The 288,358-nt window shown below is 39.8% G+C and overlaps 1 protein-coding gene across 4 annotated transcripts; it reads right to left on the bottom strand.

The window, feature by feature from the left end:
• Positions 1-68,158: 68,158 nt before the first annotated feature.
• PPP3CA (protein phosphatase 3 catalytic subunit alpha) lies at positions 68,159-238,588 on the bottom strand. Of its 4 annotated transcripts, XM_062493819.1 has the most exons (16): positions 238,311-238,588; positions 169,347-169,547; positions 117,068-117,192; positions 108,405-108,516; positions 107,114-107,259; positions 105,001-105,140; positions 98,642-98,719; positions 96,720-96,814; positions 88,528-88,653; positions 85,856-85,930; positions 84,758-84,763; positions 80,602-80,619; positions 78,260-78,344; positions 74,364-74,461; positions 71,676-71,705; positions 68,159-68,477 (listed from the first exon to the last, which is right to left on the bottom strand). In XM_062493819.1, the coding sequence occupies exons 1-16, from the start codon at positions 238,366-238,368 to the stop codon at positions 68,284-68,286; spliced, it is 1,587 nt and encodes a 528-aa protein (XP_062349803.1). In that variant the 5' UTR covers positions 238,369-238,588; the 3' UTR covers positions 68,159-68,283. The 4 variants fall into 4 exon arrangements, with proteins under 4 accessions (XP_062349803.1, XP_062349801.1, XP_062349800.1 ...); XM_062493817.1 differs by lacking the exons at positions 80,602-80,619; positions 84,758-84,763; XM_062493816.1 differs by lacking the exons at positions 71,676-71,705; positions 80,602-80,619; positions 84,758-84,763.
• Positions 238,589-288,358: the final 49,770 nt, after the last annotated feature.

Below are 288,358 nucleotides of genomic sequence, written 5' to 3'. Positions count from 1 at the left end.
TTCCATATTTAAATGGAAATGTTTATGGCAATTGTCACAGGTGGACCAGCACCTGAATAAATCTAGAATGCGTAGTCTCAGATTGGACAGTGAAGCTGTTATTTGTTAAACTAGAAGTGTGTTACCTTCCCTTTTCTTTCTTTCTCATTCTTTACTCAAGCAAAGCTAGTGGGAGTTTTGCCCAGGCTGAGAACTGAGTTGAGTGTTAAGTCAGTTAAGCACTCCTTTGTTTCAAGTTTTATCAAATTAATAAAAATCTTAATCCTATATTGATAAGGATTTTACACTGCATACACACACAGATATGTGTAAAAATTACAAGTCATTTTGTCACAGTTCACCTTTCATAAAAATTCAGACCAAAAAACTATGACAGTTAGAATTTTCAGGTGGCCAGCCCTCAAACTGGTGGAATTAGTTAGGATAATGTGAAAATTACCTCTCATTCAGGTCAGTCACCCTGAGACTGGTGCTAAATGTACCCCACATCCAAATAAGGAATGAAGTTTCTGGAAGGGATTCCTGCCACAGAGGGGTAGCATCTCTGCCCACTGATTTCACAAGAGGTCTGGTCAGGGCCTAAGTCAAATGAGGAGAAAAGTGGTCTTGTGTACTTTTGAAACTCTCTTTTGCTTTCGGACATCGGGGTACAGAGGTTCAGATGGGTGAATAGGTGGACGACAAACAATGATCTGTATTTCCATATTTACTTAGGAATGCTGTACTTGGCAGTGCACGTTTCCAGTGGCGGAAATCTCACTTCCTGATGTAAATATAATATTTGGCAGCAGCTAACATATAGTCCCCGAAGAAAACCCTGCCACAGCTTGAACCCAGTGTGCAAGGGACTTCAGTGTTCAGACAAACTGCCTAAGCTCTTTTTTTTGACAAATCTTACACCAAAATGTTCAATATAGAAGAGAGAAGGCTTAGGCACACAACCTAAACAGGCTTCAGACTGTTGTTCCAAAAAAACACTGAACAGCAACTATTGGAAAATTTTCTTTGAATATGAATGAATTGCAATAATCCCTGGATAACTGCAGGTCTTTGGTTATTTTGTGGCGTAAATATCTTCCTTGTGTAATACTGCCCAGTAGATTAAAAATCAAATGAAGTACAAGCCTGTGCCTACATTATCTAAAGCTCCAGGATCCCAAGAATCAGCATCTTGCACAGCATCACACGTGCAGAGCTTCATTAAGGAATATCAAGGTCATATTTTACTCTGCTTCCTTCATACATACAAGAGAAGGATTTTGGTACCACAAAAAAATAAACAACAAAAAAACACCAACTCCCTATTATACTTCAAAAGTACAAAGTTTCCTTGAGAAAAATAATGAATTCTAATTTGGTTTTGAAGGAAGTAATCTTTTTTCTTGGTGGATCTGATAAGAGCAGCATCCCACAATTACCTAATCTGAAGGTCATGTCACATTCAAATAACTAACCCATCCACACAGTGGATGGAAACTCTCTTATCACCACCCATCATGACAACTGTCAGCAAAAGAAAAGCAATGCTGCTCCCCGCCTTCCTGGTACACCCCAAATTGTCTGGATGATAAAGATAATTCCAAAGAACAAACAAACAAAAATCTGTAATGTGTGGATATACCAGTAAACTTTCAGAGAGAAGACAGAAGTCAAGAGGAAAAGGATCTTAAGTAATAACCACATGTTTGCAGCTGCAGGAATTCAGCTGTGCTCAGTTCAGGCAAGCAAGAGGGGAGGATGGTGTAGATCTGAGAAGCCAACACACCACACTGTGAGATGTGTCAGCAAAGCCTGGTCCTCCGGGAGCTTGAGCAACTCCTCCCTCTCCTTTTCCCCCACTCTCAAAACTCTCTCATTTTCCCTATTCCGACCCCTCCCCACGTGCTCCCAGCAGATATCCCTCGCACCAGCACCGCCTTCTGCCCGGGCACCTCTCCTCAGCCCAGCTTCGAAACACACGGGGAAGGCAAAGCACAGCTCAGCGGTGTCAATTTCCCTTGGCACAGGCACCACCTGGGCATCTCCCTCCTCTCCCCAGTTTTCATTTAATTCTTCAGGACTTCACGTCTCTGAGGCCTCTGCTCTCGCTGCCAGGCGTGGTTGACTCTATCCCAAGCACTGTGGGGTGCAGAGGGCTCTGTGGGAGCCGGCATTCCACCGGCCAGTGCCTGCAGCCTCTCCTCGGGAAACAAAACCACAAAACAGCCACATTGTCACTGAGAATCTCTCATTGAGTATGCCGCTTGTTAATAAATACCGACAGCGCTGCAGCACTCCTCAGCAGCGGCGGAGTTGGGAATAACCAGACGTGCCCAGGCCTCGCTGCCTGCCCAGCTGTCCCGGGAGCCAGAGGCTGTCCCTGTCCCTGTCCCTGTGCTGCCAGGGGATGGAAGAAGGGGCAGTGGCCACCCCGGGGGTGTCACACGATGGCTCCCACACTGCAGGTGATGGGTGCTGCTCCCGGCTCCTCATGGAAGCTCCGACGGGAAGAGTGCTACCCTCAAGAAGATCCCTGCCACTTCCCCGGCCCTCACCAGGTGGCACTAGCATCCAGCCGGGAATCCAGCCGGGAATCCAGCCGGGAATCCAGCCGGGAATCCAGCCGGGAATCCAGCCGGGAATCCAGCCGGGCTGCTTTTGCTTGCCCCGGCGGGCGGCCGGCGCTGGGCACTGAGCCCCACGATGAAGCCTTCCGAAGAAAATGTAATATGAAAAAAACCCAAAGCAAAATGAAACCCCTTGAAATGCCCTGCCTATACTTGAAAATCCTATTATTTTTTTTTTTCCTAACTACATGTTGCCTCCTCCCTCGTAGTGCGAAGAGAGCCAAAACCAGCAGCTGTGGTGACCAAACTCTGATTCCGGGCTTCATTTCCCGTGAACCTACTGCTCTTAGCTCCCTATTGCTTAACTATTCTTACACTGCTAGTTTGATGCAAAAGGAAGGGCAAGACTTGATTCAGTCAAACCCAAGCAGTGTAATTGTTAATTGAATCAACTGAACTAATTAAACTTTTTTGGTGGAATTAAAGAAATGGAAAAGCAAGTGAGAAAGAAAAATCTCCCTTAACATTGCTGTGCTGAAGTGTGCACCTGAAATCGTGGATATGTTTTTCTCCTGTGAGTTTTTGCAGGATTAAAAACAGTGTAGTCCCCAGATCTTTTGTCTTTGCACTTGAAAACCTGACAAGGAAATAGCAAATGAGAAATATAACTTTTCATGGTTAATACTTATGTAAACAGCAAGTGCTTGCCACACAAGCTGCAGCAGGGGGACTTTGTGCAGGGGCCCACTAAGAGACATGTCCAAGGCTGGACTTGGAAATGTGCTAGAAAGCCGCTTTTCTTTCCATTATAGCAAAGTCTGCACGCAAAGTAAAGGGAGGAACATAGATAGAAAATGAATTTTTAAAAAAATCACTTGATTGTCCCTTAAGTCCTTCTGCCAGACTGCTCACGGATCTGAGGAACCTGAGCCTAGCACCATGAGCAAAGTCCTGGGGAGGAAAGGACCGGAGATGCTTCCCCTCAGTGAGGATCCAAGTGGCTTCATCTCCACTGAGAGCTGCTGGTGCTCCCCAGCCTTCTTTGTTATCAAACCTCATGTATCAAAGCACAGTGGTTTACATTTAAGTGGTATCTTTACACACAAAGGCCTCCACAGGCCTACAGTCTTTGTATCTAAATTACATCACCTCCTGCTGCAATTCAGACAGATATATTTGATATGCAAAATAGCTGTAGTCTAATTAAAAGCACTGCAGCTAGATTGCTCTTCATGCCACACTTGGATCCAAACAAGACTTTATCCTGTATATTTTATGACTTAAACAGCAGTTGTATAGAAGGACAACCACATCATCAGGACACAAATGCAAGGCTAAAAGGAAGAACATAATATCATCATCATCACATTAATAATAGTCTAATAATAATAAATGATACAATCTTTATGACTTTGTAATTAATTATAAAGCCCCGTTTTGAATGAGATCACTACAGTGTTATCACAGTTATGTCCTAATAAGAATTAAAGGTTCTGCTAAGATTTTGAATATCTTCCCTTTGTTGTCAAAGAAATTCTGGAATTACATTTGACATCCCATTTCATCTACTTGGAATATATATCCCACAATCTGGTTAATTTTGTATTCTTCTCTTGGAAGATCTTCATTAAGGTTCTACTATGAGAAATTACTTTTTACATTAAATAATGACTATACAATTGCAGTTTCTAAGAAATTCAGAATGTAGAAGAGGAAGAAATAAAGAAACGTTTATAGTGACTGAACACAACCAATATTTCTTTTGAAATGAGCTTTTAGACTTTTGTCTTTAGACTTTGTGCTTTGAGAAATAGGGTAGGTTTCACATATGATGAAGCTCATGCTAATAGATTGACTGAGGTAATTGCAAGGAAGAATTAAGAACTAATTACTGCCTCATAAATATTTTTTTCTTCAAAAAGAACCCATATCTTAGCATTATGACCTGCCCCTGAAGGTGAGTGTAACTCACGTTCTCCTTAACAGATCCCTTGGGGTGGATTTAGACTGAAACAACACTGAATGATCAATGATCATAAATATATATATGTAGGGTTTATTTTAGAACAATTTGGTTGCAATGGAAAGTGGGTATGTAGCTCTTTTGGTTATTATCTGTAGGAATACAGCAATACAAAAGTATAAAAACAATATGAAAATGTGTAAAAAAGAAAAAAAAAAGAGGAAAGAAAGAGAGAGAGAGGATAAGAGGAGAAAGATGTGCACCACACATGGATGCTGCGATGTGCTGTTGATCAAGGTGATGGTTGCAGTCCTGATTTATCAGGGGTGGGGATGAAAGGCCCCAGGAAGGAGTCTGTGGGCACTTCAGGGATCTTTGATGGTTTATGACCCCTTCTAAGACACAACAGCTTCCTCACAGGTACACCTACGTGAGCCAATTACTTGCCTCCACAAATGGCTGATTGTTTTGAGTCATTAACCATTATTAACATTTCAGTCTCTCATGCAGAGTGAAGCAGGAACATTAGAAAAGATCTTCCTTTCAATGCAATTTACTCATAGTGTCTATTAGGGAAAACAAAGTTACCCAATTTTTTTTTCCTCAAAAAAAATTTTGCAGACAATGCAACGGTTTCTTAAGACTTCAATATCATTTGTATGAAGACTATCATACAATGTGTATATGCTCATACATGAATCAGGAAATAATCTGGTATTTCACAGTTTACAGATAACTATAAACTATTGTTTATGTTGTTTATGTTATGTTTATGTCATGTTTATATTATAAACACTGTTTGTTTCCAGAGTTTTCCTGTCTTATACTTTATATACATTCTTTATTACTTCTAAAATTTATGGAAGCTCTTCTTATGTCTACACACTTGAACAGACCACAGAAAATTTAATACCAGCTCTCTGAGAGCACAGTGTAAAACTGAAGCCAGGTCCAGCCACTTCTGTAAAGAGCCCCATAGAACATATATACGAACAGAGTGAACAGAGGTATCTGAAATATATTTGAATTAATAACAATCTTCACAGGTGAGCAGAGGAGAGAGGGAAATAGAAGGAGACAAGACTGCAGTCCAAGGCACACTTAATAAACTGAGATGTTGGAAGAGCACTGTTAGGAATGCAGGAGAAACTAAAGCAGCTAAAGTTTCTCTAGTGAGCTTTGAGACACTCAGTGCAGCAGCCCACTACTATCACAGGCCATCTGCTCTTCACAAAGTCAGGAGCCATTCAAGGCAGATGAATATTATGTTGAACTACTGAAAAATATCTAATTTGGATGGATAGGAAAAGATTTGTGGCTGCTCCTTTTAAGGGCAGGACCACAGAAGAAACAGAATTTTGCATAAAGCTAAGATTTTCCTCTATTTGCAGCTTCTGTGAAAAGGCTTTCCCCATTTTAATTTGTCAGTGTACTAGCTAAATAAATATGTGGGTAATGGCAGTCCCTGTAATACTGGGGACATGCCGGAAAATATTTTTTTTTTTTTTCAAAAAACACTCAATGGAACAAAAATACACAACTCACAGTTAAGAGGTCACAGAGTTCAGTCACATTTGACCAACTTACTGAATGCTGATTCAAGCCTGCTGAAGACAATTTGTTGAAGTCCAGTCTGATAGTGATGCAGAATCAATGCCATATAAGAGCACTTTTCAAGTGAATTTGTTGGTAGTCAAAAATTTTCCATTCTGAGTGCAGCCTGGTCACCAACATTTTCACAAAACTTCGTGGCCATTACACCTGATGGTCTAAGCTCCATTTAAACTAACAGGGACTCAAGTGCTTTGAAAGCCCATGTTCAACTTCTGTCACCCAAAAGCCACAAAGAGTGCTGCCTTTGACAGCACTGGGAGCTCTCTGAAGCAGAGCAATGGTGTGAGTATGGCTTTCAGGAGCCGCTGCAAATTGCTGTTCTACAACAGGCAGAAGAAAATGTGAGCTTAACAACCCCCTACCTATTGATCTTTCTGAAAAGAAGTAGTCACCAGTGCCACAAAGATTGCAGAAGCCAGTGTGTCTACCAAAGAGAGTGGCTCCTGTGCTCAGCCTAAAGCTGGACAATGCTGAAGAAAACTTTATTCTGATTTTTAACCATCCCCATGAATGACCCTTGGATATGAACTACATAAAAGAGCTGGATAAAGAAAATAAGCACTTGACATAAATGTAAAAGAAAAAGGAAAAACTCTCCTCTGTTTTTCCTTTCCTGTTCCGTTCATTTCTTGATGTTGTTACTTCACTGTGTCCCGGTAGTCATTGTCCCTGTGCCACAGCCCTATTTTAATATGCAGCTTGTTGGCCTTTCACAGAGCTCCTGATTTTCACAATCAGCCTTCAAATTTTACCCAGCAAATCCCTCTTCCTTGCACAATCTCCTTTGTCATCTTTGCTATCTTTTCTCCATCTCTTCACATCAAACAGACTGTTTCCCAAACCTCCCACTCCAGGTTGCCTGGTGTATTGTACTGGTGCTGTGCTTTGTTTGCAGTCTGTTACCTCGCTGCAGTCAACACCCCAGCCCAGAGAAGGCATCACTACCTAGAAGAGAGCTAGGTATATTTCAGCTCTGGTGAAGGTTGCCAGGCTCCCAGTTCTGCTCTATTTCCCATTTTCTAGTTGTACCTCTGTACATAACCAAGAGGTACCTCCTACATTGCACTCTCAGCTCAGTGGACCAGTTTGTGGGGAGAGGATCCACACCCTGTAGAGCTCTAAGTTGGGGGAAACCCACAGGACTCATCTATCAGGAGCAAATCTTTAAGCAGTGCAGTCTTGAGAACTAAGTCTGCTGAATGCAAGTGTGTTCTTTATCTGCTTGTGCTTTAAGGGCTTAATGTTACTATTTTTTTTTTTTTATTTTGGCCAAGTGTGCTTGTTTTGCCATATGTTCAGCAAACAGCCTTTTCACCTAACAGCTACCACCATACCAAATCTCAAAGCAAAGAAATTGCAGTGATCTTTTAATATAGAATTAAATATTGCCCCTCGCCCCCTCACTTGGCTTTGATCTGGAAAAAAGTTACACCACTTTTTTTTTTATCTTATATTTCACAGGTGCAGGCCTGTGGCTTCCCAGCATGGTCAGTCTCATCCTAAATGGTTAATGCTTGGCTAAAGTGTAAGCATCTAAAAACAGGATATTACAGCAGAAAACCAGATAAATGCAGTAACAGTAGGAGGTGCAAGGCCCTTCCTAGCTGTCCTCTCTTCTCAGCCCATCAAAATATCTCAGTGCATTCATGTCTAGTTAAAACACTGCACAAATGAATCAACAAATTTAATGCAGATGTCTGACTTGTGGCAACTTTTGTTTGTGACTACCAGTGCTACAAAAGTTGACACAGACGTTCAGAACGGTGGTGGAAACGGTGCTTCTCAAAGGCTTTCTCAACGCCACAGAAACAGCACTTCTCTCCCTTCCCCCAAAACAGGGAAAGGCCATGATGGTACTGAGTGACTCCAGGCATGACTTCCCACTTATATTTTTCTGGCCAGCTGGTGGGTTCACCTTCTCTGTGCCCTGCAAGGTGGAAGGTAAACACACATCCCAAAAGGGGACCAAACAAGGAGTGAGATGATAAGAAGTGACAATTTCTGCCTTCATCCCCTTCCACATCATTCATTTGTGAATGGAGGAGGAGGAGGAGACCACATCTGCCACTGGTCTGTGCAGATGGCCCTGCCTGTGTGAGCAGATTCACACCCAAAATGAAACAGCCCAATATTTGCACAGTTCTGGAATCAGGGACACAGTAGCTTTAACTCAAAAAAGTTCAAATTCTCTGTTCCCTCTGTACAGTGATGCATAAAGGAAAGTGAAGGGGATTGTGTTACTCCCTGACTCCTTTCCTACCTTGAAAGAGGCAGTCTTATTTTCAGCCTTGACATCTTTCTGGATAGCAGGTTGTTTACTTGCATGTGTTTAGAGCCAGAGACTCCTATGGTGGCATAGGAACTGCCGGGATGGCAGTGGATGGGAAAATACAAATGCCATACCAGAACTAAACCTTTTTCCAGAATTTTTTTTTATTTTATGTGGCTCAAGTCATGTTGGCTTTTGCTATTCAAATCTATTTGTGTGTTTATTATGTCACCAGAATAAAGGGAGAAAATTTGTCATTCTGTAGAAATTTAAACTTTCCATGAGAACTCCTGAAGTTCCTCTGTTTATTAGATTTCCATTTAACGTTGTGTTCTGTTTTGTTTTAATGCAGATGTGCCTGGAGCTATAAAGTTGATCTGCTTTTCCATTGCATTTAGCTGCCTCTTTGCCGAAACTCAACATGTCCTGAATCATGCACACTTCTTCCCTGCTTTAAAAGAAGGAATCCATTTTTCCCAGAAGAGTCATGAAAAGAGGGGAACCACTATGATATGCCACATTTCTTCCTGAAAGGGGAAGTAGCAGAGAAGGGAAGAAGGAAAATCGCTGATGTAGGATGTGTTCATCCTATTAGCCTAGCAACAAAACACACTGGAAGGCAACAGTGCTTTCGGCATTAAACACACTGAAAGTCCTTATGTCAACAAAACAAAAATGCATTTTTGATGGGGAAATTTCACCTTCACTTGATGTAGGCAATTTTGCCAGTGCCACCACTAGGGAAATAAATCCGGCAATATCCATTTTATGTGAATGTCTATTTACCATAACAAGATAGATTTGTTCTGGAAAATTTTTTGTCAATATATCCTTTGTTAGGCATTACTTTCATCTCCTAGCAACAGTGTGGGGAAATCCATCAGAGACATGGAATTTAACTGCAAAATAGGATGGCTCACTGTAGTTTGTATGCTTTTGGAAACCTGCACTGGCATGCAGATACTCTTGTGCACTTACACTGTTTATGTCCATTGACAGACTGATAAATCAAACTAGAGCATCGAAACTGGGAAAAAAAAAATAGAGAACAAAACAGAATAAACCCCCCACTCTTTCTTGCATTAAAAACAAATTTACCAAGGCACATGAAATACTGAAATAACTGGTCTACCTCTTGCTCTTGGGAAAATTCTTTCACACCCATACAAATTGCCCACACTTCGTGGGACACTGGATACATACACACACACACACACCATATTTAAATTTTTGTGATGACACTTAAGATGTTTAAATGTCATCAAAACCAAGTTTTTTCAACTCCAGAGATTTGTGGGGTAATTTTCCTAAAGGTACAACAGGAATAATAAACCTCTTGCAAGCAACACAGTCACTAGGCAAACACGTACTGAAGATGGTAATACTCCTGAGGTGCCTGTGCATTTCAGGGCATGTACCAAACTCTGCTTTTCTTTTTCTTCCAGAGGGAACCTGTGTTCCATTTCAAGGAAGTTAAGGGTGAGCTAAAATGCTTTAAAAAGTCTCTAAGGGATCTCTTGCAGTTGAGCTCTGCAATACCCCTTTGATCTGCATGTCATCCTGCTGGCTGTTTTTCAGGGTTGGATTTGTCCCTCAGGCTGGTCCCAGGAGGTGGCTTCGCGCCTGCAGTGGAACTGACATTGTTGCAGTTCAGCCTCTGCAAGCACGGAAAAGAAAGGGATGGTACTGCAGCCTTGTGGCTTGTCTGGGGCATAAGAAAATGGGAATTCCCTGTCTGTCTCAGCCTGGACACATCTAGAGCCTTGCAGCTGATGAAGCTCAGCCATGTCTCAGGACTCTCCTTGAGGGTGTGAACATCTTGGCTTCATTGGCTACTGGGCTCCAGAAACACACAGGCTGCAAGAGCATGTCTAGGGTGTGGAAATACTTTGCAGAAGGGACATTGCCAGAGACTTGGGGAGAATAACTGAGAGGATTTCCTTTGCTCCCTAGTTCCCTGAGCACATTATCACATATGGAAGCCACATTAGTAAGGGTGGCACATCCTAGTGATCCCACGAGACAGCACTGTCTGAACCAGTCTGTCACCTACAAGTTCTTATAGACACAATTCAAAGCCCAGTGAAGATTCCTGAAGTCTTTGTGGGTTTATACCTATACTCCATGAGAAAACTGATTTTATAAGTAAATTGCACAGTTTAATCTCCTACACTAGCACAACAGCAATGTGTTATTTGCCAACCAGATAAGGGGATTATTTCTGTGGCGTCTACCACATCTTCATGAAGGGGACACAACAGTAGGAAATCACCTTTATATGTGCATAATGTCCCACAGATTGGAAATCTTCCAACATACATTGTAGAAGGTTTTTTTTTAATAAAAGAAGATGTGGCCCAGAGGTACAGTCAAACATTCTGAGGGACTGAGGAAATGTGCTGTTCTCAGAGATTCTTATTAGTTCAGCTGGGGAGAGAGGAGGCAGCTAAGGGGACACCTCCATGTGACTGAGTCAGCCTGAGACTATTCCTAGGAGGACATTAACAGCATCACCAGATCAAAAGGACTTTAACAATGCCTTATAGATGTGCAAGGGCTGTAGGGGAGGGTTAGCTGGCAACAAGGCAAGTAAATAGCTCCCAATACAAAACCAGTGATTCAGACATCTGCTGAACTCTGAAAAGGCAGCCGGGGAGGCAGGTGGGGGAGAAAAACAATTTTCGCAAAAGTCTGTGTTTCCAAGGGAAAAATAGCCCCCAATTATTGGGAATTGCTGCTGCATAGGGGAAATCTGAGCAGTGACCCAAACTCCCTTGTGCCCATCTCTGGAATGAAAATACTTTTGCTGCAAGGAAAATGTCAAGACCTCTTTTCACACTGCCTGACCCTCAAACATTGGTAGAAGACACAAGAACCATCCCAAGTAAGCCTTCTGCTTCAAAAAGACATTTATATTGTTGTTTCTGACTTGGGCTTAATGATTTCAGTCAATGTGAATTTATTTCCATCTAAGCTGTGTTTGTTCTCGAACTTTTTGCTATTGACTCGCACACATGTTCAGCATACAGAGCAAACACTGGTGTGAAACAACATCATACACAATGAGTCATCTGTGCTCTGGTCCACAGCCATCCCACAGAGAGCTGGGGCTGTCAGTAACTCTGTCAATTACAAACATAGCTACAAACACTCAGAACCAGACAGTTATCTTGTATAACACCTTATGGAGACTCTGCCTTAAGCACACAGGAGCCATGTTAAAGTATTTTTGGAAGAGCAAGAATAGAAAGATAGATTATTTGGCAAGGAAGAAGGTTTTGGATAAGTCCTGTCTACACTGATGCATCTGAGGAAGATCATTTTAAAAATAATTATAAATTAACCTTTGACTTACAGAAGAACTTGTCCTGGTTTCTATGGTGATGTGCATCTATCATCAAGTGTTAGCTTCAAGTGTACAGAAAAAATACATTTACTCATCCTGGGAAATAGCACTAAATAAATTAACAGTGCTAACTCTAGGTATCCTGATGACACAGACAGGTGAAAAGGGGAAGAAAGGGGTGGAGAGTGGCACAGGAAGGCAGAGAACTGCAGAGAAGATGACAGAAAAGAAGGGAAAGGGAGCTGGGGGTATGACCTATAGTTACGGTTTTATAACATGGGGGAGAGCAGTAGAGGAGGTGAAGAAGGACAGAGAAGGGCAAAAAAGGGATGAGAGCAGTGTGTAGAGATAGGCAGTGACCAAGGGGCCAAAAGGCGTGTAAAGGGGAGAAAGAAGGGCAATAAAATCAAAGAATGTCAAAAAAGAGCAGAACAGGGCAGCGCTGGGGTGAGTGCTTCAGAGAAGAGCAAAGAAGGGCAAAAGATTGTCAAAGAAGAGTGTAAAAGGAAGAGAAGAATGGCAGAAAAGCAGAGAAGAGTGGAGATGGGCAGAAGTTAAAGAAGGGCAGATAAAACAACAGAAGTGAAGAGAAAGTCAGAGTTCAAAGAATGTCAGAGAAGGCCAGAAAGAACTGGGCAGATGGAACAGAACAGTAGAGAAGAGGGGTGGAGATGAAGGAGGAAGAAGGACAAAGGATAAGGAAAAAAGAGGTCAGAGAAGGCTGAAGAAGGGCAGAAACAGGAGGCAGACAGAGAAAGGGAGAAGAAAAATAAGAAAGACAGAGAAGAAGGGCAGACGAGAATGAAGGGCAGAAGAAATGGACAGAGACAGATGGGCAGAGAGAGGTGAATGGGGACTGAGAAAGAGAAGGGCAAAGGAGAAAGGTGAAGAATGACTCAAAGTGAAGAACTCTCTAAGATTGTAAAGTCACTATATCAATATTGGTGCTAAGGATGTACTAAGGAAATGCATTCTGTGATTGATCAGAGTTGCTTATGATAAACAGAGTGAGCCTAATCTCCCTCAATAATATAAACACACATACCTATATCTAAATATATCCGTGCATTTTTCAATCTGAATGGGAAATGTGGGAGTTTTGCTCTCAACTTTCCTAACCCCATTCCTTCTGATCTGGGAACAGAGAATTCAAATTCTACTCAGCCCTGTCACTGCAAACAATTTCCAAACCATCTGCTATCTAATAAAACAACTCGTCTAGACAAACCCCAAGCCAGGCAACAAATCTGATACTGTACTTGAAGTCATCTAAGTATTAACAACCTGCCATTGCTAACCTGTCAAACTTCTTCACTGGGAAAAAAAATCTCACATTTACCATCTCAGGCAGAAGGACTGGAAATGGGGAATATTTTTTCCATCATTAGATACAGGAAAGCTGCTTAGAAGATGGGATGGAATCCATTCAGCCCAGCCTGAGCACCATTTACACCCATGCAGTCCACGCCTGTGGAAGCAGTGAGCAGTGGAGAGAGGTGGGTGCTTTCCAAAGGACCCATCTGGAGCTCCCGAAGCAGGTTTGGACATAGTCACATAGCTGGGGGCCCATCAGTCTTGCCAACACCAGTAAGATGGCGAGCCCACTGTATTCAGGATTTGCTAAGAAACTGCTTTTGATTTTCTACGTCTGAGAGAGTGGAAACAGATCCCAGGTTCACTGAACTCAGACTCACTTGTAAGAATTAGATTAAAAACATTGTCCATCTCCAATGACATCAAAAATAAGCTTTGTGTTGTGTGAGCTGAGATGTTATCTTTCCTGTTCCTGTTGTATATTTTTTTCTCTGAGTTGATTTGAAAAGGAAGTTCTCATCTTGATGACAGAGCTCTTAAATACTCAGAAGCACTGACCAAAGCTAACTCCAGTTTCTGAGCATTTCACTGTGCAATTCAGAACTAAAGTCAGAGGGCGGCAGTCTTTCCAGGGAAGGGCCACAGGGGCAAGAGATATGTTGAGTTCCAGCTGCTTCAGAGAAGAGGTTTTGAAACGCCTTTCTTTTCTTTGTCAGGAAACCAGGGAAATCAAGTTATGGAAGTATGTAAGCTGTTAAAAGGCTTTTCTGAATCTTATTCTGTTCAGAAAGAGTTAGTCAGGAGATAAAAACGGCAAGAAATAAAAAGTATAGTGCTATTGCACTTAGACGTGGGTTACTTGTCTGGAAGCTCTTATTCCCTAGTCTTTATATCAGTTTAGTCCAATAGAGCTACAACCAGAAAGAAAATATCTCCAGTAGGGTTTGATCCAACAGCTTCTTTGAGGCTTCTATCACTCCAGCTGACCAGCAAGAGAAATTAAATTATTAGTAATTAGGCGTCTATTTTCAGTGAGAACTTTTGCCTAGTCTACAATGACCTGCAAGGTCTCCTGCAGGATGCCATCTCACCTCTGGAACAGTGTTTATCCAAAGTTTTACTCAAACGTGCAAGTCCAAAACGCTCTCTCACATGATGGCTGTGAAGGCAACGAGGGAGGGTTTGTGAGAGGGAGAAGTTGGGCAAATCTTTTTTGGGTGCATTTGGGCTGAGCAGTGCCAAATCCCACAGTATGCCCAGAAAGTGCCTGGCAATTTCGATGAGCAACCTATCCCAAAAAGTGTCCTGGTACCAGGTGGGTGAGTTTTTCACACAAGAGAGCAAGGAGGGATATACTGAGTAGGGACTGGTGCTCTCTAATATAGGAGCAGTGAGGCATGCTCAGAAACACACTTGGGTCCTTCCAGTGTCAAACAGTGACAAAGAATGATTGTTTATTCAAGGTGCAGACCATCAACTTCACTACCCTGAGGAATCTGTGACCTTCATTCTAGGTACTGAGCTGAGTTTGAGCTGCAGCTGTTTCCAGTGAAATTGAGCTTGGTTTTGAGAAAAATCATGGTGAACTGGTAGACACAAATTAGGAAGAGAGAAACATATTTGGACAAGTGTAGTGAAGTGAGGAGTTATCACCCTGAGTTATCATTCTAATGGGGTGATAAGAGAAAATTTATGATCCCCAGGGGTTAAAGAAGGAATCAGACAGCTGTACCTACCAGCACCATCTCCTCTGCAGTAGGCATGGATGTGTTAAAATTATGAAGGATTTAGTCATTGGACGTTCTGAGATTCTTTCATGATATAATATTGCTGCTCATTGAACCAGGACAGGCACTGGGAAATGGAAAAAAAAAAAGAGCTAGTAATTAAGTCTTGCTGGGTTTGGTAACTGGAATTAGAATGAAACAATTGACTGTTTGGAAATGGATTCTGCAGCAGCTGGATGACAAATTGCAGGACATCCATGTCACCTTTAGCAGCACGGGCAACACTTAAAAACCTATTTAAATTCTAAGAATTATACCTACATTGATTAGGAATTACAGTCAATTTAGCAGTTTCCTTGTAGTAAAGTGGAAGTAGGCTGTTAATCTAAACTGTGGTAAGTGTTATAAACACATCCAATTTTGATCGAACTGTTACTGATGTAAACATATCATTATAATGAAATTTAAGTAGCAGCAAGAACTGTGGTACAAAGTTCTGGTCAGATCTCAGTGATACAAAACAATAGATAAAAGTGCAAAAATTATCGATCTTCTGTGACTAATAGGCTGCTTAATACAGGGAGAAGGACTTACACAGCAAAGAACTGAAGATTACAAAAAAATTAATAGCAAACCAGAAGTGCTGCTTCAGTGCATGGTTGAAATATCACAAGATGTTGGAAAAGCTCATTTACAAATTAATATTCCTTTCACATTTATGAAGTATGAGAATCTAGGGTACTATATCTGGTATTGGTACATAGAACATGGTAATGACACAAATTAGACATAACTATACTGTGAGGGTTCACTTATATCTGAATATAAAGTAAGAATGTAATTCTGTTTAGAGAGAGCAAAAAATATGTTTTTTCTTTCCTTTTTCACTTAACACCATAAATCATGTGTTTATGTCCTTCTATTTTTCCATTTATAAATTGGAGCTAATATTGCTGTGACATTTAAAAGGGGTGTTCTGAGAAAAGAGTCATAAAAATAACAGAGAATTCAGCCATTGGAGCACTGATTACCATTTTAATTATGTATTTTTTCTCATTACATAGGATGGAAACACTCACTGTTTATTTTCCATCTGTGAAAGCTATGTCCAGTTCAAATTCAGATTTCTGCCATAAGGATAACTCGGGGAGAAATGCTTCCAGCCTCTAAATCCAGCAAGTGAGAGGTGAGGGGACCCATACCCATTTGTAAAAACTGATAAATGCTCTCCCAGGTTTCATAATACCAGGTATGACCCAGCTGCAAGTCACTCAGCCACAGCAAGACAATAACTGTGCTCAGAGGAAGCCTTTAAAGGCTTCCAAAAGAAACCTGCTCTGAGATGAAAGAGAAAATTATTACGGTAATCAACTCTGCTAAGAGAAAAGGAAAGCTGTTTCTCTTTGGGAAAATTTCCAGTGTTGAAGAAAGGGGAAGGAGGAGGGGGGAGAAAGCAAGGAGGGAAGATAAGGTCTCACACGTTCAATTGATTGTTCACATCTAACAAAAATAGCCCCAGCCTGTTCCCATTGTCCTGCAGCTGCTGGCTTCATCACACTCATTGTGCATTTCCTCATGGCTGAGCAGTGCAGTTGCCCAGTTTCCTCTCCTTCATTTCCTAACAAAATCTGTGATGAACTGTAGGAAAAGCCAGCAGCCTTTCAAGTTTCTCTAGGTCCGTCCAGAAACCCAGGCTACTGTCTTAGAGCAAGGCAAAGCAATTTCAGACAAGTCACAGTGCAGGTACCCAGATCCTGTCCTGAATTAAAGTCCCATCACTTGCATATTTTTAATTTTTATTTCATTCCTGGGGTACATTTGCATTTATGTCGACTTCAAGTTTGCTCATAAAGTGACAGGAGAAGCTTCTGGTATTCGAGGCCAAAACATCACAGGAAAAGAATGTGCATAAGGATGTGAACATTGTGTTTAAAAGGTCTCCCTTCCCCCTACATATTTAACAGCCAGTGTTAACTAATTTAATTCTCCAAGGAGTCATTCCTGTATATGGAAATAGGTTTCAGATATAAAGCAAGGTGCTCCTCCTCATTCCTTCAGCAGTCTTGGAGCCATTTAAACTGAAGTATCAAATTCACCTGGTATGGCCAGATTGGTCACAAACCTGCTCATTCCTTGTGGAAATAAGCTATAGAAATCAAATTATCATTCCCAAGAAAGGCATTTTTTGTGCATATAGAAATTAAACATCAAAGCATCATAATGGAATACCATAAGATTGAAAGGTTGAAATCCTTCATACAAATATTTTGGAGTCTATTAAACCCTCTTTAACTGAATTTCTCTCTGCCTTTCATTCTAGCCCCAGGAAAAGAAAGAACATTTTCTATAAAGAATTTACAGAGACAAGTATTTTGCATCTATACCCTCCTTCCGGCATGGATACTAAATGCAAGCTCATTTTCACACCATGTGACACTTCTTTTTTCTTTAAGAAATGTTTTCTTCATTGAGGGATTTCACTTAAGCAGAAATAACATCAGATGTTTCAGACAAAACCATCTTTCACAGAACCATAGAATGATTTGGGTTGGAAGAAACTTTAAAGACCATCCAGTTTCCACACCCCTGCCATGGGCAGGGACACCTTCCACTAGAATAGGCTGCTCAAAGCCCTATCCTACCTGGCCGTGAAATGTTTCCATGGATGGGGCACCTACAACTGCTCTGGGAAATCTGCACCAGTGCCTCACCACCCTTGCAGTAAAGAATTTCTCCCTAATGTGTAATCTATACCTACTCTCTCAGTTTGAATCCATTCCCCTTGTCCTGTCACTAAATGCCCTTGTGAGAAGTCCTTCTCAAGCTTTCCTGTAGGCCCCCTGAAAGGACGCCATAAGGTCACCCCAGACTCTTCCCTTTTTCAAGCTTTCAGACAGTGCTTTGTTGTTATTCTTTACTATTTGTCAATACCTTAAATGTTCTGGATTAAATCAACTTGAACAAAATCCTGTGGGTGAAACAGAATTAATTTCTGGTGAGACGTGCTGGATAAAAGGTCCAGACAGCTATAGACCAATCTCAAGGCTATTGTGAAGCTCTCTGCACTGATGTTTCATCAAGAAATGTCCCTTCAAGTGCAAATTTCTGACACCCAGGTGCAGGTGAGCCTTGCACACAGCTGAAGGAAAGGAGCTGTTTGGGAATAATTGCCAAAAAAGAAGAGCACCTGTGAAAGTACCCTCAACAAAAAATATTTTTCCATCCTCACTCCTCCCCTGGGAATCTGTACACTTCCCGGATGAGAGACTTGTTAGCCCTGGAAATCCAGCCAAACAGATAAGGTACACTTCGATTCACCTTATTTGCTGCCAGATCTTCAGTCTCAAAAACACTCACTACTCAACAATCCTTAATCCAAGTGTCAGCCTTCTCCTCTTTCCTCTGCTCAAATATTTTGCATCGCTTGGAGCAAGGAAAACCTTTGTAGGCAATTTCAGAGCAGCTCACAGACCTTGCTGCAGACCTTTCCTGCTCACATTCAACCCTTGAAACATTTATTTGGACTCTTAAATAGGGACTTAATGACACATCAAGCCTATAAGAAGAACTGAGAGGGTGAATAAATGCTCTTCTGTGTTTCAAATTTCAAAAGAAGGGATAATATAATGACTAGTCTGTGAATTATCCATGACTGCAGGCAACACCTCACACAAAGCTCATTCAAGAACCTGAAACCCACAAACTAATCAGGGTCTTAAAATTGCTCATAAGGCTCCTTTCAGAGCCTCTTTTTACAGTAGTTTGACCTAAATTCTCCAATAGTCACCAAAAAACCCCCATTTGACTGGACAGAACATAAAATAAGCTCACTTCAAATGCTGCTACTAATGCTCTGGCATGGATTTTAACAGCTTTTCTAATACTTTAGTTCAACATCAGAGCAATGGAATCACTCTGCCTGGATGAAGTCCCTTGAATTCGTGTTCCAAAGGAAAGATGAAATTAGGAAAAAGAAGAAAAAACATTAATTAGATAACAACAGGGAAAAAAAACCACAACAAAGCAGTTACCATATCTACCTCATTGTTGGGGGTTTGTTCAAACTAGGACACTCATCAACTTTATGTTTTTTTGAACATGCAATACTTCATTAACTTGAACTAAGACCACTAGAGATCAATTAATATTGATTAAACATGAGAAAAAAGAGAGATGATATTAAATAAATGTCAGGTTGATTCCTACAGCCTAAAAAGTGAACTGTGCTGACTGGGCAAGGCATTTTCTTCTGAGTTTGTCTAAGCCTGGTTAGAGGAGGAAGCAAATTTGTTCAATAAACAATCCCTGTTGATCTGGGAGATGTAGATATAAGAGCAAAGAACAGGTGTGTAAATGGATAGGGACTGTGGCTATGTCTTGATGTGCACAGAGAAATACCATCCAGAGAAGTAATCCAGTATGATCTCCTTCTAATCACTTCTTTCTTGGATATTTCTTGGACTAAATTATACATTTGTTGTACCTAAAAAACTCTAAACCCTTACAGATATTTTTTATTACTTTGGAAACTGTTTAGTGAGGAGCTGGTGATACAATCAGAGACAACCACCACTAGAAAAACTAAATCAATCATTGTTTTATTAGTTTTATTGGCTCCTTCATACTAACACACAGAGCTAAAATGGGAAAACGGAGCTGCTTGCTCCCTGGCCTGAGGAAATTTGCACCTCAAGTTGGATATGCTGTCTAATGAGAGGAACTGGGCTTTATATCCCACCAAAACCAGTCATGTCAACTATTTAAAAATATTGAGTCCTCCAACAGAGCACAATTTATTTAGTTTTCCTGCTACATCTTACTCCTCGGGCATGCCAGGGTAAGCCTTCAGAGGGCTGTGCTTGAGATGCCCAGCTAACTCTGCCTGAGCTGAGCCAAGAACTTGAAGCAAGCCTTTTGCAAGGAGAGGTTCACATCTGGGCGTGTGCACAGCTGCTGTATTTTAGCACCTTGTGCTTATGCTTATGCTTCCATCAGGCTTAGGAAACTAAATAAGGAATGAGTTTTGAGGAAGACATCCCTTCTTCATACTTACAGCTTTGCAATTACAAAACTCTTTGGAGATCACCAATTTGGCTTTAAAACTTCTTAGGCTGACAGGAGATTTGAATGACACACTTTTAGTATATCCAAAATGCCTTCAAGCAAGAGTTACCACAAGCCCTTTTCATCTTTTCCAAGACAAGAAAAGGCCTCTCTGCTTTCTGACAGACTCGGGGTGAGGGGGAAAGCTGCATCCTCAGGAGAGGCATAAAGCTGCTGTTGTTCCTGCCAGTCCTGAGAAGACACCATGGAAGCAAGAGTGATAATAGATATTAACAAACATTTGTTTTTCCCAAGGACTACTCTGTGCAGTGTTACTGTAATATTTTCAGTCAGAACCAAAACTCAGGCATGCTGACATCTGATTGTTCACTTCTTACTTTAATTCTTCAATTTGTTCCTTTCCTTGCTCACATATATGAGAGTTTTAAAGTAGTTTTGTGATTTTTAAACAGGATGCCTCCTGATATCTTACAGAATATCACCATCCATGGATCAAAGTCTGAGGAACACCCTGAGCAGGACTGCCTACTCTGTTTATTCATACCAAGATGAAAAGCACTTCCCCTGTCCCAGATATCTAAGAATCATGCACTGCAGTGCCTGGAGGCATTCAGGATAGTTTGCGCTCTAGCTCTAAAACCATCCTGGAAGAGTTTTCAGCCCAAAAGCCATGCCAGTATTACTTTTGCCACTCCCAGGAGCACCAGAATTTAGGCATATTTTGGAAGGAATAAGTATGTCTGACTGGATAACAGCGATGATGTTTCGAAATACTATAAAAGCATTAGGGAAACCTTCTACTGATACTCTCCTTGCCAGCAGCTACTCATTTTTGCACATCCTATGACAACTCATAAAACTCCTGCACTGCCATTTTGAGACTGAGCTGTGAATTTTGGCTAGAAACACTCTGTCTCCTATTCTTCTGCAGGTGGCTAAATAAAGCTAAAACACACATGTATGTCTTTTTTGAAGATTTACACAACTGTAGTCATACTTGCATCAACAGAGGGGCTCTACCCGCCAATTTTCTGTTTGGGTCTGCTGCAGATCCCTGCAATTATCAATGCCACCTCCTGGTAGAGAAACATATTGAGATCCAGCCACTCAAGAATGGTAGGATTAAGAAACACAAAATATCCCAACTGTCTCTTCCTGCTTAATATTTGTGGCTCTTTCCAGCCTTTTATAAACAGCTATGGATTCTACCTACAGGCAATCAAAAAGTTAAATACTTTTGTAGCTATATGTATTGAATGAAAGGGCAGGGGAGCTGTCAAAGGCAAGAGGTTACCATGATTTTACTTTCCAGGATATCCATAACAAAGTTGAACCCAAAAATTCTGTGCTCATCAAACCAGCTGAATGTGAACAAGAGAAAGCTTGTGAGTTTTAAGTTTTATTCAGAAATTTCTGCATTCATTTCAAGACTGAGGAAATAATTCTTGCGGCATCTATGGACCTTGGATACAAAATCTGTGATTTTGACTGAAGATTTGAAACCTGGGGGAACTTCATGTCCCCACATCTTAGGTATAGAATTTCCACTGATTTATCCAGGCAAATGAAAGTGAGAGAGGCAAGACTACAGGTTAGGACACAGATGCTGGGAGGAGGCAGCGGAACAGGACTCTACTTAGAGCTTTGCTAATTTACTTTCTAAAAATGACCAAGATGTGCCTTTTCTTACCACAGCAAAACAGATGTTTTCCTTAGCTCCTATCTACTTCAGTAATTCTCAAGCAAACCACCTTCAGCATTATTTCTCAGAGCCCCCATGGGACAGGTCACACTTTTACCAGCCTATTTACAAGAAATCAACTCCCAGAAATGCAGGTGAAGGGGGAACGTATATCCAATGAAAGCAAACATTCCCAAAAGCTGAAACACAGGATCTGTTTTTTCAGCGATACTTCCCATCCCTTTCCCATCTGTCTCGCTCAGAGCCTCAGAGCAAGGAAAATCTCAGTCTCAGGTCTGAAAAAGCAGCAGTCCCCTGCGCCCCCAGTACTAAATACATTTTTGCTGTTGCTGGGGTACCAAAAAGGCCTAGAAGGCAGCAGAGCAGGCAGCCTCTCACTCCAGGAGAGGGCAGTGAAATACGGTTTAACTTGTCCAGGAAAGGGCAAATGCACCAGGAACTGCTCAGCAGCGCCTGTTTAGTCAACCCAAACGCTGACCTTGGAGGCACAAACAAAAGGCAAATTCAACAGGAGGAGTCGTGAGTGGATTTTCATGTGTTGCAAGGTCCGGAAATTGATTTGGGTCACTATTTCCTAGGAAAAAAATTATGCAACCCCTTGTTCACTCCCTGTCCACAGAGAGGAAAAAATGTCATTAGGAAGCAGTGTTTTCTTGTGCTAAGGTTAATAGGTCTCATTTGTTCTGCCAGTGTGGAGGGAGGCAGAACCAATGGAAGAACTTGTAATTCTCTTTTCTAATTAAGATAATGTGCCACACCAACCCTCAATCATACTTTTGGATGCTCCAGTGTCCATGACACATCTTGGAGAGACCACAGCTGTGATTAAACATTTTTGATAACCCATAAATATAACATTAGTTGCCTCAGTTAGGTTTCTGATAACATCATTCATTTCAGATCATTCAATTAGCGTAGACAAAAGGGCTCTTTTCAGGAGACATAATGTCATTGTCTCTGGAAAGGAACGTACTTCCCAATCACTGTTTATCACTCTGTAATTACAGTGCTGTAAGCAGCCATGCTCTATATTACAAGGAGTCCTTTTTGTGCCCAAGGATCCAACAGTTCTTTGTTTTAATTTATTTTCCTCTTAAATACCTCCTGCTATTTAAGCAATAATTCCCTGTAAATCAATTGTTAGCAGCAGTTAATGACTGGTTGGTTAATTAATAGCTGAAAGCAAATCTGAGGGTGTTTGCCACTCTAAAAAACCAGCAGACATTAACTGTGGGGTTATTGCTCACGTACCCTATAATCAAGGACTTCCCACAGCCTATGTATCATTTTAAGAAGGGACTGTCTGGGTTGCAATAGGTGGTGGCATTAGGGGTGTCTATGTTCTGCTGGAGAGCTGCATTAAGATGTTCTTAATGCAACAGCCTGCTCTGCTGCTCTCTCCAAGGGACAGATTCTCAGATAACCTTTTTCACAACATTGTCAATTAATATTTATATAAGTCTGTTTTGTCTCATCTTCCACGGAATAAGGTCTGGAATGATGCTGCCATGGAGAAGGAAGGAGAGTCTAAAGCAGGCACTAATTGATGCTCACAAAGAGGAGTAATGGACCAGCTGGCTTATTATGAACTAAAATACTGCAGTATCTTTAATACAGAGGATGGTAATGGGGAATAAATGTTGACATTTTCATGGTGAGCAATGCAAGACCATCAAATCAAACAATTTCTGGCATATAGTCAAAGCAACATTTAAATGGAAACTTGAGAGATAAGAACATTTTTACATAATTTTTTCGGAGTAGAAATGTGCAGCTGTAGGAGAAACTGCATGGTGTGAGTTCCCCACACTGACACAAAGGCAGGAGTTCCCAGCGGGGACTGTCTGACTTGTCCTAAGGATAAGAAAAATAGCAGGAGCGAGGAGCATCCTTGCATGACTGCACCAGCCCTTCTCACCTTGACATTAACTGGTCAATCTAGACAATTTCTACTTGCTGTCCTCTCCACAACCAAAGAGAACAATTGCTCGCTGTTCCACTGACAGCCCCCACCTCTATACTGGACATCTGCTGCCAAGTTACTGTCAGCCTTCCCTTTTCTAAAGTGAACAAACTCCATTCCCTTGGCTTCTCTTCAGTTTGTGCTTTTCAGTGCCCTATGTTCTGTCTGACTTACCTGGATATTTTTGTCCTTCTCTTCATCTGCAGGGAAAAGAAGCACCTGGTTGCAGTACTGCAGTGAAGAGAGGAAAATAAATATTGGTTGTATCTCGAGGATGATGATCCTGAACCATAACCCAGAGCATTTAATTCATTATTCCCTTCAAGTCTTCTACAAATACACTGCTGCCTGCTTATTGCCCCACCTTTCACCCACCCTTACGTATCTACATCACTCTTTTCCCAACGACAGAACTTTGTATTGCTTCTGAAGGAATTTAATTTAAATATTTGGGAGTAGTTTCTCCAGTCTGTGATGATAATTCCAAATTCAGATCTTGACCTCCTACAACTTCAATCATCTCCTAATTGTGACATCCACAGACTGACTTTGTTTGCTTGTTGTTCAGTTGTCTATAAATAAACTACTTAACTGAGTACAAAGAAACTGCTGAATGACCTTCCTGAAATACCTTCCCTGACAGTGATCCAGTGATAGCTGCTGCTGAGAAGCTGTTTTTCAACAGGCTCTGCACCTATCCCACTGTAATTATATCTATACCATATTCTTTAGTCTGTCATATATGTCAAGAAGTGTTACTAAAAATCAAGCACCAGTGCATTTGCTGCTTCCTCTTTATTCATAGACATGCTACTGTGACAAAGAAGGAAATTAGATTGATTTGACATCAAACATTCTTGGCAAGCCTGTTTTTCTGTATCAGCTGGCTACTTCAAAATTGATTGTTTAATGATTTGTTCCGGAATCTTTCAAGGACTTAAGTTAGATTGACAGGTCTGTAATTCCCTGGGTCCTCCTTTTCCCTCTCTATAAAATATAATACACTATGTTTGCCCTTCTCTTGTCTTCAGGGACCTCCTCTCTCCTCTGTGAGTTCTTAAAGATAATCACTAATGGCTCAGCAATTGCTTCAGACAGCACCTTTAAGTACTCTGGGGTGAATTTCATCAGGCCCTGCTGACTGGAGTACATTCATCTTATCTAAAATATTCTTTAATCTATTCTACTCCTCTTCCAGTCTGTATTTCTGCCCCCTTGTAAAAAGTAAGTTTAAACAACTGGTTGTATACCCTGATGACTGATACACTTCATAATTCAAAGCAACTGAACATTCATCAGTACATTTTAATTTTTTAATATTTACCAAGCTTTATATTTCCGTTCTCCACATTACAAATTCTAAAAACCCAAACTCATCAAAGCCTATTCACTCTCAAGGAGAGATTCATGGCTAAGGATGGAGCAGAAAGAGGATACATGACTAAAACACTGTGTTTTGTCACACAGAACTTCAGCATTCACTGACAGACCTATGCTGATTGCAACAACAGGTTCCCATTTCTGCCCAAGCTGTTCCTAAAATAGAACTGGCACCTTCATATCTGAGAGTGCACCTGCAGCAGTGAGCTGACATTCAATTCAATCCTTTGAATTGGTGAAACTGCTAGGCCTGTTGTTGTCCAGATTTGCTCTAAATTAAAAATATTAAGGCTGTGTGCTGTTTGGGGTTTTTTATATTAAACATGAAAATCTGACAAAAGTAGGGTGGGTTTTCCATGTAAGTACTGGGTGGAGTTCTACTTCCTGTGGTCTGTCAGACACCTGATTCTCTAGTACTCAATGGGAAAATAATTCAGGTTTCCACCTGTGATAGCCATGCAGAACAATCTTTATTGCTGTCTTTAATAAAATGTTCGTTTGTCCACCTCTCCCCTCAGTAGTTCACTATCATTAGAGACCTGAGTGACAGTGTTTGCATATCAAGGCTCTCTCTAAAGCAGGGCATTTGTACAGTCAACACTCTCAGGTTTGTTTTCACTAGCAGTTCAAGGGCTTTCTGCCCTTGAATAAAGGATAAAGGATATTTCATAGGAGAAATTAACTTTTTAGAGGTCTGGAGGCTTAAGTCCCATCCCATTCTTTACAAGTCAAGATGACAGCAAAAAGTCAGCTTTGAAATGATGAGCACTGGGCTCAAGTGAATTTGCTGACGAGCCAGTCATCAAAGGAGGAGGAGGAGGAGAAAACTGGAAAATCACTGAAGACATTCATTTGACCTCTTCACATGGCTGAGTCTTGCAATGCACATTTTCTATTTGACCCAGCAAAGCCTGGATGACCAGGCAGCTTTCTTTTTATGTCTTGAAACCCTGATCAAACTCTCATTTGAGAACTTACCTCCACTGCCCCTGATCCATGTGATTCATCTGCAAACATCCTCTTTACCTGATGCTGCATGTGAAGACTGACTGTGTGAAGGTACCAGCTGGGAGAGGGTACAGGGTTGCTCACTTCTTTACTTTCTCTGTGTCTAGAGGAATACAAGAGATTTGACCTGAAGCACTTATATTTCTTAGTTTTACATTAGTGTGGTTAGGACTTTAAACTCAGGGCTCACCTGTGCCGAAGTCTGAATGTAAATGTATCACTACCAGCATCTGCTGTTTCCAAAACAAGGCAGCCATAAAAAAATCTAGCATAAAGTTTGTGATGGCTCAGAATAAACACTTTCATTTGAAGAGATCTGTCTCTGGGAATGCATATTTGGAGGAAATAGGTAAAACAAAAACTTAATCCTGCTTCCACTTCCTACTTAATCTTTCCTTTACAGAAAGAACAACCCTGATATTTGAGATAAGAGCTGGTTTGAGAATTTTCTATCAAAAACTTTTCATAAAAAAAAAGCATTACAAGTCAAAACTGACGCTTTTTGCAGTATCATATTGGTTTTGACAAAACTCACTGGCAAGACTGCTCAAATCTAGAACAGAAATTATATGACATTCAAGAAGGGGAGAGGCAAACCACAGAGGTGGCAATTTCCAGTTGGAAGGGCATTCACCCAAGACACAGGATACTCACCCATTTCCACTTCTAATTATCCACATCCTGTAATCCTGTATAAATACTATCCTGATGTTCTGTCATTAGACCTACCTTCTGACAGAAGAAGATTTTACAAACCCCCACAAACAGACCAGTTCACTGCCTCTTAAATAAAAGTAGATTCAAAATTCTCATGTCTGGGATATTGTCTTATGGAAAACAACTTTTGAGCCATGTTTGAAAGAATTAACTGACAGATACAACTTTCCAATAATGCCTCAGACTTCTTTTCTCATTTCCTCTTTGGAAACAGTACTGTTGGGTTCCTCAGCCAGGACAGCTGGCTGGAGTCTGTTCTCTGCTACTTGTGTGGAATGAGGATCATGTTCATCTCTGTTTTCTGAGTTTGGAAAAATCACATAAAGGGAGTAATTTTCTTCTCATGAATCTTCTATACCTTATCTGATATAAAAACATAAATGCTGCTAAAATTGCCCTTTTCTCTGAGCTTTATTGCCATCCTCCTTTCTTAACCCATCCTCATTCTTTCCACTATTTTTTCAGATATTGTCTTTTGAAGGACCCTTAGCAGTCTAAAAATGTTCAGTTTTTTTAGATTGAAGAATCTGTCCAACCTACACTCAGGTTATTATCTTGAATTTTGCATTTTTATAATATATTTGCATTTTCATGCCTAATTTTAAACTCCTACTTGTAATTTTGACTTTTGTAATAAAATCCCCTTCATAACTCATCGAGTGAGAAGACAATAAGCAATAGTCTCCACTGCCATCTTCCTCAAAGTTCAGTAACTCAGCAGGCCAGATTCAGTAGCAAACTTTGAGTTCTGAATTTTCCAGTTCTCCAAGCACTGGAGGAGCCAAGCCTATAAATCAGTTTAAGAATCACTTGATAATGACCTATCAAAGATTGGCAGGTTGGTTGTTGGTTGACAGGTCAGCCTTAACCAAATGTTGAGTAAGTTTAGAAGTATTCATGAACTTTTCCCCTTGTCTAGAATGGCACAAAACCTTTGAATCGAGGTTTTCACAGTAAGTATCAGTAGCAAAATAAAATAAACCTCACCAGAATGAGAAACTTCACCCTGTTTATTAATATTTTCAGAGAGCAACATAATTTTTGAGGAATTAGTTGTGGGGCTTTGCTCCCTCCTGAGACTCGCTAGACAGGCTCCTTATCTTCTCTGTGTGAATTTGCTCATCAGCTGAAGAAGGTTGCCACACTTCTTGTCCTTAGGAACAGTAAATTTTCCACTAGAATAAATTCCCTAATACTGCATGAAGGATTCAGAACTTCCCACTGAGCAGCTCAATAAAAGATTTTTTAAAAAGGAAGGGATACACTGTTATTTTAACTGGGACGAAGAAAATATAGCTCTTGGATCAATCTGCTGTCCATGGCATCCAATTATTTGTTTCCATTGCCCATTGCACAAAAGGGAGTGGGGGGAAGAAAAGAAAAACAAACAAACAAAAAAAAAAAGAGTAAAAAGAAAACTAGCTACATTGATTGCTGGCTGGGGTTTCGTTTTGGGCTTCCCCTGTGACTGCAGCATCAGCAGGAATGGTTATTTAGTCATGAATGTGCTGCACAGCAAGTAACTGAATTGCTCCATGTGAGAAGCATGGCCTTTTTCTTGGTCTCTCAGTTGTGTGAGGAGGAAATCCAGCTCCCCTTAATCACAGCCTGCCACCATAGAGGACACATAACTCACTGCTACAGCCTTTCTTATATGGTTCCCCAAAATGAAAAGAGCCTGTAGATCTTGGCTGTGGGGTATTGGAAATTAGTATTATCCAAAATAAAATTCTAAGATCAACTTCATACTGCTTTTTAAGCTTTTCTTGAAACCAGGACATTTTTAACTGTATCTTGGTAAAACTCCACCTCTATCTATAATGGGTTTCTGATTATGAAAGCCTTATTATAAGATGATCATGTATTTAAGCTGCAGTTATGCTTAGCTTCCCCTTGTGACAGAAGCCCTACAATAGAGGGATAGGGCCCTTTCTTGTGCAGTAATTATACAAACACATATTTAAAAAAATGCAATATAATAAGTCATTGGGAGGGAAAGAAAAGTTCTGGGTCAAGCTAGAAGAAAACATTAGAGCAGATCAGAAAGCCAAAGTTAACTTGTACCCTGGTTCCTGTTTTCAGCTAGAAAATGGCACTAAAAAAAATCTCTACGCATTTAAAGATACAGTAAAAAACTCCCCAAAAGTGAATTTGCTGTTATTTGTAGCAAACATACTTCACTTATCCACTGATACAGAAAAACAGTGATTGTCAGAACCTAGTGTCCCAAACTAATCATCAGTGATTAGAGTGCACCTGGGCAAAAATCTGAAATTAGATTTTGTTTCTATGCCACAAACGTGACATTTCAGCCAGTGCTAATCCTACAGCAAATGAAAGCTTGAATTTGCATTTTCTTTTCTATAAAACCAAAACTCTTCCTTTGTAAAAGTTTGATTGTGGAAGAGTTACATTTCAATGTGAAATTCCTAATAAATAATACTTACAAACAAATGACAGGACTGCAATTAGACTAACAGGGGCTACTCAGCTATTAAAATATCCAGTAACAGATTAAAATTTTTCATAATCAGAGCAGTAATATCAAGTGCAAGAGGGTTAAATAGATGGCAAACTGCAGAGTGAGGTGGCACTATCTCCTAGTCCCTTACACAGCCCCTTCAATAAAATGTTTCATTTTTTGGTGGGTTTTTTTTGGCCATTCCCTTGAAATACTCATGCTCCTTAAACCCTCCCCGATATCCTCAGTGACATCCCACTCCCTGGTTCCTCTTACAAAAGACCTCACAGCTGGCATGCTGAGGCTAAGTAACACCATCATCTTTTCTAAGGTAGCCTCCACCCTGCAGTGTGAAGCAGTAATTTTCCACTTTATGAGCTGCGCACAGTGCATTGCCTACAGCAGCTTGTTTAAACACCCTGTCCCTGGGAAGAGAGATGATCAGAGGGTAACTCCTTGTGCTGCACCACCAGTTCCTTCTCCTCCTCCTCACTTGGCTGAGAGGAGCCAAGGGACCCCCAGAGAGAAACAGGGAGGCTCCACTACAGGCACAGCACCACAGTGCCTTAGCACCACATTGTCCTCCAAACTGAAAGGAGAATAAATACAAGCAGCACAACACATCTCAATTTTCACTGCTGGTAGTGACAATTTTACTCAATTTTAGACAGCTATCAAGTAATCAGAACTAATTAAGCAGCAGAAGGAAGGGCTCTGCCAGGATCCAATAAAGCAGTGGGCACTGGAGTGCTTCAGGGAGTCACTGCAAATCTCCCTCTTATCATCACCCCCCCAGGTCCTCCACCACTGCCATCAGAGAGCATCTCTGAGCAGCTCCAGAACACCAGGAAACCAGCACCCTCTGCCACTCCTACCACCAGGCTTCAGAAACAGCTGTCAGTCCAGCCTGTCTCCATGGGATGTTTCCACACACATGCCTGCCTGTCTTTATCTGCTTTGAAGAACCTAATAAGGAAGCTTGAAATTGCTGTTAACTCCCAGAAAGCCCCACTCACACCTTTAACTGAGAGCAGGGCTTGCACTTGGTCAGCACTCACAGTCCCCACTGTGTTCCACCAGCTGAGGTGGACACGGTGGGTTGAAATTTTCCAATGGAAGGCCAAAGGCAATTTCTCCTTTAGACATCCTAAGGAAAGGAGTAGCCTTGGAGACACTTCACTCCACGTTTGCACTTCTCCAAATATTACTGTCTGCTTCCAAAGGCTTTGGTCTCAAAGGTCATCTCATTTGCAACCTTCCTGTTGTAGGGATTGGCTATTGCTGGCCATATTAAGGAGGGTACTTTTATTATCCCACTGTGGCCAGAGATTGACTTCCAATCCCCAGTTCAGTGTTTTGCACACTGTGCAAGCCACGAGGGTATTTACAAATGCAAACTTCCAAGGATGTCTTTAGGGCACAAATTAGAACAACTCTGGTGAAATCTCTGACCTCAGCTGTGTTTTACTGCTGCCATTAAGCTGTCATAGAGGGGCTGTAACCTGCAGTGATTCCATACATAACTGCACACACAAGGCAAATTGTTAATGGCTCATTCCTAAATCCTGATGGTCGAGCAGTAACGAGGCTTTGGACACAGCCTTTGTGAATTTAGTCAAGCACAAACCTTCTCTTTACAACACTAATAAATAACTATTACCCTTTGGGACTGGACTGAAAGCACTGAAATGGAAAAATATCCTGACAGGCTAGAAAGGGACACCTAAAGAAAAGTGAGTTTTAGCTCTAGGTGGTCATTCCTCATGGCGGTGGTGCCTTGCCTGATGCAGGGCAATCCTAGCCCACAGTAACTCTGAAAATAGATTTAGCCAGATAATGGTCAAATTTATACTGAAAGGCATGGAAAATACTTCTTCTGTTGCATGAAGAACATGAAAACAGCCTTTAATTATGGAACATTACAAAACTATACTGATCCAAGACCCTAATTATTTTTTTTCTCCAACAGTTATTTGCCTCCTCCTACATGAAACACCCCCACCTCTCGGCAGCTCCTACTTCAAGCTCTTTGCAACATCTCAAAAAATTCAAATGCCTGCTCTTAGAGGAAAATAGTTTCTAATTAAACATAGAATGTGGGTGTGAATGAAGCTGGGCCCACTCCTTGCCTTGCTGAAGTCAACAGAAAAATGTTTTTCTTTTTTACCGTGAGTGTCAGCAAAGACAGGGGTGATGGGTCATTGGTTCCAGGCACAATCTTGAGGAAGCACAGGGTCACAGGTACCAATAACTAATGTGGCTTTTCCATAGGTCTGGTAAAAGAGCCTGAAGTTTCCTAAATTTCAGACTTAGGGTGCAGTCTTGTCTGGAAACGTGTACGTGTGTGCACATAGAGATTGGAGCATGCCCAGTGGGCAACAGTAAGACATGAAGATGGAGTGCTCATGTAAACATTAGCTACTTATGGGTCCACTCCAGGTGCGAACATCAGAGAAGATCATCTTACAAACCTTCCTCTGCACCACATCAGAGCATGATTTTTTGAGTTTCGAACCAAAATTAAGTATTTAGGAAATGTTACTTGCCCTTTTCATGGCAAAATGAGGTATTCTGCAGACTGAAAATCTATTTACGTTATTTTCAAATATATACTTTTATCGATCTGAGGTCTAAGTTTCAAAGAAAATATTCAAGTTAATATTTTATCTCTTTCTATTATAATTAATCCACAGAAACATCCAAAAACTAAAAGAAAGTGTTGGACAAACAAATCTTGCCAACATCACAACACAATACAGAAAGGCAAAGACAGACTATGGTTGCTACTCATCTACATGGCAATCCCATCAGGACAGAGTAGGTGTAGATGGTGTTCAAGCTCCTGATGATTTGGTCTCCACTTCCTCAGTTCCTCCCTAATTCTTCCTCCACACCCCTTCCTCAGCTCTCTGCTGCTTGAGCAGCACAGCAGCATTTTGAGCAGTGTGGTTGTGGCTTAGGTTTGGTAGTGACTCCACAGAACATACCACCTGGAAAACTGGCAGGGAGAAGATAAGAAGCTGAAAGTTTTTCCTGGCACCAGTAGGACCCCTGTAGTTTGTTTGAGATAATTTAGCTTACAACAGCACAATGGATCCTGGCGGTGTTAGAAGAGGGGTTCTGCCTCTGCTCCAGATAACACTGTGTGCAAGAAAAGCTGAGTGTACTGATGGATTGTAGCACCTTATATTCCATTTAAATTCTCAGTTATGAACACTCCAGTTATTTTTGCAACAGTAGCTGATAAAGTTAAGGCCTATGTGAAGTAGGAAGAAATGAGAAATTGATTTTATTTCAGTAACACAAAATTACCCTTTGCTTGTAGAGCTACTCAGACTCTCAGGGAAAAATAAAAAAAAAAAAAATCAGCAGCTGATCTCGAGAGGTCCATCCAGTCCTATATGCTCATCAAATTTCATATTCCTGCAGCTAACAATATGCTTTCCTTCAGAGCTTAGCTTGTCTGGAGATGGGAAGGAGAGATCTGTTTTTCTCATTTTGATGAGGCTAGCACTTTTCAAAGTTCACCTATGCATAATCTTGGCAGGGAGACGTGCATCTAGCTGATTTAGAAGACACATTTGTGTCAAAATCCATCTCTCGATTTTCACTGAAGTGCTTCAATATGCTATGGTACTTCACAAGATTGAAATAAATGCATTTCATAGCTCTCATCTCCCCCAGCTCTTACCTTCCCTATAACTGCATTTCCATTTCCATTCTTTTTTAGCAGAAATACCTGAGGCTGCTTTTGTTTTTCTTAACACCAGATTCAAACTCAGGGTGATTTGAAGACTTCTCTCTTGGACTTGTTTCCCCACAAGTCATAGCTCAACAGCATGGCAGCATCTCTTCTCCTGCATGAGAGTGGCTCCAGGGCTTTTCAGGTGCAGTTTCCCAGCAGAAGAGAGCAATGCCAAGACAATCCTTTCATATATTAATAATGATTCCTCCTCCACCACCACCACCGCCCCCCCCCAAACCTAAACATGTCACAATGTCACTCTGATTTAGGGCTCAGATGGGCTTTTGGGGGAAAAAATAAAAGTGTTTTCCCTTGTCTGTAACAGACACCATGTCAAGGTTTTTGAATTTTCACCGATATATTTATACCCTTTAAAAAATTTGGCAAAATACTGTTCACCTTCAGGAATACCCTCAAATTGTGGCTCCAGCTGTTTCAACTTCCTACTCAGCCTCTTGAAGGGGTGATTAAAGCCAAAGTCTGAAAGATTTAGATGCAAGGCCTCAATGTATTCCCACTCTTAGCTGCATCCCAGCAAGCGTTATTTTTCATGCAGAGGAGGCAGAAGACCAAGCTGTGTGACCACCCTTTAGCCACCCTGGTTCACAGTTTTACTGTGATGCAGAGCAGTGATCAGTGGTTTCACACGGTGTTTTCAGTGTCTGTAACATCAGAACATTTTCTTCCCTCACCCCTGGGAGAGGAGCACAGTAGGGGCAGAGAAACAGAAGGTGCTGAAGGGAAATCTGCTACAGGTTCTGGTAAAACCTTGGGCAGAAAGCACAAGCCCTGAACTGCAGGTTCTTATTCTACTAAACACAGAAACCCTTCTCCTTTCTGTCCCCTGTGCAGCATGAGGGGTCATCCAGAAGGAGTGAGTGTTGGGGGAAAAGCATCCTCCAGCCTCAGGTTCTCAGCAGCCACCAGTGTGGATGTCAGTGAAATGAGCCCCATTACCTACACTCAGGTGGCATTTCACACTGACTGCTTAAACACCACAGTGTGGAATGTTAATGACTTTCACAATTCTTGTTAGAGTAAGCTGATGCAAGGATGCAAGTGGAATACAGTATTTTTTTTCACCTGAAGAATATTTTTTTTCTGTATGTAAGGGTGAGCCTTTACATACAGCACAGAAATGTTGTAATGTTATATAGAAAGGGACAAAGACACTGATAGCAAAGGACTTAAGTTTTTCTATGTTAACTGAGCAGCATTATTCCTCAAACTTATTTAAAACTGAACCAGTTCCACCTGGCTTAAAGAATGCACCAATACTATGCTTCTGTATCATGACAGGAAAGATTTGCTGCACCCCTGGGATGGTAGCTGGACTCCTACAGATGTCATGCAGGAAAGCAGAATAATGAGCATAATGGGACAAGCAAGAGAGAGAAGTAGTACAGAGGATTCTCCAATCCTTGCTGTTCTTTAAACCTAAATTTGAATTTTACTCATGTAAAAGCATGGAACAGATCTTGTTTCATCTTGGATTGCTGTGACCTTGTCACAGCAGAATGCCTGGCTTTGTCCATTTGCTGTGTTCCATCAGTAAAGGACATAATGACTATCAGAAATCCTAGGGGATCGAGCTTGGGGGTCTGGAGGTTGAAATATCGGAATAATCTTGCCAGTTCAAGAATTTCAAATAATGCCTAGAGCTGCTGAATTCTTATTCATCTTAAACTTCAAGGGGATGACTACTGGCTTGCCATGCTAACACCAGCCTTGTAAGGTTACAGGCACACTGCATGGAAAACAGCTCCTCATCCCATTCCCCATATGTCTGAGCTGCTCCCAACCTGAGAAACAATTTGTCATGCTGATCTGAGGAGAAATTTGCCCTGAGCACAGAAGATATTACTTTGTCCTTCAGTAGAAGAAAATTCTTTCGTTTCTGAAGACAGCTGCATTTCCTCAAAAAATATGGAGATCTGGGGTTGGAATGTTTCAGAGCATGAGTAATACAGATCTCCCATGCAATAGCATCCAGTCCCCCCAGGAGGTTTCGAAGAGCACAGGCTTTCTGTCAATGCTAGACCATAAAAAACCACACAATGTGTTTCTGAAGAACATGAGGTTTCTTTGGCCCTGCAGTGAATTTAATGTGGAAAGGCCTAGGGAAAGGAAAAAAAATTACTAAATGGGGGAAGTTTGTCAGCTGTGAGAGTTCTACCTGCAGATGCTTGAGTGACCCTCAGATGAGATGGATTTCCTGTAAGAAAAGAAGGGCATGGAGGCAGAGAGACCATAAGGAACCATCAGAGGAACAGGGGTTAGTTCCTGTCTGTGCTCCAGCATCCCAAGAAATCACAAGGACATCTTTCACCAGGATGCAGTACTATGTCTCATTATTTCTTACTCTAGCAGAAAGTTTTGGCATATGACTAAAATGATTGATGATATACAGTGCTCAAGATTTTGGTCTGATAAAAAAGCCAAAATGATACAGGGGTGATTTGATCTAAAGTATCATAAAACAGAAACAGCCCACATTCATTGCCCTGTACACAAAGCACCTTTTTTCACTGCCCCAATTTTTCCAGAGGATGCAGCACACATGTATGCCTTGTCACACACATATGTCTTGACTCAACCTGTTCATAGGTTTTCCACTGAAATGGTGCAAAGGAATGAAATTCAATTCTGACATAGGGTCTCTTTTGGCATTAGTCCTTCCCAGTTGGTAACTTCCTGCTCTCACTTTTCCTCTCTCTATGGGGGAAAAATAGCCCAAACAATCTACACAGAAGTTTAGCTGTTGAGTGAAATTTCACAGCTTTTTATGGGTTTCACAGAATGACTCAAAGAGCCTATTAATTTGCTTTTCAGATTTTGTAGGTTTAAAAAAGAAATGTCTAGCAAGTCCTAAAATCCTTCTACAGAGCCCCGGCTGGTTATGTTCCTCTTGAAGGCAAGTCTTTCTGTTCCTTTCCTCAGCTGGAAACCCACCACCTCCACCATCTTAATTTAGATTTTACTTCTAACAGACCAATATGAGTTACACTACAGCTTCCTCAAGGGCCTGCATGCTGGTCCCCATGACAAGCAGCACAGAGTGAAATCTCCAGGACCCAGGGAGAGTGAGGGATGAGCTCTATGCCACACTGGATGGAGATGTGCTCTCTCCCTTGCACAGACCCCTTAGACCTCTCAATTTCCTTGGTTCAAGCTCAGGACCAGCACAGCTTTATTTTAACTTAGACTTCCCTGTTAAAACTAGACTAAGCAAACACAGAAGGTTCATCCAGTCCTGGAATTAACTTAATTCTACATTGGTGAGAGAAGGTGGGGGGGAGGGGGGGGGGAACAGTCTGTGAGTCTCTGAAAAATGCTGTTTAAATGCAACTTGGCAACAAATCATCATGGAGCATCTCTTGCCAAACATGATCTGGTGCTTGCAACTTCCACTGAATTTCATTCCTATTGTAGGTGAACTTGGGGTAAGTGACAGGGGAAGGACATTAATACATTAGGGGCTGAGAGAAAGCTGTTTTTCAAGTGAGACAGGAGCAATGAGTGTTTTGAACCCCTCATACTTCAGTAAAATCCAGTTTTCTGTCACAAATGTCTCACTGAAGAAAGAATGAACTTGGCAGTCAGAACCTGGGATGCTAAGTAGCATCTATAAAATGCCTAGGAGATTAATGCTTTCTGTGCCCCTGCTGCTTGCAAATGTACTCCTCAGTCTGCAGCAGGAGCAAACATTAGCCACTGGTGCAAGGCTTTGTACTCAGAGGGCTTTGCAGGGGATCCAAATTGCAGCTTACAGTTCCCTGCAAAGGCTGAAGAAAATGGTGTGAATTCCCACGCTCAGTAATGTGTGCCTTTAAACATTTCATAAAAGTAGGGACCTCTGCTGAGACAACAGCTCACAAACGCAGGCTCAGCCTTCAGCTGATATAAGCTCTGGCCAGTAAATTTCTGTGTTTAATCCTTGGAGAGTCCCCTGTGTCATGCCTGCTGGCAAGCTCCAGTTGGCTCTGACTGAGACCCACAGGGTAGACAGAGGGAGTCCATGTGATGGGTTACAAGCATGGGTTTTTTGAGATGGGATGGCAATCTGTATTTTCTGACCAAATTTGTCCTGCCAAATAACATGATGATAATAACAGCCCTCTTTAAGGATAAAGGCAAATCCCAGCACTGAGATTGGTGGGATCTCTAAATTCTTTGCAGCTTAATCACGGCAAAGCAGTCAACCATGAGGTTAGCTCTTAAGGGGTATGTGACAAATGTGCTGGCCTTGAAATACAGCAAACCTACAGCTATTTTTTATTTCCTGGCTGTTCTACAGGCAAGAGGCCATGGTGTCAGCAGCATCTTACTGCTGCCTCCACTCCTCAAATCTGACACCCTGAAAGCACTAATGGAAAGACTCCCATTGCCCCCTCACTCCCCATCCCCACCACTGAGGGCAGTTCCTTAAGTCAGAGCCTTCTTGAACTGAAATATTTCATTAGCTTTGGCTGAATTGGATATAGCTAAGCCCTCAGACTGTGTCCAGAAGTAATATGCATTTTACCTCCTGCCCAGTTTACCACCATAAACAAATTAAGAGATATACTTTAAGCATGCCATAAACCACTCCTAGCTTAAATTTATGCAGTCTTAATAGCATTGCATTCACAATAATCTTCCAAGTGAGATAGACACAGTTAGAAAATAAGGCTTTTGCTTTCCTGGAAACAAAATATATTCTTTTGTCACTACTAAATAATGAGAACATTAGTTCAAAACATCAGGAAACATTTCATTGGACTAGGAGAAGGATTTAATAAAAGAATATGTAATGGCAATTCTTTTCTATCCAGGGAAGAACCACCTGGGTGAAGCTATGCCACACCAGACACCAGCATGTGGCCCTAGCTGTCACTTCTGCCTTCCCATCCCAGGAATGGGTGCCATGTACAAGCACAAAAGCCTGTCTCTTAAAATAGGGTCGGTGACCTGAATGCAGGAGCCACTGGAGCTTAAAGCTTTGTTTTATTAATCAGTTTTCATGCATTTACTTGAGGATTAGCATAGGCTGCCAGCTTTATCAGCATTAATTTCGAGTACCTTGAGGTATTGAGGACAGAGCTGTCTGCTGCTCATACAGTGTCAGCACACCACCCCTGCTCCAGATTAAGAAATCATTAGGACAAAGGGAACACTTCAGATACACACTGCTTGCTACAGCTCTACACTGTGTCACAGCAGAAGGGAAAGGGAACATCCCAGAGGCAGCACTTGAATAATATATTATTATTATTTTTTGCAGCCCGAGGATGGCTGGGGCTGTGAGGCTGAACGAGCAGCAAGCCCTGTGTGCTGCTGTCCCCCCAAAACAAATCTGATGCCTCCACAAGAGAGCACAACTTTACAACAGCATGGAGGCCCCAGAGCTCAGTACCTGAAGCATCTTTAAAGCACAACACTAAAAGAATAGGACATGAGATACAGCCTCTAGACCGTGGTACAGAGGCTCAGCAGCCACGTCTGCAGCTCATTTCACTGCAGCTCACCCCCCCTTCTAGCTGCCTAAATACCTCTTGCCAAAGCCAGTGCAGCAGGCCTGGAGGGGCAATCACTCCCCTTCTATCCTATCTGCACTTTCAGTGGATCTTCTGTCATAGCAAAGGTTTCTGTGCTACAGAAATCCACATGGATGCCAGGAACCATCTTGGGGGTGGAAGGTACTGTGGCACAGTTTGCTTACTGCCTCAACTAATCAGCTGCAGCTTAACAACACAGCAATTAACACCTCCCTAGATGAGCAATTAATTGTTTCTGCTTCAGATGGACACCTAGACACACATGCACTAGAAGTGCAGAATATCTCCAGCCATTATCTTAATCCAAGGGCCCTGAATCAGGGATGACCACCACCTACACTGGCAAACATCTTCTGACCAGACCCAGATAACAAAAGTCAGGTGTTAGTAAAAAACCTGTAACAAACCTCTGACACTATTTAAGCAGCTCACACACCTGTGGAGTGAGTGAGCAACTACCTAGTCTTCATCTAAAGTACCTGTCTGGCATGGGCCAGAAATATAGTCTGGGGTCTTCAAGCAGAACGACTGGGAACTGTGATCAGGTCAGAGGGACATCTGGGAGTGACTGAGCATCCACAGAGGCCTCTTCTTGCCAGAGCATATGGCAGACCTGGAAGAGCAACTGTACTCCTGTGTTTGTCTACAGTACACTTACAATTTCCTCTGGGATGCAATTATGAGATGAGAACAAATTAAATTCAGAGATAGGCGCACCAACTGCACAGCACTATTGACATCCTACCATAAAATAAAAAGACACAAATCTCTAGAAAGTCGCACCAAGAAGATGTAATGAAACAGCAGCTATGGTTTGTCCAAACCAAGTCTCTTTAGACTCAAGCCTTACTTGATCCAAGAGGTTGTTTTGCCAGCACTGAATAAAATAATTAAGGGCTGCCTTGGGTGAAAAACACAGTCCCAAAACCACCAGATTTCTACCTCAGGCATCTGCATAGTTTGGGATCTCTCCTACAACAGCTGTGCTCCCCACTCATCTCTGCCAGGTGCTGCAGCCCTCTCAGATCAGTAGCCTCTTACCATACCTCAGTTACAATCAGCTGCATCTCTTAGTTCCTTTGGATAGAAAGAGGTGAAAGAGGACCTACCTGATCCCCTGCACTGTCACACTGGAGGCAGCAATCACAGCATGCAAGGGACAGCAGCTTCAGCCAGTACCACAGCAGCTGGAAAAAAACATGAGATAAAGTTATAAACAAGGAAATATTTTCCCAATGTGAGGTACCTTCTTGTCTGGTCACACCCAGGGCCAGCATATTTGGGCTGTCTACTTCTTAGGAACTTTGTGTGAGATGGTGTCATGCTTTTGTTCCACTTGTAGATTTTGGCATGTGTCAGGGAAATTACTTCTGGACTCATGATTGTGACTTTGTGCTGATCATACAGGTGAGGAAAAATCTACTGATTTACTGCTTGGGTATAAGACAAAAGCTCCCTTGAAAAAATAGCTTGTGACCTATGGAAAGAGTACGTCATGCAGTCAGTGGTGGTCAGCCTGCTCCCTTGCAGGAGGGGGCTGCTACCATAAGGAATGAACCAGCAGGTATTTACCAGTGTTCTGTACATGCAGGTGGGACTGTAGACATCCCCTTCATCAGTGCCTGAACAATAAATGAGGAGTCACACAAAGACACTCAAGTTCTCCAGGAGCAACTGTTGTGGAGATGTACAGAGCACTAAGGCACAAACCCTCTGGGCCACCTAAGGAAGCCGGTTGTGGTATTGAAAAACAGCTGGCCAACAAACCAGGTACTGCACGGGGCTGGGACCCAAATTAATACAGTTTCTGAATTGCAGTTGGCTCCACTTTCATTAGCTCAGGACACAGGCCTGTGTGCCACCCCCAAGCACATCACCATGCCCTGGGACAGTCACCATCGACTGTGGTGCAGTGACAGTGGCTGCTGCACAGCAGCAAATAAAGCCTTCTCAGGGACAAGCTTCCCATTAATCGTTTCTTTGAAACAATCAATCAATCCCCCCTTCTGTCTAGGAAGGCTGTCATGAAATCCAGACAGAGAATAAGATGATTGCTCTCATGCCACCTCGTGTGACTCACCAGAGAGAAAGGAGCACAGCAGTACAGGGAGGATAATTACTCTTTTGTGAGTTGGTGCTGGTTTCAGTGTATTTAAGTGTTGTTTAAGTGTCTAGTTCTTGGCCATTGTATTCAATCTTATTTTTATTAAGGTCTTAAAATTTTTACAACATGGAGAAGTTTGTACCTCAATGGGAGCTTTCAGAAAAAAGTGAAAAATACAGCCATAAAAGACAGAAGTACAGGTTGCTCCCTGGAATTTACCTGTAGTGCTCTTCTCTTGCCTCATTAATTTTATAAGCATTCAGGTTTGCTAGAAATCATGGTAATTTATACTAAATCTGTAAAGCAAGCAAGCTAATAGACAAACATGCTGAAACCACTCTTCCACCATGCACATTGCTGCAGAGAGAAACTGGGTGCTTGAGGGAGGGACAGCTGTCAAGGCCACTACAGCTGTGCTATTTCCCTGGCAAACATCTCACTGGACATGTACCAAGGGGACCTGTGGGTAGGGACATGGCTACAAAAATCCTGTGGTCAGGAACACCACCACCCAGAGTCTGGGATGTCTGCCAGCCCATGGATCCAGGTGTGCAATATCCTGTCTCGGCCATACTTTCTTCCTTCTGTAGTTCCCCCCCCCCCCTTCTTGTTCAAGTGGCTCAAGTCTGAGGAAAGAAAAAGGTCAGCCTGTTTTGCTTTGTGGGCTATATTTCTCTGGGATGTTGCTCCTAAAAGAGCACAGCTGCATTGCTGCCAGGCAAACACGTCCATCCACCAGGGCTCAAGTTTGCTCTCTATGGGTGGCCAGACTATATTCTCTAAAAAACATCCAAAAAACACACTAACCTCACAAAAAAATTTACCAACAGGCATGTAAGCACTTCCACATTCTCTGCTTGCTCGTTCGGCATAAACAGCAGAATTTTATTTTTCTCTCTGCCATATGCATTTTTAACCAGCTGTATATCATTCCTGTTTTAGAAGACATTGCATGGGAAAAAAGAGGGTGCAAAGAGAATTTGCTTTTTATTGATGGAGAAATACATTATCAGATGTGGTTGATAGGGCTAGCAACCCCATCAAGAAGGACATTTCAAGATTTTGCAGATTTGTTTTCATATTTCCTTTGACCAAATAGGTCACGAAAGTTGATACTAATGAAGTCCATCCAGACCACTATCCACTATTTCCTGGGAAGGACAGCAATGAATGTTAGGAAATAAGAAAGAGCATACCTTTAGGAAACCCTATGAGTTCAGCTCCCTCATAGGTAGGTTGCTGTTCATGTTACTGTTTGCTTCCAATGGGCAGTCAATTCCATACTGCTTCTAAGCAGGAAAAGTAGATTTCAGAAAGAAAATTGTTCAGCATTATTGAACTCAGACCTCCTCCCTCTCCCCCTCAACACCTTTTTACAAGAAAAGAGCTCATCTAGCAGGGTTTTTACCTTTCTTAGCTAGAGGACACAGGTGGGCTCCTCTGCACCACAGGCCAGGAGCACTGGGTAGCAGAGAAAAGACTTGCAAAGAACTATCAGGACATTACAAACCAGTTTTACTGAGTTTCACTCTGCATTACTCTCTATTAATTTCTCTATTTTTAAAAGCAGGAAAAGATAACAATTCCATAATTACTTTGGAAGGGTCTTAATGAAGTAATGTATTTGTTAAGCACTGGAGGATCTTTGAATATTGTGAGTGCTTTTGTGGCTTTACTTTGTTCTGCGGTGGTCGTTCAGAAAAATACTGAGAAGAAGGGCAGAATTTGAAAGTGACTATTTCCACAGACCTCAGCATCCCCCAAACACGCTTGTCTGAGCCAGTTCTGAGATAGTTAATATTTGCCAGGTGCTGAAATGCTCAGACACATTTCTCCCCAAGGTATTTAGAACTGCAATCTGTGGAGGCACATGAAGGGACATACTAGGAAACACATTAGAGTTCTACCTGCGATCTTGTGATATTTTTTCCCCTTAACGTTTTTGCACAATTTCAAACCAATGATTAACTTTCCATTAGGCAAACCAGGGCTGTAAATGACCGGGGGAGCTTGCTAGACGTGCTCTTGCACTCCTGGTTTGGGCTGAGCTGGTTCATGCGCTGCTCCGGCGCTGACGCGTGGTGCGAGCGCACAGCCCAGGAAGCGTGCTGCTAGTGCAGGTAAAAGCCAGGAGAAACTTCAGCTGCAGAGAGCCTGAAGACTCTTTAGGCCCTTTTACCTCCACAGCAACTGATCAACCAGGCTGGGCAGGGCTGGAGTCAGCTGCCTGTGCACAAGCCTCCCTGAGGTGCAGGATACTCAGGTGACATTCCGCTGGGTCCCTTCAAGACAAGCAAGAACAAGGATCCTCAGTGGGAGGAGGGGGAACTTCTGCAAAACAATCTTTCCAATACAACCAGGAAAACACCCCATATAAAACAACAGCAACCACATTAAAAAACATCAGCCAGGAAGATAAGAGCTATTGAGGATCTGGAGATGGTGGTGGCTATGGCAGATTACCGTGGGTGGGAGTGGGGGGAAGCCTGCCAGGGCAGCAGGACACAGAGCCACTGCTGTGACATGGTAGGTAGGAGGTAACGCAGGTCAGAAGAGCAGAAAGCAACTGCATGGCTTTCAGCCCCTGTTGATGCTGACTGTGGTGGTCTTGGAGCCCCCAGGATGCTGACCACGGAGGGGTGACACACACGGTGTGTCACCAGCACGCCATGGTTTGCTCACCAGCTGAGCTCAGCTCTCAGCAGTTGCTAAAATATGGGGAGCAGCACTATGCATGGAGAAAGCTCGGTGTTTTTCCATTTGTGTTCAGTCATGCTGGAGCTCAGTTTCTGTGTTAGGCCCCTTCATACAATGGGTGGTACACCAACAAAATTGCTCACAGGAGAAAATTCTACTAGGTGAGGGTAAGAGTGGCAGAATGAGGTTCTTAACAATCCTGATAGAGGCTGTAAGCAGTCTAAAGAAAAGCCTAATTCAGATGCCTCGGTATGCAGCCTTTTTGATTACACCCACAAACCACCCACAACCTCCAAATTGCTATTCTTTAGAAACACCCTGCAGCAATTTCTGGTTTCCAATATACAGCAGTGCTCTAGGCTTAGCTGCTGGATTTGTGCATGCACATGCAAAAATAACTAATGGAGAGCTTGATCAGACAGCAGGACCTTTTCTCAAATGACACATTTTAGTAATAAAGGAAATGTATTCTGTTATCCTGCTAGCATGGAATAATGAAACCATAGCTTTCCCTTCCCAGCTTTTTTCCCTTCCTCTCCTTTGAGTCTTGCAAAGCAGAAATGATTCTTGGCCGTAGGCTGCAGCAGCCCACAGGAGCTTTAAGAATAGTGTCAGAAACCCACAAAGCCACGCTGTTAACTGGGGACTGGGTCACTGGTGACACTTCAGAGAACCCTGCTCTCATTCTAAAGAAGCAAGGTCCCCAGCAGGTGCCAAAGCCTGACATTTTCCTGCAGAGGGAGGAGGGTCCCATGCTGCTGAGATGTTAGTTTGGCAGTTTTGTCAAGCACACCGTGGTCTGGGAGATCAAACCCTTCTTCCTGCAGGTCCTGCCCATAATCTCTGCCCATCCACAGCTCTGGGAGGTGCACCAGTCACAAGGACCAGTGAACACGTTGTTTCCATGTTTTCTTTTTAAGATGTGTGCTGCTATTGAAATCCCTGTCTTCACCCTGCTGCCTGTATTGCCTAGCTGCTGTAGCTCTCAAAGCAGAAGGCTAAAGGAAAACAAGATGGGGTTGATGTTTAGGCTGCCTTGTGAATTTCTGTTTTGTTTCTTGGGCAGCTGGGGTTTCATTTTAATTGCAATCTCAACCTAAGGCACAGGACAGAGGGAAATTGAAGGGGAAAAAGAAAACTTCAACTTATTTTCTTCCCTTTCTTGCTACTAAGTGTTGTTTAAGAACAAAAGTCTTCCCAGAGACCTTCTGTAATCTTAAATAAATCTAAAAGGGACAAGAAAATAAAAGTTATGCTCCTGCTGACACTCCTGGATTTTAAACACATTTAAAAAATATTTCAGTGTTCTTCTCATGTTCTTATTAATTTCAGACCTCCATATTACCTCTTGCAACCACCATCTACACACAGACCTAACAAGGCAGAAAAGTCCAGAATCTCCAAAACCTCCAGAGATATCAGAGGTAGAGAAGCATTGCTAGGAGGGAGCTGGCTTCTGCTGTCATGTCAGAAGCAACTGGGGGGGTATAACTACACATTTATTGGCCTTTTCATCAAAGGAAACTGGTAGCATGAAATGCTACCTATAATACATACCTATAATTCTATCCTATAATACAAACTCATCAGTACAAGAGGACAGGAAGCTCATCAGCTCCATCAACTTAAGCTAACTCTCAAATGAAGCTCCCTCCAAGGCTGCCCCCCAGCCTTCTGCCTCCTTGGTTTCCAGCTCTTCTAAAAGAGCCTCTCCTGCCAGCCCCGTGGCAGGAGAAAATCCCATCCATCCTCTCTCAGAGAGTTTTCCCAGTGCAACTCACGCCTACATGTATAACTCATTTTCTTCCTTGCTAATGATTCTATAAGCTATCTCAGAGGCCAGCTGCCAGAAGCTGATGTCTCTGCAAAGTGAGAACTGTTTGGAGCATGCAGGAAGGTACTGTGTTCTCCTAGCAACCAAAGTTGAAAAATAATGTAATCATATCCAAGATAATGTGATAAAAGATTATATGATGCTTGTATTGGGTTGTTATGGCAACTGAAATAAGCTTAAATGCGTGTATCCAGCATTTCAAACAAATAATGTAATAGTCTGCAAAATTACCTTCCTAATTAACCTAATTCAGTTTGCCATCATCTCCATTCATATTTGCCTACTACAGGGCTGTTGTGAAACCTTATTTTCATAGAATCATAGAATAGTTTGGGTTGACAGGGACCTTAAAGATCATCCAATTCCAGCCCCTTTGCTATGGGCAGTGACACCTTTCACTGGACAAGGTTGCTCAGAGCTCCATCCAGCCTGGCTTGAACACTGCCAGGGATGGGGCATCCACAGCTTCCCTGAGCAGCCTGTACCAGTGCCCCACCACACTCACAGTAAAGAATTTTTCTCTTATGCCTGATCTTAACTTACTTTCTTCTAGTTTGAATCCTTTGCCTTTGTCCTGTCAGTACAGGTTCCTGTAAAAGACCCCCTTCACCTTTCTTGTGATCTGTCCAACCTCTCACCCACCAGCACCCCAAGTCATTCTCAGCAGGGCTGATCTCAGTCTGTTCGTCCCCAGCCTGTGTTGGTACCAGAGGTTGCTCTGACCCAGGTGCAGCACCTCACACTTGGTCTTGTTAAACCTCATGAGATTTCCATGGGTGCACTTCTCCAGCTTGTCCATGTCCCTCTGGATGGCATCCCATCCTTCAGGTGTGTCAGCAACACCACTCAGCCTGGTGTCATCTGCAGATATGCTGAGGGTGCACTTAATCCCCCTGTCTATGCCATTAATGAAGTTATTAAATTACACTGGTCCCAGTACAGACACCTGACTGATATCCACTGACCACTCAGAGCCATGGATCATTACCCTCTGGATGTGACCATCCAACCACTTTCGTATCCATCTAACACATCAAATCCCACTCTCTCCAATTTAGAGAGAAGGATATTCGTGGGGGACTCTGTCAAAGGCTTTACGGAAGTCCAGATAAATTACATCCATGACCCTTCCCTTGTCTGCTGATGCAGCCACTCCATCATGGAAGGCCACGGGGTTGGTCAGGCAGGACTTTCCCTTGGTGAAGCTGTGTTGGCTGTCCAAAATCACCTCCCTGCTTTCCACGTGCTTTAGCACACCTTCTAGAAGGATCTGTTCCCTGATCTCTCCTGACACAGAGGTGAAGCTGACAGGCCAGTAGTTCCCAGGCTCCTCTTTTCTACCCTTTTTAAAGATGGGTACAAGGTTTCCCTTTTTCCAGCCACCTGGGACTTCACCTGACTTCCATGACTCTTCAGATATCATGGAGAGTGACTCGGTAACTACATCAGCCAATTCTCTCAGGACTCTGGGATTCATTTCACTGGATCCCATAGACTAAAGCACATTCAGGTTCCTCAGGGTGTTACAAGGAAGATCTTTACTCACCATGGGAAGGACTTTGCTCCCTAGTCCCCCATCCTGCTGTCCATCCACTTGAGAGGTGTGGGAAGAGAGGTTGACATTGAAGACTGAGGCAAAAAGTTCTTGTGTGCCTTAGCCTTCTCCTCATCCATTGTTACCATTTTTCCAGCATAGCTTACACTTGGTAGGAGGGGGGAAGCACTTCACCTTCTCTGACCATTTTCAAGGCCTTTATCTTGCTTCTGCCCAACCCCGTTTTTATTTTGTTTGCAACCTTCTTCTTTTTTGATCCTGCTGATGTAAAATTTATTTCATCCCTGCACGTTTGAGTCAACAGCTATTTGCATTTCAGTGCATCATCTAACACGGTCTCATCTTATTTTCCTTTCCAAAGAACTTTGTTGCTTAGGAAAATGTTGTCCTAAGGTGGCAGGATTTACTTAACTCCTCCACCTCCCTGTATCTTGATGAATAACCAAAACAGAACTTCTAAGAAGTGAAAATACCCAGCTAAAGCCCAAGTGAAGATGACCCACCATCTCAGCCATGCTGACAGCGTCCAGGAAAAGAAAGAAATCCAAGAGAGGGCACACTGCAGCCTCACCCATGCTTTTGGCATCCTCTCCTCAATATCAGTTTCCCCTACCAAAATAGTAACCAATTCCTCAAGAAAAATCAATTGCCTTGCTCCAAAATTTCCATTCCTTATCACAAGATACACTTTAAAAAAACATTTTCCATGTCTTTTGATTCCTTCCCTTTGAGCCTTTATAAAAGTCTAATTTCCATAGAGTGCTGTTCTGAAATCAACCCATCTTCTGTAATAGTCCCAGTGGGCTGATGTGGGGAGATAATTGTTTTCTGGATCAGGGTTTTAGTCTATGGTTCATTTCTGAGCTGTGATTTTTAAAGAGATTCTAAAAGATACAATATTTAAACTGATACCTCTGTCAGAATTTTGCTTTATTTTTGCATTTTCTCTCTTTCTCACTTCCCCATCCTTGCTGCACATGGGGACAGTGGTGATGGGTGGGGGCTGGGTCCTGCACCACAGCTGTGGGCAGGAGGGTACAAATCACCCTGCAAACCCACTGAGCTGTGCCCTCCACAGGCTGCTCCTGCTGAAGATGCCAAGGCAGCTCACCTGGAGGCGGCTGCGCAGGTGAAGGTGCCCCCACCCCGAACCCAGTGCAGAGGAAGGTGGTTAATGATCTTTTCCCTCTGTTCTTCTATTTCCTGCCTTCGTGCTGACAGCACAACCTGCACTCCAGGTGGTTGTCCTGCACTTGGTTCTTCCTAACCTGCTAACCACTCACCTGAAGCAGCACTAACGTACCAGCGAAAGCTCTGCCACTTTTAACACCTCAAAGGAAGAAAAGTCCCCATAACAAAACAAAACAGCAGTAAAGAAGTTGGAAAGAAGGAAATGGGGGTGATGAATAACCTCAGCTGCCCCTGCAGAAGTGTATCAGAGGGGCACCACCTGCCTGGGCAGCGCTGTGCCCTCCTGCCAGGAGAGCCAGCCACACACCCACACAGAACCCGCTCTCCGCGCCCGCCTTCCCGTCTGCTGGAATATCTGCCGTGGTCCCCCTGCACTTCATGGGCTGCCTCCGGGCTCTTCCCCATGTGATTGCAGTATCAGCCAAACGCAGATAACCGAGCACAGCAGGTGCTGTGTGGAAACCGGTGTTGGCAATGGGATAAGCCTAAAAGCATCAGAGCCATTTGCCACGTAAGCCTGACATACTGCTTGGTTTTTAGCCCTTCCAGCAGGTTAATTTCTAGGCTGCAGAAAATTCCCCAGAGGGCATATGTAAAAGGAGAGAAACAAACCCTTTGAAAATATAATTTATCTAGATTTTATTTCTCTTTTACACAACGATGAAAACAAGAAAGATAACATCCTTTCTGAAAAGGCACATGTAGCTCTTTGGATGCACTAAAATTGCTTTTGTGAAATAGTAACATCAGGGCTTTTAAAATAGTATGTTCTATAACCAAATTACAGTAGCATCCAGTGTAATATTCCTTAAATTTACTGATATCTTCCCAACCTCCAGTTCTTGGGGTTGGGAACTAGATTAATTTGATACTGCACTAAGACCCAGGGAAATGCCTGAGTGAACCTTGTGTGGATCATATGTTTCACACCAACTGCACCATCCTTCTGCACTTGCAATTGCTACCAATTAACCCTGGGCTGCAATACCTTTCCTCCATCTGAGCATGATCCAAAAAGCCACCCCACTAAATTCAATAGGAGCAGCCAACACATTATGGGAACTCTGAAAGACATAAAGTATATTGCAAGGTAGGCATTGTACCACACACAGGTGCCTGTTTCGAAGCCACAAACCAGGAGCTCTAATTCCCTGAGCACATGCCAAAGGACACTTACAGTATATGCGGCAGAATAACATTTTCTCATTTTATAACTTAAGTGTCTCCAAACAGTTAGGGTTAGGATTCATATTTATTAGTAATTTGCCTAAAAGGGGATACCTGGACATTAATTAAATCTTTTAACTGGTCTGTTTTGCAGACAAGAAAAACATCAAAAATCAGCCTATAAATGAACACTAAAGTGAAAAGAAAGGAAAAATATCTGTAATTTTTGCCCCCTTAGAGCTCACAAACTTCATTTGAAACTCCAACACCTCTGATCACTTGATAATAATCCTAGTGGTGATATGAAAGGGTTGGAGGAGTTTCACACAAAATGATCTTGCTTTAGCTGCTTATTTTTGTGAGGCTCTTTGCGTGGCTTCATCAGAATGAGTTATGCCAACTTTATGAGACTGGATCATTTACAAAGCTCATACAAAAGATGTATTCAGAGAGCGTTTTGTGCTCCACTTGATAAGCATTAATTGTATGCAAAATGGCATACAGCAACTAATCACACCTCTTTCTTGTGAGATAGTTCTGGCCATTTGGGTAGGAAGCCCATATTTTTTGATATTTCTAAGCTAGCCTTACAAGCATTTTTAAGCTCTTCCTTTAAGAAATGAGCAATGTAAAATTTGTCCAATTGTTACAAATTAATAAAAGATGCAAATCTAGTCATCTGCATGAAGAAAATGGGAAGGTAGGAGAGGCTGTTTCTAATCCAAATCCCCACGCTGACTCCCTCTGCAGCAGCAAGGAAATTATTTTCTCTGCTCTCAGCCCCAGTTTTCCCCCTCAAGCGCTAGTGCTAATTATACCTGCCTCACTGAGGTTTTGTAACAAACAGCCTGCGTGTGAAAACTACTTTGATGCAAGCAAGTGCCAAGTTTTAGTAATAAACATATGGTGAATGACATTTTGCCTGGATTTATGCACTGGAAGAGTTTATTTAAATCAGATTTGGAAACCGATAGCGAGTCAGAGAAACCTGCACCGTTTCTCCATCAATAAAAAAATGTTTGCTTGTATCCTTTGCTCTGAATGCATGGAAGCCTGGCTCTGTGCCAGGCATCAGACAGACGGTGTGCTTGGAGTTTTTGCCCTTATTTTCCTTTTTTTTTTGGAGCTCATCGTCCATGAGCATGTCTTCCAATGCTTAGTTTAAGGGCAGAGGGGGAAGGTGGGAAGGTGGTGGGACCATCCAGGGCAGTGTTCCAGCACCTGTGACCCTTGCACAGGGAGAATCACAGAATCACTCGGTTGGAAGAGACCTCCAAGATCATAAAGTCCAACCCATGCCCTAACACCTCAACTAAACCATTGCACCACGTGCCACATCCAGTCTTTTTCTAACACATCCAGAGATGGTGACTCCATCACCTCCCCAGGAAGATCATTCCAGTACATTCCAAAACCCTTTTCCTAATATCCAACCTGTATTTCCCTTGGCACAGCTTAAGACTGTGTCCTCTTGTTCTGTCGGTTGCTGCCTGGAGAAAGAGACCAACCCCCACCTGACTAAAGCCACCTTCCAGGAAGTTGTAAAGAGTGATAAGGTCATCCCTGAGTCTCCTTTTCTCCAGGCTAAACAACCCCAGCTCCCTCAGTCATTCCTGACAGGGTTTGTGTTCCAAGCCCCTCACCAGCCTGGATGCCCTCCCCTGGATGCACTCAAGCATCTCAACATCGTTCCAATTTTATAGCCAAAGTGCATGTGGAGAGGAAGATGGACTGAATCTAGATCCAGCCATTCCTAAAAGCAGGCAGAGATGGAAATATGCTTTTTAAAAACTTTCTCCAATAACCAGGCTACTCTAGCCAGAAACACCCTAAAAGAAAACCTGGTGTCTGTAATCCTGAACTTCAAACTACAGTACAAATTACATTTGTGCACTGAAAGACTCTATCTTAAAAGGGTATCCACTGACTTGGACAATTTACAGACTTAAATTATTTACAATTGCCTCTTTGTTAAAGTAGGAGAAGGAAGGGAGAAGACTGAATCCTGACAAAGCTGCAGTGACCCTGGGCAAAACCATGGGCACAATGAGGTTTTCAGCTAAGAGCTCAACCCCAAAATGCTTTGTTTCAATGCTTTGTTTGCAAGCTTCCTAAAAGGGGAACTGCTTTTCTTTCATTCTCTGCTCTGGAAACTCGTTTTTCATTTTCCAATTATCTGAGCCAGGCTGACTTTGTGGCTGCGATCTCAGCCCTGTCAGGGTCCAGTTGCCTTCCTGAGGCTGGGAGTGCCCTGCCCTGGGCAAGCAGCCTCCCACAGCTGCAACCCCCTGTGAACACTTTCCTGATGGCTTCACAGGCACACCAGGAATGCTCAGCAGAAATTGCTTTCATTCTTTAGTTAATATTTAATGCAAAATTTTCATCTTGAAGGAGAAAGACCTTTTGGTTCAGAGGCAAATCTGAAATGATTTTCATATTAAGGCTCTCAATTACTCCTTCTCAAATAAGTGTTTCCATATGGAGAATTGTATGACAAGTGGGATAGAGTGGTTTCTGCTTCCTTCAGCTGCAGTTGCTGGTAATTTTTGTTGCACACGATGGATTCCTTCACTTCAGACCCAAATTAACTTTCCAAGATATGTGCATCTTCTCCTCTCCCTCTCCCCAGTCTTAAATTACAAGTCCCACAGTCCCCCTGGGGACTGAGAAAATGAGGGTATAAAAATGTTTAATTTTTCTAATAGTTTTAATTACCATGCATTTTTAAAGCCCTGTGATTTCTCACGTCACTGTGGGATAGCTGTTCTAATTTGAGTGGTGACAATGTACGTGGGTATGGAATTAAATTTAAATCTTCCATGGTTACTAACAGCTGTCGTAACCGCCCTGCACAGGATAACCCTGATGCTTTGCTCTGGGGCCTCCCTTTCCATGGCCATTTTCCAATTTTAAGATTTAAAAGGAATCTTAGTGCCTGAATCTCACCAGTTCTTCTAGCCAGGCTCTGGAAACCACAGTCACTTACATATCAACCCTGGGACTTCATCTGGGCATGGGACTGCTCTTGAGAAAATGAGACATCAGAGCACCCAACTGAGCCACACTGTGGGCCTTTTTTGACATTTTTCCTCTGTTCCTACATCTTCAGTCCTGTTATCCGAGGTTTGAGACACACAGGCATGAGAGATGGGTTTTTAGTTACTCAGGATGGGCATGTCCTGGACAACAGTTCTACCAGACAGCGAAGGGGAAATAAACCACCAGCAGTATTCATCACAGGGGCCCTTCTCTGGGTTTTGTAAGTCTCAGACAAGGAAGGGGTTTAGGGCAGCTTGTCACTACCCAGTGTGGCAAAATCTGAAAGCCCCAGTGACTGCAGAAGAGATCTGATGGCACCAAGGGTCTGGGTGGTAGAAGTAGAAAAATCTGCCTTAAGGAAGGTCATGCTGGCAAAACAGCCTCATTCCTCACAGCCTAAAAACACTTGGAGGAACAAGATAACCAACAGCTTTCCTTCAGTAAACACAACAACCACACTGCCTTACCTCCTTTTTTGGTCTGATCTTAGCATTTATGAATGCACCCAAGCATACAGGAGCAGTTGGGATCATCCCAAAGCACAGACCAGGGAGAGCCACCTGCAGCATGCAGGCTGGGCTTTTGGGCAGGCAGCTGAATAGCCTGTCTATGCACACAAGATTAACATGCAAAACTAAAAGCCAAACAAAAGTGACAAAATAACAGCATAAATTACTATGTAATATGAACATATTAATAAATTACAGGGATAATGATTTTTAAATTATCACTTCATAGCTGATGTATTTCTGCACGTCATAATCTATATGAATTATGCTGCTTTACAGATGTTACCTTTTATAATTCCCATTGCAAAATGAAATGCTGATCCAGATGACACAGCTGGTTAACATGAGTACTGTATTTTCAGATTTCCAAGAAAACTGTCAGGATGACTTGAAAAAAAACATTTGGTTTATTATTTATAAGAAATTATAGCTTTCCAATGCCAGCTAATTCACTTAAGATGCTATACCAATGCGCTAGGTTCAGCTGAGCAAGGGATTTCCAGCTTTGCACAATTATGGCTTTGGCAGCTAATACTGCTTGCAGCAGGGTTTTTTCCCCTTTGGTTTTTGGGCTTTTTTCTCCTTGCTAGTTGACTAAATCCCTGAGTTTCTTCATATGCCCTAGAATATAAATCTGCCATTTTCAAGGCAAATTGGTTTTATTTTAAATCACGTTATTTTGCTTTTGAAGGTAAACCACTGATTATTTAACTGCTTGGAAATTCTCAGATCATACTTCTAGCTGTGTGTCTGTCCTGCATGTTGAAAGCTGTGGGACCAGAAAATCAGTGATAGGAGGATGAGGATGAGAGGTGAGGGGAGATGTTGGGGTTTACAGTGCATGTGCCTCCATGGAAACTCTTCAAAGCAGGTCCTCTAGTGGCACAGTTGAGATGAGGGCAACTCCAATGGGAAAAAGCAGGGCCTGGAACTCTAAATACAGAATTTTTTTCTATCAGACACTGCAGAAGGGTGAGCCTTGAGTGCATTTTTAGTACCTAATGCAGGACAAGTCATCAGTAACAACATTAATGACCATAAGCAATTGTAGTTTCAGCCCTCAAAGATTTTATTATGTGGAAAGAATAACTGTACATGTCAAAGGTTGGAGAGATTTGGACTCTTTGCTCTTTCATTGAAAAATACAAACACTGACTTCCATTTCTCTCCTCCAACATCTTTGATCTCTGAAAAGACAAAGGTTGATGGAGGGGAAATAATCTAATACCACCCAGTGCTCTGTGTTCTGAAGGTAAAAAAAGAGAGAAATACCTCAGTTTTCAAAACCAAAATGAGGGTTTTTTTTTTTCTCACTTCATATTTCATTCATTACATCTCATGGGGCATGAGAGGCACTGGGACCAGTCAGGTACCAGCTCCCAGGCTGCCTCCAGAGCTGGTACAGAGGCAGAAATGGAAATGAGCATCACCAGCACATCCCTAAGGAGTATAGGTTTTGCACAGCTCCTTGCCAAAGAAACGGACTGCTTCTACAAGAACTGCCAGGCATGGGGGAAAGGTGTGTGGAAGAAGCTCCATTATCCCCAGAATTCTCGTGAGTGCTGTGCTCCCTGATAGAGGGAAGAGAGCAGATGCTTCCCACAGAAAGTGCCTTAGGAATGCATTCTTCCCATATTCACCAGCTACTTGTGCCAATGTGGCCTTGTGCAAATCAACCAAAAGCCCCTGGATCCCTCCCAAAACCTGAAGCAAAGCAAAAGAACCTCACCCAAGGAGGAAAAAAAATAGCAGCTGGCCACTGCACAACTGCTCTGAACCATGTCAAGGTGATGGGCTCAGGGAGATGATGCAGAGAGCTCAGCCAAACTTGCAAGACAGAGCACTGGGCAGGGAAAACACTCATCATCCCCATTTTGAGAACAGCTCGCCTGATTTTCCACTGGCCTGAGGCAGCCTGCTGAGGGACCTGCAGCCAGAAAGAAGAGTGAATAAAAACAGTCACGGATGACTTGCCACAGGGAGCCTAAACTGACTGAATTGTGGATCTGATAAGGTGCCAGAAAGCTTTATTAATTAATTGACTGGCAGTGGGAACCATGCAGGCAGCAGCAGCCCCTACCTGCATCCACTGACAGCTCCCTCTTGCCAGCCCCACCAGCCAAGACAACAGGATTTTGTGGGGAAGCAAGCAAAAGGAGCATCCTGGGGATGCATGCGCCCAGCACTGCTTCCTCCCTCGCTCCTCATGATCCTGTTACCAAGGCTTGAGTCCCTGCCCAGAGGCAGCACAGGTGCTTTCACATTTGTTTTTAATGAAGGATACAGCTGTGCAGTCCAACAACACATGGAGGCAAGGACAGCCTGGAAGTTTAAACATAAGCTCTTGAGATATGCTTGCCATAAAAGCAAACATCCGTGCCAGCAAGCACAGTGTGCAGCACACAGTGCTTCCCTGGGCGTACCCCAGCACTCCCCAGCAGCCACCTGTCCCACCCTGCAAACCAGCCCCTAAAACCTCCTTCTGCACCTGCAGGACTGGGGCAGATGCACCACCCTGGCCATGTAGATACGCCCAAACAAGACCCTGACACTGACACATTTTGCCTTGTCTCAGCAGTGCAAAGGATGGAGACCAAACGTTGCCACCAGCCCAACCCTGAGCCAGTCAGACTGAAAAATTGCTGCCAGTAACTTGCAATCTCCCTGGAATACAACTGTGGGCTTTGCAAAGAGTGGGACTCATATTCATATTCATTACAGTGATGGGACTTTTAATTTATTTATTTCTCTTTGCCTCTCTCCTCCGTGTCCAAACAGCCCTGGGTTGTAATTAGGAGTGTGCTGCTTACCCACTGCTTTCCCAAAAGTGCAGAGAAAATCCAGAACACGGTGGGTAGGGAAACACATGTGGGATTAAATACCAACATAAATCATTCCAAGGGTGTAGGACCAGGAACAATTTTATTTTTCACATTTCACTCACTATTTAAAAAGTGCAACCACCTCCAACCTCCAAAAGACACCTCCTCGCCTCCATTGAGAAATGGAAACAAGGGTGATGTGTGATTTCCATCCTTCAGACTCCCTCCCTGATTCCCACCAAATTCTTCTCTGCCCCCTTGGATGCTAACAGCTACAGCTCAGCCCCAGCCCCATGTGGCCCACACTTGGCCAAGTGCCTTGGACCAGCCTGGAGAGCAGACCCAGCACAGAAGCCACCACTCCTGTACTGGGGCACCTGCTGAGGGTGGATGACACTGATGGCCTTCATACCACCTCAGTAATTCCTGTTGCTGACCTCTCCTTGTGTATATGTTTTTTTAATCTGCAAAACTGGTGTGCTTGGCCCCCTTTTCCTCTCTCTGCTTTTCTGGCAAGCAGCTGTCCTTGCAGGGCCGTCTCACAGGCTTCCTCCCTCCCTCGCTGCCTTTGCTTCTAGGTTTGTTATGTATCAGCTGCAATGGCTTCTGGAATTTTTGCAGCATCGTATTTCTCACTCCTTGCCCTTCTCCTCCCAATGCCTCATACCTCAAGAACGAGTTATTTGTCATTTTTCAGGAAAATCTGTCTTAGAAAGGTTTTGAAGAAGCTGGGAAGCTCTGGGAGACAGCTCAAGCAGGAGCTGTAACCTCTGATGTGTTCCCTTCTCTTCCTTTGCATGCCGAGAGGCACAGGGGGATCCTCACCTTGCACCTTTCCCCTATATGCTCCAGCTCCATCTCATCCCACGCGCATCTCCCACAGCTTGCAGAGATGAGCGCGTGGCTCCTGCTGCCTTGCTGGCTCCAAAACCCGAGCACAGTTTTTTTGTCAGTGAGGGCTGGACCCCTGTATCCTGCCCCACACTGTGGGGAGCCTTGCACTGAAATCTGTCGGGAGGGGAGCCCAGAAGCTGCTCGGGCTGTCGCAGGGAGCTGGGAGCACTGCGGATTCGTGTCCCACTGCTCCAACAACCCCCAGCACAGCGTGAGAGCTGTGCAGATGGGCAGACAGCACAGAAAAGCTCCCACCTCCAGCGAGCAAACGCCACCCCCGTGCCTGGGAGAGGCTGCCGGCGTGTGAACCTCCTGCCTCTCCTCGGTGGGACACTGCGGAGCTGAGCGGAGCAGAGCCAGAGGGACACACGGACGGCCAGCCTCCAGCTCCGCGCACACTGCTGCATTACACACCACAGCTCTCCGCGGGAAAGCCGCAGGAAAAGGTCTGGCAAACACAGGTTTCCTTAGCCTGTAATAGTCCCATGCCCGAGTCTTACTAGATTCGTACAGCAAACCCAAGAGGGTGTCTGGGGCTGCTGCGTGTAATTACAAGGCTGATGATTGTATCCGTGTAATCTCGCCCTCCCTCCTCGTGCAGCCCGGTACGGACAGGCACGGGAATAGCTACGTAGCTACCGTGCCACACCGAGGAGTGAAAAGGCTGCAAGTCCCCCCTGCTCTTGTAAGATAAATCTATTGCAGCCTCTTACCAGCTGCAGCACAGGCTCCCCGGGCCAGTCTGCATCTTCTGGGGAGCATGCGGGGACCTGCGGAAGATAAAAATCAGCAACCCAAAACTGACACCACCGCCACCAGAGAAACCAGAGGGGCTTGGTTCACTCACCAGTGCAAGCACTTTCCCTGTGGTGAGCCACACCAGCAGGTTTCTGGTGTTGGCAGGGACTCTGCACGCACCTCAGCTGTTACCACCCACGAGATTTTGGGCATCGGGGGCCATATTTAGTAAGACCCACTGTCACCATGGCAACCAGTTTCGCTTAAACGTAGGGATGCAGAGGCCCGGATGCTCCGAACCTCACATGGCAGGGGGTGATGGCACTGCCAGCTCCTCACTGGGAGCTGCTGCTCCCCGTGCAGCAGGGCCAGGCGGTGCCCAGAAATAGCCTGGCCTCTCTGAGAGTTTTTGCTGGATGTTCGAATGATCTGCTGGTCATGAAAAAGGAAAAAAGAGAAAGGAATTACAGTTCTTTTCCCCAGGAGGTGCAATTCAGTTCAGGGAAGGTTCCATAAGGACCCCCTTGAAGAATATACCTTGCAAGCCTTTGTTGTTCTGAGCTACACTCTGTGAAACTGCAGGGCCAGGAGAAGGCTGTGGAAGACATCAGGCAGCCACCAACCACCCTGCACATCACTAAGGATGGTGGCAGCTTTTGAGGAGAACAAGGTCCTCACCAAAGGCTAGGAAGTCTGGGTGATCAAAAGGAATTATTAAGGTTGGAAAAGAGCTCTAACACCATCTAACCCCTAAAGCACATCCCTAAGTGCCACATCCACATGGCTTTTGAACCCTTCTAGGGATGGTGATTTCCAAGGCATTGCATCCCTCAGTTCTCGGCAGCCACTATGGATGTATTTGCTGTGATCCACTGATGGAGCAGGAGCCTGCCTGTAACCAGGCATGTCCATCCTACAACTGACACCCCAAAGACTTCAGTACCCAATCCAGTCACAAAACCCCAGAGTTTTATTCCAGTGATGTACAAATGCTCACGCAAGCATGACTTAATTTAATTTTCAGTGCTCAGCAGAATGCATTTTTTTTGTTGCATCTCAGCTGTGTTGCAGAGATAAATGATGTGTTTAGTCTTTTGACAATTTTGCTAAAGCTTCATTCCCAGCTGATCTCTTTCAAATTATGTATATTTCAGGGGTTTTTATCCTTAATTAATCTTTGTTATAAAAAGAAAAATAGGAGTTTTGGAAAAAATACATTTTCTGCTATTAACATCGCATTTTCTCTCATTTCTCTTGTATTTCCTTCCATTCCCTGAGCCTTTGCCTTTCATTACCCTTGCAAACAGGCAATCCCTGAGACCTCTCCAGTACATGTGATACTACAGGAGACTGGAAATATTTCAGAGACAGGAAATAATGACAGTTATTCCATTAGATACAAAGATATTCCTCTACAAGCTTCACTAAAAAAAAGCATCGCACCATTAACAATATTACCCAAAACTCCCTTCCAGCTCTAAGTAGCCCAGATATCCCTTTGTCCTGCTGCTCTGCACTGTACTGCTCTCTTCTCCTGAGAACACTCTGGCAGTTGCTGAACTGCACAGAAATATTTTTGCCTTAACACATGTGCTCTCATCATCCTGATGTGAATCCCAGTGACTGACTGGGCAGCCCCCGAGCTCCCACAGGCTCAGGTTTCCTCCAAACATGTGCAGTGTGGTCTGAGCAGGCAAGCTTCTGACCTGGCTGCTGGCTTTGGCTTGTCTGCAGCACATCCTCACCTTATGGGGTCATCTCTGGCCTCCTGCTTCACCTAAAGGAAATGCAGTTAAAGGCAGGCAAGGCTGCCAGGCCAGCAACAGTAGGAAAAGTAACAATAATGTTCCCCACACATACACTTTTCAGCCCTAAAGTGCTGTTTGCTGGGCTGTGCTCTGATTCCTGAGAAATTCTGGCTTAGTGAGCTGCAGTTATTCCTCCCAGCCTCAGTCCCCTTGAACCAGGTGCTGTGGGGATGGGCTGCAGGTGTTCTTGGTGCTGGTGCTATTGCCACACAGGCTGAGAGGCTTTAAGCCATCACTGGGTCATCTCTGTGCTTCAGCTTTCCCAGGGAGGGACTAGAAAGTCCCTCGGTCTTTCCAGGAAAGGGCAGTGAAGAAACCCAGAGGAAGGGCCAGATTACACCTGCAGACACAGCAAGGGGGGCAAAAAGGCAGACATGGCAATATCCCACTTTTACATCTTGTCTCTTGGTAACTGTGTGATACTGAGATAATCTAAATGCTGAAAAAATATCATATTCTTTCCCCAAAATACCCATGCTAGGTAACATACACACACACACACATCTACAGATATACACAGCACACAGCAGAGCCTGTGCTGATGCTGCATGCACACTCCTGATGAAGCTGTGAGGAGCCAGGAGTAGTTTTGCTGCACTACATACAAATGTGAACTTGGGTTACCTGTGTTAAAAAACAATAATAAAAGCACAATCCACAGGTAGTGGATTGGTAATGGTAGTGGTGAAGTATTTCCTTTGATAGTTTTACTTAAATCTTCGTACTCTAGGACTCACACGGGAACAAAGATGCCAACGAACACTCCAGCAAGAAATTCCAGGCATTGCAGAGCAACTGTCTATTCTGTAACTAGTGCATAGATATCTTTATCTTAGTGGCTATCCATATCTTAATAGAATAATCACTGTAGATCATGGCATCATAGAATGGCCTGGGTTGGAAGGGAACTCAGTAGTTCCAATCCCCCCTGCCATGGATAGGGAAGGTTGAAATTAGATTCCACTAGATGTCATAGCATATATTCTCAGCCATTATAGAAGACCACCCCAGAGGTGCTCATTCACAAGGATGAACCCCTTGAGTTTCAGACAATCCACATGATTGATGGCTTTGGTGGTTTTAAATAGAAAACACATAATTTAGGAGCTGCCAGCTGAGCCACAGTGGGAACCGTGGCTGGGAAGCTGGTGAATCAGGACCACGAGTACTGATGTGGTTCCCCCCATTCCCCATTAGGAAGCTGCAGACACACATCCCCAGGGAGCCTGGGCCAGGGCATACATGCCTGCTTTTATACTCCTTTGGGTGTAAAGCTCTTGGTCCCCACAGATGCAGTTTGCTTTACTTGGTGGGCTGGATGGCATCTCCTGGTGCAGACTCCTCCAGGAGCTGTTCCCTGGCAGTGAGCTCCCCCCAAGCCCCCTGGCAGCAGCAGCAGCAGCAGCAGCAGCAGGGCTTTCTGGGGACGGGAATCCCTGCACCCTCCCAAAGCCTGCATGAGTCATCGAGCTGTTAGAGATGGAAGGTTATTTCTGGATTTAACTTTCTGGACTGAGGGAAACACTGCGGTGTCAGCACCCAGCTGTGCTTTTAGGAGGTGCGTTGTTTGGCAAGTCTTGCAAATCTATTTCCATATGCAAGCACACGCATGAATCACTTCTTGCAAGAAAAAACTGTAGGGGTGAAAAAGCCAAGACAAACTTTGCTGGGGGATAGTGAAGGCACAACCTTTATTTTTTTTTCTTCTCTGAAACTAAAATAGGCACACAGAGGCAGAAAAGGCTAGAAGCCCACTTTCTCCCCCTACCCAGAGCTGATCCCTCTGCTTGTTTTCCCTACCAGCTCCTCAGCAAGGATCAGTACTATTACCCACTGATGCCAACCTACTTCTGCAGCAACATCAGCACTCTGCACAATGTATCTATAAGCTTGTTACCAATGTTATTTCCCCATCTGCTAAGAGAAAAATTCTTATTCTCCCGTCCAGTCACCGTTTCCCCACAAATACCAGTGTTTTCCTAGCACCACCTATTCCCAAGGAACAGTCCTGACTCTGTTAATAGGAACAAAAAGCTTGAGCCCAGCACGCAGTCAGTGGCAGCGCCCCAGGGCATCTGGGAAAAGGAACCAGGGGCAAAATGGTGGCTGTGATAAAGCAAAAGAACAAGGGACAGAAAAGAAGACAAGGGGGGAAGAAAATAAGGAAAAGGAAGAGAAACATGTGGAAGAACTTCCCTCCAGCAACGATCCCTCCTAGGAATCCTGATGCCCCTCAGTAATCCTAGTCTCCCAAGGAAAGTTCTAAGTGGATGGAGAGGCAGATGCAAAAAAAGGGAACCATGAAAACAACTTACAATGTCACGAGCATTTCTTGCTTTGCTAAATTTCTGCCTGCTACATCTGAGGAACCTTTTTAGTAACCATAACTTCCTCTCCAACATCGACAATTGTCATCTTCCCTCCATCTGGTTCCTTTCTGCTTCAGCTTTTATGTACGTGTTCCTAACATGCATAATTTGTGTCTGTTTGCCACACAGTACTGCAGCAAACAGCCCCTCACACACATTGTGGTCAGTAGTTCCTTCAAAATTTCAATCCTTGCATATGATTACACTCAGACAAATCATCCTGTGGTTGCTCCTGATTTATATAAATTTCTGTACTTACATATTCGCCAAGCATATTTTCAAAACATACCACCCATTCAGAGGGCAGTTAAAGCCGTTCAGAGGGCAGTTAAAGAGCATTGCTATTTGACGAGCAAGCAAATGTGGTATTTTCTGTTGTGACTAGGAAAGAAAATTTTGCAATTTCCTGGAATAAGGGCTTTCAGCTCTTAACTTGCTTCTGTCTCGACTCCTGTATTCCTTGTTTCCATACTCTAAATCTCATTCTTGGCTTTCCCTCCACAGTCCTTTAGCAAATACTTTAGACATCTCCCTTATCCTCATTGCATCATTTCCCACTTACTTAACCTTGCTTTTTCTATTCAAGCGTCTAAAAAGTTTTCTGCTGCTTTTCAACCATGATCGGCAAAGATAACTTAGCTGGACTCATGCTGGTTTTCACTGTATTCCTAGATTTGACTGGCCATGTCCAGCTTACTTGGCTAACAGGTCATTTTTCCATTCCTTGTTAGCTTTTTATTTTTCTCTGAGATGTTAGTTGCAAGCCCTACCTTACAAGGCTAGTTGAGATTTAAGGTCCTTGTAATTCCTGCCCTCTCATCCTGCAGAGAGCCCAGGCTTTAGCCAGTCATCCCAGCTGACTTCACGGCAACTCCCTTGTACAAGGTCCAAACTCCCTAGTAATAGGCATCCTTGCACTAAGGCTGAACTGATATAACTCTTCAGCATGTAATAAATGCATCACTCTATTCCACAATCTGCGTTTCTTCCTCTGCCAGGGCTCCGAATCCCAATTTGTTCCTTATCGCAGGTCTGCCCTCTGAAACTACTTCTCATGCCATTGCCTGCTTTCCTTTCCGACACGACTGCCTTCAGGTCAGTGCCTGAACTCCACTATAATCTTTAAGTGCATCTAGTCTAAGGTGAATTTTATCAGCCTAGTTTCTGTCATGGCCTACCTAAAGCCCTGGGAGCTTGGTACAGCTTCCTTATCTCACCATCTCAGACTAGTGCAGCATTGTTGCCACTGTCTCTTCTCCCAGCTACCTTGAAAAAGGAGTGAAATAAATATCCCAACCCCTCCTCCCAGTTCCACTACTCATTCCTTTCCTTTCTCTGACACTCTGATCCATGGATGTGGGGCCTTCTCAGTCCCTCAGCTCTGCAGCTTTATTTAAGCTCAGCCAGTGTCAGACCCATATTCCCTTCAGGGTGCTCTTTCTTTTCAGAAAAATGCAGTCTGAGTACAAAGCTTATTAAATATGTACTGAAAACAATAAACCACTAAGTGACAAATAAACAAATTAACCCCTCCTCAGGCAACCCTGTCAGGTTACTTCTCCCTCCCCAGGGAGGCACAAGACCTCTCATTTAGGTGATGTCCAGATACTGTGCAGATCTGCACCACAATAATGATTTTATACATACCACATGCTTCGGCCACTTGCTTGCTGAATGCAAGAAGGGACTATTCCCCTCTGTAAAAATTTGGTGAGATTTTTTTTCATGACTGCTTCACCTTCTGAAGGATCAGTAGTAGGTAGGACACAGTAGCAGACGAAGAGTGAAGAGGGTCCTCCCTCTTGCAATTGATACTTACTGGATAATCTGGCAATGAGATTTATTTTTATTATTAACTATTATTAAATAATTATTAATAATATTTTTATTATTCCAGTCTTTCACTGTACTCTCAAGTCTGGCAAGGCATTCATTTTCTCTTATCTTTTTGGATCTGTACCTTAGTACATCGCAGCTCTGCACTTGCAATGTCCCTCTGCATCTTCCACTTTCTGAGGCACGGCTCCCATCTCTTCAACTTGCAATGTCAGAAATGTCTTCCCTTGTCTTAAATTACTGGCATATATTGTAGAAATTTAGTGGCACGTGCAGGCAACCAGATCGAGTCTTTTCCTCCCCTCACTCTCCACTGGTGAGACACACCTGGAAAGCTGTATCCAGGTCTGAGCTCCCCAGCACAAGACAGACATGGACTTAATGGAGTGAGGTCAAAAAAGGACCAAAAACATGATTAAGGGACTGGCAGACCTGAAGAGATGGAGAGAGCTGAGACTGCTCAGCCTGGAGAAAAGGCATATAAGTACTTGGCGGGGCAGTAAAAGGAAAGAGCCACGCTCTTCTTGGTGAGGGCTGGGAACAGGACAAAAGCCTTTGGACACAAACTGAAATACAGCAAAATTTTAAATGAAAGGAAAAGTCTCTTCTACTCTAAGAGCTCTCAAGCACTGCCACAGCTTGCCCAGAGAGGTTGCAGAGTCTTCATCCCTGCAGATAGTCAAGACCTGACTGTACATGGCCCCAGTTAACTGCTCCAGCTGATCCTGTGTGAGGAGCTGATCTCAGCGCTGTAATGTAACAGCAGTTTTGTTCTATGCCAGATTCCTCTGACACAGAACACTGAAAAATTAGCCCAGGTCGCAGTGTTCAACTGCTTATTCAAAGCAAAAGAAGACTATAAAATAGCCAAATATTGAGAGCAATGGGCTTGCTCAATCACAGCATGGTCATCAGCATCAACTGCCTCAAGAATGCAAAAGCTAAAATATGAAACAACCACCTCTTGCTCAAGTCTTGCTGCTCTAAGAATTGCCTAACTGGGTGTCCAGACCCAAATTTCCAGCAAACAACTGTGCCAGGCTTTGCCCAAAAGGGAAGAGGGGCCGTGGGAAATCCCAGAGCAACTAATGATGGCTACAAGTGGAGCTTCACAAAGGAGCAGACACTGTCACCATGCCTTCAGGCTTCCCACTGGCAGCTAAATCAGTCCTTCAGCACATTCTTTGCCAAGATACTTTACCTAAAACAAGCTTCTGACAGGGATGAAAGAGCCAAGGCAGCCCTTACCTTTGCAATCATTGGCAGAATACTGCCCAGAGCACACAGCTATCTGTCAGCCTGATGAAACCTGGTGTCACATGTAAAACTGAAACTGCTCTCGAGTTATTTAAAAATATATTTAAAAAAATTCAGGGCCTCACAAAACTTTTATTTTATAAAGCTTAGCAGGCCTGATACTGCAAAATCAGCTCAGCAAGACACAAAACCCAACCCCTATGTCTAGCTCCATCATCTCTTTTTACTGACATGAAAGTGCCCACAAGTATGAATATTTACATATGAAAATGTGAATGTAGATATATTTTTTCCTAAATCATTGAAGACCAAGAAATCTCATCCTTTTACATGCCCAAAATGGCCGCTTCTAAGGGGATTAAACATCAGAAAGCAAACTGAAAACTATTTTTTCAAATGGTTGTTTTGGTGCTTGTGGTTTTTCAGCATTTGGAATAGCCGATTCTCACATCCCTCTCTTAGTCAAAGAAGTGGGAAGACTCATCAATCTGACTAATCTGAGCAACAGTATCTTGAAAAAAAAAAAAAAAAGGAAAACTGATTTCTAAGGATTAAAATCGTAAATTCAGCTTGCACCCAAAAAATGTCCCCAAAATTTTCATTATTTTACACTCTGAATGCCACTTCACTAAAAACTAAAGCTAGGGAAGAGAGATATCAGGACTCCTCTAGAGGCCTTAGAAGGGAAAAATGCTGAAAGAATTCCCAGCTGCGCCCAACTGTTGGCAACACTGGCACAAGCTTAAGCAGGGTTAAATCTACTGCAGTTCTGGAGGAAAACCCAGACAAAAACTGAATGTTGTCTTCTGCAAAAAATATACACCAAGACCTAATGCACTTCATATTTAATAGCTGTTGAAAAGCAAAATTATGCTAGTGCATGAAATAGTATCAAATACCATCTCACACAGCAAGATTGAAGTTGTTAAAAAACACAGGAAATCTCTCAAGTAAGCACCAATGATGGTTTTGGCATTAAGGTGGGGTATTTGGTAAGAAGGAAGAAATCTGTACTGGGAGACACAGTCCAGTACATGACACATCACTCTTGAGGTCACAGAATCCAAAACTTAGCCTTCAGTGACAGCAGGGTTTTTCTTCAAATTCATCCATAGTTTCTTCTGCATTAGGAAACTGGAGGGAAGCTGGAAGAGACTGGATACCCTGAAATGAGACAAGCTTTGGAAGTTGTTTTTGGTCCTTCCAGGAACATTTGAGTATAGCTTAGACTATATCCCTTGAGCCATCCAGAAACTGTCCTACGTCCCCAGTAGGATGGCAGAGCTTGCTTCAGGAGGGAGCCAGGCTATCCTACCTGGATACACAGGACACTGCTATTTTTCATGCTCCAGGCAATTTTCATTCTTCTGAGATGCAAATAAGAGTTTCAAAATCTCCTTTGTGACCAGACACTTTGTACATTCCCTAGTGGATCACTCATCCTGAGCTGACTTGCTTACCTAACTCTTCAGCAACTACAACAGACATTTCCAGTCCCACCTCTGATTTGTAGCACAGATCTTTTGGGTAAGATCTACCTAGAGGCCTACACACAGTCGCTGCTGAGCAGAAAAGCCCCTTTCTTACTGTCAGATTGGCTGGTGGAACTGCCAGGGCCCAAGTGAAATGCAAGCAGACAGCAGCCACTGCTGCACTGCCCAGCAGTGCTGCTGTGTGCGGCACAGGGCGTCTCCACAGAAGAACTTACCTCAGGTGACCTGTGGTGTTCTGTTAGCACAGGGCTCAGTGGGCACGCAAACTGTCACCATTCCCTTCTTGCACACACCGTGCCCGTGAACCAGAGGGACAAACAGCTCCACCCAGCAAATGAACGCATGTGTCTGTGCTGCACCTCTACACAATCTGAAATGAAAAATTACATCTGAAGCAGTCCCAGATATTATGAAACCTCTTTATTTTTGCCACCTGTCACGTTTCATCAAAATTAGCAAGAGCTAAAGCGGGAAAAACATATAAGAAAGCAGGCACTGAGCCTGCATTTAATAGTGGTACCTGAAAGAAGGACTAAGGCGATACCCACATCACTGCAGCATTTGGCATCATCTGTCAGTTCTTCGCAGGATGATGGACTTGGGAAGGATGGTGAGCACAGTTAGGGAGAAAGTGAGAAGACAGAACTTTGACAGTTCTTCTCTGACTAAAAGAGAGAGCATTTGAAATAAAACTGTAATAACTGTAAATGATACTTGTTGACCTTCTCAAACACTCCAGATAAGGGGAAAGCACACAAGAGCACACTTGTTTTCTTGTGCACTCCACTTGTGGGTTACATCCTACTCATTTTCGTGAAAACCCAATGTTCCAACCAGACCTTGGGGGAAGTCTGCAGAGATTCAGTAGCCTAGAACAGCTAGGTAATACACGGGTTTATTTCTTAGTTAAGAACTGACCTTGACTCATGAAACAAGTCACTCATGTCTTACACCAGCAGTCTTTTTCTGTCCAAAGCAAAAGAGAGCAAGAAGTACATGTGCCTCATGCCTGTGTGCTTCTGCCACTAAGACAGCAAGAAAGTGAAGAATACTTAAGTTCATGCACATTTTTATTGAGTAGTAATATAAAATGCTTCTTTCATTGTTACAAGTGCATGCTTTGATTGCCAACATTTCGAAGTCAAATTACAAAGGCAAGGCTGTAGGCTGTAGTGAATTACTTGGGCACTTATACAATTGTTAAAAAATATCAATGGACTGTTTGTTTTGTTTCCTTTTCTTTTTTAGAATGAACCAGTTGAAACCCGTAACTGATATACAAAGGGAAAAAAGTGAAAAAATTACACATTTTGTGGCACATGACAAAACAGAACAAAATGACTAAACCATTATGACATTAACAGTTATCATGCATTTAGAATTTCACATGTAACTACAAACTTATTTAAATTTCACAAGGTTTGCTAAACATGCTACCCATCTATATGTGCACTGACAAGCTTATGTTAAAAACTTTAAGAATACTCTCCCCTTAGATTTTTCAAAGCTTTTTTTGATTACAAAATTTCAAAGGCATTAAGCATTTTCTTTTTAGAGAATATAAAGTACGCCAGTATACATACATTTCCAGTATAAGTCAGACCACTAAGCGCATTACAGTCCCATACAGGCCTATACAGCCATTTTTTCTTAAAAAACATGCATAGGCAGATTTTTACAGAATATAGATGCTTTTCACTGCACTTAATATGGTGTCTTGTTCACTATACTTAAAAATGCACCACTCATAAATATTTAAATTCAGCAAGCCACAACCAAGACTTGTTTTACCAAAAAAACCCCAGAAAACCTCCCAAACCAAACCCCCCTAAATATAAACAGCAAAAAAAGATAAATGTTATAATTCCAGTTTTTTTTTTTTTAACAAAGAAAAAGACAATTGCTGCCAAATTAGTAAGGTAAGTGTTATATTTAAAGAAGGGCATTGAAGCACACTAAAGAAACCTGAAACCTGAGGTAAGCATAATCTGTACAAAATTAAACTGTCGCTCTCGCTCGCTCTCTCTCACTCTCTCTCTCTTTTTTTTTTTTGGCATTTTAAACAAATTTCCAACTTTTTTTTTTCTTTTTTTCTCTATATTTTTAAAGAGTGCCTAATTTATTTCATAGCCATTGTCTGACAAGAGTAGCAAAACATTATCAATAAATAGTCCTTATTTAGTTTGTACATTTTTTTAAAAATGTTTCGATGTTGTAGATGTTGAGTGCTGCAACTGTAAACGTACAATAGTTAGTAAGAAATTAAACAAAGTTTTCATGTCCAGTAACATAATAAAAGGCCTTTCAGTAACATAGCTAGACGTTCCCAATGTAGTAGGAAAACATGTTCATTCCCCTAGCTTTGCAATATATACCAGCATGAGCTTTCATTTTTCTACAAGCATTTAAAGGCATATCCAAAGGAGGTGTCTCTCTCCCACCCGCCCTCCCACCAAATTAAAGTTGACGATCTCTTTGTTGATGATTTTTGTAAACTGAATCCAACACCTGGCCCCCAGAGCAAGTAAGCTATCATCAGAGGCAAGAACATCCCACTGCTGACGTGCAGCAACCCCATCGCGCCCTGCAGCTCAACCCCCCTCCCGGACAGTGGTCACTGGATATTGCTGCTATTACTGCCGTTGCTGTCCGTGCCATTAGTCTCTGTGGAGATTGCCTTGTTGATGGAGTTAAGGTTGGCATCAGATGGCACGTCTCTGCGCGGAGGCATTCGCTCATTAATTCGATCTAAGCCTTTGGCCTCTTCGAAGCTAGTGATCTTATGCTGGGGTGAAAATCCTTTGATAGCTAAATAAAGGATTATTGAAAAATAAAATTAGCAAGACAAAACTCTCAGCAGCTTCTTCCCCAATTTAGCAACAAGTGTGAGAATCCTTCTTTGGGAAGGAGGCAATGAGAAGATCTGACACCACCACCAACTCCTTACCACACTCAGAAAGAGCTGGGGGCTCACCACTACCATCCCTTCCAACACAACTGGTGCTTTCAACATGATCAGCTTCCAGTATTTTGTTGTCCACTGGGGTTCAGCTTAGAACACCAAGATGGTGACATGAAACTACAGTTTGCACTTTGGAACCATGCTGAGGGCACAGCCCTGAGCTGGCGAGTTGACATTTGCTGTCATCATTTACAGCCTTAAGGACACCGTGCCTTGCCCTAATGCCCTTCATTAGGCACAACTCCCATTTGACCTTCAAAGATCATGCAAAAAGTGCTGGCTACTTCCAGATGATGACATAGTGAGGGCACTTAGTGGGATATGCATTAAAAGCTAAGGAAGATCTGGGGTGACCCTACAACAAGTTGCCTTCTGTTCTCAACACATGTGAGCTGCTTGTTGATTACTTGGGGCAATTATGCTCCCTGATACAACCCTTGGCTTCTAGAAAGCAGCTTGAGTCAAACGGCAGGAACGCTGTGCAACACAGATTCAGAGACATTGTCATTTTGGAACAGCTACATTGGTTAGCTTAGGAAATGCACTGACAAAAGACCAAAGTTCCAACTGATCCTGAGGATTTTTGATCTGCCTTTTAGCAGAGACATTGGTGAGGAGGCCACACCAACATCAGAAGGAAGCCAAAGGCTGAGGAATGTATTCACAGACTGTGATTTTTATTTAATTTTATTCTCTCTCTAATTGAAGTGTTGAACATCTTTAGATTAAAAGCAAAAGAGAAAAAAAGCACTGTAGCCAAAAAGCAGGTCACAGCTCTGTAGATAATTTGCCACAGCCTTCTGTGTGTTTTTTCTCTTATCTGTACCAAATCAATGCACTGCACTTCCAGAACTGGAACTTCTGCTAGGCCTCTATCATAACATGCCATAGAGCAGAAATGGTGTGTTAGTACCAGGAAACTGCAAACTCCCTGGGGCAAAAACAGTAGGGGAGTTTCAGAGATCTAATTCAGTATTCCTTCTCCCTTTTCCTCTTTTTACCCCCAAGTACTCTCTTTCCAATATGCAGTCCTGATTCTGGACAAGCTGATAACTTCTGTTAAAAAAAAAATCTAACACACCCAAAACCCCAGAACATCCCTGGTACCAAGCTACCACTCCTTGTATTTAGGGGGGAGCAAGAAAAGGCATTTTCATGCTGGTTGTGCCAACCTTTACTGTGAAAATTTGCAGATCCTGTTTGCCTCAGGATTTAGTTATTTAGCCAGTTTCTCAAATATTACATTGGAACTTTGTGAAGTGCATGGTTTTCAACATGTATTATACTTCAACTCAGAAAAACAACATAATGGTGATGAGTCAAGTGAGCAGGGACGGAGCAGTGAAAACAGAACAGGTCATACAGTGAGTTTTCTTAAGGTTGTCTTTTTTAAAAAAAAATTATCTTCTACCACAAAATGAAGATGTCTAACAAGCACCCATGCCAATCCCTTAAAGCAATAGTTTAATGGATGGCTGCACTGAAGCGGAAGCAGTTGCCTTGTTCTGGAGCTTGCTAGCAGCACAGCCCAGCTGGTGTTACTGGGCCCTGAAGGACAACTGGTAAAGGGTGAAACTTCTGCTCCATCAGAAGCTTCACCTGTGTTGTAGAGCAGTAGTTGTGACTATGGTGACAACATCTAACTAGCAAGGACAGCAAATCAAGAATTAACTTGAGGGGTGCATATTGCTGGCATGGGGCACATTAAGGGATTGTATTTCCAGTAGACACATGATTGTCTGTAACACTAAAGAAGGTGCTCTGCTGTAGTTGCTGGTCAGACAATGAGAATTAGCAGGTTACATTGAGAGTCTATTAAAACACAACACATAGTCACAGAAAATCACAGAAAACAGCCAAACTGTCAACAAGAATGCACACTGCAGATTAGAGATTGCTGATAGGAATAGATAATTCCAACATAAATAGCAGCTTACTCACTGCTATTTAGAAAGCAGTTGTATTTTCTCTTACTTGTTTTTTCTGTAATTTTATTCACTGCTTTACAAAATTCAAAAACAAATTCAACTGGCCGAAAGGGCACATCTTACCGAAGGACAACAATCACCAGATTTTGTTTTTAAATTAACTAAAAAAAAAATACCCACAGAAAATTTGAGAGGGGCAAGAACAAAATACAACTGAAGAATTTTGTTTTAAAGGGGAATTCTGAAAATTCTTCTTCCAAAACTTCATAATACTGAACAAACATTGTACATCTGCATTGCAATACATGGTTACTTTGATTTTAACTGAAGTGTTAAAAATTATTAAGGGTTAAATTAGAGGTCTGTCAACAAAACATCAGTTTTCAATACTGAACATTCAGAAATCTTCTAAGGCAGCTAGTCACTTTATATGCAGCTAAAATGGTGCCTGTGTTAATGGTTTCTCTAATGTAAATATTCAGCGTGTAAACTGCCACAACCAAAAGAAGCAGACATCTTGCAGACAAATGTCTCATGTTGTTTTACTTTTAAAGGGAAACAGAAACATGCTGTACTATAACAAAAGACTAAATTTTTTTTTTTATTAGTGACCTAAAAGAAAGGAAACAAACTGAAGCATAAATAAAGAAAAAAGGGAAAAGAAACAACAACAAAAGGAGAGAATATATAAAAATCTATGTGTTTTCCTTGACCAGAAATTGCTGAGGATAGTTTGAGCCAGCCTCCAGTGCACAGCTTTAGAGCTTTGTGTCACAAAGCATTTACGAGCTGCTGCCAAAGTTATGTCCCGTGAAATCCAAGTTCCCTGATCTCCTCCTGTGACATTACTCAGTGCTTAACTCAACATACAGCAGCTCCAACATGTTTGTAACTTACAGAAAGAATAAAACCTCAACAGCAGCAACAGAAAGAAAAACAAAACAAAAAAACAAAACAAAACACTTTCCCCTTTAAAGCAATTACATTTTGGTTAATACCGAGCCACGATTGTTAGCCCAACACCCACACAATCTGTACAAGCTACAGCAAAATGAATACACCCAGCAGAGCCCTTATCTGTTGTGGCACCAACAGAAAGGGGACTGGCCAATTTACCTTCATCAGCCTCAATAGCCTCAACAGTAGCTGAAGAGAAGAAAGGGGTAGCAAAACGAATGAGAAAAAATGAGCAGAGGATTTCAACTCCAAGAACAAGTCAGTGAATAGCAAAGGAGCTACAACACTAATGTTACTGTAAGTGCTGGATTTTGGCAAAACAGACACACAGAGAAATGTTTACACAAAAACAGTAATTTGCAGATTGAATTAAGCTAGAGTTTGTTTTAAAGTAGAAGTTTCACAAACAAAACGCTGTTAAAGACACATTTAAGAAATTTTCTTTTGACTCAAAAGAACTACAAAACATAAATGTCCTCCATATTGCACATCTGACCTGAAAAGGTCATTATATAATTGTCCCAGCTCTCAGTAAGAGCAGTTTGACTTGCCCTGACAAAAGAGAACACAAAATGGCATAAAGCCATTGCACAAAATTCATACAATTTACAACATCGGCCTGAAAAGTACTGATGCCAGTACACGGCAAAGGAATTCCATATACAACTTCACAAAATTATTTTTTTTCTCTCCTGACTAAAAGAAACATCCCCACAGTATGGGATGCTCAGAAAGCTTTGCCTGTGCTCGCAACTTTGCCCAGTCTGCTCCATCCGTAAACCTTATTTTTGTCAACCCACTCCCTGAAATGCAACATTTTGCTAATATTTTATTTAGATCAATGGATGTAGATGTAAGATTGTATGTTGGACCTCCAAAGTTGCAAAGTCTGGTCAGAGTGCAGACGTTGTAACCGGAGATTACTGCAATGTTATGAATACCATGTTACCACTGTTGTGAAATCATTAATTGTTCTTAAATACATAATTTCATTTGAATTTTAGCCATCAGCTTTGGTATGCTTTTTTTTATATAGTCAGAGATTTAGAAGCTGATGCAAATTATTAAATGCAACCCAACATAGCGAATATTTAAAAATAAATTTTTATTTTCTCTGAATTTCTCTGGTTTAGAGAATAGCTCAAGAAGTCAAGTTTTTAGGAAGTCCTATCTTCTTTTTCGTCTTGCTTTCCCCTATGTAAAACCCAAACTTTTATCTTCCAGTTAGGAAATTAAATATGGATTAAGTTATATTCTGAAATATCTATACTATTATCTTGTTGCATGGGGAAATGAGAGGATTTAACCCTCATGCACCAAGTTAAGCCTATGCCTCTCAAGCAGCAAAGCAAGAGAGATGGCCAAAAAACAAGGAACAAAACCAATGCAAACTTAAAAGAAAAAAAAACATGATAACTAGGATGAGAAATTGAAATGAATAACTAGATCCAAACCAGCACTGACACATTAGAAAAAATGATGACTAAAATGTATACTTCCACAACAGAACATACCACTCATATTTTCTGTTAATACATATGGCAATATGTGTGCTTAACAGAAACTATATGAAGTTCAGAGTATTTGGTGAATGGGTACTACGTGTTAACTAATGCAGAAGCTTGTGTATAGTAATGTTTTACTGAGCCAGAATACTGCAGTATGAGGAGATTTTCCTTTTAGCCATTTTAACAAGAACATTTGGCAATTTTCTTAAATTAATTTCTATTCCTAATATTTTGCCAGGGCAAAAATAGCAGTTTCCTTGGACCAAATTCTCTAACAAATGTAAAGCAACTGTGTGGTGAAAAGCCTAGGTGATGAAGACCACAAACCCATTAAGAAAGGCCTCCTGTGAAATCATAATGCAGCATTTTCAAAGCAGAACGTTACTATGTCCATAACACACAAGTCATCAACAAGGAAAAAGAGAAGGGGAAAAAGAGGTTTACCACCATATACCTGAACCTTCTAGATAAAAGAGATAGTAAAGGGAAAAATGTAGAGAAAGAATGCTCCAGGAAGGGAACAGGAAAACAAGAGGCTGAGACTGTGTCTAGGTTATAAAGCATTTCTATTTCTTACATCTACTACCAACAGAACCTCAATACATGAGAGACCTTTATGTGTGCCTGCAATATACTTTACAGCAGTACACACAGAAAAAAAAAAATAAGGAGAGCTTCCAGTAACAAATTAAACACTTCACACTCGTTATTCCAAAAGGAAGCAAAGGCAGCCCTACTATAGACTTACCAATCTCCTATAATAAGACGCACTTGGTGTAAAACTCACAATCTGTATTGTGTTTGAGTACAAGGCAAACATGGTGTTTTTAAGAGCCTCCCTTCACTTGGGTTTAAATCAGACTGGAATTGTTCTCATGTTGTCACCTAAAATTTCTAGGAAAGAAAATCTAATTCTAGAGCTATTTTCCATTGGTGGTTCTCTATGAGGAAGAACAAATCAGATAAAGTAAGAGTTTCAGTGTCATAAGCTAAGTTGAACCTTCAGTATGCCATGTATCTGCTCTTAAGAAAAACCCCAAAAGATGCTCCAAACTATGGAAAGAGTGCGCTGCAATACAATCCTGAGCTACCATTCTGAAGATTTGATTTCTCTGCCCCATTTTCTCTGAAAATTGATAATATGCAGTAAGTCTTGAGAAGTGGCCTTACATGAACTGCTCACAAATGCTCCAGCACAAAAAACTGCCTGTTTTTTTTTTTTTCTGTCCTCTGAGCTTTTCTTTTCCCTGAGACAGCTGCGGTTACTTTTCTTAGGTTCTGCAGTTGAAAACCAATTGTTTTATTACACAGGACAAGACACACAGGCAAACAGGCTTACCGCTTTGCAGTGTTTGTTTTCCTCCAGAGAGCACACCACTGGGCAGCATTCCTGTTGGAGTCAAACCTTTCAGCGTCAGCACACTCTCACTCTCTTCTCTGCAAAAGTTAAAAAATAAATGAAAAATAAAACCACCAAAAATAAGTTAACGTATTTTTTAAGAACACAGGATATGTTTAAGACATCTTAAGCTACACATGCCCTTCAATAATTTCATCATCTCTAATCTCCTTGCCAAGATACACTGAATTTGGTGATAACATCAGCACCAGTGAAGTCCCCTTCACTGCTGTGTATGTTGTTAAGCTGTGCATCACACAATAAGCAACTCCTATTGTATTTACCATTATAACCTGCTCCTATGGAACAGTATGTCTGTAAAGCCAAATCTGAGAGGAGGAGGACCAGAAGGATCAGATATTGCCAACAATGCATTTAGGCATCTTACACTGTGTGGTCCAATATAAACTTAAACTGTTAGTTTGCTCTTGTCTACACTAGCAGGCAGGTGCATCATTTATTGATGATCTCCAGCCACCTAAAGAAAGGCAGCTAAAAGCTCATTAAAATTAATAAGCACTTTCATCCTTGCTAGCACTGTCCTTAATAATTTTGTATGCTAAAAATAATATGGATTCAAGAAAATTGCATTAGGAAACCGAAATATGCTTTGCTGGTCTCCAAAATACATAGAGTTTTTAAATACATGGCAAGGGAAATACAACAGCTCTATCCAGAGAAGACTTTAAGTAAAGCTTTCTACAAGGACTGTAATGCTGCCTGTGATGACATACTTTCTCAGCAGCAAAACTGACCCCAATTCCTTAAGAGAAACCTATTTGGAAGTGCTTTACTTTGAAGTATATAATGACATTATGCTGCAGGAAGCAAATACAAAGAGAGAATTTAGCTCCACATTCACTTGAGGATAATGTGGTTTTGTCTATAAAATTGTCTCTCAGCAATTCTACTGCTTACAATTTTCTTTGGACCTACATGCCTGAATGACTCAGGTATTTTAAACAACTCTTCTTTACCTACTACATATACTCTTCAAGTTCTATTTTTAGTTTGAAAATAATTCTTCTTGAACTCACTTTTCACTATATAATAGTCAAAATCAAATTGTGACCATTTTGCTTGCAAGCTTCCCAAGCAATTAGAACTAATGCAAGAGCAAAATATTTTCAGAATTCACACAGTATTTTTATCATCATCAGTTACACAGCAAAGCTTTTGCTTTCTCTCAATTATTCAGTGCATTATAAACCTTTTTTTTTTACTTAAACTGCAATGGCACTTTTAGCTTCACCCTCATGGGTTAAGTTTACTAACTGTATCTTTATTAATCTTTAAACTGCACATGTACAAAGTCTCTGTTACAAATATCAAGATGTTTTAGCCTTCAGTGTTCCTTAATTTCTGTTTGATGTCACTTATTTCTATTTCAAAAAAGGATAATAGATTAAGTATTTTATTTACCTCTCTCCAGTCTAGATATACCAAAAGAAAAGTCAGACTTGAGAAATACAGTTGGAGAGAAGCAATGACAAAGGAATCATGAAGTCTTCAATTTAGCTAAAGCCAATCCTTCTACACTATCTATTCTCATCAAAGGTAATTTATAACATTTGAAACTCAATACAATACTATTTTGATATCTAATGTTTTACAATAAAATGGCTGAACATTAGTGTTTAGCATTATATTCAAGTTACTTCCTCGAGGAAAGGGACAAAGAAGAGATGACCAAGTCCTTTGCAGATGGTCAGATTAGGTGCTAATCGTTCAGAAAGCTTTTCAAGAATTAGTGAAATAAACTTCGTAAAACACAATGACTCAAACAGGAACTTTGAGGGTTTCCAGAACAAGTTGGTATATAGTTAGATGATAGATGATGGCGTGGCTGCAGTCTTCTTAGGGTTACACACAACTACCTGACACTTGTGCTTACATGGATTATGCCGACAAGACAGAAAAAATAGCCCAGGCTTTTCTACAGGAATAGTGTTTGCAAGATTACCTTGTGAAATTTTTGCTGTCCAGCAGCCTGTCACCTAGCTGAGGAGAATCAGAATTTCTCAGAAAAAGAGAAAGGTATTCCCAGTGGTGGCTGGGATGAAATGTTACTCATCCTCCTGGAAGACTGGTCACAAAACCATGCGTTGCAGGTACCTGTTTATTTACTGAATATGCCTTGGTTGACAGGGAGGATGTGCTGTATTTGCTGGTTAAAGCTAAGGGAGAACAAATCTATTTTTCATCTTCAGTCTTTCCTGCAAAGCTTCCAGGACCATCAAAAGTCAAGAACTGTAAAAGGCTGTGCTGGTTCTGGCTGAGGCAGATTTAAGATATGAGGCTCATGCATGTCATTGTACACAGAGCACATGCAGGAATTACTCTGTATCCCTCTTCTATCCTTGAAACCCGGGAAAAGCTTCTGCCCTACAGACCCCCTTGAAAAAGTCTGACACATGGCTGATGTCAATCATCTCTGAGTTCTAAACCCCCAAATACATCAGCTGATCATCCAATTTCAGACTGTTCTGCTTACTGAAGTTCTCAATTATTGTGAATTAATCCTTTATTTAAAAAGCTGGTTCACAATGGAATACAGTCAATCCAGAAGCTGTGGTTCAAGGTTATGGGAGAAAGCTAAGTTTCCCAAACTTTGTTTGGTCAACTATCATTAGAAAAAAATAATTGTGCTGTTTTATGAAGATGGTAGCAGCCACCTCTCCAGGCTCTTTGCCAGACTTGGTACAGAGGAGCAGGTGGAAACATTTGATTGCTCCCCCATCTTGTTCAGGGAAAAAAAGGCATGATGCCAACCTCTTTTTTTTTTTTTTTTTTTTTTTAATGGACACCACTTTGAAGTAGATCATGCATCACCAGTAAGTCACTTGTAAAACTTTGGGAACCCCAGGTACAAGGCTCTCCATCTAAGTTTGCTATTTAAAGCTGTGCCGCTGTAATCTGCAAGGTGTGGTTGAGCTGCTGTGCCCATGCAAAGCCCTACAGAGAACCTGCCCACTCTGGCATGCTGCATTCCAAGCAAACAAGTTGGACAGTTTCCACCAAAATTAAATAGTATATAAATATTTTATTTATTCTTCTTACATCTATCATGTAATCATTACAGTAAATGTTTTAGAACTCCCTTGATTTTTTCACTAAGCATAACAGCCATCAACTGACTACAGCAGACCAACACACAGCTTCCTGAGGAAAAGAAATCACTCTGCTGAAAGGGAGGGAGAACTGTGTTTTCTATATTTAGACTTCTGCATAGTACAGCATGTTTTCTTTTCTGCTTAGAGACATCAAATGTAGAGTTCTAAACATTGGGTAGCAATTAGTTACTCATGTTCATGTGTTTGGGGGAGTACAGCCCAAAGGAACAAGCTGCTGTTGCCTGCACAAGCATTTCCTGGATTTCTAGGTAAATGACCCTGATGCTTTCATTTTTAGTCATTGTTACTCATGGCTGTAGCAACATCTGTGGGTGACAAAGTGTGACAGCTGACTTCTTTTTTAATGAGGGGTGATGTATAACATACCGTTTCCCCACATTTAACACTTGCCTCACAGTGGCTAGAAGTTAATTAGTACACCTGGTCAGCAAAAGTCTTTAAAAATAGTAATTGGAATCTTTTTTTGCTGATGTCTTTTGTTCATCTGGTTGTATTCAGCAGAAGCTCTGAGGAAGACTATTCAGAGTCAAAATAAATAACAGCATTGTATAAATAAAACAATCTCTAAAAGGCTGCAGTAGAACTCAGTTGGGCAGTATACTAAAATAGCAAATTTGCTGTTTGATTAACAGTTGAGTGCTCTAAGTAACCATTCAAAGACATCCTTCAACACTAAAGAACTAAAACAGCATAAAACCTTACCTTAACACTGAGAAAACTCTAGCCATTTTTCCTATTGCTCTTATCTTGTTCCTTATAACCTCCTTTCGAGCAGCAGCTGTTGCTCCTATGGAAAAGACATTAAAAACAATTATAGGGATTTGTAAACAATTCATCACTAAATACTCTCAACACTAAATATAAGAAACATCATATTAATTCTACAGTTTGCCAAACTAAACCATATTTGTAGTGAAAATTGAAAACACTATTTTTCTCATTCCTAGTTAAAAATTATTTAAAAGATAATAAAACCTAAGGGCAGAGTCCTGGAAACAAGCATGGGATGGTAGAGATGGTGGTGGCTGGCAGTGACTAAGAGAATTCCACAGAAAAACCTTCCTTCTAATCACTGCTATGGCCTGCTCAAAATTACAATTGCTTTGAAATTTGAGAACTCCCACAACACTCTGCCTTAAGAAAAAAGTGTAGTGCAACACAGACTACAGTTTGGCTGAGTTTGAGGTGTACTTGTTACTTGGATGCGTGCAAGAGAGAACCACCTGAATGGAAAAAGCAAACAGTACTTATTACAAAGGATCCCCCACATCCCCAAGAAAATGTTCTGATATACTCAGAAAACCAGTTTCATTATCAAAATCACAACCACATAGATCACAAAGGATTTCTCCTAAAGGTTTCTGAAGGACAGCTAACCTTGACATGTGGGTATGGCTGTCTGACAACTCCTGCCTATTCAGACACCACTACACACCACAGTAACATTTCTTCGTTACTCCAGAATTTGAGCGCAAAAATGAAAATTCCTCTTTTTAAATCCTAGCAAATTGATCAGTTCTGTAGAGCCAATCAAGGAAGCTAAATCAGCAGAAAGGGGCAAAAATGAGGAGGACATTAGTGAAGAATATGCTTTGATGAAACTGGACAAGTGGTGATGGAATCAGAACTAGTATCAGCATGCAACAATCCAACACCTCACAACATCACACACCATCTTTCCTGCCCTGAAAAACTGTTATGACAGGTGCTCGAGGTCATGGAATTTATTACTTCAATGGACTTTCTTAGGAATAGCCCGGTAACTAAGGGGAATGATATGTGTGTTTATCTACCAAAACCAGGAAAGGTGATGGTGTATTGGAAAATGCAGCATCTGATATGATGTAATATCAGGATACTGTCCTGGTTTTGGGAGGAATAAAGTTAGCTTTCTCCTTAAAAGATAATCAGAAATCAATACTTTCAAATCTCCCACATATAAAGATAAAAATATAAAGCAAATAATAAAACATATAAAGATAAAAAAGATATGAACACTTGAGCATAAATGTCTAATTCCAGACAGGAATTCCATAAGGAGCGGGAGAAACAGCTGTAATTCAGCTGTGACTGAATTAATGTAATATACTTTTAACAGCTTAACAAAAAATTTAAATAAAACAGCACCAATTCAGCTGGGTACTCTTGGAATAGAAGGTGGCACCTTCCTGCCTCAGTACTATGATCTCACAGACTGTACTCTCAAGATAGACAAGATATGGTTTTCAGCCCTTCCTATCCTTAAAACACTTCAGCATAATTTGTCTTCCTTTGTTCCCCCAAGCATCATAATCCCTACTTGTTTATTACAAGTCCACGCTGTTATAAAGATATTCAAAAAGTTGAACAGCAATGAAGAATACAGTTTAGAATATTTGAGAACTGAAAACGGGAAATATAATTTATGACTGAAGTGAAATACAATGTCCTAAACTTAAATACAAAATAAGTATAGGAAAAAAACCCTTCCATAATCATAAAACACAACAGGCTCAAAGGGAATATTTTGTATCTCACTGATACATATTAAAGTTACTAAAAAAAATATGCTTAAACGATTTTGGCCTCCACTGAATTTCCTAATGGAACAAATCTGTGAAAATGACATGTTTATTAAATATTAGTAGTAATTTTATTTATCCTCTCTGGTTTTATTAAAATAATTTCCTAAATAATGAAGTTGATATTCACAATGCTTTATTGCTCTGTTAGTTTTGACTAAATATCACTAACCTCACAGTATGTGGATTTCTTAACTACTTATACATAAATTTTAGACTCACATTCCAAGTGTGTCTAGTTTAATATTTTGAAATTCACTGTTACTGCAAATCCTGATGAATTACTTGAGCTAAACTTTAGCACTCTGCTATCTGAAAGTTAATGGGTCAAAACATGAGAACTGGCTATAGATAAAAGGGTTAATTTTAGCCCTTGCAAACATTGCCTGATATCCTCTGAAGATTTTAACTTCCTTTCTTAGAATCACAGACTCATTTAGGATGGCAAATATCTTGAAAAGATCTTCCAATATCTAAACAAACCCTTTTTGAATGAAGGAACTTAAAAAAAATGTTTAAAACTCAAGTGCAAAAATCATTTGGGGGGTAAAATAAAAGCTCTGAATCTTACTTCAGTAATTTACAAGTTCTACTGGATTTCAGATTGGTATCTGAAACACAGTCTGCAAGCTGGATATGAAGGATTTATATGAAATGTAATTTAAACATTCAGATTAAGCAGCACAACAAGGAAAAACAAAGACTATAAATGCTGACAACACTCTCAGATGTAGGATTGAACAGATTTAAAACAGTGCTGAATAAAAAAGTCAACACCAAATGTCTCACTGGTATCCTAATATATATTGTGTAGCTAATCATTAGGAAAATTAATAAAACGTAAGCCTTCCAACTTATTGAATACCTTTCTTCTGTGCATAAATGGGATCTTCTTATGAATTCCAAAGAGGGGGAAAGAAAAAGATCAGTGATGTTTGTAGAATGAAAACAGAAAATAATACAAAACATTTGACAACATCAATGGAAATGTAATGTTTAAGTAGTCTGAAAAACAGAAAAGAAACAAATTAAGCAGAGAACATCCAAAAAGAAAGAAACAGATTGAAAATGAAAGGGGAAAAGCAACCAACCAAAAAAAACACCCAAACCTTTTCACCTTAAAGCCTTGTTAGTAGGTTTTTCACAAAATCAACATGCAAGCAGGAGACCAGCAGTGGTGTCACCATCTCTCACAGACTTTCTCCTACATTATTGCTGCTGCTTTGATAAGGCTTAATCACTTCTCAAAAACAGCCCCACCCTGGCCATGTGGGGTGTGCCTGTGTGATGATGCCTCTTTTGTTAAAAGGGTCAAACAAATTCCTCCAGTTTATTTACACCTGGTATCTCACAGAGTATCTTACTGTCACAGCCATGTCTGCTGCTCCTACCAGCATCTGTGCTACCCACTGCACACCTGTGTTTGTTCAAAGCTCCAGCAGCCCTCAGTGAGCAAATTCAAATGCCACCACCATGCAAGGTACTGCATTTTAAAATCAGCTGTTTGAGGGCAAGACTAGTGCAGCACTTGGTGCCCAGGCACAACTGCACCAGGGCACATGTTCTGGGGACACTGATCATCTAGTGCATGCTGCTAGGTTGGTCCAGAGGCAGAGGACACAGACATGCCATAATACTGCTCACAGGAAAAATGCTTTGGGAATGGGAACAACCACATCTGGCCAAACCACAGAGAGAAAAATAAATACAAAGATCATGTAAAAATGACATTCTGACATGAGCTCACAGAAATTAAGCATGCACTGTAGTCCATCCTTGCTGGTTTGCAGGAACAACAAATACAAACCACTGGGAAAATGGCTCCATTTCTCTCCCAGCTAAAAATCAAATTATTGGCAAGCTAAGAAACGCTCATCAGGCAGTAGTACTAAGGGATTTGTAAGTAACAGACCTAAGGACAAGGTTCTTGCTTTTGCTCTATCACTCTCTGTTAGTTGCTGCTGAGCTGGCCCCAGGCACAGTTTACTGTACTGAGGAGAGGTGGCAAATGTCACATACTACTACTGTTCAGAGCAGAACCAGGTTATGATTGGCAGGAGACCTTTGACTTGGGAATTCTCTTTAGGCTGGAACTACAGCACTGCACTGGGAAACTGTTTTCCAGTGCAGGCATAAATACAGTAGCTAATGGCTCTGACAGTGGCTTTATTGTGAGAAGGCTGAGAGCTACAATGTTGAAGGCAATACAACAAATAATGCAGGTAATTTAGGAGTGTCTTCATGCTAAATCCTAAGGACGCATACAAAGCAAGCAGTGCATTTGTGTCAAACTGTTTATTGCATTATTGTACCCTTTTAATTAGCAGTTTAGTTTATTCAATCAAATGCATGAGGCCAGAAATGTTGCTAATTAAAACAAAACAGAACTCTGACTGGATGCTGGCTAGGTAGAGGTATTTGCAGCTCCTGTTGCTAAGTGATATGTTTGATGCACAAACATACAGCACATGAACTAACATTTGCCCAAGACATTTTTTTCTGGATCAGATTATACTGCAACCACCACAGCAAGCAGGAAAGAGAAAGTACAGCAAGAGGAAACTATCAGAGATAAGGAAACTTGACCTATCATGTTCTCTCATTTTTAAAGTGAGTGAAACCAAAAGGCCAATACAGGCCAGCAGGGACATATGGGATAAAGGGCATTACGGTATTCAGGCTTTTTTCACAGTAAGCTTACACAGAAACTGCCTACAACAAATTGATCAGATCCCCAGGATGTGTTTCCTTAGGGGGGAAAAAACAGTGAGGGGGCAGGGAATAAAAAAAGGAATACATGCTGTTGAGCATCCTGCTCATGGCTGGATGCAACATACATGACTCAGAACTAAAAATAATAATAAATAAAAAAGGGCTCACAAGAACACCATGCAGTGAAGTCAGGCAATACTGATGGGGCTTTGTTTTGAAGGCAGGAATGAGAGGGGAAGACAGAAGGCAAGAAAGTGTAAAAGAAGGTAACGAATGATCAGTGCAAACCATAGTGATGGACCATTCTCACTACATGTAGGAACCCAGGTCAGGGCATGTTCAAACTGCAAGGAGAGAAAGGAAATCAGCAGCGAGCCCTGAAAACTATTGATGATCTAAAAATACAGTTGATCTTTATATCTTTATATCTTTCATTCCATAAAACAAAATGCATCTGGTGTTACAGATATCGGGCATTTCCTTCTATGGGAAATACTGCTAAAAAATTGTCAGCAGGTACACAGGACTAGTCCTCCAAGGAAGCTGGACAGAAATTCCTGAAGCGGAACAATGGAAATGTTGAGCCACTACAAGACTGTCAGTAGACAGTCCTTACAGAAACAGTTTTGATTGAGTTGGTAATCATTCTAGTCTGTTTCACTGAGGACACAAATGAAACAACTCATTTTGTACCTCTCTCCCTCAAAGCACAAGGCTTTTAGGGAAAAAAAAAAAAAAAAAGAGAAGGAACTCAACTTGAGAGGAAACAGGATTTTTGTTTGCTGTACAGCTAAGAAATCAGAACCCACTAAGAAATCATTACAGATGTCAGCTTCTATTTAAATTTATATCAACCTCAAATTTACTTCTATGTCTGAACCCATCAATCTCTTCCATATGTACAACGCCCATGAGCCTAACATGTACAGTGGGCTGTAGGTAAAAGTGTGAGCCCACAGCAAGCTGCAGCACCAGTGCCACAGAGCCCATTTTACAGCTCTAAGGGGATTGATTACCTGAGAAAGTAGACATGAACATATGCCAACTCTGGTTTTTAGCTACACATGCTAAAGACAATTGCATTTCTAATATCTTCCTTACTATAATGTTTAACACAGAGAAATCATTCATACAGAAAAAACTGAGAGCAGGTTTAGGTAACACTATTAGTGTTACAGTAGTAAGAATGGTTTAGTTATTCCTCAGCTGGAAACTTTACTGCTGTTAGATATTATGCACTACACACGCATGCGAGCCCAGAGGACTTCAGCCTGTCTGCCTGCTTAGACACCTGCAATGCTGCAAACTCCAAGCCTGGAGCAGTGCCATGGCAAAACAGCCAGGGAGGTGGGATGGGGGTTCACTCTCCTCTCACAAAAAATACAGTGGATACAGAGACCTCCTACAGCTAGAGAGGGCTGCTGTTCCCCAAGACCCCTAACACCTCCCTATTTCTGATTCTGCTTTTGAAAACGTGCTCCTGAACGCTAACTTAGAGATGGGAATGATGACACTCCAAAGTTTTAGTAGAGTATAGGCATTGGTGATCTATGCCCAATGGAAGCTTACAGCACAACTTTAAAAGAAAGCATTAGGCCAAGGCTGAATTAATTAAAAAATCTTTCCCATGAAGTCTTTGCTTTGGCATTGCAATCAGTGGGATTTCAGCCTGCGCTTAAGAGCTTTCTTGAACCAAGGATTTTAAGCACATGGTTTGCTGCTAGTGTACTTAATTTGACATGTTTTTTACTCATTGTAGCCTCCATACAGTTTCACACACTACTTTAATTACAGAGTAGTGGCTTATTTAAATTTCATGAGAAAAAAACGGGCACAATATTCCAACAGGTGTTGTCTCCTCTTCACTGATTACCGGTTTCAATAATTCAGCCTTTGTCCCAAGACCTGCAAAATAATTTTGCACGACCATACTCTGTGGCCGATACAGAATAGGTAATTCCATCTGGTTTTTCAGAATAAAATCAAAGTACTATCATCCATACCAGTCTTCTCCATCACAAAGGAAACATTTTGCAAAACCTGTGATCTAGCTTCCTGTTCCAAAGATTAAAAATAAATACTTTGAAAGAGAATCTTAATTATCAATTACAGCTTCATTAAATATTTGTCTTACTTGAACATTCTCCATCCTCCTTGTTCATTCATTCTGCCTAAAAACATGTTGAGACTATTCAGTAGTGCTAGATTTTTCTAGCTAGGTTCTTCTTTATTAAAATTATTTTTTAGTATTTTTTTTTCTTTTCATAGATTCTTTTATTAGATAGATTATCTATTATTACTTTCCACAGATCTTTTTAAACACTGAAAGCATTCAGGTTGTCAGGGATGCATGGGATTTTTTTCAGCTTTTCTCAGTTTTGGAGAGTCGCCAACATTTTTCTTTGCACAGCCAAACAAAAAATTATGTCTAAAATAAACTGAGTTTTAAGAATCTACAAATTATAAGATGCAATGTACCATTTACAGTAAACCACAAGGTACAAGGCAATGAATCATCATATAAACTTCAAACCAAAGGATAACAGAACTGTCCACTTCTCTCTTAGCAGAAATATCAGGTTAAAACATTTTCTGTGTTTACATGCATGTTCTATTGCTCTTTAAAACCTTTTAGCCACTCAAGTGCATCAAAAGAAGTGACTAAAGAAATACCTTAAGTTCAAGTCTTCCAAAATCACAGTACCAACATTTTGGGAAGGAGCTCTGCAGGAAGCTTTCTTCATTGCAGGAATAATATTTCACTGATATAATTAATCTCACTATGAGAATACCTGTGATCTTTTGCATGAAATCATCTGACCCCTTCATGACAACACAACCCAGATTTCATGGAGGGAAATGCTTTCTGAAGCATATGGCAAGAAAATCCATTGGAGTCTAACACAACAGTTGTTTTCAGCAGCACAGAACTCAACTGGGACTCAGAAGATTATTTCACAGTTAGTAAAAAAGCTTTTAAAGTAATTTCAAGGCAAACAATCTCAACCAAGGTAGAGGCTCTTACCATCAAATCCATCTTCCTCTGTTCCCAGTTCATCATCTGAGCAGATATTCAGCACGTTTACCAGCATCTCTGTCACTAAAATGGAAAACAAGTGCAAAATGTTGATATTAAGCTTCCCTGGTCTGTCAGAGAGCCAACTCTAGCTGTAGCAGTGTCAATGAAAATTCAGTGCAATAACCGCATCCACTTTTTAAACAACAGGACCTTTAGTAATAGAAGCTGAAAGTGTCCTGTGCAGCTAATAAAAATACAAGTTTCCACAAATATTTTTCAAAATACAATGAACACAACAAATCTGCTAATGATCTCCCTTTTTCCAACTGTCAGTGATGTAGGCAACATTTGTTTTATCCCCCTCAACACATTTTCTGTCTTTCATTCAACTAGGATAACAAACTGACCCCTCTCCTCTCGCTCCTAAATTGCAATAGGATTTGATTTCCCTGCCCAGAGAATGGGAACCACATTCCAGTGGAAGAAGGTACAACAAGAGAGATCATAGAGTATTTCTTTATTTATCCAGGTTTTGGACAATACTTCCAGTTCAAGAGAACATTAACCTTTGTAAGATGTCTTTGGTGTCCCTTGAATTCCAGGACAAAAGACCAGACAGTGCACATTCCTTAGATGTGGAACTATTCTATATTCAGTAGATACATTGTTATTGGAGAATTCAGACTATATTCAGCTTGCTTACTTTGCAACTTGGGCATGAAAGAGTCAGCCACAGGCTGTCCCTACCCTGGTCTCATTTCTTGCCAGAGACAACTGTGAGACACTAGAGCAAAGAGTGAGAACAGTAGAAAAAACAATCCCAGCTAAGAATCAAAACCAAGAAAATGCAACTTAGAGAACAAAAAAGCCAAGGTTATGAGGTAAAATGTGAAGCAATTAGCAGATTAAGAAAAACTTTACTACACCTACATGTAGTAAGCAACATTAAAAGTGTTACCAGGCTTGTCTAGCCTTGTGCAAGTCACACAGGATGAAACTTTTAAATTTTTTAGTCAAGTGGTTATTAAAACCCTCTTCTGTGACTACTATGAAGGCTTGGAAAATTAGAAGGGTGGGACAAAGCTACATTTTTTCCTACTTTAGTGAAGGATTTAATATTTTCCTCTGACAGTATTAGTGGAAAGACTTTCCACATAAACAACAACCAGTGAAGCTAACAGCTTCCTACCTTGGTTGGCCTTTGAAGAAAAAAAAAATCTATATAAAAAAAAGGAAATTAATAACAAGTTGTGTAGAACACCAACTCTTAAATCCTTAAATATTGCTTTGCATAGAAAGGAAAAGACTGATATAACTTCTTTGGGCTCTAAAATTTCCAAGAAATTGGTGAGACCACTGGAAGACAGGAAGGATAAAAATATACCCCCAAGACATAAGAATGAGGAACACCATGAGCTCAGAACCTCAACAATGCATCCTCCAGCTCCACCTGAGCAGGCTGCTGATGGGAAACCTCTGAAAAAGTGACCTTACAGAACATCTTACAGTAATGCAATGTGTGTGTAGAACACGCCCAACCTAAAAACAGCCTGGCTGAGTTTATGGCTAAAGAAAATGGAAGTGTTTTATCTGCTTCACAGAAGTTTGCTACACACGTCAATGAGGATTATGTAATGCTTCCATTAGTGCAAACAGCTGCCTATTCTTTGTTAATCCCTGTTACATTGTCTATCTGCTTTGTTCACAGAGACCTCGGGCATCTCATCAGCAGGTTTCCTCAAACAAAAGAGTAGCTCAAAACAAAGCTGGTCATGACTGCAGGTACAAGACACAGCTGGCTGTATTTCCAGTTGCCTGTTAAGAGAGAACTGTTATCCAAGCAGCTTTTAAGAGTTTATTAGAATTTTCTGGCAGTAATTGCTGTTGCAGCAATACACTATAATGCATGGATGAAGGCAAGCTTCATCTTGGGCAATGAATAAATGACTTGGGGTTTAGGCAGTTTGTATTCTGTATTCATTTAATATGCTAGACCAAAGTATTTCCATGCCTTTTGTGTGCTTGCCATTCATAGCATGAAGCTGAACTTAGGCACCATCAAGAGCATCAGGTTTCAATAAAATATCATGTGTGTTCTTTAGACTCTTCTTGCCAGCTATGAGGCACCACATGGCCTGTGCAGAGAAGGGGCTGAGGAGGAGGTTTTCTTCCTACTGGCATCCCTCTACTCTCTCCAGAAACAGTTAGCCAGACTGGGTCTTAATATCACCAGTTCTGTGCTTGCCAGTGAAAAAGCAACACACCCATAAAAGGTAATCTGAGTAAAGATGTGACCCCATGTAGTGAAGTCTGCTGAGATCCCCACCCAGCAGTAAGCAATATCCAAGGGAATGTTCAAGAGCTTATAACAGAAAAACAAATCAGAATTTTGTTTAGTGAATACACCTCTGGCCTGCAATGCCATAAAATCTATTTCTGCAGCAGAAAGATAATGGCATCATCAACTGAAAGAGTGGAAATTGTAAAAAAACATGAGAAGTGTGATTAACCGCTGGTAATTGCTTGCTTCTCTCAGGTCCATTTCTAAACCTTTGTCCTCAAAAGCAAGACATCTGTCTTCCAATTATTCTTGCCCTTTAAAATAAATGAGGCCACATGCACAGTGACTAAGAAACAATTCTGCAGTTTTTATGAACAAAACCGATTTACATACATACCCTTCTCACCAACAAATGGCAAGGACCAGGTAAACACATCCATGAAGTTTGGAAGCCAGTATGGATGAGGGGAGCAGTTGAACTGCCTGATATTCATAACATTGTTCTCGTATTTCAATACTGCAGCTAGAAGGGAGAAAGAAAAGAAATAAGAGACATGAGCCATGTGTGTGACTGGCTACCAGACCAGGAACACTGACAGCATGCACAGCCCACGGAGCTGCTCACCAGTGGCACCACCTGAACTCTAGTTACAGTAGGATAAAAGCCTAACTGAAGTGGAAATCCATTTTCAGTCTGAAAGCAGTGTCAACAGCTTTCCCTGCCACTAAGATGGGTTGCTAAATGAATTAATATCCCTGAGTAGTCAAGAATGTGAGCTCTGGGATCTGCCACCAGTGAGGAATGAAGCAGAGCATTCAGAACTCCCCATTCCTCACAGTTATCTGAGCTCCTCACAGCCATGCTTTGGAGATAACAGAAAAAAGCATTAATGAATCAGAGTCGAAACACTGCTCTTCTGATGGACATTTTCAACATATTTCATTCACAGTATCATACAAGAGATGACACTTGCTTCTCACATTATGCGAACCCCAGGCATGCAAGACTGTACTCTCTAAAATATGAATCAATACTAACACAATTTGTCTTGCACCATTTAATATTCTCATCATTCTTATCAACACACAAACACACAGACTATGTCTGTTCACAGGCAGAAATATAGATAATTATGCCACACCCACTTTTTCAAGCACTGCACCAAGTTCAGTATTAACTTTTGTTAATGGACATCAGGCTCATATCTGAAATGGTAATCCAAATAGGTAATTTTGAGATTACCACCAAAGTGACTTAAAGACATGAAACTCTTTAAACACTGCAGTCACAGGAGACTGCATGCAGGATATTTAATCAACACAAGCAACAAAAACAGTCAACACAAGAAGAAGGTGTATCATTCTGTGCTTTCCCCTTTCCTCCAGCCTTCCCATTTCTGGCTCCCCAGGGACGAATATAGTTCCAGGACTGGTTATCACTTAATAGCCAGCCATAAAGTTGCACAACTGCAACGTGAGACAGCATTGTAGGAAATGCAGTGATGGCTGAAGGGACTGAATGAATAATTTCTTCTGATTATTTCTCTCTTTTCACTGACTGCATGTCAATCAGAGAAGAAACCTTTTTTACGCACCAGGCTGTTGCTTCACAAATATTTAATAGATGGATGTTAAATGTCTTCCATTTTGTGGTCAATGCCAGAGTCCAGAGTGACCTGGGAGTTTCTGAAACCTACTCACTGACAGACACAGAAAACAGCTTGCTGGCAATAATTTGAACTTTTGCCAGGCAGACAACCTCCATTAAATAAACCACATCTGACTCTTGCCTATCCCACTCTGACAACTGGCAGTCATTCTGCTGCTCAGTAGAAGAAAAAATGGCTTAATACTGCTATTAGCAAAAAATGAGAAAACTAGTGTCAATGCTCTGAATATTTCCAACAGTTTTTGGCTGAAATCACATGCAGCAAATCGAAATTCATTCTTCTTCTTATTACAGTGACACAATTGCATAACAAAAAAAAAATAGTTTGCGGCGTTACTGAAAAAATGAGCCAAAACCACACAAAAAGGACTGCTTAATGGTTGTAAAGATTCATTTAGAAGGACTAAACCTTCAAATCCATCATCTTAGTGAGCTGAGGTAGTTCGCTTTCCCACTACTCTTCAATTTATCTATTAAGTCGATTTCTAAGTTCTGTGAAATTTGAATAAAAAATCATCTTTATGTGCCTTAAAAAGCATCTTATGGCCTCTGAAAAAGCCTGAACCTTATGCAGAACATTTATAAAACATAAAATTAAACAGTAACGGCTTTAGTTGGGTTTTTTCTTTGAAATGAAGATAATTTAAGATTACTACAATAAAAATATCCTCATAACATCTTATTAATTTATATACCTGAATACCTTACAAAAGAAAGTTCTGATAATACTATTTTAAAAAAAAAATTCTCCTCTGTAAATGACCTGTACATCTCCTCAACAAATTACTTCAAAATAACTTTACACAATAAAGCAGGGTAGTAACAGAGAAGCCTTCTAAAAAAAAATTCCGCTTAAAGAATAAAATAAAGTAAGGTAGTTACCTGTATCACAAATACTTTTTTGGCATTTTAAATTAAAAATCTGTAATTTACAGGCACAATGCACACAAAATATTTTTATTAGGTAAGTAATGAAGGTATTTAACATGAAGCAAATGAGCTTTTGCTATGATTGTACAGTACTGATTACTACTCAGTAGTCAGAGGAGGAAAACTTCCCCTGGATCAAGTAGAAAATGCTTCTCAGATAACAGCAGGAGTTTCCCTTTGCTTATCTGCCCCTGTGCTTTCTTTTGGTGATAGATTTATTTTTCCTGTCTGTTGGCTCAGAAAAGACTGGGGGCTTCATTCCTTAGTCCACACTAGCTTGATGCCTAAGAAGCTGAAGGAGAACCAGCAGCCCTGAAAGAATACACAGCTTTTGAAGGTCACAAGAGTGGAGGTCACACAGCTGCTGATAGAAAAGACAGAAGTGGGATGGGTTCCTCTGGTTATGAAACCTTAAGAGAGGAAAACATTACTCTCTCCAACATCTCCTCATTATTCCAGGCTTCAACCTCAATATTTTTCTTTCCAAACACATACTAAGACAGATGCTAGCAGACCAAGCCACCGGCCATTATCATGTATAATCACCAAACAGAGCAAGAATCTTATTTTATTATTCTTAACACACACATACATTTTAACCTAATCTTAATACTTGCTGTTGTAAGTAAGTTTTAAAAGTTAATGTTTTGTGAAGAGGTGGAGATAGCCCAAATGACATTACACTTCTTTCCAATGCTAGTAAACTGAGATACTGGATGCTGAAAATCAAGAGTGAAATGAAACACTACTGCAGTGGGCAAAGGGCATTGGTACTGTTTAGCTTGAAGCATTTAACATAGGTTACCCCTAAGGCTGGAAATATGGGCGTTGAAAACTATGCAGGTAAGAAACCTCCTTCCTTTGGCTAAAAAGGAAGACAGCCCTTCTAATCTTTTCAGGGTCAAATACAGCAGCTAGTGCTGTACCTCCTTGGTCTCTCTCAGTTAAAGATGAGCCTGGAACAACTGTATCACATCTGTCAGATGTGAGTGGATGGCTCAGACACTCTGGCATCCCAAATGGTGCTTGAAAAGATTATATATTTGGAGATAGGTCAAGGCCTGAAGCAAAGTGAACAACATTAAACTGTGTGACAGATAGTTCTGAATTTCTCAAAGATATTACATATCATGCTCCACAATCTGCCAAATCATTTTTCAGTGTAACTTAATTGATAACATTTCCACCAGAAAAAAATAATCAGAGGGAAAAAAATAATGAGCTTGGTGGAAATACTAGCCCAGAATATTTTTAGATTAATAACCTAAAAAAAAATTATTTTTAGCAAACAATTTAACTAATTTTCTTGTAATTTTCTTTCAGAAAACTCATCCTGCATTTAGAAAATGAATCAGAGAAAAATCCCTGAAATTCTTCACACCTAAGAAAGAATTTCAATTTATGATTTAATGCCAAATTAACTTCAGCATTAACTGTGCAACTGGGAACAGTGCCTTCTCAAGAAGAGTTGCTAAGTAACCCATTTTCTGCCCAAGTCAGGTCAGAGAAAAGGGTTAGTAAAATGCTCAATGCTTTTAAATATTATCAAAGGAGAAAAATTATTTACTATACAAGGTAATGGTCTAAATAATCCAGTACAGAAGTGAAGATAATTGTAGGTGGAAACATCTTTCCTTACAAAATTTTGAAGATTTTGATTTTACATGTGCAACTGCATGTTGCAAAGAAAGAGTGGAGTAACATTCAAGATTTTATCAACAGACTGCAAAAATCGTATTTGGCAAACTTCTCTGCATCAGCAATGAGATGGCCTAGATACCCTGACAACTCTTCTTCAAAAGCTTTTGTTTCTGTGACAAGATCTCATCACAGCAGCAGAAATAAGGCATTAAAGAAAACTGACAGGGCAAACAGAGGTCACATCTCTCTTCTTCCCCTCAAAGTGCTAATATTTCTCACAGATCATACTTGTCTTCTAGGTATATTACTCTCTCTTTTTCCAGGTGAAAATAATTTTCCCATTACATCCATCTGGATCAGGTACATTTCTTCATTAGCATCCATGGCATACTTCACGCTGGTACTTTACACACACTTCACTGACATATTACTTATGATACATTAACAGGCATACCGATTTATAGATGTCTTTTATTTTTCCACTATCCCAAACTCTCCTGCATACTGACTTTCTTTTCCTGCTTTTCCTTTCAGTAACAACACATGTACGTTGCAGCATGTTGCAAGAAACTTCATGCTGGGGATTTTTTTGATAACTTTGGATTCTTCGATTGTTCTCTCTCCCCTACAAAACCTAGTCTTTTAAAAGTGCTCAAAAGATAATAGTCTGTCTTTAAACAGCAAGTTAAAATTGCTCACTCAGCCAAAAAGCACACAGTTACTGAAGTGATAGCCAGACATTAAAATGCCAGTATCACCAATGTTTTCTGTAGAATCTTTCACTTGATTTTTTTTTTTTTGGAGGTATGCATAAATAGCATTACAAGCCCTAATTAAGGCATTAAAAATACTGAATGCAGGAATGAAAGTTTAGACACAATACAAGGCCAGATCATACCACAAGGTAATTTTTGGCACCCTCTTAGTCTGCTGCTATTGAGAATTTCTCCTAGTTATGGGCACCCTGGAACCCAGGGATAAATCTGTACTTAAACAACCTTCTCAGCGTTTCTTGATCAGCACAGGTGATCTCTGAGGCCCTGAAGTCACTGGTAGCTACCACAACCAAATTAACATTTATTTTCTTGCATAAGCTTTCTCTCCAGAAGCAGCAGTCTTAGAAGAATCACCAATGCACTGGTATTTCTTGTAATGAGTATTAATAATAATTGTAAAGAATCCTTATCCCTTTTAATAAAATAAATGAATGCAGAAATGTTTGAGAAAGCTATGAAGAGACACTGAACAGTAGCTCAAACTTGCCAAAAACTATATAAAAATTCCTTCCCTTTGCCAGTACTCTCCAGTATAATGAATATGGAAGGAATTAGTAACAGTAATGGAGAAGGACAATAATGCAAAAGGGAGGACATAAGCCTCCCAATATCGAGGCAGTTTCTGAGTCTCTGAATCACCCCCTGAAAGCACCTCTCTCTGTCTCCATTAACTACAGAGGGAAACCCCGACAGGAGCCTCCTAATTGAAAAACCTCACTTTGGCACCCAAAGCTCTGTGTGTGTGGCCTGGGGCTGTAACAGCACCCGCAGCCACATGGTGCATGAGTAACACAGGCAGCCTGCATGAGGCAACAGCCAGGAACCAAAGGGATACAAAAAACTCCCTTCGGTGCCAGAATCCCGCAGCACAAAGCCACAAGAGGTTCCCATGGTGGGTCAGCACTGTGAGACAGCCCATGCAGAGGCTCCATGGTAGCATTATTAACAGCAGATAAGTTGAACATGGCCTTGTTATCTTCAGCCACTCCTGTCAAGCCTTCTTTTGCACTGAGATCGTTGTCTCCCTACTGCTCTTTGAGGACACATCTGTTCCCATGGCTGCTCTCCAGCAGGGACTGAAGAAGCCCCTGGATAAAGCTGGCAAACAGGTCTACTCCTGAAGTGCTTTGAAGCAGCTCAAGAAACTACATCTGCCTTAATGGGTGTCAGAACTATCACCCTGGGGTAGAAAATAAGCATTCTTAGCCTCTTGCAGCTTTTTACAAAATGTATTTATCTTAAACAATACTGCATTTAAAAATGACCCATTTCAGGTCAGTGGGATCTGGAGCCTCTCAGGAATTTATTCAGGGTGACTTGTTGGCTGACAATCAGAGGAACACTGAGAATGCATACCAGACAAAGAAGGTGCTTACTAGTAGAAGAGTAACTCCTTTTCCAAGGATTGACAGTAACCAAACCTCCAGATGACCTGTAAAAATCAATCAGGTTCTGCACCAGTGCACAATCAGTCAGCTAGAGCAACTTCCATGACAACACCTATTAACGGAATGACTTCCTTTTTTATCCTGAAGTCAGTCAGAAACTGTGCTCTCAAGTTAATTCATTTGCTGCAAACCAAAGAAGCCAAAAGGTAGCCATGTTTCGGACTCATTCTATATGATAATGGGCTTTTAAACTTGAAGAGGGAAGCAAGCACCCAGAGACTATCCAGATAAAGATGTATGAGCAATGCAGCATAAAAAACTATGCATGATATACTTTAAATACCAAGAGCCAGCACAATCGTCACATAAAATAATGCGTCAAAACTTCTAATGAGAGAGAAAGGAAGCAGATAAACTTAGTGGAGATCCATTACAAAGCTGCTAAAGGTCAGCCTCTGAATTTACAACAAGTTATATATTAAGGAGTGGCACATGGGTGCTGATGTTGCATCAGTGCTATTTGCCTGAGCTCACTGAGCAGGTATCGCTGGCAGGGCCCATCAACTCCAGCTGTGGCCACAGATGACCAGCACCTCTCAGCAAACTGTGTACAGCTTTCCATCAAAATAGGCTTTCCAACACATGTAAGACATGCCTGTCACAGTGGAGCATGCTGGAACAATGGAAATTGCCCTCTCTTTGGAAATGGAGATAATAGAGGGGCACTTCCCTTTACTACCCAAAGTCTGTGGTTTCAAATTCAAGGTTTTGAACATTGCTTTCCATTTAACATTAGCCTTCAAGACAAAGTTTCACATAATTCACCAGGGCCCTCATTGCACAGAACTGCTTCCATGCCTAAGAAATAAACACTTTCTACCACATTCCTTGTACTGACTTTTGATCACTAAGTCTTCGACCCAAAGCAGCCAAACAGGAGAATAAACACATCTCTCCACCAGTGCAATGATCCTACCAGGAAAATGAACACATTCCTTACATCATCCTGCACTTCTTAGGTTGCTAGCAGAACCCCTACATCATTAATTTTTTACAAAAGTAGCTACTGAGAGTTCTGCTTGATGGTTTTGCAGAATAACCTATTAATTTTTCCACAAGTTAGCAGGCATGTTGAGAAATCTGGGGTATACAAACCCCATTATCTACCAGTGAAGCGTTTCCTTCCCTCGCATACAGTTCATGGCACAAAAGCTTACATATTATAAATTTTGTAACACAAAATGATGCCTGAAGAAGCTTTCTTTTTCAAGTTTAAAAGTAAGTATTGCTTGCTTCCTCTGCAAACAAACATCCAGATTAAAAGTACCCCTTCACAAGAGAAATGGATCTCTTTGCAAGGGAGCAACTTTCAAGAATATAATTGAGAAATAATTATTTCACTATGTTCACAGAGGAACACAATTTTATTAATTATGGGGACTAGAAGAAAGTACACAATACTGCTCACTTCAAGATACAGGAGGACAGGTTTATTAGAAAACATTATTTTTAGAAACATGTCTTTTTTTCCAGTTCATTAGAGATTTCTCAGAATGCGATAAATGAATAAATTCAGAGAAGCTGCAAAGACTTGCATGCAGTGGAGCCTTTATACGGTGACCAGTGACTCTTACTTCTGTAGTAACCTTTTTTTTTTTGGCTATTTATATTTAATTTTCTACATTTCAGTGGTCAAGGATTAAAAAACCTGCAACATAAAGGAACTCAGATATCCATCCTATGCTTTATCCACTCATGATCTGTAAAAGTGTAACTGGTGGGACAGTTAACAGATACTAACTCCAATAATTTTACTGGAAAGAAGCAAGGAACAGATAATTAATTATAAGGAACACTGGGCCCTAAACATTTCGCCCAGAGCATTTCTTAATCTACTTCTCTTAGTTAATAGAGCTGTTTTAAGTTTTGCTTCCCATGTAACATTTACTTAATAACTTGCAGTCAAAATACAGAAATATCCTAAGGCATATTAAAATACACAGTTATGTTCAGAGGCATACATCTGCCTGCAACGTATTTAATTAGGTTTGTATTATACACTAAGTGGAATGGGCTTGAACTAATAAAAAGAGGAAGAAAATGAGCATGAACTGATAAATAAAGGAATGAAAAGACACCAAATTATTTGAGTAAATAGAAGCATTAACAGGAATTAAATTCTTACCTTTGTTATTGTATACATCTAGATAGTTTGGTGCTGAAAAAATTGTGATTAGCGAAGGGAAGCCTGTTGTTTGGCTTTTCCTGTACATACGATACCTAAGAAGAAAGAGAAGACACCAATTACTACCCAGTGCTGAATGTATATTTGTCACTGACCACATACAGTGCAAAAAACACCATGTGCATTAGTGCTCTGGCTGTTAACAAATGCCAAGACTCAAAACCACGCACATGAGCTATTTAAAAGCCACAGGAAAGAAGTATTTCCTGCACTTTCTCACTATAACCATTCGATATGACCAGGGACCCATGCTTGGAAGTTGTGTCTCTGAAATTCAGTGAGCCAAAGGTGGGTTTTGTTGTGAATTCGCTCAGCACCCAGGACATTCCCAGACTTTCCCTCTATGGGACTGTGGGTGAAGCAAGCACTAGCCTCGGAAGGGTCCTGACTCCAGAAGGGAAGTGCATATCCCCCATGACCCTCCCACTGCCTGCCCTGTCCAGGCATGGAAGCAATGGCAAGGCCAGGGGACATGGAAGGTGTGAGATGGGAAGAGGAAACAGGGCTTCTGATACTTTCAGTGCTGTGTCTAATCTTATCCACTCTATTAGCCAGTTTATTAACGTCTGCGTGTTTTCATTACCTAACCTTACTGCCTCATGAAAAATTAAAGGCTTATTGGACCAACAAATAATCAATCAAGCATTAAACCTGCAAGTAATTGGAAAGAATGCAACCAAAGGCTACTTAGACACAGGTACACCAGATACTGCTCTTTAGTCCTAGGCTACAAGAAACCTAAGAATTTAGCAAACATCCACAAAAGTTGGACCGAAACTGTTGTACAGTTTCAATGCAATCTCTTCCACAAAATTTTATTTTTCACCCGTTACTGAAAAGCAATATAAGAAAAATGAAATTTCATTACCCTTGAGTATTTCATGCTAGGTATTTCTGGCACAGTAATAGCTTGCTTTTAATTGCATTACCATTTTGAAGTCATGACAATTCAAACATTCAGAATAGCTTTTTATATGCATAGTAAATATTGACCTAATTCCTACAATGCTGCTAATTTATCTTTTATTGCCATTCAAGTTGGGTAAAGTTTCTACCTCCAAACAAAAACAATAATAATAATTTATACATGATATGCAAAGCTATTTATTCAGACTCCAAATCTTCATTAATATCTTATAAATATGGTACATTTCAAATAAGAGGGATTTTTAAAGTAATTTTTTAAAGCAGCACAAAATCTCTACCTTTATAATGACAACAGTTTCATGGGGAACCATCAACACCACTTGATGCTTGACCTAGATTGTTTTTGCATGCAATGGCTTACACTTCTTGAATTCATAAATGATACTTCTGCAGAAAAAAATTTATGTGCCTACTGACTTATACAATTCTTTTTAAAATTATGTACAAAACCAGTAGGCCCAAAAGTCTCATGCGGCTGAGAAAGTCCTAAAAGATGGCAGTTCTGGCCTTTGTGAGACAAGTGGCATCATGGCAATCAGCTTATCAAAATACTCTGGCACATTTGCAAACCTCCTTCTGAAATCAATTTGTTTTTCTTTCCATGCCTGGCATAAAAAAAAATTGGTTATTTTATATCACTTAAAATCACTAAGGCTAAGTAAGTGGCATATAAAAGGATCCATTAAGTCTTGCAACTCACTAATAATAACAATGTAAAAGACACTGTAATGCCATTGTGCATATCTGTAGTTTGCATGTTTTTTGCAATTGTAATTTGCGTATTTTTTACATATTTGTGTAAAAAGTGAGAGCTGTTGCAACTTGTATTTTCCAGTTCATTCTCACTCATCTGCTCTTCCTTTCTGTGCTCTGTTTGGGAATGGTAGGCCATTATACATAATTATCATTATTGCCCCCTCTCCACACATACTTACCCAGCATCCTGGGCTTCATGAGCTCGGAGTATGGATAACAAGTTATTGTGCTGTAGGAATTCACATACAGCAGGGTAACTGTTAGAAAAAAAAGTAATAGCACCTGTTATGGCATTATCAGAAGCAGGACACAGAGCTCTAGCTTTCAAAAAATGTATTATAAAAACATGCATCATTCATGAAATCAGCACCTGCTCTGCAGGCAGATTTCAGTACAGACAACATTACCAGCAGTGTCTTTTTTAATCCCACCCCATAACTGCTTGGAAAGGAATGCTAGAAACTGCAATTCACTGCATAACAACAATCAGCCTATGGTTTGTCAGAAAAAAGGTACTTTCTTTTATTACTCTAAGATTTAATGTATTCCAAAAAAGCAAAATCTAATACAACAGTCACTTGCAACAGAACCAGCTTGCTCACCTACCGACTACTGTATGCAGTGGCTACTTGTGGACACCAGAAAATAAGGTGGTTAAATGGAACAAGAGGGAAAGAGACAGAAAGAAGAAAGGCAAATCAATCTTCAAACTGGGGATGTTTATCTTCCTGAACTTTATCTCCTTGGTAAACAAATTATCTTTCTCCTTGGCAACTTAAAATCCTGTGACTTCTGAAACTCCAAAAATGTGCTCACTGAATACATCTGTGCTAAACATACTGAGGATGATAAAATAATAAAATCTCAACTATATATTATATGAAAAACTGCTGTCTCAGACATGATTTCATGGACCACCTTAAGAGCCACCTGCAATCAGTTAACAGCCCCATCAGCTTCTAATTTCATGTATGAAAAAGATGAAAACTTACACAGCCCGTTCCCCCAGTCTAATGCATCATCTTCCTTTAGTTTATCCAAGAGAAATTACACTACTTGCTACCAAAATCCTGGGTGTTTTGAAGCTGAAATGTCATTTGCAGCTAGAAGCTACAAACACAGTGGAATGCTATATTGCTGTTTCTGGACTTGAGCAACCTAGCATATATTCTCAGATGCAGGTTTAGTATTTAGAATTGTATAAAAAGATTGCTATTATAAAACAATTTCAATTCCCAAATTACGTGGGGTAGCGTTTTGGCAACTGCAATGATCTCAAATGCTGACAGGCTGCCATTCAAACCACTGGCAAATGAGAACTGATTTGCATACATTTCTTTCCATAATTAATTGTGACTAAATGTAGACTTACGGTACATTTTGTTTAGAAATTTTTACATTAACTTCTGAAAACTGGGGTCTATCACAAAAATCTGATAGACAATTGATTATGTTCATTATCAGTGCAGCTGTTCAAAATGTCTAGGCTATCACTTTTTTTCCTCCACATTATTCTTTTCATCCAGTGTTAAGTACTGCTTTTAAAAGAGATATAGTGAAGCGGTAAAAAATGCTCCTAGATACGATAGGTTCTTCCTTCCATTTCAAGTACAAAAGTGGTGGGACTTTTTATTGCTTAATTAACTTGTTCTTCATAAATCTCTGGAAACTAAGACTTCTGCTAGCAGAATTTGGCTGATTCTACAGAGCCCACATCTACAAAGGCAGAGATGTCACACAGTGCTCCATGCAAATTTATAAAAAAAGTCAATAGCATGAGTTCTTCAATGTGCCAGTTGCCCTATTAACCCAGACCACCACAACCCATGAGCAGTCTATCTGGATATTTTATTTTGAAAAAACAAAGCAACTTGCAGGCATTTTTCTTGAGCTTCTTGTTGAAGCAGAGTCTGGGGAGAAGCAAACTTTCCATCATTTGCAGCTATTACATATACTATCCAGCATTTCCTTAGTATCTGTTTGCTTTAGATTAAACAACATTCCTCAACATGAAAATACATGTCCTGAAAAGCAGGTAAAAATAAAAAGTCCTTCAAAGAGCCAACAAAACAGACATTATGGCAAAAGTTACCAGAAACAAACTTTCCTTACTAGTTTTTCAGAGCGCTACCCTTCCAGAGACACTCTCCTCCTTGCCCTGATTTGCAGAGCCCAGACTGTAACTCAGATGAGCCAGAAATAAAGCAGTTGGCCAAGAGGGAAAACAAACAAACAGAAATCCCCCACGAAACAGGCTTTTCCAGAGTGACCCAGCCTCCTGCCTTCATGTGTCATGCTGAATCACGGAGGAGCGGTGATTCACAGAGAAAACAAAACACCCCTCTGCTAAGCTAGAGAGATGCTGTTCCCCATGGAGTACGTGACTGTGATATTCTCTGCTTGGGCATCTTCTTTCATTAACATGCCTCATTAACATAGTTTACTAGTTCTGAAGTCTGCTTTGCATGATCACTGATTACTTCTGGGCAGTTTTAAAAGAGAAGCAGCAATACTTTGCTAACATGAACCAAAACGGCAAATGTTTTCAAATTGTTTTTCCAGCAGTAACTGGAAAAAAATAGATGGAATTAACACAATATTTTTCATATCCCTCATCATGCCATTAAAAGAGAGGCGCAAGTATTTATTTCAAAAGAGAACATTCAAATTTAGTCCAAAAGCTTCTGTAACATTACATGCACATATAAAATAGGTTTCCTACAAAATCCATTGGCCTCGCACTTGAGTCTCGTTCCTGTGCTGCCCTAAGCAACTCCCAGAACATCCCTTTTCACCAGCTTTTGCTTGCTGCTTAGCTGTGCTGTCTGCAGAGCTGCACTGGAAAGTGGAACAGGGAACTGCATTAGAACAAACAAACGCATCTTTTTTTGCAGAGTCATTCTTTTAAAACTGGATGCTTTCCCAGGCGTGATGGAGCACACTAGCAATTCCACCACTATATCTGGGCAGACAAAATGAGGGCAGCAAAAAGCTTCTGGCCTGGGAGAAAGGAGAGTAGAAAAGGGGGCAAAAGAATCTGTTTAAAATGCTATTACCAAAAAAAAGAAAGAAAATAGAAAAAATTCATACAACTGTACTTCCCACCCTGAGCTGAAACACACTAAAGGTTTCAGCACTTCTTTAATCTTTTCATATTAACAAACTTAACTTGCACATCAAGTGCACCACTGAAATCACGTGCTTGCAGGGCCAAAATTGTTACTCTACCCCAGAGTATCTGTAAGATTGAACCATTTCACTGCTATCCAAGGCTGGCACATGTTTCTTGAACCTCCAGGGAGAGTGACTCCACCACCTCCCTGGGCAGTCACTCCAATGCCTGACCACCCATTCAGTGTCTTCCTGGTGTCCAACCTGCTTCTTTATAAAAACGCCTGAGAGTTACTGAATCAGTAACTTATGAAAGAAGTGCAAAGGGTCATTGGCAAGATCAGCACAAATTGCTTAGTGCAAATAAATATTTGCTAGAAAAATTCAAGGCAAGAACTAGAGAATCTTGTAAACAGGGAAACTTCTTTACTGGCTGGATCAGCTGAAAAACTGTGTGCCTGTGGGTGTAATATCACTCTGGGACAAATTAATCCCCTCTTGTTTATAATATACCCTGTAACATTATTTTAGGTATGGATGAAAGAAAAGCTTAACTCATAATAAAAGAGCAATTTCAACAACCAGCACTCCATTCATTATTTCTAGTTTTTTACAAAATTGCATCAAACATGACCATGACTACAAAGCACATACTATTTTAAACTTCAGATAGGGAAAATGAAACCATACCCCAATTACTTTTTGTTCTCTTTATAGTGCAGAAACTTTAATATACTTTCATGAATTTCTCATATTCCACAGTTAATGTTTCACTTTGGCATTGTGCTACTTTGACAATCCACAGTACAAAATGCTGCTAGATGCTAAAGGTGTGCATTAAGTGTTGACTCTGAGCACTTCTGAAAAATCAGACTGACTGTTCTTTACATCTCTAAATTACTTTCTGCCTATGGTTTCAAGATCTGACATTTTGCAACTAACCACAGCAGTTTCAAGAACTCATATGAAAGGATGTTTCTTGCAGACCAGTTTGAAATTCAACAGGCTGTATGAGAGTGATCATATAAGAAATGCAGTGAGAAGCTTGTCAGACTACTGTAAGCTACAGTCTTTATACTTTCTCACAGAAATGGCCCAACATTTCACAAATGGGTTTTGGCTGAAGGCAGAGGATTTCATGCACTTCTGAGATGGAAGGTCCAGTCAACATGGTGCATGCACAGCTAGAAAGCCATATTATTGTTATTTTCCTCACAGCATTTTTGAATTAGGAAATAGCTTTAAGTCAGAGCAAAGTAACTTGCAACTTGTTACTATAATGAACATCTCGGATAAATAAGTTATTTATTACAGATATTTCCTGCAATTGATTAGGAGATCTTAATCATCTAGAAATCCTTTCACTGATTCGCAGGCATGAGTGAAATCTTCCTGACCTTCATCCAGAATCCTCATTGCTACCTTTTAACTTCCCATTCGGAAATGACTGAAGAAACTTAAGAAATTTTATTCAGTGAAGAATTAACACAATCATTCTATTAACAGACATTCTTGAAGGAGGACTGAGTAATTTAGTCCTTCCTTTTCAAGCCAAGCTGCCTGTTTAGGGAAATTTGCTCCTGTATTTAGGAAGTAACTAGAAAAGGCAAGGAAAATTAGACATTCTGCCCTGATGGATACCTTTTTTACCAGGTATTATCATTAGGTAAGCAATTAGTCATCCAGGGCAACTAGGTACCTCTTTTAAAAGGAATGCTTGTCTTTATATAATCTCAGATAACATGACTGTGAGTTAGCCTTCTGACTGAATCATTAAGCAGTGATATGACCCTCACACATGACTTGATAATTAGCTGTCTTCTGAATATTTCCTCTTCTCCTGAAACAGGCGCTTTTTTGAATATGCATCAGGACACAGACTAGACATATTTGCTGGAGGAAACTGATATATATAGTAAGGAAATGTTATGGCAACAATATGGAGCAGACCTCTGAAAAAAATCCCAAACTAAAATCTAGAAGTTTTTCCAGTATATAAACAGCTCTGTATTTGAGCACAAGCCATGTCTGCCAGGCTGTTCACAGGGAGAAATCACTATTACTCCCTATGTGTGCAGTGCCTGGGAGTCTCAGGTACTCCAGCATTTGCTGCTACTGAGAGGATGAGCAACGATTTTACCCCTCAGACACAGGCCATTTCTGCATTTATCAGTTGTTTGCAGCAGTTTGCCATCCCTTTCATGATGAACCCAAACACATCCACTGAGCACCTCCCAGACATCATGGACCTGAAGCACAGACAGAACTCCCCACCAGGGGCGAGTGCCAGCAGCCCAGGCTGCAGAGCAAACTGCTCTGCTCTTAGCTGGCCCCAGGCTGCAGCAACTACAGCTCCAAGAAGGGAGCAGGAAATCTCATTTCTGAGTATCAGACCATCTGCTACCTTCCTGACAACTCTACCAACAAGGAGGTTGATTCCAGCAGCTCTGTCACCTGGTTGCTGTTGGAAGCCATTGATTTACTTTTGGTATGTTACTAAACAGCTACAGTCAGTGCTCAAGGTGAGATTTTCTAAGGCAAGTGAAAGAAGTGGATTCCTCCCTTCTGCTGAGGTTGTTGAGAAAACTTAGATTTGTGTGTAACTAGCATGGGCTGAAGCAGAACTGCTTCACTTCAAGAAGTTCAACAAGCTCTTAACATTTCAATAACATTTTCACATTTCTCCTGAACAAAACCAGATTTTTTAATTGATATTTCCCTGAATGCATTGTTCATTTTGCCATTTAACCTCCTCCCCTGCTAGTTTTTGCTACTCTGGTGTCTTTGTATGTTGTTCATAACTACCATAAAAAAACCACCCCAAATTCCATAAAATCCCCACTTTGTCAGAGGAAGGTACATACATGTTTCTGCAAGAATGTTACAGGCACCTGTCTGCATTTCAGATATTACTAAGTCCCATTTAACAAATGCTCTTTAAATACCGATTTTTCTTAAGAATTATTGTCAAACGAACAAACAAAAAAAGTTTGATCAAACTGAAAGGAAAAAAAAAAGCACCTTTGTGGGGGACATCTCAATTTTTATTTACCCTGCAGAACAGTAGGTAATTAGTTTTCCATGACGGTATCTTTGATTGGAAACGAAGTTCAAATTTTCAAACTAGAAATGTAGTTATGTACCCCATGTTAAAAGTGACACATTCATTCTCTAACTTACAAGAACAGAAACAAGCAAAATACACAGGCTTCAATGAATAAAATTAAGTGATTTAGAGATTCTCCAACACGGCAGAACAGAAGAGATTCAAAAAAAGCAAGAATTGATTTTTTTCTGAGACCAAGGCCAGTCTGCAGAATAAAAGGCCTAATTACCTAAGCAGTGCCACAAAGTTCAAGCAAACAATTCTATAGCAAACCCAGAACCAGCTCACCAACAGAAATCTATTCAAAGTAGCAATAATCACCTGTAGAAATACGAGCACCCCCTGACTGTGTTGTGAGTAAAATGCTCCTGAGTCTTCTCATTTCCAAAGTCCTCCAATGGGTCTGACCACAGGATGTCACACATAGGTCCATATGCAGGTGGTTCCTTGAATCGATCTAACTAAGAAAAATAGGAGACAAAGAAATACTAACTTCTTTCAACTATGTATCACAGGAGACAAATAAATACTAACTTCTTTCAACTATGTATCAAAGAAACATTGAAGCAAAATTACTATTTTTCAATCCATGAACAGGTAAACAAGAGACTCATAGCAATCTGCTCTTCAGCATTAAATCAACGGAGCTGGAGTAACAGCAAAACAATCCTTGCAAACACTGACAGGGGATAGAAGGAACAGATATAACTGAAAATTAAGAGATACACTGGATTCCCATTCTACGTGAATTTTTGTTTGCTTCTTTTTTGCCTTTTCTACTGGTTTTTGCAAGCGTTCCAGTGGACAGCAGAGAATATAGTATTTCTGTATTTCATGATTTTTCAAACCACAGAGCATTCAATTTATGTAAGTGGGGCACCTCAAGAACATACAATAGTTATTTTAAAGCAAGTTCCCATTTAGATTTATGTATATTTTAACAAAAAATTGTATCCAAACATCAAGACAATATCTATGTATTACAACACCTTGGCATGACATTCCTGTTGTTCCCATAACCTGAACCCTAATCAAGAAGCTAAAAACTTCTCTTTCTAGTCTTACTATGGGTATTTAAAACTTCAAATTACACAGAATCATACCTCAAGTATGATGAAGTATAGCAAAATAATAAACTAATAAAAAACTACATTCTCCTGCAAGAACTCTTTTAATATAAAAACACCATGTGTTATCTCAAGAACTCTTTCATATAAGAACAGCCCTGTTACGATGGTGTAAGAATAAGTCTTGCAGTCTGAAATATTCTCCATTTTGACCAGAAAGATCAAGCAATGATTCAGCAGCTAGTAGATACTTTCTCCCCTCAAAAATTTCAAGAGAACAAATTGGTTTTGTAAGTTTTCAACACTCAGTTTCAATAAGAGACCTTTACAATTTTACCCTTGTGTTCACATCTTTACATATTCACAGCATATCTACACTTCTTATTTCAGCCTTCTCCAACTAATGCTTATGTAATTACAATTCATTTAAATTAAACAAAAATTCATAAATATTCAAGCCCAATTTCTGTTGATTGCTAAAGATAAATAAACCTGCTGGGTTGGGAAGGGAAGGCGTTAATGAACCTAATCTAGAATCTGAGAGCTAAGCAACCTTACTCTGCCATTATGCTGTTGCAGAACCAGCTGATTTTTATGCAGAGTATTTTTGTTTACTGTGATAGTGAACCTTTATCTCAAAAACAAAACTTTGCATTTCGTTAATTTTTTAAAGTGCAGTTAGGAGCTTAAGCTAATTGCTTTTAAACCGAAACATGTAATTACTGGCTCAACTTGTTTTTTTTTTTTTAAACTGTATTAATTTCTTAGTAGACTACCAATTAACCTCCGAATATAAATTATCATTTACTAACTTGAAAGCTCAGAAATATATATCCATGTTTGCAAGTCTCAAATAGCAAACAAGAACTTTTTTTGGGGAACACTAAGAATGAATTATTTAAATATCTTTTCTTAGAAATATCAACTGAGATCTCCTCTACAAAACATGTGAATGAAAAAAACTTAAATCCTTGATAACATGCAATAACACTGGATTATATGAAGAAGCTGTTTGACATTGTTCTTTGAACTTCCATGAGATTTCTGAGAAACTTCTCAGAACATAAAGAGCATGACAAGCATGAACTTATTAATCCTCAATTAGACAATCTGCTGGGCACTCAAAAGCAGAAGTATTAAAAATATGGCAGGACCTTACTGAGAATGAAGCAGTTGACTATTAAAAAAAATACCGACTATATTCATTGCAATCATATGAGACTTTTTTGTTATATCTTTGTAGATTGTGAGATTCTTCTAGAGCTCTTTTGTATCTTCTCCAAGAAAGCACAGAACATTTAACAAGGCACAAGGAGTCGTCAGATGGTGCTTACATTGTGCTAATAGGTAAAACTTTAAAGACTTACTTTTCTGATGTCATCTAAGGTGTTGATCTCTGGTGACAAGCCACCATGTACACACAGGAATTGTTGGTTCATCAGAGCAGCCAAGGGAAGGCAGTCGAAGGCATCCATGCAGGCATCATATACACGTTCTGAATATTTGATTTTACCTTAAAAAATTATGATGGTAACAGAAAGCACTGTCAATATTTAAGAGGAAAAAGGAATATGGTTCATATCTCAAACTTTTTCTTTCACTATTCTATCTGGTATTGAGGCCTGTAACCAAACTTTTGCTTCATACAAAAATATCTTCAGGAATCCACCACTGGAAAAATTCTTCCTGTTCTGAGGTGAAATTAATAAAATTTTCTCATATATTTTTCTAAAATACGGTAAAAAAACAACTGAATATACCATTACAGTCCACCATCTCTAATCTGTAGAACTGAAATACGAAATCTGTAGAGCAAGCCTTAAAACATCTGCTGAATGGTTATCATCATTATCACTCAATATACTCTCTATGAAAAAGTCAGAACTTTAGACCAGTCCCTCATAATTAATTATCTACAGAAATGCCATTACGAAATGAACGAGATGGTACAATGAAGCTGAAATGTTAATTTACCAATATGCATATTAAACTCAGTAAACCATGAAGCCTTTGAGCCAATTAACATTTCCTTTATCCCCAGTGCAAAAAGGAAACACAGACTTATAGCAATAGTTTCATCTTACAGTGTCACAAGGGAAAAAATACCCTCATTGTGCAGGTAAAGGTCTGCATCTAATGAGCTTTGATGTGTCACTGCATCCTCTCTTGCAACAGAGAAAGGAATTCATATCAAAAGAGCATATTGTAAAGTGTAAGCCTACACACAGGATAAATGTGAAAACGCTATACCTAATGGAAGAAGAAAAAACAAAATAAAAATTCCTTGGATTTTTCTCCTGCTCTATGAGATGAGGACATTCTTAACCAGCAGTCACAGGTGCCAGGGCTGGTGTGCCAGCAGGTTTTGCCTGCCAGACTGCTGCATGGGGCAGCAAACCCTCAGCTGCTGCAAAAAGTAGTACAGTACACATTTACCAAGAGCATCCAGGATCAGATGCACTCACAGAAGCTGCAGGATGCCCCCACACCACTGAGAGGCGACTGCCCTCTCAGGGAACAGGGATCACAATTTAAAATTAATGGCAGCTAGCATGAAAAGTACATTAAAATTTACTAACAGTGAACCAGCATCAAATATCTGCAAAATAACAAGTTACTGAAAAAGGAGTTAATAGAAGAAAAGTAAGATAGACTTACATTCTTGCTTAAATGTGAAATACTCTGTTAAATGTCTACATTCATGGTTCCCACGAAGTAAAAACAGTGTTTTGGGGTAAAGGATTTTCAAGGCCCACAAGTACAGCACACACTGTGAATCAGAACGAGAAAGAAAAATAGAATTCATAATAAATGACAGAACAATTTACATTCCCCTCCATCACAAAAAAACTAGCAGAAAAAGCAAAAATAATCAGTACAAAGCATTTATTTTCAACTGATTAACTTCATTCTTCATATGCTGCATTCAAACGCTTCCCTGCACCTCAGCCTGGACTGGCTGAAACTCGTGGGTATTATGAGTGGCACCTCCCTGGTCAGCTGCACACTGCCTCCAGCAGCCCCAACTCTCACACAGCAATTGCTGTGCATCTCTAGAATGAAGTGCACACTCACCAGCTGGAACGTTAGGCAGAAACCTTCTGTGGAAATAATTTCATCAGAAGACCTGCATTTCCGGGCTTAAGGAAAATTTGCCTCAGAACAATTTGAATCACACTTCAGGAAATACCTCAGCTTTCAGAATTACACCACTTTTACATGAAAGCTTGTTCATTTTTCACTTAACATTGTTCCCTACATATAACTGGGGCACAAAGATCCACAAAGCTCTTGCATTAAATGAAGTTACTACAAAACTTTTATAATGCCTATTCTCTTTCCTAAAGATTTCTATTTGAGATGACATTTCTTCTAGACATGTTTCTAAAGACAATAATAATAATTTAAAAAAGACCTGGAGAGGCTAAGCTTTGCTCAGACCTCTCTAAACCACCCAAATAAAAATATTTGTTTTGAAAACTAACTCACAGGTCAAAAAAAGTTAATGGAGTTAAGACCCACTCATCTCATTATATGAGCCCACTGCCTGCAAGGACATTGTACAGACCACAATGTCCTCTCAAAAACTAGAAAGCTAGAAAAACTGTCTGAATGGTTTTTCCTCCAACCTTTCCTTGCTTATATAACCATGAACTGTAGAAATGCTTCACATGAAACAAAAGGTTTCAAAAAACCACACTTTCATTTACAACTACTTCCTAACACTCCCTTTTGTTCCATTGGAAAAAAAAATATAATTTCATTTAACTTAATAACCAATAGATTGGAAATTCAGAAGGTACTCTGTGGTTTCAGATCAGCATTGCTGTAAATGTAATGCCTCTACATTATAGTGTGAATTCCCATCTACAATTCAGTGTCTTGAAAAACAGCCGAATAGTAACTTTAATCATCCCAACATGTAGATTTCAGCTCCCTTGTTTGTTACACAGTCAACTTACAAGAAAAAAAGGAAAAGAAGGGATTCAACATTTTAATGTTTGTGCTCACTCTATCCATAAATAATCACACAACAGGAATTTTTATACTACTACTCATCCCCTTGAATTTATTACATACAAACATCTGAATGCTCTGTCTGCTCTTTATCTATAATTTCTGTTCTTCTACTTAGAGGGTCTACAGACAGAGGAAAACAGCAAAAATACAGGCAGTATACTTGAGGAATTGTAAAACTAATTATCCCCCTTGGAAACAAAAGGAAGGCCTCCCAGCTCATGCCAATTCTTCTGCCTCCCTGGTGTTATTGCCACTACAGGAAGTGAGAAGTCAGAATGCCAGGGAAATCGTGTTAGTGTAATCCAGCATGGAATGATGGTGTTAAGTCACAGGAATCATCTGTTGTGGCCCAAACCAACCAGAAAGAGTGTGCCCGGAGAAAGTCTTCTGTCCCTATGTAAACTCCAGCAGACTCAGGTGTGAGGGTTTCACTCCAATGGGGCAAGAAATCTGAACTAGTCCACACCACCAGAGCAATTCTCTCTCTCTTTGATGATGACTTCTTCATTCCTGCAAGAATTTTCAGAACCTTCCACTTTAAACTGACTCATGAAAAAATTTGATGAAAAAGTTGTGGGACAAGAAGTTTAAAGTGACACCCCCATCCATACAAGAAAAGCTCCAGCTTTTGAAGTCATATGCAAGTTACCTTTCAGCTTCTACTCCTGCCAAAACACCTTTAGAAAAGCACAATTAGTGATTCGATGAAATGGCATATTAAAAAACCCAAAAAGGTGGTTTACATTGCCCTCATAACCAAGTTTTTCATTTTCCTAAAGCTCTGGCAAGATTAAAACAAGCACTCCATATTTAAAATATTGTCCAGATCTGGAAGGCAGGGAAAATAAGGCGAGATGGAACTTTTAACTTTTTGGCATTAGATACTTGTTTACAGGTTAATTGTTCTGTATTTCCTTATCACAGATTTATTTCTTCTTTTTTTTTCTATGCTTCCTTTGAAGTACTCATGAGAACAAGTCAGAAGATAACAGAAAATCAACACAGTCCAGAAAGTTCTATTTCTCTGCCATTATTCAAACAGTGTATAAGCCCAACATTCATATTTTGTGATGTTTTCAGCAGTACTATAGCAAAGGTTTATTTTGTTTAGATGATTCCTTTAATTTTCTCCCTTTTCAGTAGTTCAGTGAAGTAATGTTGTGATAGTAAATAAGAACTAATTAAAAGGTTGTTTTCCCCATGCAAACTAAAGAGCAAATATGAGGGCAATGATTTTCATGGCTTTTCAACTTAGACATTTACATACAAAAACCTTCTGTCCAAACAACAAATCATGAGCAGACATTGTAATTTTGATTTTTTCCTACCTGTACTTTGCATATAATTCTTACTGAAGTAAAATGATTTATGATAACTTGCCCTTGTTGAAAATCTGAGCTTCAAGTCTTCAAGTATTTCCTAATACTGATTCCCTGTTGTAAAATTTTAAAACACTTTTCTTCTTTCAACTTTCTCATTAAGAACATACTAAACACCAGGTCTGCTGTAACTGCAAAATGGACAGCAAGGACCTTGCTATCTAGACACTTTTAAGGCATTTTTGCCTGTTTCATTTCAACCTATTATATATAAAAGTAATTACAACTCTTAAATGAGGATCCTCAAACCCCTCTTACTTGTTTAGTGTGTTTCAGCTGTTGAAATAGCAGATGAGTTTGTAACAAAGAGGTAATCTGTCCACCTCCCAGCTCCCGTAGTCAAACTGTTTTCCTGCTCAGGTGATTGCAGCCTCAGTTTCAGGAAAGAAAAGGTCTGTGCAATTAAGCACTGTGTAAGCCAAAGGCCCACATTTTCAAAACAGACTTGGGATTTAATTCCACTGTTGCATGCTGAATTTGAGCACATGCACAATGCCATAGCTCAGCCTACCCTGGAAAGGAGAGCCAAAGGCCCCATAGCTCTTTTGTGCATTTCAAGTTATGTGATTAAAACAAGGAGCCTTGAAAAATCATCACCATGGTCACTTGAGTACAACCATGGCATCACAGTGGTCACTTCTGGGTGCTCCTGCACTGGTAGTGCCAGGAAGAGAGAGATGCAGCTCAATGCCAGCTGTGTGGCTTTGCAAGGGCCACAGAAGATGAACTCTCCCCTCCAAATGACTGTCAGCACTGGGCACTCATCCAGCAGATGGAATAAAGTGTGAATAAGTGTGTGTGAGGCAATTCATACGTGAAAGGATAATTTGCTAAGGTCTCTACTGATGCCCTGTGGAACTGGCATAGCTCCCACACTCTCTAACACACACCCCACCTAAACACAAAAATTGCATTAATTCAGGTGCACTGAAATAATGATACCATCACAATATCTAGTCCAGATACAGCTTCCTAAAATGGAGTAACTATCTCAATGGAAACCATGTACCTTTTTAAACACATAGCTGCATTCACACTACTGAGATGATTATTTATTATGGCATGATTTCAGAAACAAATAAAGATATATTGCAGCTGTGACCAGAACACTCACATGAGGATGCAACTTACTGGCACTTCTGAATTACAATCCCTCGAGCACAAAGAAAATTCTGAACACTATGGCAAATATAGAAAAATTGTCTTTACTACAACTAGGATTTCAGCAAAATTGCAATATACTGTTTGCTGTTGTTTAGACCACATTATTCCCATTTCAGCCTTTAAAAATATTATCTGAAAAGATAAAAAAAAAATCCAAAAAACTTTTTCAACCAAAAAGAGACTAGAAAATTCTTTTTTGCAGATGCTCCTCTAATTCTTATAGCTAGTACTTTCTAAACAGGTATTCAAGTGTTGGCTCCTAACTCTCCTTTTTGGGACCTTGAGTCTAGGCCACAGCTGTTCTCTGAGATGGGTCCCACAGAGAGATGGCATCAGTGCAGGAGAAATGGTGCTATCACATGTTCTCCCCCTGCAGCCAAAAGAGGTTCTTGGCATGCCTGGGACTCACACTGGGAACAGCTCACACAGGACCAGTCAAGCTGCAAGGACGACCCTGACACAAACAGATGTTCCAGTCTGGGAATCCAATATAGATATAAATAATCTGAATTTGCTAAGTTACTGAACATTCACAGCTCTGAGGAGCACTGCCATACAAAAATGAGATCTCACAAGACGCAAATTGTTGCTATGAAGGAACATATTTGCTACTGGTCTACAGAAGAAAAGGGCAAAGAAATTTAGGAAATTAAAGTCCTAGGATTTTCTTTGTTCTAAGAGAACTGAAAATACTATTGGCTTCACTGGTGAAGTGCTCCTGACCAGCCCAAATTATTTTAAATCAAGCTGTTTACTGGAAAACATTAACACACTACAGTAACAGAGGATGAAGTCCTCAAAAGTTCACAGAGACTTGAGAGATAATAAGCACACAACTTCACCAGCATTAACTTTGCCCACCATTTACTAACATAAATTTATTTATGTGCAATTCTTTCCTTGGGAGAGACCAGTTAATTTCAAACAGTTCACTGAGTTCACAACCATCCCAAGCGCCAGATGATTTTTTAAATTGGTGCAAGGTCCAGTGATCAAATTCCAGACTCACTCCAAACACCTTACTTTGTTCTTGCTGGAAGTACCACAAAACCAGTTTCATCTTCTGAAATTTCAGTCTGTGCATTCAGGAAGGGAAATGTATGCATGTTCTGAACCTTAAAACATAACTCCAGTTTTCTAAGTTTTGAACATTGGTTCAAGTCTCCATATTTAATTCTTTCCTCTAAAAGAATCTTTCCTCAAAAATGATCACTTTTTACCTTATGGTGCTCAAGTGACATGTAAGACAGTATGCTGTTATACGGAATTAAGCAAGAAAATAACTCCAAGAGTTGATTTAGATATTATTATTATTGCATTATAGTTGGTTTTTAATCTGTAATTTTCCTAAGACTGTGATGAAAAACAGTCTGCAGCATGTACAGTCCTCCCTACACTGCACAGCATCTGTCTGCTTTTCAACAAAGAGTTTTCCGACTCAGGTAGAGAGATTAGTCATTCTCCCTTACAACCTATTCCTGCAGAATCATTTAGGCTCTAACTATTCTTTAGATTTAAAAATAGCCATCTGTTTTGATCATTTGGGTTTCTACTCTCCATGACCATAAAACTTAATTGAAATTGAAAACCAAGGGGTTTCTTCCACTCTGGACTCAAACCCCTGGATCAGTGCACAAGCACCAGAGGGAAAGGTTATCAGTTACATACCCAAGGAAACAAATGCACTGTATTAAACTGCAGAAATTTGTTATTTTAAGTGAAGAAATGCCCAGGCTCTGCCAAAAGGTCAAATGGAAAAGGGAACACTGATATGGAATAAAGATTCTGTCTGTGCCAAGAAACCTTGTCTCATTCTACCTAAAACTTGAAATGTTTAAATTTTACCTGTTGTAACTTCTCTATCAGTATTTTATCCTTTAACTAGTTGCTTAGAACTAATATAAAAGATACAAAACAAGTACCCCCCCCTTCAAACAGTGAAGCTAACTCCAGTAAAAATGGAGCATGCACATGAAGAACTGAGCCCTTGGATCAAAAGCTCCATAGGGCAAGGACTGACATTTCTGCTGAGTGCCTTATACAAATACTTTTCTCTTTTTCTCACTGAATTATCAAATGCTTTCCACCTACCTTAGGCAATTTCTTTCTCTGTTCTTTAATGATAATAGCTTGCATTATGCAGTACTTTTCATCCAGAAGAATCCCAAATGCTTTGCAGCCCACAGAGAAGGATTATCTCGCCCACTATCAGAACTCAGCTCAGTCTAAGCTCAATGGTGTCACTTTTACACTAGAGATCACACAGCAATCAAGGGGAATTTTTTTTTAAAGCTTATATTACTCATGATTAGTACCTTGGACCAGCTACTTAATTCTTTTGGAAAGACCCCAGAACTGCAGTAGCCTCCTATCTCCATAGCAGAAATGGGTGCCAGCAGATGAATGGAAGAAAGATCAGTATGTGATTGGTGTGGTAGAAATATGAACTGAGGCTAGGACTGTTTACCACCATAACTTCCCCAGCACAAAGTACTGACAAAAGTTGGTGCATGATCTATGTACTTAGGTCCCCTTCTCCACCAGAAAACACCCCCCCTCTAAATGCCAAGTTGCATTCTTCACAATTTTCCTTTCCTTGTCACTACTTATTGTGCTCAGTTCATGCCTGAATGTACAGCTCTACATCCACTTATGAAACAGAAACTTGCCTTTCCTTTCGAAGACATTCTTTAATCAAGGTGACAGGTGGGGAAAATCAGACCAAAAAGAAAAAGAAGTAGTGATTTGAGAACCTAACATACAAAAGAAATAATATAAGTGTCAGCTGAGATATTTCCTTGGCACTGGCACAAGCCAATACTGCTTCCAGTGAAAATCCAATGCTCCTGAAAGGAAAAACTGAATTCAGAATACAGTTTGCTAAGAATGCATGCCCAGTTTACTAAATGAGAGATTTTAAGGGGATTATTGCCTATACATAGGCTGTTTTCTTTGCTTTATATGGCTTGCTATTTCTTTAATTGGTAATAGCCCTGGAACGGATTTTGGTAAACTGTCAGAGAAGCACTTGAAAGCTGTAGCAAATCCACTTTTTCTATTTCTTTTATTCAAAGCCTATGTATATAGAAGTGAAGACAAAATTTTCCTCTTCCAGATACATCTTGTCTCAATCAAAGACTACAGGAGATATGAATGAGGTTATCACAACTCAAAAATGGTAGTTCAAGACAGAGCAGCACAATGGTTTAAAGTCTGTGAAGCTCTTTGTGCTCCTCATTCCCAATCTTCCCCAAGCAATCCAGCATGGTAATCCACAGCAGTGATTTAGCTCACAGCTCACTGTGGATCAGTTCTGAAGAAAATCATGAACTCAAGCTCAAGACAATCATGATCACAATGCTGACTTCAGTATAAGACTAAATCCTGACTATATTGAATTTTAGCATGTGTGTTAAAGAACCTTGCAATTTTTAAGTTTTTAGAGCATTGCTACTTGGAATAGCATATTTCTATTTGTAAAATGTGCCAAAAGATTCTGTTAACACTTGAAATTAAGTTTTAAAATGAACTAATAAAGCAAGAGTAGTTTTATTTAATCTCATTTTTCAGGAACTTCTTACTTTAAATGTAACACTGGCAAGATAAACTGATCTGTATTCCAAACACATAAACAACTGAGCTGTTCGGCCTTTTATACTTGTATACCAATATGGCAACAGTATACTTCAATGTGGGATGTAGAATGAAACAGCAGTGGATGTGTTCTCACATGATGCCATTTAATCTGGTCACAGACACACAGAAAAGTATCATAGGATCTATATTCCTTCCAACAGGTAATGGGCACTCTGCTCTGACTCAGAGGCAGTTCAAGACTGAACTTTTCCTAGAAACAGTCAAGCTGTAGATCAAGAGTTCAGCAAGGGTTTCTGATTGACTGTTCAGTGACTAAATCAGCTATAACCTAGACAAACAAATCCTCATCAGATTTTATTCAATAGTTGTGCACTTCATCTTGTCAGTTTGTAAAATCAAGCAATAACACAGGATAGAAGAAAAGATCTTGCTTGCTTTACGAGCACTGAAACAGATGATTTAGACTTGGTATTTGACTCACTTCTAGTCAAAGCTGGCAGGTTGGATAGGATGATGTTCCTTTCACAAGCCAGCTAAAGATGTCATTTGACCTCCACATTCTATGGCCTGACCTGGAGACTACACCAGGTCTTAGCACTACCAACAGCACAGTTGTGCATCACTTCTCTGTGGATTCAAGTGCTGCATCAAAAGCCAGAGAACATGCACTCCTGCATGCCATATCTAAGCAGAACTTACTCATTCTCTCCAGCACAGCATGCTGTGTTCTGGCTTTTTGTCCTATTTACCTCTTATCTAATCCTTCCATTCTCCTAAAATTTCACATCTGGGAAACTCAGATCAAATAAACCAAAAAGTCAAACTAAACTTTGGGCTGAGGGTTAAATTTTTCTGTTATGTCTCTTTTCTAATAGCTCATGTCTACTCAGGCTATTTAGCTTTTGCAAGCTACAGAGCACGCTGCCTTCTGTGCAATATTTAGATGGCCACTAGTTAGCACCATTCTGTGTCAGCTTTCCAGCACAGATATAGTGGGTTTTGGCTGGATTCCAAGCATTCTTTATAAGAACACCACCAGCAACATTAACATGGTTATTTGTGAAGAGCCTCAGTATTCCTGAACTAGTTAAGATATGACAGTAAATACAGAAAATATGCTGCAAGCGGTTTTGTACCCAAACCCAGAAATTAGAAACTTACTTCAATGCTGAAGTACCCTCTGTCCACGTAGTCCCCCAGGAAGAGGTACCTTGTGTTGGCAGGAGAACCTCCCACTTCAAACAGTTTCATCAAGTCAAAGAACTGACCATGGATGTCTCCACAAACTAGAACAGAAGAGAAGCACTATTTAGATCCACCATGCAAAAATCATCTTAGGTATACACAATTCAAAGTCACTGTGTTGTAAGACGTGTTAGGACAATTTTGTGCATCATTCAATGGTTAAACAGCAGCTGAACACTGGCAGCTGCTCAGCAGAAGCTGTTTTCTATCATGTACATCCATATATATGTGTGTGCAAAAGCCTACCAAGTACCTAAAGGAGACCCATCAGGTAAATCTGGTCTATAATTATATTTACAGGTATCTGTCTATTGCTGGTACTACCACCAGAGCACACAATACTGGCAACAGCAGTAAGGCAAACCAAAGCAGCCCTGAAAAAAAGAACAAGTTCAAGAAAGGTTACTTTTTCTTTTAAAACTACTCCTCAATTCTTCCTAGACATAAACCCAGAGGAACAGAATTAGGCTTTCCATAAAATGCAAAGCACACCTGTCGTGTGTATGCCTGGTTAGACTGACACATTTCTGACTTCTGCTTTCAGAACAGGAAAACATCCTGCTTGCTTTCCCAAACCATGCCTTACACAAAGGGACACTGCTTTACACTTTAACCTCTACCCCTTTATTTAACCTCCTGTAATTATGATTTGTTCACCTTCATGGCAATGAAGTCAATCTAAGAGGCTGTTTCTCCTGAAAGAGCAGCCCAAATGAACAAGACAGACCAAGTACAAGTGACATGCAGCCAGGGCTAGGCTGGGATGCCTCTGTCTGTACCTTGGGGGCAAGAGTTTGGCTCTACTCTCTTGTGAAACTGCAAACTCCCTGGATGGGTGATTTCAAGCATCTGCAGGAAGGCAGGTAATGCTTTTGGATAACCCCATGGATGCCTAAAAGTGCAGTGTCAAAACCTGCTTTATTTCTTCTACCTAAAAGACAAATTCCCCCCCACACATCCCATTCAGGGTCAAACCTGGAGCTTTTATGGCAATGATCCTTAACCAAGGTGATGTCAAAAGCTCTGACTGATACTGAGGTCACTTTAAACCCGCCCTTCAGTGACCCAAAAACAAACAAATATACAAACAAATCTGATTTTCAGTCTCTGTGGGTGATTTTGAAGCAACTGAATAAAACCAAGGGTCCAAGAAAGGCCTTGTTGTGTGGCAGCAGGCCACCTTTGGTAGAATTCAGAGGCTCTTGTTCAGGTAATGGCCTTGTTCCACTACAGATAAGTAAACCTCACATTTGTAAATATGCCATGGAGAAGCCGAAGTCCCAACTCTATATAGATACAAAAGGACTATAACGGACAACAGCTGCAACATCAAATCCTACACACTCACAGTGCAGTGTTCATATGCTATTGTCTTTCATCTCAGTCCAGTTCACTTTACAGTTTTATGTTTGTATCACTTTTTCCTGAATGGACACACTAACAATAAGATCCATATAGTGTTATTCCATCAAAAAAACTAAATACAAAAGCCAGAAAGCACCTCCATCCAAACCCACCCAACCATCCACCCCCGGGTACAGAAAAAACTCACTGATATCTCAGTCACTGCTTTCATGAATATTTATGTGAAATTGGTGATACAATTCATGATTCCTGGCTAGCTGACCATTCTTTTGTGATAGCAACATGATATTTCCCCATAAAATAGCATATTTTATCTTATCACTACTCTGATAATACTGTATAATTTTTTTACTAGTCAATTCCCCACTGGGAGTTTTATATGACAACTTTCATGCTCAAAGACATCAACAGTTACAATCTCAACCTAAGAATAATGTCTGCCATTAATTATGCAAAATAAATATTATTTAAGTCCCCGAGTGGTATAACACCACCACTGTTTCTCTAAAGAAAAGTTTGTACCCCAAAGGAAATTTTTTGTAACATCTTTATTTGAACACATTAATCTACCAAATCAATATACACTTATTGACTGTACTCCCCTGCATGGACACTGTGGGAAGATTAGAAACACGTGTCACAATTTGATGGCCAGGCAATCTGCTCTCCTAACTTGCAGCAGAAAAGCTTTTAGTTACATAACCATACAGTTCTACCAATTATCGCCCACCCCCATTTGCTCCAACTGCAAAAATCTGAAGTTGAACAAGACTGAGATTTTAAAATGGATTTAACTTTTTTTGTTTTCACTTAAAGCACAAAGAAACTAGCCTTTTTTTTTTCTTTTGGTATGCAGACATGTGTGAACAGGTAAATACACTGGGCCCATTACAGAAAGGTTAGAAAGCTTTCTGCAAGGAGCTTGCATGCCCCTGAATTTGTCACAAGTCAGAAAAGAAGAGCGCAAATCAGTGAATAGGACAGGGAAAAAAAGTGCAAAGCTCTGCAATCTCACAAGTTGCAAAAGTCTGAATTGGTCATGAAAATGGGTTCTTGATGGATATTCTAGGTACTTTGCACAAAGCAGGCTACTTCTTTTATACTCAGCAACAGATGCCGAAATGTATCCAGGAAAAAAAACCAAAACAATCCCCAAAGATGGAAAGCTGAAAAGTTCAGCTTTCAAAACTAACCTTGTCAATTAAAGTAGTTCCAAAAGAGAAGCTTAAAATCAGCAGGTAAAAGCAGAGGGAGGAAACTGCTCAAAATAAAGAGTTAGCATTGAGGTTTAATTTATTATGGTCAAATTCCAGAGTTCCTGGAAAACTACTATGGTCAAATCCCAGAGTACTGGAAAACTACAATGTTATATACAGTTAATCCAATTAGTATTTTGCCTGGAATAGGATGGAAGAGTTTACAGACTTTACACTTTCCAAGTCTGCATGTATAGGTTTTAAATGTCCCTGCAGTGTAAAACCCATATACTCATATTCTGATCAACAGCCTGATTTACAAATGAATTAAAGGGGCAATTTTGCATACATACAGTACTATGCTCCATCTATCATTTGAAAAGAACTGCAACTGCTTCTAAAGCTATAGTTCTGCCAACCTGCTTTTCCAACTCTAAATTCCTATGAATCTCAGATCTGGAAGATCTCCCAGGCAACTGAATCAATGCTTCATCTTTCGTTAGGTGAGGGCAAAAGAGATCCAGAATTATATTTCCATTCATAAAGGGAGAAATAGCCACCAGCCAACAACTCTGCCACAGTTTTCATGTCATGTTGCAGCTTCACATCACTGAGAAAGAACTTGTAGCAGTGTCCCACCAATAGCCCACAGGAGAGGTTCTATATCCACTCCACACTCCTAAGTCCACTACTTTGTCCTTCTTGTTACAGGAAAAAATATAATTAAAAGCACATTAGCTATTATATAGTCAGGTTTACTCTCTTACAAGCATTAGCATTCAATCTGTTGCTCCTGTTAATTTTGCCAGACACAGCCTGTTTTGTTACACCTGTACAGGTACTCGTTTGGTACTGGAGCTCTTACTGTTAAACAACACATTTAAAGAGCTATGAACATTTTTTCATCAAATAATAACAAAAAAATCCCCAGCACAGTAAAGCAGGAAATTAAATTTCTGATGAAGATCTCCAGGATATATGCACTTACAGACTTAAACTATGAACACGGGGAATGTAAAGCATGTTTTCTATGTGTGCAGGATTAACATTAAAAGCAGTTGTGTTCATATTAAAAAAAAAAAAAAAAAGAAAAAAGAAGAAAAATCCAGAGGAGGAATTCCACATACTTTCAATTATCACTGATTTCCTGAAAGTGCTGTCAAGTCATGGCATTTGTACACTCATACAAAGTAATCCGTAAAAAGCAAATTTTTCTCCCCTAAGAAGACAGAACTGCTTAATTTACCCAGTGCCTTTCAACCTCCTTTGTATTCTAAAATTGCCAGCTGGACAACAACAAGACTTCTTCTATTCACTTACTATTTCCAGGGATCAGTTCAGGCATCAAATTTGTTGCTTAAGAATTGTCTATCAGAGCCTGTCAACATCTTACCTAAACTCTCAGGGCAGAAAGGTCCAGAACTGCACAACACACTAGAAATGTTTCAAATGTAAAGAAAATTTTAAGTTATTTGAAACTAATGTCCTGACCTCCAACAAATTAATTGTTGATACAATCAGAAAGTTTGAGAAACACTAGTTGTTTGTGGACTCTTTAGAAATTTATCTCTGCTGAGAAAAGTCTTCAAGGAAGGCACGGGCCTCTTCACAAGCTTCAAGTTCACAGGACTGCCCCTGCAGCTCCTAAGAAATTATGTTTCTGAGCAGCTTTTTACATTTGTTATGATGGATACTTTGATCCACTACAAAACCTTAAACTATAGCAGCAGATTTTTTCCAATTTAACTGTCCATAAAATACCATTTTATTATAGAAATAGGAATTGGACATTGGGAGACACAGGAGAAATGTTTTTGTCATCCTAATACAAATTAAATTATCTTTCTGATGGCTTCACAGTGAGGATTTTTCTTTATGTCCAAGGAAAAAGCAATACTGAAACAGGAACCACTGATTTCAAATTCTACTAGCAATGAAGGAAATTCAAAGCTGAGCAGTGTGCTTGCCAGTTTATTTATAGATGACAAAGTGGTATAACAGTGATTTAGAGTGCAATGGCTATTGGCACAAATAAGTCTGTGAATGCTCTTCACATACCTTCCTTCAGAAAACTAAATGCTCTTCACTGTGTAGAAACTCAGTCCAAAGATCATTCTGTATGGTTTCCCACTCCAAATGGCCATTAAGAAAAAAATTTATATTCACATTGCATTAAACACTGCCAATTCAAAAATTTTCTATCTGCAACAGTTTGGATATGCTGCACTTATTTTCTCATTTATCAGGTACATACTTAATTGGTGTAACACTATAGGCTGACAGAAAAATACAGTTACTGTTTCAAGTGAATTTTCATTCCATGTATGGTAAGATTATATTCCCATCTTCAAATGCCATTAGGTATTAAGAGCAGATATGTAACACTATCACCAGCTCCAAACTTAAACATGTAAGACAATTAACAACAATCAAGCAAAGATATCTTTTAAACCACTATGTAGGGAATAATATCCACCACCTGACAACATGTTCTTCACATTCACTGAGCCGGGGATGTTTTTGCACTGAGTTCCAAGAGACTGTGCTTGAGCAAAGCAGCACACAATACTAAAAACCTAAGGGAGGAAAACACCCTATTGAGTTACACTGCAGAATGCAGACTGCAAATCCCAGAGGAGGTTGCTTTGTACAATGTTTTGGAAGCATTTAGCTGCTTACCATTCCATTAGTGAGCACATGCTTCCAGGAGCTTACTGGTTTTCAAAGACACCTGGTACTTACAAAGCCTTACTGACAAAGAAACGACTGCACCATGTAAACCTGTGCGTGTCTGAGCAGACTTGTGGTTGGTCATTTGTACAGATCTACAAAATAAGATGGTAAAGCGGCTGCATGTCCAATGAGAAGTATGTCCTAAAAACTTCTCCGGGCAAACAGTTTGAAGGAATGAAAAGTTATGAAAGGCTAAGTGAAGAAGCCAAGTGGGAAGGAATACTTACAGTGGACACACAAAAAAAGCAAAATCAACTAGACCAACTTCTGTAGCTGAGTCATCAAAGACTGGACTTCCCCAGAAACCTCATGAATATGAGGGAAAACAACTACAAGAACATGAAAATTCATATGCATTATATTCTCACATGCTTCGAGAACTACTGCATTGTTTTTGAAGGGTTTAACTATTAACCAGTAGGCTCTGATTTTCCTCAAAATTTAATAACAAAGTCACATATAAGGGTCATATGTCTTTGATTACACAATCTTACAGCTTGAACGAGGTTTGTGTGCAAGTGTGTATCTGAGGAATACTATATATTACCATAGCAATAGATGTTCAGAATGCCATGGTTTTATTCCATATATATATATATATATTTTTTTTTTTTTAATCACTAAAGAGCAATTTTCTTCCTAATTTTCTGGAGCAGAACAAGAAAACTGCAAAACAAAAGAAAAAACTCCATAATTTTTTATTTGTATCTGCTCACTAAAGGGCAGCTCAAGACACAGTTTGTGGTTAAATTACATACAATGTTCCATTGCCATGCAGTTCTGTTCCTGTTTGTGAGCTGTTTGAAGAACCTGCAGACTTCATTACTTACTGAAATTAAGGTCAGAATCATGTAGACAGTTCACTAAGTAACTTCTCCTAAGAAAACAACTATGAGACTCAATATTAATGGGCTTTAATATAAATGTTTTTTATACTAAGTCTATTGAATAACACAGCTCTATTTCCAAAAGAAGCATGATCTCATTCATATTCATATCTGGTTATCTAACGTGATTATAATAGGCTCTCATCTATCTTTTTCCTTCAATCACTGCATGCAAATTGATGAGTTTATACTACCAGAGTGAACTGGCATTAACAAAAAACTGCAATTACATATTTTCATGAAGAGGCCTGGTTAACCAAAGATAAATCCAGAAACCATTGATCATATAGGTACAGCAAAGGAAATCACAAATGAAGTATCAAGGCCACCTTTGCCAATGTTATTTGACTGACAACTTTCCTCCTTTGCATAGAGGAAAAAAAGGCAAAGAGCATCTTGGGAAAAATCTGTTTTCTGTGCAACACATGAGGACACTACATTCTGTTCTGCTCTGCCAACATTTGCAACTCTAGTGTCTGTAAAGATCACCCACGCTCACTCTTTCTAATAGGAGTTAGTTTTCTCCCACCATCCCCTGAAGGCTAGAACAAATTAATGAGACTTGATTTGAAGAGGCAGAGTGATAAAGAGTAGAGAAGGGAAAACATCACATCAGAAAAGACCTTCAGGACAACAGTCATTAATATTCTCTGGTGAAGAAGCAAGCAAAAAAATCCCCCAAACCCTAACCCATGTGGCAGAAGCCCTTCAAAATGTTAAGCCTAGAAAAATATTTTCAGCATGAAGATTTTAAAAATAGCTCTACAGTATTACTTTTCATGTCACAGTATTATTTGTGGTGTCTCAAAACAAACTAAGAACCAGGTACATAAGCTTAGCCATCAGAGCAGTGCCTTTGTGTACACAGGAAATACCAGAAACAAGTCTCAGGAAACAGGCTCTACCAAGTGCTGTAAATCCTACACTGGCAGAGAACAATTCCTTCTCCCCATGCCCCTACCCCAGCTGAATTTTTCAGAAGAGTAAGCTGGTATTACAGCAGTGAGGTGACAAATGAAAATTTTCAATTTCAGATCAAACCCACATAATGGAATGGTAGTAGAAAGGGAATGGTGATCTAGTGAATATTTGACAGAACTTTTTTTCCAAGATAACAGAGGTAGGTGCTTTCATCATATATACCAGAAGGTGCTGAATTAGGTCACAGAGGGAGAAACAAAATGTGGCAGGACTAAATCAGCATTCATTCCCAGATCCATGAAAGAAACAATCAGCTCTTCCCCTGCCAACCTCCCACGGTTAACACTGCCCCTGAGCATTGTCCTTAGCAAATGTAAAAGTAAGTATACTGTCATCATCTCCTGTTAATGCACCTTTAGCATCAGGGAGTAATGCATATTCCACAAATAACCCCATCAGAAGGAGTACCTGTGAGGAAAGTACTTCATTGGTGTTTGGGTCAGGATTTCCAGCTCATTTCCTGAGATCAAGGTTATTTATAGCAATAGGAAAGTTCTCTTGCCCTCAGTTTTACAGATGTGAAAAACAAAGGCCCAAGGAATTTTAACATTTTATAAGGTCACAGATTCAGTCAGCAAGAAGTCAGGGACAGCCCGAGAGGGAGCAATGCATCCTTGTAGTGCTACATCCAATTCAATACACCAGAAGCAGACAGACCTTTCAAGGAAGAAGGAAGATCATGCAGAAGAAGCAGGCACAGCTTGGCTATAAACACAGTGCTCCAAAAGAAATTTAGGAAGGTGAAACAAGGCAAAATGAGAAAAGGACTTTTGAAGAGAAGAAGCTAAAATAAAAGGATAATTTTTTTTGCTGATGATTTAATTCAACTCTTAGGAACAGGCTTCTCTACAATCAGTATTTCTCTCAGCAGCATTAATCCCAACCCCAGTGAAGTTAAAACACAGGCACTAGTATTACATGGATACAGTGATAGGTATATAAAATCCAAATAAAGACTCAGTTTAATTTACAGGAGCTTGATGGATAGTATTTGTGATGAATAGTATAGTTTGAGCAGTGTTACCTTAGAGCAGTGTTACCATCACAGACTGCAATCCAACCACCTTCCAAGCACCCAACAACGTACAAGATTTTACAGGTAGCAGTATTAGCACATCAAGCCTCAGTATATGAATGTCTAGTATCTAAGAACCCAATTACAGTAACTTCATGTTGGCTTGTAATACATTTTAACCTGGTGATAACATTTCCTCTCATAATTTACTCATTCTGTGCCATCACAGCCCTACTTTATGTTTCATCCTACACCCACTAAGTGTTTTATTAAGAATAAGAAGCAACACTATTACAAAGAGCATACACTATTCCTTCAGTGTAACGATTTGTCTTATCAGTGAAAAACAAACATTTGCTCACCACAAAAAACTGCATTTGTTACCTTTGTATCTGGAGCACTCTGTACTTCCCAGAAACAGAAGGAAAATTAAAATATTTCTCAAATTCCTGTGCTCTTAATTAGCAACCATTAGTATCAAGTATGGATACTTGTATGCATCCTGAGTAGGAAGAGACAGCACTACTAGCTTAAAGAAATTCAGTGAAGTGCAGCATTTGGGCTATATTCAGAGCCATGAATGCAAAGAACCAGCAGCAAAGACCTACTGAGCTTTTAATCTCAGTTTTTGCACCCATTTTCGTGGCTTGAGACACTACTGTAATCCAGCCTTTCTGTACTATGAGTGCTCATGTGTTAGTATATGGGTATAACAAAGGAAAGCAAGCAATGAGCAAGTTTCCCCAATTCTAGTTTAAGACACAGAAAATAACTTTTTGAAATTAGAGAATCTAAATTACATAACCAAAGTCTTCTGCCAAATCTCATTCTGGTGAAAAATGCTTAACCTCTGAGAAGACTGCTTTCAAGAGAAAGCTCTCCAAAGTTTTTTGTCTTGGTAAATGCTCACAGGATAATTAGTTAGAAGAGCCAGCGCAAGGTGGAGGTGACCACACTGATTCTCCCCCTTGATGAAAACATAAACCTAAACATGATCTTGAGTAGATGGTTAAATCCATATGCTGAACCTAAATCAATCTGAATCATGGAATGGTTGGGGTTAAAAGGCACCTTTAAGAATACCTAGTTCTAGAAACAAACTGCTATCACTTAATGATGATTATGAAAACAAACACGAGGAAGTAATGTTGATGAACTGAATAGCCTTAATTATGTTTCTTTGTATAACCTTGCTATTAAACACATAATGACTGCAAGAAAGTTAGAAAGGACTTGGGGCAGCATTTGGGGTGGCAGCCAGGCAGATTTGGGCTAGCTCTTGGTCTTTGCTCCTCAAGCAAGCTAACCAGTCCCTGACACTACATCAAGAATTGTTTTTCTGAAGTCTGGCTAAATAGGGAAAAACCTCCAAAAAGTCAAAGAGGGGAGTGACAGGAAAGAAGTATTATTTTAGCAGACAGCCACCAACCACATCACATGCAGTAAGTTGTTCTGGGAGGTAAGAGAGTACTGCTATTCAGAAACAGGGGTAAGAAGACCACCAGCTTGCAAAGAGAGTATAAGGTGAAAAAAACTTAAGAAAAATTCTGTTACACTGAGTTGGCATTTATGGCACTCTTCTGGTCTGTAGTCTACCAGTAAACTCAAATATGACATTGTTTCAGGTTTCTAATGTAGAGTTAACAAATACATTTTTAATGATTATAGACCAGACATTCCAAGGGGAGGTAAGTAAATGCTTAATATGCTGCCTGTCAGTCAAACAAGATTTCATTGGCATTTGATAAGTGAATTAAGTGTATACAAATCCAGTATCTCCAAACAGGGGTCTCCACATCCTGCACTTTGCACTTGCAGGATAAAAGAGACTCTGCTGCTTGAATCAACCCCAGTCAAAGAGATAATACAATTACATGTAACACAATCCCATCAGAGCACAGCAAAATAATGCTTGAATGGGGCAGTAAGAGATGAGCATCTCCCTGTTCCCATTCCATGCAAATTAGGTATTGGTGATTTATTTTTTTTTAACACAACACTATGCTCATGCAGAGATTGATGTTTTAGAAGAACATTCCTCTTTAACTCTCTTGCTCCCTAGAATGACTCTTCAGAAAGAACACTGTCTGCTTTTGGATAAGATCCAATACATTATCAGTTTAAATCATTACAGAAACTGTTCTTTCCAACTATAATATACTACAATACTAACTCCCAAACCAGCCATAGATAAGCTTACTCTCATCCTGAAAAAGAAAAAAAAAAAATCCTTTCCATGATATCAAAAAAAACCATTGCCTTTATCTTCTTCATCTCTCTTTAACATGCAGTTCCCACAGCTTTAAATTCAGCTCACAACTGTAAGATACAAGGACTGTGAAAACATTCCTGGTGAAAAATTATTTGACAAGAGCCATCAGGTAGAAATGCTCACAAGTAACAGAGTATCTTTTTTACTTGAAATTCTTCACCTAGCATGTTACTAATCCATGTGGTGTTTGTGACTCCTCATAACCATTAAATATCAGGGGAAAATGCCACTTTTCACTTTTCCATCCCATGAGGGCTGGTGACAAGCTGACCTCTGCAGTATGTGCTTCTGTTCATCAAAGCAGGGTCAAGTGAAAACCCAAGGAAGTGCTCAAAACCACAGCTGCCTTATCAAGCCAACTCCAGGAGTCAGTCTAACTAGAGTCCTTCACTAGAACAATGAAATCATCAACCAAAATGGTGAAACATCATGGGAAGCTGAGCATTCACTAAGACAAAAGTTACTACTACAAAAAAAAAAAAAAAAAGCCCCTCAAAACCCAAATGCCAAATGAAGATAGTTAACGTTCCCACAGAGTCAAGGCAAGTGCAGTAAATCCAATAGTGTTACTAATATTCTTGCAACAAAATTGCTGTCATTGGTGAGCGAAACAGCCAAGACACAAGATACCACCTCTAAGCAATCTTGTCTGCATCTACCCTGAATTTATAAGGCTGGATGGATCCATTGATACTTAAAGAGGTGCTTAAATTTTACACTGCTGCTTACTGCCATCCACATACTGTCAGACAAAGTTTGGACTCCAGCACCTTGAAAGAAATACTAACTCCAATTCAAGAGATCTTTGCTACGAGGAGTGGGTCCACTCAGAATTCCTGTTCATTCATTTATTAATGTCTAATTCCCTTCATTTTCTATAATGAGTAGCTTAACTGTCCCTTTTGCAGGAGAAGAATAATGAACCTGCTATCTTCTACACTGACAGCATTTGTATTTTTTTTATGCATATTTCTGGCTATTCTATTCCTTGCTTGCAAACAGGCAAGAGGCTTTATTCCCAAGAACATGCTGCCTTGATTTAAGGGAACCAAATCCTTTGCCCTCATTGTACACTCCTTTATGAAGCACCAATTGCTGCTGCTGCTTCTCCCGTACAATGGTTAGTAAAACTGATTGATCAAATTTGGCTCTCAACAGTCCAGCAATTTTAGGGAAACAGTTCTTTTGTGGATTTGATACTGTCAAGTGGAAAATGTGTACTAATTAAAAAAAATATGCTATTTTCACTTAATGGACTTTCCAGGCTGCTTGCTTCTCTTTTGGACTGCAACAACCTGGTTACTCGAAGTGACCTAAAGGCAGAAACCTTTCAGGCACATAAAAATAATAAAATTCTAATGTATTCATATATTTGTTAGAGCTTGCCTGTGCTTCACTGAAACTGGGGAAATTGCTTGGCAGTCTCTTTTTTAGCCTCTTGCATCTGGCTGATAATAATTTAAAAAAACCCTCTTGGATCATACACCTGTATTTACTGCGTCCAAAAGTTTTCATGCACTCCAGAAGTTTTATTGAAAAATCATTGAAATCATTGAAAATTTCATACAATATTCTTGTGTATCTATATTTCAAATTGAAATATTTACTACTGAACTTGGTAAAGAAAATTCAATAAAGACCTTTAACAGTCTACTGATAGAAAGCTGAAAAGCATGTGATCAAAAGGAAAAAAGAGAAAGGCAGCAAAATCAACACAAGATTCTTATAAAAAAAGGAAGACATATCATTGTGACAAAAAAAAAAAATGAATCAGTGCAGACAGGACCTTATCTTCAGAAAACACGCAAGTAAGGCAATCAGGTTTTAGAAGATCATCACCCACAAAAGAATGTAATTGTCTGTGTGTCTTTTTGACCAGGCAAAGCAGGGATATCTGTGCATCACAGGAAGTAGAGCTGATGAATGTGCTATGAAATAACACAAGTAGAAAAGAACAGGCTTTCAACCCATTTTTCTCCTTTTTCATGCAGTCTCAGACAACAGACAATTCTAAAATTATTAAAAGAAAATTAATAAAACCCCCTCAACAACTAATTCTCTTACCTCAAAAGAATGCATATACAGCAAGGAAATACTTGAGGTTTTACACCAAAGAATAAACATATATATGTTAGTCCTTTGTTTAAGAATTATGAAAGCCTAAAAGAATATTTTAAGAATTAAAGACATGAAAAGAAGTCATCTGTGTTAATTTTGAATACTTTTCCAGCTTTGATTAAAGGCTCACTGAAACTGGACCACACAGAAAAGAGCTAAAACTCTGGAAATGTTTTGACAATTTCTCTTAGAGTATCGAGGATTAGAAACTTGCCATGGACATTACTTCCATCAACAGTGGACAAGACATCTCTTCCACTGAGGACTGATCAAGTACACAGCTGCAAGGGATCCCAGGATCTGGGCAGGGTCTACAAGATCCTCCTCCAACTCTGGAAGCATCTGAGCTGTCCCTTCCTAGCCAAGCAAGGAACAATTTCCAGTCCTAAGCTTCAGCAGGATAGGACTCAGGACTTTCTTTGTGCCTCTCTCATTGATCAGCTCTTAGAAACAAACAGCAATAAGGGAACTGAAAGAACAAAGCCACATCGGGCTTCTGCAGCCTAGCAAGGCTTCTGCACCAGGCACAAATCTTGCAAGTCCAGAAAGCAGTTCTCTCCTTTTTTTTACCCCTTAAAATTGTTACAACAAAGCTCTACTACAGGTATTCATATCTCTGCTGAAAAATCCCAAACCAACAAAACAAACAAAAAACCCAACAACAAACAACAAAAGCACAAAAAAGTCCATTTAATGCTATTTAAATTGCACATTCCTTGTAAGCAATCAGTAGTAGCATGGATAACAATAAGGATGTGATTTACATTGGAGCAATTATTTTTATTATTTCCTGTACTCCCTGTAACGTAGATCTCATTGACAGACTAGTATATCAGAAAAAAAAAAACACCTCCAGAAATGCTTGCAAAAGAGAACAAAACACCTAAATAAACACTTACTGCTTGTCTTCTTTGTGGGTTTAGTACTCCAAGTTAGTAAGTATCATTGTCTTTCTTGCTTTGCTTTAATTATACCATCCTTCTGGGCACAGAAGATGATTTTCTGAAATGCCAAGAGTATCACACTCTTGGAAAGGATGAAGAACTGGACTAACCCTGTCGTTTTTCTATAGATCATTCATAATAATGATTTCTGGGATTATTTCACACCTGACTAGCCAAAATGCTTTTCTATATTGAGGTTACATCTCTGTAACAGAGGTTTTTATTTGCCACCTACAATAACAGTATTCTGTGAAGTTCCTTTTTTAGTAAAAGGGTAAAGAACCATCAGTTAAGGTAATTTTTCAGTGGACAGCAGCACTGCTGTGGTTTTCAAGGCAGCCCTTGAACACGGACACACTAATTACCTAAGCTCATTAGAAAGATATAAATCATCATTACAGCAGGAAACAGAGTGCAACATTTAAAACTCAATTAGTGACAATGCAAACAAGTGGTATGCTGCAAAACCTGGCTTTTCTGTGAAATCAAAAATTCAATAGAAGAATCAGCACCTGCCTCTTTTGCTACTTTAGCTCTGGGCAACCAGGAAATATTTCTCTGCTGTAAACGGCAACAGTAAAAGAGTTCATTTGGTAACGAAAAAGGCAATTTCTATTCCTTGTAACTTCATTTTATTTTTTATAATTCTTATCTACAGTACTTTAATACTCATTATTGGCTGATGCAGTTTTTGAGCTGCTAACCAGCATGAAGTCATTTTGTTAGCATTTGTAAAAACAGAAAGCTATTTAATATTAAGAGTGTATGTTGATTTTAAAATACATTACTTCACTAAACTTCTAGAAACTGAAAATTCACATTTTGCAATTGCTGACGGATATGTTCCAAAAACCAGAGAAATGGAGTGTCAAGGGAAGAGGAAAGCACAAGGTGTATGAGAAACAATTTCTAAGCTGCAAAAGGTCACTTCACTGGTTCTTCAAACTCCCTTCACAAACTAAGTGATCATTCTACAAAAAAGAATTATAATTTTCTGCATTTAGGAGGAAAGAAAAAGGCTGCATTTTTCTTCCAATACTATGTGTATCCTGAGCAAAATACATATTAAATAACACAAGTAAAAACGTTTGTTTCTGCTACCTGGTTAGGCAATCATTACAGGATATAAAAGGTGCCTAAATACAAACAGAGGGAAAATATAATGATTTAATCATGGTTTAGCTGTCTTTTGTTGGCCTGACTGTTTAGAATGGACACAACGAGGGGTTCAATGTGACAAATGAACACTTCACAAGAAATTACATAAAGAGCAACACTAAGGAAAAATATATAATCATGTAAATACATCTATAAACTTCTGAAATTAAGTATAGGCACAGTGTTAAAATTTTTCTGAATATATCCTTTACAACACTGACTTCCTACTTCAGCTTTGCTCTTCCCCCGTGCTTCATTTCATGCTATTTTTCAATACCTCAGGACAAAGACAGCAGAGCTACAGCAGAAGAGGAAGGGCGCATGGTCTTCTAGGCCCCTGCTTGTCCTGACATTGGGACTGCATCAAACCCTGTGACACACAGAATTGATTCCCAGTCTCAGTGCTGGAACAAGCTCACACTTAACTGAAAGGCCAAGAATAAATGAAGTACAGATGCAAAAAAAAGCAATTCCTTAACAGTTTTGAGACAACAGCTGTCATCTAATAATCTACCACTGTATTTTATTTTTTAAACTATGTAAGCCAGACAAAATCTACCATTCTGAAAGCAATGAGTCAACAAAACCAGTGTATATTCAAAGTCAGAAACAAGTTTCATGCTTAGTTCAAGGCAATTTTTAAAGAAAATGGGTCCTCTGTAATTGTCAGTCTAATGCTACCCATGTACGTGAGTCATATACAGATTTTGCATCCCAGACAAAAATTCTCCCTCACTGCTGCTGTACTATTAGAGAGATACTTATTTCAACCAAAAACAAAACAAAAAGAGAAGTGTGTTGCCGTTTTCAATGAAAACCATCAGGAAAAAAACATGAAAAATAGCATATGAGGCTGCAAAACAGCATAGAAGTTTAACACTCTCTCCAAGCCTTTAAACTCCATTAAGTCCTATAATTTTTACACTTTATCTATCAAGAAAAGCTGTACCAGCTCAGACTCTGATTTAGTATAAATCAAGCATCTGTGCAAGAGTCACGATCAAGGCCTCCTCATTCTGAAGGCAGCACCCCCTCTTGCACTGGACTCACCCTGCAGCATGGCACGTGACATGTTCATGGTAGCACTGCAATGACTGGTGTGGAGCCACGTCATCCTGCCTTGTGCTGCTGGGCTGAGCCAGCACCACAATAGATGACCACTAGTCTCAGGAACTGCTAAAAAACATCTGATGGCCTACAGCAAGTAGAATTACTCCTTTCCACAGCTATCTACATCTCCTTTTCTTCTCGTTTAAAAAAAAAAAAAATTCAAAAAGACTTTGTGCCGTTAGTTAATCAATGCATAATGGCTGTCAAATATTAGGTGGCTACTCTGCAAAAAAAGTAAGGCAGAATCTGCTGGCTGCACTTCAAATTCATTTTTAAGGATTGTGAAGGGCAGTGTCTGTATAATGCAGGGGTAGGTCCTGTGCTACACTGAGGAGCCCCATTTACACTAGCCACTAAACTGAGCAGGTATACACCCTATGATACAATACAACACAGCCCTCACTTCAGAAACTCATGCAAATTCTTTTTCCTCTCAATTCAGCTTTATTTGATTTTTCCATTCAAACCTAATTCTGCTTCTCTGCACCTCCGGGGGAAGCAGTTCCTGCTGTATTAGGTTTACAGAGGGCATGGCTGATGTTAATACTGCATGGGAATGCATCAGATAGACACATTATTAGAAAAGGATTTACAGCATTCCAAGTTGAAAATAAACAATGTAAACCAGAAATTACGAAATCTAAACAAAACCTGTCTGCAAGATGCCTTGGCACAAACAAGACTTAAGGAAAACATCATGATTACTACCTATTTTTACAGCTAATTACCAATAAGTGTCATTAGATCATTTTCCTTCACCTCAGCTGTTCATCTCAAGGGTTTACCTTTGGCAGGATGACAGCAAAAGGAAGACAAAAAAATCCAATTACTCTGAGCCTAGAGTCAATGTTTTCTTAAAAAGCTGAAGTCCACAGCTCAAAATACAATCTACTGTGTAGCACAGTAACTTTAGAACAGCATTATTATTTAACTTCGACTAATAACAATTACAGTGGGTATGTCTAAAACTCAGAAGGACCTGAGATACTGGAAGAAACATAATCTTATAGATTTGAAATAAAGGAAATTAAAGACCCATATGGTAAAACTTTACTTTCATAAAGTAAAGATTTAACATTGTGAGTGGCATAATCCATACAGGATTAAGTGGTAATCAAATGAGCAGTCACAAACTGAAGACAGACCCAGAGACACTTTACATTTACAACTTCATTTACAAATAAATGGAGAGTTCACAGGAGGTAACATGCTCTTCCTGCTCCTATCTCCTTTGTTCTGCCAGTGCCCCTCAGATGCTCTAATCCATAAATGGATCAAAGCCATATTAGAGATTAACAGCAGCTGGCCACCAGGAATAGGGAATGTCCCCCAAAAAACCAAGGTAAATAGCCCATCTGAAGCTCCAAACTCTGCAATCTAGCCAGTGCAGGTGTCTGTGCTAACCTGTTTGGCCAATGACTCCTGGTTTCCCAGCAGGAGATCACTGCAACTGCAGGTAGGAAGAAAAAGGTTTCCAGGTGGAAGCTTTCACTCACAGGTGAGAAGTGCACACTGAGGGAGGCCCCTGTCTCGAGTGGGTGGTGGTGGGGATGTTTTGGTTTTGCCTACCCACACACTCACTATTGGAGAACACACACAATTTTAAGCAAATGGTCCAGAGCAGACTGCCAGCAAACAGACAAGCCCCAAACAAGCATATATGCAATGACTGGAGAGGAATCATTCCCCCCAGTCTTATGAAATACCATCCCAGTAACACCAGCTCTGTGGAAATCTGGACAGTGTTACTGAATGGTTGCTCTGTGCAGCTCATGTTGCTCTCCCACAAAAAAATCTCCTATTGCACACTCTAAGATGGAGAAGAATCCCATCAGCATTTCTATCAAAGAAGCTTTGAAACCAAATCCTGGAGTTAACAAGCATGAAGCATCAACCACAAAACACATCTAAAAAGCTTTTGGTTTCCCAGGAGGGTTTTGGCTTCTTTTCCTTGCTATTTTCCTTAACAGCGAATCAAATAATAATAACAAATGGTTCTGATAATTAAATACCTCCACATGTTACTGGAGGCGTCCATTTCATTGCACTTACATAGAAGTACAGAAAGTGGATGGTATGCTGCAACAGAGTTTATTCTTCAAGAGTACACCTCATGTACTTCTTCAGGAAAGAAAATTAACTCACAAGATCCAAGAGATACTGACATTTCTCCATTATCAAGATCAAGAAAAAACAGAATAAAAAACAAATTATTATACACTAACCTAAACTCCTACATTAAAGGAAAAAACCAAGAGCTACAAATAAGAAGACCTACTCATCACCTGATGATATTTCCTAACTATATACCCCTAGAAGTTTAAAAGAATTTCAGCAATATAGTTTTCACTTCAAAGACTTAACCCACATCTTCATGTAATAATTTCTGCTTGGACTTATCATAAAGAAGATTTGGTAGGCTATGTTGGCTTTCCTAGAAGATTCAAAGAAAGTCAGAAAAGACAGCATGTTGCCTTAATGACTCCCAACAGAGGACTAAGCAGGCTAGTGTAAAGGACAAAAAATAATCCAAGTACCAAAGAAAGTATTTCTTCTTCCATACTGTTAGTGTAAAGAAAGTGCCTGTGACTTTATGATACTGACAGTCACAAGAGGAGAAAGTAACTTTCAAGACAGAGCCTAAAAAGTGCAATGACTGAAAACCTCATAAAACTAATAAATATGCTTCAAAAATACTCAGTCAGTACTCATCTTCTTATTACTCTTAATTACTCATAATAAGTGTTACTTATTAGTGAGCAGTCTTATACTGGAATTTTTCCTCTATTTTTCCCTTGCTGAACTGACTTAACAAATTATATACCAGAACTGTAATTTACTTCATGGGTTGTAGAAAGTTGACTACCTTTCCACCTTTGACAACTTTGCATCTTTCTGACTCATGGTGATACAGTAAAACAAGTACACAATTCACTTGCAGAAATGAATCTCTAGCTCCTTCAAATAAGCTCCTTGCAATTCATTCTCCCAACACATAACAGCAAGGTTTATAACCCCAGCAGGAGGCTGGGTTAATAGCACTGCTTTTCCCACATGGGAACAGCAGATGTAAGAACATGTGCACTAGCACACTCAAAACATGCAATTATTAGTTTTAATAAGATTCCAAAGTGTTAAAATATCTTAATGAGGGTAAAAAATAATTTCCCCTGGATGCTGAGTGATCCACAGCAAAGTCACTGCATTTTCATTTTTTTAACTCCCAAATTGATCCTCTTTTGGCACAAATTGTTGTTATTAGTCACAGAGGCTTTTTTAAGATTTATTAAGTCAAGGTTCTCTAGCCAAGAAATCACAGGCATGCAACCTCATCAGCATGAAGAACAGATGGACATTCCCAACAGGATCTCCTATTCCCCCCCAAGCCCAGCCTCCCTTTCCCAGTATACTCAATATTCTTAAGTGATGGGATAGCAGTTTGGCTGCCAGCACTACTACCCATGTGCCCAATTTGCAGAGTGCCCACTTCAGTTACCTGGCCCACCCAGTCATGTTGCATCAGCCAAATATCAGTGACAATGTTCAGGCTCCTCTCATTTTCTGCTGACAAAGCTTTACTGTTCCTTCACTGGATATGTATTGCCGACAGAGACAAGAGTAAATAAAAATAATGCAACTGAGCTACTCTGAGGTAGTCTAATATACCTCCAGTGGCTTAAACCACAGTCTTCTGTACAACAAAAGTTCAACCCTCTAAGTATGCCACCAGTTTTGAAAAGGAAATCCTACTAAATTAAATTGATAGCTCTTGGACTCTTCTGTTTTTTTCTTAATTCTGCTCTATCTCCAGTGAAACCCTGTAAGTCAGGCAGAAGCACCAACTCCCACCAGCACCTACAACTGGAAGACTTCACAAGAACACACGTGTGCTTCTAAATTTTCAATATACTTAAGAAAATTTACTTTCAAGAGTGGCTGTTGTTCAACAGGCCCTTTTCTCACCATACTTTAAAGCTATTTCAGAGATACATTAGAGAGGCTTTTGAATTATTTTTTCAGCATCTGCATACAGTTCCATCTTTGTACTTCAGTATGAAATCTCTAGAGAAACCACCAAGAATTCTAGTTTGTATGTTAATTTTAAAAAAACCGAAAAAAACCACGTGGCTACTTCTACCCTAATGTTGCTTTCTGAAGCCCTCATAGGGTTAACTAAAGACTGAAAAACTTTCCACTGGTATCACACTATGGGAAGGTAGCATGCATGCACAGAGAACAGTTCAGTCAACTGTGCCTCTCATCAGAGACAGGGAACTTTTCTTCCAATTCCAAGCTGACCTTTTACCATTATCAATAGGTAACCACATATTTTTGTACCACCACTGGCTCTTAAAGAAAATAAGCCATTGTTTCTCTGGCTTTTTCTCCACAACCTTTTAAGTAAGCACTGTTCTACTGCTTCTTCATCCTTGGAGGACTTCGTCTGTACTTTTGTTGAATTTCAACTTGAATACAATCAGAATTAGGTTCATTGTTCCAGAAAAGTTTAACCAGGGCTTCTAACCACACACGGATGAAAATCAGCACACTTGCCTGTGTTTCTTAGAAATGCCTTCTCAGACAAGACAAAATTTATCTTTTTCACACTTACAGCCATTCTGCCATGAACTGTGAAAGCCAGGACCTTCTCCTCCACAGACAAGATGATGAGCAAGATGCTAACAACAGAAACATTCAGCTTTGTGAATAAAACTAAGGACTTCATCTCATTTTTACTAGTGCAAACTTTAATATATTCCAGCTCTTCCCTCATTTCCAGTCCTCTATTTGACAGTGCCTCCCACAGAGTGTCCTCAGCAGAATTTATTAGCACATGCCCACTCTCTTATGCCAAGATAATTAATGAAAATATTATATACAATTTGCCTCTTGATGAAGCTCTAAGTCTTCTGGAAAGTGGCACTTCTTTCAACAGGACTCAGGGCACCTCATTTTAGCATTGCAAGGTTGGCAGAGTTTTGGTGAGAGCCACAAGCCTGGTGACCTCAGTGATGACTTGACTTCCTAGATGCTCACTTTACATCAAAGCTTTCAAGTAGGCCTAAAAAACCTGACCGTATCTTCACCCTAAATTATGGTATCGTGTGATACTCTCCTGGAATGAATTGTTATGCCCAGTACTAAACTCCAGCTTGGAAGGATGTGACCAAGCAGCTTTTTCTGTTGCTGTTGTGCTTCCTTGGAGTCGTCTGCTGTCTCCAACACCTGCACACAGACCAGTAGCTGCACTTGCATACGGAGAGAACGAAGCAGATAACTTTGCAAAATGTAATCTATCAGCTACTGTGCCCGCACACTGTTCCTGCCTGGCTTCCCTCTTCTTTCTGATCAACCTCTTTGTTACCCTGTTACGTGTTGAATGCGCAATCATTTCATACTTAGCAAGAATGATGCAGCCAGCTTTGTAACAGACCACCCTGATGGCCAAAATCACACTTCAACACCTTTTCTCCATAACTTTTCAATCTGTGATCAATATTGCCCTCAGCATCCTGCCCTTAATTAAGATGCCACCTGCGTCCAAACAACAACAGAAAAATGAAATTACACAACTGTGTTCACTGAAAGCAGACAATACAATTGTCAGTGCAAAATTGCTGGGTTATCCTCCCCTCAAGACATGCCTAAACAAGGACATAACATAAGAAAAAGTCTGTAAAGACAAAGCATTGTGTCAGTTTTGAAACTGTAGGTAAGAAACCTATAGTTCACACAAGACACAAAAGTGGTTAATCTCCCAGTGTTACCATCAAAAAGCATCTAAACACAGCAAGCCTAAATCAGCAGGGGGGCTGGTCCAGGTAATCTTCAGAAGTAACCTTTCCTACCTCAGTCATTCTGTGGCAACCTGAGAGCAGGATGCCCTAAATACCTTAGAAATGCCTAAAATTTTGCCTCTCCATCTCCCCTCCTCCCATTTGCTCTAGAAACATAATACAGCTGTGACATTGCAGATGCAGAACAACTGGCAGCCACAAGCCTTCTAACTACTGACCATCAGTCCCTTCATCTTTGGAAAGAGCATGGTACTGCCAACGCAGCTTTGACTCAATAAAAAGTTTTACTAGCTGTGATACTACACACTGAGTACCATACATACAGGAAAAAGTAATAAAAATAAAAATCAAAGCAAGTCCAGGAAAACATTAGCAGCACATATTAATTCCAGTGAACCACAGCAGCTACAATGAAGCAGAATAAAGGAGCTCCTCTTTTTTCATATCTGCCTGCTAGATACCTGCTCCCAGAAAAAAATCAACAGCTTGCTTTATCTCAAGCACACACAAAATTATTAACTGTATCCTGAGTATTCTGAAACAGTAAGGTTTCAAAGATGCACTGACAGCACCCTCTTAACAGCAGGACAAAGCTCCTACACAAAGGCCTGAATCTGGTTGGTTGCATATGGCTCATCAGCGAATGGTTCATTAGGATGACTGAAGTTCAGCTGGCAAAAGTCCAGGTGAACACCAAAAGCCACATCCTTCTTCTAAACACCCTGCAAGGTGGTTTCCTAACTGCACACTGCTGCAATGTCCTGGGGCCTCTTTTAATATCTGCAGGGAAAAGTACCTTGTCATCCCTAATGTTTGTAACCCATATGCTCTAGATCATCCCAGGTTTGACACTTACTCTGCTTCTGTCAATCAGCACTTATCACAGGGGAGAGGTTTGGCCCTGGAAGATGACTACAACTCTCGACAGCTGGTTGACTCTTTTAACTTTATTTCTGTTTGGTGCAACTTCAGACAAGACACATTGCTGCTTACATTTCTGCCAAAGCTGCTGGTCAAGTTCATATGAAGTTCAACCAGGGTGCTTGACTCTGCACTGCAAAGGGGCAACCCTGGATGTACAGACTGGGGAATGAGATGCTGGAAAGCAGCACTGTGGAAAGGGACCTGAGGGTCCTGCTTAAGTGAAAACTGACTATGAATCAGCAGTGCCATGGCAGTCAGGAAGGCCAACCATGTCCTGGGGTGCATCAAGCACAACATCTCCATCCAGGCCTGAAATTACATCAGGGAAGGTTTAGGTTTGGGTATTAAAAAAAGGTTTTTCACCCAGAGGGCATCTGGGAACTGGAACAGGCTCCCCAGGGCAGTGAGCGCAGCATAGCCTGACAGAGTTCAAGAAGTGTTTGGACAATGCTCTCAGGCACATGGTGTGACTCTTGGGGATGGTCCTATGCAGGGCCAGAAGCTGGACTTGATGATCCTTGAAGGACCCTTCCAACTCAGCATATTCTATGATTCTGTGATTCCCTACCGGCACATCAGCTGTCAGGTATAATAGAGGCACCACACAGAAACACGGCAAACTCAGCACAGCATCCAAGTACTTCCCCTGGCAAGGGAGAGCACTGTTCAGCAATGACCTGTTACCTATTTCACAAAAACAGCAGCTACATATCCTGAATCAGGCACCTCCATAGGTGACTCAAGAGAAGAATTACAAGTTGGTTTGTTTTCCTTAATGTTGACACCCAGCACAGAATTTCAAACTCTATCTTCACCCCCACTCTGCATGAAAACCACCTCACACCACAGACAATCTCTCTGCAGCAATAAGCAGCATGGGCCACCCACCCACACCACTGAGCTCACAGCTTAGAAGCAGTGTAGCCCTTCTAGAAAGAAGCTTGCACTGAAATACAAAAATTTAGAAGAGGCACTAGCTCCATACTATTTAGCACAAAGACATTGCTGTATTCTTGTCAAAAACCCAAACATTTCCCATAGCTAACACTATGGCACTAAAATGGTGTTTTAAATCCCAGTGTTTGGCTAGACCTGGCTGGTGAATGTGCAGATAGACATACTGGCCCTTCCACAGAGGGGAAGTCATCTGTACCAGGTAATGGGCATCCTGCCCTAGCAACATGCTACCAATATTCTGGGGCACCCCCTGCAACCTCAACTAGACACCTAGGATCTAAGCTGTGTGCCTCAGAGAATGTGCTAACAATGACCAATCAACTGTTTGTATGGTTTTTAAATATTTTTCCAAGAACAGCATGTTTAATTATTTCAGTTTCAAGAGACTAGTCATAAATATTTGGTGTACATATCCAAATGCAGTAAACACAGTGTGCACTAGCAATTAGGATGAGAGTGATGTAAAAAAATATTCCAAGAAGAGCAAATTTATTTTTTTCCATCATATTCAGAAATCCCTCAGGTCACTTTCATATACATGCATTTTGTTGAGACAGATGATTTCTAGTTTCCACAATAATCCCCTTCTTTAAAATTCCTTGATTCCTCTCAGCCTTGTTTGCAGATACTCAATTACCCTGCAGAAATGTAATGTATCTGGATCCAAGTAAAAATCATCATCTTCAGTAATGGCCTCCTGGAATAAAAAAAAGTTTTCTTGAAGATGCACATTAAAATTATGAGACTCAACTATGCACCGTCAGTCATTCCAGTAGCTTCCTACTGTGGTAGGTGTCTGGGGAAAAAGAGCTGGAACCAATTTCTCCTTTTAATTCAATTTTTACGATCTCTATAATCTCCATATCCAGTTCTTCAAACTTCTGTGGCTGTACCAGCTATACCAGCCAACCTTGCAGAAGTTGCCTCACACATCTGTGGAGCCAAAATGGTCATAAAGTCCATATACTAGAACTTTGGCATCATTTTCATGACACTGCCTATATTGAACTCTAGATCTAAAATTTGACTGAGACAGTGGAAATATTCGTAAATCAAAAATTTGCAAAAATCATAGCAAAAGTGCTGAAAATAGATTTTCTAGAAAACATGAAATGGAACTGTTTATACACAACAACACATATGCTAGATATATCTTTTTGCTTACTTTATACTGCTGCAGATTTATCCTTCTCTTTCACATAATGATCCCAAAGCAGAGTTTCTTCTTCTGTGACATGAGCAGCATCACAGATTACAACAGTCTCACAGCTGAACCTGAAAAAACTGCATAACCATTTGTCTTGGTTTCAGCTGGGATAGATTTAGTTTTCTTCTTAGTAGCTGGTATAGTGCTGTATTTGAATTTAGTGTGAGAATAACGTTGGTGACTGCACCAACATTTAACAAGTAATGCAGTATAAAAAGTGTTTTACTCCAAATGCTGTTTAGCTCTAATTCTTATCCCAATTACTTAGCAACAAAAAGCCACCACCCCCTCCCCCCATCTTACAAGAGCAGAGGGGGCAGGACTTAGTGGGAGAGATTGATTTGTGAAGCAAAAATTGTCTTTTACTAGATGACTAGATGACTGCAGAGACCTTGGCATAATGCTACAGCAATCTGATTAGCATGGCTCACTACTTCTTTTATTGAATAATAATTTACAATAACAAACCCTCCAACGACAGAGATTAAAATAATTCAATATTATAGTAAATTCAGGTGATACTAAATACATGACCAAATTTGATTCTTAGAAGAGATTTTACGATACATTATGTGACCATCAGGAGACGACTTCTCTGAATTCACTGCTCCATGTCAGTGGTCTGTACTCCTCACATCAGGGTCAGTAACCCCTGCTGCCTCACCCCCATTTTAGCTATCTCACTGACATAGTGACACACAAACACCTAGCAACAACCTTCCTCTACAGTGGATATATAGACAAAATGAAACCCACTCATCATCTCAAGCACTCCCCTTCACATGCAGCCAGAGGCTGGACATTGTGGAGCCCCATTGCAGAAGTTAAAAGTTTGTTCAAAAGGAGAAACCAATCATCCCACCCCAGCACATGCACTAAAAACCCCCAAGGGAGATGCTTGTGTTTCAACACTGCATTTAGCACCGTGACCACCTGCCTTTTGCCAGAGTCACCTACAGCCAGACAGACAGGTCGCTGCCAGCAAAGCTTTGACAAGAATCCCATGTACCCCACCAATGGATAGCACAGAGGGCCCCAAGTTCAATCCAGGAAGGAAATAAATATTGGTACCTGCTCTTTCAAATGTTTCAGTATAGGAAAATGAAGAAGTCCTATTCTAAACAAGACAATAAAAACTCAGATTTCTTTCTGACAGTTTCACATACACATGAGCAAAAGGATACATAAAAGCAAGGTATTAAAAATGCCTCAAATAAAAAGCAACACATGCTTATAGATTAATTATATTCTTTCCACCATCAGCTGCTTGGAAAGGAAAACTGCATCGATCAAAGCACTCTGTTATACACCAGATTTTTTTTTGCTGCCAAGAGTGTTAATTCAAAAGGAAAATCACCCTACTTATCTTAAATTTCAGGACAGAATAACCATTAATCTTAATTTTCATCAAGAAAATCTGTCCCACCAGGGATGGCATAAGACACATTCCTTACTTTCACTCCTAGTTGAGTGTCCATCTGCTGCCAGACTTCCACCAAACATAGCTGCTTGCTATGGAAATATGAAATTAAGGCTTGCCTGCATTTGCAGCCTACTCTCAGAGATGCAAACCCATCCCTCCTCTTAGACAGGACACTGTAAGCCCCCTGAGGGAAAGCATGATGCAGATGTGTCCAAGGAGATGAAAGCAGCATCTTATGCAAGCAAGCCCAAATTTCTTATGCAGAGGCTTTCAAGTTATACTTGAATGTCTGCTAAAGAGAAAGGAAATTTCCCCCACACTGAGAAAGAAACAACCACCATTTTGATACAAGGCACAGTTACATTATCTGCAGGAAATTCAGCAGTTTAGATTACAACAGAAACGGCAGGAAAGAACTCCTTCACATAAATGAACATGTGACTTCAGAAAATGACTGGATTCTGCCTTCAGGGAAGAGAAGAAAGCAAAAACCACAAGATTTACAGGACCTGCTCTAAGACCAGGAAGGGAGGTACTCCTTCTGCCTCTATTTTCTGATGCTCAGCAAGCCACATATTTATGGATTTATCACAGAACAGGGGGCATGGATTTTAAAAGCAGCTGTCCTTCCCTACTGTACTGTTTAGCAGCTCAATAGGTAAAAGCAGCAAATTAGCCTCAAGCACAACTATATATTTAAAATTCATTCTCACCTGCTGCTATTCAAGTATTGCTTTGTGTTCCCCAAGAAATAATCCAGTAAATTATGTTCTGCCCCAGTTTAGCCTGTGACCAATTTTCATCTGTTAATTCTGGGTTATTCCTGTTCTGCTTTTAAGGCAAGCTCAGGCAACAGATTGTCCTGCATGGTCTGGCACCATTAGACTGCACTCTGCAATTCACTCTCCTGGAGAGAACCATCTGGTCTACAGGTTTCAGATGCTGACCACCTGAGTGGAAGCAACTTCATTAAAAATTTAAGACAAAAACAAAACAAAAAACAAACAAAAACAAAACAAACAAAAAAAAGCGCTTCTGCACAGTACTTCTGTTCATTTAGGATGCACCTGTAGAACAAATACGCACTTTGTTTCTAATATACACTTTCTTGTCACTACAGTGTTTATTAATGGAGTTCTTGGAGTTTTTTTATTTTGGTTCAATTTATATCTTTCTACAGTGCTTTAAACTTATGCAAAAATTTGATGGATCTTTTCACATCAGCAACACTAACTCCTCATTGGAGCAGACAGAAAATATACATATGAATGTGCTAAATTAATTTAGAATTCCTAAGGTGTAGTCAATAGTGAAGTCTGAACAAGTAAACGAAATATTTGTATTAAAGGGGAGGAACTAAAAAGGGTACTTTTTTTTTTTTCAGTTGAGAAGCATAAACAGCATATAAAAATTATGCTCTGAGCTGGGAAGTGCCCCATTAATCTTGTCAGTATGTATGAATGGGGAGTTTTTTCAAAACCTTTTAACATCTGTCTGATTCTGTCCCCTGTAAATCCTTATCCACTTCAGTTGGATGAGACAAAGACCTAGGCAGACCTTACTTTCTAAAAGCCTTTGGCTACAGATAGCCCACTGCACACATCATTATACACAAATCCTCAGGGTGGAATAAAAAAAAATAGAGTACAAGGAAATAAACTCAGTCTTTGTATTCTACCTTTTGCTGGGATGTTGTTTCCTGGGGGTTCATAATCCACTTAAGTTTACCTTTTTAACCCCAAAATCTTCTGTTTTCTGGAATGCTACCATTGCAATTTGTACTGTTTGCTTGACATTGTGTTCCTTTGAATAGCAAATAAGCAAACGACATATTTCATCTGTATCCCACTCCCCTCACAGAGTACTACATGTGGGCCAGCTCCTTACATAACCTTTCCAATGAGCACCAAATTAACATACCCATTCAAAGAATAAACCCTCAAACCTCCACATGCTTCAAGAGAATACAAATTATCACCTGATTTTCAAGGTTTTTTAATATATTAGGGGTTTTAAGTCTTCAGCACAAAGATTGGAGCAACATATCTAGCCATGCTAAACAGAAAACATTTCCTGCTCTTCCCAGAGGTTCCTTTTTGTTTCCATCACAGTATCCAAACTGGGTCAGTCTTCAGCTCTTACTCATCTCTGCTGGTAAGAAAAGGCAATCTAAATGAACAGAACTAATGGGAGGGGGAAGAGATGCACACATACTAGAGGAAACTTAATAAAAACTAGAGGTTAAATACCACAGAGGGTTCATCTGTTCTGAACAGTATAAAATAGCATTTATAATCCTCTGACTGTGCTTGACTCCAACATTACAGAAGGGGAATAACAACATGTCAAAGAGCAGTATCACCAGATACGTTTACATTAAGGAATTAACAGGTTGATATGTTCTTCTTAGGTCAACTAACAGATAAAATATGTTTTTCTTTTTTTTTTAGCTTTCCTTAGAGAAACTAACTTCCAGTTAGTGTATTAACCAAACATTAATTTTCCCAGTGATTAGTATGCACCCATACTTCTGCCCTTCCCCAGAAAGGGCTGCATTAAGATACAGCGTCACTGACACAGCCACAACAGCATTCAGCCACTGTTCCCCCTACAACCTCTGGAACTCACAGCCTACCACAGGCTTAATTCAGCCTATTACTGTTTTCTTCTCCTTTGAGAGACAATCCAATGACAGAAATATCATTACAGGAAAGATGTTCAGTAATACAGCCATCCGAAATTGTGTTAGAGACTAATACAAGTGTTCACTTCCACAGAGGATACTGTGGCAAAGCAAAAAAATTAGTGGCTGCCCATGAGCCGCTTATGCTAAGAACAGCAAACAGCTGCCAAGAGCTATCAGTCTGCCAGGCAGTATATATTGAGCTTACAAACAAAATAAGGACTGGAAAAGGCACATTACATTCCAGAAAAAGTTGCTACTAATGTAGCAACCAAAACAGTGTTAACACCAAGGTCTCTATGATATTTCCTGCTACATACCACAGCCACCACGTGGAACCAAAGAATTAACAGAACTCAGAATAATTTTCTCCAGCTTCTAGAAACACCAAGCAGGAAGCTTGTACCTGCTCTATACATTGGGAGAGAAGTAACTTAAATAATACTTACTTCAAGTTTATTTTTACAAAATTAGGAGACACCTAAAATATATTTGACAGAAAATATGTGGAATAAAACATTAATAAGCAAATAAAAACACCGCTGAAAGCTCTGCAAACATCAGCAGCGACACAGACTGATTTGTGCTCCCTCTGTCAGAGTTCACATGGGCACAGAGCCCTTAGGCTGTTCCCAAGACCTGAGCCCACTACATTAAAACTCTCCAGCAAACACTCTGCCTAGTTATAAAATATTAAGTACAGCAAAACTCATTGCTCAGGACTAACAGCAGCCATCCATTAAGCAGGGGGCCAGGCTTTACGTTTCCTCTGAGAACCACAGCAAACAGTCCTTGCTGTCATTCTTGTTTGAAAAAATCAATCTCACTAAGTGAATTAGAAGTTCATTTGTCCTCAGATGGAAGAAAAGAACATAAAAGCCCAATTTCCAAGAGGGAAAAAAGGTCTTTTAACATCTAATTCCAGAGGAGAAAAGACATTTAACATCCCTCGAAATGAGATATTATACTAGGTACTTCTGTGGTGTCACATCGGTTATTGAAGTCTATCCAGGATGTAGTGTCTAAAATCACTACATTGCATTACTACTACTAGCATTACCAAATGCAGACAAAATCATATTTCATACTATGGAGCACAAGATGCAAAAAAAAGGCCTAAAAGCTTCAAAAGTCCAACCAGGAGCTAATGCACTTTACCAGTTTAATTCCAAAAATGTATTTGTAGGAAAAAAGTCCGAGATAAAAACTGTAGTAAATCTAAGCTCCTTTGTAAACAGAAGTATTTTAATTGAACTTTAAAAACCCCTTAAACCCACAAAGACCTCTTATTCTCCCTAATTCAGAGACATCTAAAGCCAGCTCCATTTTCCTCGAGGGGAGAGACAGGCACTCTCCTTCACACTATTATTTTGCCAGTTTGTTGTTCTGGGGTTTTTTTGTTTGTTTGTTGTTGTTGTGTATTTTTGGGGGGGGTGTTTGGTTTTTTTCTGGGGTTTTTTTTGGGGTTTTGTTTGTTTGTTTTTGTTTTTTTGGTTTTTTTTTGTTTTTTTTTAATGCTGCATATTTCCATAGAATTTACAAAAAAATTTTAACAAACACACTTGAGATTAAGTAATGCATCTTCACATTTCCTCCCACCCTGGGAATCAATTTTAACAGGCTGTTAAACTGAAACTTTGTATTACCTTCATGCAGATGAATATTCAACAGGTACTAACGCAGCAGCTCCGTGAGACTGACTGTGAGCCTATTGAAGTGGCCTGGAATAAAGGCAGAACTAAAAAGAGATTTCTTTTTAAAATGCAAGTCCTTTCAACTCTGTTTATAATGAACCTTCAGAAAATCTATTTTTTAAAAAAAGTAAAAACTGTAATTGCACTGCTGCAGATATAACTAGCTGCCACCATAGGTGGTAGCTGGAACTTTTCTTCAGCAGTTGAGAGGTGTCATGTGCCTTGAGGCTTCACAAGGCACTTGCCTACATCCAAGGAAAGGGTGCCTCAGCCATCTGTCTTTGGAGCACCATGCTTCCAAGGACATTGCCCAGACTTTAAAGGGCAGATCTGACTTTCTGGGGCAGGGCAGAAAATACTGCCTTGCTTCTGATTTTAGACTACCGAGCCTTGTAGGTGGAAGATCTCCACCTTCTTTATGGGGACTCTGATGTTTGCAACATCACACATTGACCACGACAGCTGATAAAGAACTGGTGCACTGCTATCAAAAATCTGCAACTCAGTTTCACCAAGCTAAAAAACTTTCAGAGGAAGTTCTACATTATCTATGTATCAGTCCACAGATAAAGCATTTAAAGGGCAGCTGAGATAAAGTGAAAACTTGTACAGATTCCACATGTTTCTGAGGAAAGGAAGTGACCAAGAGAAGAAGGGAGCTCCAGAGAGAGCAAAGAGAAACAGTGCCAAGAGCCAAGCCCAGATGCATTGAGGAAGCAGAAAGATGAGTGAACAGAAGGTTGGCTGCTTTTAGCTTTGAAAGCTGGTGCAGGAGGGAGATGTGGAAGAAGACAACTGGATGAGAATTTGCACGCAAGTAACAGGCAAATGCGCTGTTATGCTTTCAGTATGAGATGTCTTAGTACAAAACAGATTGCTCCAAAAATGTCCAAAAGCGTGATGCTTTAAGAAACAGGTATTTCTGAGCGATTTACATTTTCCTGTCTGAGAGACACTGCTTTCTAACCTAAGAGAGCACCTGAGAGAATGTGCATCAAGTTCTCCCCAGAAAGAGAAGTTTAACCTTCCTCCCCCACCATACTGTCAGCAAGAGGTTCTGATGAAAGAAAATGGGATTTAATTAATGATTTTAAACAGAGTTAAGTAGTTCCCAGTCTAGGTAACTAAACAGTCTTCACCCAGACATGAAATAGAAACAGAAACTGCTGAGTGCCTGTACCAGGAAGGCTGACAATGCTACAGTAACCGCTTAAGAATTTGCAAAAGAAGAAAACAGAGAGAGGAGGAGACAACACCAAGAAAATCACTTCAAGTCTCCACAGCCTAGATCAGAAATACAGCATAAGGCTTCCCACCAGAATTGAACACAAAGTTAAATACGTGTTGGCATTCCTTAGATGAGGTCAGCTGGCAAGTTAAGGGCATCCTGGCCTGTATGAGCAATAGTGTGGCCTGCAGGGCCAGGAAAGGGATCATGCTTGTGTACTTGGCACTGAGGAGGCCACCCTTCAAATCCTGTGTTCAGTTTCGGGGCTGTCCCTGAAAGAAAGACACTGACATGCTGAAGAGTGTCCAGAGAAGGGCAATGGAGCTGGAGAATGGGTCTGAGAGTAAACCTAATGAGAAGCAGCTGGGGAAGATGGAATGATTAAACCAGGAGAAAAGGAGGCTCAGAGGAAACGTTGTCACTCTCTATAAATGTCTAAAAGCAAGTTGTGTCAGTAGAGCTTTAGATTAGGTATTAGAAAAAAATTCTTCTCTGAAAGGGCAGTCAAGCATTAGAATAGGTTGCCAGGTTTATGAAATCACCATCCCTTGAAATGTTCCGAAAACGTGTGGTTGTGGCACTTGAGGTCACGGTTTAACATTACAATTGCTGGGTTACTGCTTGAACTCAACAATCTTAAGAGGTATTTTCCAACCTAAACAATTCTCTAATTCTGTGACAGAAACAATACAACCATAAGCAAGCATATCCTTCATCACCAGAGACAAGAAGTTTTCCTAATCTTTGAAAAGGAGAAAATGGAGCAAGTGGATGCTAAGACACAAAAAAATTACTTCTTAAACTGATACTCCTTGGCATATCACAGAATGAAACTTGCAAGGATGCTATTCAAAATGCTGGAGAAACCATAGCAAAATCTGGGCATGTCTCATCAAGAGATGCATCTAATTATAATCAGCTAGTATTTAGTATACAAATAACAAACACAATTGCAATCCACACCGTAATTTTGAGCACTGGCACATGCAATGTTGCTTCTTTTGAAGAAAAAGCTCAGCTTATTTTCTATAAACATCACAATTACAGAATCACAGACTCACAGACTATCTAGGGTTAGAAGGGACCTCAAGAATCATGTGGTTCCAGTCCTCCTACCATGAGAAGGGACAGTCCCTACTAGATGGGACATCCGCTACTTCTCTGGGCAGCCTGATGTAATGCCTCACCATCCTCTGAGCAAAGAATTTCTTCGCAATACCTAATCTAAACCTGACCTCTTTCAGTTTAAAATCACTGTTCCTTGTCCTAACATGCCAATACCAAAACTCCTTCTCCCTTCTTTCTGTAGGACCCCTTCAGGTACTGGAAGTTGCTGTAAGCTCTCCTCAGAGCATTCTTTTCTCCTGGGCTGAACAGTCCCATCTCTCCCAGGCCTGTCTGCAGAGAGGTGCTCCAGCACTCTGAGCATCTTCAGGGCCTCCTCTGGACCTATTCTAACAGACCCATTTAAAGTAACTTTCAAATGTCAAATAGATACACTATCTGATGCTTCCCCACAAGGGAGTGCATTATGTGTGCACATACACAGACAAGTGCATGAAACTCAACTCAATGTGTTTTGTATCCTGTCTGTTCATGCACGCACACTGATTTTATTTTCTTTAAGCCTAGAAGCGAACAGTTCCTTCCTGATACTGGTTCCACAGAGAATTATTTCCGTGAAAACACGTTCAATCTTTTAATGTTTTGAGAAAACCTCAAGTACAATTTTGGTATATTTACCAGATAGAAATTGTAGCAAAGAAGCCGTCATGCTGTACTGAACTTCTCTTGATGACAAGAGTGACACAGTTCATTGGACACAGGATGACTCAAATATCAAGTTTAGTATTATTCTGCGAACATTCAGAAAATCATCACATATGACCATGACAGCTGATAAAGAACTGGTGCACTGCTATCAAAAATCTGCAACTCAGTTTCACCAAGCTAAAAAACTTTCAGAGGAAGTTCTACATTATCTATGTATCAGTCCACAGATAAAGCATTTAAAGGGCAGCTGAGATAAAGTGAAAACTTGTACAGATTCCACATGTTTCTGAGGAAAGGAAGTGACCAAGAGAAGCTCCAGAGGAGCTCCAAGAGGAGCTCCAGAGAGAGCAAAGAGAAACAGTGCCAAGAGCCAAGCCCAGATGCATTGAGGAAGCAGAAAGATGAGTGAACAGAAGGTTGGCTGCTTTTAGCTTTGAAAGCTGGTGCAGGAGGGAGATGTGGAAGAAGACAACTGGATGAGAATTTGGGAAGAGCCGAGTCCAGATGCACTGAGGAAACAGATGATGTTTCCATTTAGTAATAATTTAAGGATTATAGCTTATTTCTTTTCAAGAAAAGTTGCATTACTCCTATAATTTCACTATCATAACTTAGGAAAATTTAAAAAGCATTACATGCACAGCCAAAGTGTATTGAACATGCCCAGACTATAAATTTGACTTTATCAGGTATACTGACTACCAGGTCAAGCACTATTTTAAATACTTTAAAAAACTACTTTATTTCAAAGAAATGACAGAGTTCAACTTCCTTAACAAGAAAGTGCCATTTCAGCCTAAAGGTCTGTGGCCACTGCAGTAGCTCTTGCCCCTTTACTCCAGCTCCTGGTCTCAGACATCCTTGAGTGAAATGAACTGCTTAAGTGTACTAAGCCAGCAAAAAGTAGGGCACTACATTGAATTACATGACTTCTGCCAATTTAGACTCCAGTGGGCTTAGCAAGGTGGAAGAGCTGAACACAAGTGGGTCCATGGGAGCTCCCCAGCGCAGGGGGACAGGCCAGCCAGTGAAGTGGGCAATTCAGGCTGCTGCCACAGAACAGCCCCAGTCAGCCCAGCTGGCCACAAATGCCACTCGAGAGCTCAACACCCACTCTGGGGGAAAGGGTCACTTACACTGACTCAGCATTTCAGGAGGTAAAAGGAAAATGGAGGATCTACATGCCCAGTTCTGCTCAGCTGAGGAAACATCTTCCACAGGCCTTAGTTTGCTCTTTTCAACCAACCATATACCAATATACTATTACATATAATGGTATTATAATAACTCAGTGATTGCATCAAACCAAAAAAGGTATTTGCAGTCATGCGGCTGGCAAACTAACAGCACAGACAGTACAAGAACACTCTCTCACTGCCTTACGTAATGAGCCTAATTTACTACTACAGCCAGTTTTACAAAACTGTCTCAGCATTTTAACTTTAAACCACAAAAAATCAGCATGTAACACGCACACACAAAAATAATAAAAAAAAAAAAGGCATGAAGAGCAATCTCTTCGTACATCTCAAAAAAGGAAGCAACTAAGACTTGTACTTTTTTGGATATCATCAAGGATACTAGAAAATTGCAGAGAAAAGAAGAAGATTGCCAGGAATTAGACTAGTCTGGTAGATGAAAGCACTGGGAAGAAGTGGGAAGAGAATGAGCTATTTTCCACATTGTGCTGTTAATTTTCCAATTGAATTGACATTGCAATGCTTTTAACTTGAAAGTTTACCACACAATTGCAGAGACATGAACTGCAAATTCATGCAGTTTCCAAATGCAGCTCAGATTTTCAGGCCAAAACTCATTATTATCTTCATATTAAACATCACAAAATAAGCCATTCTGAAAATTCACAAGAAAGGTGAGATTACTCCAAACCCCAATGTGACAAGCAGGTATCGATCAGCTACTTTCTCTTGGCTTTTTCTATCCAAAAACTGAGTTTGTTTTTGTTTTTTTTTTTTAGCTTTTCTATATCTAAAATCAAGACACAGTCTACCAGCAATAAACACTGAAATACTGTACTTGTCAGGCTGTAAGATCGCATTATGTTTTGGAGGATGGAGTCCTCTCTCCTGCAAAAAGTATCAAAGGCTACTAAATCTGGACTCGAAAATGTGGTGCACAAAGTGCTTCAAAAGTGCATTTATGCAATGGAGAAGAAAGCATGGATGGATAACAATAAAAGACCATCAAGCATTAATTAGCATTGTCAAAATCCTTCTTCACTAGACACACTTGCACAGCTTGACTGCATCTGCAGAGTAAGAAAGTAGTGAAAAATATACACCTACATGGCCTTTTAAAAATATACTTGCTCCCTTCTGCTTGATCCAAGAATCTTCTCCACACCTCAGTTTGATTAATGTATTGCCATAATGTACACAGCAAGTACCATGGAGACCCAGATTAAGGAGCCATTGAAAATAAGACTTTCCACTTGTGGAAACTAATGTTATTAATATACTAATTATTTTTTCACAATGATATTTAAACCTTCCTAAACAGTCAGAATAATTAAGGAAAGGACAGGAAACAGCATTTTTTTCCTGTGATTGTATTAACATTTTCTGCATGATTAAGCTAAAAAGAAAGCCATCATTTATCATAATGTCTATCAAAAGATTTACAGGTCACTGGAATTGTATGATGGTATTAGAAAATTAAAAATTCTCAAATAATCTTTCTTGTACAACCTTATCCATCCTTTTATCCTCACAAAGAGGATAAAAGGCTGATGTACTAGACAACATTTAGTAACTGAATTGCTGGTTTCTCTTACATAGTTTATTAAGAATGAAAATACAGTCTTAGTTTTAAAACCTTTTCATAGCTGAAAAGACTAGTGTTTTCCTTTATCACATTATTTTCACTGTGTGGTTTTTCTTCTCATTTGTTTCTGATTCTTTAAAAACCAATCAACTGTTTTATTTTGGCATAAACCCCATGGGAATTCAGCAAAAATAATGACTAAAAAATCCTATCCTTCCACTTAACTGCATCATACTGAAGAGCTTTCTTCTGTTTGTTTTATAAGTTCTATTGTCACAGTAGTGAGAAATGCACACTGGGAACATCTGATAGACCAAAATTTGAAGGAGTTGAGCAGAGAGTTACTTCTTCTGTAAGAAGTCTTACAAGATAAAGGATTTTTTTAAAAAATACATAAAACTATGAAAATTTGCTCTTTAGTCAAAGGGTCAAAGCACGTAATATAGTTTAACTACAGAAACCTCTAATACCCAAAATTCTGTGATGAGGCCTTCAATCCCCATTACTCAACCTCTTGCAGATTTCTCAGTGAAAACTAACTGAACAATTCAAAGAATCAGCTTTCGAATTTCTGTTGGTTAGGTTTTCTGAATTTTTCTTTTTCTTCTCCTTTCTAATATTTACTTCTACAACAGGCTTTCCATGCCTGTTTATAAATGACATAGATATCATGTGAGTAATCTCCTCTGGTTGAAAATTTAATTTATTTTAATTGGAACTGAAAACCTGTTTTGAGGGGTGGTAGAAGGAAACCGTTCCTATTTCCTGCTATAGTTCTCTCAGCATCTAATTACATCCATAAAGAGAAACAATGGGGAGGCTGTGTGTTATTCAGCTTAATGTGGTTAATTACACTATACCCCCTATGCATGCAGATACACCAAAGCCTCACAACCAATACAGCATCCACACCACACATTTATCAGCTGTAACAACTGCACTTTGAGATCACATATGACACAGGCTCTAGATATAAATACTTATTTACTGGAAAAGGTTTCTAGTTCACAATAAAAAATGTAAATTGCAGCAGAACATACACCAAATAAAAAATTCTAAACTTTAGCATCTGTATTTTTCATAAAATTGTTGTCAATAGGAATTTAACTGCTGCACCTAGATACACACTCTTAATACTGAAATACCTTTCTCCATGCTTTCCTGTGAATAAGATACTTTGGGGAAGTCCTTTTTTTATACTCCTGTATCACTAATAGGAGTTGAACCAAATACTTCCAAAAGTTTTAAGAGATTTGTGCCACCTCAGAATGGAATTAAGGTATCGAGTCAGATTTTCTGCAAGACAGATTCAATGCCTAGTTATCCCTGAGGACACTGAATTAGTATTTTGAATAGCATCTATCCCTGAGATAGGTTCAGTTGGGATGGTGACACATCAGCTGAACACATCTTCATTATTACTCTTTGTTCAAAGTCATGCTTGCATCAGCAATGGTCTGTGAGCCTAAAGGTAGACAGAGGGTAGGTACTCAAGGAAGATGGAGATGAAACAGCTGCTGTCACCCAGAACAGCCTCTGAACACCAGGCTCTCCTTCATACACTCTGGCAATGGGGAAGAATCATCAGTTGCACATTGCAGAGCAATAGCTTTTTATGACAGCTTACATGTCAACACTGCCTTTCCCAAAAAGCGTGAAAGGACTTGGTCCTGAGAGAAGAGACATCTCAGTGCTCAGATAACAACTCTTGCAAGGCCAGATTTTTCAAGTACAAAATCACCAAGGGAAAAGAACAAAAAGGTAAAATGAAATGCATATGGCCCTTCTTCTGTGAAGAATCCAAGAAATGTTTCAGAGGCTTAGAATGAAACTGTCTGAGTTCAGATGACTCACTGGGGTTCTTGGAGCAAAACAGACAATATGGATAATTGATAAAACAGGGACAGACAGTAAGAAGAAGCATAGTCATAAGGGACAGTCGTGATGCTTGAAGAATACGATAGCTTTTCCGAGGAGTTAACCTCCCTCAGAACACAGTTGGAACAGTAGGAGGTCTGTTCAAAAACATGTTAGGAGGGAAGGACGAACGTGTTTAAGTTGGAAAGAAGAAGATGGATTACTTAAGTGGCAGAATTTACTCTGATCTACCTTTGAACCTGGCCCTGTTTTGAACAAGAGGCAGCACAATGTGATTTTCAAAGGTACCAGTCAACCTAAATTATTCTATGAAAAGGGCTTAATGTGGGAAGAATAAAACAAAAAATAGCATTATCTTCATTGCTGAATGAAACCTATGCTGAAAAAAGCTGCAGTCTGGAGAGCAGGTCACTGGTGCCTAGGGAAAGAGTGCGATGCACTAAGTGCCAAAGATCCTGCAAATGTCATAAGATAGATGTCTTTTGGCAGACTAATGCTTTGATTTTGTTTAAACTAGCTAAAGGAAGTAACTTAGCTTCAACAGCACAGTTGAATAACTGCTACTGCTATGAAGTTTTAACCTTTCCCCATTCAATTAATGTTAGACCTGAATAGCTCTCCTCAAAGAAAAAAGCTTCACTGAAAAACTAGGAAAGGTGATATTCATATTCCAGATATTCTTAAAGATAAAAGAATATACAGACCTTAAGATTTTAGAACGTGCGCGCACACACCCACACATCCCAGCTTTGTTTATGCAGTTGAAATACAATTTCCTTCTACCATAAAAATCTGCAGGCAAGCAAAAGCTTCAGATCTTCATCATTTCATTGCTGCCTCAATCCAACAGAAATCCAGTTTATTCTTCACTGCTTTCCCAAGCAAGATAACCTGAAATTTTTCCCAAATGCTTACCTAGAAAATTAGACTACAAAGTAAAAGGCTGACTTCCATTAATTGCTTATACTTATCTGCTCTCCCACAGTTGTGGTCGTGTTCCAGCCTGTTCCCCTAGCAACAGCTGGTGACCTCTGTGTTCTGGCCTTATCACTGTGGTTACTCTTCCCCTCTTGCATATTGAAGAATACATGGCATTGATGGCAGGTGCATCCAGAAGCAGCCCCAGACAACCAAAAACACATGCCACCAGATGACATCTTCAACCAGTTACATTTTAGGATCATGTCTTCAAGAGGAGATGCTGCATTTGGTACGACTCTTGATATTCTGAAGCCTCAAGCTTCTAAACTAGAAAAAGCAGAAGCACTAGTAATGACCTAGATTGGTGTCAATGATCTGAAAGTCATTTATCCTTGCTAAAATCATCATTTTACTGAGGATACATTTGTTCCCTCAACAAGGACTCTGGGACCCATAGCAGTATTCTGCACCATGCTTGATGTCTTCTCCCCACACATCTTAATGATGTTTCTCTAATTTACAATAAAATCTAGTTGCAAGGCATTGGATTTTCAAAAAGGGACTACTTATTTACACAGGAATTAATTACATTTGATACTGGGCCCCTGTTAAGTGGTGGTTTTGGCCATAACTAATCTCTCCATGCATTTGGAAATTTTAGTTTTTCCACTATAGTGAGAAAGTCTACTTCCCTTAGCACATATCTCAATGAAAACAAAACAAACAAAAAACCACCCCTAACTCCAAGTAATTCTACAAGAAACAGTAGACTACAAGCCTATTCTTAATCTGCTGTTATCAATCATTACAGTAACAAATACAGCACAAATATAAGCACACCCAAATCTATAACAATGCTTGCTTTATTATACTTAGAGAGCAACCGAGTCTCACCTCAAAACTTTTACCATGCTCTTGTCCTTTCAAGTATGATTTTTGGCTATTTCCTGGTATTGCTAATTAACTACCTTTTAGAGACAAGTATTTTCTTATTTGTTTAGAATCTGAGCATGATTTTCTCCTTAAAGGAGTTTTACCCTTTCAACTGAAGCTTTTTAGTTTGGGGAAAAAATATAACTTAGTTTTATGTATGCAGGCTGATCTCACAAACAGCTCTTCGGTCTTCCTCTCTATACTTTCAATTGTGTACCCTGCACTGAGGCTAGTTCTATTTCGCCCTCTTAAAGTCTGATGAGAACCAAAGGAAATGAAGTGGAACAAAGAAGCTACATTAGCTTTCATAATTTATTGCTCTAGACAACTCCAACTATTGCCTGTGACAGGAATCAAGCCAAGCAGAAAGCAAATGGAAGTGTTCTACCACTTTGTCAACAGCTGAAGTCACAGGATTCATTTCTACGGCCACCAGCAATGTCCCCAACCCCTGTTGCCACACTAAGTTCTCGACCTGTATGTGCAGGGGGCACCAAATAAAAAGGAAAACAAGAATGAAAAATGAACTGAAATGTGTTATGTGTTGTTTTCTTCAGGTTTTTTTTTTTTCAAATTATACATTTAAGTGTTCTTTCTTAATACAGGTTGATAAAGAATAAATCTGGCACAGTTCACTGAATTTTATCTCCTTGATTATTCAGAAGAACTTTTTGTTTGGATGAATAAATTTGTGTAATGAACTCTCACAAGCCATTCATTTTGACATCTAAATTCTACCTATTCTGATCGAAGCAATACTTTTTTGGTGTTTTGCACTTGTAAAGGAAGAAATTTTTGCAGAATTAAATATGGAGTGAGAAGAAGTGTAAGAATGACTGTCAAAATTCAACACAGCAGCTTTCAGAAGTAGCACCTAAAAGCAGTAATGCTGGTACATCAAATGAGCAAGAAGGATTCTCCACAGTGCCTTTCCTTGTGCTGAGCACCATGGATGCTTTTGATTCCCACAAAGGCTCTGAAACTGGAGCTCAGTCCTTTGCCATTTGCCCTTGGGTTGCCTGCTTTAAAGATGACATAGCTGGATCTATGAAAATCTCACAGAAAGGAACAACACTGACTTAAGCCAAGCAATCCACAAGGTACAACACAACTGATAAGCTCAATATGCAATAAAGAAAGGCAAAGACAAAATAGCATAGAACATAGGCTCCTCTTGAAAATCCAATCTGTGCTGAACCTTCTTCAGTGGACAAGAAGTAAGATCCTCCTCAGTTATGAAGAACATTTTATCAGGAAGCAATCAGCACCCCAAGTGGTATCAATACATGAATTTCAACTAGATTTAGAAGCCCTATGATAAGAGAAGAGAGAAGCAGGAACAAACACAGTCAATGCAGAGAGATCACCAAGGAATAATTTGGAACTCACCATTCAGTGTTTTAATGCCCTAAAAGATGCACATAATAACCTCCATGTCAAAAGAAAATGTGACACACTTGACACATCATGTACATTATTGCCAACATCCCCTGTAACACTTCCCAAGACTTTCTGGAATCAACTGCAGATTAAAAAGATGCTCCTGTTCAGCAAAACTGATCTTCCTAATTGGTACATTTATTTGGAGACCATGGATATTTTAGGCTGTAAAGAACATTTTAAAATATTATTTTTAAAAAACTAATTAAAATACTTTGAACTATAGCAGCTTTCTATTTCATTTAAAAAGGCAGTATCGTCACAGAGGATATTAGATACAATTCAAAATTATTCTATAAATGTTTTCTCTAGAAAAATGCAGAAAACCAAATAGAGAAAGCCTCTGTCTCAGCTCTGGTAGTATTTCTTAGAATGATTAAAATGTTAACACAGAAGTATGTAAAGGCAGGAGGAAGTAGAAGAACCATCCACCCCAGAATAACATCATTCTATAAGTATCATTTCCAACTCCTAATGTTCTCTGATTTATGCTCTAAGTGATGACAGGAATGTTTATAGTATCTTTCTAAGAAGAAACCTCTTAGTTATCTCCTTCGCACTTGCCAGTGCTTCTCAGCAGGTTTTGGTGAAAGGTTAGACATACAAAAATAGGGCACAGATGAAGGCAAGAAACAGCTGGTGTTAGCTCCAAATGCACAACCAGACTCTGAACAACAGAGGCACACCTCTGCACAGTGATTCCCAAATCAGATGAACACTGTGGTACCTCCAATGGCAATGATCAGCTGACACAAAACACTCTTTGTCTCTGACTTGCTATTAGTCCACCCCCTCACACTCCTCTAACTCCTTTTCTTGATTTCTGCACTGTAGCCACTTTACAGCTGTTACAGGTACAGTATGACTAAGACCAAATCAACCTCCCTTTCAGCCTCACACTCATATAAATCATGACTCTGTAATTATTTCACAGTCAAACAAAATAGGGAACTCTAGTTCTACCTGGGACTGGTAGAGTTTTTATTTTCCAAGGGGGAAGGCAAACATAAGCTGGAATTTCCCTCTGCCTCCCATAGCTCTTACTCATTTCAGTAGCTCCTCCATCCAAAATGAATGGAAGAACATGAGTGGCTGTGATTTCAGCAGTGATCCTAAGATTGAGTTAAATTAAATGAGGTGAGAATCAAAAAGAGGAGTAACTGGGCAAAGCTAAAGGAACACAAGAGGCAAGAACAAAGGTTCTCTCTTCTTAATGAGGATGACACAGTACAAAAATCATGGTTATTTTCAAAAAAGAACACAAGTGTCAAAGACCCAGTTCTAACTCAAGTTGTGCCTACAACTTGAGTTGTAGGCCTACTGACTACAAAACTGCAAAGCAACTAAAAATTCTGATTTACAACTTTCAGAAAAATATCTGAGAAGCTATAATAAAAAGCACTGCTATGATGTACTCTGTCTGCTTGGAACAGTCCTAGAAGAAATGTTAATGTGCTATACTGAGCTGTCAGTATTTACATGATGAACCACCCACATGGCTAAATAAAAGATGGCAAGAACAAAGTCCTAAAGGCTTAGGTATTTGCAAGCAGTCATTTTTTTTATTTTTGCTGGTGGTTATTTTTTTAATCAATGCAATTTCTGTGTTGACTTGAAGCCCAAAATATATTTGATCTTCCATTTCACAGCATCAAATTAAGCTCCCCATCTGAAGGGAATCTCAGATTCCAAAATTTCAGTTTGGCTTATATGACTACAGTTTTTGCACCAAATAAAGTGAACCTAAGATAATTTTTAAGAACAACTGAGGTAGCTGTAAAGAATGCTGTCAGTAGTATCCACTGTCTTGGCAATAATGATAGATTTAAGCAATTGCTATTAGAAAACATCAGTTCCGCCAAAATGCCAGATGCCAATGGTTGATGCAGCTCAATTAAGCTATAAGACACAACTGCTTTGTTCTACCAGGGATGCAGGCAGGCATATTTCAATCTATATCTGGAACCAGCAGAAGCACTTACTGAAGGAACAGACTAAAAAAATCCGAATATATACAGTTTTACATCTTCACCTTCTTACAGAAGTCCCAGATTTTAAGCCACAAGTGATTAGACGCATGATGAGTTCTCAATAAAGCATGCAAAATAGCTGGAGTAGTGTCAGTTTTAATCAGCAACCCAAATAAAAGATCAAATCAAGTTCACTTTAGCTGTTCAACATTATGTTTATATGGTAAATTATTTTTAACTTAAGTTTAAATGCACGTTTTCTGTAGTTTAATGACATTCAACAGTGATAATGTAATGGAAAATAACTGTTCCAACAGCAAACTGTGTTTATGCTACATTGAGAAAAGAGGATATCTAACACATTTTAAAAAATTATGGCAAACATTTCTTTAAAAAGTCTAATTAATTTGAGAAAGCATATCTGCCTTATATAGTGAAAACATGCAAAAAACAACTGGACTACCATTTGTTTTCAAGATGAATACAAGAGTAGGTGGTGCTATTAATACTCTCCCCTTCCTCCATTTCCCTGTTCCAACCTGTTCTGCTGAAATCTCATCTAAGCAAATAAGACTGGTAATGGATATTAAGAAAGAAACAAGTCAAAGTTCACTTCAAACATTCGCCTCACTCCAGGCAAAAGTTAACTTTCCTGTGATGAAGGAGAACTAGCTGCAGGCCACTAAATCTGAGAGTGAGACTAATTTACAGAAACATGTCCAGGTCTCAGGTGTTAGTGGTAACACAGCAACTCAAACTGATATACCAGGAACATTTGCAACTCTCATGCATCTCCAAGATACAGAAGGAAGTGCTGTACTATAACCAGCATCCTGCTCTGAGAGCAGACCCCATCACACGCTCACTCTTAGCAGCACAAACAAAATTAAAAATGCTTTTAAAAGATAACTAAACTGAATATCTTATGGCAAAGAAGGGAAAAGTGCAATTCTTATCCTCAGACATCTAGACTTCAAAACAGCAATTAATCTTTAAGACTTGTGTGTCTGAAGACACCAGCCATTCAGAAACAAAACTTGATCACATATGCGATTTTTTTCATGGCATATATGTAAATATTTTAGTGCTACGTGTCCTGGGAATTCAATAGCTTCTTCAACAGTGATCACAATACATAGGGTTTAACTCTAAGTGTGAAATAAAGAAATTTCAACTATAATTACTTTTACTGAACTGTTAATTTCAAACAAACTTTGCTGTGCAAATATGGATCGATCTAACAATATCTGTAGGTCTCTAATAAGCAATCTTGCTTATTTTCTATGCAGAAATTTTACCTTAAGCTACTTCAAAGGTAAAAGTCAGAATGAACCCATTTAGTTTGACTCTCAGATGGGATCAGATCATTCACATGCATGCTACAATTCAATTTAATTTTAAATACTACTCTGTTTTACTATAACGTGGGCATAAATATTTTTAATAACTCATTTTAAGATGGATCACTTTAGCTAGAAATTCTTGCTGTTTATAAAGTTTTAGCTTGCACAGCAATAGCAGCCTACTAATATTATTTTGTGCCACCAAATGAGAGAAACTGGGCAAAGCAGAAATATCTGTGGAACACGAAATAAAATTCAGGCCCAGGACACCCTACCATTCCATGGAATAATGTACCCAGAGACTATCTGGAAGCCTCAGAGATAATAAAGGCACACGCTGGCCTGAAAGGACTTTGTAGTTTTTATGGACCTGCAATGCACGAAAGTGCCCAAAGGTCACCCAAGTTGTCACAGTTGTTCCCAAGCAGGCTTATCTACAAATGCCTACAACCTTTTCCCTCTCATCCAATTTTGAGCTTGAATTGCAAAAACTGTGTGTGCACCAAGACACAAACATGTGCTGGTTTTACCTTGAAAGCACCTGGGGGGAGGGCGCACTAGGAAGTTTTTCTCCATGAGAACTTCCTCTGTGAATTGATGGGACCAATTGGAGGCTGGTTTAGTTGTTGACAGCCTGAGAAACCGATTGGAAAAGTCGGTTCGCTCCGTGGATCACATTTGAATCAAGTAAACCCCGGGAAAGCTCTCTTGCCTTTCCATGCTCTCCCAAGGTAACACCGACCCGGCCCGGGTCCCTCTCATGGGCTGGGCTCGGGAGGCTGCCGGGCCCCGTTTCCAACCGGGAGCCCCGATAACCAAAAGAAGCCGAGCCCATCGCTGAGATCCTGGCCCTTTTCCCGGTGTGTCCGTGTCTCGGGGGGCCCTGCCCTGCCCTGCCCTGCCCTGGCTCGGAGCAGCCCTGGGGTGGCCGAGCCCGCCCGGCCGCCCTCACGGGCTGGGGGGAGGCAGCCGGGCCCGGTTCGGGAGAGCCCCCAGGGCTTTGTGTGCTGGGCAGGGCAGAGGGAGAACCCCCGGGCTGCGGCTGGAGCTGGGGGCGGGCAGCGCCGGGGGAAAGCCATGGACACACGGCCTTGGCACCCATTTCTCCTCTGCGTGCACTTTGCAGTTCTCGTCCTGCCCCTCCAGCGTGGCCTGGGCACCCTGAGATCCTGACACAGCTCCGGCATGGCCTGGCACAGCCCCTGCAACTTCTGGGGGAGATTTTAACTTTTCCAATACTCAGATAAGACTCACAGACTTTCCATCCTTCCTTGGGTGAGAGGAAGAAGAACAGAAAGGATGCACCAAAGTCAGTGAAGCAAGAGCTAAGTTTCTAGATGGAAGGAGAATGAGGAGATGCCATGAAGGTTGGCTGAAACATATTTTTGTAAGTTATAGGGGTGGACTGTACTACTATCTACTACTAAAAAATTCCTTTAAACCATGGAGAAAGACATGGAGGGGTGAAGTAAGGTGTAAAGTGTTTTGGAAGACCCTTTGCCCCGAGGAAAAAAGGGGGATCTCTGATCCTGGGAATGAAGTATGAACAGAGAGAAGTGAGCTGAAGAGAACTTCTGCCTTTGAGCAGCTCATCCTTAAAAGTAATACCCCATGACTTTAACATGAGCCACAACCCAGCTCTGGGAAGGCTGTGAAGTGGGAGGAGATTCATGATGGCAGATCCCGGGCAGCTGCTATTCATGAAAGAAGTGAAGTCAGGAGAGAACTGCTTATTTCCTCTCTTGAAAAAGATCCTTATAACCGAACAAGAAGAAACTCCTCTCCCTAAAGTGAACTGTAAAAGATTATTTAAGTAAGGAATTGACTGAAGTGTCTCTGTATGTTGTTAAGCTGTGACAAAGGGGAAAGAGGGATTGGTCTGAAGATCTATTCTAAATTTTTATTTTTCTTTGTGTTGTCAATAAAGTTTTTCTTTTTTCCCTTTTCAGTTTTAGGCCTGCTTTACTTTTACTCCTAATTCTATTTCACAATAAAAGGTAAATATATTACAATTGGCAAACCCAAACTATAACATTTTTGGTGCATTGGCCGGGAAATGAAAAACTAAACCAAGACAGAACATTACAAGCAATTCAAGTATTTAAGTTGAATCTCCATAATACTGTGGCATCAACCAAGCCAGTGGAATTTTTTACCCAAAGACATTGCAATAGTAGTGCAAGTGGGTGTATTTCCCCTTAGCATGCCCAAGGTTAGTATTTCCAAACGTACTGGATACAAACACCTTATATGACATCATGTGATGCAAAGGGTATAGCAAGGAAGGCTCTGCAAACAACAGTGGGTTCCTTGTACCTACCACAGCCATAAACACAGAAGCTGCAAAAAAAAAGGACTAGTAGAAGAAAACAACATGGCCAAGGAGTGCTGCAGAGACTGAGACACTTCCTACATTACGAGAATAAGTTTTTACTCTGTCGTCCCTGACGCTCTCCTCACTTCGTCTACCAAGCTGCATGCACCTGGCAGTTCAGAAAGCTTTGCACACGGGCTAGCACAGTGTCAGGACATCCTCTGTGAAGCATGCAAAGGTTTAGACCAAAAGTATATGCTGCTTTCACCTATTTTCCATTTTTTCTAAATGAAGGAGTAACAGATGCTGGGGCCTGTGCCTGCGCATAGCCTGGCTACAGCCAAGCCAGAAACGACTGTCATGGATGTGGCTGGGAGGGCAATCACACAAACAGAGTTGAGAACATCTGTACACAGACAACTGCCTCCATAATATTCATACATTACATTTCAGTGCACATACTAAAAGCACAGTTTTATAAAGATGTGCATGAGTTAGGTTTTCGTGTTCTTAGTTTACTGGAGGAGACTCTTGTTAGTACTGATGGACAGAACTAGCTAAAAGGTATGTATACTGAGCACAAAAAATGAGATACGTCAAATGTGACAAGAAAAAAGCACACGTTAATTACTTTTAAAATACCTATCAACAAGGAAAAAAAGACTTATCTTAAAGCACCAACATACATCTTCCAAGCTTATTCACTTGTGCAGTCATATGTGCAAAAGGTATCATGCTATTTTCATTCAGTATCTGTAAATCTAACAATATCCTCAAGGAAAATAATCTAAAAGGTACAAGCAAAGATATACAATGATAGATATTAGATAAATACATCACTTTACAGTTCTAGGTCTATCCTATAGTTATGTCATTTATAAGGAGGTATACATTAAAGTATAAAGTCACCCATGCACTGAAGTCAAAGGGACACATGCTTGGCATGCCGTTAAGAATGGTCAGTACCCAAGCAGCAAGTGAGAGCCCATAAAACCATGCAGCCAGTCACCATTCAAAGAAAGGGCAGTGTATATCACTTGCCCAAAATCAGTCTGTATAGTAATAAACCTCTGTAATAAAAGCTACCCAGTCAATTATAAATCTGGCATTCCCAAGTGTACTTTGGAGTGTGACCTCAGTAAATACTGCCATCAGAGTGGTTCAGAGAAATACTTCCCTAGGCTTCTGGAACAATAACAAAAAAATAACAAAAAACAAAACAAACAAAAAATTAAAAAAAAAATTAAAAAGTAAAAAGTAAAAACTAAACAAACAAACAAAAAAAAAATCCCACAAAAAACCAACCAACCAAACAAACAAACAAAAAACCAAACAAACAACATTAAAAATGAGCCAATCTCTTCCTGTGTCATTATACTGTGACAAACATAATACAGGACCAGAAATTCTAAGGCTGCCATGAAGACATCTTTCCATCTTTTCACCTGTAGTCTAGTGGTAAATCAACCTCATTAAACACACAGACTTCAAATGAAGTTTGCATTTCTCCAAGTGAAGTGGTTACAGATGAAGTCAGTCAAGACAACATTGCCTCAACACTTCCAAGATGCAAGAAGAGTCCTGATAGCAGAGCACTTGGAGTCTCTTATTTCAAGCTCTGCTCATATTCCTACCCAGTAACAGCAGGCAGCCCAGTGTAACTGCAGGAACAGCTCACTGTGTCTGTAAGTCAGACCTGCAGTGAACTGTGCACGCGCACACGTGTGGAGCAAACTATGAGAATTTCAGCAAATGGGTTCACCAGGAATACTTCAAAAGGCTTATAATCTTGCCAAATTTGAAAATAAAATGCACTCATTCAAATGGCAATCACATTGATGGTTCCAGCTAACCACAGTCACAAAGTAGTTTTATACATAAATGCAAAATAATTGATTGTGCATATTACATGAAGGCTCTTGCATGACTCGCACCCAATTATCATTTTCTCACACAAATTCAGGCTTTGTATGTACCCACTTCATTGCACATGACTTTACTTATAAACAGAACTCTGACACTTCTTCTGAGAACAATTTTACCACCCCTTAAACAAACAAATGTGAAATTTCGAATTACTGGATGGCTATAATAAACAACTTTTCATATTCTTTAACATTTATCAAGTATATCACACTAATAATCCAGAATACTATTACTCTACAGTTGCACTTTTCTATTTTCCTTCTTTTTCATGATCCCTATCTTATAAACCAATGACAGGAATATATTTCTAAAAGATGAATTCCTCTCCCACGAAGAATCCCATATTAGTGGTTTATGACTGTCATTCATCAACAAGACCGCTTCTCTTGTATGAAACCTAAAATTTATTTTCTTCTCCACTCTATCAGTGGTTTTGTTTGTTCTTCCCAGTGTTTGAAAAAAGCTTTCGTCTACTGCATAGCTATTTCCTGACTGCCTGTATACCTGGCACTTCCACTGTATCATCAGTCAATTTATATTCTCTTTATCCAGTCACCTGCTGTCTTACTACTCATACAGAGAAAATTGTCAGGCCCACAACAACATGCCTCACAAGCTTTCTCAACCTCCCCCTCATAATTTAAGTTCTTCCTTCTTTTGATGATCACTTTCATAACTACAGCTTTCATGTTTGCTCATACAGAAGATTATCACTTCTCAGCTACCCTGCTAACACGCATCAGGAGCCCAGCTTTCCTATGCTGTCTTAAAAGAACATAGCTACCAGCCACCCTGAAGAATGCTGCAGTATCACAACCACTCTGAGAATAATTTCAGAAGCTGGAACAAAGAAAGGTGTAGGTTTAACTGAAAAAAAGAATCAAAGACTTATATTACACCAGTGTTATACAATGGGGTAAATTTCAGGAGATTAATCCCCAAAATACAATTCGGAACAATTCTAACACCTTCAAATGCATTTAAGAAAAAATTTTAAGAGAAACATTAAAGAGAGAGAGACAACATTAAACACAGGCTTATGAACACTAAAGTTGTCCTCCCACAGTCTACATATCTCAATGGATTAAAAAAAAAAAAAGTAAAAAAATCACACTTTAAAAAAACATCCATAAAAAGGTAGAATTTTCTGTGTGTCTGCCACTCAGTTATGGACAAGGGTACTGCACATCTACAACTTCTTCCATATATCCCAAAGTGTCAAAAAAATCTGCAGAACTTTATTCTCAGTCAACTAGGGATCCTTTTATTCATTCTGTTTTCTTTATTCATCCATGAGCTGCAACATGATTGACATCTTTTCCATCAGAACTGTACAGCAGCATGACAAGCTAATTATTACATAAAAAATTATACACGTTACCTCTCCAGGTCAAGCTACAATCGTCTAGTTGAATGCAATTTTTAAAATTACAAGCTTTAATAAATGTGCATCATTCTAGTCCAGACACTGCATTCACTTTCAGAGAAGGTTTCCTGAAAATGAAGGTTTTATTATTTCTACGTAGTTTTTGGTGACTGCTACCAGTATTGCTAACAAAAACTAGTAACCCTTCCTCTGCAGCAAATTTCATGTGCTTTTATCAGGGGTCTCGAGAAGTGAAAGTGAAAGAAGGAACTGACTTTTTAAACCAAGTTTTATACTTTGGCTTCATAGTTTACACTGGTTAGAATCAGGTATCTTCTTTCCTCAGCTAGTTTTCTATGCCGCAGATCAATTAGTTGTCAAAAAGGCATTCATATCCAACAGCAACAATAAAATATAGGAGGAGACACATCAGAGCAAGCAAATGCATTCATACATTCAGAATGCAGGCAGAGGCAGGAGACAATTAAGAGAAGGAAATTCAAAAATAAGGCATTTCCTGAGGATTAATGAGTGGGTGGTAGTGTTTGATAGTCAAGGGCAGGATGGGCTCTGCAACTGGCACAATTCATTAATCCTCCAGGCAACACAAACTTCTATTTTTATTTCCACACTTCTTATTTTCCTTAGCATCTAAATTAGAAGTTCCACTAAATCTGACACTGTCATTCCCTCACAGAGTCACAGAATGGTTAGAGTTGGAAGAGACCCTAAATATCATCTAGTTCCAACCCCTATATCATGGCAGGGCAAGTCCCACTGGACCACACTGCTCAAAGCCCCATCCAGACTGGCCTTGAACAATTCCAGGGATGGAGCATCCACAGCTTCTCTGGGCAACCTGTGCCTCACCACCCTTATAGTAAAGAATTCCTTCCTAATATCTCATCTAAACCCACCATCTATCAGTTTCAGGACATTTCCCCTTGCCTTGTAACTACATGCTTCAGTAAGAATTCAGTCTTTCATTTTCCTGTAGGCCCCCTTCAGGTACTGGAAGGTGCTGTATGATCTCACCTAGGCCTTTTCTTCCCCAGGCTAAATAGCCCCAGATCTCTCCATCTGTCTGCAGAGGAGAAGTGCTCCAGGCACCCTGAGCATCTTCATGGATCTCCTCCAGACTTGCTCCAACAGGTTCATGGGCTCCTTATGTCAAGAGCCCCAGATCTAGATGCAGCAGTCCAGATGAGGTCTCCTCAGCAGTGCAGAGGGGCAGAATCCTTTCCCTTGCTCTGCTGCCCATGCTGCTTTTGATGCAGCCCTGGACACAGTTGACCTTCTGGGCTGCAAGTGCACATTGCCAAGGCATGCTGAGCTTCCACCAACATTCTCAAGTCCTTCTCATCACCTCTGCTCAGTCCATTTTCTGCCTAGCCTTTATTTGTGCTTGGGACTGCCCCAAGCCATGTACAGGTCCTTACACTTGGCCTTGTTGAACTTCATGACATCCAGAGCCCAATGCTGTCTGTATGTCTTAACAGTCCTACTATGATAAATAACATCTAGAAAATTAGAGAATTAACACTTGGTGAAAAAGGCCATCTAACTTTTCAAGTTTCAGAAAGTAGTTCTAATTTTCTCCTAAAGACTAAAAATGTTCTTTTGCCTTAGAAACAGAAAGGGCTCAGCAGAGGTAATCCTTTCCTTTAAACTACAAGCTGCTTGATAGCCTCCATTATCCAGTGGCAGCAGTCAAAGAGCGAATCAAGTATTGGAGAGAACAGCTGATTTTCAAGCTGCCTTTCAGTGCCTTAGGAGGCCACGTACACTAATGCATTACTAAACATGTCCCAGCCAGCAACCATTCCTCTCCATCACCATAAACTCCACACTAACCTGTGACAGGTGCATCTATGTCCAGCAAATTTTTTTCCTGGCGGAGAATCGAAGCTCCCTCTGTTACTATTCTCAAAGCGACACTCTCTTCCAGTCTCCCTTCTTTCATAAGGTGTGCCTTTAAGATATCCACACGAGGTTTTCCATCATTATCAAACACTTCCTTAGCTGTGAGACGGTGGCTTGGAGGAAATGGGACAGCTAGATGGAAAAAAACAAAAAATATGTGGTCACTGTTTACAGAAAAGGTTCTATTACTGACACATTTCAAAATACATCTCTGCTGTGAAACAATGTTACCAAAGATTTTCTACTGTCTCTTACAATTTGTGATTTAAATTGGACATAAATTCCCAAAGATTAAAGCACATGTATTCAGCAAGATGTATTATTCACACATGCAAGAAGTAATTTATGTTTATAAAAAAACTGAGAGGAGTATTTAGGCCATAATTACAGGTATGTATGAACATTCAATACTTAAACATTCAAGCAAATCCCCCAAAAGACATGGGAATATCAGGGAAAGGAGGGAAAAGAGTTTAAATGGCTCTGGTAGAACTAGAGAACGTTAATATCCCTTCCATTAACAGCATAAAATGCACAAACAAGAGCTACATTTAATACCTGTGCATGGACATGCATAGATACACACCAATTAAAATTCCAAATCCAAGAGCTCTCTCTAATGTCTTTCGGTAGAGGGATGTAAGATGTTTTCCCTGTATAAATAATAGTTTGCTACACAAGGTACATCTGAAACCCACCAGTGCTGAATAGACCATTCAAGAATGGAGAGGGCAGAGGATGTATCAGACTGAAGTTGGAAATAAATGGATAAATACAAAGGTTGTCCTGGCAACATGGCAGCAACCAGCAAGTTGCATACTGTCCTCACTTAAGGTCAGAGGCATAAACTTATATGTTCCTGCTCTCCTGGAGCCAGCTGGAGCAAGAAGACTCAGAGGTGATGCTGTCAGCTGCCAGGATGAGGCTGGAACATTATCCCAGCTTAACGCCGTTTCCCTTGCAGCTCAGTCAGAGTGGCACCAGGCATCGCCTGCCACACCAGCCACAGGCTCGTTTTCCTGATCCCTGCCACAGCTGCAAGAGGATCAGGTTGTTCCAGTGCTCCAAGCAGGGACAGGAGGTGGCCACAGGGCTGGTTTCAGCTGGTCATATCTGCAGTGCAACTCTCTCCCTGCCAAAGGGTCTCATCCTCCTGTGGAATGTCTTACCGGCAGCTTTGCCCCATCACAAGACATGAAACCCTAACAGAGCAGATCAATGTATCTATTATCAGTTTTCTCCTTATTTCACAATCAGCAGACTTCAAAAACCCATAACTCACACTTGTTATGTAAAGTTCAAACCAAACACTCTTCTCTTACACCACCAGAAGTACCCAAGCAGAAAACAATTCACTTTATGCAGTTATTTTCCACTGATGTTTTTAAACACAGCTTCAGAAAATGCCTTTCTCCCCACCTCAATGTTTTGTTTTTCCTTTTTGCTGCTCTAGCAGTCCATTCACTGAAATAATCTGGTGGGATGTGGGTGTCTGAAATACACTGAAGCCTGACTACTCTCAGACTTAAACATGGGGCAAAAAGGGGAGAAGGTGAAAATTCATGAAATAAGCAATCTATTATGCAACACAGAAAAAGAATAATCTTTTGTAAAAAATGGAAGGTGAATGATAACTCAGCAGTTCTCCAAGCCTCCATCCTCTTTTTATCAAAACAAAACCCTGGAAGGCTACCTAGTCCCAATGATCCTGGCACTGCCAGCACGGAGAAAGGAGAAAGGGGAAAAGTTAGTATAGATCTGCACCCACTCCGGCTGGAAGAAGCACATACCATTAGCTTGCATTCCTTAGCAAGACAATGGCCACCTGTTTGCCACCAAAGGCATGATAATGTACAAACCTATGCAGTGCACCAGTACTTTGAGGTAACTACCATATATACTTCTATGCTGAAAGGAGATTTTTACACTTATAATGACAGAGAAAAACACAGATGCAATGTCAATCGGAAACAAAAGATATGACATAAAGCCTACTGATACAGAAAAAAATTACATATGCTGCAGCACTGTAAGAGTTCTTGTGCAGGCAAAGTTCTAACAAAGATGTAGCCATACCTAACTAAAGAAAAAAAAATACACTGTTCCAATAGATGATTCATGATTAATTAGCAAAAACACGAATGACTGAATAGACCACAAATTGCATCTTCCATTATGAGAAAATTAACTTCGAACGTACACATACACAGAGCTTACACAGAAGAACAACATAAGAATTTAATACAGTTAATCATCTTTACTAATAACACCCAGAAATGCCTGTATCAACCAAAATCCCTTTATAAATACAACAAACATTTAAAATAAATATTTAAAACAAATCCTTTGATAAATAAAACAAACATTGCTTTATAGAGAACAATGTTACCATCTGAATACACAGGTATCCATCTGTTTCTCCACTCCTTTTTAAATTTTTCTGCATTTTTAAACGTATGGTATTAGCATATATAAGTAAATAACAACAAATGCAATAAACTTGACTCTTATCACAAATAAACTCTAGAATCTCATCAGACACCAACTGTGCACACAGAATACACAATGAGGAAGAACACAGAACTAGGAGAGGAGGCCACCAGGGAAGGGCAGGAAGGAGTGCGGGACTGAACTGCCAGCATTGAGCTCCTCACCATGGCAAAGACCCAGGGGACGTTTTTTGTAAAAACACGCAGGAATCTGTATTAAGCAAAGGCCATAACAAGGGGAGAGGAAACAAAATATGCATCTACATATAAGACACTTTTAGAAGTTTCGTGGCAAATTTCACCACAAGACCACCACGCAAGATTCATGCATGCCTAATCATACTCTGCAAAACTTAAAACCTGGACTGGCGTCCACCTCATTTACGTTACTTTCTTTATATTGGCATAAAAACCAACTATTCACCAAGTAAAATACTACCCTGGTGGTTTGGTCAGAAAACATGGACTACAACCAAATGCAAAGAATCAAAGTTTTAAACCCTTCATCTCAGCCTGTCAGTAATATTCTCCTGAGACCCAAAAACACAAGAAAATGCTCTTTAACCAGTTACTAGTGGGGGATTTTTCCACTTGTGCTTTCAGGTCTCTTGAGCATGCTCCAGCAAATGGAGGAAAAGATCAACCTGTTCTTTTAATGTTCGTGCAGGCTCCTGCAAAACCCATCTCATCGTTAACACAGCCACTGCAAAGGTCAGACATCATTACTGTTTCTCTCAAATATTAAGCAGCCGCTCTGGAACAAATAAATAAACCATAAAGAGCTCTGCTTAATTAGAGTGGACCATGTGTGCACGCATAAATAAAATACAAGCATGTGGCAAAGCAAGCATTATTTTGTTTATATATTATTAATTTTATAATGAAGCCGTATACTAAATTAATACTCTCAGAGGAGGCTACCCATAAGAAAAACTCTCATCAATATTCAAGTTCCCAAATTCTCTCCCCCTGTAATGCTTCTCCTATAATTTTTTATAACTTATGCTGTACGGCTGTATGTAACTGTTTATAGCACACCATACTTTTATGACAAATAAATGTTTGCCTTTCTACTTTTAAGGAAAACACAGCAATAACTGCTAACATCTCAATAACCCTGTGTACTGCATTTGTCTGACAGCAATTTGCAATTCTCCATCTTGAGAAACATATGCGCTACAGCAGTGCCTAGAGCACAAGTTATTAAACACATTTACACTTATGCCACAGGTGCAAAAAAATTAAAAGGTCACTCTGCAGCTTTCAGTTTTCTACATATACTTCTTCATAACCTTCAGACTCAGTATGCATAAAGGTTTCCTAAAACTATGATGAAAATCTCAGAAACTCCAACAAAACTGTATTTTTTAAAGACAGGGACATTTTTAGTAGTTAACTAACAGGTTTTGCAGTTTGACTTTGAAAATCTACACCCATTTTATAACGTGTTTGAACATATATCATAATCTTGAGCATTCCTGCTGCCCAATAACACCCATACTGGAGTTTTTTACTATTTAATCGGAGTTCTGCATTTCTTCACCATACCGGGTCTGACAAAATCTATGCGGCAACACAACAAAGCAGACAAAGATCAACTTTTCAGCCAAAAGACATTAGTTTAACATTACCTAATTCCTGTATGGTTGCCTATGAGCACCTGGCTTACTTGGTTTCTATAAATCCTAGAGGAAAGAACAATGAATGTTTTTTTTAAGAACTCTACTTAATTCAGGTGACAGACTGAAAGAAGATGATGATTCACTGCCATCCACAGCTGCTAAAGGAGAACAGAGTGAAAACCCCAGGCAGTGCAGGGCTCACCAAAGCAGTGGAAAAAGGAAAGGACATTGTCAAAGATGTTCAGCCACACAAGACATGGAGTTCTCATGTGACAAACATCCCTCCTGGACACATTTCCTCAGGCACCACATGGAGAATGCTTTCATCTCCATACACAAGTTTTCTGGAGTAATATTCAACCATTCAAACACACTCAATCACTGCAATCTCTTTTTTTACCCTTCACATCACTTCTTTAGCAGGTATTTTTTAGGAGTACCATAAAGAAGAATGAGTTATTCAGAAGACAAAATTTGTTCTCAGTATAAAATTCTGTACTACAGCATTCATAACATGTGCAAGTTCTTATTAGCTTTTTGTGTACTTGGCAGGAAAATATGTCTACACCTGATTAAAAAAAATCCAACTATTTATGTGACAGCCAAAGAGCCAAACAAAAATCATCTCAGTGGAGCTAAAAGTGGAACACATGTTCTGATGTTTTCCAACAAAAACTATCAGGTTTCATTTTACATTAGCTACCGTCATTAGAGTAGGCACTGGAATTGGCAATCTCTTTCTAAAAGATCAAGCTTTCACCTGCTATTTTAAGACATGACGTATTTGAGGACTGTTTTTACTATATCTGTTCACCAGATGGTGAAAGTGTTGGAAATTAGAATCTGGAAAATAAATCTACAGCATAAAATAAGAAGCAGCTATGAGGATTCCTATAGAAATTTAGCATGAATTATTATTCTTCATTGCCAACAAGTTCTTGCAGTGTAATCAGAACTGCTCAAAACCATGTTTGTTAACAGATGTAATTAAATTAACATCACCCATGAGCAAGGAACTTTGCTTCACAGAAAGCTGAGGTTTTCACTGGGCAGGCCAGTCAATACTGCAAAAAGAAAGAGTCCATCAAAAAGAACGCTGCATGACAACACCTTTGAGTAACAGCACCTGCATGTGAACCAAATTGGAAGCAGACAAGACATTCATACCTCAACAAAGCACACATATTCCTAATTTAGACAGAAAAGAGGAAGGAGTTCCTTTCAGTGATATCTCAGCTGACAATACAGAAAACAGGCCATTTGGCCTGACATGGGGCAATAACACCTGTGGCCTAGAAAAACAGAAGGTAATACAGGTTGGAAAGGAAACTGCTTCTCACAAGACTAAGATGAGCCATGCTAGCATTATTTTTAGATGTACAAAAGCTCAAAATATAAAATTTTTTTAAAAGTAACAAAAGACTCTTCATCAAATATCTCAGTTCCAATTACTATTTTTAATATATTCTGACACTTCAGTCATAACTGGGGAACATAACAGCAAAGACAGAATTGCCTCAGAGAAGCACGCCTAACTTTGGACAAAAGCTGATAGGACAGTGTTTTTAAAAGGAAGGGCTGTGTCAACCACATTTTGATCCCACCACATTGCCGTGTTGTTTCCAGGCACTAAGGGTGTGGCCTTCTAATCAGTAGGCTTCACTCTCTCTTCACTCCTCCAGTGGAAAGTCCCACTCTAAGATAACCCATTCCAGCACACTACAGGCAGTCCTTATGCCACATAATTCCATGATACCTCAGGAAGAAAATACCTTGCCTTTGAGCCTCAAACATGAAAGGGAAAGATGAGTATCACCTCTGTGCACCTTGTTACTTTTTGCAGGAGAGGGCTGCCTCTGACCAGCTGTGGAACTGGGACTTATTTGCACATTGCGCCACAAGCTGTGTCAGTACATCTCAACCATATGGCTAAGTTTTTGACAGGATGCTCTCCTCTCAACTGCCTCTGCCATTTTAATAAACATAGAGGGCTCTTGTTGCAAATACATGAGTGGCACAGCAGAGAGGAAGGACAATAAAAGTCACCATTAACTTGGAACCACAATAGAGGATGAGATCCTGTCATTTCTGTCTAATTACCAAGCTGAAGTAGGATGGGTTGCCCCCGACTGGATGCCAGGTGCCCGTTCTTACGGGATGAAAGGCTACAGTACTACCACTTCCCACCAGTTCAGGAACTGCTATGGCCTTTTCATGGCATTACTCCAGAATACACAGTACTTAACAATAAGAAAAGTATATAGCAATGCTTTCCTTCAACTCTTTAAAAGAGCATAACCAATCTTCTCATAAGCTCAGGGTAAATTACACTTGGAAAGAACCACCACAAGTAAGCTATGTCACCTTCAGTCAGTTAAAAAAAAAAATCCATTCAAAACAACAGCTACTGCTTTAGGATTTGATTTTTTTTGTATTCACCACAGGAAGCTTTAAAACCCTAAAGAAGAATTTACAGAAAGGTTCTTCCAAGGTTAAAGCAGTGGCCCATTATTCGTACCCTGAGCTCAAATGAAGAATAGTTATAAAAACCACCAAGGCCTGGATAAACACACAAGATTCCCTTGGTGATTTGATCCTTGACTGGTGTATTGATTGACATATACCCATCTCAACCACTCTGAACACTTTTGCAATAAATTGCAGCATTGACATCAGCAACATAGATAAACATGTATTTATGCAACAAGCCAAATCTAACTCTTAATTTTCAATCATTATCAAGAAATTAGCAATAAAAATGGTTGTCAGTTTTTCAGAAAAATTCAGAGGAAAAAAAATTACATCAGAACTTATCCAGAATGTTTACAGGCAACAGACACACCAGAAAGCATAGGAACCCTGAGAAACTAGGAGGTGGTACAGGCTGGAAAAGGGAAGGGAGGGAGGTACACTTAAAAAAAAATGCAAGAAAGAAAAGCCTTCTAATTCAAAGAAATGGGTCTGTATGAAATATCAAATTGTAGTGTACGTGGTTATACACTGGCAGCATTCCCAGAGTATCTTTTGGCCAACTACTGGAATACACAAACAAATCCTATCAGTCTCAAAGAGCACAAAACAATACACATCCCTATAAAATATTACAAAAGAGTATTCTTCCCTTGTATTTGAAATCATATGCAAGTATCTTTGACATTTACAATCCACTTCTGTCTACAGTTCATGGATAAAAAAATCAATTACAATATATAAGCGGGAAAGAAAAATTCAGTTCAATAGGAAACATTCCCAGTTAGGACCAACACACACAGTAAAAACTGGAAAATGTGATCGCAGCTTCCTGGCCTCATCAGAAAAGTTTGTTTTTCTACGTTGTTACACCCAAGTTTTTCCATAGGCCATGAACTGAATACTGTTGAGCTTTGTTTTTATTAGCTTTTGGAACGAAGAACGATAATTACCCAGAGTTTAAACTCCTCCATGAGAACAATTCATTTGGAGAAAACAGTCATGGCAAAAAGAGCCCTGTAACAATGGAAAATACCAAAGGTCTTCCAAGACTTAGATAAGGAATCAGTCTTCCATCCCCCAAAATACTTGAGTGATGGATAATTTCTTCTCTATGATAAATTTTCACTATTGTTCCTAATTGGAGGTGATTAGGAAGTGATTGCACATGAAATTATTTCAATCTACAGGGAAAAAAACCCAAACAACCAATTCTAGGATCTGGAAGACCTTCAGGAATCCAAATTTATGGCACCATTTTAATCAAATTTTTTTAGTTCAACTTTAGTCAGTTGATACTACCAAAATTCACTCTCTTATATGGCAAAGGTAGCTAAAAAAGAGGGACTACAAATAATCCCTCACCTACAAACTGATTTCCCCTCTCCAGCCTTCTGAGCATAATGAAGTACCTTTATCAAATTTGGTCAAGAAATCAGCTTAGCTTTGAGGACTAACTCAAAGTTTCTAGTGACATGCAAAAGGGCACGGAAGCAAACACCATTTCCTTTCCAAAGCTGTTCTATCAGTGCAAGATTTAAATACAATCAAGATATAGCTTCCAAAAATTGACCACTGTACACAGTCTGTCACTTGTTGGAAAAATTTGTTAAAACAAGTCAGAGACTCTTAAGAGTGGTTTGGGTGGGAAAGGACCTTAAACAGCATCAAGTTCTGCCATGGGCAGGGACACCTTCCACTAGACCAGGCTGCTCAGGCCTGCATCCAGCCTGGCCTTGAACTCCTAAAAGGAGAGATGAGTAAGTGCAAGTAAAGCAGCCTTTATTTGGAGATGCTCTGTTTCCTAATACTCCTTAAATGCCACATTACAGAAATTGCCCTGCTTAAATGTCAGCCTGCAGAGGTTGATTCCTGGAACAAGAAACACCAGCACATCTCTTGCTGTTTCAAGAAAGTTCACTGGGCTGAGGAAATTAAAATTCCTACTAGCATTACCAAGTAATCGTTTAAAAAGTACATCTCACATTTCAAATTTAGGGCTATTTGGCACCTAGCAATTGATAACTTTCCCAAAGAATGTGCAGCCTAGGGACAAAGGACAAAGACAAGGGGGTAAGGATGCTAACAGATCAAGGTACTTTACAGCCTGTCTCTTACAGGTTCTAAACTGCTGAATGCTGACTGAAGGACTTGCAAGCAGCATCTTTGAATCATATAAGTTTTATTTCAAGTCTTTTTAAAAAGAAAAGTTTCGGGAAAACAAACAAACTTAGACACCTTACCTAAGTCTCCAAATATCAGGATGTGAAAAACATTTAAAGCATTAATGTCTGAACTATGCCCTGTGAACTAAATCAAAAAGACATGCTGACCTGTAAATGTTGACTTGGTTTATTATTTTGCTGATCATGAAGCATGCAGTAAGTAGCAGATATACACCAGCACCTCATAAGTCAGTCGGACAAGTCTAAGGAGAAAGCCTCACAAATCTTAAGTATTTGTAAGGACAAAGTGTAGCTGGAGTGACCAGCTACAAATTTACCTTAAGAAGATGGAAGTTGGAAACAGCAGTTATGTGTAGGTGCTCTGTTAGTTTCAGGTTTTGTTTGAATTTTGGGACTTTTTCTTTTTTTCAATCCCCAAGAGTTTTGCTTGTTCTAGTAGCATTCTAGCCTTTGACAGAAGTTTTAAATCAGCATACTTCTGGATGAGTGAATCTATACTGACTCACACTGGTTTAGGATGTACAAGGAACTGGCCAGGCTCTGCACATACTAATGTGAAAAACATAATTTCAGAATTCCACTAAAACTGAATTCTGCTGGTTCAGCCATAATCAACAGACAGGAAACACACAGGCATAAAAAAAATCTACACCTGATTATATAATAAAACTAATTTGTACTAGGCTACATGGATCCAAAAAACTGTTCCTTCTTATTTAGGGTCAGGTCATACACCTGGAAAAACAGCAACATAAAGAGGTATTAGTAATTCATACTTTTTTCCTATGCAGCTTCATGTCTAGATACCAACTACTCCTCACAGCATGGTTTTGCTTTGTCTGCACTAGGATTTAGAGACATACACTTCATGTTTCAGAGTCATTTTAAATGAACAAACAAAATCACCACCTCAGTCTTCACTATACTCAGAATTGAAAAGGCTGGTTTCTCCTGGAACTCAGTACAATTTGTTTCTTCTTGCCTGATATCAGAGATACTGCTTACCATTCCAAACTAATACCCCAGTTCAAACTAGAACATTTACTAAGGGAATTCAACCCTTTGTTTACAAGAAGGGGCATGAGCAGAAGGCAAAGTCAGCCCTCCACAGGTCCTGTAAGCAATGGTGCTTTTCTCTCCTGATAAAAAGAACTGAAACTCTTCCATGAGACTGTATGAATAGTTTCATATTCAACTTCTTCTACCAACATGCTCAAAAAGAATTCATTTTCCTGTGATGTTGTTAGAGTTCACATAGATCAATACTAAAAATTATGGACCACATTCACCACTGTGCTATGCTCTAATGCATTTAAACAAATGTCCTTTCTATTCCAGCATTAACAGATCTCACTGAGCTTTGAAACCAGGTTCAGCCTCCTTACAATGTCTAAATAAAACTTAGGAAACCTAACTCAGTGACACTGACATTAATCTCAAGCAACGTGGCTGTGAAACAGCCCTGGTATTTTTGTTTGGTTTTCATGGCTTGCCCCTCCCAGTACTTGTATCACAGAACATCCTCATGGAACTTCTGCCTTGGACTCATCATCAAAGCAGATTCATTTCCATCAACTAACCTGGACTTCTGTAAAAAGTTGTTCTTATTTTAAAACTAACACAAGCAGAATTTGTAAGAAAAATAAAAATCAACATTTTTAAAAGGCAAGCTTTTGTTGACTGGAACATTATGCAGTTTGATTGGCACTTTTTTCAAACTGTTTTTCTTTTTTTCTGGGTACACATGGCAGCAATAGTTTCAAAGCGCTCAGTAAAAGCTTCTAGTCCTGCATTTAAAAGGCTATCTAACCCAAATCCTCCTTTTATTTATCACAGATGCTTTTATATCTTTTGCAAACCATATCTTCCCTCAAATCTAAACTGCTGCTTAATAAATGTTAGATAAAAATAAATCTGTCTAAATTTACCATTTTGCTCATACTCTCTGAAACATCCTGTTCTTAAGCAGAACATTGGAGTTTAAAAAAAAACACAGCTTAATGAAGCAGTGAGAGAATCAGACACCTGTGCTTTATTCCCAGATCCATTGTGTAATAGCAAGTAATTTTTTTGCTAGTGACTGAGCATACAGAACAAAGTCCAGCACTAGGGTGCTCAGTTCTGTCATGCGCCATCGTGTTTTGGTCACGGTGACTCTGTGTGATGCCTCTAAGAAGACTAGCACAGCACAACAGGACTCCCAGCATACTTCCCCCTAAAAGGGTCATTGAAGGAGCCCAGTTACTGGAGAGACACCAGGAAATTGGGACTCTCTCCTTTGTTAATGGCAATGTGGGATCAGGCACCTTCAGTCACATCTTAGGTCTCAAATCCTTTAAAGGCAGAACAGGTCAATATTATTTCAAACCAATAGCAAAAGATATTTCAATCAACCACTTATCCAGTGAAGTGCTGGCTGAGAGACCTTAGCTCAAAATACCATCTTCCCCCACCTTGACCAAGACCAAAATATTTTTCCACAGATGACTCAAAAGCCCTGGATCAGACAGCAATAAAGGAAATGCGATGCTGCAGCCTAGGCAGATGCAGGCATCAGGGAAACTAAACTCATGCCTTGGGCTATAAAGGCCACTTCCACATCTGACATTCACTTTTTCCCTAGATGTAAAAATGGTCTTGTCTGTTGCAGGGTCAGGAATTTTGATGGCAATATTCCCCTTCTGCATTAATAACTTTTCTCTGGTCCCAAGGAATCCAAATACTTTTTTTTACACTACACAGTTAACTTTTTGAGACAAGCTGAGGACTCTTTCTTTCCTCCAGGAAGAAGCAATAAAGCATTTAGTACACCTTACCAGAGGTATGAACTTTCACTCCTCCTTGAACTCAAGTTTCATCTAGCCTGAGATGCAAGTATGGCAGAGAAGAACAGAGGGACAACTGTGCAAGTTTTTGCTGCAACATGGCAGTCTTAATATCAAGAGATTAGTATTAATAATTAATGTTTGGAAAAATAAAATTAAGATATTTTTCACATAAGGAACCACAAAAAGCAAAAGAAGAAAACAGGATTCAAGCACTCTAGAAAATAACTCAAGTTTCTCTGGTTTCTGCTTGCATATGAAAGTAAGGTGCATTAGCCAGAGGAGAAGCCTCAGAGGGTATTTATCATGGAAATACATAAACTGGTCCATTCACCAGTGGATTGCAAATGACAAGACACAGCCTACACATTTCACTGGTTCTTAATCTCTCAATCCATTCACTCACTGTATTATCAAGAGATGAGCTTACCTGTTTTACCTGAGTTTACCTATTTTATTAAATTACCTTAGCAAGAAACGGGACTTTACCTGTGTGATATATCACTATATCAATATTACTGATCTAACTAATATAGCTGACCTGCTACATCACCATATATTACTATAAATGAAGGAAAGCAGGACCTGGAGAAACATGCCATAATCAAAACCTAGCACCAAAAACCCATCTGGCATCTACAATCCATGATGTGCTGCTTGGCTTTTCTCACTCAGAGTGCTGCACTGTTCTCTTTTGTTAGATGCATTACTTCATTTCAGTGCATCATCCTGACCCAAGGAAAACAATTCTGACTTAGGTGGAACATGTGGTTGTTTCCTTCAAATAGATTCAAAGGTCTAGTTTCTGCTACTTGCAAAGCAAAGAAGCATCTTTCCAAGAGCACAGTTACTTCTCATGCTGAGCAATGGGCTTGCACTAAGTATGTAATAAAGACCTGCAGATAAAAGGCACATTTCATGAACCAAATGATGGGATATGAGGACAGAGAATTCACTGGTTCTTGCTTCATTCAGATCTCCCATTATTACAAGAGAGGCTGCAGTAAGGTAAAAAAATACTTTAGAGCCTAAACAAGCAGTGGGATACAAAAAATATTTTGAACTACCCAAAACATACCTGTAACCACACACACAAGACTTTCTCCTGTTTGCTCCACTCTTCTGCAGTTTTACGTAACGGTTTGAATAAAGCCTAAGGAAACAATTATCAATAAAATTACTTCTCACAGACTCCTACACAAAACCATCTCCAAGACCTCTGGTGTACTGCTGGCCTCCATAATCAAATGGAGTAACAATAATAATGTAAAAATGGATAATTCCCAAGGCATTCAAAATTTAGGAATAGTTAGGGGTTTTGAACTCTCTCTTCTTGCATTCTGTTTTAAAGGCAAATTTCTAATGCTGCACACATTCAAAACCCCTGGCAGGGCCTCACTGGGTTGTAAGCTCCACTTGTGGAAGGCAGAGTCAGAATCTATGCCTTAGTGACCTGAAAGGTGCATGGTGATTTGCACAGCCAGTACCACTTCTCTACATACCTTGTGACCAAGGCAACAGCTACTCTGGGGACCAGTGTAACAAAAGGAAAAGCCTTTACAATCTGCAGAGGTATCCCTAACTGAGCAATGTGCCTTACAAATTTCCTATATCAAGAGGTTTTGTGGTTTTGTGGAGGGTTTTTTCAAATACATTCAGCTCCACATCATTAAAAATTATTGCAAAAATTACAGCTATTGCACTTCCTGAAGTGATTTATAACTTGTTACCCTGCACCATTTGCAGCACAAGCATTAGTACTTGTATGTAGGACAGAAACAGCACACAGACATGAAGTATTAGTAACGCTTACCTACACACAATTATTCTAAACAAAACTCTCTGATGTGTTTTGTATTTCACAGACAGTCTATCGAGGAAATAATACACACCACGGTGGTATCAAGACAGACTGCTAACGACCTTGTTACACACTCTTGCATATTTAATAATAATGAAGTACGACTACAGAAATTCAAATGAATTTAAATACTCACCAGCCTGTGTTTGCATGCACACAAGTGAAAACTCTACAGATTACAGACTTTATCTATTAAAGCTATACAGAACTAGAAAGTACCAAAGGATATACTGACTTGTATTTCCTTTTCACAGAAAAAAAAAAAAAATCCGCATTGCACACAGCTGAGAAAGTTAAAATGCTTCTCCAGGTTTGCTGACAGGTAACATTACACTGCAGTGATGTGAACAACTGATCACTCCTGACAGTGCTGCCCTAATAAATTAAGCTAGTTTTGTAGAAGTTTGGGTATGCGTCTTAAAACTCTCACCACTTCACACAAAATTCCATCTGCATTCAAAAGGTAACGGAGACTAACCCACATGAGCCTCAGGGATCATATTTAGCAAACGAACCAAATGGCTGCAAGGTTTCTTGATCAATACAAATATAAGCACAAACCCCGAAAAACACACAAGCCCCAGAAACATCTATTCCATGTGAGGCATTTTTTAGGGAATAGTTAAAAAGAAATGCATCTTAGGGCTTTGAGTACTCCAGGCAGTTTGGATCCTCAAAACCTTCCTATATAATGCATTATACACAAACTGCATACCAGAAGAAACTCCTCAGTACAGGCTACATTCACCTGGACCAAATCACTGTAGCAGCCTTGCTTCTGTTCACATACTTATCTTTAACAAAGCTATTATCTCCCGAAGCAATATTGCTCTGAGAGGAGAACACAGGAGTCTCTCATATTTTATGAGCAGCCAGTGGGAAGCTCCAAGCTTGAACTACTAAAATGAAAACTTTTATCACCAAATAACTTGAGGGAGAAGATGTGTCTTGCAAAAGCCGTCCCTGTTCCACAAAAAAAGCACTTACAAACAAATTAAACCCAGGCAAACATTGCAGGTAAGGGCCCATTGAGGGAAGATGCTTGTCTCCTCCCCACCCTAAGGACTAATTGTTTAGCAGGTATAAAACATTTGTCCAGTTACGAAGGTCTTCAAAACACAATCAAAAATGTACAGAATACCTTTGTTTCCAACTTAATAATCTAGTGTTTTAATAAGTTTTCCCACACAGAACAAATCAGTGAGACTGTAGCAGTTCCCAGCCCTCCCTTTCTGCTAACTGTTCCTCAGGTATACCACTGAAGAGCTGAAACAGTACTTAAACTTGCTTCCACATTTTTATAGCTTTTTTAGTATTTGTGACAAAACAAATACTAAGCAGAGTGAAATGTCTGCTTTTCCTGACTTAACTGCAGCTTTCCAGAACAGCCTACCGTACTGCCTTGTAAATGCAGATGAAGAGTTGCATTATTAATCTATTGTATGAACATCAGGAAAAAGATAAAGTATTCCAGTATAAGAAGAAAATATCTTAAGAATAATTAAATTTATAATCAGTAAACAGAGATCAATAATCATCTCTGCAATGAACAAAGTTTTTTCCCCCGAAAGCCTGTTATGACCAGAAACACAAAACCATTTTTTCTATACTTGTTAAAAATCAGCTCCTTGTCGGAACAAAAAAAAAAAACAAACAAACAAAAAAAACAACAGACTCTTTGAGACTAAAACGTCCTGTCCACTAAAAATTAGATTGCATTTAAACTACAAAATTGAGAGTTTTAATTACAGTCATTACTTGCTTAAACATTTTCTCTCCCCCCTATTTAGCGCCTTCAAACTTTGCTAATCTTTGACTGTTCTGCTCAAACCATATCTAATCTTTCTTTTTTTGAGAGACATTCTGTCTCCCTGAATAGCTTTAAGGAACAGTCTTTAATAAAATTATCACAATTTTGTTAGACAAGAGTGAGACTACTTCCTAACAAAAATAGCAGTGAACAAAAGGGAAGAAATTTGCTCTGTTGAAGGTAGGTTGATATTTCTAGTTGTCTTCTGGGGAAAAAACACAGAACACTCTACACTGAATTAGAGTCACAGAGGAATAAAGAAGCCTTGAGGAAAAACAAAGGAAAGCAAAACAAATTGTGAACATGTAAGTAAGACAAGAGCTACCTTTTTCACTCTTTCTACTGCCAAGGTGATGGTAATGACTGGGATGATAACTGTTTAGTCAGAACCAGCACCAGTTTGCCTTCCAGCAAACTACCATCTATTGAATTTGCAGCAAAACCTATCCCAATCTTTCCTGTGTTACTTCCAATCTCTCTGAGCTACTTTTACAAATTAATTAAAAGACACTTGTTAGGAAAATCTAGAATTTGTCAGACACTGAATCAACTATTAACCACCTGGCAGCCAGCAATACCTTCCTTGTATTACCAATTCAGTGTTCCCACTGTAAGATGGAGATTAATGCAACAAATGCATTTTAGATGCACATTTAACTGAGTGCACCATCAGTTCTGAATTGAGTCCACAAATGGCTTACTTTCCAGCATAATTCATATTACAAGTAAGATCCACTGACCTTTAAGAGGGTGCAATAAAAAAGAGCAAACCAAAGTCTGATTTAACAACAACTTTCTGAGCACATTTTGAGGCATTTTCAATTATCTTTTATCAAATACTCAGTGAAACAGAGGAGATTAAATTAAGTGCACTTCAACTGAATCATTTTCTGCAGAATCAAGCAGTCTCAAATTGCTTTGCAACTTGATAAAGAATAGAAAATCCTGCATGTAAGCGAAAAGTAAGTACAAATGTATTATATATTTGTATGACAAAAAGACTTTTCCAAGATTAATATTATCTTAGCATTAAGAACATAAATATACTAATGTTTACTAAGTAGGATTTATCACACAAGAAACAAAATCCTTTGTGCTTAATTTCTTGAACGTGCATTAACAAAGTCCAAGACTGATGCTGGGAATTTCCCAAAGCACCAAAGAATCCATGCCTTACCCAGATGCAAGCAAGTCAGAAAACTCTAACTCCTGTTTCTCACTGGAAGTTTTATCACTGTCAATCATGCTGTCACAAAACAACTTTCTCCAGGTTTAAAGATTAGACTAACAATAATCTCAAAGACAGCTGAGTTAATTGCAACATCATCCATTAAGTAGGAATTTGAGTCTAAAAGATCTATACCCCTGCTCCCCTAGATGTACATGATGTTATAGTTTTCAACCTTCCTGATGCTAGTTCAGTATAGCATGTCCTAATCAAACCTTAAAAGTAAAAGGAACACATTAATTTTTAGTAATATTAATTTTTGGCTCTTGCATTCTTACTACTTTCTGCCTGAGGTACCATCAGATGTGCTTTGGTAAAATCTGCATCATCTCAAGACTCCTGCCCTGACGTTATATGGTACATGTCTAATCTTATTGAAAGCCTGTGAAGAAAATATGAAAACCAAGAGACTTGTCTGCACAAAGGCAGTTATCATACTTTTAAGGCCATTGAGTTCAAACTTAAGCCTTTTTAATGGTTGTGTTCTGTGGGATAATTAAAGAATCACAGTACATGGATATCCAGTCTTTTTTTATTATCTTAATATCTTAAAACCCATGTTCCTGCCCTAATAATTTAAAGATATTTAAATATGACAATGAATATGTAATGGCAAACTCAAAGGATAAATTCTACATTTAAAGCTTTACCATCAAACTTTATTGCTTCTGATTTAACTTCTCTGGGGGAAAAAACCCACCTACTTACTAGAATCTCAGTCTTACCAAAAAAAAAAAAAAAAAAAAAAAAAAAAAAAAAAAGCAATTTCTAAATTACTCTAGTCCTACATTCATACTTTGTATGTTGGTGATATCACTGTCAGAATCTACCCTGCTTACAGTCAGGGGCAGATACACAGCAAACCCATTAATCTGAATTCATAAATTCTTAAGCAGCAAGCATCAGTTGAATCAGCAACAGGACAAACAAAACACTACTGAATTTATGATCTTACTATTTCCCTCTTCTTTTGCAGGCAGCCAAAATAATTTTGACACATTTATGTACATCAACTTTAGCAGCAGATGTCAAGTGAGTTAACTTGTTTGTCTATCCCCCATCCACCCCAAGCTTAAAACCTTCCAAATGGAATCCCAGAATATTTCCTGGCTAGAAGCTATATATGAAGCTATGTTTTCAAGAGGAAAAAAAAAAGAAAATTGTTTGGGCTAATACAGCTAGCAAGAATAAAATGCTGCTCCTCACAACAAACGCAAGGCAGGGGATGATGAATGGGTTTTCTGAGGTTCACAACATATTAGAGACTGGAAAGAAAATATTGCATAACCATCTTATCCATATGAGGGACTGTGATTTTTTTTTTTATATTGAGACAACATAGATAAAACATATTATGCCTTCCTCTACAAATGATGTGCCTTGGCAGAGATCCTGCAAAAAAAAACTGGTCTAGTTTCCATAGTAGTCCTTCGTACCTCAAGCTTCACCCTGATATTTTTGGGATGCACATTGGACTGCTTCCAAATTTGCTCTTTCTTCGGAATTGCAGACTCAATAACAAGACGAACTTTGAGAAATCACAGCTCCAGCAATGCTCAAATACACCAATTTCAAAATTAGTTAGATGTAACTGACAGACATTTTAGCACTGAAGTGCTGCTTACTCTGTGCAAGGAACACAGAATAAAGCATCACTTTTCAATGGATGTGGAAGAGCTGCATTGCATGAAATACTTTACAATTCACTTAGCTGAACAAACTTCTCACATTTTCCAGCAAAATACAAGACAGAAGCACACTAAAGATGTATTTATTGCAAAAATTTTACCACGGGGAAAATGACTGTCAAAAAAAGCAAAATATATACTCATATGTTACTCGGAACAGCTTAAAACCTTCTCCTCTGGAATTCAAAATGAACCTGCAATCACACTGCATTCCATTTTCTTTTTCCATCACTATGAAGTCTGCCATTCACATCATTTAAATCTACCTGCTTATCTAACAAATAACATTTCAAATACACTATATGAAAGTCTTGGCCTCACCTTCCAGTGTTCAAAGGCACATATTTGAAAAATCCTAATGGCAAAACACAACCACAGAATAAATGTATCTATGAAGAAAGGACAGAACAAGGATGTGCACGTTTCTCTGAATAATAGGCTGGTACAATTCATTAAAAATAGAAAAGGACAAACCAAAACCACATCCAGAAACAACAAATAACCTCTCCTGAAGCAGTAACAGACAATACACTATTTCCAAACAAATACTGAGGAGCTCTATAAAGATTAGTTTATCCATGATACACAGACAAGGCTATCAAAGAGGAGGCTGTATTGCCTGCCTTTGCCTTTTTACTATTCATGGGCTTTTTTCCTTCCCTTAATTCCTTTCCATGAAGGCTTGGGCCCAAGGAAAGACTTACGCATTTCAGATTTGAAAATAACCCCAACATCTGGTAGACTTCATTAGCTCAGCCCTTCAAGGTTTGCCACAGAGCCAGGCAACATTCACCCTCACAGGCTCCACCAAGAAAGTTCAAAATTATTTCTTCCCCTTTAATATAAAGATTTCAATTAGAGTATTTTTCTTCTTAGGAACAAATATTTGCAATATTGCATTCAGGACTTTATAGCTCTCATGGTATGAGAATAGCTGGGATTTAGACAGGGTCTGTTTTTTTTTTTTTGAGGGGGGCAAGTTTTTTGTGCTCTAACATTTCAAAACAAACAACTAATATCTTACTTCATTTATATAAACAAGAATCATCATCATAATACAGCCAATCTTTTTGGTAGATTAGGATTAATTCCTACTTTTAAAAACAGAGGAACAGAAAAAGCTGGAACTTTCTAAGCCAAGTGTATTTTTTTGCACTTGCTATTAATGGATTTCTCCCAGATTGACATTTTGAATTCTCGCAACCTTTCCTCATGGTTTAACCACAGCATTCAGAACAGTCTTACAGTTTAACTACACTGTTTGGTAATCCAGAGCTGCTCCAAACACACGAGATGTAGGCACACACTGTACAGCAATGTCTTGGGACTGGTCCTTGGTCTTTCCCCTTGTGACACCTGCCACTCCATTTGCTGGGCACTACTTAGGCCTACTGAGCATAAGGCTCCTGCCTTCCCAGAGTGACCCATGGAAGATGATCCTGGAAATACAAGGCACAAAGAGCCAGGTCAGAACCCAGCACAGCATGGCTGTAATTTTCTTATGTTTTCCATTCCCATGGGCACACTCACATTTAGCTACATCAAACTTCATTTACAATTTTGTGGCTTAGTTAAGCAGGATTGTAAGAGTGTTGTGCAATTCTTTAGAGCTGGCCTTTAACTACCCTGAATAAATTAGTACTTCATTACCTCACTGCTCACCTGCTCTTCCAAATAATGTATACAGCCAACACAACAGAAAATAGAAATCTCATTTTTTCTGGTATGTTATTACAATGTTTCCAGCTTTCCACAGTTGATACTACCTATTTCAAAACTTAGTTATACTTGAAAGTTACTGTTTAATTTGACATTTAGGGCTACAAAACACAGCACTTTTCTGCAGGGGAAAAACACACCACTGTCTTACTCATACTCTTAATTTTTGGCAGTCTCTCTCAGAAACACTTTGTCTCATCACAGAGATCATTATCCTGAGATGATGCAGCCTGTGTGCAGGAATGAGCTATGTGCCATTATGACTCTTGCAGTAACAGACCTGATTCCAGTTTCACAGCGTTACAACACATCACACTTTGTCCTTATTTTATTGCTCTGGAGTCCATTAAGAGTGACAGTTTGATCTATTATCAGGGACTTGGCTGAAAGATAATGCAAAATAAGGGACTCCAACTTCAGGATAAGTACTGCGCCATGCTACTTAGAAAACTAGAGCAAACTTGTTTAAATGTCATTTCAGTACGCTAAAAGCTTTTTCTATGTTTACAACACCCATTTTGGCTTCTGCTAACATCCCATTTTATAAAATTTCAAGTCAACCTGCTACAGCAGCTTCACTGCAAGATGAACTAACAATCTGGTGAGCCTCCTGCCTGATGACTGCAGAAGCACAGGGATTTATTCTGAAGAGATAACAAGAGGCAACAAAATATAGAATGAAGACCTGAGACTTCACATATTTAAGCAAGGTAGTAGGTAAGAGGAGAGAGGAAAAGCAGTGAAACAGTTGAGTGCTTACACTTGTATAGAAATGTAACTTAGCAGCTTATGCCTAGTAAGGAGACAATGAGAGGCCTGCAATTCAGTTACTGAATATTAATTAGGGAGGAATTTCTCATAAACTTCAAGTACATGGCCAAAGCTTAGATTAATGCCCAAGACCTAAAAGATGTAAGATGAAATTAACAGCCACCAAATTGAGGAATAAAACTTCCAGTCAGCGTATCTTGGCTTCATACAATACCCTAGATAAAGATAGTAACAGATTTACCTCTGTGCCCATTGGCTTCAGCAACTGATCATTTTTAACATAACAAAGAACAGGTAGAAACTAAAAACTGGGTCTAATTACATAAATTATAAAAAGGCAAATTTTGAGCATGTAAGTAAATACCTTGTCAAGTACGTGTATAAGTCAGGGTGTGAGGGGGAAATCAAGGGAGTGATTCTTCTGTACAGTGAAGAATCTCAAGTGTTCTTGCTGTCCATTCACACTACACCAACATTTCAGAAGAAAATAAGAGAGGACCCCAGCATAGGAGGGCTGGGGTCCATGTCTCACAGCTAGAAACTAGTTTAAAGACTGAGACATGAAATTAATCTCTATTCATAATGCCATCTCCATGTATTGTAGCCATTTAGCATCATTTGTTAGCAGAGATTTCCTGAAAAATTTAAAGAGTAAGATAATGGTAATGTGGGTAGAAGGTACAGGCAAATATGAGCAACCACTGAGAGTTACAAGCTAGTTAATGTAGTACTTTCTAAAAAATCTCTTTCTTCTCTGATTTTCTTAGTGGTTTTTCAGCTTCATCTGCCTTGTCACATTTTCACAGACATTGCTTGTACTAGAATGCAAGAGAGACAGTGCAAGAGCTGAATTAGAAATTTAAAGAATAGTTTTTAGGAAGACTTTTTCCTCTTCTAACTCTGAATTGTATATTGGTTTTGGTCGAACTTCTTCACACAGGTAACTTGTCTTTCCTTTTTTCCTCCCTCCTTAATTACAAAAGACAGGATTTGTCCTACACCTCTGTATGCCCTTTTCCCATTTAACTAAATTGCATTTCAGACTCATATTCAGGAGCATTTCAGAGGCCTGCACAAAACGGTTACCAAAATCCGGTTACCAAAATCCTTTTTAACCCATTGACATTCTTACCATGGTACAAAGGACACAAGCAGCACGGGGTATCTAGACCTTGGCTTCTCAGAGGGGCAGTGTCTGCACAGTTGTCTCCCTGTGCACTCCATGTGTAAGGCTTCTGACAGTCACCCTGTTTGCTTGCACATAGACTGAGACAGCCCCAGCAACACCAATCTGTCACTTCAGTCCAGTACCAAGGGGAACATCAGCTAAGGGAGACTGCAGTGGAAGACACAAGGAGGTCAAACAGGAGGAAAGAAAACCAGAAGAGGAAGCAGCCTGTGCTCCAGTCTCCTCTAACTCTGAGTAAAGTGACTGCAGAAAAGTCTGCACAACGGCATTAACTGGTAAATGTGACCGAACAACTTAACCTGAAACAGAAACCTGCACTACTCTAATTTGGAATCTTAGTCTCTAACATTTTCATTAATCTTGCTTTATTTATATTTTTAGCATCTCATAAGTGGGAGAAGTTCTGAAGCTAAGGACTGTGTGGACAATTGGGTGCTGAGCATCTCCAAGGATGGAGAGTCTACGACCTCTGTTTACCATGCTCTCATTCCAAGGGGACCAACAAACCCTAGAGTGGTATCAAAAGTCAAACTACACAGGGCACACTCAGCATGACTGAGGGAGGAATCAATTCAAAGACAGAGACACTTTCATTTAAATATACCTACAGAAGAATGAAGTGAGGGGAGTATTATTTCTGAAATAAGAAACCAACAAGCATGTTCATGGAAATTAAAATAAGGTAATTAAGGTTTCAGGTGTGATACTGCTACCTCCAGAAGGAGGTCAGTCAGTATTTTTCACTCTCTGTTTTAACATATCCTTGCAGTAGGTTACAGCAAGAATTAAAAGATGTATTGGTCCATTTCACAGAGCTGTATTTCCAACTGCCCTGCTTTCTAGGAATTACCAGAGTAAAATGTGGTCTTCAATACTGTTGACTTGTAATCACAAGACTAGGTGATAAACATGCACATACAAAACAGAAGAGCTTACTCAGTTGAATACTTAGCCTTTACACAGTCAGTCCCTCCAAAATGCTTGTTCTTCAGTCACTACCACTGGCCTTCCCAACCCTATTTAATATCATTACCCATATACCATAAAATTCTCTTTAAATTGAATAGACAGCTGTAAGAAGCCATGAGAAACTTCATTCCTTTGAGCACTGGCATTACTGTCCCTCGTTAACAATCAATAAAATAAATCCCTGCACATGCCCTACATTTGGCCACCATCAGAAATCAATACCAAGAGAAATGAGGAATGGTGTGCTCACCTGCCCCTCTCAATGCTCCAGCCAGGGAAGCAGAGAACAAGCTGCCTGGGGGACTTCTGGCAGCTGCTTCACATTTACTTTAAAAATCTCCTGCAAGTGCCAAGTGCATAGATTACACAGCTTTTTATCTGCTTTATAGCAAACAAAGCAGTTGCCAAGATAAAGCCACTGTGTGCAACCCAGCAGGTTGCAAACTGCACAATGTCAAATTTAAAAGGTAACAGGAAAAGCAATAACCTACTACTACCCATCCTTTCCTGCCACTGTAAGACTATCCTGGAGTCACTCACTGGTTTCAAGCCAAAGAATAAAGAAAAAAAGAAGTGGATATTCTTCAGGTCCTTTTGCAATTCTGCTGTTCAGACACAGCTGTTGGCTACCTTCTGTACCCTGACACGAGGGTTTGATTTTGCCAGAGGTAAAATCAAACTCCATGTACTCCACTCCCATGTACTTCTATAACATTCCCACATATGAAGGATTAGGACAATGCACTTCCACCAGCAACTCTTGCCAAATATTAGCATTTAAAATTAGGTTTAGATCATATAACAACTCACAAAGGCACAAACAAAAATATTTCATCGAACATAGTGTTCATTCCAGTCTTCTTTTTTTTTGGACACTTTTCTTTTTCCTTGTCAGATTTTTTGGGACTGGGATGAAAGGCAAGCTAACAGAAGATGAGGTTTAAACCCAAACCCCCAACTATGCCTGAATCTACCAGTAAGATGCCTTCTTATCTCTTAAATCTCTTGTTATCCTTCATTAAGGACAGGGATTTACAAAGCAGAAATTAAATGTCAGGTTTTTAAAATTACAGTTGTACACTGGTTTCAACAGTTTCGTCACTGTAAATCTGTTCAGCTTGCTGCTGTCCCCATGACTTGCAAACGCAGGTTTCTAGTTTGAGTTTATGTCTAACAGTAGCAAAAGCTGTCTGTTTTCTGTGCTTGGAGACAAAATACAGGAGAAATTATGCATCTAATCTATAGATTAGCATAAGCAGCGTAACCATCTTTTCACAGCACTCAGGAGAAAGCAGCTGAAATTCAGATGAACATACCAGATATGTTTATTTCCAAGTAAAATGCAGAGGAAGTAAGGGTCTGGTCTTAGTTCCTTTAGTTAGAAAAGAGGAGTGGGGGGATGCACTCAGGGCTTTGTCTCAAAATGTTAGACCTCCTTTATTTTACTGAAGACCTCTTTACATTCATATTCTTTACTAGGATGAAAAAAAAGAACTTCTCTAGCTCTGCCTAACCTAGATATGAAATTGTAGTTAGGTCATACTTAGACTTTAAGAGATGACCTAATATACTGAAGATCAAAGTTAGAGCAACCCGTTTCTCTATGCTTTGTCAGATGAACCTTGAAGTTTGTTCAGTCAGAGGGCTGGCTGTCATATGCTCTGAACATTTCCGACTCTGAGATGAAGCTGCTCCATGACAGCAAGCAAATTTCACTACTTGGCCATACACTCTTTCTTTGTCTACTGTGCATTTTCTTTGAGGAGCCAAGAAAACCATAACCGAGATCACAAAACCATCTGGGTGACTATGACAGACAGAACTACGTTAAAGATCTTTTCAAGTCTCTTTGAATTTTCCATTGATGCAATAAACACTGAGACACTGTCCTAAAGTGAAGCATGCTCCAGAGCAGAGACTTCAACTGCAAGATCATCCAGGCAAATCTCACTCCTAACATACAACTGCCAACTAATGTGCATGACTAACCCAGTATCTTTAGACTCCCTCTACCACAATTTTGACAGTATAATTGAGCTCTTTCTATGGTACGAATCCTAAATAGGTTAAATTTGTTTCCTACGAGGGTATTGCTCTCCACAGCCTAGGAAAGGAGATGAAGGCAATCAACTAAGGTAGAGACAAAACATAAAATAAATCCAGACCCTGGTCTCTACACATCCCCCATAAAAATCACCTCTCCACTCAGCTAAGGAGCCACTACCATCATACATTTCCCACAGTCAAACCAGTTAAAAGACTTGAGTCAGCAGAGCAAACCAAAGGGAAAAAACCCCCACCAGTCACAGTCCATCCTCTGGCTATATACAATGTGACAGGAGTACATGCACACCTCTAGATGTAAAAGCTGGACTGTCCACCCATTTGGTTTGAACTCTCACATGACAGTAAGGAGAAATTAGAAGCCTTTTTTCCTCCTATCTATGGATCTTTCTGTGAATTTCTTTTGAAGATGGCAACCACACTACCCACATGCATAATGCCTACAAGCTGAAGAAAGTGTCAATTTCCACCAGCCTCCCACCAGCACAACTGACACCATCTGAGCACTGAGGTTTAATCCCATTCAAGTTACCCAACCTCCTGAACCACACTCAGCAAAATGTATTTTATTTTTTTCCTTTTCAGGAATCCCTTCTCCCTTCCCAAGGCTCCAGAGTACTGCTCACAGTGACTGGCTCTTTTGAAAACAGATTTTTTAAATGACATGACAGACTGATCTGTGAGGAAGGCAAAATTAACGCCCTCATTTTCAACCCATTTACTCAAGATATAGTTTTCCATGTCTTCTACTAGACAGCAAAGGCAAGTATAAAACCCTGACAGTATGATAAATATAATTTCGAGGTAATGGGTACACTCTAAATGCAAACTTAATTAGAATAGAATTGAAAAGTTAAGAAGCCATAAAAAAATAAGAAAATATTGTCCAAAAGTACAGATAAGATAATCTCTTGCTATTTGGTAAACCTAAATGCCAAAAGAAAATCAAATGGCAACTTCCAGCTACTAGGGAACACTGTACTGAGGACTTTTCATATATTTTTTTTATACTTACATTCTTACAAATTATGTATGTGAGAAGCAGATGATGAGCAGCAATTTGGCAACACTTCACCATCTGCTATTTGCAGATCTAGTCAAATTCAGAGTTAATTGAAGATTAAAAACAAGGACCAATACTGTTGAAGCAAAGAGCTATCTTCTCTCCTGGTATAACTGTAAATAAGTAACTCAGGTAGGTTGTTCCCATTCACTCTAACACAATCATAGATCCGCAACATCGTAAGGGCAACACAACTTGCACTCATAAAATACCTGTATATCTTTTATTTAATTGAAAAAAAAAACAACAACAAACAACTAAAATCACGTCAGCTTTTTAGAATGCCACAATCATGGCAGGCTATGCAAAACCCTACTCAGGAAAAAGTGTCTATCAGTAAGAAACAGAAATTACAACTGAAATACTTGTAGAAAGGGCTACAGAAAACATTAGACAGAGAAAAAAATAGTCAGCATGTAACATTTTTACCTTTTATTACATACATATTTAAGCAAGTAATATTTAATTAAGGGTGAATGGGTCACCTAATGGGTCTCCTGTGTTACTACACTGATAGAAGGCTACCTTCTTGTCATCCAGCCTACATCTCCTATGCTGCTTCTGCAAGATCCAACTCATGTTGGAATACTACCCTCCCTCCTTGGGGCTCCCAGACCCTCTTCTTTATGGCCCTACTTTAGCTGCCTCCCTCATTTACTGAGCTTTTCTGGTAGAGCTGGGAAAGAACAACAAAAATACACAAAACTGGAAAGGGCGCAACAAGTTCTCCCAAGATGCTGACACAGGTGTATGAAGCAAAGGTTCCTGCTCAACTCGTAAGGGCAGTAACCTGAGCCTTGTGTTTCAGAATGGGAAGGAAAGCTCTGCTCTATTTCCTCTGCTACCTGAGCTCACAGCTGAGCTGTGCCAAGTCCAAAAGCTCACCAGGCTGCTACACAGCAGCTCACTGTGGCTGGCTGCCAGGGAGAGCAGTGCTGGTGTAGCTGAGCTCCCAGGATGCTGGCTGCCAGCTGCCCCTGCCTGCTGCTCAGCACTCCTCAGCCAGCTGGAGAGCGATCCATGGAAGCATCACTGCCAGGGTGCAGGGGTACGAAAGAGACTCAAAGACAGGGAGCCAGCTTGGAGAATGTTGGGTGACAGAGCAGGTGCAGGCTATGAGCTGAAAAAATGGCAAACTCTGTCCTCTCCCCAACAACCAGAAGCTGGTGATGAATTGAAAGATAATTACTGAAGAGTAACTATACTAGAAACAGACTACTTCTGTGCATTGCAGACATTTTTTTTTATTTTTTTTAATTAAATGTCAAACATCAGTCTTCTTGCTTTCTCCTCCTCATTTCTGCAGCAGTAAAATTTTTCAGAACTGGTTGCGCAATCATCATGGCAGCAATCAAGCTTTGGGTCACCAGCACTTCACTGAAGTTACTTCCTGTGAGACTGTTACACAGGAAAAAGGGCAAATAGGACTTTAGGAACCTGATTTGGGTTAAATACTCTTTTGTTTCAACTAAGAAAAGTTGAACCAATGGAATTTTTATGTCAAAATACTTAATTTCTAAATGCCACCATTTAAATTCTCCCCAACTTTTAAAAACTCCCTCTGTAAGAAGTAAACTACCGCAAAAATCAAAATGAACCCAGGAGTGCATTAGTATTTCTAAAATTGCACTTTCTGCCACTAATACCAACTGCAAAGTCAGCTCAGTTGGTATTAGGTGTTGAGCTCAGTCCTGGGTGAAAACTGTCATGGTCTAATCCCAGCTGTTAGCTAAGCCCCACACAGCTGGGGCTTACTCAGTCCCCCCATGTCAAGACAGGGGAGAGAGTCGGAAAAGTAAAGGGAGAAAACTCAGACTGAGACAAGAGTAGATGAATAGCTAAAGCAAAAGCCATGCACACAAGCAAAGTAAAACGGGGAATTCATTCACCACTTTGCAAAGGCAAGCAGCTATTTAGCCTTTCCCAGGAAAGCACTCCTCTATCACATGTAACGCTGACATGGGAACACAAACACCATCACTACGAATGTCTGCCCCTTCCTCCTTCCCCCTGCTGCATATGCCAAGCAAGATGCCATTTGGTGTAGGATATCCCTTGGATCAGTTGGGGTCACCTGTCCCAGCTGTGTTCCCCCGAATTTGTGCACCCCCAGCCTCCTCACTGGTAGGGTGGGATGAGGCACAGAAAGGGCCTTTAGACTCTGTGCAAGTGCTGCTCAGCAACAATAAAACATCACTTTGTTATCAACACTGTTTACATCACAAATCCCAAAATCAGCTTCATACCAGTTAACTCTGAAGAAAATTAATTCTATCCCAGTAAAAATCAGTTGATCGTTTCCCTGAAGTTGGTTATTGCACTTAGAGACTTGGTGTATCACATATAAGACCATTTTTTTAGCTGTGTTTCCACTGCAGTCTATTTAGTTCACGCCATCTCTGTAGAAGATTTCCTGAAGTGAATATCAGTGATATATTAGACAAATATTATGGGTACAAAAGGAGATGAGTGATTGCATCACTCAAAGAATTCTCCTGATAGGGCATGATTTCAGCTGTTTTGCACAGCTGAATTTAAAAATATCAGGGAGCAACTTTCAAAATTATTGTCACTGATACCAATTTATCAGGAGGGGTTTGAGGGTCTTCTGCTTTCTTCTTGACATACTCCAGCGAAATTATTCATTTAATTAGTCAAAGCTTTGTATTTCTATTTCTTAAACTTTCTAATTTAAAAACATTTCTTGGTTCCAAACCCTCAGCATCAGGTTAATTCCTTATTAAGTTAGCTACATCCATTCAACCTTTCAGTTTCTAAACACATTTAAGAGAGAGGAAAGACAGGTAATAAACACCACAGATTATTTAATGTGTACAACCCTGGAACATAATAGAATTATTAAGGTTGGATAGACCTCCAAGATCAAGATAGACCTCCAACCTTTATGAGGCAAATTTGAGATACTGTAATGGGGAAGGCTGTGGAGAGCAATCGGTGGGAACACCATGCACAGCCCTGGTGACCTGCAATCGAAAAATAAAACTCATAGCTAATGGGTGCAGAGCAGGGCTGTGATAACAGCAACCCTGGATCTGTTTTATGGAAAGCTAAAAGTCTGCTTCCTTTGGCTAGGCCAAAGTGAACATGGGGGGAAGAGAGGGAGAAGATGGCTCTGCTGTCCCTACAGCAGGCAATAAAAGGGGAAGAAATATGGGTTGGAGAGAAACTTAGGAAATCTGGGTAGACAGTGCTGAGAAGAAATGGGTATTAACTGGGTCATCAGTAAGAAGCTTGCCAGACATGAGCACTAAAGAGGTCTCACACAGCCTCTGAATCCAGGTAGACTGAGAAGAAGAAAATCTCAACAGTGTTAAAGTGGAGCTTAAACCATTTCTGGAGAGGGCTGCAAGAATGCTAGAAGTGACAGATGAGTGGATTCAGTGCTCCAGGAGAGGTCCTTCCCAGTCCTGTAGTTCCTCCTTTCCACAATTTTAGAACAATCCCTCCAGACTTCCCATCAGCTGCCATTAACTGCTCTGCCAATTTCATCCCTGGTGTCACGTATACAGTGCTCTGATTTTGCAAATGAACCCCAGAGTTCACATAAGCAGCTTCCCAGAGGACTAGAACCTGCTCATTCATTATCAACCAAGGATTTACATATGCAGAAGTACAAGGAAGAGCCCTGACAGCCATAAGGCTGGTGAGGCACTGGAACAGGTTACTCAGGGGAAGTTGTGGATGTCCCATCCCTGGAAGCGTTCAAGGCCAGGTTGGACGGAGCTTTGAGCAACCTGTTGTTGAAGATGCCCACAGCAGGGGAACTGGAACCAGATGATCTTCAAAGTCCTTTCCAACCCAAGCCATGTAAATTTTTTTTAAAATAAGTTTAAAGGCAGCACTGCTACAACAGAAAGGAGAGGACAGAGGCTCCAGAATTAGAGGCAGGAATTTCTTTGGAAATCAACACTTACAGATACAGTCTGGCTGCAGCAATACTGCCCAGCACAGGCAACTCCTCTTAGGCAGCTGTCACTCTAGCAACTTTACATGACAGTCACTATCTTTATATTTAATTTTTTTAAGTATTTCCTACATGTGATTTTAATAATTTCATAGTGTGAAAGCACATACAATGACTTTATGTATTTTTATATATAATATATATAAAGTGTGAAGGACACTGAACACCTTGGGTTTAGGAAACACCAGTATTAAGTACTTACAGACGATTCATGCCAATAGTTTTTTTGCCATGTTTAAACATTTCAAGTTCCCTAATACATCCTATTTGAAAAGGCAGGAATCTTAAGACTTCTTTTGCCAGACTTTTGTATTGTTTTCTTTTTCTTAGCAGGGTACATCACTGTAAATACCTGAATTAATTCTAACTAAATTTTTAATACTGGTATATATTTGAAATTGCATCACAGTGATGTGAGAGTTCACTTTCTGAACTGAAATGTTGATGAACCTTTCAATAAAACTGAGGTGAGTCCCTTAATAAGATAGCAAGAGCGAAAATGAAAATTGCTCAGAATTGAGCATTTCTGTGTTTACAATTCACATATTTCCTTTAGTTCTCCTTTAGTTCCTTTTTCTCCTTCCCTTTCCACTAGAAAGATTGCACACAGGTTTATAATAAAAGATTTTCCATGTTTTGGGTTAAGGGTTAAAAGGATAATGGTTTACCAGTTTAAGGAAGAAAAACAAACCGTATGTCTGCAGAACAAGCAGAACTGAACAAGCTTCCTGTATATTGTCATATTTTGCACAGTCCTATGAACTAAAAGAAATGGCAGACCAAAATGATGGCCTGCATGAAGCCAAGAACAGTAAGCAGACAGTTTTGAAGCCTATACACTGATCAAATCTCTTCTGTGGGAAAAGTTTTCACAAAACACACAGTAATAACAAAAGCCCACAATATAATGAGATCATCCAGGTTTGTTTCTAAATGGATAAGAAGGGGGCCTCCCTTGTGAAATACTTTCCAGCAAGGGCAGCTCCGTGCTACATATGACAAGGATTACAAAGGTCAAACTAAACAGAAGTCTGAAACTAACAGATGGCATCAGTCTACTTTTTTCAAACTCAACAGGAACAAGCACATTTAAGCTAGGAAAGCAAATACTTAAATAGTGCTAACAATTATCTGAGTAAAGAACAAACCCAGATCAAAACACCCACACATTCATGTCCTGGTACATGCACAGCATGTTACTGCAAATGTGACATTAGAAAATCAAGGGGGAAATTTTTGGTTAACTTCAGTTATAGAAAATATTAGAACAAATGCCTAAAGAAAGCTACGCACCAGCACTCAGACAGTAAGACCTAGTAAATTCTAAGTATTTGATCCTGTAAACGGCTATTCTGAAAAAATACATTATCAAGAGAGCATTTGTATCTTTTTCATTCCAGCACAAAGGAATATCATTTTTGCGAGCTGGGGAAATATTTTTACATGTATTTTTACCATCCTGCATATTTCATATTAAATAAAAAAAAGAGTTGGCAGCTTCACTACTGACTTCAGGAAAAAGGTAAATACTCACTATATCCCTCCTTTCCTCAATTTATTTCTAGTAAGTATGATGCATGACCATTCAACCCCTATTTTTCATTTCAAAATGCATTTAACTTTTCTATATTTTGAAACAATAACACATTAATTTTGTATTTTAAAGAATACAAAATAGTAAGCCAATATCATCATCAGAAATCAGAATGCTTCAGTTTTTTCCCAAAACATTTTGAGCCCAGGTACAATTAAAAAGCATAAGCTGTAAAAGGTGGCAGCTCATCTTCTGCAGCCTTGAAGTAACTTTTATTTACTCCTTCTGGCTTGATATTAAAGAAGTGCTAAATAATAATAAAAGCCAGTCTTTTTTGAATACAAATGGCTTGATTGTGAAAAGTCTGATTTGTCTGTATCAGCTTCATACAGATATGTTCACTGCTGTTACAGTCTTCAAATGCTAAGCCTGCCTGTGCAGAGCTTAGTCACTTTTCCACCTCTCCGCATACCTTCCAGAGGCTGAAAATTCCAATTCTGCCCAATTCCAGACCTGGACTCTGTACCTGAAAGTTGATTTGCAACTTTTCATATTTTGCTATTCTCTGATGGTGCTCTTAATACACATGGACTAGAAACGGGCCAAAGATCTACACTGAGCTCCTTCCACACTCATAGTAACAGAACCGCGCTTCGACTTTAACGCTGCTGCACGTGAATGAGGCATGCTGAACTAAATACATGTTGTACACCCCACAAATCATTTCTCCTGAGGCCGAGCACTTCACCCCATACGTTTGCACTTCAGTAAGATGCCCCTCTCAAGCTGGAAAGACATGTATCCTGTCCCTCATTCAAACACGCCGCTCAGACGGTTTCTTGAGCATGAGCGGAGGTGATGGTGCCTGTGGCCCGAGTGCTTTGTGTCCCTGGGGCTGGGACCCCCGGCCACCCCCTCCACGGGCACACAAACGCCTCGCTCTGCCGTGCTGTTATGGCAGACATCACTGGGTGGCACTGTTAGACAGTGTTTGTGTCCTTGTCAAGGTAAGGAATATCCTCTTCCCCCACCTTGCCAATTTTTAGCAGCTGGTAGCGCAGCTGTGCAGACTTTCCAAGGATGCTGTTGCAAACGGCAGCAGCAGCAGCGCTGCTCTCCGACATCCTTTTTCCCATTACACACTTGGGGAAAAAACAGCACTCGCTCATCGAGGAAATGAAACCTGGTGCTTTGAAAAAATTCCAGAGAGCAGTTTTGCTTTTTCCCACCTTCAGTAATGTAGGTATAAAGAGTTAAATTTACAAGTCCTCAAATACAAAAGAGTTGTACTGAAGTTCCAACATTATTCCCTATAATTGCTTTGTCAATAAAGTCAAGTGTCTCTGATGTCTGAAGGGCTACATACACTAGTACTGTCAGAGATGCTCCCAATCTTACTCTGTCTACACTCGAAAGTTCAATTTTGGCCATCCAGAGAAAACACTTAACAAGCATTTTTTATTGCTCTTCTCTTTAAGATGCTGTCACAGGTTACCCAGAAAGGCTGTGGATGCTTCATCCCTAGCAGTGTTCAAGGCCACGTTGGATGGGCTTTGAGCTATCTGGTCTAGTAGAAGGTGTCCCTGCCCATGGCACAAGGGTTGTTAACTCGATGATCTTTAAGGGTCCTTCCAACTTAAAACCATTTTATGATTCTACGACAATTCTTAAATAGAGGTAACTTAGTTGCAATTAGAACACTTTTAAAAACTATTTATTAATGTTCTTCACAAGTTACCTTATTTTCAGCAATATACTCAGAACTGCAGCAAGATACTTACTGAAAGGTAGTAAGGCTACTCCTGATGATCCAAAATGTGTGTGGCAACAATTATCAGAAATTCTATGCAGGTCTTTTAACCTCTAGCACAAACTGAAAGGTTAATGTAATACTAAAGGATGTGGAAAACTAGAAGCCAGTGCCTTGGTAATAACTACAGAGCTTCAAATAGAGCTATTTGGTTAAAAGTGGGCTTGACTCACACAAAAAAAAAAAATTCAATCCTACAAATATGCCTGAAGGTGAGAAGTTAACTACTGTATCTCAGATTGCAGATGATATGTTAATAAGAATAGCTAAAAGCTTACTTACTACTATTAACTGTATTCACATTATATAATTTCATAACCAAAACCAACAGCACTGCAAAAAAAACATCTCTTACTTTTCCAAGAAACAGGATGGGAAGGAGGTTGAAAAATTATATCAAGATATAACTATTTGACAGCTTACAGGTTTTCAGTACTGTGCCATGTACAAGGAATTTGGAGAAGGCAAACACTGAATTCAGAGCTGCAGAGGCCTTATTACATAATGTCACTGTGAAGTGGGGTATTGGAGATGTGAATGATGAGAGTATGATGGTCTTTTGAGAATTTCACCATAGCTTCCACAAATATATACACTGGATATTACACACAGTATTCAGCTTCCATGGACAAAAATGGCAGCTTCTTGGTGATTTCCACAAAATCAGAACCTGATGCTTTGATACAATATACAGCAATTTGTTTTAAATAAAAAGAAAACTGAACTTTCACACCAAAACTGATATGACAATGAAAATACAACCTTAATTCTAAAGGTAAACTGACCCTTAAAATCTCTTTTATTCTGGTTTTTAACTTTGCTCAAAGAAAAAACAAAAAGCAAAATGCACAAAAAAAATCCACCAACCTAAAACAACAAAATCCCCCATACCATTGCTTCAGTAAGTGGAATTTAAGTCCTCCTACACACTATCTCCAAACTACTTGGCATCTACCCCTTGAACAGTCATAAATTAGTATGTGGTACCATGAATTCAGGAGTCCAGAGCAGCAGCTTGCATCTCAACACCAACATGAGCTGCTTTACATGATACAATGCCTTCATCAGCCAAAGCAGCTACAGTGAAGCATATTTTAAAGCATGTTGAAAATATTTAGCCCCTTGCTTTTCCTCTCTCAATTGACAAATGTTTGTCTTCTGCTTTACATTGTTTTCAAGTTGGTCAAACCCGCAAAATTTTGACTCCATGAAACTGTCATCAAGGACAAAAGGGCCACTAGCAGAAGTTTTTAAAAGAAACAGTATTTCAGATCTAATAGAACTTTTTTGAAATTTTGAATTTTTGAAACAGATGCATAAGGAGACACCTGTGTTTTGTCAGAAAGCGTAATTACCTGGTTTCCACACATTTTCAGGTCCCAGCAGGGGAATGCTGGCCTTCACACCAATAAAAGCTGTGCTTTGGGCAGTTACATTTGTCTCTTGGCAGTTACATTTCTCTCTTTCCTTCTTTACCTATTCTGGAAGATATAGGATAAAAACTTAACTAAAAAAAAAATTTTAAAAAATCTAAGAAGCTGCACTGTGCATGGCCCATTATTCCCTTTATTTTAAGGTTCATAAAAACATCAATTTCCTCACAGAGCAATGGACTGGGCTGCACAGTATGACTAATGGCCCTGGCTGAAGAAAGCACTCAGCTCCAAGCACACACTCATGGCCCAGTGAGATGAAGAGGAATTAATTGTTTTCCCTCCTTGGGATGGCTGCCAGAGAGAGTGCAGGGCATGCAACACATTTACAATTTCACTTGATTTAAAAGACTAGCATACAAGTAGAAATAAATGACACTGCTACTGATGTGCTTACTTGGTCCTTATCCCTCCCTCCCCCTGCAATTCTGAAAACAAGTAAATTAGAATCCCAGAGTGATAGAGGTCTACTAATATTTATGGGAATTAATACATTCATTAAAGCAATTAGCAAGTTAAGAGACAAGAGTTAATTATGACTGGAAGTAAAAGAGCATGAACACAGACTTCACCTAACACAAGTAAATCTTATTTTGAAGAGTTTGAAAGTGAGGATTTTTTATTCTGACATTTAAAAAATACTTTTTTTTAAGGATATGCAAATCACTGTGTTAAGTGGTATAATCTACACAGCTGATTCTACCAACTTTCAGCCAGCAGACACCTTTCTTTTGCACAAGTTTAAACCACAGAGACGTTTTGCCAACTGTGTCCCTTTTATCACTCCTCCCTTGGGTACAGGCTTTTATTAAAAGCACCGAACTGTTGCCAGCATGCTGGTTTAAACACCACCACTAATTACACTGGAGGCAGATGATTTCTTGTAGGGCAGAAGGCCAGGGCAGGGTCCCCACGGGGCAGCTCTGTGTCCCTGTCAGGGACCAGGGCTGGCCACTGCTTCTCCACACGGCTGGACTAAGTAGGTCAGCTGTCACCTACGACAGGACTCGAGCTTCTCACACAAGAGTACATTATCAATCCTATCTCAGGATCGGCTTTCGACAGCTGAGACTGAAATCTTTTTGCCTTTAGAAAACCCTTGTGTATTTTTCAGCCAAGAAATCCGCATGTTTTCCCTCTGGTTTTGTAAGGGAAAGACAGCAGCCGGAGGAGTGCTCCAGGTGCAGTGCTGACCATCTCTCCCCCCACCCACCTTCAGCCATCTGCTTTGCACAATAACCAAGAATACAAGATTTCAAAGTAAACAAAAACTAACACACACAGTTATTTTCCAGTTTGAAAACACATCCTAACAACAAACATTTTTTTTTCTTATAGATCACTTTGTGCCTCAAAACAGAACCAAACTGGAGAGGGAAGTAATACTTGCTATTTCAAGTAACTGCCTAAATACTTCTCCATTTGATAAATATCTATACTCTTCTAATCCTGCCAGCAACAATAAATGCTATAACATCAACCAGAACAATGAATAGTTTGTTTTTTAAATAGCATCTCTCCCAAATTACTTTTTCCTCTACCTTTTTTTCCTACTACTTTTACCTGCATTTCTGAAACACAAAGGTTACTGTAGGTGTATTATTAAAAGAAAAAAAAAAACAACCTTTTTTCTCCCTGTTATAGCTACAGCTTTATCCCTAACCTCATTTACCATAACCAGTATCTCTAGAGCAAGCACTACCCTAAACTTGAGATTGTGGGGCCACTGTGGGACAACAAACAGGAAGATGGATTGGAATTCAAATGTTCTGGCACTTAGGCAAGTGAATCGAGAATACAATTGGTCAAGTTCAGTAACTCCCCAGCTACTGCTCCAACCTTGCCACGCTGCGAATCAAAAATCATTCAGGGGTGCCTGAGTGTTGCTTTTGCTGAGTGCTCACTGCCTCACTGCTCAGCTCTGCTACCCGGGTTCAGGGCTGCAACAAAGGTAGACACCAAATGCAGAAATCTGTATCCCACACCATTTAGGGGAATAGAATCATTCTTTGAAAACAAAAAAAGTCTATGGATTTGTCCACTCCAAATCCTTATCTGCAAAACAGGACAAGGTGGCTTATCCTTCCTCCTCAAGTATTTGAACTTTCCCTGAAAATGAGGTCCATACATACCTCTTGTCAAAAAATATTTTATTACATACCATGAAAAGGATAAAATGTTGATTTCCTTTTCCCCCTATAGAAAACTTTTTTGTTCCTCACATAAAAAAAAATATATAGGTGGCAAACCACTATGTATAGGCTTCATGTACACTCACTTCCCCTAATGATACTATGTAATCATAGGATATGCAAAAGGAGAGATGCTGAGTATCCAAGAGGACCAAGACACAATAAAACACATATCCCCCTTTGCCATACTTGCCACTGAAGGTACATTTATTGTCAGAATGACACTTCTCAAGTGCCATCCACTTGGAAAACAAGGAAATTAAAATCTCTTCTGTTTGCTTCAAAAAGCTTTTAAGTTCCACTTGAAAAGAAATACAGAGGAGTCGTCAGCACGGGAAAGAGTGGGTGGACAGTTTAAAAATTCAAGACCAAGCCTGCAACAAGAGTTGTGAGGACATTATTTCTTCAGGCAGTAAGAAGCAGGTAAGATACTACAATGTTTGCACATATTCTCTATTAAAGGCATTTTACAAGCTCTCATCTCATCTGTAGTAAAAGGGGTTTTCCCTTCTCACCATGCCAGCAGGAGACTGCTGTGCATATAAGATGATGTCACCTCCTGGAATCCCCCTCAAGCCCTGCCAGCTCAGTCCTCCCAGTAACAGAGATACTGGCTATAAATAGTTATCTGGTGAAAACAAGGTTAGCTAGGGAATTGCGAGGAAAACAAGAAATTACAAAGACTTTAAAAACCAAACACCCCCCCACACACACACATTTTAAATAATACTGTTCTTTACCTCTGAACATCAATAGTTAAAATTCTTATGAAAACAAGAAAACCTTTGGGAGAACGCCTTTGCGATGTGGTATCTCTACAAAATCCATAATCTAAATTTGCCACTGTTCCTAAATTGATCCCAGAAATAGAAGCAATATGAACATAGACAAGGTTGTATTCACATAAATGCACTTCTGTCATATGGATCTGCTATTCAGAACAATCTCTAACAAACAGGGATATTGCATTATTGAGAAACATCACTCCCTGCTTCACAACTCCATGCTTCACAGTCTACAAAGCCACAGAGTGAAAAGCCTCGTTTAAGCAAGTGCTCCACTGTTTTCCCGGTGTGGCATACATTTCAAACACTAGCTCTGCATGTCTTAAAGAGTACTTTGAAAGTTCTGTAGAACTGTAAGCATGAGAAAATCTATCTCAAAATGTATAAAGGTTTAGTAGTTCAGAAAGCCTGGGAGACATTCTGCAGAAAACTACATAGAATCACAGGTTTAAAAGCCCTCCTATGCAACTGTTTTGGTGATTACAAATTGTTTTTAAGTACATTATATCCAAAGAGGGACTCAAACACCACTCACGAAGAATTTCAGTGAACTTCCACCAGGCAGGGGGCCTCAGATTTTTAAGACTGAGACATACAAAGATATACATTGAAAATACCGTGTTTCAAGCATTTAGTTTAAATCAAGTGCATCAAGGCATGTGACATTTAAGTAGTATATTTACATCTCCTGCAAAAGTAGCACGCACTGCTGATATATACAACTCTATCAGATGATAAGTAACACATGCCTTTCACCTAAGGTGAGAAGTGTTCAGTGTGGTTATGGGGGATTTTCACAAGTGCTGGTGTGCAGAAGCCCATGCAGAGCTCTGCATAGGTTGGCAAGAGAAAAGTGGTCTCATTTTAGTGCAACAAGCATAGGCTTGTCAGATGCATAAAAAATATTTTTGAAGCCTGAATTTACAACACTGAAAATTATTACTTCAGGTTTTCAGGGAAGTCAAGTTCATCTCTGACACCATCTCTGACACCTGCCAAATCCCTTGATGAAATACGTGCTGCACCTTGTGAGAGCAGAAAGTGTCATAAAGAAATAAGATAACAGACTACCATACACCAATTGTCTTAGCAAAGAATTGGCAAAACAAGCCAAATGAATTAATGCGTTAGCTTAAGAGCACAGTGTCAGGGTAGTAAAAATACCCTCTTCAGTGCTGTACTGACTAAAGGGAACAGCTGTCTAAATATTTGAGTTTTTCTGGAAAAACATTACTATACTATGGCAAACAGTGAAGCTAATACTTTCACACAGTGAAGAAAAAAGAAGTGACCAGAAGCAAAGGGAACCCTCACAGTGATGTTAGCTAATTAAAGAAGCTATTTTCACTGGAGAAAAACTGCATGAGGAACTACTGCAGCTATTCTGTCAAGGAAAGAAATAAAATTAAAAACAGACTAGGCTAATGTAAGCTGCTAAATAAAGGTGTCAGTTCAAGTGAAATCAGCCTCACTGCTGACAAAGCACACTGGAGGAGCTCATTAGAAAAGGACTGCCATTTTATCATTTAATCTGCATCTCAATGACTGCCACAACACAAATCTAAGCCTACCTGGGAAAATCTTTACATTAATTTTACTCTGAGCAACGAAATGGAAGGTCAGTGAACTCCTGGAACACACTGAAGAGGCTACTACATCAAGTGTATCTCAGATCTGGAGCTGAGATACAGAGACCCCAATAAAGAGAAAATGTGGGGAGTAAGACCAGCCTTCATTTAATGCCAGAAGTCATGCAGTCTGAATACCATCGGGTCCAGCTGCCAAATGAACAAGGTTTTCCAAAGCAAGTGCTCCCTTCTCCAAGAAGCACCCGAGTAAGGAATTAACAGCAGCAGCATGGAAATTACACTGTGCCAAAATAAAATAGTCACCTCCTGTAAATTATCCAGAACATGTTCCTTCCATACTAGACATTTTAATTTTACTTCCTTGAAAATGAAATGGCAAATGGCCTCAATGTTTAAAGTCAATGTTTTGGGTTTGCATGCTTTCATTTGACTCAAATAAAATAACAGAGGTAGCAATTTCATGTTTGTAGCACAGGGACAATCACCTACAAAGTGACAAACTTACACAAATATTAGAGCTTTAAAATTGTAGCCCCTGCAAATTACATAATCAGAGTATAGTGACTGAGTATAAACATAATTTCACTTTTATGCACTTCCCTCCCCCAGTAACACATTAATTTCACAAAAGACAAAGATTAATCTTCCCCTCTCCGTTTACCAAAAGCACCTCAATTGAAAGCAATGTCACTGAGCTCAAAAGCCAGTCTCAAGCATGCCTCAAACCAGACGTTCCATACCTTCTAAATGAACTGTTAATTTCCTTTTCCCGAAAAAATGTCTCATTCCTCCATTTTTGTGCAAGTGTCAAGATATCAATTTCAAAATATTGTATTTAAAAATAAAAGAGTCATTAGGATCTATAGGATTTCTCACTCATCAGTGCAAGCAGCCACTACTACAAGTCACATCAAAAGGCAAGTAAACCATTTCTTCAAGTCCAGCACTCTCTGCAGTTGGATAGATGAGGACAGGAAAAGACACTCTGACTCTAGCTATGACCTAATACTTCTCCAAACACGGTAGTTAACATTGTCGGGCTGGCTCAAAATGAGTAGTCCTGCCAAATACAGGAAAGACTGATTTTGCCTGTACCAGAGCTCTGGGGAACATGCCCAAGACTCAGGAAGGTCACTACTGCAGAGACTCTCAGGCCACTTCTCAGTGCATTAGCTCAGGTACAAGAACTAATTTAGCTCTTGTAGCACAGAGCCTCCTGTAGGCAAATGTACCCAGCTGTGCAGCTAGCCCTGTGTTGACTCTGATGTGTACACTACAGCCTGATTTGTTACTTTACCCACTTCTGAGCCGGCTAGTGACAGCCCCTGGTAAGCCTGTTCTTCCCAAATTGAGAGGTGTAACTCACCCCTGAAACACTGCAGAGAACAAGTGAGGCACGAAGAACCTTCCCACTCCAAGAACCACATACTATAATAAAGCAAGAATTTTCAATAGTAAAAATTAGATAGGGACTAGAAAAAGCTGAGAAACCCTGACTAATACCAGCCCCTGCACACTCTGCCATCTTTAGACCATCTCTACCACGCGCAGCGCAATTTCTCTGCAGAAGCACTGCAGGCAGCCCGCTACATGAACAAAAGGAGACACCCTGGCTACATCAGTGTAGCACTGAGGCTGGACTGACAGGCTCCCAAGCAGGGTTAACTTACTGCTCTGTTGCTTTCAGAGTTTCAGCTATGACCTCCATTTCCGTGCTCTACACCATGGCTAGGGGACTGAGGGGGCTCCCTACCTAAGCCAGGTTTTCTTTGTGCATCTTTGCAATGGTTTCAATGTTTCATCCAGCTCTTTTAAGTCTCTGGAGTATGTTTTTCAGACTGTGAAACATATTCGTAATTGGAAAATTTCAATCTTCTGTAATGTAAAGCTCCATCAAAGCAAATTAAAATAATTTATTTTAGCTTCAACAGAAATGAATACAGAATAGTTGATCTGTATCTTTCTTACACCATCTTTTTGTATTATTGAAGATTCAGACATTCTCAAACCTTTTTGTTTTCTAGGCTAAATAACCTCAAAAGCCTTCACATATTACCTAAGGGCTGAGTTGTTCAAACCTCGTGTCTGGGCCTTGCTGGAGCCATTGAGACCCTGCCCCTTTATCTACCATATCCTCCTTTAATTACAAGTCTTAACCAGAGGCTAAAAGCACACTGCTAAGCACAGAAGAATAATTATCCCCTCTGCCATTTATCTGACACTTTTCACCACTTACACAGCCCTAATGAAATCTCAGCGTAACGCACACCACCCTTGACAAGCTCAGTTTGCAAAGCCACTGTGATTCCTGGGTCCTTCCTGGCCAGCATGCTACCTAGCTCATTTATATCCGTGTATCTGATTTCTCCTAAACATAACACTTTACAGTTGTTTTTATTAAATTTCACCTCATTGATTTCAAACCATTTTTCCAATTCATCATATGAAATTCTAAATCTGTCCTCCTAACTGTTTAGAATCCCTTCCTGCTTCATCTTCCAAAAATAGTCAAATTATCCTCTTCAACAGCAATAAATGGATGATGAATACTGAGAATATCGACTAGTAAACAACTTAAGCCAGTCTCCTCCAGGAATTAACTTAATAGTCTGAGACCAAACAACCAAGCCTAGCTCAACATTTCAGACTAATTTCTCAGCAGACTGAAGTATTGCCTGTCATCGCCCAGGCATTCAAAGGAAACCATTTCCCTGGCATCTGCTTTAATCAAACTAATGCCATTTTATTTCTGTGAATGCTTCTTTCCTCTCACAGTTCATAGACAGAGCTTTAAATGCTAACATTTAGTCTGGTGGTCCAAGTTTGAACAGGGCCTGGTTTTACAATTACATACCCATTAACTGTCCTAAAGAACATTATCATTGCCAAAAGTATACACTTAAGCAGGAAACAAAAAAATACCTCAAGAAAGAAGTCACTATTTAGGAATGAATTTGGCTACATGAGCTGGAGACCCCTTGCCAAGTTTTCAGATGTAAGACAACACTTCCAAAACAATGTGGTCCTCTAAGTGAGGAAAAAACTGAAACTACCCACCCTCCCCAAGCACATAGAAGACACAGATAATAAAAGTATATTAAATAATCCATGTGCTTCAAATAAAGCAGAAACACACCTACGTAGATTAGAAGACAATTCACTTGGCTGCAGAACTATTTCATGTTTGCAATGGTATACAAAAAAACCACTTACTGTTTAAATCCCCAAAGAGCAACTGTTTTTCAGCCAGAAAACTATGAAAGCCTTCACTTTGTCGACAGAGATCAAAATAACCTCATTTAATTAAAGACCTATATCTTCAATTTAAATCACAGAACCTTGAGGAGAAAACCCTTATAAACAAACTACAAATTAATCTATCAAAATTCTGTAGCATCAGCAGTCAACTGTAACATTATACAGATCACTTCAGCAGGAGAAGTGCCAGGCTTTTCAGAAGCTATGCTTACCTTCCTGTTGCTCTGTTGGCACACAAATGCTCAGTTCTTCCTTCCAGTGCCCATTATTGGCACCATTTCCTAACTCTACAACCTCTTAGATTTGCTTCTGGGTTTAAAACAAGAAGATAATGAATAATATCCCTTCTCATAGCTCAAAACCCTTCCTCTAAATTCCCTCATGTCCTGAATTTTATACATGGGATATATACTCAAACACCTTTTCTTGAATCAAGAGAGCCTGTGAGGACCCCAACTGCAGGTGCCTTCTCCAGCCCACCGAGGATCCAGCAGGTCTGGCCAGGTCAAGGCTGCATGGCACCCAGGCACCCTGCCAGACACAAGCTTCCACTTTTTGGAAAATACAACAGAAGAGAGCATGGCAGAGGGAAAAATATGCTAGCCATAATTTCTCATCCCAAGATGGAATCATGGTGTAACCAAAACATGTATGTGGACCTGGGGAGCTACCTTGATCCCACTGCTTTGGATGAGTCCAGGCACAATTCATCTCCTCATTCTTCCACCTCACCACTAAACCTTCTCTGTGGTTTTGGAGACTGTCCAAAGAAGTCTCCAAAATCAGAAACCTAACTTACAAGTCACATCAGTGTTTTTAACAGCTTTTATATAGTGTTGTAGTTTGTAGTTTCAAGAAAAGGAAAAGCTTTGCATTTCTTTTTCCTGTTTCACGCAAGACTAACCAAGGGAGAAGAGTAATGTATCTGTTATATTCTAAAAGCAGGCATACATATATAAACTAAATCCTGTTCCTTAGGGGAGCAATTAAATCCTTATTCATACAAAAAAAGAAATGCACATTTCTCACACTTCAGTCATACATGTTTTTCTATAAATTAAAAACCAAAAAGTACAAGGATCACCTACTACTAACAAAATTAAGGTCATCCATAATTCATTTCCTGAGAGTGAGCTAAAATAAAGCAATATTTGATAATTCACAATATCATGTACTATAATAAAAGTAAGCCTTTTCATGAACACACTCAGGAGTTCTCCAAAATGCAGAACAAATAAGCACAGTCATACAAGTTGGCAAATTTTCTTCAAAAGGATCTTTTAGGTCATGTGAATCTTGCCACTGACAAGTTAAACACAAAATAATGATAAAACAGGAAACACATGAACACTGGTCTTCCTTTTCAATGGTTTCTATTTCATATCACTATGCTTCTGTTTAACAAGCTTTGCAAAAAAAAAAAAAAAAAAAAAAAGAAAAAACATCTACCAAAAGCATGCTTAGAGTTTAAATAAATTTTCTATTTTCGGTTTCTAGAAACTTTATTTTAATTGTTAACAAGCAGCAACCTCAGCAATCACAAAAATTCCAAGAGCATTGCTTCTTCCTGTCAACCATTAATTGCATTAATTATTCTGAAATATTTATTTATTTTACTTCCAAGGCAAGAGACAACACTTATACAGAGTGAGCAGCAAAACAGCCATCAGAAAAGAAATGAAACCCCATTTTTTGGGCCAAGCCAAGTTTTCATTTGTTACGTGCTTCATGCCAAGACTCCCTCAGGGTTGAGGGAGAGCCTGGGCTTTACACCACAGTTGTGAAACACACATAATAAAAATTTATCAAAGAGAAGGCTTTCAAAAACGTTCAACTAGTAATATCCAAAACTGCTCTGAGAGCACATTAGTATCTGCATTAATCTGAAAGGCTGACAAACCGTATGTTCAACAGGTCAGGTAGCTGAAAATATCCTCAAGAAAATATCCAGCAAGAGGCTTGGGCTGTGCTGCCAGCAGAACCATACACCCCTGTCACTGTGCTGCTTACCCCTTTGGGGAATGGAACCTTCAGCTTGACACCTCCTGGCATAAATACCCAAGGTAAAAGGCACCAGCACTGCTGGCACCACTGGCGAGCCATATGCTACATTACACTGAATGGGAGCAACTCTCCCTCCCTAACTTTTACTTCCATCGCCTAATTACAGCCACAGCTCAAGAAGACATGAAGCTGTGTACCAAGAAAAACACAGTGTACTTTCCAATCTGTGAACCATGAGCAAGGAAATCTACTGAGGCATCATCCACACAACCCAGGTGTGGGAAATGTTTCGGTCTTCTGACTACATGACCACAAATACCTGGCCAGGCACCAGAACACTGTGTCCAGACAAGGGTGGGAGATGCCTGGGAGCAGTAGGACAGTACTCAACAGCCACTGCACTATCCCTGGAGGAACTTTCCACCCCACTGTCAGACTGCTAGGAAGCACAGGGATGCAGAGGCAGGTGGTCACTATCTCATACCTGCTATGCATTCTCCAGCCTTTCAAAAGTTTTGTGCTTTTCACACTAGCTTGGAAGGCTACAGTATGCTGTACTAATGCTACACTAGCCTGGGATATATGTTTCAGTTTTGCAGTTACCAGACTCCAATGCATCTTTAAACAACTCGATACAGAAATAAGGAGTAAGACCTTATATCCATGAGATTCATGTCTTCCAAGCTTTATGTGTAATGTCAGAAAAAACACCTAATACAATACCCACAGGCAACCTGGCAGACTTTAGAACATTATGTGAAATATATTCATACTGCACCTGTAGACATCCCAGGTACTGTAATTATTTTTTCTGAATTTTAAAGGACAGAGACAGCAACTAAAATCATAGAATATGCTAAGTTGGAAGGGAGCCATCAGGATCATCAAGTCCAACTCCTGGCCATGAACAGAACACCCAAAGAATCACAACAAGTGCTTAAGAGCATTTCCAAACACTCCTTGAACTCAGACAGGTTTGCTGCAGCAACCACTTCCCTGGGCAGCCTGTTTCAATGCCCAACCATCCACTGGGTGAAAAACCTCTTCCTGATGTCCTAATATTCCCTTGGGTCCTATCACTGGTCACAAGAGTAAAGAGATTGGTACATGCCTCTCTGCTTTCCCTTGTGAGGATGCTGAAGAGAGCAATGAGGTCTCCCCTCACTCACCTCCAGGCTGAACAAAAACAAATGACCTCAGCTGCCCCTCGCAAGATTTTCCCACCAGGCATTACCAACCTTGTTACCCTCGTATGGATGCTCTCTAATAGCTTAATGTCTTTCTTACATTGTGGTGCCCAAAACTGCCCCCAGGACTTGAGATGAGGCCATCCCAGTGCAGAACAGAGCAGACAATCCCCTCCCTGGCCTGACCAGAAATGCTGTGGCTGATGCACCCCAGGATATGGGTGCCCCTCCTGGCTGGCAGAGCACTGCTGACTCATCCACAGAGACTATGAGAAGTTTTCCCAGCATCATACTTCTAACACAAAACAGTGTTGGTCTCTTGTGATTAGATAGTTTCGTTTTTGGTTCTTCTGCTTTGGAATTCCTTTACTGTATTTTCAACATATGAATGACACACAGATTCTGTATTTTTAAATAAACGACAATCCTAATGAGGCATAAACTATTAGGCCAAATCTTAACTTCTGTTCAGCCTGGATTATTTGGTCCCAGAAAAAGAGAGCTGGATACAAAAAAGATCCAACCTGGAAGCCCAGGTCTATAATCTTCCATGCTCTAACCACTAAATCAGGATTACAGAAGATTCCTACAAACACAGGGCCCAAATAATTCACCCCTCAGTGAGCAGGAAAGCCTTCCCCAGGGAAAGTGGAAATCACTTCAGAAGGTCAACAGGCAAAGGTCAGGACACTGGCTCAACTTTCTCCACTACAAACAGAGATGAGCACTGGGACTTCCAGCTGGGTGAAATTCAGCTGACCATGGACAGTGACAGGGTTGCTACTAGGTTCTAAATATCAGTCAAAGAAGCGTATCTGATTAATTCAATTTTGCAGCCCTTTGAGTGAGGCAGAGGCACTGCAGCTGCTTGTCTCCTAATACAGGATTGAGAAAACACCATAAAACCTCACATGTTCCCACCCACAAATATGGACTTGGATCTATATTTACAGAGGTCTCATTCTCAGTGTTGCAATATAAACAGTAAGGATTATATTTTAAAGTCACAAGAGCCTATGCTCTGAATGCAGCTAGAAAAACGTTCTGCTACAACAACAGTGGTAATGAGATTTGCAAGGAAATGTCTCTACACCCAGACAAATGTTCCAGTGCAAGGGCAGCTCTGCATCAGTTCAGGAGTTTCCAGTACAGGCAAAAGATTTCTGTATGAATCCAAAACGTACAGAATATTCTAATTAAATGGCAATAGCAAGACTACTTCCTCCTTTGTTGATTTTAAAAAATGCACATGACTTTGTTATTACTTCATCTTCGGAGAATATTATAGTTCATATACTGCACGTGGTCATTAAAAAAGCTGAAATTCTCAACCTGATGAAGTCTTTTTAAAGTAGTTACTGCAGTTTTTCAAATATGCCAATGTCAACCAAAATGGACAAGCACATCCGTAGCTGTACTTTACAATTTTCAGATGTGCTATCGGATGTTCTTCAAAATGGTCTTATGATTCTTCATTTTAGAATAGATATTTGACAGTGATTTAGTTATTCTAGTTAGTTATTTAGTTGGTTAAATAGAGTTGTTCATTGCATCACTGATGAAATCATTCTAAGTTTTAGCAATCAGCTAATGAGCTTCACACTGGGAAGCAGAAATCAGAAGACCCTCAGCTTCTCTCTTCCCTCCTTCTACAGAAAGAAAAACATTTTAAACTGGCACAGAGGCTTTTAAGAATCCTATACCATGCAGAGGATCCCAGGTCCTTCCTAACATGAGGTGAGAGTCTCCTGACCTGTATTATGTTACGGGAATCATGGCAACAGCAACAGAAATGCTGAAGCTGCTCTGTCTGTGTGGTGGGAGACTGAAAAAGGAACGAGGTCACAAGAACCAAGTCCTGCTCTCATGTGGAGGGGAACAACAACCAAGACACTCTTGGTAAGCAGAGGTTACTGGTATTCAGTAGTTAAGAAACCCTGGACAAACACCCTCCATCCTCCCCCAGAAGGATGCTTGGCAGCAGAATCCATTTAAAACATACTTTTTTATAAATTATAAAACCAAAAGCATTTCACAGATCAAGAGAAAACAGATGTCAGAGACGTTCCTAGTACTTTTTATCACCAAGTTAAAGCAAGACAATGAGAAAGTTTGAAAAGAACTGCAAGTTTTATATTAATCAGCAAGACATCATAAGACAAATAAGACCTGGCACCAGTACCAAAAACACATAATTAAGTTACTAAAACAGCATTTTGCACTTGCCTTTAGGCAAGACCCTGAGAAAACATGTCATCTTCTAGGCTTTGCAAGAAAATTTCAAGGGTTGTACCTCCCTCACAGACAGGATACCATGCCTCTTAATTATCTTTCAGCTGACCATGGAACAGGGAATGAGATATCAGCAGGAGAAAGCATTTTAGTCCAACTCTACTTCTACAAAACAACAAAGTATCAAACTCCAGCCTCTTGCAGATGTTTACAAAAGGACTACACTGATATTGTTCCTTTAATCATTCTGAGTGCATACAAATTTTTTAGGTATTTTTACGAACTTCCATAAAACACCAAATTACATAATCCTGGAAAAAATAACTAAACTTTTAAGAACAGAAAAACTAAAAGAGAAAACTTGGTCTTTTTAAGAATTTAAGATAACAACTACATGTAATTAGCCTATCTCAAGACCACCCATATATGATTTTGTGATTTATCTGAGAACTTACCATCACAGACAAGTAAACTCCTGTTGGCCTCTTGAACTAATCTAAAACTAAATACTTTCTTTTCATAGAATTTAGTGAATATCATTTACCAGCAGCCATTTACAGAAACTGTTTAGGTTAACAAAGATAAGGCAAACAGTATTTACCAGTCTCTAAGTGAATTTATTCAGCCCTCTATAAACTGTTTTGCTTATCTGATACATTCAGAAAGGACTGACTGCTGGTAGAGAGAGCACCACAGCCAAGGTATGGAGTCACTGGTTCTTCAGCCACACTGCAAACCTGCATCAGCAAATAAGAATTTTTTAAAAAGGGGGGAGGGGGAAAGAGAGAAATGGTTGCACTTGTCACTTCAGTTAGCTGGCTCAGGCACAAACTCAAGCACAAGCTTGTTACCCTTCCCCAGTGAGGTTTTCTTGCACAAATTCCAGGTGACCCACTAGGGGGGCTGTGCTAAGCCACCCATGCTTGCAACTGCTTTGCACGCTCAGCAGCCAAACCACTGCTTCTTGCAGATATGCAACCACTTGACAGCCTTCACTGCCTCTTGTATCAGTTGAATTAAAAACAAAACATGAAGCAAGTACTTTATTAGACAAGATTGGAAAGAATGGTCCATTTCTACTCATGTCCAGTCCAGCACGGGGAGGCATAGGAATATTGCTCCAGTATGAAATACTGAAAAAGTTCTATAAACAACCACAAATATCCCCTTCAGCTTCTTTTCAGCTGAGTTTAGATGGAAAGGGGTTTTTTTTAGAAAAGCAGTAATAATTTTAAAGTGACATATATATAAAAGGAATCCCAACTTAGAACTATACAATCTGTCTTTTTTACTTCTGTATGCAAATATCCCCATAAGGATGATTCTCCTGAGAGCCCACCTCAGCTAGAAAAGTGCTGTAAGAATATAATTTTCTCCTCTTTTGCAGTGACCAAACTGGAAGTAGTCTCTCACATATTTGATCTGATTTTCTTGCCAGAATTAGATATTTTTCCAAAAGCTTTCTGGCACCAAATCTCAAAGAACACCAACCTTTCAACACCCTTTGTTTTCATTGTTTTCGGGATCATGTCACAAATCGAGACAGTTCAGTAAAGAGAAAAAAGTGGGGGGAGGAAGATAAGATCTTCTGTTAATTCCACACAGCATTTTTAGGGGAGAAAAATCACTACAGGAGATTCAGATCTTAAAGAATAATCACTTTGCCTTAGGAAGGTATTTATTAGAGAAAATTAATTCCTCTTGTTTCTAAAAATTTAAGAGGCTTTTCAGAGAGTATTTGCCTTAATTAATCACTGCTATATAAAAACAAATTACTGCAAACTATACTGTGATCCAAGTAGTTTTCAAGGGTTGGGACAATCTGTATTTGGCCGAGTGCCCATGAACATCCTCCAGGTCTGAGGATATACCAGAGCAGCGTACACTCCGTTTTAAGATACAACAAAGCCTTTGGAGAGTTAAGTGACTGCACATCTGAGTCATTGTCTGAAAGAGACATTTCAGCCTTTCACACACTTCCCAGTGCCAGAGAGACTCTGGCTTTCAGTGAAGTTATATCAGAGAGAAGACTCAAAAGCAAAAGGTGCTGCAGAAGAAACAGACGCTTAAGCTTTTCTCACTGTAAACTTCTAAATATTATTCCATAGACAGCTCCACTATATTCCATCCATAATAATTCAAGTAAAGTTAATAAAAGGTAACAAATATCCCACTTTAAGAGACAAAAGGGAAGCTGTGACTCCTCTAGAGAAGATAGAGATTTGCTACTGAAAACACAACAACTGACCATATTTGGAGTCAAGCAGTCACAGTAACAATTCATACTCTCATTTAAAGATTAAAACTTGCTTTTGTTCCGGAATCCTAGTTGAGGAGATCATGTTTCCTACACCTGAGGGGAGGTGACAAGAAATATATATACTCTAAGTTAACAAAAAAGACAAAACTGTACAAGAACAAACATATGCATGCCGAATCCAATGTTTTCACCACATAGATAATAACAAGTGGCACTACTTTCATGTAACAGATTGGGGCACTAAATTCCAAATGAGAAGAATAAAATGCTATTTGTGACTCTGCTGCTGGGATTTTGGAAGGCTTATTGTAAGGAAATAAAAGTCAACATAGGATTATACTCTACATACAAAAAAATAAACATGATTTGTGACAAATATTCCTGGCTGTATTACAAGGCATAGGAGTGAACAAAACCAAAAGGGAAGTAAAAGGAATACCACTGACCTCACTGCACTTTTCTCCTGGGAGGACTAATGGGCTACCTTCCACTATTTTTTAAGAAAACCTTAAGGCAGTTCAACTACATCTGCATACAAAAGGCAACCTTTAGGGGAGGGGACTTTACACCTTAAAAGAAAAAAAAAAGCCAGCAAAATCAGAAATTCTCAAAAAGAGATTAAAGAAACCTGTTACAGTCTGTTACGGAAGACAGGCTGCACTACCCAAGAGGGGAGGGCACACCAGTCAGCCAGGCACCAAAGAGAAACCCTCAGTTCTGAAGGAAGACAAAAGCTACACAGCCACACACCCACACACGAGAGCATGATTTTCTAACAGTATTTGTTTTCACTTCTTGTTCTCACATCACCTTCTTTTCGCAAAGAACATTAATTGAATTACTGAATTAAACAACAATCAGCATCTGTAATGCAAGGTCTGCACTCTTTCCTTTTCCATAGGAAGACAGGCAAGCAAAAAAAAAAAAAAAAAAAGTCCTTCACTTTTGGTACAAGTTACATGAAACCACCCAGGCTTAAACAGACTATGGATTGCACAAGAAAAGGAAAGGTCAAACATGAATGTTTTACCCAGGTGCATAAGGCCTAGGATCACCCTTCATCCCAGCAGGAAAAAGGAGGACTTTATTCCAGGATTTCACTCTAGCAATAAAGCAAAAATCCATATCCTCTTGCTGTGGCTGTTACCCTCGTGCAAGGAAAGCAAAACCACTTAAAACAGCCTCATTTTGGAGCTACAGGCACCAGCATTAAAAGTTCTACAAGATCCCCAGCAAGGAGTAATCCAAGTTTCTTTGACTACTACTGGGTGGGAACAGTTTCTCACGCCTTCTGCACAGGCAACAGATGCCTGGCAATCCAGTTACAGGAGAACACAGTCTATTAGTGCCACCAAATCCTCTCCAGTTTCATGCCCTGGACTCAGTCCAGGTCTGTCCAGTTTAGAATACGAGATTCAATTAAATTAGTCTGTAGTCATGCTTTAGAAAGTTTTCTGTGAACTTTGCCCATCAGGCCGGAAATATTACAGCTGCAATTATTCTGGGATACCTTTTTATTTCCCATTGGGCTGACTGTAAGGATCTGAAACAAGAAGTAGGAGTAGTGTCTATGAAAAACTGGCTTTTTTAGCCAAGTGGTCATAGCTCTTCCACATAATAGAAACAAAACATATCAGACCAACAAGTCTTGCCTTGAAACTCCTCTGCATCTCATACCTAAGAAAGTAACATGGCTGGGGTACTTTTTTGTAGGTTGGTCCTGGCCATTTGAGGTGTCCTTCAGAGGCCTTGCCAGCAAATCTGTTCAAGGATTTATTCCCCTGCTGCTCAATTCCATGAAAAGGTTTTAGACTCTTGACAGACAACCACCTAAAACAGAATTTTGCAGTTTCAGCAGACATTAGAGTGTTTGGTTTTGGCCTGTGAAAAGCTTCAATCTCTGCTCTTTTCTCCTGTTTCATTTCACTGGGATATTTTTGGAGTGTTCACATGGCAAACCTCCCATAGGAGATAAAGAAGTTCATATTTTATTAATTTTTGCCAAGCACCTTAGATAAAAAACAAACCAACTCCACACAAGATTAGAAGACAAATGAGGATGTAAACTTGAAAGGAGAAAATATATAAGGCAGCCACAGTGTGTGTATGTGTACATAAGAAGCTTCACTGTAATCACGGTATTGTAAACATTTCAAGTACCCTGATTACAGAAGTTGACGACATGCATTCCAGTCATCACCGTTTTCTTGGTACAGGAGAAAGGCACAACATTAAACAGTCCATATTAACACAGGTTTTAGAGCAGTTAGGCCACCAATGCAAGAAAACATTTTTTTTTATGGAGACTCCAAATTTGCTTATAAAGAAAAAGAAGAAAAAAAGTCACAGAGATGTATACATTTTTCTATGATATTTATTTGGGGAGAGGGGTTTATTTATCTTAGGTTCGGCTATTTTATTTTTTTAAATAATCAAGAGGCATTCAATTTGGTTAACTCAGGAATTAGAGTTAGTAACCTGTGACCTAAGGCTCTTACAGGATTGAAAACAGGCAAAAAGTCTTCAAAAGCTTCAGAATCTTTTCAGTTCACAGCACAAAGTATTAATGCTTTTGCCTCTGCAACACCTGCCTGGCAACTCAACTACCCACAGCTACCTCCCTATCTGGAAGTTTAATGCTACAGACTAAATTGGTGGCATTTCAAGAAGAAAGCTTTTAGCACTCACCTTTCCCTTATAGAGTGGTTCTGGTTCACCTACTCCTCTCCTGCTGCAGTGCCAGTGAACCAGAAACAGGTATACTTACACAAACAGGAGATGCTGTTCTGTCAGAAACTAATTAGCAGCATGCCTTATATTTATGATCCAATCACAAACATCCAGGTTTTTTTCTATTTCCAGTTCTACAGTAAAGTTTAGGAGCACCTGTTGATCTCAGGAAGATGCTTGTAGGATATTACAGTCCTACTGTGCATAAACACATTGCCTTATGTGGACCTTTTTTTCTGGTGGTCTCTTTGAAGAGAAATTAGACCTTTAACAGTGTTCTAGAGTGCTTCAGATACACAAATATGAGTAACTACCCTTTCTGAGTCATTTATCTTACTTGGCAGTTCACACTACTGAAAGTTAATGCTCCTTTCTCCTTTGAATTACTTAAACGTATAGATGCTGAAGCAGAAAACAAAAGGCAATTCAAACTCCTCTTGTGATTTTTCCCTAGCTTCAAGCATCCTTTCTAACAGTTGTTGTATACTGAACAGGTAAAAAATTCAGCCCGTTGCTATCCCAACCTCCTACGACACAGAATATTTCAGTGCTCACCCAGCCTGCGCCTTTCTACAACCCTACTATGCTGAAACTTTCAGAAGACTCACCTTACTTAGAATACATCTGATAAAACCTAGCAGGTACTCATCAAGAAATATGATTTTTGCTTGTCCAGAGGGTGAAAGGGGGGAATCAACAAAAAGGACAAAAAAAAGCCTAACACACTGCTTTCAAGAAGGACTCCAGCAGTTAAACAGTTGCCATGTATTATTCCCGTGTTCATAGATTATTACTTACAAGTGTTCTTTTAGACTTTTTTAAAAAGGTAGTTTCTGTAGAAGACTAATGTACAGGAGGGGGCAAAAAACACTCTGAAATAAAATGTTTTCCCCACAACAATCCATGGTACTGAAATAACATAAAATCAAGCAAAAATAATTCACTTTGTAGTTAAAATATATTTGTGAAAGGATTTTGAGGCACTCTCTGGTTAGACAGGTCATCTAATGTCACCACTGATTCAGCTGCTCTGCACATTAGAAGAAAGTATTATTACTGCCACCAGTTTTCCTTGCATAAAGATAAAACCTGAATTTTTAAGCCAAAAAATATTTCTCTCGAACCTTCAGGGAGGCAGTTGAAATCCTGGCCCTGCATCAAGACACAGAAAGAATCCACTGCCCTCATACAGCAGTGCACTTTATTTTTTGAGAAAAGTGATGGAACCAGGGTTTAGTTTTGCCAGTTTTGTTATATTAAAGCTTCATTTTTGCCTGAAGTCTTACGAAACCATAGCAATTTCTTAGTATTTGATGAAAGAATTATTTATTAGAAGCAGCTTGCATCATCTGTTCAGATAAAAGTTAAGGCACAAACTGAAGACGCTTTTAATCTTGTCAACAAGAACCGAGCATCAGAATACAGTAGATTCTCAACAACAAATCCCAGTATCACATATCTTCCACCAGAAATAAAGACACATTTTAACAGCTATACATTAACCTTTCCTCCATTGTCAAGTATATTCTCATGAATATAATATATAAAAACAACTTCTTCTGGTGATTTACAGCTATGAGAGGTGCCCACTGTGCTAAAAAAAACCATGTCTTTGCATGGCTGTAGCTGAGCAGGAGATGACAACATAACCACTTCAAGAGAAATGTCCTGCAGCACAACAAGACATATCCCTGGAATAGCCATTCATGCTTCAGGTAGGTGAACACATGCTACTAGCAGCACCTGCAACTTGTTGGGCTTTCCCATCTGCTCTTCATTTCCATGTATTCAAAGCACCTCTTCAGCCCCTTTGTTGAATTCAGTTGCCAGGATCACTTTCCCGGTCACGATATCTATGTTAAACCTATCTCATTTTTCTTTTTTTTTTTTTCTGTTTGAGGTAAATCTTTAACACTACTCACCTTTGGGCAACCAGTAAGTTCTCCAGAACTATGTTTTTCTAATTACAGGTAATTAAATCAAAGATTATGAAATTTTAAGCTAAAGGCACTAGCAAGCTCTCTCCAGTTATTGCTCAGTGTGTTGCAAAGACAGTAAATGCATTTAAACTTCTTTCATATGGATGTATGCTTACTCTAGATTTTAATTTATGTTACGATTCTTACTACACCAAGGCAATTCATGCTTTAAGTTACACTGTCTAGCTTTTTCCTCAAATCTATCTAGTCAACTGAGCAACCCTGGAAGCTGCACTTCCAAAACAAAATATTACCTCCATTATCCAGCTTACTTATCCATGAAGGTGATGCCACCTACAGAACTTGCTCAAAATTCCTTGTATAGTTGCTCTACTGAATTTTCTGAAGAAATCAGCATAAATTTGTCATACTCTGAACTTTTCCAGATGCTTACTTACATATTCTGTTACACATCAAGAGATTCCCTGGTCTCAGGTTTGAGTTCAGATTTACATATGCAAGATTCAGGTATTTCCTAGTCAGGTTTAAAGGGCAACATTCACCCTCATAAGGAAACAAATAGACATGAGAAAGCAGCAAAAAAAAAAAAAAAATTCCAGAGACTGTCAGAGCTAAAAGACAATTAGCATCCCTCTCAATTTCAACCATCATGACACCAAAAAAAAAAATCAGATGAACCAAGGACTAGGGAAAGATAACTACTTCCTTCCAGTAATGAGAAAATGGACCTTTCATATTAGAAACATTAGCAGTAACTATGGAAGATTGAAAGCTTTCTTTCCAAAACTTTTCCTTACAGTTGGCCAAGCAAAGTACAGTGCTCATATTATCTGTTCTGCTTTCATACTACGCCAAACTCCAGAGCTGCATATGCTGAGGAGATTCTGAAACTCCTTAAGACTGATCTGTGCAAATATTTTGCCAGCAAGACTACTAGCTACCTATGGATGCATTAACTCAGAAATACATATGTATCTTCCCAATGTAACGTATCTTGCTGCTATGCCAAGATAATAACTTACACGGTGGACCCTCAACCATACAAAGCATTCTTCCCATAGAACACCTTATTAGCAAACATAACTTTGCATTTTTAAAGGAGATTACTGCATTTCATGTTTGGTCAAAAGGTCTCTGAATTGATCAAATGTTTTATTATTCATTTAAGAGACTTGAGTAATAGGTGATAACAGAAGGGTTGATGTTGAAAGGTGTTTCTCAGCTGTTCCAACCAACACCTGTGCTCAAGCAGGGCCAGCTAGAGCCAGCTGCAAAGGGCTCCATCAAGATGGCTTTTGAATGACTCCAGGATGGAACTCCACAACCCATCTGGGCAAGCCGTGCTAGTATTTGAAAAGCAGAAACTCACTTACTGTGAGAGCTGCCAATTAGTGCCTGTTACCTCTTGCCCTGTCACTGGACACTAACGAAAAGAGCTTGGCTGCCCCTCCTCCATTTCCTTCAACCAGCTTTTATACACCCAGGTAAGGCCCCTCTGAGCTTTGTCTTTTCTACTTTCAGTGGCCCCAGCTCTCTCAGATTTCTTCAAATGAAAGGTGCCTCAGACCCAGGACCATCTCTGTGCATCAGCACTGAACTTGTTCCACTATGTCTATGTTTTTCTCATACTAAGGAGACCTGTACTGAATCCAGCATTTCAGGTCTGGCCTCACCAGCGCTGAGGAGAGGACTCACCTCTATCAACCTGCTGCTAACAATTTTCCTTATGCAACCCAGAAGGCCCTTGGCAAATTCTCTAAGATGACCCATAAAAACCTCTGACTCCATAAATCAAGGGGTGAAGACAAAGAATCTAACATGTTTCCAGAAGCCATGGCAACTGGATTATAACCAAAAAGATATCTGCAGAGTAACTTGCTGATGGGCAGTACTTCTGAGATTAGTCAAGGTTATACAAATAACCTATATCAAAATATTGTCTGTTACAACAGGATACAAGATGTGAGGTTAATAGTGTCCAGAAAATTCACATGCATTTAAGACTTCTGTTAGTAACAGTGATATCCCTCATCTTCTCTGTGATAAACAAATGGTATTTACATATGAGGTACGTGTCATGTGAGATCCGAGCTCCAGGGAATGAACAGTACCTTATTAAAAGGATAAAAGTATGCTATTCCCTTATGTACAAGCTCTCTGCATATATAAATTATACTTCCACATACTTTCACACGTCACACAGAAACTGTGAGCTATGGACCAAATACTAAGAGCCCAGCCAAGTGCCACAAAGATGACTTACAGGACCAAGGCATCTCATCTCTCCTGTGATGAAAGGCTATGACAGCTGGACTAGACAATCTCCAGAGGTTCCTCCCAGCCTTAACTATTCTGGGCTTCTGTGAAGCTGTTCAGAGCTTGTGCTTTTTCATTGAGAGTGATTGAGAAAGGTACTTTGACACATCATTCATAAAAATGATGGATACACTATTTCTCCAGTGAAGTGGAAAGCAGAAGATTAACTGATAAAGAAAAAAAAATAATCAAACCATACCTGATGAGGTAGTCAACAGCCCAGAAGCTAAAACTGATCTCTCAACTGAAATGAGTGCAGGTTCTTCCTCTTTTTAGTACAAGTATGGGATTTGTTTTTTGAGTCCACTTCTTTCCTCCAACTAACAAAAGTAACCTTATGTCAGGATGCTCCAAACACAGCATCCTAAAGTCATTTTTCTCTCTTTGTTACTGATAACATAAGGACATGTTAGAAGTTGTTACAGTTAACAGAAACTATAAGCACTTCGTCTCTGTAAACTTTTTTTTTTTAAATACGCAGAAAATTCATTCTCTCATAATCTAAACCAAACTTAGGGATACACACAGAGTATATGACTAACTAAAAATTTTACCAACTGCCTTAGTCAGTTCTCTGCTGGTTGAGTTTCAAGTTCCCCAGGATACTCACCTGAGCTAACAGGGCTTGTGAGGCAAAGCAGTACCAAAACAGCTTTCTGCTTCAAATTTCTAAACCATCTTAGTTCTAAATTCCCTTAGTAACACTTCACTGCATGGAACACACACCCTCTTTGTGTGCCCACTGTGCTCTTCATTACTTCCTCCCAAACTCTCCATCTGTAGTAGTCCCAATATAGAATGTTATGCCATTATGCTCCCCTCTAGTAATCACAGACACCACACTTGGGGGACACAGGATAGCAAGTTTCTCAGAGAAGTAAATAATGCACCCACACCTGTCTGGTATGTACATCTTTAGTACTACCCATGTGATTCTAACAGTTACTCCATTATGTCTGAAAAGTAAGTTCAACATATTTTATTTAAGGTGACACAAATGTGGTCATTACAACTTCTTTGTAAAGGGACACAGAAAGAAAATGTGTACATAAAGTCTTCTGCTTGTTTTTCCAACAATAAAGAGCAACCATATGCATATACACAGAAAACATTCTAGACTACACTTCTGGAGAGAACAGTGAGGCACACTTTCTTGGCAAACCAGCCACCTACAAACAGACAAGTTTATCCTCACTTGGTAAATGAGTATTGCAAAGTAAAAAAGCACTTAGCTCACTCTTAAAGTAAGAGATAATGTTGTAAAAGATCAGATACAACAAAGTAGTTGAAACCAAAGAGAAAACATGCTGAAAAAGGAAGGCCAAAATAAGAAATCCTAGGATGACAACTTGATTCACAGTTTACTCAAGTCAATGAAAGACTCCAAGTCCCACAGATTTCAGCAGGTTATGAAACAGGTCCTGCAGAGGGAAATGTTCCAAATCACAAACAGCAACACAGTATTTTGATACGTAATTGCCACCACTGCCTATGAAGAAATTCCTGGTGTAAGATAGAGAACAAATACAATAATCTCGCTTTCTCATTTTAAAAATGGCATAAAAGAAACAACAAAAGAAAGTTATTGAAGAGAACTAGATTGTTCCCAGCTGTTGTCATAAAATACTACAGCTGTTCATGTCATTGCAGCTAATGACCAGTTGCACTTTTTTAAAGATTGTAACACAGTATGACCATTGTAATCTACATCAAACTAAAACTTGGCAAGCATCATGGAAAAAAGACTAAGAAATTATTTAAATCCCATTTGATTTTATTTAATTTCTGCTCATGGGTTGATTTTGAGTGTTTTGGGGGGATAGGAAGGGATTTTGTATGAATGCTTCTTTATTCAAATTGTCAGTTATGTTAAACTACTTAAAAACCATGGTAAATAACAAGTATTAAATTATCAAAATTGTCTTTTCCAGTAATAAAAAGAGAATTCAGCTAATAAATCCTGGGGGGGATTTCTGTTGTTGTTGAAAAGAGGTGCGCTGACTGAAAGTCTCAAGTTCAAAGTCGATGATGAAACATCTTTTCTCTGGAGCCAAGAACAGGGTAGGTGTCACTATCTAGAAGATTTTAATTGTTCTTTTATGTGAACTATACATGAACCAAATCAGATTTTTTCATAAAGATTCAAGCACACAAATGCAAAGAAAAGGTTAAAATACAAAAAACCCATGTGTGCATATATATATATATATATATACACATACACACACGCACACACACACACACACACACACATAGATGCAGAAAGAATTTTCAGATACTACTCTCTCTAATGGAGCATTACTCCTTGACATATGGAGAAAAAGCTAAGGGAAAGCATGTGTTCCCACATAAAATCTCCACAGAACCTGAAACATACTATTTCAAGTAACTTCATGTAATTTCTAAAGAAAGTAAGAGTATAGGTTCCTCTCTAGAGCCATGTGTCTTCTCCTCCAAGATCATCCACATAGAGCTATAGACCAGAAAGAAATCACAATCACGCACTGCCTTTTATCTTCCCTATAGTTATCAAGAAAATCAGTAATTCATGAGGAAAACTAGAAGTAATTTTACCACTTTCTCCACTTTAAGACACAAAAACACTGACAGAGAAATCCCAAATACTTTAGAAAGAAGACCACCTAAACATACACTGCTTCAACCCATTCTAGTGGCACCATTCTGGCACTCTGTAGCAAGTACCAAACACAGCTGCAACACAAAACCTATGACAATGAAGCTTCCTTAACCAAAGAAGGAAATAATTGCTAAATGTGTACTTACAACCAAATATAGCAACAGAAAAGTTAGAAGCTGAGGCTCTTTTCCTCACTTTGGGACATCTACCTAGACTGCAAAGGATTTCTTTCCAAATGATGGTTACTTCAAAATGCAGACAACTCTGAAACTTTATGCAGCCACAGTTACTCATCTGTCACTATCAGCAAATTAAAAAATAATAAAGTAAAATCGTACATGCTACCTTCAAAGATACTCACAGAAGTCCAAATGAAAAATAAAAAACTAATCACACACTAACTACATGAGGTCAAAACTGTAGTTACGATTCTACTAATTAAGCCTATTGAAAAATGCCCAGAATGACTGTTACAAGACTCTCTGTAGCATCACATGCATAAGCCATTATTAACACATGTTATTTTCACCATTCCAACCAGAAGTTCCAAGTGCACTTCCTTTCTTATGGCAACATATGGTACAAAAGATCAAGTCTGCACAATTAGAAAGCATTAGACAAAGTTGTAGCCAGATTTGCTCTATAGCAATTTCAGGGTTTTTTTTCCTTCCTTCCATCAGCTCTACATTGTGCAACAGTAAAGATAATTCAAAGAATTTTGGCCAACAGCAATTTGATGCAATAAAATGCCTAAGCTGAATGCCTCTAAAAGACAGGATGGAGAAAAAGAATATAAGATAGAACACTGTTACACTAATACCTGTCTCCAACAGTACATGTTTAATCACATTACAGCACTTCTTAATTTTGAAAGCTTGATTTTATTAACCCAGATATGCCTATATTAAAGATGAAAAAACAGCTGCTGCTTCTTTCCAAGATTTTATACAACCTTTTTTTTAGTATGGCTTTTCCCTTTGCACAAAGGTTTGGTACAGTCTCCATACAGACTAGGTTCTGCACCTTCTAAGCCTAAGGTTTAAGGTGGGGGTTTTAAAATTCACTCATCTGTGAACTTCAGGATTCTTCTCAAGTATTACCAATTTCACTAAGTCTTACCTTTCATTGCTAGCTAACTTCCATGTCTGATTATAAAAGCGCCAAAGCACGAGGGCCCACACCACCTCCCTTCCAAGTTAACCAAGAACACAGATGTCCATGCTAGCTTCACAGACAACACAAGTTGAAACTAACAGTTACACTTTGAGTGTCCAACATAAACTGCTAAGAAACCGGCAAGCAGCAGCTGAGCTACAGAATAGAGACATCCTTCTGTGACAAGCTGGGTAGAGCTTGAACAGCACACTGACAGTGGAGCTATTCACTGAAAAGAAAGCTACAGTTAGCAGCTGGCTGCAGTTACAACAGAAGTCTGAGAAGAGGCAGAATATACTTTCTCTGTTCTCATAGGCTTCCCCAGGCACCTACAGATGCACCAAAAGGAAAGAGACACTATTCTATGAACCTCTTCCATTAAACACATGCACCCAAATCACCCAAATCTAACAGGCAACACTTAGGCTGCTCATCGCATTTAGCAACAAGCAAATATGCATAAGACCAAAAAGGAAAGAAGAGTTTTCAGAAATGCAGGACAGGAATAGACAGAAAAAGGGCATTTTGAAACATGAGAAGGAGAAAGCATTAAAATCCCAACTTGCTGAGAAGAAAAAGGAGCTGCAACAAAAGTTCAGCACAGCTTTTAATTACAAGTAGAAAGAAGTTTGACTGATAGACAATTTTCAAATGAAATGTCTTCAAAAACTGGTTAAATGCACCCTAAAGTGAAAGGATGCTTGCTATCTACACCTTAGACACAAAGACCCCAACACATACAAGAACTAGCTTCTAATTAAACCCACCATTTTCAATATGTGGTGCCTTTCCACTCTGCTTCTTTTCCTCTCCAGCTCCAAACATAAATGGTGTTAGTTGGCAATTAGCTGGAGATGACGCTGGCATCCTAAATCAATCTTAAATAAGACAGTCATGTTCTCTTCATACAGCAGTGCTGCTGTACCAACATTACCACGCCTAAGCTCTCTTACTAACAGAGATATCAGTCAGTTTAAAACACATGTAGATGACTGTCAAGGAGGTACTACTCTGGAGCAGCAGCTGTCTGGGGGAAGAGTAAATAGAGTAGGAATTAGTTCAGATTTTTACCTTTAAAAGAATGATTTACCATCATAGCCCTTACCATCTTCCTGATTTGCCACGTATGATCTCTGATCTCCTCCTTCATTCAGTAATTATAGGAAAACAGTAAGTATATACCTGGAATACCACCTCCAGCAATTATACATCCCAATCCACAACCCAAGTGGAAGACCACTCAGTGAGCCACACGCTATGAGCACATTTACTTAGGCTGCAAATGCAGTATAATAGTTTTCAAAACTGGGATGATACTTTTCACCATTACTGAATAGACATACAATGATCTTTTATGGGGGAAAGTCAAGGTAAATGACTGGCTATCCAAAGAGGAAATTATTTCAGTGTTCAGCTAAAGAGCCATTGTGAAATCATAGCCTATATTTGATTCATGAAACCACATACAAAAGAATATAAGAAGGCACCTTTTCATGAAGATGATTTGAAGTGGCTTTTACTTCAGAAACTTGTGGCTTTTTTTATGGCATGCTTACAGTAAGTGTTAAGCAGTATCTCTCCATCTTAAAATACTCTTAAGGAAGTAACTTTTTCCACATTCCTTGAAGCTATTAAGAAGAAACTAATCCCCTATATACTGCTTCAACATCACCGAGAAGCCTAAGATAAATTAATATTCCCACTTAAATGGAGTACCAAATTAACTTACAGTCCTGCTTTTGTACTATAAGTAGGAGCCATTAAGTAAAACAGAAGAAACTGGAAAAAAGCCAGGAAAGATGAGTTGGGAGTATCCAAGCTACAGGTACTTATTTATTGACATTGCCCAAAATTACTTTTGATAAAAAATTCCTTCAGAAATACCAGACAGAAAACACCGTGCTGCGTTCTAGAAGCCTAGAACTACAAAAAGATAATTTAAAATATCAAGTTACATAAGTAAGTATATTTTACATATTATCTTCCTGCCACAGCCCGCACTGAAATGCAAGTATATCCATGGAACAACTATTATGTCTAAGTGGGACACATACGATGGAAGAAAATACCATTCAATCTGGGTATGGATAACAGAGAAAACAACTGTTCTCTACAACATCCCCCTACAGAAAATTACCTCAACTAGCTCATATTTTCCAATTAAGTTAAATGGTGTTATCATCCAGTGTGTAGTCCTCTTTCAAGATTACCAGCAGTGGTATTAAAAGCACCAGCTCCCTTGCGAGGCTCAGTCAAAAAGAGCAGGCAACAGAAGGCAGCTTTAGCCAATGTGGAATTCAGAAGCATACAGAAGGTTTTTAACACACAAACAAGGCAATTTTGTGCCTCACTTCATATCCTCCTACAACTCAGCACACTCTGGCAAGCCACTCTCATTACACAGAGAATGGAAAAAAGTCTCCCACCTATGCAGTGCAGGAATAACTATAACTCTTTAAGAAAGGCTCCCTTCAGCATGTGCACTATTTCCTCCCTATGCCTATACAGCAGAAGACTTGTTTCACTCAGAGGGTTATTTACAAAATGATCTTAATGACTAAGAGGCTCAGCGAGTTCATAAATCAAAACAAATCTCCAGCTTTATTACACATAGTCAAAGACTGTACTTTGGTTTTGTTTCAGTTTCTCAGCACCACACATTCATAATCCCTCATGGGCATTACACATGTACCACATACACAGGTTCACACAGTGTAAAACATGCAAAGACTGCAACACCTAAGTGTCATCCAGTTGATAAAATCTACTGGTCTTACATGTATTCACTTAGTTTTGACACAAGGTAAGAACAAATCAGTTACATACATAAAAAAACACAGCACAGCAACCTTGTTTTCTTTCCTAAAAAACCTAATATCTCTCCAAGTATATTCAATTGTTTTCTGATCTTAGGTGCCTCTCACACAGCTTGTTTCATAAAGGTACCAGGAAATTTGCAACTATGTAGTTACTAAAACTGAGGTGGATGTACACCCATTTCTTCAAATGAAGGTAAAAGTGGATAGGGAAGAGAATCAACCCCCAGCTGTACCAGTGCCACCTCTCTGGTATAGCTGTGGGTGGATTCTCCAGTTAAAGTACAGCTTGAACCCAGATGCAGTCTTCCTCAGAGCAAGCAGCATACTCCTAAGTACTACAACAATAAATTAATTAAAAGTAAAGTGAAGTCAGCTTTCCTATGCCAACAGGAACAGCTACAAAGCAATTTCTTCCTTTTCCTCATGAGGATCAGGTAGACGTAATCTTCAGCATCCCCAAAACAGAGGCATATCATCCTTTACTCTACTGTATTGAACAGTTATAACTATTTAAGTAACCCAGGTCCTAGCCATAAATAAGCAATACTCAGATTTACACCAAAATATCCACCAACATTACAGACGTTCAGGTCAACACAATTGCTCAAAAAACACTGAAGCACTTGCAGGACACATGTACACTGGAAAAATTGAACTCAATTCAAAGTGAGACAGAGGCAGGCTTTTGCAATTCACCAATGCTGGATTCCAGCCTGGAGCACAAGCCTCTGGTGAATACACACAAGTCCCCCTGGACTAATGGGAATTAGCAATGAAGTTTAGAGTTTCCATTATTGACAGCAATTTTACCTCTCACAAATCTGAGATTAACTCTGATGGTGACATATCGATCGTGAGCTGGCATTCACATTATATTACAAACAACTGTTTGTAATATAATATGAACTGTTAGCCTGCACTTTAGGAGAGCATTAAAATGACACAGTTTGAAATTCAGACAGCAGAGAGTGATGTCTGGCTTTACTGTGTGTTGTCAATTAGTGATATAAGAACGTACACCTTCTCATGCAACCCACAAGAGGAAAGGACAACAGCAAGGACCACAAGCCATGGCTACAGCCCTTCTAAACAGCCAAGACAGAATTATTTCATTAAAACTCCACTTCCAAGAAAAAAAAAAAAGCACCAAATAAACAAAAAACCCCACACAAAGTATGCAAGCATCTGACCTGCCCAGAAAAAAAAAAAATCAAAACAATTATTGTACCTAACTAACAGCAAGATTTCCAAGAAATACGGACTTCATTTTTTTTGTATGACTACTCCAGCTGACTTTCAAAGTTTTTATAAGATTAGTATGCTTTAGTGCAGGATTCCTGAGAGGCACTAGTGCAACACTAAATACTTAGAGGAGGTCAAGTAACATGATACACGGCTTTTCCTTCTCCATGGGTGGGGTCCAAATCTTGCTTATGTCAGTAGTAAGCAAAAGCTGTTGACATCAGGCAGCTGAGCCATGTGGAATGAGCTACTATCCTCAGTCCAGTTTTTCCTGGACAGGTATTCCTAACTTCACAAGAACAGACAAGCCCACACTCTGGCTGGCAAGACTCAGGAGTTAGAAGCAGCACAGATAAGGAGTAGCTTCCTCAGTCCTGAAAAAGGACACGAACTTTTAACATTTTTAACATTCTGTTCAAGTGAAAGCGGCACCATAAAGCTAACAAAAAGGCAAGGAACTTTATTTAATAAGTACATCAAGTCAGCTCCTCCTGTAACAGTATGTTATTCTGAGCCTTGATCCCACAAACTTCTGAATGTACCTGAACACAGAGTTTATCATATTTGCAGTCAACAGACCAAACTGTTGCTCCTCTACAACAAGACAAAATGCAGAGAGTAAAGATCAAATGCATAATTTGCATCACAACATACATACCATCTCAAGGAGAGCACCCGAGTAAATTGAAAGTACCCCTCAAACCATAACTGCATTCTCTGGATTATTCTCTGGACTAATTTTACTTTTTCCTTTAGCTCAACAAAACAGATGGTTTTGTCAACTTTAACAGACACTAATTTGCTCCTGGAAACTTAACATTACACACAAACTTGAATTTCATCTTTATACTGCTCCTTGTAGGACAGTGAGATTTGCATCACAAAGCCAGAAGACTAGGACGTTAAAAACATTAGGGGCTCCCAAGACTTTTTCCCCTCTTCCCAGAAGCATGTTTTATTTTTGAGTCAAAGCAGTTTAAGTACAGTTCAAACAATTCAAAAAGCAAAGCAAACGTGAGATTAAATCCTCGCCTATGGAAATACTCCACTTCTCAGTATACGTGAGCCTTTTAAGCACAAGAAGCAAAATACAAAACCAAACCCACAGCAGCCTCCTGAAGAAGCAGCTCTCAGCCAGAAGCAATTTGCACAAAGCTGCTGGATCTGTAATCCCCCCAAGCCCGTCCCACCGTTACGTAACAGTGCCAAGCCAGGATTTTCCACCAGCCAGCTCAGAGTTACTGTTAGGAAGAAACATCTCCTCTCACACACCAGCAACAGAGAGGGTTTTAAAAAAAAAAAAAATCAACAAAAAATAATAAAATCAAACCAAAAAAATCCCACACAGGCAAGCAGATGGAAAAATTTAATCCAGAGACTACATCCATGTTAAAGGCATTTCCTTCAAGTAAGGTTTTAAATTATATTCTAACTTAAAAGAACTTAACAAACTTGCTTTCTCAGGTTACACCTTACCAGTCTTGGAATATCTGTTTTTTCTCTCTAAAACGACAAGACTTCATATATAGGTGCTCACAATGTACCCTTTTATTTGTTCTTTATTAATTTAATACTGCAAGCCCATTTCAGTTGTTCATCTCAAGAGGGTACAAACCATGTCCTATATGACAGAAATAACAGAGTGATCTTTCCTTTATCACCACCAGTTGTTTTCTTGATTTCTTTAGTGTCCATATGAAGGCAGCGTGAAGTGCCTATGATGCAGCAAAGAATAATGCTATTAACAATCAGTTTGCTGCGTACTACACTCTTCAGATGCTATTTTAAGACCTTAAAAGGATTTCAATATTTAATAGAGGCCTGAACCAGTTAAGCAGATCTTCACATCTACACCCAAACACAAACAGCAGGGGCAATGGACACCCAAGCAGCATCTAGGTTATTTTTCTTGAAGATCAGAATTCAGTTTAACCAAGTTGATTACTCTCCGAGTTGCACTGTAAAAGTATTTAACTACACATACTGTTAATTTTTTTTAGAAGTAGTGGTTTTAGATATTTGAGACATTTACATGTGTGAAAAATGAAAAGAGCAATTGCTGACAAAACATGTTTAGATGAGCTGAAAGAACCGAAGGTTTTGTAAATACTCAAATAATTCCTATTAATGGCAAACATTGTCTTAAGCCAAAGAAAGTTCTGCCACAGCAAAGATCAGGATGTGTGGCCATGTAGTAGGACCAAGCAGATAAAGAAAATTTTAAAAAGACACCCGATAATCATGAAGTTCTCCTAACAGGATGGCCATTTGTTATTTCTACAGGAGACCAGTATTAGTTAAACACACTTTAAAGCTGATTCTTGGTGTGATATAACAGACTGAAACTTAAACTGTAAATATTCCAGATATCACAAAGCAAAGGTGAATTTACAAGTGATTTTCCAGAATTTCTTGCAATTATGTATCTTACAGAATATCTGAATATCTACAATTTCATTTGAAGGGGCATAAAATGGGAAAAGGCATAAGACAGTAAACACAAAACTATAAATAACACACCTTCCCAAGTAATACTTGCACCGAGTATTTCATTCTGGCATACACTCATGTAAATACACAAGTGCATTTATTTCAAGTCCATTTCCATTCCTAGCTTCCCAGGATCTGGACACACGCACGCTGCACCTAAGATTTGTGCTCTCCACCACAGCACACGGGTTACAACCTAACTGGGTGCAATACACTAGAGCTAGGTACGCTTGGCTGTGTGCCCAGTGCGGAAGGAAAAAAAACAAACAAAAAACAAACAAGGAAAAAACCGAGACCACTAAATACACGCGCACTTCCTACACACCGAGAAATGCACATGTGCAATTTACATCAGGCATCGCCCCAGTAAATAAAACCTTGGTCGGTACTGCGAGGCACAACGTGTTGTTAAGCCAAACTCTTAATTTGTTTATACGGCCGAGGCTGGCAGCACATGCGTACCTCCGAAAAAGAGCAAAAAATCATGGAGCCCAACCGTGTTTGTGCCGAGCACCCTCACGCACATCTGCACGCGCACTCGGGAGCACGGCCACGGTACGCCCGCCTGATAACTTCACATCCCAGCAGGCCGGGCCGTCTGCAAGAGACGGCGATGGAGGAGGAGAAGGAGGAGGAGAAGGAGGAGGAAGCAGCCTCCGCCGCCTCCCACAGCGCCCGCGGCCCGCGCCCACGGCGCGCTCCCCCTCGGCCGGCATCCCCGCCGCGGGTGCCGCGGGGGCGGCCCTGCGGGAGCGGGGCACGGGGAACCGGGCGGCGCGACCGGTCCGCCAGCAGCGGCGCTCGGTGTGGGAGCGGAGCCCCGGCTGCTGGCACGGGGAGGTTTCCTTGCTGCATGCAGGGAGCAGAACGGCAGTGACAAGCGGCGGCGGCGCAGCCTGCGGGGGGGGCGGGGGCGGCTCCGGGGAGCGCGGTCCGGAGGAGAAGGAGGAACGGGGATGCCCAAAAGAGCAGGCGGGCTGGGGGAGGGGGCCGAGCCCGGCCCTCCTCTCCCCCAGGCACCGGGGCGGGGGAGGAAGCTGGGGCTCCCCCTCTCTCTCACGCCAGCCCTGTGCAGCGCCTTCAAGGCGGAGGGGGGGAGGCGGCGGGGGGAGGAAGGGGGGGAAATGCTGCAATGTAGCGCCGGGCAGGCAGGCGAGGGAAGCCGCAAACCCTCCACTGGGGCCCGGCGCAAGCCCCCGGGCCGAGCCCACCCCTCCCAGCGGCCGCGCCGCCGGCAGCCCCGCGGTACCTGCCCGGGGCGGGGAAGGGGAGACGGACGCGACCCCAGCAAGAGGCCCGGCGGGGGGACCCGGCCGAAAGGGCGGCGGGGGCGCAGCACCCACCTTTCACCACCCTGTCCGTCGTCGATAACTTGGGATCGACGGCCTTATGCTCCGACATGTCCGGCAGCCGGGGAGGCGGCGAGCCTCTCCCCCCTCGGGCAGGGCAGGCGCGGGCTACGGCTACCGCTGCGGTCACGGCCCCGGCTCCTCTGCTGCGGCCGAAGTTGCCGCGTCCCGCCGCCGCTCGCTGGCTCGGCTGGGCTCTGCCGCGCGGTGCCTTCCTCCTTCGTCTTCCTCCACCCCCGTCCTCCTCTTCCTCCTCCAGTTAATTATTGCTCGTTTTCAATCACGCCTCCAGGCTGTGCAGGACGGCTCGCTCTTCCCCCCCCCGCCAAAGACCCCGACGACAACACGCGCGGCGGGCGGCTGTCAAGCAGCGCCGGCAGGAAAAGCCGCGAGTGGACGCGGGCAGCAGGAACAGCCAGGTTGCACACGCAGCGGCCAGCCCTGCGCTTCCTTCCTCCACGGCGCGCCGCTCCGGCTCCTCCCGCCGCCGCCACCACCACCACGGCCGCCGCCGCACGGAATCGGGATCCGTGATCCGTGTCCTTCCCGCCGCCCCCCGCAGGGTCTCTCCCCCGGCTCGCACGGACACCGGCCGCGGCCCCGCGCGCCGCTGCACACGCTCCGCCGCGCAGCCCCCGCGCGCCGCCCGGCCCCGCCCGCCCGGCTCCTGCTGCCGCGCGCCGCCATTGGCCCGCGCCGCTCTGCCACTCACCGCCCCGCCCCGCCCCGCGCGCCGCGCCGCCCAGGTGCGCCCGCCCGGGCCGCGCATCCCCCGTCGAGCGCCGGCCCGGCCCGATCCGACCCGATCCGATCCGACCCGATCCGATCCGATCCCGCCCGGAACGGTCCGCGTGCGGCTGCGGGAGGGAAGCCGCTACCTGCCGCTCACGGGGGCGGCGGCTGCGCGCCGGGAACCGCGCCCGGTGGCCGCGCCTGCGTGCCCGGCCGCCACCCCGCGCGGGTGCGGAGCGCCGGTCGCTGCCAGCGCCGGCCCCGTGGGGTGCCCGCCCCGAGCTGGGGCGTCCCCGGAGAGGGGACACGCAGGTACCGGCACGGGCTGGTCTGCGCGAACGGGAAATTTTCCTAAGTACCCTCCTTAAGCCGGGGGGTTGCTGATCCATGCCCTCGTGTAAAGGAAAAATACATCCACCGCCCCTAGGTGTGCGTGCGTGTCTTGCCCAGCGCACCTGGCGCACCCCAGCTTGGGGCATGGGCTGGCGCAGCCTGCAGCGCTCGGCCTCAATGCTGGGGCACAGCCGTCCCCTCCAACGGGCCTGCGAGGACAAATCGAATGGCGAAACATGGGTGAGAAGAGCTCGCCCTCCCCCCCCCCCGGCAGCTGGAAGACAACAACTCTCGCTTCATGTTTCTTAGAGGATTGGAAAGTAATATACGTCTGTGAAGGTGTCCTCCACCATTCCAGACAACATAAATATTATTATGGGCTTGTTTATACATGTTCTGGAGGAACTATTCCTGACTAATTTCATGACTAATTTCCAGAATAAGGCTGGGCTGTTCCAGCTTAGTTTAACACCATGAGTTTTAATTAAAGAGAAAAATAGGGCACACCTGTTCTCGAAGAGGGATGTTTACAGAATTGTTGTTGAATAACTTTTGTATAGATGAGCCTAGAATCAACAGATGCCTAACCTGGCTCTTCATTTCCCTCTGGGGTGACGTACAAGTTGCTTGCTTAGCAGATACTATTGCTTTAGATAGCCACCAAGAATATAAGATGGCAGTTGTGACACACACTCTGCTTTGATTTGCCTGACATTTTTAGGGGACGTTTTGTTGGCTGTCTTTCTGGTATTTTCTCTGAGCATGGGAAGACATTGTATGTCACTGACATTTAGTATAGCAGCATGAGTTCTCAGCTTGTTCCAACAACTGTGGTGAGCTCCATGTGCTGTGGCCATCCTCTTGTCCCAGGAGCACAGACTAGCTGGATAATAAAGTTGCCATCTGAGATTCCTATTACAATGGTAACATGAAAATGTGAAACAGAGCTAGGGCGCAAGTGGTGGTGTCTTATTTATGCACAGAAAAATCCTGAAGTCCATGACAAGTAATCAGACATCTCCCCATATGGTAGGCGTACTTCATAAAGCATGAAGTGCACAGAAGAATCTGAACAGAAAAAAATCCTACATCTTCATCGCCACTGCTGGGAAACACTGCCCAGCGGCACTTGGTGCTTGGATGTGGAGGAAGAGACAGCATGTGAGGAATGCAGCATGGCCAGTCTTGCTTACACATTGTGGGCCCCAGCTTCATGAGGTGTGGAGGACCAGTTTGGATCCATTCTTCTATGACTGCAGGCTGTTTGCATGAGTCATCTGGATTTGTCTTCATAGGCTGGAGTAACAGAGATGCTGGATCTCTCAAGTTTACATTTGCACTCCCATTAATCAAGGACAAGACTTCAGCTCTTATTTTTTAACAAGAAAGCATCATTGCTGCTTATTTAAGGACACCCCGTGTTACAACTCCAGAATGTTTGTATTAATTCTGAAGGTTATATAGGAGTTATTTTTTAAAATAGTTTTCCTTTCCTTCTAGTTTTCAATTATAACATGCAATTCAGGCTATGTAAAGCTCTTTCATTATATCTTGTGGAGGGTCTCGATTATTCATCTGTTGAATGTGTTTAGTCTTCCTTTTCAAGGAAGAATCCCTATTTCAGGTCGTTTCATCTTTAGGAGCATTCAGATGAGCTTTTGTAAGACAAAGGTCAGCAACACAGCCAAATACCACGTATCATGCCACTTCTGCAAGGTATGATACAGCTGAGCTTCAGATCACAGGTGTAAGACCTTATAACTACTCTGTCATGGTGTGCTGAAATCTTAACCCCACAACTTGTTGCAGTATCAAAATCTTTATCCTTGCTGTGATAGAGGGAAAGGAAGGGAGAAATCACCAAACATGATCTTTGTTCTCTGATAATGGTAGCAACAGAGATACTGTATTTCAGATTTGTGTTAGTAGTAAAGGTTGTATAGGCATTCCTTATGACTTAAATCTGTTCTTCAAACCCATCCACACAGGTGGTCCTTCAGGTTTTTCTCACACTCCTTAGTCACAGAAAGATTTATTTTTCATGAGATCTGAGTCCTATTAGATTCTTTCTTCTCATTTAACAGCAGGAAAAGAATATGAAGATCACATCTTTGAATGAAGAGAACACAGTCAGTGGATTCTGGGAAAATTCTAACACATTTGACCTCTTGCATCACTAATCCCTAGTAGCATTGTTAGTCATTTCATCCCCTAGCAGAATAGAAGCCCAGCACGATATGTTGGAAGCTCTGATCTTCCAAAGAGCAGTCACTCCTGATTACTGAATTTGAGAACCAGCTCTGTGAGAGCTGGGGGAGAGATTTTTTTTCAAGTATGGAATAAGTTAGTACCCACCTCTTTGCTTCAGATGAACAGTTCTTTTCCATTTTAGCTGAGATGTGACAGTTCTTTTATGTACATAGCAGCTCTGGAAAGTAGCATCCAGCTGAAGTGGAAGGAGGAATAAATGCCCATACAATGAGAAGTCAGTAATTTTAACCCAGACTTTCATAAAGACACACAAACTGAGGGATTTCAAACTATGTCATAGATCCCATGAAAAATTAGCTATCAAGATTTCTTGGCTCTATTTCAGCAGCAAGGTGAGGATTATTTTGTAGTCATGTAGCAATACTTCTGCCCACTGACTCAACCAATTTAGATACTGTTTTAAAGTATTGATTGCAAGAGGTAGTGTTTAAAATTTTAATCATTATTAGTAGAGAAAGACTTCTAGCTACAGGGAGTCTGTCCTTCCTGCATTATTGTTAGCCTCTGGAAGTTCTGGCTTCACATCTTAATAAATGTAAGTTTGACGGTATCTTGGAAGTAAAGGGGAATTAGCAAGGGCCCTTAAGTACTATGATGGCTGGATGGAAAATACATACAACAAGGTTAGTCTGGATATTGGTGCTGCTTTAACTGATGATTTTCCTGATTTTTCTTTCAAGAGAGATGTGCAGTTGTTTTGGTTTAACTTCCCTTCAATATAGAAATTACTGGGAATTCTCAGCATCTGTGTATCTATGTCTGTTGCCTAGGCTATAGCCTCTATAACATCATTGTCTACAAGATTAAAACCATTACATATTAGTCTATGTTGATAGTGTGTCTTGAGGAGATGCTTCATAGTGAACTCAATGTTCTGTTACAGCTCACAGTCACAACAGTGACAACAAGCACCTAAAACCTTCAAAATAACTAGATTCATCTACATTTAACTAAAATAAATTTGATACCAAATGTCATATACTTGCCTTGGATAGGCAGTATAATTTATCAGTACTCCACATGTCATTTGGTTTCATCTCATCCAGGAGAGGAAATTCACCCCAGCGTAGAGAGCCTATACAAAGGGCATATAGCAATTTAGATCACCATCAAGGGGCACTGCTCAAGAATTTTTCTGACAAGTTTTTCCCCTCTTGTTCTACCTCAGTATACAAGAGGAAGATAGATAAAGGGCCTGTAGCAAATATATTCTTTCTATCACTGAAATGGTTTCTGGTTATGTTTGCAAGAAGAGGGAAAGTTCAGATGGCAAAATGCATAACCCATCACTAAATGTATCCTCTCCTTTCTTCACACATGGTCTTCATGGATCCACTGTGGGCACTTAACCTGTTGGTCATCAGCCTCTCTGGAGCTTTGCACGTTTTTCCCAGTGTATATCTGTTAGGCTTTTGGCTTGGCTAATTATGCAGGTTCTGGATTTTGTCCTGAAGCTTTTAGCAGAATTTATATGTACTGTTAATAATACTGTGCATGGTTTAGAAAGCAAAGCTAAATAGATAATTCTATAGAGAGTCATGGGATGGATGATACCAAAAGGAATTGGGTTGCAATAAAATGCAAGCAATGGCATCTGGAATACAGAAGAGAAAAAAGTTAGCTACAAATTCCAAGATGCTGAATCAACATGGAAAACAGTCACAAATGGTGCCACGAACAGTTATACAGAGCTTGACTGACATTTGAAAAGTCAACAAATAGTAAAAGAGAAGAACACCACTGAGAAAAAAATAACCTTGAGCCCTGGAAATCGTTTACCCCATGCCAAAACTGGCCTGCTTACAAGAAGTTTCAATATAAAAGAAGCATAACTGTGGTCATCTAAGGCTGCAAATTAATATTTGCATTCAGATTAAGCCTCTGGTGCAAAACTGATCCACAGGTCATGCCTGTAATCCCTCACAGCATGCAGACTCAAAAGAAATCATGCAAAAGACTTCCATATCTGTCCCCATTCCAATACTGCTGAGAAGCAGCCTAACACAAGTTTCCTCTACTGCTGTTTCAGATTTCCTAAGAGGCACATACTTCCATAAGACTACTCCAGTAAGCCCAAAGGTGAAGACCAGATAAGAATTGAGTTTGGATAGGAGTGAAGCCAGCATAAGAATAAATCAAAACCAGGAATGGAAAGAGTAATCTCAAACTGAAAAGCATAGTCAGAAAGTCACACAGCCAGGTGTTTGAGAACCAGAGACCCTATTGTAAGTCAAGTCAGGACTGGGACAAGGTGAGGTATAGGAGCATAACACAAAGGAAGCAGGAACAAGGAATCAAGACTTAGCAAACAAGAATGAAAGGCAAAAGAGTCAGAAACAAAACTACAGCCAAATGGCACTGCAGGCTGCCAAGAACAACTGGTGGAGTTGCCTGACACATCTGCTGTTAGAGGAAATTAGCCAAGCTTTAGCTCCTGCACAGCTGGGCCACAGTCCCAGTTGCCCTATTGCATCCAGCTGCAGGGCCAGTAGCCCAGGCAAAGCCCAACAGTGTGGTTAAACATTCATTGACTTAAAACTTGATCTGCAGGAGTAGCTTGTCCCTATAAATTTATTGGTGCAAGCAGCAGGTTTAAGTCAATTTATGTATCCAGTAGAACACTGCACTCATTTGCCTAAATGTGTTTAAAATTATTGCTTTAATTAAGCACTGCAAGTTTGTGCAGTGAAAATGTGTTTACTGTAGAAAAAACAAAAAGCTGTTAATCTGAAGGCAGGCAACAGTGCCGAGGTTCCCAGAAGTGGAAAGACATCCCCTCATCTCCCCCTACTGGTGTGCCCGTCCCCGAGCTTCTGCCTGTGCCAATACGTTGTGAAACTGAAAGAAAGGACCCTTGGGAGCAGCTTCCAGCATCGAACTGTTCTCAAGATGTTGGCAACAGCTTAAAAACACAGTCCTGCTATCAAGAATTAGTCAGTTGCTCCCAGGGAGTTCATCCTGCAGGCTCTGGTTGTTAATTAGACATCGTTTTTAATGGGAGTCTACAGAATACAGATTTTGCAAGGGGCTCTAGGATGTTATCCCAGTGAATATTAAAATCTTTCAGAAAATATAAATTAAGAAAGGAATAGAAGGAAAGCTCATTGCATTTTAAAGATGTTCTTGCAGTAGAAAACGTCATGACAGACCAATGCCTGTTGAGAGAAAGGAACAATATTTGAAGGAAATGGGAACAGCAAAGTAACAAGATACATATTCATTTTGTATTATAAGTATCCATGTATAGCTGATTTACCTCTGGCGTGTTATTGAAAACTACTAGTGACAGAAGCAGCTGAACAGATCTGAAGTAAGACATGATACCCAGAGTGTATAATACCCAGGATGCTTTTCTGCCTCCTTTTTCAGGAGCAATGCTGATGACAGAGACAGAAGAACAAAGAGGAATGACACAAGAACAGAGAGGAATGTATGTAATTACTTTTGCACGAGTAAGCTTTGTTTGTTTTCATAGAGATGCCATGATTTATTATTTAGCTTTGTTGCCTTTATGGCCTGAAAACAGTACAGATTAAATCCCTGCCACTTTAAAGGTTACATGTATGGAACACATCGTGGAGTAAATGATTTATTCAAGTGCCATCAGTGCCAGCTGAGGACTCAGTGGTAAAAGACCATAACTAGTGCTAAGAGTGAGATAATTAATCATAGTAAGTTGATACTCAAGGAACAAACGCTAAAAACTTTGATTTAGTTGCCAAAACTCTCAGAAAGTAAAGTGTATTGTGATGTATTATTTAAAGAAGCATAGTGAATATGAAAAGGAACAATAGACTAGAAAGTGTTTTCCAGCATCCTCCTGTGCTATGTCTTTTCTGAGGAACTTTAGAATGAATAAAAAAGGACAGAATAATCTGATCTCTGAATGCATGTTTGTAAAATTCACAAATATTTTCAAAGCAAAATACTGAAAACTAGATATTACCATATAGTTTAAGGAGCTCTAATTAATGTAACTGCAATATTGAATTAGATGTAAATAACTTAGGTTGGCTTAGTGGTAGCACTACAAAATACAAACATCTTCAGTTAAATTTCAGACTGACCATAATTTTTGCATTGGAAATCCAGATTCTCACTTACCCCAAGGCTTTAAACTGCTGTACAATGCAAAGCTGCTTTTTAATGGTTATCAGTTACACTTACCTCACTTAAAATACATTTTATGTTCCAAGGGTGATGTAGAGCAACCCTAATGTAAGGGAAAACAGGTTTCTAATTTACTAAAAACATTACCAACCAGAGATACAAATTCAGTGCTACTGTCTTAACCAACAGCAGCAATGGGACTCTGTCACTGTAGCACTGCCCTTCTAGTTTCACGAGGCTTTCCTGCAGGGCAGCTTGCAAGATTAGGTATTAATCTCATTAATAAAAACCCACAGAAATATTGACAACCAATCTCTCCCCTTCTCCCCCATGCACCTATGTCATTGGAAAACATCAGCCTCAGGCATTGCCACAGAACATCCTTTCAATCATATTTTAGTCAAATTGTTTTTCATCAGCTCCTCAAATTTTATGTAAGAAGCACATGAGACCCTTTAATCTTTCCTCCTCCTCCCTCACTTCTTAAAACAAAGTTTCAGTGCTCTGTACTTACTCAAAGAATGGCATTCAGCACAGTGAGGAGTGTATAAATCTTCTGAATTGCTAAAAAAGTGGTACCCAGAGGCTGTTTTGGTTCTAGATGATGACAGTCGAATGCACAGGACTGGAGAACACAGTTAAAAAATACTCAGAGAATTTATTATACCTTTCAAGTATCCTTAGCAGCAGAGACGCAAAGGTTACTGATGTATTTGAAATGATGGAACTGCCTGGCTTCATCCCTTAAAAAGGAAGCAGGAACAATAGCTCAGCTGAAGTGCATCTACAGCAGTGAATGTGGCATAGGCAACCAAAAGGAGGAGCTGGAAACCAAGGTGCAGCAGGAAAAATATGACATAAGTTACCATCATTACAACAGTGTGGGTTGATTCACACAGCTGGAGTGTTGTAGCAGATACTACAATGGGTGTAGGGATAGGCAAGGAGAGGTGGCAGGGTAGCCCTGTATGTTAGAGTGGCTGGATTGTCTAGAGCTTAATGATGGTGGGACTACTGATCTGCTGGAGGTAGGAAGCCTTCTTCAAAGAGATCTGGGCAGGTTGGATCAATGGCTGAGGCCAACTGTATGAGGGTCAACAAGGTGAAGAGCTGGGGTTGTCAAACATTGGAACAAGCCCCCCAGAGAAGTGGTGGAATCACAATCCCTGGAGGAACTTAGAAGACTTATAAATGGGGCATTAGGGACATGGTTTAGTGATGGACTTGGTGCTGGGTTATCAGTTGGACTTGACCTTAAAGGTCTTTTACAGCCTAAATTAATCTATGATTCTTATTGGTACAAAACACATCCATTCTTTAAATAGATGTGCTCTATAGGATGGGACAATTTCATCATCTCGATTTTAATGGCTTGTGAAAATAATTTAAACTTAAGGCAAGGAGCAGACATTAACACTGTTCAAAACTATTAGGATGTTTCTTATTGTGTGGAAGCAAACACTTTTCAGTTACTCTTGTTATCTTAGTTTTGACAATAAACCCAGTACTTGTGTTCTTTCCTTTATATGATACTACTTTCTGCCTAAGAAGGAAATATTTCTCTAACTCTCCTGGAGTTCACAGCTATCCCAAGAGTAATGACTTCTTGCTGGTTGTCTTCCAAAGGATGTTGTCAGCCCCTCAGTAGTTCATTTCGGGTGAAAATAACCGTTGTGCCAAGGCCAGGACAAGATCATATACCAAATAAGTCCCATTAAAATCTTCAGATAAGGCATAAATTACATTTAAGTACTACAGTGCTGTCCTCTGCTTAGTAATGAATTAATCTAATATCTGCAAAAATAGGTTTGCTCTGAGTTAAAAAATCGACAAGTGCTTATCCTGACCTCAGAGTGGGATTGGTGAGGCTTGCAAAACTGAGTAGCCCAGGACATACATGCTCTGCCAGATTCTCAGGAGTTTTCCACTTAAATATATCAGCTGGGAGAGGGCTGATGACAACTATACCGGTGAAGGATCTGCATGCTGTTACAATACATTGGTCCCTGGATATTTGAAGGCTGGGTGCAGCCCTGGCACCATGACTCATGCCAATGCCAAACACAGAAGTCACAGAGAGTACTAGAAGCATGTGCTTGTGCCATGTTCCCTCAGCTGGGAAAGAGTGTCATGTCATGTCATCTCTGAATCTACCTATTTTAGTTATGGAGCTTACAGGAAGAGAAAGGGACAGGAGACAAGACAGAGGAAAGTGATTGCTGCTATTCAGATATACAATTAAATGATGTCTAGCAGATGGCAGATGACCTGAACTCCATCTCTAAAATACTTTCCTTTTGCCTCCTTCCTGTCCAGACTTAGCTTGAGCTGTCACTTTTTATCCTGGATCCAATTTTTTTCAGTCATTGGGTCAGCTGGGGAAAAAAAAAAAGTGTTTACTGGAAAGAAACAAGACAAATGGATGCTTCCAACACCATATAATTAGAGTGCAAAGCATAGCCACAGATAAAATATAGATGCCTGTAAAATATGGGGACCAGACCTTCTGCCTTACTAATGCAATTATTCATATACATGGCAACACAAATATGCTATGGAAGGGAATCTGTGTCAGTGGTAGTGTTTGTTCAGATAGTCACTTGCATAAACGTGGGCTCAGATGGAGAATATGCAGTGGGGAATGACTGGTTCACCTCCTTCCATTTCTGTGTCCTCAAAATTTTCCTCTTTTGTTTTCACTTCTTTTCTCTTTTTTTAGTTTGATTTTTTTATTCCCCCCCCTTCCTCATTTTGGAAGTACCTGGAAGAGTATTTCAGAATAGTTGTGTAACAGCATGCTTCCCTTTAAGAATGTTGATTGCACCTTGCAGTAAGCATACAGATTCTTCTAGAAGAACCCTTCCATTAAAGCTGCTGTTCCCGCCTTTCCTCCCAACCTCCCTCTTCTTCTTTTTTCGCTCATCTTCTTAGCTCTGTTGTAGCCCATGGTGAGCAGTGATAGGGAAGGATGATTAAGACACTGCTGTGACATTTTCCAGTGATTCTTTTCCAGGAAGGAACCATTTCACAGACTCCCAGCATATACTTTCATAGTGTCCAGAAGCACTTTCCAAAGTATTCTGGCAATTCTTAATTTTAAACTCCATGATTTTAAATGGTCACGAATTTCTCCCAATCAGAGTATGTACTTTGAATGCCCTCAATCTTTCTCTGGCCACTGTCTTTGAATTATCTATCAAAATAAATTAGGGTAAACTCTGTGTCGCTCACAAACAGAGATGAGCTTAGTAAATCTGGGGTTTTCCTATTTTAAAAATTGCTAATACTGCTCTAAATATATAGTCACTGCCAACAGTAACACACATAGCAGCCAGCTTCCATCTGCATTGAGATTTCCCAGGCACCCTGTATGATATCACTCCAGAAACTACTAAGCCTTGGCAATAATCAGAAGATTGGTGGTGGCAAGGCAATCTAGAAACAATGGATGAAGCTAATCAAGGAGGCCAATGAAATAAATACTAGCTCAAAACTGAGGAGGAAGAAACTGCTGACATACTAGGAGCAGACACTGGCCTTTCACCTGAAATTCTTCATATTCTGCATATCATGCATATATAATATTCCCATTCTGTGAAGAGCATGTAGGAAAACTTGTATGAAGTAATACTAAAAACATTACGCTGAATTTCTCCTAAGAGTATGCTGATTTTCCAAATGGAGAAGGAAGAAGAAAGAAGACTAATACCCTTCTGTCCACCCTGCTTGCCAATTGCAGAGATTCATTTCATTTCCTTGTGCCAAAAAGCTATTTAAGAAATAAACAACAAGAAGTTTCACATTTCACATTGAAAGATACAGATCTTGGAAGCTGAACTCAGCAAAATTCACACTGAAAACAAGACACATGTTTTTAACACTGCGAGTAATTAACCAGAGGGATTGCTTGGCCTGGAATATGCTGGGGACACTTGGAGCTTTTAAATCACATCAGGGTGTCTATAAAAATATGCCATCTGATTCAGCTGCAAGATACTGAACTCAGTGTAGAAATTGACCCTGCTATGAAGAAGGTTGGACTAGATGGTCCCAAGGGCTTTAGTGATTAGGAAGTACACTAAGGAGCACATCCAAGTGTAAAACCCAATTTGCACAAGTACTGGTAATGCACACAATTTATGAATTCACTTTTGTTGAGAACATCAAGCACTCAAATTTAGAATTAGCTCTCTGTGGTTGCACTAGTCATACTGTAAAACAGAATGTATGCAAGAGGAAGAAAGTGTGGCTTCAAGTGCAACCAAACCAAAACTCCAATTAAATGTGATCCCCACATTTGCACATCTTTATGTATTCATTTTTTTTAAAATCACTTATTTTTAATAGCCTGAAAATCAGGAACTGTATTCCAGTAAAAATAACACAGTGACCAGCTACAGCTAGAGAATGAAAGGGCATCAGCTCAGGAAGGCACTGCTTAACCCTGCATTGACCAACACCAAGCTGTTGAGACTCCCAAGCACTGTGTTTCTTCTGAGACACCTATGTGTCTTCATAATTTAATTTGTATAATCCACAGTAAACCAGAGTATAGTTACAGTTCTGTCAGTTTTAGAGCCCCACAAAGCAAAATCCTTGTCCCAGAGTGTAAAGAGAAAAACTCCATTTTGCTCTCATCAGCCACTGCCAGAAAGAAATTTCAGCCCTCACTGTTGGAGCTTTCCCTTGGAGCACTGGTCACCAAGACCAGGCAGCAGGAATGCAGTGAAGCAGTTTGCACAGCTCATGCCTTGTTGGTTTGCATAAAAGTTTGGCTTTTATCCAAAGAGCTAGAATACATGGCAGCTTCTCATTCCTGGGAATCATATATTTGAATGCTGAATGCCCTGCCACCTCCAATTAATTCAGAAAGTTCTTTATGGCATTTTATGCCAGCAAATTTATCAATTCAGCCTGCTGACTATGCGAGTCTTTTTTTCTAAATACTCCACACTGAATATCTATAGGCAAGTAAAAGATGCATGAAAGCACAGCACTTTTTCTTAGTTCAGTGACAAAGTCTCTTTCTTGGCTGCTTCATGGCACTGACACTTAGGACATCTTTCTAGTGATACTAGTACAAATTATTGCTGATAGCCCATCATGATCTTGCTTAATTTTTTCCAGGTGTTCATTTGAATATTTTCATTCATTTGTCAGATGAATTTCACCAATCAGATTAGCTAGATGGAACACTTTGCCCCTAATTTGAACCTTGTTTACGTTTTTATCAGGAAAAAAAAGGAAGGAAACATTCAAGCCATTAAAGTCAGTGGTTTTACCTTACTCCTCAATTACTCAATTTATTTCAGTGAAGCTCCACAGTCTTCCACAAGAGCTAAATACGTCTCCCAGTATATTTTTACTGCCAAGAATAGTCCATGTGCAATTCAGAATGCCCTGGGCTGCCACTGAAGGAAGGTGCCATGGTGATCTCTGAGACACCAGACCTCTTAGTTGAGATGTCAAACTGAGGTCCCCAGAACATCATTTCCAGACAGTAAGACTAAACCGAACTAGCTGGGGACATCACAGTCCTGGCTGCACAGTTCTCCTGCAGTAGTGAGATAGTTGTTCATAATTTTGCAATACAAACTCTGCTCTAGAGTTTCTTCATTTTTGATTTTGAGAATTGAGAAGCCTGGAGCTCAGTGCTTTTTCAAAATGTAATACGTGCCAGATGCATATTTGTCCACTGCATGATTATGTAAGAGTAGATCAACAAGTCTCTCTGCTTCTCCTTTCCCATGGCACAGCAGACGTGATTTAAATCCCAGTCTGTGATGTTTGCTGTGTGGTGATGTCTTTCCACATGAAAGGTTTGGGATGTCATAGGCCACAGGACCAGAGATAGGCAGCTAGCTATCAGTGCTGCAAGATTTCCTAGTCTATGGCTAGATATTAAATAGCTTTAACAAACAACAACACTCCAAACCATCTTTCCTTAAAGCATAATTTCTCCATCCTGAAACCTGCAGGGTGGGATTTGGTCAGAACTGATCCACCCACCAAAAAGTTCCGAATTTTAGGAAACTTTGACTTATCAATAAACAAAATTTGCAGAGGAAGAGACATACATCCTTTGATTTTACTGATTTCTTTTTTTTTTCCCTTGCCACCCATTTATATGAGCTTTTAAATCTAGATGATCAAAGCAATATGTATTGTAGAAGTACAGGAAAAAGAAAGCCCTTCACTCTCAGTTGTTCAGGCCCACACACTACTACTGAGGTACCATTTTGATGTCCTGTTCTGGCAGCTGTGTAATTATATCTCAAGTAGCATAAGTAGATTCACTGTGCACACACTCACTGAAAGAGAGATGAACAACTGCAGTGGCTTTCAAGAGAAGATTTTTATACTGATGCTCTTTCTGCTGCTATACAAAAATTCTTGTAGTGAAGTCAGTGAATCACAGTAATATGTAAGTGTTGACAGCTATTTATGTTAGGTCCTTTTGAATTTGTAAACAGAATATGACAGAACTAAAGCAAACACCAAGAGGTTATTTTGCACTCTGCTGAACTACACAAAGTGATATAAAGACATTTCAGGAAAGTTTTATCGAGCTGGAGAAAAATGCTGCACTGTAGGATGAAAATTGAATATTGTTTCAGAGGAAAAGCCTTCAACTGAGAAAGTTCATCCTTGTAACATTGTGCTGGTTCACGTGAGCTTCCCATTTGTATAAAGCAGATGATTCCCAAACCAGGTGTGCTCAGTGTGTGCACATGGACAGGAGGGTGCAGTGCCAAAGCACAGGCTCTGTATGAGCTGCACAGGCTGCTGTGGCCAGTGTCACCTCAGCACCCAGCACACACACACAAACCAGAAGGGTGTGCAAGTTCTGCCATAGTCACAGACAGGATGTAGCCCACGGAGCATTTCAGCAGCCAGCCACATCCTCCTCCACTGTTTCTTTTTTAGATTTTATGGGAGTCCCCAGGATCCACATGGAGCAATACTCATTCATTCTTCATACTACTCTTTCCCTTAACCTCCCACTCTCATCCCACTAGGAATGACCAAAGAGAGAAAAATACATCAGGACCTGCGTATAAGAATGTGAAAACCTTGCTTGGTGAAGCTATAGACAAAATAGATTTAGAGTTAAAATTCACAAGAAATCTCTGCTTTGTGTCCCGGTTCTAGTTTTCAAAGAGTTTACTGTAAAGTACTCAAGGTTTGGGGTGTTTGTTTGCTTGCTTCTCCTGCCTTGCCTTGCCCCATTTCTATTTCTGAACACATTTCAAGGCAAAGGAACAGAGTACTTTCATTCAGTCAAGGCCAATTCCCATTTTGATGGTGCAAAGACTTAAAGTGTGGCTCAGGCTGACCCAAGGTATGCTCACACTAATCTTTTGATGTCATTAAGCAATAAAATGAGTGGCAGCATGGATGTTTTCACTTCCTCAGTTCTCTATGTAATTGTACTGCATGCCTTTCCATCTCCAACAGTTGTTGCTTACTTAGTTATTAAAGTAAAAAAATAATACTGAACTAGTAGATCATACAAGTTCTAACAGGTGAAAAAAATGCCTAATTTTTGTTGTACACATTTTATAACTTATTTATGCAGTATTCTGATTTACTTATGGTAGTATAAATCAAAAGTAACTCAGCCACACTCAGCCAGCATGAAGGAGTTCTCAAAAGCGAGATACTTTGTATTTTTTCAGCTCAGAGAGAGTCACAATATTTTGTGTGTGATCTCCTGTCACTTCTGCCCTCCCTGCATGAAAACACATTTCCTGCTAGCTGTAGAAGAATGCTTGAAAGTGCAACACTCTGGGTTAAGAACTTCTAAATGTATTATTGCTTAAAGCATTGTATTTTTCAAGCCAATTTCATGATTTTGAGCACTCAGGGTTGGCAACAGTAAGCAAGTCAAAATAAATTAGGTGTAAATGCTAAGTATAGCCAAAGAAATATACACTGCATGAACAGCATCATATATGAATATCTTGTCCACAGTTCTGTTGGCTGACCTCTAGATAATATCTGGAATACCACTTACTGAATGTTGCTTCAGTAACCTCTGTTTTGCTGCCAAAATCAATATTCCTGGTTTTGGTAATATGAGCTGTTATGATACATGTTATTTAGAAGTGAACAGATCCTAAAGAATCTGATGAAAACTGGAAATATTGAGAGAACAGACAATATTTTCAGGAAAAAATTATAAGACATGGAAAAATTTACTTATTTGGGCAGCTGAGCACAGCAGATGGCAAGATCTTCAGGGAAATAAACACAAAGTTTGGGAAAGCAAGAATGTGTTCTAGCAGTTGCCAGTGATCTCATGCAGCAGGAAAATCAGTCAAAAATTAAATAGACAGACAGTAGCACCAATGTTTTGTCAACATTTAGTAAAAAACAGGGACTTGGCAGCCAGAAAGAAGAGGACAGAGGAGGCTGACTGGCTTCGAGGACCAGTGTTTGCAAAAATAATTGTCAGGATCAGATGGTATTAAAAATTCAGCAATCAGGAGGTTTCAATGGAGATTCACCACTTGTAAATCAAGGAGTGTGCAGCAATAAAACTAAACTAATTATAGAACTATTAAGGTTGGAAAATGCATCCAAAATCATGGAGACCAGCCTCTGACCAAACACCACCATCCAAACTAAACCATAGAACTAAGTTCCATGTCTCTCCAACACTTCCAGGGATGGTGACTCCACCACTTCCCCAGGCAGCCTGTTCCAATGCCTGACCACCGTCTCAGTGAAAAAATTATTCCTGATGTCCAACCTGAACTTCCCCTGGTGCAGCTTGAGGTCACTTCCTCTCATCCTGTCACTGGTTTTCTGGGAGAAGAGGTAGACCCCCACCTGGCTACATGCTCCTGTCAGGGAGTTGTAGGGTGCAAATGTGAACCTGCTACAGTCCACTTCCAGGACAGTGGCTGTCAAATGATGAAAAAATCCATGAGCAAGACCTCAACGTATTACATGGTAAAGCAAACAATATTGTCCCAAGGACACATTTTTATCAATTAATCTGGTTCTTAAATATTCTAATTGAATGTTTAAGACTATGGTCTCTAAACATACTATGAAGTTCAGAAATACAACTATTGAGTGTTCATAAATCCATGTTTTTCTATAGAAGGCCCATAACCATCTCTTTCAGGTAAAGACTGCACAATATGTCACCTAGGGTTTATCCATTCTCCATTCATAGCTACTCAAACTTCACATTCCACATATATAGGATAAATAAGAAAGACAAAATCTGGCCTATTATGCCAGACTGAATTAGCAAGTCATTTCATTCTAAAACAAGAAATTTTAGATGGCCAGAATTGCCACTGTTCCACTTGTACTTCACATTAAAATCTTTACTCAAGGTCTCTGTAAATGGGGATCTTTCTTAGTCTTCATTTTAAACTACTACCAGCTACCCAGGTGCCAAAACTTGAAAAAAGGATAGCTATAGATGCAAGGAAAAGTGATGATGGAGAGAAATTATACATGCCTTCTGTATATAGATGCTTGAAATGTCATCATTGTAGAACTGAGTTGATCATTATTTATAACCATACAACTTTTGTAATATCTGCCTTGTGATCAAGTACCAGTTTGAAAAGACTGGGTGTACAAACAAATTGGACAAAACCTTTCTCATGTATCTCTTGCACCTGTGTGTGATACTTATGCCTGCATGTGCCTACCTGTTGCAGCTGAGATGAATGAAGTGCTCTTCATGGCAAAATTAACTCAGTTACTTTTTTTTTTTTTAATTAGAATTTACACATTCAATAGTAATTCTACACTAATGAGGTGGGTGAATTCCTTGTCTACTGATATCAGAGGTTTTTCCTGAATGGGGAAAGGATTTCATGCAGCATTTGAAAGGAGTGGAATCAAGCAAAATTATTCATGATACATGTACACATGTGGATATCTTAGGCTTAGATCTAAGTACAACAGGACCATGACCAAACAATAGTAATTCACAAGCTTTAGCAGGACTTGTGGATAAGTTGTAGTATTTTTGTAATTTACATCAGCTTTCAATCTTATTTTAGGTATCCCAGAAGCATAACACTGCAGAAAACAATTCCTTTAATTTTTGACCATTTTTTAATTAATGTTCCAGCAGTTTAGAAAATTTCACTATAGTCTTAGACTCTCAAGTACTTAAAAAAATTAAGGCTTGCCACCTATTCCAAAGCTTTCAGCCATTTGAGTAATCAAGACATACTGTTGTTCATCTAATCTAGAATTTTGCTGTTAGTACAGGCAAAAAAAAATACACAGTGGTCAACTTCAGACATATATCCCCAGAAGAAAACTCCTCCCAAAATTTAGTAATTTAAAGTTTATTGGTTCTCTGAAACTTGAGTTGATTATGTACTTCCTGTGTTTTTAATACTATAACTCTGAATATATTTGGTTTTGAAGTATTTTAAAATATTTTCTTTTGTACTCAGATAAAGAGATTGACCCTGAATGCAGCTTCCACTGTTGAAATCAATCATCTAAATATGTGCATGGAAAAAGCAATCTTTCCATCAGTTCTGCATTTACAGTTGTTCAGGTACAATGAATCTTGCTCACCCCTTGGCCAAATGTCTCATCTGAATGCAATTAACATTTCTTTGTGTTTCTTTTAAATTTTTCAATAAAAGAGCATTTCTAACCCTCCCCCCAAATTATGTATAGTATGCAGAATGTTTTCCAGAATAAGCTTCTCTACCCATCTCTTACTCAGCAGACTCAAATCTCCTTCAGAAATTATTTGAAATAATCCAATCAACCACCTGCCTTGGCTCACTGATGTCTATCACCAGATATTAAAAAAACCCCAAACCTGTGGAAAGGTTTATTCCTCAGCCAATGTATCTACAGACTTGGTACACCTGTGGAATTGAATATATGTTAATGTCTTTCCTATTAGGATCTGCAACAACCTGAGCAGATTCCAAGGCAATAAAAAATTATTCTCCTTCCCCCTGATTCAATGGGAGGGACTTGGAGACACTCCCCAACTCTTCTGTGCATTCTAAATCTTGCAGCATAAGAACTATGCATCACTGAGAAGGGATCTCATTTTTATGTTCATCTTAGTGGCAATAAATAATTTTCATTCTTCATAAACAGATTAGTATTTACCTATTAACATTCACACGTGCACAATTCTGGCATATAAAATAGGAGATAAATAAATAACCTGTGCTGTCAAATGTATGGGAAGTAAGTCTGAAGTGTTTCAGGTATTTCTATTTTCCTAGCTTGGTGGAAATTTTCTTTGCACTTAGCAACAATTTTATAGTCTTTAATCATGTCACAATTGTATTGAAGATAAATACCTTATTTACAAGAAAATCACTTTTACAGGTCAATGTTTTTCTAGTCCAATATCATAATTCAGTTAGGACAGACAGAATACACAGAGTGGAGAGATTACATCATCTTAACAATTGAATTCATCATTACGTAACATCTGAACTCCTAGGAGCATGGATCTGCTCTTCTCTGGTTTGCAATCCAATGACATTGAAAGTAAACACATACATGAGTAAGTTTATATCCACCCCTCCTTCCCCTTCAAACTTTTGATTAAATGTCCATGCAATGTTTTTCATGAAAGACACATCAAAACATAATATTTTAACAAAGCAGTTCTACGTAATTTCCTGTCCCAAATCTACATAAAGGCCCAGATTCATGGGTCTACTGAGAGGGAGGTTTGTAGCAGAAGGTTTGCACTGTCTGTTGCCTCCTGAGGGAAAATGCAGTTTATGTTGATGGCAGTGTAAGCCAACCATGGCAGGAAGCAAATAGGAATGCCATAATTACTTTTCATTTTCAGCCAAGAATGCCAAACATAAGTTCTGAAAATAAAACCATTTGCAATTCAGAAAGTTTTGCTTTAATATTCTGTATCACAAAAAAGTACTGCATTTGTTTGCACTTAGATTTCATCTTAAGTTTATTTGTGGGTGTATCAAAAAGGTGGGGTTTTTTCACATCTGCAACTCATTTGAATTTGTAATAAAAGACAGCTTAAGTTTTCCTAAGTGGATCACAGAATCATTAAGGTTGGTAAAGACTTTCAAGATTATCAAGTCCAACCTTTGAGTGAATACCACCATGACCACAAAACCATATTGCAAAATGCCATATTTACTCATTTTTTTGAACACTTCCAGGGATGGTAAATCCACAGCTCCCCTGAGGAGCCTGTTCCAATGCTTGCCACTCTTTCAGTGATCCAGGAGTTCTGTCTGACTAAAGAGGTTGAAACCAAAACTGCTAGCAGATGATACTCCTGGCAACCATGAAAGCATACTTATAAAGAATTCAACTTTTTTTGTAAATATGTATAAGTTACTCATTTTTCCCTGGATCATATATTTTTTTTACAAAAAAAAAAAAATAAAGGAAATGGTAATTATTTCAGTGAATATGTTGACATGCCTGGCAGGCTGTTTCACAAAGCAGGGATGTAAACAGCATGACTGTTCTTTAAAGGTCCTTTCTTCACAAAAAAAAATTATCATTAGAATACAAGGACATAATACAGCACCAAATCTACTCAGCTGATAAGTATTAGCCTCCTCTCTTGCCTTCATGTAGGAAACAGGCAAGCCTTGGCTTGCTTGGCTTCATGGCTCAGCTCAGACAGATAGCCACAAATCTCTCTGGACTGTTCCTTCACCCTTTCAGCTACTTGGTTTAGGCTGAAACTGGATAAAATCCAAATACCATACATGCAAACATGTCCTGGACAACTGATTTTATATTTTGACCAATAAAGAGCAATTTTTAGTGGCAAGACTAAAGCTAAACTGTTGGAGCAATATAATGGGAATTCTTTTGCCGTGTCTGTTTATAAATGCATCCATACTATAGCAAAGCAGTTACACAATTTATAATTCTCCAATATACTTTCACATGCTGGTGACTATTTAATGAAAATAGAATGATAAGAAGAATTATCGCCCACTGATTGCTTCTAGTTTAAGCTTGGGGAGGAGGGTGTATAAGCCTTCACTTTCACATTCTGTTCCTTCAGCTAAACATACAAGGCTTGGTCTGTAGATCTGTATCATGTTAAATATATATATATAGCTTGTGAGGTGGCCAGAGTGCTGGGATGTGCAAATCCAGCTTTGAAGTCTACACCTCTTCTTGCTTATAAATAGAGTCCTGAATGTTAAATACTGCACTGAAGCAGATGGTGCCTTACAAAAGAAGTCATTAAATAGCTTTAATTTTACTGTGTCCGTTGTTGTACATGCAGGTAGAAAATGCTTGCACATTTATGTGGATGAATGTGCAAATTATGTCTCTTCCTCACACTTTTGACAAGTCCCTAATGTTGCAAAATCTGTGTTTTCCTTAGCATAAAAAAGCTCCTCACTCTATTAGGAACAGCATATGCCCTTTATGCCTTACACAGAGATAGCCAGGGGCACATCTGCCAGGGTTCCTGTGGCAAGGGACAGACCCAGGAGACAGCTGTGCTCCCTACCCCAGCTGGGCACAGGCTCTCCAGCCCCACAGTCCTGATGCAGTCCTGAGGTGCCCTGCATTATCTGCATGGCCCAAGATTAGAATTTTACTATTAAGACTTAAACCAGCAAAACTACCGGTACACAATCAGCAAGAGTCTGAAGAGATCCTTATGCATCATCTGCAAACAGACTCAGTAGAAACATTACAAGGCTGATAAAATAACTGTGTTTTATGGGGCATGGCAAAGTTAATTCTGAAGACCAGAGGCTCCTTAGTAGCTGGAAACTGGAAAGGCAAACGAGCAGAGGTGGAGAGACTTCTGGAGACACACCTGACAAAACTGAAAAAATGACTGCAAAGTCTCTGGAACCAAACTGATAGACACAAGCTCTGGGAATCAAACCAGAGAGAGATGTTAATGGTGCTTGGGCTCCAGTGAGCTATTGTAAATGAAGATGACGACTGCCAAGTACATTATCCAATTGAAAAAGACAGAGCACAAGAGACAGGTATTTCTAGACCAGTCAGACCTGATCCCAAGAAGCTACAGTGCTGATGTACTTGTGAAAAGAGCTGGATAAGACAATGTACTGTAATAAGAGTTTAACACCAACTGGAACAATCTCGGGAAGCTAAATTCCCTTCCTATTCCTGGGAGATTCCACAGTATGATTGTTTCTTTCTCACTCAAAGTCTGTTTGATATATTTCACTTTCTCTCCTAGGAAATAATACTTTGTTTATGCTGTTCCTCTCCTATATATTCAAGAATTTCTGGTTTTATGCATTCAGTTAAGCTGACACTGGTTTCTGGCACCTTCTGTGCTGCAGGTACAATTTGTTCGGTACTCTCTGTGTCGTCCTCAGACACCACTGAGCAACAGAGTAATGTTGTGATGCCTGCATGTGTCACAGACATGACTGACAATCCCAGCCTCCCCATGAATGCACAAGTCTAATCCTCAACTTGATAATGCATTTTTTTAACAAAATAATATATTTTGTTTGGATTAAAACATGCAAAACTTTCTTATTTTGAAATATTCAAACTACTTCTAGTTGCTAATTAAATGCTTGTCCCCATTAGCCTCCCCATAGTTTCAGCAACATAATTATATCCCCATCTTTCACAGCAGAGCTCATTTGTGAAAGCCTTGCATAAAAAATGTAAACTACATAATCAGAAAATAAAAAACATCCCATGATAATTGAGGTGACTAGCACTGGTTACAAATATGAAAGCACAGTGAAGGTGAGTGATTCCCAAGCAAACCACAGTTTTTTAGTGGGACTACCTGGGTAAGCATTACAAATAATGAAAAAAATCAGGGGAAACTGAGACTAGGTCATGAATAATTGTTCAACCAAAACAGAGCTAATTAATTATTTTAAAAGGACTGTTTGAGCTGGAAAAGACTATTCAGAGAGTAATTGTTACAGAAACTCTGTAAATTGGAAGATATTTTGGAGTTACAGTAGGTGTGGGATGTGTAAAGATAGAAATGCTTCTACTTTATATGGAGGGTGAGCAATGCACTAAAATTGCACAGGGATGTACTGATAAAGTCCTTAAAGTCAAAGATCTTTGTTCCACCATTATCAAAAACATTCAGCAGAGAACATAGTTCTGGAAAGCTGCATTTCAAGCATCAGAGAACAGCACTTGCTTTGAGATGCTTCATTTTCAGTGAGATGCTGAAAATGTTACATATACAGAGTTACTCCTAATTGTGTTGGGTTATAACAATAGATGACTTTGTGCACTTTAATTGGCCATAACAATAATTAACTAGATTTGTAGCAGTTGGTGTTTTCCATGAAATGAAGATGATCAGGTCAGTAATGAAGGGTTTGCCATGTGTTTGCAGCTGGTATTTTATTTGCTTTATCAGAACACTCATGCTGACACCGTATGTGTTTTCCCTTACTCTAGTGACTCTGGCCACTCTGCCAACTGAGCATTGCTTCAAATGGACTGAAGTTGGAAAAAGACTTCAACTCTTTTTTGGTTTTAATTTTTAAGAAAACAAGCTTATAACCTCAAAATTTTGATGCATTAATTAAAAATATTACTGATCATTGGGCTAAACGCTGCAAGTAGTTTTGCCACATCTGAGCTATGAGGTGACAGCAGGACATTCTCTGCAGGGTGCAGGAGGGATTATGTTGATTACAGTCTGAGGAAGAACCAAATCAATCCCTCTGTCACTTTTGGTACTACTTACCTAGCACTGTTCTTCTAGTTACCATAAGAAGTCATACAGACAAGTAATAATGTACAATTCTCTATCCAGCAGGGAAAGGTTCCCTCATAGGGAATCCCTGCACTGATAACAGTGATTTACCATTATATAAATCTAGGGATTTATAAATCTAAAATGTAATTGCCAATCTGAAGGAAAATCACCAAACAAATGGCATGCCATTCCACATCAGAGCAGCACAGGGAACACTGGCAGTTTATTCACATGGCTACAGCATCACAGTACCTTGTTACATAGAGGGCACAGAGACTGAGAGATGCTCTGAAATTATGGTGGTCAAAAAGCTTTGTCAGTGCTGTGCAACATGACCTTCAGCTTTGCAGTCTTAGAGAAGTTTGCTTACAACTGTGTTTGCAATCAAACCGAATAAAGAATTGAGCTGGGCTTAATCCCTTGCCTCTGGCCTTAATTAATCTATAGTGTACAGTTACCAATCACAGGATTGATTTTCTCCCATGGATTTCTAATATAATATATCTTCAGACTTTCAGGCACAGAATCAGATAGAATTCCACTCTGGTCTGTTCATTGGCCTGTAGTTGAAATCAGGAAATATTAGCTTGAAGAAATACAATGGTGACTGAAATGCAGTAAAAAACTTAATATACAAAAAAAAAAAACCCCTTGTATACAGGGTGTATAAATTGGGCCACAAATTAGTTATAGTCACTTGCATACATTTAATGCTTAAGGGCCATGAAAAATTGATGTAAGTAAAATATATTTATAATTTCCTGGCTTCATGTTACATCTTGAAGTTAGGGGAATGTGTACCTAATAAAGTTATCCAGAGCTGCTTTTGCAGTTTCAAGGAAGGTCAGCCATACATTAAAATGTACAATGCTGAGGAATTAATGTTCAGATTTAAGCATGCATACTTACTAAAAATCGACCTTCCAGGAAGTAATTACTTAAATATCTTCTGTACACCCTGAACCCAATATTTAGCTTGTAGCATACATTTTCATAGTTGGTTAACATTTAATTTTCTGTACCTAAATGAAGGAGCAGGAAGCAGAAGCCCTACCAACAAAAAAAAAGTTTCCCTTCAGTTCTTCTACCATTGCTCATTCTAAAGCCCACTACCGACTACTACCTACCTCCAAGTCATTAAATACCTACTTCAATTCATTTTTAAAGAGCTCGCTAAGCAGCAAATGGACTTGACCTTAGAAGTGGGGAAAAGTATACCATCCACTCTAGCAACATTGTTGTAGCACTAGAAAATGCATCCATTCCTAGTGGTTCACCATCACAGGAAGAAATTCTGAAGTACTTACTGGATTAGAAGTGATGACAAAATTACTCCAGTTTATAGCACAACTTTAATTATCATGGTGTCTACAGAAAATTTCATATTTAATTGCAATTTAGGGGAGCATTTGTAATCTGAGTCAGGGTTTCCTCACAAAGGTCTCAATTTATGAGAAGATTTCCTTTAGAACTGCAAGAATCTGGCTGTTGCTTAAGCAGAGTGACTTTGACAGGACAGTCCCTCCAGCTCATCACAAATGCCAGTGTGTAGGCAAAATGAAAATCCAGGTGCTGGCATGAATAGGAGTCCCATCAGATGGTAAATGCCAAGAAAATGCCATGAAAAAATTAGCAGTTTTTAACTGTTATGAGCAGCTTACATTATGGAAAACCACAAAGTTTTCCTCAAAGAGAAAAAGGGACATAAAGGCTGCTCCATTATTCACTCTTTGCCAGTGGCCATTAGCACTTACCTAAGGAAGAAACGTGGGATGAACAGCAATTCTTTTAAATATTCAACCACCTTCCTAACCATAGTCCTAACCACCTTCCCAAGCTGAAAACTGCACCTGAAAAAACCTTTTAATAGCCACTGACTGACCTGTCTCCCACAGAAATTCAAGTCCTTACTTTGGCATTCTTAGCTCTTTGTCTTCATAATGCCATGGATTAACAGGCTGCATGAATTAACACTGTGTTGCCTGCATAACTCCCTCCTTTTTGTTTATTTTGAAGTCACATCATAGCGTGAGTGTTGAAGAAGCCTTATACTGTAAGAAATAGTGAGTAATCACTGCCTACATGCTTTCTCTGAACCATCTATCATTTTACAGGCCTGTGTCATACCTTCCTTAGTCACCTCTTTTTCATAATAAAGGCAACCATGATACAACTGTTGAGGTCAGTCTCCCCCTCTTTTCCCTTGTCATGTCAATATATTTCCAAAGGAAAGAAAATTTCCAAGAGAATAGAGATAATGCTTGTAAATGCAAGCTAGGCTCCTGCCCTACCCTGCTGCTTGTAATATAAGGTGATACTTCTATGCTATCTTCCAGATTAATCATAACTTGCATAACACTCCCTAAATAACCTCATTAGTCCTTTAGATATGGGTACATTAGCAATATGTGTCTGTCTTTTCATCAAGGCCTAGAGAAGTCAAAGAAAATTGTGTGTGATTCATGTGTGAGCCAGGTGTGCACAATCTCATTTTACAGCTGGGCAGTAATTACAGAAGAATCTGTGGTCAAAGAATTCTTCTTGCAAAGCATCTGAGTGCACAGCTCTGTCTCATGGTATGTAGGCATCAAAGAGCAGTCAGTCATTGAATTTGGGAGAAGGGTGACTGCTAAATTCTAACACTATATTTATGTTACTAAAGAAATAATAGTTTATGTTTCTATACTTATTTCAAGAGAGACTGTAAAATACACCCCAGAGTTGCCTAACTCCTACTTGAGCCAGCAAGATCTATGCAGCAAAACCATCATCACAGCAAGGAAAGTTGTACATGAACACTTTTTAAATCTTTGTCTTTAGGCCATTATAATCTCTCAGTAACAGGAGTTAATAATTGTCATAATTTCTTAATTACATTTTGGAAATTAATTCAGTCCCTGATTCTTAGCATCTATACCTCCCCTTTCTTTCTAATTTGATGCTACTTTGTCCCAAAAATGATTAGAAAGCTTTTTTCTTTTTTTTTTCTTTTTTTTTTTTTCCTGCATAGAACACCTTCTGTTTCCAAACGTGGTGGTTTTTGGTTTTTGTTTTAGGGTTTTTTTTTTTTTTTTTTCTGGAGGATGGAGATTTCCAAACAGAAACTTACGGGGGGAGAAAGAAACCTTTCCAGCTCTCAGCATTGATATAGCCCAGCATTTCATTATTTTTAAACATTCACTCACAGAGTTGTTCCTCTGATAGCCTTCAATTTTTCTGATTGCAGTACCTCTAAACATGAACATTGAAAACATGAGTAAAAGGTGCCCAACATACAAAGGTTGGCTTAAAAACATGACAGTTCTTGAACTTTGGAAGGGTTTTTAATATTTGTTTTGGACCTAAAGCCTTTGATGATTATATTTTTTTACAACCATAATGAGCAGAAACATGACTTCATTTTCATAAATAAAAAATGAGACTTCCAGTTAATTATACAGCTACACAGATGCCAAAAGACTTGTAGGTGAAATGCAGGTTTGGGGGAAAGAAAATTTTAAAAACGTGTGTGCTACAATGACTGGATCGTTTCTGAGAGCTGCAAAGCAGGGGAAGGGGAGAGGCAGGGAGGATTGATGGGGGAAGAGGAAATAAAAAAGGGAAAATACATAGGGCATTGAAGACTAATTAATAGAAATGTATAAGATGTGTGTTTTCATATTCTGAGTTGTTGATACATTTCAGTGATGACAGAATTATTAATGGCACCTCCAGATTTTTGGCACTGTTGGCAGTGAGAGTGTTTTCCTATATTTTTATCCTGTTTTGCTAGATATTATTTTTGTTATTCAAGTGAACAAGTCAAACTTTTTAAAAATGTAAGCTGGATAAAGGACTCACTTGGGGTTTTTTTTGTGAATCTCTGTGAGAAGCAGCTGTACTTAGCTACTCAGGGGTATTTTGATACCATACAGGCAAGATGGCACATTAGTTCTAGTAGTGTTAGTTGATCCTTGCTAAGAAAATTCCATATGACAAAAATGAAACCGTGAACTTTTTTTAACAACATGACACAATTCTTCAAGTTGTAGAAATAGTTCTGTTCTGTGGTTTTGGGTTTTATTTTTTTTATTTTTCCCCTTACTGTTTGTTTAGTCCTAGATTATTTTTATGCTAAGAAACCACAGAAGGCTATGTAGAATCTGTTGCATTCATGGTGTCTGGACTAAAAGCATTCATCTATAAATATCAAAGGATTATGGGTTACAGTAGGCAAGTTTCAGAGCTACTTAAAGTAAAATAAACATTTTGCATTTGTTTACTAAAATAACATAACAAACCACACCATATCAACTTCCTTGAACTTATAGCCAATTAAAACCAAACTTTATATACATATTTAACAGTTTGGGTTATATATCTAAGAGCATATACTTTGTACAGTACTGGAATTGGGTTGTATTTAATTCCATTTTTAAAATTTAACTCCAATAATTAATTGTATTTAATTTTTATAGCTAAACATACAGGTTTTAGAAGAGGTTGATTTGTAAGTACTGGAGAATGATGCTCGTCTGGTGGGCACAACACCAGCTGCACAGAAAACATCTGTGGAAGAACCATGGTCACACTAAGACTGAAACTTTGCTGACAATAAGGCACATACATTAGCAGTGCTAATGGGTTTTATGTGTGCAGACAGTTTTCTGTGGAAAAAGTTTTCTGTCATTTTCTAACATTTTCTAAAAAGCCAAATCCAATTACTACATGGAGCATACTTCTGGAATTTTGTTCCCAGCCTCCTTATCCTCACTCCCACTGCCCACATTTTTCTCAGACTTTTTAAAAGGCTGACTGCAGAGTCCTAAATGGTAAACCCAGAATGACTTCCACAGGGCAAGAAAGTTAGAGGAGCTCTCCTCCACAGACAGGGAATGGTGTGAGTTTATGACAGATTGAATCCAATGCATGTGAATCACCTCAAGGTTTCTGCAGCAGCAGCAGTACCTGCTTTGGCTTTTCCCCACACTGACCTTTGCAGAGCCTTCTTCTGCTCTGTGCAGGCAGGAGTCACCTGATGAAACTTCTCCTAAAATTACACTCAGGTTTCCATCACAATGTAGAAGTTAAAAGTCTGTCTTTACTTACAGCAAGAGTTCATAAAGATTATGCACTAGTTCAGTAATGATCATTCGGCTCACGTATGCAAGAAGAAAAACGTAAGCACACTGGTTTTGCTGTGGATGTGGAAAGGGAGAATGAGATTCATTGTTAATGAACATCTTTCTTAAACGACAGACATCTGGCATCAGAATGACAAATTTGGCATAGAAAAGGAGAGTGGTTGCTCCTCATGCTTCCTCTGTCTGCATGTTCCTCTATCATATCATCATTTCTCTCATTTATTGAAAAATGGCAGCCTACATTGGCCTTTTAAAATATCTCCTCAAAGACCATCTTTGCAAAAGTCAAGACCAAGCTCATTATTTAAATCTCTTGGATGTGGTGAGAATGTTATCATATGGAAACTAGAAACCAAAATGCTTATGGGATGACCAATGAAAGGATGAAATGAAATTCTAAAATCCCTAAGTCCATGGGAAATACAATTTACTCTGGAGCTTTCCAGTTATTTACAATTACATTTTCCCAGTCAATTTTTTGCCAGTTTCTGTGATAAAGTCTGAGGAACCATTTTTGCATCTTTCTTCGTCTCCAAATGGCTTAATTCTAGAATTTTTTTACCAGTTTCACCCATTGTCTCCTTCCCTATTAGGAAGAGAAATAGAAATGTCTAAATTGCTTATACAGCCACAACCCTCCATAATTATGATCTATATCTCTTTCTCATTTTAATGATTTCCCACTTGATCCATTTATTTAAATTAATTTCAGCTCCTGAATATTATCCACTTAGGAAACTCAACCTGTTCTCTCAGTATTCATTTCAGCCTAATGCTCCAAACTTAGTGTTAGTCACTTTGCTGCAGGGATTAGATGTCCTATTACATCTCCACAGTATTCTTGAAGTCTTTCTTAGACCATCACCTCAGCCCAGTTTAAGCACAGTGAAGTACTGTACTTCCTATTTATACTCTAGATTAATGAGATTAATTTTGTAGCTACTTCCCAAATAACACAAGGTTACCATTTCCCAAAGATTACCAAAGCTGGAATGCCTGTACAGAAAACAATATAAGCAAAGTTAAAAGTAAGATTCTGGAACTTGTTTAAAACTACATACACAAACATACGCTCATATATCCCTTGCTGACATATGTGTATGCACTACAAAATGAGTAATTTCAGTGTTTTTCATTTATATGTCTTGTCTGATGTCACATGCCTCATAATTTTTCTGTGTTATACTTCACAATTTGGCTTATGTTTGTGAAGATGCCACATTGTAGGAGGTGTAAAAAAGTAACAAAGGCAGAAGGGTTTCAAAAAAAAAAAAAAAGGGTGAATCAACCAACAAACAAAAATAAACCAAAAACTGAACAAAAAATCTACTTTATTCCATTTTGTTTACTTTCCCACTGCCTCCTTTCAAACCACAGGCTGTGCTCCAGCTCTAAGAATGTTTCCAAAACTCTGAATTCTCAAAGCATCAGCATGATTTGAAGCAGACTTGTACGTGGGGGTAATCACACAACCTATCTGCAAGGCTAATTATCAGAACACAGTGGTGCACAGTATGGGTTTGTTATCCTTGGCTCTAAATGTGCCAGGTTTACCTGTTAACAGTTATTGACTTTGCATTAGCATTACTGGCCTGCAAGCTTGTGCATAATGAGATGCATTATCATCTCGTATGTGCAGGAATGGATGGGTGACTCAAAACCTTGAGAGCCAGACACTCAGCTGGGACCAAAGGCCACCCCACACAGCCACATGATGCATCCAGCAGCATGATCCCTACACGGGAGGCACACGGAATGTTCATCTCTGGCACACCTGGCCAGCTGCCCCCTGCATGGTGGGATGAACACAGCTCCAGCATGTGTTCATCACTGTCTGCTTTCAAGATCGACCTTTCACATTATTGCAACTCACTGGTTGATGTTTAGAGCATATCCTCAGGCGCCTAATATATATTTGTCATCAGGCTTTTGAACAGGTGAAGAAAAAGATGAATCATCACACCCTAAAACAACTATTTCTTTAAAACATTCCCAAACTGGGTTCTCCTGTGTTGGTGGCTGGCTTGCATTTGCGGAAGCCTGAGACTCCCTCCCTCATTTTATGAGCAAAGCACACAGCACTGAGTAGCAATGGTTCAGGCACATTGAGAGCTTTCAGGATAGGTAGAAGATTACTAACTTACCTTGGTCAAAAAGTATCAATATGTGCAACATAATGGGAAGATAACGAGGAGAACCCAGTAGGAGCAGAAAGCTTGTATAACCTCTTCATTTGGCATTCCTGCGGCAGCTACAGGCTGACTGTCTCCAGTTGTGATACTGGCAATTTAAGGAGGATAATGCAAATAACATGAAAAATTTAGAGAAGAGTAGTTAGAATTCTTAAAGGATTACAAAATGTCCTGCACCAGTGAAGAAATAAAAGCTTGGTCTATTTAGCTTACAGTGGAAAAGGTTAAGAAGAAATTTAACCTCTTTCTGTGGGTAATAACATGAGGAGTAAAAGGCCATTTGGATTAGTAGACATGAGTGTAACTGGAGAAAAGGGGCAGATGGACTGGTCTAGATAGGAAACAAAGTTGTCCTTCTGCAGGTGATGATAATTAAGCACCGGAACAAATTGTCAAGGGCTGTAGTGAATTTTCCATGGCTGGTAGTTTTCAACCAAGGAGCTGTGGAGGGATGACAAGCTGGAATCTCTGCAGCAGTGTATAATGTTGTAATCTATAGAATGCTATATTGACTCTAGAGAATCAACTAGACCTTTGTATGACTCTTTGTTTAGATGCCTTCTATGAGTCAGGTCCTGGCAACTCATAGGTTTCTTGCCTTTAGATGGTGTTGCAACATTCAAGAAAAGGGAGCATTGCTGAAGATTTTTCATGTTATTTATTTAGGTCAATAAAAACAATATACCTGGGGTATTGATCATAGTTCCCCTTTGTATTGAAGTGTTTCCCAATGACTGTGTGTATGGACACAGCACTAGCATGGGTAAGTCAATCTCATTAATTAAATAAAATCCTGATTTCAAGAAGTGCTTCTGCAAGCATCTGTATTTCAGTATATACTTTAAATATAAGACAAGATAATTAACAGTATCATGTCTGAACATGGGCCAAAAATACAACACAAAAGGACAGCAGATCCCTGAAGTAGAAGAGCATCTGTGTTTTTGTGTTTCAATTTGTGCTTTTCATAAAGAAGAAATTTAGTAATTTCTGCAAGGTTATGTAGGATGGCTATCCTAGCATTGCTGAGGTTTTTGCTATGTGATGCCTTCCTAGAACTGCTTAATGGCTGGTAAAATTACTTTTTATAGGTTTTAGTTCCATGATTATTGTATCAAGCCATTTGCTGATAGTAGGTTCTCAAAGTGAGTTTATAGTCCAATTTAGCAATGCTGTATCTGAATATATCTTCAAATCAAAATGTACTGGCAGCATTTTGGTTAGTGCTATTAACCCATTTTCTAAGGACATTGGACTTCTGAAGAGTCAAGAAGCATTTCTCATGGTCAGAAATATCTACAAGAGAAAGAAGTATTCCAGCATAAAAAAAACTTACGTAACTGAGGGGGAGAAAGGCTTTTTACTCAACCCCTTCTTTCTCCAAAATTGTGAGGATACAGCAGAGGGAATGCAGACCTCTGCAAGTGATTTAATGGTCTCACAAGTAGAACAGCAAAAGCATTACCTCAGAATAGCTTTTGAATGCACTTGCCATTCCTGTCCTCATTTTGACACCAAAACAGTGAACATTTGAAGTCTCTTCCTTACTTAAAGCTATTTGAATATTGTATGTGCACTGCTGTAGTAGACTTCTTAATGAAAAGAAAACTCTTGATAAAAGGCGTTAAAGCCCTAAAGCAGCAGTGAGCACTGGCTTCATTCTGTCACAGGAAACAGCTGGTAGCTGGCTTTTACTGAGAGCTGCCAAGGTTGATTGCCTTATCCAACAGTGAGGATGCAGCAGGCAGAGACCAACAGGGCATGGGGATTTCCAACAGGACGGGGCTGAAGCTCAGCTTTATAGTAATGATCCAAACATACAAAGCAGCTCCAATCTGAGTATTTCAGTTTAAGTTAAAAGGCAGATCAGAGCCCTGCTGGAGCCCAGTTTGAACTTCCAAAGAGTTGAAAGGCGTTTCAGTGTGGTGTTCATTTTCTTTTCAATAAAGATGTAGTTACTAATCTTCTCCATTACCTTACACAATGCATCTACTTCTACTCAAAAGGATATAGTGGAGGATCATGTTACCCCTTACAGCTAGCTGATATAAAAGAATCTACTGGACACCTGCAGGTATTAGAAAGCTCTTACTTACTGGAAAGTGAGCTGTAATTAACTCTTTTATGCTAGCCAGGAACTATTTAGTTTGCAGAGAGGTTGTTTAAATACTTAAAACCTTTTCTCCTCAGTATACATTAGAATGTTGATGCTATTTTCAGCTAGTATCTGTTTTTCTGTATTGAGTGTTCCCTCATATTTCACAAAAACAAAGAAGTTTTACACACTTGGATGTGCTAATTCGATCCACCTAAGCATCTGAAAATCTGCTCAAGCTTCCTCTGGAGTTCAAAATTGATTATATTTTATCACAGCAAGTCACATGCAGCTCTTTCCCTAGCCAGACAGAAATAATTTCCAAGGAAATAAAGTGAGTGAGACATGGTCCTTCCCATTCAGCTGTCACAATACTTGGTAGAGTAGGTTCTTGGCAATGAATCAGGTAGCACAGTTCCTGCAAAAGAATATTTTCAGAGGGAACATAAGGTAATTTTATACTACCTGAACCTTGTCATGGGGACACAGAACATAACAGAACCCTAGCAGAGCATAACAAGTCAAATTCCTTAAAAAGGACAAATACCTCAGTACAAAATTGCCTATTGCTCTTTACTTGCTCTTTTGTTGACCAAATTTTCCAGAGATGCTTCTGTCCATCTGTACACACATCTCAGTATAAATGATCTTTGAAACAGGCTCAGCTCATGAATATACATACATGAACCATCTCAGAAACACATCACAACAGGGCCATGGCAAGAGACACACTCCGAGGATTGTCTTTCAGGCTTCATGGAATTTTGTCCAAGGTTCAGGCACATTTCAAAACCACATGCAATTGTGTCACCATGTCAGTCTACATGAGCTCTTCCTTCTATGCAGAACTAAACCACACACAATATATTAATATTCAATTGCACAGGTCCCAACAACTATGCATAATAAGTTGTATGTACACTCCTGTGCAGGAATTTCATAAAATTGCAGTATGTACTGCCATCTGTTAAGATTTATCCATGGTTTCTACTGACAGTCAACCATTATTTTCAGAAATAACTTTCTAGGCAGAAATCAGTTTCTAAGGTCAGGACTGAGTACACTTGGACTAAAATTCTTTGCTAAAGAAAAATGTACCTTAATCAGATGCTGAAAAAGAATGAAGAAAGGCTTTCAAAGCAACCAAAGTAGGTTACTTTGATTTAAAGAATAAATCATTCAATTTATATGAGGACATAAATGTCAAGTTTTCATTTCTCTAGTAGTCTTGTCTCTGCATACAAATCAGTAGCAATTGAAGTTACTAAAAATTTCATGTCCAAAATTCAACACTCTTTTCATCATTAAGCAGGACTTCTCAGACCTGGTCCAATTCTGAACAAGACAGTGATGATATAAACAAGACTCTTGCTTAATATCATGAGAAATGTAAATTCTTGGTGGAAAAAAACCCCAACAATCCCCACAAAAAAACCCCCATATTATCATATATTAGGAAGAATATATAAATAAAGAAGTAAACAAGGAAGATCATTCCCCTTTTAAAAATGAGGTATAAATACATTTTATATAGCATACACATATTGTCCACAGTCTGGGAATCAAGACAGAGTAATCAACCAAAAACTCCTCAAGCAAGCCTAGACAACAGAACATATTCTAAAATACTTCATCTTCTCAAGAAGGACCTTGCTTTTTATTATTATTTCAATAATAAGCTTTTTCTGGCACTCATTTTCATGTCTCCTCTTTGAAGCTATCTTCCTTTTTTTTACTGGATTTAAAGAATTGTTTTCTTTAGTAAAGGATTTATGGTAAGAGATAGGTGAAATACGTGTTTACTCAAAAGAGGAAAATAGATACACTAGTATTTTATTAGAAACATAGAATCCATAGTTATCTTAAGACAGCAACTTTTGACTCATTAGAAGTCAAGAGTAGAGTGGGATGAAGATAAATCCTAATTTAGATATGGTAGGTTAATTGCAAATGCTACCAACAAACTTTTCAGAATAAGGTTAATTGAACGTTGCTTAAGATCCTCAGAGATGTTGTATCTGCAACAAGAGATGGATCTAACAAGGAAGACAAATTCCTCTAATCTAGTTACTGCGGGGTAAACCAGAAGAAAACATAGGCAAATGTTTGATGATCTTTGCTGTAGTCATGTTTTGTCAAGGACTTCATGGCATCCTAAATTATATTCATGTTTCCTGTTAAAATTGTGTAGGACTTAGTGGCTATGAGAATTTTTAGAAGAATCAAACCTAAGAATCTTGAATTCAAGACTTGTGGGACACTTGTGGGACACTGTTTATCACAGTACACTAAGAGTGTCTGGGACTTCATGGAGTACTTGGGAAAGGTGAGGCTTAAACTCCATTCCAAGAAGGAAAGGCTGGAAGGACAGCTCAAAGCATCTGAAAAAAAAATTTGTATAGTATGGTCCTCAGAGTTGTGTGTGATGGAATGGAGAAGAGTATCTGGTGCAAAGAATCTCTGTTCTTTGACTAGAAGGGAGCACAAATCAGATAAGGATAAGCTTCTGATACTGAGGTGCAAAATATTTTTGGAAGCTGAATTGACTGAGAGGAAACTTTCTGCATGGGAAATCCCAGGTGATGAGAGCAGCGGATCTGCTCATATATGTTCTCATATAAGTATCATAATGAAAACATTACTACAGACTGATGTGGAGGAGCAGTGAATTATTCAGGGTTTGGATCCTTCTGCAGAGGCCAGGCTGAGAGGGATGATTATTCCTAAAGTAATCTAGTAATTCTCCCAGGATACATATGTACATTGAGATGCTGGTTCAACAAAATTATAAATTTCAAGTTTATTTTCAAAAGTTGACTGCTTCTGTTTTGCTGTTAAGTTTCTTAGTACTTTCCTGCTATTTGGTTACTATTAAAGATTTTCTCACAAAGACGAAAGAGAGAATGAACATTCAGCCCACACTCTGTATCATCTGTCCCTGTTGTCTGTGTGCTATTATGTTTCATTATATTTTTACCTACTCCTACAAAGTTCTACTTAGGTCTCTTAAATAAAACTGGATGGGAAAAAAGGTACAAAGGGAATGATGGGAATGACACAGAATTATCTTTCTGTTTTGTTTTTTCTGGTGGCTAGAAAGCCAGGGTAAGAATTGGGTCTGCTGAAAGTTGTCCAAATTGCTTTATTGATGGGAATGCTGAAAGAATTTGCTCTTTCATCACAGAAGACATGAGGCTAAGTAAGAGAGGATGGGAGCATTAAGTTGAATTCTAGTCTAGATAACAGTATCTCAATGCAGAGGGTCTAAAAGAGAATATTATATATATGTGTGTGTGTATGCACATACATATTGCAGTGTTCTTCCTGATATCCTTGCTTTAGCTCTACCTGAAATAACATATGAAAAATATATGTAATAAAGATCCTTTTTCCATGGAATATGCAGTCAGAAGTATGCAAAAGGAAGCAGGAGCTCAGGGTCCCCACAAGCACACTGCCTGCAGTTTTGTTTCTGCAAAGGGATGGGGCTCTTTCCACACCACACAGCAACCAGCCCCATACAACCACCACTACAGAACACCAACACTCTTGTGCTCTGCCCAGTACTCAGCCTCCCCTAAGGGCTGCCCACATATTGCCCAAACATTGCTCAAGTCCTGCACAGCACACATAGGACTGGTTTGGAAGCTCATCTTCACAAATAAAACAAAAAAAAATATAAGTTACAGAGATTCTCAAGCACTGTAGCTGTATGGCACGCTAGCAATAACAGTTCTGACTCACAATTTAATCAGTAAATAGCTACTGGGAGTTCTTTCCACAGATAAGTACTGCTATCGTTTTCATGTGCATACACAGTGCAGTATTCTAGCCCATTATTTCTTATTTAAGTAATTTACCTATTCCCAGCACATAACAAATCTTTTTTCAATTTTCTATGCATGAATTTCACACCATATTGGAGAATCAGGGCTGCCATATCTGATGCACAAACCTTGTATATCTTCCAAAATGGCCAATCAAACTTGATTCATGACAATTTCCAACAGCAGAAGGTATCATTAAGTGAAATACTAGTTGTTTATAGTACGTACAGATGTTAACCATACCTGGAATTATGTACTCTGAATTGTGAGTTGGTTTCTGATGAACAAATACTGAATAAAGTATCTGAGTATACAGATGTGAAATACTGCCCTCTAAACCTACTTATAAGAAAAGTATTGATATCTGTTTGAATAAATCTCACTTTCCTCCTGACCTTTTTTCTACTGCTGGAGAAGTTAAGCTTGTTGGTTTTTAATTTTTCTCTCAAACATGAACTTAGTTTATTAGAGACAGAAGTAAATTTAGTGTTACAGAGATTATGTTTAGCTTTGCAATTCTTGTATTCATTTATTCTTAAACAAATCACATGGTGACATAGTTTGATTTTCTGAAGAAACTTGATCTCCTATTAGCATGTACAGTAACTTCATGAGTTGTTGCCTGAAGCTAAACTGTTGCCTTGGTAGCAAAAAATGAAGTACAGATGCCCTCTAGGCCGGAAGAACTAAAGCGCTTAGTGCTGCTCCTGTGTCCTTTAGTTTTGCTGTTAACCCACACAGTCCAAATCAGATAATACCAAATGCTGACCTCCACACTCAGACATGTGATTGTAACATCCACGCCTCAAGGAGATGCAAATTGCTAGCAGAAACCTTAACATGAAAACCAGAATATATGAAATAGACATAAAATATGAGATCAAATACCAACATGAAATAAAAGTACAACTTACAATCGAATGCAATTTCTGAGTATTTGTAGCTCAAAGAAGATGAAAGCACTGTTACAAACACACAGCTTCTGTACCTGCAGCAAAGGATGGTGTTCTGCTAAGAACACCAACTTGTGCTGTGCCTGGATGGTGAGGTACAGGTGCACTCCTTGTAGTCTTGATTAATGTACAGTCATCAGAGACAGTATTACTGTCATGTTAAATAATATGTGTCATGTATTTACACTAGCCTAGGATATTTCACTGTGCCATGTCACCAAAGAGCCCAGCTCTGTGTAACAGTGGTGCAATTTCCTAGTGCATGCCCTGTATAAGTGGCATTGAAGGTGTTACTGAACTGCAAAGAATAAAAGCACATACACATAGATTATCACAGCCATCCTGTTTGTGCTACTTGTGCTTCAGCTATTTTGCTCCTTTTTTTTTAAATTCCTTTTCAGTGAATTAAATAGTTGTCTATCTTTATGCTTAGAGCAGTGTACTCATTTATCTTCAGCTCACTTTTCCATCTTCGAACAAAAAAGAGTGACCCAAATATACACATTTACACAAGATTTTATAGAGATCAGGGTATGATACACAATCCTGAAAGCATTCATTCAATGCATAAGAAAGCTTTTCATTTAATCTACTTCGGGGGCAGAGGGAGAAAGAGACACCATGTGCCTCTCCATACAGTGAATTAAATTGCTTTTCATTGACTCAGGTTACTCTGGGCACTACTTATTCTAATGCAGCCTTATTAAGTTGAGGGAAGGCTGATACAGTGAAGTCTGGGGTAAATGAAACACTGTCCAAATGCTATACTGCAGATACCTATTTCAGATGCTGACTTTGAAGAATGACATGTAACAGAAACAGTGTTTAACTGCTCTAGGAATGCATCTTTAAAAAGTCTTCTGCTGTCTAATTACAGTAAGTCAAGTACATTTAAGCTAGAAAGTTCATTAATATTTCAAGCATACACGACACCATGACTACTGCATACATCTTGACATTCCTCTAAAACCTGGTGCTCTTGGGAAAATGATGGCTCACAGGGTTGTTAATAAGTGAGAGACCTCTTGATCACTGGTCTGAATTCTGTTTAATCTGGAAGAAGCAAATAACTGTCAGTGGCTGATAATGTTTATGAATTAATTTGATAACTAGTCTTAGTTTAGAGGGAAGCAGGAAAACATCCCAATTTAAAAAAATCTTTGCCTAACTTTCTTGTACCTTACTCCTGAAATTATCTCTGCTATGTCTGGATCAGCATGGCTCAGAAAACTACAGACCCCTCCAAGAGACTGGAGAGACAAAATGTCAATGACCATACAGCCTCATCAGGCTTGCCAAGGTGACAAAGTGACCATGTCACTCACTGGGTACACAAAAGGTGCAGCACAGAACTACTGACTACAGGTCAGATTACAAACTCTCCCTTCTTCCTGAGGACACTCATGAGTGCTGGGAGAAAAATTCTCCTTTAGGAATGAATAACACCAAGTTACAGGACTTGCTTTCTGGGTGAGGTAGGGTGCTTCTGGAAAACATGAAGGCATTTTTGCCTGACTACCCAATTTGCCTGTGATGAAGTTTTCCTCTAAAACATGGATTTTGTTAGAGCTGGTTATAAAATCCCTTTTTTTTTCCTATTTGGCAGATATACGGTCCAAATATGGCCTCAACAGTTGTCTTTTTCCTTGGCATATGGAACTTCTAAATGTATTAGGAAAGAAACATCCTGAAGGGGTAACAGAGGTGGAATTCCTCTTACCTGACAGACCACTGCAAAGACTCTGTTTCTCCTTCTCTTTCCCCTTTTGTGTTCATGCTGGACCTGTGTCAATTTAACAAACAAAAAAAAATATAAATTACATAAAAAGAACAGGCTGAATCAAACAAAGTAATACCAAACGATTCCCACTCTCCTCCTAATTCAGATCACTCTGCTGTTCACCCTTCAGCGTGGTTAAAGCACTTTCCTACTGTGTAGGGTGAATACATTCTTGTGACATCCAAGACAGTGAGCATTACTTAATGAAACAGCAGCATATCCAGGTAAAAAGACTGACTGGAATTATATAGACTTGTCCATCTGTTGGTACCTACCACTTTCATTCTGAACACAGAGACTTTCTTGGGCTGCATCTGAAGTGCTGTGTGGATATGCACCATGATGTTCTTGGGTTTCCTGTGATCATCCAGACAAGAGACAAGCTCAGCACAGACCAGGATTTCTATCCATTACATATGCCAAGATTTCCACCTAGTAGAAATCAAGGCACCAAGGAATGGAAAACTTAAAGAATGTTGAGTCTTCCCCAACATGGAGTTGGGATGTGGCTACACACCAACTACACACATGTACTATATATATATATGTCTCCAGTTCTCCAAAAATGAACAGCAAGTAATTTTTGTGTCTTTTTCTGTTAACCTGGTAGAGTTTTAAGTACCAGGGAGGAAATTCTGACTCCACTGTAGACTATGATAAACCTTCCATTGAGTTCAACAAGAATAGCACATTAATTTGGTAACAGCATAGTTTAGCTTCTCACTCTTCTAGAAGTTCTTCCTGGTTTGTCTCTGATCTACAAGGAGGCCACAGTTAACACCACCCACAGCTTTGTAGTCCCCAGATCAAAATATTTTGCTTCTGTTTTCTGACATTATCTTACTGTAGTTAAGTCTAGCAGCTGCCTGCTAAGAGAGACAGAATAAGTGTGATAGAATGTAAAACATTGCTAAGACTTATATGACAACTTTGGTGATATTTACTGGTTCTCACCTTTTCCTAATTACAGGATTAGTAGAAAGAATCATTCCTCACCTAATTTTCCTGCCCCTTCATTTGCCACATGCAACTAGTTACAAAAATCTGTTCACTAACTGTGGCCCAGCATCAAGACTGATTCCACAGGGAGCTTAGACTATTAATGACTATTTTAAATTAATTTGATATGGGATGGAAATTGTTGAGAAGAAGCTCAAGATGAGCCAAGCTGAGAAAGGATGGCAAATTATTCAAGTGTAAGAATAAAGTGCATCACAGTGAATTAATGAGAGTGGGGCATTCATTGGGGCAAAATATGGGTCATAGCTGACATCCCAATAGGAGGCAGAGTATTCCAGCCTACTTGGTGGCTCCTATTCCTCAGGTATAGTTTGTAAGAAACCAGGAAAAAGTTAGGGGTGTTAGGGAGGCTTCAAGGTCATTATCTGCTGCCCAAAAATAGTTCTGGATTCCATATATGTTACTTTTATGCCGATTCCAGTGGACCAAGTCTGGAGAGGAAATTAATTTCAGTATATTACTGTTTATATTGTTGAATTGTTAGCATGCTGTCTGGTTTGAATTTTGTCCACAGGAATTAGTGCTCCACCAGACAATGACACAGCATGGCTCAGCAGTAGGACAAGGTCCATTTTCTGTAAGTAGCAAGGACAGATTATACCAAGAGAAGACCTTAGTTATATAGTTATATGATCTGCCAGAGCCCAGGCCATGGCTTTATAACATTTATTAGCATAAAGAGATGCAGCCCCTATGTTTGCATTGTGGCATGCCTTTGGAGACAAACTGCATATGCAACAAATCTATCCATGCTGCTGCCTCTTTGTAAAATAAAGTCATGTCTTGGAAAGAGGAACAGATATTGTACCAAAATACTGACAAAATACGTCAGACCATACAGACAATAGCCTCAGTATATGTGTCATAAGAGCTGCATAAACCAGCTCTGAAGAAGCATATTAGTGCTTGAAGCAGGGTGGATGTTTCCCCAGCCAGGAGACATTATCCCAGACGCAGATGTCTTTTCACATTTAATGATTCCTTCTGAACATATATTTGTAGCTTCAGCAATTATGATAGAGCTATTTCTAAAGTCTCAGCCAAGAAGACCATGTCACTAAGGTGTGTCCTTCCCAGTCATGACTGGGCATTTGTGAAGCACCACAGTGAAAAACATGGGCAGTTCCTGGTTTAACTGTAAATGGCCAGAGTCTGGCACCCACTATGCTATTCCCAGTGGAGAAACAGGCCTCCCTCCTTCCTGCTTCATCTCCACAAAGCCAGAATATTTACTTTGATGTCCAAGTTGTTGACCTTCAGGTTTTCTAAAGGCTTTGTTGTTTTGCCTGGTCTCTGAGGATGGGATGCGGTTCATGTTGAGTTTACAAGTTTCTGGTTGTGAGGCACACATTATTTTGATGACAGCTACTTTTGTAATAGGATGTCTAAACCATGCAATGGGCAACGGTTTAATATTTCTTTTTACGCTAGTATGTTTAAAAGGTTTATTTTTCCTGTCAAATTTAGCTATCCTTTCAAAAGCGCAAACACTTCTTGATAGGACAGTAGACATACTTGTAAGAAACTCCAAATCATTTCCTTCGCCCACTCCCCATTTTAGATCAGCTTTCAAATGGGAACAGCTTTCCTCCTCTTCACCCACTTCCTTCTCCAAAAAAAATTCTGACATCTGTTCCTTTACCTCTCTTGCAGTCACTATTCCCTCACCATTTGCCTTTTATTTAATGGGATCCACTTGTGCACTTCAACTATATGCTCTTTGGGGTATAAGCTGTTATGTGTGCTGCACTTCTAACCCTTTGAACAGCATCTTAAATATTACAGACATTTACAGCACAATATAAATGATAATGTAGTTAGACTGGAAAGGCAATTCCCTAGTTAACACCTCCCACATGTAGTGATTAAGTACGAGGCTCAAAAGCATGCAGAAAACCCAGTGCAGATACATTTCTAGAAAGAGACTGCAAATTCCTAACTCCAGATGGTTTGCAGTTGGTGAATAATTACATGGATTGTTTGGTGCTTCACTAATCAATCATGATAGCAACAAGGAGAAAAAGGATGTCTGGGTAAAGGAAAATATCCTTTGGAAAAATCCCAAGTTATCATTTTGTGCATTTGATCTGCTCATCAAACATTGTCATTTTTCCCTTTTGTGGTATTATACTGTTTTAATGTTTCAAGAATAAATCCAGAAAAAGCAGGTTTTGGTGGGTTTTTCACCTATAAAATACACAAGAGAGGAGTCTGAACACATCAACATGACTGCTGCATTGTATTTCAAAGACTGAAAAATCATAAATGGGAGAGGAAGGGGCAGAGAATTAGTATCCTGCATTGCATTCTGGAGACCATAAGCCTTCTTCAGCTATTTCTGTAATATCTGCATGAAACCTGCAATTTAGGATGTAGAAAACAAGGACTTGAAGGGAGAATTCCCATCTCTAGCTTCCTTTCTCATAGCATGAAAGCAGTTTGATTTAAAAAATAAGTTATTCTCTAAATTAAACCATAAGCAATGAACATCAGTCCTGAGATGGGCTCGGTTGGTTAGAGCAGGGTGCTAATGATGGTGATGGATTCTATCCCCATATGGGCCATTCACTCAAGTTTTGGATTTGATGATCCTTGTGGGTCCCTTCTAACTATTCCGTGTAAAAATTCTGTGATTCTGTGAATATCAGATCAGATCAGCTTCAGGGATCAGCTTCAACTGAAACACATAGAACAAAGTCCAACACTGCCTTGACTATGTACTGCTCAGTTTAATTTTATCTCTCTATGCATCAAAAGTAGAGAAAGAGCACAATTAAATGCATAAAAGAAATGGTGGATGAAGATACTGCAGGACTCAGAAGGTGTTTTGGAGTTTTTTGGGGTGTTTTGGGGTTAGGTGGCTTGGGGGTTTTACTTAGAGGGGGAGGGTGTGCAGGGAAAAAAAGTACTACAAGAGCCAGTTTATCCTATTGAATCTGTGAGTTCAGGTATCTTTGTGAACTTATGCATAGTATTTAAGTCTGTAGGAAATGAAATGCATGGCAGTTGACACAAAAAAGTAATGAGCATGATAAACTGTGTGACTGTAGCTCAAAGTTTGGACATAAGAACAGCAGAGCACAGAGATGTGCTATATTTCAATATGTCTAGATTTTCCATCAAAAGCAAAACTAGGGTTTGTTTTTTTTAACAAGTTGTTTGGGGTTTTGGGGGTTTTAAAAATTACTATAGGCATGGCTCAGAAAAATACAAGTGGGCAATACAAAAAAGGCTATGAAAGCAGTGAGGCAAAAAGGACAGAATAACTGGATTTCAGTGATCTAAAAGTAAATAAGATTTATCCACATTAAGGCTAACTACTGTTCGCCTCCTAGCACTACCCCATTAGAGTAATGTCACACATAACTAACCTGATCTTCTCAGGGAGGACTGTTGCCAAAAGGTGGATACTGCACCTGATGACATTAATACTTCCTTCTAGTGCCAGCTTAAGTAATTTGGAATAAGAGCTATATAAATTATGTGGAGATACTGCTTGTGGCAGTGCTTTCACTGATGTTTTAGAAGATAGACTTGGAACACAGGCTAAGCTATCAAAGTATTGATCCATGTACAATGGGAAGAAAATTAGGTGAAAAATAAGCTTTTATCTGCTTGCTTTCTTTCACTGTCTTGGACTTAAAAATAAGCTTTTTTGGAAGAGAGCTTCAAGATCATTGATCCAATCATCAACCCAGCATCCCTAACCCATACCCACAAGTGCTCACATCCATACATCTCTTAACACTTACAAAAGATGGTAACTCCACCACCTCCCTGGGAAACTTATTCCAATGCCTAACCACTCTTTCAATGAAAAAAAAAAAATTCTGTTTTCTAGTCTGAACCTCCTCTGGCACAATAAGACTACTTCCTCTCTTCCTTTCACTTGAGACACAGGAGAAGAGACTGTCCTCACCTGGCTACAACCTACTTTTGTGTTGTTGTGCACAGCAGTGAGATACCCCCTGAGCCTCCTTTCTCCAGGCTAAACAATCCCAGCTCCCCCAGCCATTCCTATTTCTCATGGTTTTTTTCTGTGAGAAGATACAGCTGAATTGGAATTCTGCCTCCACTTCCTTTTGAACATCTTTGTGGCTGGATGTAAAAGCCTCTAGATAATTGAACCTTATTTCTTCTGCAGTTGATCACTAGGTAATGTTTGCTTGCACACTCTCTTTGGTCAGTATAGAGATATTTAATTCCCTCCCATATTAATGTCCTTAATGTGGTTTCCACTCGTGGGTTTCACTAATTCCAGCATTTGCTGCTGATAATCTAGGACTGCAGTTTGCATTGTTATCTTATTGGTACATCTGAGTTGTTTCCTGGGGTGGTGGTGGGGGAAGGGGGGTGGCAGGGAGTGGGACATGACGCTTCTATTTATTTTGCAAATTCTTTCAGAGCTTCCTTCTAAGAAAATGCTATATACACTTTGAAAAAGTCTGGGCAACATATGCTACTGTTCACATGCTGTCTTATGAAATGGTTGCTTGCTGCTGCTCACAGATGTTCAGAGCACAGTCCTGACTTACCAGGATGTGTTTACTGATAACTTGCACTTGGCAGTTTTATTTCATAGCCCATTTGGGTTAACTGACTGCTCCTTCATGCCGATGCAGGCAACCTCTTTTGGACAGACATCACATGGATTTCTCTGGACTGGACAAGAAGCAATGGGCTGCTGAATATCCATATTTTGACATTTTAGAAGCCAAAAACTGATTTTCTGGCTCAGGGTGTTCTTTGCTTGCTGTATATTCATCCTTCAGCATTGCTTGGCTCTTACTCATTGTGCCATAGACATCTATACAATTATCTTGGACATCCAGCTTAGGTGTTAAATGAAGAAGGAATGAACATGAAGGCAAGAAAGTTCAACCAGATGCCCCTTTCATTCAGTAAATGAAGATGAGTAGTCATTTCCCATTAGTTCCTTTGGTAAGCCAAACATCTGACAGCCAACTTTCCACAGTTAGGTCCCCAGTTGCAAGGGTGATAGCTTTGCTTCATTTTTAATTAATGTCTCTTCAAGCTGTTGATAGAATTCATCAGCTGCATCTTTGTCATCTGCTATCATTGGAGTGTTAATCTATATGATCGACATATTGACTGGATTTGCTAGAAAAAGAACCAAAATGATTTTATTGCTGATTGGATAACATCCAAGTATGTACTTTGACCTCCTCTTGGATGTGATAAACACAGTGCAAGTTTCTTCTCATTTTTCTGAGCTTAAGCAGCAGCCCAAGTAGCTGCTCATCATCCTAGAATGGCAGCTATTATTCCACTGCAGCACTGATTCCATATTTACCTACTTCAGATTTTTCCAATTCTTTTGCCACAATAATGTGCTTTTTCCCTGCTCCCCCCCACCTCCCCCCCACCCCCGCCATGCACTTCATATTCTTACATTAACACTTGGTATGCAGAATAATTTTCAGGCATTAACTTCCTAGAGTTTTGGAAGAGCCAGAAACACTCTCTATAGCCAAATATTATACATTAACCTCTTCTGAGCTGCAGTGTCTCACATTCCATCATAGGAGAAAAATAAGAGGACAGAGCTGACCATTGCTTTGCCATGCTCTTTTTCTAACCCAGCAAACTCTTCACTTGTCATCTACCTAATCATACACGTCTCCTGAAGTTTTTTAATTTACCTGTACCATGATCAGCAATTGGACTTTGCCTACTCGGCTCAGCCAGCAAGTAATGAACTCCCCATCTGATGGGAGTCAGGATCCTTGGTGAATATTTAATCCAAAAAAAAGACCAATTAAAGTGGAAGTAAAAAAGGGATAAAAACATGTGTTTGGTAACTGATGGAGCAGGTCACAGAGGTTGGAGGAAATGCAGAACATTTGAAAACCAAAGGGAGAATTCCAATACTGAACAAGTTGACTTAAAGAATACACATGGCAAATGTTCCCTACCTGTAAGCAGGAGTTGGGTGAGCACTGTGAAACCTCCAAAATGTAGCAGATCTGGTTGACACATATTTGGACAACCTTCTTTTGCATCTCATACCATTTCATATTTATATTTGATTTAGAAACATGGCAAGTGTCAAATTACTTTAAATCAGGACCCTACTAAAACTGAAGGTATGACTCAAGTTGATTTTAAATTGACTCTCTGCTTGTTAGAGCATGGTTCTCTTTTGAAGATACTCCATTTCTGCACAGAACAAAATGAGTGCTTAAGAAAAAAAGGAAAAAAAAAACTCAGAACAATCCCCTATTTTTTTCTTGAATGCTTAAATAATATTTTAAAAATGTTTTTCTGAATTGAAATAAATTTTAGTTCTAGGGACAAACCTGCCATGCATGTTTCACTTAACAATTCATCTTTTCTGGAGTGCAAGTTAAAGCAGAATTTGGGATATTTCTGTATTCTTTTCACAGTTTCACATTATATTCCTCAATTATTTTCCTAGCTTCACCCTCAGGATTTTCTCATACTCAATTTAAAATTCATTTATTCTTCCTTCAGATACCTGTGCATATTACCTTACAGAAAAAACAGAGGGGTGTCAATATTTTCAGTCCAGTCTGTAACTTCTTCCATTAATCTGTCTTCATAAGAAAAAGAGACAAATGAATAGCAGGGTCAAAGGTTGACTTTATTGATCATTCTGAGATAGTGTTTGGACATAGTGTCTGCTTTCTTGTCTGTTTACCTGAACCCCTTAGAACTTAAGCATCTGTTAAATCTAAGCTGTGATGCGTTAGGACACTACATATATCACCAGAAAAAATGACTGAGTCCACCCACTGATCTAACCCTTTGTCACACGTCAGGTCCTGCAGCTGCCTAGAGGCTCTCCATACAACCACAGAAACCTTTGAATAATGACAAAATAATTACAGAGTTTTGAACCTGAAAGAATTTGAACCTGGTGCTGGCAATCCAAGTAGTATTTGTTTAGTCTGTTCTTCTCAGATTTTTAATGTATTTTTCTTCAGATTAATTCTGTAATTGATTTAAGACCACTCTTTTTCTTGGAATGGCTACACATGAGAATTGAAAATAAAAACTGTTCTAGTATGATGGATAGTGGCTTAGCACTTCATCAGGTCACGTGGACTTGATGCACCCTTGGATTCCTATGATTAATTCATCCTTATCTTCATGAAAATTTTTAGGATATATTTTTTCTCCTGATGTCTAATCCTCGCTTACTAAAACTTAAGCCTGTTACTTTTGTCTTATCCATTATGGATTCTGAAACATTGTCTTTCTTTTGCAGCAAGTCACTAAGCATTTGAAGAATGTCAATGATTATCCACCCTTCTCACCTCAAGCCTGAGCACTATTTCAACAGTCCAGGTGTGTAAACCCATGCTTCAGAAATCGCTCATCTGGTTGGCACACCGCTTATATCCCCTTGCCAAAGGGAGTGCTCAGCCCTACAAAGCCATTGTTAATATCAGCCATTGTACTTCTAGGAACAGGATTATTGCAATTGCCAACTTTCACCAACAGACTTTGCAGTAGATTTTGCATTAACAGCTTCAGCTGGAACAGGATGTTTTTCTATTTAAAAGTCGGCCAACTCAGCTGTTTACCACTGATACGCAACAGGGACAAATGACCAGGTGCCAAATCACTATATAAATGTGAGATTATGTTTTTAACATTTACTTAAGCAAAAAAGTTCCAGAAAAAATATCCAGATGCTACTAAGTACCAGTTTCTGAAAGCCCTTTGGGAAATCTACATATTGAAGTATTATAAGAAACGTAGGGCTTTTGGAGATAGCAAGTTCAGAATAAGGCTTCCCTGTGTTCAGGTGGGGTAGAGAATAAGAAAACTGAAACATGCTAACTGCTTTCTAAATACTGACTAAAGACATTCATTCTAATAGATTTTCCAGTGAACAATCTTGACATTCAATTTACATTTCACTCGGTCTCCAAAAGTCAGTGAGACCTCTACAGAAGAAAAAAGAATTTTGGTGGACAATTTATGCTTTCTCTCATGAAACATACCTTGTGTCAGGACACAAACTGTTGAGAAGAAAGTATGATCCAATGTAAAACAGTAAATATAGGCACTGAAAACTGCCTGATAAACCTGGGAGGCTTATTGCTTTGTGTGAGTGAGGATCCTTCCCCTCTCGACCTCCAGGGGCAAGCAATCTTTCAAGACGAGAATTCTGAATAATAAAAAATGTACTCAAGTAGAAGGGAAGGAGGAGCACAAGAGGGAAATGATTCATTGCCATAACTGTAAGTAGAAGAATAACCTATTCATATGCAAGGTCACCTGTTGTTCTGTGTCATTGTGCTAATGAATCACTGTTTGTTTATAGACTGGGAGTAGCACCTTACCAGTACAGAGAGGAAACAGAGACTATTTGTAGCAGGGATTATACCAGTAATTTTAGTGAAAACTTCTAAATTCAAAACACCTGACAGAAGAAAGGGCTGTATTCATACCTAAACCTGCAGAGACTTCCCCACTTCTTTGGACTGTGTGCAATTTAAACATATTTGTCTTAGTGCCAGATCTGTGGCCAACTGATCTGAAGCAGAATTTGACAGTGCAGACACTGGCATATTATGAACTGCCAAAAGTACAAACTAGGGAGCACAGTGTCTGTGCTTCTTCTACAGCTAGAGTGTTCATTAGTGGTTTAGAGGAGAAATGGAAAGGCTGTGACAGGGAATAACTTTACTGGCAATATGACTAATTTATGCCTTCATTTCCCCTCTAAACATCTTAAGAAATGTTACCTCAAATATAAGCCATTTATTCCAATAAGTCTCAATTTGTGTATTGAGGAAGTTTATGTTCACATGTTGCCAAAGAATCTGAACAATCTATAAGCCTAAATTCCCAAGAGGTGATCTCTTGACTAGACCAGTTGCTGCGCTCTGAAGGATACTGTTTTCTGAGTCAGTCTGTGGATAAGAAAATAGATGAGAAGTATGTGCCTGTATTTTTTACAGTTGTTCTGAAACTTGCAAGGGGGTCACTTGCATGCTTCATGCAGTGCTATCATGGGGTCTCCAACTGTATTTTGCTTTCTTTTGTGCAGAAGAAATGCAAGATTCAACAGAATGTTCCTTCGGACACCTACTGATTGTCAGAGAAAAAATCCAAACACCCAGGAAACAACCTCTGTACAGGTTATCACACCCCTGTGAAAACCAAACAAGACATAAACCTGATATTGAAGCAGTGCTTCAGCTTTCAGTGCCAGTTCTATGAGCAGTGGGCAATTAATTACTGTAGAGGACATAGAGGAGAGACAGGAATGAGACAGTCTTCACTTACAATTCTGCAGAGCCACATACTTCTGGAAAGAGCCCGGAACCATCCATCTGCCTGTACCTGACTGCTCTGCAGCTCTTCAGGCCTGCTAGCTGTTACAAGGGATCAGGCTTATGGTACTGCACAGCTTTGCTTGTGAACTGTAAGCCCTAGATTTGATTAATTATTCCTCCCTCTAAATCTTTCAGAAACAAGAAGGGAGAGAACTCCCAAGGTCCTGGTAATCACGTCAAACGTTCAGTTTTAGGAAAAACTGTGGAAGAAACTGTACCAAATCAAAGACAAAAGAGCCAATGAACAAGGAACAAAAATGTCACCCAGGATTGATACCCAGGTAAATATATCTATACATCCATAAAACAACAGTTCTTTTCCTAAACTTGAAAAAAAAAAAGAGTATGGTCTTGATACCTTAAGTTTTAGCTTTCATATTTTCCAGACTCAGCACTACTTTAGTATGTAACACTGAACTTCATATAAAGTGTTAGCAAGTTCTCTTCACAGTTTAGTTAGACAAAACAATCCTTTTCCAGCCTGAGAACCAAGTACACCATTGCAGCTTTGGGCCCAAAAAACTGTAAACAGTGGCAAGTTGAAGAGAGAGATTTGGGAGGATGG

Source organism: Cinclus cinclus, chromosome 5 (genome assembly GCF_963662255.1).
Source record: "Cinclus cinclus chromosome 5, bCinCin1.1, whole genome shotgun sequence".
Lineage (NCBI taxonomy): Eukaryota > Metazoa > Chordata > Aves > Passeriformes > Cinclidae > Cinclus > Cinclus cinclus.
This window is presented reverse-complemented; position numbering and strand designations above follow the sequence as displayed.

Coding starts and splice junctions, on each gene's coding strand:
- PPP3CA (XM_062493819.1), bottom strand. CDS start 238,368: ATGTCGGAGCATAAGGCCGTCGATCCCAAGTTATCGACGACGGACAGG. Junction 88,654..96,719: donor AGATGTATACAATAACAAAG/GTAAGAATTTAA, acceptor TCTCCCTTCTAG/CTGCAGTATTGAAATACGAG. Junction 71,706..74,363: donor AAAACAAACACTGCAAAGCG/GTAAGCCTGTTT, acceptor TCTTCTCTTCAG/CTACTGTTGAGGCTATTGAG.